The following is a 242,613-nucleotide window of genomic DNA, read 5'->3' as shown; positions in this document are numbered from 1 at the left end:
CAGAACTTTCTCAACGGCATTTTGTTAGTCTGGTAAATGCGCAACTTCGTCCCAATTTAACCATCTTCGTATCTCTCTTAGTTTCCGAGATCCCAATGATGAGTATACATTGATACTGTTGCATTTTTTCCAAATTTGAATGTTTTGCTTTTTCTCAGCTCATATGATGTCGTTAAGTGATTTTTGGCCAATTTTTCCTTACGAATCCAAATTGAACCAAAGCGCTACCGAAACAGCCCGAAAAATTAACCAGGCATTTGGCAATGGTAATACTCGTAAACGTACTATTCGACGTTGGTTTGCAAAATTTTGTTCCGAAGATTTCAGCCTCCAGGAGGAGGAGTTGCAGACTGACCCATCACAAATGGTGCTTGGGATGGCGGAAGAACCGGGCGTCAACTCCCATGCGGTTTCTGATTATTTAAAACGTATTGGAAAGGTCATAAAGCTCAAAAAGTTGATGCCCCACAATTTGAGCGATCGACAGAACTTGTCACATTTCGAGGTCAGTTATTTTTGGCTTTTGCCCAACCAAAATTATCCTTTTTTGGATCGGATCATCATGTGTAATGAAAAGTGGATCCTCTAATACAATATGAGATGTTCTAGACAATGGGTCGACACCGATGAGCTACCATGCACTTCCAAAAGGCGACAACCCAACAAAAAAGAACATGGTAACTCTATGGTGGTCGGCGGTTAGTGTGATTCACTATTACTTTCTGCAACAAGACCAGACCATCACAGCTAGTCAACCATCACTGGTCAACATAAGAGATCTGATCCTGCTCCACGACAACGCCCGTACGCGCGTTTCATAAATAACCGTTGGAAAATTAAACGAATTGAGCGTCGTCTGCCTCACCTACGATACTCTCCAGACCTATCGCCAACAGACTACCATCTCATCAAGCACTTCGATAACGTCCTCTCCGGTAGAACCTTCGCCAATCAGGACCACGCAAAAACGGCCTTCGTCCACTTCACCGAAACCCGACATACAATTTTTTATGCTAACGAAAGTGTTCGACTTGAGTTACTTTGGCGCTTGTTTCGATTAAATTGATTAAGCATTACTGATAATTTCAACTAACTTTTTGATGTATGCTACTCGAACGAGTGTTCATCTTTTCTGTTGTCAAAATCGTCGTATAGTCCAGCACGAATCCAAGAACTAAATTTGTAGAATCATTTTTCTGCCGGGTTAATTGGAGATACTCAAACTTGTTGTTGGGGTATGCCGTCAAACCAGTGCTGATCGAAATTATGAAAGTCTATAAAAGTTACCATGGAGAAAAACCGATATTTCAGAAAAATTGATGCATTATTCATAACCTGTACAGCAGTTTCTGGGTGAAGCACCATATAGGTTCATATTAACATTCGGTGCACCCTGTATAAAAATAAATCATCAGAGCATCAGACACTAATCTGGGTTTCTCTACGTTACTTCACCAGACAAAATTCTGATCAATTACAGTTTTTTCGTATTCATCAAAACAACTTCTCTCAGTAACATTCTAACGTATCATTGATCAAAGTGTACGTTATCCAAAAAAATTATTTTCACTTCACCGTCAAAGCCGACCTGTTTTTCACAAACTGAAAATTTCTCAAAATCTAATTTTCACCAGGCAGATCCTGACCCCCAATATTGAAATTAAGTTCAAAATTGTTTAGTCCATCGCTAGTCTTCTAAAATCAATGGATCCAACACAGAACCTTGTGGACCTCCATACTCAACCATTTTCTCTTCACTTGACGTTTCATTCATTCAGGCTGTTTATCTGGGTTTTTGAGGCTCAGTTTCATAAAACGATACTCCCGTATATTTTCAGAATCCTTTCTGATTTCATAAAAATCTATTTTTACCTACGAATCATTATATATACATTCACACCGTTTTGTATTATTAGTTTGCCATCATCGTGTATATCTGGCCTGAAAAGCTCGCCAAATGAATCCCACTCTGTATATTTTTGGACTGATCGAGTTTCAAACAGATTTCAAGTTGACTTTCAACGTGTGATGTTGCTTCCAGAAAATCACAGTATAATGAGAGTAGGTAGGTTTCAGAAGCCTGGATAAAAATATATATCACACGGTATATGACACTCCCAAAATAGATTCACGAAGTCATCTGTTACTCTGATAAAAACTTGCTTCGATCAAAACATTGTACAGGGCGTTTTGTTATCTGTTGCCAGTGATATAACGAAGTTATATCGGGTGTCAAATTCAAAAGAAGTCAATGGGATTATTTTGGAAATGAAAAAACTGTAAAGAAATGACCAGACCCAAGCCAGTGTTGAGATAGAATGCTAAAACAGCAGTTATATGAGAGAACCTCGTTCCACTCACCCCATCCTATCCCATCAACTATCATCTCTTCAAATGTTTAAATATGAAAAGAAATGTGTGACGCACCAGTGGAGGAAAGTTTTCAAAATTGATTCTCGGTACGTATCTTCGAACTGAGTAGTACCATACTCAGTACCATACTCTGCCGAACTCTAAAAACCTGATTCGGCCCCCAGCGGGGCAGGCACAAAGTACGTGCTCTGCTGTTTCATAATTTTTCAAACAGAGGCGACACATATGCCTCCCGACAGTCCGAGTCTCTGCATATGATGATTCAATTACGATGTTAGACATCGTAATTGATCCCGTAGTTGTTGGACTGTAGTCCAACAACTACGTAGTTTGGTATCTAGCTTCGAAGGGTGAATAAACGCCTTGGAGTGAGCCAATCCTGGAAGATTCTGCCAGAAGTCCATAAATATTCTTGCCATCCAGTTGTTTGGCAAAGCCTAAAGCGATGCCAATGACAAGTTCTGGTCCGATGAATAAGCTGCTTGCAGCACCCTCCCTTGCAAGGGAGTCAGCAGCCTCATTGCCTTCCAGGCCAGTATGGCAAGGAATCCAGACCAGAGACAATCTATTAAGTCTTCCTGTCGAGGAGAGTCGTTTTTGGCAATTTGCTACCAATTTAGACATTGCTCGGTAGGAGCCAAGAGCTTCCAACGCCCCTTGACTGTCCGACAATATTTTGATTGACTTGTGCATGAAGTTGGATTCATCCAATTTATCCGCAGACAATTCAATAGCAGATTGATATCTCCGTCCTGGGTCTGCGACTGAAAACAGAACTGCACCAGAACCAGAAGGTTTTTTTGATCCATCTTTATAAGGCAGTTCGTAGTTTTGACAGTTGGAGGCATAACAACTAAGAGCTTAGGCAATAACTAAAACGAGAACACTTAAAATGGAAATATCTACAGTTGTTAGTTACTCGAAAATTTTGAAATCGATTACCTATTTCAAATTTGAATCAACTATAATGATGGAAAAATGATTTAAAAAGTGCTTTTCCTGTTTATATGAAATTATTTTCAGTGGTATACTAAAATATCAAAAGAAAAAATTAGATTGCATAAATCCGTACTACATTGCATACCCTAATGGTTCCCTTCTATCTACTTACGTACGAACGTTTTTATTTTTTCTTTTCGAATTATATCTTTGAAAACACTATATACACTCAGGATGTTGAAAGGAATAAATCTATTTTTGTAATCAAGAAAATGGGACAAAAGTAAAAACGTCTACGTCCTCAGTATATTTACATTTTAAAAACATAACAACGTAACTGGTAATGATGGAGAAACATTTCAAATTGGCGGCATCCAGATTAATAGAGTTTTTATCTTAGGTTGTCAGTAGTTGCTTTATTTTCAGATTATTTATAGTTCTTCTGATTTTACGGAAAACTATGCTCAACGGCCAGTAAATTGCTTCTCTAATTGATGACGATTCAATCTATTAATTACTGATAACTACGATATTTGTTTGTTCACACATATATATTTGAAAATCTACACATCGGTAGCGTGGCCGAGCGGTCTAAGGCGCTGGTTTAAGGCACCAGTCTCTTCGGAGGCGTGGGTTCGAATCCCACCGCTGCCAATTTTTTGAAAAAAACTGTTTTCTATTTTATTATGTCTTCTAATGTTATTTCTATCTGTGATTTTCATTTTCATGAAATTTCATATCATTCAGTGTTGTATCCAAAGACGCTTATCAAAAATACAAACTAGACTTGAATTGAAGGGGTTATATATTTTTAGGAGTGATTAATTTTTATGAAAGAAAGTTTTTGGCTTTCTACTACTCCATCTTGATACAAAAAAAAGGATAAGGAATCTTCCAAAGAAAGGAAGGAAGTAATCAATTTGAAAATAAGTACCTAACACTATACATGGATGTGTAGATCATGCAGAGAAGTAACTTCTGAAACAGCTACTTTTATATAAACATTGAATTACACGAAAGAAAAAAATTATTTCTAAACAAATACTTCTATATGAACACTGAATTATACAAAAGATACTTTTCTCTACTCGGTTTGTATTTCAAACATTCGTTGTGGAATAAAAATCAGATATCATTCACATGAGTTCTACTTTAAATGAATGGTAACAAATTGCACTTACATGGAACACTGTCATCCTCACTGGTATACATCGATGTTTCGCCTTAATACACTTGCCCTAAGGCTCTTCAGTACCAAATTGGATAACATTATAGAAAATACACACGTTTCCTTCATGAATTACGATTTTTAATGTCACGGAATAAGCTTGATCTGCTTATGCCATCCATGACATCGTAATGCAAAAACTGTATATCCCTCACATGGTGTGATTTTTATAGAGGTATAGAACTTCAAGTTGGCAATACTTTTTTAACTGGCGGCCATTTTGTCGTCTGTCAAGTGATTTATGTCAGTTTGATTTGGCATTTCAACGTCAACTGACGCGTAAACAATGCTTCCAAATTGTGCAGTCAGTCTATCCGCCATCGTGCACAGGAAATGGATATGTGGAAATGGATTTATGGAAGATTTTGCGGAAAGATCTTGTTTTGCGTGCTTTCAAAATCCAACTCGTGCAAGAATTGAAGCAACATGTTATTGAAGGAAACGTTTGGTAACCTCATAGTGGTTTCACGTTTCGGACCCGTGAATTGGCCTCCAACATCGCATGATTTAACGCCGCTAGACTATTTTCTGTAGGAATATGTGAAGTCGCTAGTCTACGCCGAAATGCCCGAATAGAAACGATTGACCACTTAGATAACAACATTCGTCGCGTTATTGCCGATATACGGCCACAAATGTTGGAAAAAGTCATCGAATATTGGACCCCCAGATTAGACTATGTCCGAGACAGCCATGGCGGTCATATGCTATAAGTCATATTCAACTTATAATGCCAGAAGATTCTCTTTCGAATAAAGTAAATTTCATGTCAATTTAAAAGTAAATCTTTGTTTCATTTCATTTCAAAGTTCTATCTCTCTACAAAAAACACCCTATATAAGAAGTGAGGAGAACTTCCGATGAGTGGAGAAAAAATCAAATACGTTAATTGAAGTTCTCTATAAAGATATGAAATGGTTTGTTATACGTTATATCTGAGAACTAATTTCTAATTACAGGTATCATAACCCATTTCGTTTCTTGTACCCAGGGCCATAGCGAAAAGAAATACTGGGGGGGGGGAAGGGGGGAGGGAATCCAAATTTTCCCAACCCCACCAGCAAAGTTACTACTATAATATATTAATTTCCTTACTTAGCTATTCAAAGATTGGCTGAATGCTTATGCTCGTTAGGTTATGTACAAACAAAAATAAATTTTGGTAATTATAAAAATAATAATCCACCATATCCACCATGTATAGGAATATTCAATACAAATGAAAGGAAACAACATTCGAATAATTTTGTGCTTATTGTTTTCTACTATTATTTTTTTCTATCTTCACGGCCCGAAATTTTCCAACTTTTCCAAGTCGAAAAAAACAGCGAAAAGTTTTGAATTTTGTAAAATTGTCACTTCAAAATTTGTGGTGAACAGTCCACTGTTCTCTTTCTTGGGAGAAATTAAACTTTTTTGAAGTTTTCAAACAACTCAGAATTTCAAAGTATGGGATCTCCAAGTTATGCATGTTGGGAAATCCCAACCTTCTCCGGGTTCTTTCCCTTTTCTTATTACCTCTCCCTTTCTTTTCTCTCATTTTTATTTTTTTAATTTTCACTCATTTTTTTACTATCATTTTTTTCTATCTTCACGGCCCAAATTTTCCCAACTTTTACCCAAGTCGAAAAAGCAGGGGGGGAGACTCCTCCCCATCTCCCCCCATGGCGACGGCCCTGCTTGTACCTTCCGAAAATGTTCCAAGAATGCGGGAAAGGAATGTACAAAACTCCGCTGGCCCGTTTGATATTAGGCAAACAGCACAGTAAAGAGGAATTTCAAACAAATGTGAGTGAAGAGAAGCAATATCACACATTTTAAGTACAATAAAATTTCTATTCATTTCATAACCCACAATCCTGAATTAGTGCATAAGTGGGTACGTAGGTATACAGGATGTGCCCAAGTTGTGACATTTATTTCAGGATATGATTCCATGTGGAATTTAATCAAATAAAAGTGTGTGATTATATCTTCAAAACTCCTTGATTACGAAGATATCCAAGATCTAGATCTGTATTTTTGTAGATGTTTCGAAAACAACAGAAAATGAAAACTATATATATTGGTCGGAGGTTATGTCATACAGGGTTCATCGAAAACGTACCGCAAAATAATGATGTACTTACAAGGAAAGAAAGAAACTTTCAAAACATCAACAAATCTGTTCTAGGCATATAAGAGCTATTCGCCTTAATGAATCCCCATTCCATCCTTCATGATTTTTGAATTCTTACTTTTTAGAATGATGACCCATTCATTTTGTACAAATTCATATTGAATACCGCATGAAAAAAATAACTTTTGTCTGATTTCTACTAAGTTGTGCTCGACGTAGTAGAAATCAGACAAAAGTTATTTTTTTCGCCCTATATTTTGAATTGTTCATTGTTGTCAACAAATCACAAACAACAAGTTGAATAACTAAATTACGCAGTAATGAAATTGTAGACTGGTAATCACAAAAAAAAATGGAGCAACACAGTCCATACTTCATTTACTGGGGCGTGACGTCATTCGTTCTGATTGGTGTTCCAGTTTACATGGCCAATTACAGTAGGTATTTTATACTTGTATTTTATTGAAAATCTTGAAAGGCTGAATATTTCTAAGAAAATTGGCTCATATTTAGAATTCTTCGGACATTCAAAACTATTGATTCGTCTAATTGGTGGATATTATTAATTTTAAAGTGAGGCACAGATAAATGATCTTGTTTTTATTCTATGTCCATTTGTATGTAAGTATAGAGAAACACATATCGCGGTTTTGTGAACTGTTAACTGAATGTAAATCTCACAATAAAATATTGCTTCAATATGTTTTATACGTTATAATGGATTTTCACCAAGTATCGGCCAGTTCATTCACATATAATAACAAAATCTTTCCTTTTTCAAAATTACGTTTCAATGCAAAATGAAGATGAAAAAAAATTCATCAACTCACTGTTAGACTGTTTTATTTACCTTCTTTTTATTTATAAAATATTTGAAGTCGGTGTGCTTCGTCCGTTTGATTGAATATTGGAAATAACAGAGAAATCGGTTCTCTCTATCACTTTCTGGTCTCCTGATCAATCGATCTCGAATCTATTTCTGCCTTGATCGGAATGATGAGTTCAACAGGTGGAAGGAAGACAGAGTTAACATACAAAAAGGTGATAACAATATATCTCCATATATATATATATATATATATATAGCTTCATATCTTAATAAATATTTTTTCTACTGTGTATGCTTTACTGATCGATAGAGAATTTTGTACTCTATACGATCTTTCACTGCCTCCACTGTGCATGCTGTTTTTGGCGAGTGCTTCAACAAACCCCGTCAATTTTTTATATCCCGGCTATGATTTTCACCCCCGATTCAGACTTTGGAATATCTTTTTTTACCAGAAGCGATCTCTCCTGTCAACGAGAGGAAATACTGGAACCCCAAAACTTTGATGTTATGTGGTTTGAAATAATATCACAGAAGATCACTGAATTCATATGCTGCGTTTAACGACCACCAAGCGATACACAATATAGGACACTATTCTCTTTACTTGCAAACACCATTGACTTTCTGCAAATCAATCATTCCAGTGCCGAAATTTCCATATTCGGTGACTTCAATGTCCACAATATTTGAATGGCTCAAATTTTCAAATATTAACGAAGAACAAGGTCGCGAAGCTAAGGCTTTTGCAATACGCAGCGGACTTACTCAGATTGTAAATGAGCCAACCAGGATTCCTGACCGTGATGGAGAATATGCTAGTCTTCTGGATCTATACCTAACAACCAATCCAGAAATTCAGACAATCAGCGTAATGTCTCCATTGAGATCTTCTGACCACAAACTCATTTCAGTGTTGAGTGAATTACCGATAAATGTTGGGGAACAATCTAAGCCGCACAAAGTTTGGCATGATAGATCAGCTGAATGGGAGGATCTTCAAGACCATTTCCAAAATTTCCCCTGGATATATGTTTGTTTCAGCTCTTAAGATCTATAAACTTGTGTTCTGAAGTCACAGAAGTTATTCTGTCATCCATCAATGCATACATTCCTTCTAAAGGCAAACCTTGGTTCAACAAAAGTTGTCGCCTCCAAAAATCTCGCCTACCGGCAGTGGTGCAAAAAACCCCAGTATCGAAAACCGAACTAGGTTTGTTAATGATCGCAACAGCTGCAAACTTAGGATAAATGAAAGCAAAGAACTTCACAATCAGAGAGTTAGGGATAAACTGCTTGCCAATCCCAACGGGTCTAGATCCGTCTGGTCGGTGACTAAAGCTGTTAATCAGAACTACAAAATCGACAATTCCACCACAAACATAGACGGATGGTTCAGTTGCAACAACAGCCATAGAAAAGGTAAATCTACTAGCTGCACAATCATCCATGGATGCATATTTTCGTTCTTCAATGAAACGAACTTCTCACGGAAAACTTTGGTTCAACAAAATTTGCGAGCAAGCCTACGAATTGAGCTTCGAAGTTCTGCCTCAGCCTCCATACTCCTCAGACCTCTCCCCAACTGACTACCATATTTTCAAGCACTTCGATAACTTTCTCACGGGTAGAACCTTCACCAATCATGACGAGGATCAAACGGTCTTCGTCAATTTCAGCGAATCCAGAGCACATAATTTTCATGCTGACGCAATTAATCGGCTTATGTTATGCTGACAAAAGTGCACTGTTTCAAACGGCGCCTATTTCGATTAAATTAAATACGTATTCACGTACAGTTTAAAGTAAACTCATGAAAACGGACAAAATTTTAAACAACTTAATAGTTCTTGGTATAGACACTGCAGAAAAGTTTTGCGTTCGTGTTAATCGAATGTGTCGTAAGTTTTTCAAACATTTTTTATTCTTTGGTAACTAATACTTCATACTCAAGTTCGAAATATAATACAGATGCCATTTTCTCCTTTCTAGAGAATGCATACTCTAGCATAAATGATGGCAAGGCTGTTGCAGCAGTGTTTTGTGATTTCTCGAAAGCTTTCGATAGTGTTGATCATAAGACACTGCTGCGGAAGCTCAGCCATTATGGGATAAGAGGAACGAATTTGACATACTTGACAGAACGACGACAGGTGGTGAAAACATCAAGTGGACAGTCTGATCTCAGTGACATCAAACATGGAGTACCTCAAGGGTCTGTTTTAGGACCAATGTTGTTTTAAATATATTCAAATGACCTAATAATCATTCACATCGCAGGACAATTTACTATATTTGGACGATACCACTATTATATGGAGTAATAAAGAAATTAATCAACTATGATATATGATAAAAGTAGATATTCAAAAAATTCAAGTGTAATGCGAACTCCTTGTGTATCAACCCGAACAAAACAAAAATAGTTACTTTCAAATGTATACTAGACGATTTAGATTTGAATAACCACTACATGGAAAACAAACATCACATTAAATTCCTAGGCATTCACATAGACAATAAATTAAATTTCAAAGAACATGTACCCCATTTGAGTAAAAAAGTATCTAGTGGATGTTATGCTATTAGAGTGATATCAAATTAACTAAGGTACACTACAGTTAGAATGGCTTACTTTGAATTGATGGAATCTCATATTATATTTGTATTTCAGAAGAGATATTTGAGATACCTCACAAAGCCGAGAGATCACTGCAAGCCTTTATTCATCAGCCACAAAATATTAACTGTCACCAGTTTATACATATTGGAAACAGTATGCCTGATTCATAAAAATAAAACTAGCATGTAACTCCCGGAACAAATTGTCACAACACCAGACAGAACCATATGCTTTATTTACCTATTCCAACATTTGCCTTGATTCAGCACTCTCTGATTTGCTTTTTAAAGTATATAATATAATCAATGTTCACCTAAACTCATCTGTCTTCTTAATGTTTTATTTGTGAAATTGCGGTGTTTGTATTTTTTATATTTTATGACATGCATTTTATTTTTCTACAAGACTTTGTCAATAAGATACTAATCTTCCGACAATAAAGCATATATTGATTGATAGATAGGAAAACTGGTGACCTGGAAGTTGAAAAAAACCACTTGTACACTTTTTATTTAGCATGTCAGCCATAGTTTGGTAGGTTTTTTTTTCGATACTTACTACCACTACTTTATTCTCCTATTCAATACAAGGAAACTTCTATACTCCCACGTATTATTATTCGATTTTGAAAAAAAAATATACACGTCCTGTTGTATCTTCTATTGTCAATTAGTGGTACAATTCAAACAGATGAATGTAAATGAACCATAATGCAATCATTTATAAAATTATATATATATATTTTATATATTAATTCCTATACTCTTCAATAAGGTTACAATAAAATATATTCGTTATAAATATCCAATTAAGATGGTTTCCAGTTTGGATTCGCGTGAATTAGAACTTTGATGGGGTTTCCTTCTTGAGTTTTGGCAGTGTGGAATGCTTTCAACGACTCCTCAAGGGTATAATGGTGGGTTATCAAAGGCTTGACGTTCACCCTTCCAGAACTCACCATTTCGATAGCGGTGGGATAGCTGGAAATTAAAAAAAATAACTTATCATCTATGTAACAAGGTTCAAACAAATTATAGATGAAGTTCCGTATGCTATCATGAAATCCTCATCTACGGTGCAATTAAAATCTTCATTTTGATGCCCATAAGGCTCAGTGGTAATGAAGAATCACTTTAAAACCAAAATATAACTAATTCAATCCACTAGATTGAAAACCTTAAAAACATATTGTTATGAAGTTATTTGGGAGCTCATAGGATATTGTAACCTAGCTCGTATACATATCAGGGTTTTCTTGAAATTACTCCTCTGGAATGCTTGAGTAATAAACAACGAACAATACATTTGTTTAGGGGTATAATGAGGCGATAAGCCACATACAGCTTGTCAAATCTAGGAAGCGACTTCAAAGTCTCAGCTTAGGACCTCCATTAATATGCGCGTGGTAGAAAACCCTCAAAGACGATCGGAGCTCAGTCTCAACAACAATATTGTAGTATCCACTATGAAACATATATCCATGCTTCACATACACACGAGAAGAGTTTGAATGATGATTTGAATGGAGGATAGCTTGCACCAATTTCAAAAGAGCAGAGAATTATAACTGTGAATGCAGGAGGAGAAACTGTATTTGTGAAAAATCGGGCGACTATCATAGAGAAATGAATTACGATGATTACAAAGAATGTTTGCAAGATATGTTAATTTCCAATATTCTACAAAAAAGCGTTTTGCTTATAGACGATGCCCCATACCACAATTCTCAGTATGAAAAGTGCCCAAACATATCCTCGAGGAAAGATGAGATGAGAGAATGGTTAAGACGACGGAACATTCATTTCGCGGATGATATCTATTCTATTGATTTCTATTCCATTATTGAAATCCATAAACCACGATTCAAGTTGTATGAAATTGATTATGAAAAATGATGGACATATTGTATCCAGATTGCCGCCTTATCGTCCAGATTGTAACCCAATAGAATTAGTATGGGCATCACTGAAACAATATTTGGCTGATAAAAATGTGGACTTCAATTTCATATCCGTTAAAAGTTTATGTGACGAGTGACGTTGCGAACACTCTAAACGTTTCAAAGAATTTCATGCTTCGAAGGAACTTGCTCTTCAATTCGCAATAGACAAAATCATCATAAATGTTCAAGGTGATAGTGACAACTATAGTACCAGTGAGGATAGTGATAACTTTACAAGCGATTTCGATTCGTCTAGTATTGAACCTTAGTAATTTTTTATCATAATTGAAAAAATGTCAACCCTTATTGCTACTTGCGGCGAGGACTGTACTCTCAGACCAGTCTAAAACCCAAATAGGCGCACCAAGCCGCACGGTAGATTTCATCCTTTTCTAGCCTAATGCGTTCTCTATCAGTAGTGTACGCAGATGGTGAAATGTTACAAGTCGCTTCCTAAATTTAACAACCTTTACACACCTGGAAGTAATATAAGACAGTGATCATGCCTTAGTGGCGTACTAGAAGGTCAAATATTATGGTACAGTATTGCGAAAGTAAAATAAAGCTGTATCTATATTTGTGTTTTGCATACAATTATTGTTTTTTATTAATGGAACCAGAGCAAATCATTCAAAAGAAAAAGTAACGAAATAATTGATTAGAGCTATGTTATAGTGTTGTTAAACATGCATAGAACAACAAGAACTGAGACATCCTACTTTTTTCTATTTCAGTTAATATATTATCGACTGATAATTCGTCGTTATAGTCATATAGTCTAGAATTATATAAAGCTAGAATTATATAAATTATACTTAAGAGATAAATTTGAACTTTATGAAAACTTATACTTACTCATTACAATATCTGAATACTCCTTTTATATCAACTTCTTTGATCAACGCGCTGCTCAAAGGTAGAGTCATTTCCATTTTGCCGAGACCAACTAGAACCACCTTTCCGTTCAAACCAGTTGCCTGAAAAAAAAACATGACTATAAAGTTACAATAACTCAAAAATACCCCTGTAGAATGTATCCTTTGGTTTCTACATATGAATTTGAAATGCTTATTCTTCAATATGAACCACAGAACATAAGAGTTTGAGCCATTGTTCAATATGATAAAAATCTATGATATGACCTCTCTCGGAGGAATACGACTAGTCCCGAAGACCCGAAGACGATTGTGGATACTAACAATCGAAACGTCGTGAATTAACTTGGTTTGGAATCTTTTTGTATTTTTCATTTTACTTCCTTTTCTTCTTTTTTTTTTACTCTGTGATCATTTTTACATTCTAACTTGATTATTTTATTTTCTTCGTTTTACTGTATTTTCATTTCACGTTTTATTGCTACATATAATTGATATTCCAGCTATTCAGTCAAATTCAAATTCAATTCATATTATTTATTAACCATAGATCACAAACGTGAAATGAGAATTGTCAATTAAAAGTTTGAAAATATGCATATATACTATGGGAACAAATACAGTACATATACAATATTAAAATACACTTCAAACAGAAGATATACATATTCACATATATGCATGCTTATATTCATATCACACGTATATTTATACTCGTACACAAAAATAACTCTCTTTGAATATAACTCTGAAATATAACACCTAACACTCTTCTTTTCTGAATATCAAAACTCTAGCCTGGGACAAGATTAGAAAATAGGTCCATAGGAACGCCTTTATAAAGGGACCGTCTTGAAAAAGAACTGAAGAATGATCACAGGGCTACTCTCTAGAAACTGTTCATTTATAGAATGCCTGATCAAAATAGGACTGTATAACAGAGACTTTGGTATCAAGCAAGACCACAAAAAGACTGTATAACAAAGACTTTGGTATCAAGCAAGACAACAAAAAGACCAAAGCAGCTCGTCACGTTTCATGCGAGAGATACTGAATCACATGAGACAATCAGTTTAAGGACAACATGAAATATGTCCTGAAGAATATGACAGGCTATAGAAACTAGGACAGGAAACAAGAGTGTTGGAATGTGCCATGAAAAGATGGGACAAAAACTCAAAATATTCGCAGTGTCTTCTCGAAACATAGAGGAAAGGGACCATTCAGATGGCTAACAAGCAACTAGTGAAGTGTAGGTACTGTATCCGGAAGTGTAGGACTTCTGTTCAGAGTTTTTTGATTGAGAAAACCAGTAACATAGATTATACACAGAAACATGGACTGCTACAATTCACAACCAGTAGTGATCATGGAGAAACCTTACGGGGGCCAAATTCAGAACGACCTTTGACGACATATTCTGAACTTTTTTCAACCTGACTGCTGAAAACGAAGACTTGGGCTAACATTGCAAATAGTTAATAGTGACGTGATCGTTGTTATAGAATAAAACAGTCGAATTGTATCTTCCTGCTGACAATGAGTACTGCTTTCATTGTTGACTCAGTAATATTTGATAGAGTTTCAACATGGGTGGTCAGCATCTCAACGAAACCGGTCAGATCAGTTCGTGAGGAATCTGACATGTCTGAGATAGCGAGATTGAAACTCTATCAAATATTGAACACCAGATTCTGTTCAAGGTCTGGCAGGCACAAATTAGATATGTGTTCTCCTGTTTGATCATCTCCAAAATAGAGATGGCAGTCCAAGTGTCTTCATATAATTATTCAGACGACAGTGCTCTGAACGTAGGTCTGTTAGACAACTCAGATAATCGGTGCTGTGGTATAAAAATTGTCTTCTGACATTTTTCGAAGGATGTGTAAATGCCATAGAATGGGCTATTCCTAATTGATTTTGCTAGAAGTCTGACTCTTCTTGCAGATCAGAAATTCAGTGGTTAATTGTTGCCCATAACAGGTTTTCAGAGTCCTCCCTGGCAAGGAAATGAGCGATTTCATTACCATCCAGGCCAGTATGGCCAAGAATCAAGTAGGAGGCAATATGTGGTCTTCCTATTGAGGAGAGTCTTTTTAGAAGTTGAAGACCAACTCAGTCATGACTGGGTGAGGAGTAAGCGCTGGTTGTGTGGTTGAATTTTGCCAATCCTCCATAGATAAATCTATAGCTTGATTTTTCACCTGAAAATTCTCTGGCGTGGGTCCCTAGGCACGTTAAGAGCTTTATCATGCGTCTACCACTGTATACATCTGCATTATAACCTGAAGGTGTTTTTGTTCCAACTAGAAACCAGCAGCTATCTATTGTTTCTCCTTCCAAAGGTCCAGTCATATGCACTCGTGGTTAGAACTGTATAAGATAGGTCGAAGTTGACTGAATTCCCAGAATGTCCTAACTGTGAAAGATGATGAGTTTATCGGAAAAAACAATCATAGTTTTCCTTGATTTGAGTTCAAATTTTACTTACGCTAGCACATATCCTCACGCAGGTTTCAAGTCCAGTACAGTCGAAACTTATGTTCGGTTCCTGTCCTAAAAGTTCGACAGCTTTTTTGACGACGTCCTCCTCACTCATGTTCCTTTCCATTTTGATTGTGTAGTCGGCGCCGCATTGTTTTGCCATTTCCAATTTTATATCGAGAATATCTGAGAAATAAATGAGTCAGAATTAGAAACAAACTGTTTGGAGTGGAGTAATTATTATTTAAAGAGAATTCTAGCTGGAAATGTGCAGTTGAACTAGTCGCTTGTATGCTTTTTCAGTTGAACAACGCAATCCGTTAGAACAAAACTTTCGTGAAAATAGCTTCCTTGATTCAGCTTCCGATATCGAACTATAATTTACTTGATACAAGGAGCAACAAAGTAACAATATATGACATAAATCGTTGGTGTTTCTTTACCTGTAATAACAATTTTTGATGCTCCCATTGCTTTGGCAGACAGCAGAGTAACTAGACCAATCGGACCTGCTCCCGTAATCAAACAAACATCCCCGATTTTGATATTTGCTCGCTTGCAAGCGTGCACACCAACTGAGAGAGGTTCTAATAAGGCACCTTCTTCTAGACTCATATTTTCGGGAAGTCTGCAAAGAAGCAGTAATGTAAATGTAGTATGGACGAAAAATTACCCCTCTTGACTTTTGCATGGGATAAAATATCAAGGACGAACAAAGTTTACGTTAAAGAATTATTTTTAGCACTTTTCCAATGAAAATGGGGTTATTTTTTAGGTTATTCAGTTCTCTATCCAAAATTAGTTTATTTATCGGATTACTATTGTACAGTTACCTCAATAAATGTCCAAAATGTTCATCAATCACACTGTCGATATAATTTGAAATGGAATGTGTAACTTATGACTTAAAGTCAGGTGATCTAGTGGATCTAGGGACATATATCTGCCTTTCCTCTCGAATCAGACTGTTTTAATGAGGAGATGCTCCATTTTGCTGGATAATGACATCAGTTGAAACCTTATTAGGGTTTTTCCATTATTCAGACTGATAAATATGGCTTCTTAGAATGACACACCTTAGAATGGTACAGCCACGAAGCGACCTACTGCTTCCTCAAAAACATGAATTTGCCTTGCCCCAAATTCTCGAGCAGCAGAAGCAGAATCTGCACCAGAAAAGGAACCAAACTCCCCCTGAGCAGGTCTGCAAACTATAAGCGAAAAAGTCCTTGAAAACCTTGAACATTGGACTACTTCAATATCGACCTATACCTATAGAACTATAACCTTTTCAGCACGCCATTATCACTGTCTTTAAAACATTCCTGATGATGGTTCACAGGTACGATTCCAGAGCTGCCCATTCTGGCCTGGATAGCTACAGGTTACCTAAGTTAGTGTTTGTGGAAATGCGCTTTTCAATAATGTGTCACAGGTGACTTATTTTTCAAGCCACACATTTGTGTTGCTTACCTACCTAACTAGGGTAGTTGCCAGAAAATGTACCACGGTCTGTCAATCTCAAAGTGGATTATTCTCCACACTTTTGCTAGCTACCTGAATAATCACTCACCAAATAAAGGAGCTGGATGTATTTATTTAAGTTTGGTTCGGCGTAAACTCCCATGGGTTGTAGTGGAAGGTCAAGTAGACCCACTGACTACCTTTGGACCTACCTACAAGGTAGGTAGGTCCAAAGTTATAAGAATAAGAGGTGTTACAATCAGATTATTCTAAAAATATTTCATATTGTAGGAAATGAATTTATAAACAAACTTCATTATTGTTCGGAAGTATATGGTGAACATTTTGTACATTCATTGGGATGAACTGGAATGAATTTCGATATTTTTTTTCGAACTGAAATTAACCAGGCATTTGGTAATGATAGTGTTAATGAACGCACTGTTCGACGTTAGTTTGCGAAATTTCGTTTCGGAGATTTTTGCCGTGGAGATGAGCCCCGAAAAGCTCGACCTTCAGTAATACAGGACGAGGATTTAAGAACCCTGGTGGAGATTAACCCATCAACCGATTTGTAATTTTACTATGCTGAATAGTTTTAGGTACAAAATTATAATCAATGTTTCGGGAAAATAAAGTTTAAGTCAAGCGGAACTTACTTCCAACAGAAGTCGGCATCATGGCAGTAATATCTAGACAGATTTCCATCATCGGGAGGTGTGGCGCAGAAAAATAGGTCTTGACAGAGGTTATAATATCCGGTTTTGCAATAGTGACATAAGCGACATGGTATACCGGGCTCAATGGCAACTCTGTCTCCTGGAATGAATCGCAGTTTCATAAGCAGATACCAAACAAAAAAATCTGTACTTTGATATTCATTTTGGAAACAAGAATTTCAAAATTAATAATTTATGTTGATTTCAATCAGTTAATGAAAGATATAATTCTTTCGAGATCATGAAGAAAATTGTTAAATTTTTTATCCAGAATATTTTCAATCAACCCCGTCAAATGTATTCATCAGCTGTTATATTTGAAAATGGCGAATAACAAACGAAGTATCTAACTTTCTAAAACTTACCCGGTTTGAGATTTTTTACATCTTTTCCACATTCTACGACAATCCCGGAAGCTTCGTGTCCTTAAAAAAACATAATTTTTCAATGCAGTAATAAAATAATCAAATCCAAATGTCTAATCTCAATAGGCAATAGAAAGTACATAAAAACAACATCAATAATTATTTTTGTGGTTGAAAGGGAATAATGAATGAATAGTCTGCTCCTGATGAATAGTCTGCTTAATGCCCTCAGAAAAGTAGATCTGCAAGCTTATGCAGATGACCTTGTCATCTTGACAAGGTCCACGTCGGGAAGGGTAGCTTGCAATATACTCCAAAGCACGATGGACGTTGTTCACAGTTGGTGCCTGAGGGAGCAGATGTCTGTCAACCCCAGCAAAACTGTGATAATCCCCTCCACTAGGAGCAGAAAATTGGACGATCTAACGCCACTTTTCCTCAATGGTGAGATCATTTCATTTGGAACGGAGGTAAAATATCTTGGCATTGTCCTTGATAAAAAACTCACCTGGGACGCTCACTTGGAAACATTTCTACACAGAGCCAGACTGTCCCTATAGACATGTCGAAAAATTTGTGGTAAAACTTGGGGTTTAGGTCCCAAACAAATCCAATGGATGTAAGTGATGATTGTCAGACCAATGATCACTTATGGTGCAATTGCCTAGTAGCCGAAGGCTATACAGAATATTTCACTGCTCATATTTTGCAGTAGTTATCATAGCAGAACACATTTAGGATGTAAAAAAAATCTGCAAGTTCCCTATTCACAACGGCATTAGATGGCAAATTTCTTCTTTTGTTATATACCCCAGAGAAATGTATATAAAAATACCATTCTCAAACTTAAAGGTGTCAGCGAAAATATTCGACCACGTCACAAATATTCATTTTCAATTCCCCTCGTGGTAACGTCAGTTCAGTGTCAATATTGTAACGCCGGCCGCCACTGGTAACCATAAACCAAACGTGACGTAGCTGAGAGCGCGGGAATGCCCAATGTTCCCTGCCGCTCGAGAAGCAGCGAGAATCATGCTACCGATGTCGATGGAACTTCGGCGAAGTTTCTACGCTATTCGATTAGGATATTTAAACGCTGGCTGCGAGCGTATCCAGACAGTCAAGTGGACGCTACAGTGCGATACGCGAATTGATCTAGTAAGACGATAGACATTCAAAAATAATAGTTGAAGTGTTTGTTGTAACGGGTGATTTTTTTGAGGTTAGGATTTTCATGCATTAGTATTTGACAGATCACGCGGGATTTCAGACATGGTGCAAAGAGAAAGATGCTCAGTATGCTTTGACATTTCATCATGAATAGACTTACTAACGAGCAACGCTTGCAAATCATTGAATTTCATTACCAAAATCAGTGTTCGGTTCGAAATGTGTTTCGCGCTTTACGCCCGATTTATGGTCTAATCGACCAAGTGAGCAAACAATTAAAGCGATTGTGACCAAGTTTCGCACTCAGTTTACTTTATTGGACATTAAACCAACCACACGAATGCGTACAGTGCGTACAGAAGAGAATATTGCGTCTGTTTCTGAGAGTGTTGCTGAAGACCGTGAAATGTCGATTCGTCGCCGTTCGCAGCAATTGGGTTTGTGTTATTCGACCACATGGAAGATTTTACGCAAAGATCTTGGTGTAAAACCGTATAAAATACAGCTCCTGCAAGAACTGAAGCCGAATGATCTGCCACAACGTCGAATTTTCAGTGAATGGGCCCTAGAAAAGTTGGCAGAAAATCCGCTTTTTTATCGACAAATTTTGTTCAGCGATGAGGCTCATTTCTGGTTGAATGGCTACGTAAATAAGCAAAATTGCCGCATTTGGAGTGAAGAGCAACCAGAAGCCGTTCAAGAACTGCCCATGCATCCCGAAAAATGCACTGTTTGGTGTGGTTTGTACGCTGGTGGAATCATTGGACCGTATTTTTTCAAAAATGCTGTTGGACGCAACGTTACGGTGAATGGCGATCGCTATCGTTCGATGCTAACAAACTTTTTGTTGCCAAAAATGGAAGAACTGAACTTGGTTGACATGTGGTTTCAACAAGATGGCGCTACATGCCACACAGCTCGCGATTCTATGGCCATTTTGAGGGAAAACTTCGGAGAACAATTCATCTCAAGAAATGGACCGGTAAGTTGGCCACCAAGATCATGCGATTTGACGCCTTTAGACTATTTTTTGTGGGGCTACGTCAAGTCTAAAGTCTACAGAAATAAGCCAGCAACTATTCCAGCTTTGGAAGACAACATTTCCGAAGAAATTCGGGCTATTCCGGCCGAAATGCTCGAAAAAGTTGCCCAAAATTGGACTTTCCGAATGGACCACCTAAGACGCAGCCGCGGTCAACATTTAAATGAAATTATCTTCAAAAAGTAAATGTCATGAACCAATGTAACGTTTCAAATAAAGAACCGATAAGATTTTGCAAATTTTATGCGTTTTTTTTTTTTAAAAGTTCTCAAGCTCTTAAAAAATCACCCGTTATATTTGAAGTGAAATAAAGTTAAGTTTGATTATTCAGTGTAGTCAATTATTGGTCAACCCAAGGGGAAAAACGTAAAAATGTGTTACTGACTCGTTTGTAGACAGCTGTGGTTTGCTACTCACCAATAACCATTGGTTTCTCTACGACGAATGGACCACATCTTCCACTTACATAGTAGTGCACGTCCGACCCACAGATTCCAACAACTTCCATCTGGAGGAGGACCTCTGAAAAATACTTTTGTATAGTCATAACTAAATTACTATCTAGTTAAATTCATTTCTATAGAAATGTCTACTTTCACCGAGTACTGTTGTTTCGTTTTTATTGTTATGTTGTTTCTGGAATGATAATATTGTTTCTGAATATACTAGGTCATTAGGATGAATATGCCAAACATTATTACTTATTTTAGGAATGTAAATTTCCGCAGCCGGAGATAACTGTGTGGAAGCTAGTTTTCTGGCCGTGGTCTGTAAGTTTTTATACCTGATGTTTCGTCTGCTACTACGGCAGATATTATCAAAGGCTATTTGTTTGAAGGTGGTTGACAATGTTTCGTGATGTATTTCATCAGTTCGGGCTTCCATTGTCTAATATAATATAAATGGATTTGAAATCCCTGAAAGAAATAACAATTTTACTAAACAAGAAACTGAAATTACAAAGAAATAACATACAAGCAACAACCAAAAAATTGAAAAATTGAAAAGTAATTACCTAAAAGCTGAAAATTGAAATAATTAAAAAATATTATTAACAAGAAATGAAACTAGAAATCAAAAGATTCCAAACCAAGTTACCTCACGACGTCTTCGACGATTGTGGATACTAACAATCGAAACGTCGTGACGTAACTTGGTTTGGAATCTTTTAATTTCCAGTTTCATTTCTTGTTAATAATATTTTTGATTTTTTTTTAATTTTCAGCTTATATTCACTTTTGAATTTTTTTATTTTGTGGTTGTTGCTTGTATGTTATTTCTTTGTTATTTCAGTTTATTGTTTAATAAAATTGTTATTTTTCGGTTAATCTTTTAAATTTTTTTCAGAAATTTCAAATCAATTTATATTATATTAGACAATGAAAGTCTAAACTGAAGAAATACATCAAAGGCTACGTGGTAACCGTCGCAGTACTCGAGTTGTTGTTCCCGTTGTTCTCATCAAATCGTAGTTACTTTTAGGCACTTAGGTTGTTGATTATTTTAATTTTTCATACCTTCTATCGTGAAATGATATATAAATATATATTTTGGGGATTATTTACCTTGGTGGCGATTTACATAACCTAGTGAGTAAATAAAACTACATTCTTATTTTTCAATTCAAGTGTTTTCATAATTTGAAATGAATTAATGTTTTTTTCATATTAAGAGATGACGCATGGCCTGATACGGTCCTGTTAGGCCTAATATTTGTATGTTTTTATCAGATTTTGACTAGGGTAAGTAGAAATTTCATGTTGGCTTCTCTGGAAAGCAAAATGAATATCGAATCTGTTCTAGATTAAATTTCATTTTTTCCAGATTGAAAAAACCAAAAAAATTAAAAGATGATATTTGTGTAGAGGTTTCATTTTACTCTCAATCCAATCCTGTAGTTATGGCATTTAAAAAAAATATGTTGAATGTGCCTAGGTCTTCAAAGTTGAATCTACGGAAGGAATGTACTTACGGTTGTCCTTTGGAACTGGAACAGGCCTGTTTTCCTAGAAAAAAACACAGAGTATAATCATTGGAAGCACGAAATCAGTTGAAGGGATTCATATAAGTTTGTGTGCATCGGTTATTCGATTTCGGTACATGCCCGATCGATTTTGAATGGAAACAATTCAATCGGTGGAACAAATCAGTTTAAATAAGCGTTAGAACATATTCTTTTCTGCTATTTCATGATATATTTGAGAGAATGTTTATAAAGGCAAATAGAATGAATTATTTGGTGCTGGATATTACTTTTCGACAACGTCTAGTCAGGCGAATTTTGAAACAGCTCAATATCAACAAGGCGTCTGGTCCTGATGAAGTGCCCGTCATCGTGCTTAAAAAGTACGCAAATGATCTCGCACCAGTATTTTGCATACTTTCCAACCTGTCTTACAAGGAAGGGGTTTTTCCTTCTTGTTGGAAGATTTCTTGCGTTCAGTCTATTCCCAAAAAGGGCAAAAAAAATCTTCCAAACAACTATAGAACAGTCGCTTTGATATTAGTGATATCAAAAATCATGAAGAAATTTGTAAACCACCATATCCTCGAATATTTGGAAGGCTTCAACATCTTGGGCGATCATCAATATGGCTTTCGAAACGAAGATCAACAGGCGACCTTCTATCGTATGTCATCCATATTTGGAATAATGAAATGGTAAAGCATGGATAGTCAAGAGCTGTTGCGCTTGATATTTCTAAGGCCTCTGACCGTGTGTGGCATGAGGATTTTCTGGCCAAACTCCGATGCTATGGCTTCGCGGATCATTTTTGTGTATCGCTCTCCAGCTTCCTTAAAGAACGTTCTCTGCAAGTAGCCGGCGATGGATATATCTCGAATACTTTTACCATCAACGCTAGTGTTCCTCAGGGATCCATATTGTCTGCAACCCTTTTTTTATTGTATATCAAGGACGTATTGAAAAAAAAAACAAGAATCCAACATATTGCTTTGCTGACGACAGCACACTTGTCTCGTCGTTTCATTTGGATTCCAGGACATCGCCTGCGGATGCACATCTTCACCGGCAGCAGGAGGTTGCATATCTTAATGACGATCTGGAAGTGATTTCGAATTGGGGTGAAACTAACCAGGTTCAATTCAGTGCCACATGAATCGATTCCCTTAAAAAATATAAATGTCTCCGAACCGGATATCATAATGTCGGGACAGACAGTTCCGCTTTCTGCTCCGATGAGTTTGTTGGGGGTTGAATCGACACCAGTATGTCTTGGCACAATCATGTCGCTGGAATTGCAAAGGCTGCTTCTCAAAATTTCGGAACACTGTTCCGAACCAGAAAACTGTAGGTACACACCTCATCAACTTTTGATGCTTTATAAAGCTCAGATCAGACCTTCTTTGGAGTACTGTTATCATGTATAGAGCTCCGCCCCTAAGCATACTCTGAAGCTGCTGGATTCCATTTAGAAAAGAGCCATCCGTCTGATTGGAGACGAGAATATCACTTACAACCTTGACAGTCCGGAGCGTCTAAGATGAGTTGGAGATTTGTCATCGTTTTGAGGTTTAGCTCAGTACACCTAGAACTTCACTGTTTGAGAAATATTTCATTTGGAGGACTGCGTCAATATGGAATGAACTTCCTGAGAACTTTTTTTCAAATGGATTCAATCTTCAGCGATTAAAATCCACACACACACATTACAATGGCGGGTTGGCTTGTTCATCTTTCACTGTCTGAACCACTGTGCATGCTGTTTTTGGCGAGTGCATTGGCTTGGGATGTGGGGGTTGAGCAAACCGGCCATCGGATGCCTGCTTCCACGTAGCCTGGATACGGGAATAACAGAATCACTTGTGGTTCAGTTATTCCCGTATGTGTATCCGTGCCGAGAGGATGAATGACACTGAGCCTAACAGCTGTCTCTACGTAACCTTCAATATACCGGGCGCCTTCTCGTCGTAGCATCGCCTTGTCACGGTAATGCGGGGCTCTGCCGTTATTGACCTTCTTTTCCCAGCTACTCGTGGGACTTTTATGGACAGGGTAAACTTAAAAATTCTTTCTGGCGCTGAGTCTATAATGGAGATGGATGTCGAGCTCACGACTCCAACTGACCCCCCTGTAAATTTAGATCAGGAGCGAGTCTACAGAGGAGATGGATGTCGAGTTTACGACTCCAACTGACCCCCCTGTAAATTTAGATCAGGAGCGAGTCTACAGAGGAGATGGAAGTCGAGTTTACGACTCCAACTGACCCCCCTAGAAATTTTGATCAGGAGCTAGTCTACAGAGGAGATGAACGTCGAGTTTACGACTCCAACTGACCTCCCTATAAATTTAGATCAGGAGCGAGTCTACAGTGGAGATGGATGTCGAGTTTACGACTCCAACTGACCTCCCTGTAAATTTAGATCAGGAGCGAGTCTACAGAGGAGATGGATGTCGAGTTTACGACTCCAACTGACCCCCCTAGAAATTTTGATCAGGAGCTAGTCTACAGAGGAGATGAACGTCGAGTTTACGACTCCAACTGACCTCCCTGTAAATTTAGATCAGGAGCGAGTCTACAGAGGAGATGGATGTCGAGTTTACGACTCCAACTGACCTCCCTGTAAATTTAGTTCAGGAGCGAGCCTACAGAGGAGATAGAGGTCGAGTTTACGACATCAACTGACCCCCTGTAAATTTAGATCAGGAGCGAGTCTACAGAGGAGATGGATGTCGAGTTTACGACTCCAACTGACCTCCCTGTAAATTTAGTTCAGGAGCGAGCCTACAGAGGAGATGGAGGTCGAGTTTACGACTCCAACTGACCCCCCTGTAAATTTAGATCAGGAGCGAGTCTACAGAGGAGATGGATGTCGAGTTTACGACTCCAACTGACCTCTTTGTAAATTTACTTCAGGAGCGAGTCTACAGAGGAGATGGATGTCGAGTTTACGACTCCAACTGACCTCCGTGTAAATTTAGTTCAGGAGCGAGAGCTTTCCAACTCTCCAACTCCTGATCCAATAACTGAACAGCGCAGGTACGCCGCTCAAGGTAGGAGTCGCGCCTCTAATGCGCCCCCCTCCACTCCTCCACTTTTCGTCGAGCAATCAGAAGCTACCACGCGCACAGCGTGAAGAGCATCGAATGGATTCATTTAACAGATAACGGCGCGGTGGAATTACAAAAATAATGGTATAATATTAATAATGAACGAAAAATCGGATTGAAGAAAAAAACATGGCCACGGGCGTTAAAGAAAAAAAACGTGGCTGCCAACGTTATAGAAAAAACATGGCTGTCATACAGGGTGTCTCATTGTTTAGGAAAAAACACGACGTCAATGTGTACGGGATGTCTCAAATACGTCAGCGTGAAAAATGGAAAATCATGGTATAATAATAATAATGAACGAGAAATCGGATTAAAGAAAAAAACAGGGCCACGGGCGTTAAAGAAAAAAACATGGCTGCCAACGTAATAGAAAAAACATGGCTGCCATACAGGGTGTCTCATCGTTTGAGAAAAAAAACGTGTACGGGGAGTCTCAAATACCTGCGTACCCTCATGAGCAGGTTAGCAAACGTTTGCGCTCAGGTGACGATTCAGCGGAACCAAAAGCAAAAAGGCCCTGCACGGTTGAATCTGGGGCATCGTCCGGTGTAGCTAACTTACAAAAACCCTCATATGGGAAGGTTGTCGTGGGTATCAAGGTGGTAATCTTGCACCTTGACTATCCGACTACCTCATTAACGATGAAATAGGAAAGCATATACTTTGTGCCTGACCCACTGGGGACCGAATCAAGCCGGACTCTTACCATCTGACCTGAAAGACCACTCACCGTACAAACTAATCGGCTTCGTTAAGAAGCTGGGTTTATTTGGTTGATTGTGAATAGGTGTAAGCCACAATAAACCCTTGCGGGTTGCGGTGGAGGGTCGAATAGACCCACTCACTTTGGACCTAACCTAACCCATTACAATGTATTGAAAAGATATTAATTAGTCGAGGAATATTCTTCATCCATCAATCAGTATATTCATTTTGAGTTGTCACAAACAGTCTTTACAATAAAGTATGCCTCTCTTTGCCTGTCTCACCTGTTTTTTTTTAATTTTTCTTTATAAACAGTTGTATCATTCAAACGGATCTGACAAAAACCGCCGTCATTTTCAATCTTCTCTCCTTACAATATCAAACACTCTTTTATGAAATAGATAACTATTCAGATGGGTTCATTTACATTTATTATCATCAACAAACATACACGTGTTTACATAATCGAAGTGAAGTGTATAAGTGGATATTTTGTTCATAGTAATTGAAAAGTAAACAGAATTTTTTAGCAAAACTTGAGTGATTATTTGAATGGTGCTTATCTTTTACCAGGCATTTGATCACCAGATTCTTCTTTTTAGTAGATAATACAGTAACGAAAATATAGTAGATTATTGGATCATCCACACTGTTGACACAGCTATATATCAGTTTAATATTTTCAAGGGCAATATATCAGTAGAATTTTTTCAAGGCAAACTGTTTCTTTGATAAGATCGATTGCAAACATTTCTGGGAACTAGTCAGCAGAACAGGGATTATTGCAGTGTACTGAGCAATTTCAGTAAGTTTCATCGCGCCAATGTCATTTCATATTTGGAGTTGTTTTAAGCGAGAATGGAGTTAAAAACAATACCTCTCATCCTCAGTGCTCTAGGAAAGAATATATCATAACGTTCATTGTGCACACAAATTATTTTCAAAAGTCCTTCTTCAAAATATCTGAAACACAAGATTATTCAATAAAATATACACATCGGAAAAGTCTAGGGATATTTTTATAACATAATAAATACCATAAAAATAAATGCATGAGGTCGTTTAATTTCGATTAAATTGGTACACTCGACCACCCTGTAGATTTCTATGGGTTGAACAAAGCCTGCAAAAACGGTAACTAATCTTTTTCAAGTTTTTTACAAACTGTAGGTTTTCGGCTAAAATGAATAATCTGAAAGTGTCGAGTTTGTACATTCTATGCAGTTCTTGCTCAGCAATTAAACTGGAAATATTGTGCTTTAACATGGAACGCCATCATTTACCATTGGCTGAGATGAGTAGAGCTGTAGGGCTTCTTCAAGGTGGCATGCGACAAAATGATGTAGCTCTTCGTTTGGGGGTCTCCCAAAGTGTTATCAGTCGATTGTGGCGGCGTCTCCGTGAAACTGGCATTCCAGCCGAACAACATCCAGGGCGAGGACGCGCTACAACTGCAGTTCAAGACCGATTTTTGGTCTTAACCGCAAGAAGACAACCGACAATCACAGCACCTGAGTTGGTTAACGTGTTGCAGCAGACGCACCAGGTAACCATTGGTCGTGATACTGTCAGAAATCGACTGCATGAAGCAGATCTCCACAACAGAAGGCCACTTAGATGTCCACCTTTGTCGAGAGGCAATCGCGGTAGAAGATTAGAGTGGTGTCAAGAACATCAAAACTGGGATGCAAATGATTGGGCCACAGTTTTCTTTACAGACGAATCCAGATTTGGATTTCATCCAGATTCTCGTCGAGTAAGACTGTGGAGACGACCTGGAAATAATGAACGTTTGAGACACGTCCAGGAAGTCCACACATACAGAGGAGGTACAGTAATGCTATGGGGCGGAATCATGATCGGCGGCAGAACCGATCTCGTTTTTCCAAATCGCTCCCTCACAGCTCGACAGTACCTCGACACCATTCTTCTACCTATCGTCCGTCCGTTTGCTGATGCTGTTGGTGAAAACTTCCACCTAATGCACGATAATGCTCGTCCACATGTCGCGCGTCTAGTGACTGACTGGCTCACCAACGAAGGAGTTGATGCATTGCCATGGCCAGCACAATCACCGGACCTGAATCCCATCGAGCATGTGTGGGACATGCTTCAACGAAGAATTACTCCGCATATGGGGAACATTCACACAACGTTTCAATTGAGAGAGCTTTAAATCGCTGAATGGGCAAATGTACCTCAACAAGACATTGACAATCTCATTTTGTTGATGCACGATAGATGTAGGGCCGTAATAAACCAGCGTGGAGGCCATACTTTGTACTGATTCCAATTTTTTTTGTATTATGATTTTTTTTCGGGGTGCCAAAGAAGAGCCATATTTTTTTTTAGTTTTGCTTATATGCGCACTCAGTATTTTTGACCATTTAATAAATTTTGTTGTAAGTTACATTCGTTTAATAATCACCCGTCAACTTTTTTTCCCTAAAGCGATCTAAAAAAAAATTATTGCCATTTTTAAAAATATCCCTAGACTTTTCCGATGTGTGTATAATCAAGTCATAAACAATTGCAATAGATGTACAGTGTGAAAAACTATACTGAATTGAAACATAATTGAAATATATTTTTTCAAAATCTTCGGACAGGTCAATTTTCATTTTTGAAAGTGAAAAAAATTATACAAGAGGAGATATACCATGTTTGAGAGATGTTTTGAATCTCTTTAGATCAGTCTGTTTTTATGAATTCGATTGGGTCATAACCACAGGTAAGTATTTGAAAAATTTATAATTTATTGAAAATTGGATAATTGGTCCAACATTTTTTGAAAGTCATTTAACTGAAGACATCAATTTGGAGTTTTCAACCACAGAGCTTTATTTAATTTTATAATAGACTGAGTTATTGCCAAGAAGCAAAAAAACACAATTTGAACATCTCATTGATGAGTGTATAGAAATATAGTTATTTTCGATTGAAGCATAAAAATCATAAATTTTTTTCATCAATCGTATCTGCGTAAAGTTTGGGTCGTAAAATTGCATATGTTTATTCAATTTACTTTTAAACTCCATCACTAACTGAATACGGTTCTGAATTTTGATGTTTTCGGCTAGAATAATCTAACAGACAGATAACAGATTTCTACACATCTACTGCACAGGGAGGGGCTTCTCAGCGGTCATAACTCAATCCGACAGCTGTAATCGTGATTGAACCCGTGACCCTCTGTCGAAATATGATTCGCAAATGTTGAATTAGTCTTTTCATTCAGAAAACTATTTATTCTTCTGTAAAAAGTTCCTCCGGTTTGTCCGATATGAAATTTTGGATAGGAACTGTAAGTCAACTTAAAAAAGATCTAAAATCTGTTTTAAAATCTGTTTTTCCGTTAATCAACTGTCGCCCCCATACGAACGACAACTCTCAGAAGCTGAGAAACTTGTGCGAGCTAAGGACTAACGAGGTCTTACCTTTTACCGTGTGATTCCTAACACGTATACTCTATTTTGAATTAGTTGAAATCTCATTTAATGCTGTGATAAAAAACTGTGGAATACTGAATAACAACATTCAACATATTGATCAATTGATGCTTGAATTAATTTGAGTTTTATCTGCTCAGAGAGCTCATATTTGAATTTACGAAACTATTTGAGTTCGGAAAGTGATAACTGAAATGCTTTTTCAATATATTTGTTTGATGAACGATAAAGAGCCTATCTATATTTACCCTGATATTTTTATTGTTATTATTCCAAAACCATTTCCAAAATTACTTGTAAACAGAATCCTGAATAAACAGGCTGAGAAGAACATAACAAAGAAGAAGAGAAATATTGATATATCGTCTCCCTAAATCGTTAACCTGCTATGTCTATTTTTGCCAAGTTTACAGGACGCAAATAAAATAAAATGATATTTTGAGTAATTTACCTTTCCAAATTCTGAAAATCTTGATGGATTTCATAACTTTCCTTAACGTTTTCAAAGAATAACCAGTACTGTAACTTAACACACTTACCTTATACAGACGGAGCAAAGTATCAGAACTTTTGAGTCCTTTTTTACAAAAAATTAAGAAGTGATACATCACTAGCCGCATAGAGAGCTATCAACATTTTTTTAAATAGAAAGTGGGGTCTTGTTACATTTCGTATTTAAATTTTTTTTTGCAATGACCTCCTCTTTTGTAATAGATAATACATAGCGTTTTATTTCAACAAGGTTATTATATATCTTATACATTCGAGGAAATGTTCAAAATGTTCTCCTTCAACCCCCTGACAGTAAAACAGTCTATTTTCGAACTCAATTCTAGCATTCTGGAATGTTTCTCGAATAATGATAGAACAAGTTTTGGTAATTCTGTCTCTCAAATTCCCATCTCAGGCTGAACATAAACTTTCCTTTTGATATAATCCGAGGAAAAAATTGGAAAGAGTCAAATCTGGTGAACGAGCAGTCCATTCCAAAGGTATCGCGCAGATCCAACCAATTCCTCACAGGCACATCATCTTGTTGAAAAACAACTTAACTTTCGAATTCAGCTTTACTGTGTGCCACAATTTCTTGAATCCGTAGGTGAATGGGGTTATGAAGAATTTACAAATATAAATCGCCAGTCAGATTTTCCTATGGCTATATGTGACCAAAAATATGACTTCCCAATATTTCTGCCAAGACGTTTATTTCACCACAAATATAATATTTCTACTCCATTACAGAAATAACTGCAAAGGTTGAATTGAACCTTATTTTTTTCATAATTTACTTGTACCTACAACTCATTTTGAATAATATGATAGCCATTAGAAGAAAGAGCCGAAATGACAAACACATTATGGCTGGAAAAAATATGGCCTCTGAATAATTTTCTACGAAAACTATAAACGCTACTTCAATTTACTCAATCTATCATTTATGTAGAGTTGCAATAGGCAAGGTCAGCTTGTGGCATTTTTGCGAAATGAATTTCTTGAAGATAAATTGAATACTTTATCGCTAGTCAAAATAAAGTATGACTGATATTGAAGAATTATTTCATCACTTAGTTCTACCGAAATTTAATTTGTTTTTGTACTTATATCTGGTTCACCTAAATAGATTTCAAAAATTGTTTGCACTTTGTCTTCATAACTTTTAATGAGCTGTAGAAATATGCTTAAGAAAGTATTTTACAGGGTGATGTATTTCTTGCGCAACCCTCAAGAGTTGGTTTTTGAATTCGGATCTGTACTTGTTTGATTTTTTTTTACTTGCTTCGGTAATAATAATCAGAAAATAACATATATGTTTCGGGACCTTTTCCACTGTTGAATTATCACGAACAACATACAAACATCTGATCGATTTTCATTGAACTCCATTCTGGATTCTGCAGATATACGATGGACGTCTAATTTATGCCCAAAATTTATCTTATAGACGTCCAATAGACTCTCGAACTATATAGTATTTTATTATGGATACACTGATCCGTTAATTGATGAAAATTAAGAACACTTTTACCGATATGATTATAGAAATTTTATAAAAAACACCACATCATGAGTCATATACAGAACAAACTCCACCATCTTTGGTAATCCACCATATTGGATTCAAAGTTGCTTTTCTCTGTATTATTTGCAGCAAAGTCTTTCATTTGATACTTATATTACAGGGGTGAATAAATAACTAGTCCGCCTTCTCTGACGATCCGCCATATTGGATTCAGAGTGACGTCTTGTTATTTCCGTATTCTTTTCAGCAAACTTTTTCATGGAACTTCCATTTTGTGCATTTAGAAACTTGCGTTTCTAACAACTTAACCATTCCATTTCATTTAATATTCGTATCATGAGGGAGCTTAAAATACTGATCTACCATCTTGGTTGGTCCGCCATATTGGATTCAAAATGAAGTCATGTTATTTTTTGTATTATTTTCGGCAAACCTTTTTATTTAATACCTACATCATAGGAGTGTATCAAATAATGTAGTCTGCTATCTTGGTTTGTTCACCATCTTGGTTGGTCCGCCATATTGTATTAGAAGTAAAGTCATATTATTTTCCGTATTCTTCTCGGTAAACCTTTTTATCTGATACTCGTAACATGGGAGTGCATAAAATAATCTAGGAGCAAAATCGATTTTTTGTTTTTTCCTTTACAGATATCTTAAAAGTAAAAGTTCCTGCTTCACAAGAGGCAACTTTTTTGCATTTATCATTTCCCCTTTTTATAATTCGAATTCAACTCACCCGGTATTGTATGAAATTGCTGAAAGTGGAATCAAAATTACCACATGTTTGACGATCTTCTTAGCAACGGTGGTTATGAAATCAAGAACTTTCAGAGATAAAAAAGTATCAACCTAGATTATATTTATTACAGAATTACTTTCCATGCGTAAATCGCTATTAAATAATAGAATTTTCCTTCCCAGAACCATCTAAAGTGAACTGAGAACAGTTATAACGTTTCAATGTACATGTTTCCGCCAATTAATTAATTTGCATAAAAATTTATTTCATCAGGTTCTATATTTAGCTGTTCATGGCCTAAGCAATTACATAAAATAGATTTGAATCAATCTGCAAAGCGCTATCCCAAGTGATACTCCTATCTGATGCAGTTTTGGACGTTTCCGAAAAAAAAATCGACAGGGATCTTCTTTCACATATCATTATTTCAATGTTATTTTTGAATAGAAATGATATGTTTGAATTGAAGGGGTTATATTTTTAGGAGTGATTAATTTTTTGGGAAAGAAAGTTTTTGGCTTTCTACTATCAGATGGAGTGGTAGAAAGCCAAAAACTTTCTTTCCCAAAAAACGATATGTTGTTCGTGTCATCGTTGTTTTCGATGGAGCCCAGGTCCCTTACTCTTTCAGATGATTTTCGTCGGAAAGACAAGTGGGTTCATGACTAAGATGTTGACGGTATGAAGTCGTCAGACATCAGTACTACCCTTCACGGTGTACCTGGCTGGGGTGGGATAGATGAAAAATCTGTTCATCCGTTAACGGGGGACATGAGGGCCTCATTCGACAGAGTGTCGGGGCCTTCTAATATCGGGAGGGGTTGTCTACAACATAATCTATAGCTTCTCTAACTAACAACATATTTATGGAGTCGTTTGAAAGTCTGGTCATTGAAGAAGCCCACAAGACACCTCGAGTCTGGTTGAGATATGTTGACGACACCTTCATAATATGGAAACATGAGAATACTGAACTAGACGCCTTCCTGAAACACATCAACAGCGTGAGACCTTCCATCACTTTCACAATGGAGAAGGAAATCCACAACGAATTGCCATTCTTAGACGTTTTGGTGGAGAGGACCGACACTAAGTGGCTGTATACCGAAAACTCACTCGTACGGGACAGTATCTGTACCACAAATCCAACCACCATCAATCAACTAAAAGAGGAATCATCAAGACGCTATTAGACCGTGCTTTCGGGCTCTGTAACACGAAGGAAGGTCTCGGGAAGGAACTAGACATCATTAAAAATGATCTTCAACGGAATGGCTACTCCAAAGCGATGGTAGAAAAGACCTTGTCTGAAAGACTGCAGGAGCCTCGCAAGGAAGAGAAACCGTCACAACCAGTGCTTGCACTCCCCTACATCAGAGGATTATCGTAGAGGATAAGAAGAATTGGTTCCAAGTACAGCATCAGAACCTGCTTCAGATCCGGTAACACTGTCAGGCCACCAAACGCGGACTGCGATTCCAAGAATTGCATTTACCGGATACCCTGTGAGTGCGGAAAATCCTATATTGGTGAAACTAAGAGGCCATTGAATGTCCGCATTGCCGAGCACAAGAAACACACACAGCGAGGGGAAACCAGCAAATCAGGAATAGCAGACCATGTTTGGACCCATCAACACAACATCGAGTGGTCCCAAGCTGAGATCTTGCACAGAGAGGAACATTGGTTTAGGAAAAAAATCAAGGAAGCCGCTTACAGGTTGTCCAACAACGTATTCAGCCAAGCCTGAGTAGAAATACGCAGCATATGGAAACCCATCATCAAGCGAAAAACGGCCAACTCCCGCCAAACGGTCCTCTCCCACGGAACCAGTGAAGCGGAAAATGGAAAGCGGGGATAAGTGAAAGTACTCGAACGACCTATAAATAGTTATCTCTCGGAGGAATCACTCCAGTCATCACCCGAAGACGATTGTAGATACTAACAATCGAAACGTCGTAAACTAACGTGACTTGGAATCTCTCAACTTTTTATTTATATTTTCTTTTTTCATTTCTTCATTTTCATTTATGTTTTTTCAATTGTTCTATTTTACTTTTATTCCACTATTATTTCATGTCAGGTTTATTTTGCTCAATATAATTGTTATTTTCAGCTATTGATTTTCAACTCTTCTTTTTTAGTTGTTTCAGGGATTTCAAATCATTTTTAATAGTAGACAATGGAAGTCCGAACTAGTAAAATATAACATAATATGTTGTCGTCGGTTGGTGGGTATGTTACAAATTTCGTTCAGAAATCATAATTATTATCAGTTTCAAGATAAAGCCTGTAACGAGGGACTTTTTAATGACGCACATGCAATCGGTTCTTTTTTTTTTGAATATAATAACAGTAATAATACTGGCAGATAGGAAAAAAAAATTGAATTTGATTTGAATATATTTCTCATTTTCAAATCATTACTTTTCAAATAATGCATTTGGAAATTATTGAATTATGAATTGATTGAAAATTCCCAGTTCAATATTGTATTTAATTTATTAATCGCATATTATATTATTGAAAACATTAGTACCTACCTATTTTCTGCAATATCAGTCTGTTTATTTTCGAAGTATGTGTACATATTTCCTAATTTTGAACTCATCCTTGCACAGTGTTAATGTTCCTTTGGCACTAACACAAGCGATTGGTTCAATCGCAACAACAGTCATAGAAAAAGCAAATCTACTAGCTGAACAATTTGCGTTCCACTCCACAGTGGATTTTCTGGCACCACACACTATTCAAAGACTAGAATCCACAATGCCGGAAATTACTTTTCGACAGCGTCTAGTCAGACGAATTTTGAAACAGCTCAATATCAACAAGGCGTCTGGACCTGATGAAGTGCCCGTCATCGTACTTGAAAAGTGCGCAAATGAACTCGCACCAGTATTTTGCAGACTTTTCAACCTGTCTTACAAGAAAGCTGTTTTTCCTTCTTGTTGGAAAATTGCTCACGTTCAGCATATTCCCAAAAATGGTAAAAACAATTCCTAGATCAACAGGCGACCTTCTATCGTATGTCACCCATATTTGGAATAACGCAATCGAAAAAAATGATGAATCAAGAGCTGTTGCACTTGATATTTCTAAGGCCTTCGGCAGTGTCTGGCATGAGAGTTTGTTAACAAAACTTCGATGCTATGGCTTATCAGATCATTTCTGTTTATGGCTCTTCACCTTCCTGAAAGAACGTTCCCTGTAAGTGGCCGCCGATGGATATCTCTCGAATACATCAACGCTGGTGTTCCCCAGGGATCCATATTGTCTCTGTTCGGTATTCACTTGTTATTGTATGATTATCATTAGTATTATTATTGCTAACATTTGAACATTGATGATACCGGCCTTATACGCACGCGCGGAGGTCGGAGACCGTCGTAAAATGAAAAAGACAGACAAGCAAGAGGTGTGCTCGGAGAAAGAAGTCTGTTCCGCAAAAAACGTGTGTTCCGCTAAATGTATGGTGAAAAAATTATCATTATCTACCGCCAAAACAGCATTCTTCAAGATCGCCACCGGGGTACCCCACGAACAAATATTAGGAATCCAAATAGGAAGGCAAGGAGATCTTCCCTTATATTGCTTTGCTGACGACAGTACACTTGTCTCGTCATTCCATTTGAATTCCAGGACATCGGCTACGGAGGCACATCTTCATCGGCAGCAGGAGATTGCATATCTTAGTGAGGATCTAGAAGTGATTTAGAATTGGGGTGAAAGTAACCAGGTTCGATTCAATGCCACAAAAAAACAAACATCGGTTTTTTCCTAGAAGATAAATGTCTCCGAACCGGATATTATAATGTCAGGTCAGATAATTCCGCTTTCTGCTTCTATACGTTTGTTGGGGGGGTTAAAATGGACACCAATATGTCTTGGCACAGTTACGTCACACGTTAAAAGGTAAGACCTCGTTAGTTCTTAGCTCGCACAAGTTTCTCAACTTCAGAGAGTTGTCGTTCTTTTGGGGGCGACAGCTGATTAACTTTCAACTGTTCCGACCAGAAAACTGTACACATCTGAGCAATTTTTGATGCTTTATAAAACTCAGATCAGACATTCTTTGGATTATTGTTCTCATGTATAGAAACATACTCTGAAGTTGCTGGATTCCATTCAGAAAAGAGCCATCCGCCTGATTAGAGACGCGAACATCACGTGCAACCTTGATAGCCTGGAACATCGAAGAAAAGTTGGAGATTTGCCTCTCTTGTATAGATACTTTCACGGGAGGTGTTCGAGTGACTAAGCACATTCAATTCCACCATCAGCTGTACCTATCAGAAATACGCGACGGACTTTGGCCGCTCATCGTTTTAAGGTTCAACTCAGTACACCTCGAACTTCACTGTTTGAGAATTCTTTCATCTGTAGAACTGCATTTATGTGGAATAAACTTCCTGAGAACATTTTTCCAAATCGATTCAATCTCCAGCGATTCAAATCCAATGTAAATCGGTATTTACGCACAGGCATCGCTCTGAGAGCGGCCTAAAGAATTTTCCTGGAGTGCTTGTGTTTTGTCCTTAAAAAAAGCATGGTTGTAACGGGTAACGAGGAATAAGGGTTCGATTCCGGAGAGGTAGTCTGAGAAACGGTTACCACATCCAAGGAAGGTACCCATCCCGAAAATTGCTGAATAAAAAACGAATAATTGTTTTTAGAAGAGATTTGAACTCTCGTCTGGTGAGGCCGATTATGTCTTGCGCATTAACACACTCGCCAAATGGATCAATCAAAAATATTTAATCCTGGCGATTCTGATCAGGATAAAATTATGAAGTTATTGTTTTGTCACCGATTTTTGATAGGTGTGCAAAGTATAAATCTTGTTAAAGATGCCCTTGCAACTAAAGCGTACTACAATCTTGATGAATATTACAATGGAACTTTGCTGTGATTTAATATAGGTGTTTTTTTTGTTGTTTATATTGAAACCTATACTTTAAATTATATTTAATACTGGGATATATATTATTTTATAGCCATGGCACGTGAACTTATGTTCAAATTGTATATATTTGTTATTTACATCTTTTGAAAGGGACTATACAAACTATTTTGTCTACAATGTGTTAAATTTTATTTTCTATTGATATATTTTATCTATTAGATATGTGAATTTAGTTTTGCTCAAATTGTGTGTCTGTGTATTTGTGTTTTTGAATTGTTTCTTTTCTCTTATTCTTTGAAGTGCTATATATACCAGATTTTTTAACAAGCTCTGTCAATAAGATTGTATTTTCTAGGACAATAAAGTATATGTCTATTCTATTCTAAAATTATTCTGTTCGTTTAGAGTTAGTCAACAACTACAAAGAAACATACACAATGGAAGATAATAAAAGCGTTTTTATAGAATTGACCTGTGTCACCGCTTTTTCATATCAATTTTGGATCGAAGATGGATACGAAGTTCTCAAATTGACACCCTGAATATTTATATTTAACACTCACATCGAACGTTTATAGACTATAATTATATATCACAATATCTGCGAATCGAAAGTTAACCTTGACCGCGGCAAATGTGAAAACACGTGATTGGAATGAAATAACTACACGTCTCCAGCTGCTGATAATAGCTTCCAATTCTGACGTTTATCGAAAGTTGTTTTCACGTTACGAAACACACCCCCCGCCACAGAACACACCCGCCAACTGCGGGACACACCTCCTGTTCTATGGTAAAAGTCATACGCCGTTGATTGTTGATTGTTGATTCCAGTTTCAAGATCGCAGAGGTCAACACAAATCGTTCTATTATAAGCAATTTTCTTGAATATTGCATATTAAACAGATTTTCATTATTGCTCCATAAAGAATTTAGCCATAACTTTTCAATCGTTTTGTTTTCTGGTAAACTAGACATGTAGTTGGAACTGTACCTTTGGTTTCAACAGTGAATAAATAGTTAACGACAGATGGTTTTCCTACAAGTTTAGTCAATTTCCTCTATAAAAATGCTTTCACTGATGTCCAAAATGATTTCGTAGATTGTAATGGTCCTCTCAGTTGAAGTTAACGTAATTCTTCTTGTTGATGCAGTTTCTTGTTATCCCTTCAAATAACTGTTTTAGCCCAGGCTCTGACATTCATTCGCAGATTGATATGCCCAATTAACAGAGTGTAACGTGTCGTTACCAAACTCAAATATTTTTTATCCTAACCTAGAAGCTGTTTTGATTTCTTTTATGATGGACTAATCGGCCTTTCCCTCGTCTTTGTCCTCTCACTTTATTTCTGACATTTCAGTTGATAAAAGAGATTCGAACATGAAACTCTTTGAGAATCTACAGAAAGATTTTAGTTCAGAGAAATTAGTTATGGCTCCCTCTTCTGCAGAGATATAGTCTTACCCAGTTTCTTCAACTCCCTCATCACCAACATCAAAATTACCTACTTGATGTCTCTCTGGCAGCTTTCTTAGGGAGGCTTTGCTGACTCAACTTAGTTTAGAACTCACATGTAGCTTTAGAGCTGTTAGTGCTACAAAGCTGTTGAGAGCAGCCTAAACAGCGTTAAGTTCAGCGCCACAGATCTGCCCTAGAAATAACCGAGGTTATTATATCAGAAATTCATATATTCCAACAAGAAATCTTCTGCTTTCTAGAGATCACTGCGATATTTCTCAAAATCTAGCATGCAACATGAGATGTTTGTGATGTGCAACAAATTTCCAAGAAAAAAAAGAAAGAATTGAACTGCTGATTTTTCTAAAATCTGTACTAACTAGGCACCTAATCAAGCTCCGTCGACTTTCTGCAAAGCAATTATCTCAGCAATGTAGAACACCTCCCAAACTGACCAAAGTTAGGCACTACACATAGGAAGATCTTCAAGACCATTTTCTGAACTTTTCTCGGGAAAGCCATTTGTTTCAACTCCGAAAATCCATAAACACGTGTACCCTGCATTCGCTGGGATACAAGCACTTCTTTTCCAAACAAACGGCTTCCCATGGGCTCAGCAAAAGGTGCAGGAAAAACAAAAATTCTCAACCTGGGAATTATTTAAGAATGAGGTGTTTGCTGGCTCCAAAGATTTTACTGAGAAAATTGTGAGTACTCTTGAATATTTGGAAAATCTTCAACTTCAACATCTTAAGCAACAATAAATGTTATATTCGCAATAAAAACAAAAAGTAACCTTTCACATATCACTCATCAAAGGAATAAAAACTGAATTCAAAGTTATTATTGTAACACATGTGTATCTTTCATATACCTTCAAACTTTATGGCTTGTCATATATTATGTGGTTCCATAACACAGATAATACTGTTTATTCAGCCATAAGCATTATTAATGAACAACTCCAGAGAGGCTTTTGATCTTTCTCTTGCTGGGGATTGTCTAAACCTAACTGTTCCTAACTGACAGAACCAACAGTTTGCCTTGAATTCATTACTTGAAAGAATACAGAACACCACAAATGACCAACTAAGTATAATGATTCCAAACAGAACATTTTGCAAATGAAAGTTAGGATATTGAGTTGGGCCTGGCATATTCCAATGTTTCACCCTTATCATCAGAGACGTTTTATGAAGGAATAACTGTGACTGGAGAGAGCTGCACCAGGAGCTCAACTCCAGAAAATTTTCTCCGAAGAACATTCCAGGTAGGTGGACAACCTTCTACAGATGAAATTTTCGAGCTCGAAGTGTTCAACTGTTCAACTGACAATCAGTAACTACAGATGCTTTGGTTTCCGATCTTATTGAATTTCAGAGCGATTCTGTATACTGGAAGAGTTGAAATGCTACCGCTTTATCAAACTGATGTTTTTCCAGAAAAACAGACAAACGTGTTAGGAATCACACGTTAAAAGATAAGACCTCGTTAGTCCTTAGCTCGCACAAGTTTCTCAACTTCTGAGAGTTGTCGTTCGTATGGGGGCGATAGCTGATTAACGGAAAAACAGATTTTGAACAGGCAGAACAGAACAGATTTTCGACACAAAACACGACACGACACAAAGCACTGTTACTTTCGACAGCGTCCTATAAAAGTCTTTTAATCATTTCGAAAACATTATTTATTAAGTCAATCATTATGTGATAATGTTCTTCAATCATATATATACTCATAAATGGGAAGGTAGCCTGCTGGGTTGAAGTAGATGGTTTGCTCCACTTACCCAATCGACCGCTGTGTGAACCGGTGGTTTGAAACGCAAGGCCGAACGATAGATTTTCACTTTTTCACTTCCTATCGTCTAACCCGTGTTAGGAATCACACGTTAGTAGGTAAGACTTCGTAAGTACTTAGCTCGTGCAATTTTAGACTTTGGAGAGTTTTCGTTTGTAGGTAGGCGACCGCTGGTTAACGGAAAAACAGATTTTATTACTCATCCGTTTATCTCTGTTTTTTCGGACTGGTGAGTCCTAGGAAGCTAAAATTTGGTATAAAGGTGCTTTAAAGGTCTTAGATCCGCACTAAGAGAGAATTTTCAAATATTCTAACTGGGGCGCCCCCCGTGGGGGTAAAAGGGGAGCGTTTACATATAAAAATTAACTTTTCATCACTGTTTCCCCGTACCGCTATATTTTTGTAGGCAGAATTTTGTATGTAGGTTCGTTTTATATTGTAGATGTGCAATAAGAAAGGATTTTGAAATATTACAACTGAGAAGCCATATGCGGAGAAAAAGGGGCGTCCATAAAACAAAATTATTTTTTCAACACTGTTTTTACACACCGGTGAATTTTCGGAGGATGAAATTTTATATGTAGGTTCGCTTTAAGTTCGTAGATGTGCAATAAGAAAGGCTTTTTGAATAATCCAACTGAGACGCCAGCCGCGGGGGAAAAAGACGCGTCCTTAAAACAACATTATCTTTTCAACACTGTTTTTACACACCGGTGAATTTTCGGAGGATGAAATTTCATATGTAGGTTCGCTTTATACTGTAGATGTGCAATAAGAAAGGATTTTTGAATAATCTAACTGAGGCGCCAGCCGCGGCGGAAAAAGACGCGTCCTTAAAAGAAAATTATCTTTTCAACACAGTTTTTCTGAACTAGTAAATTTTTGGAGGCTGACATTTTGTTTTTAGGTTCGCTTTATATTGTAGATGTGCAATAAGAAAGGATTTTTAAATAATCCAACTGGGTCGCCAGCCGCGGGGGAAAAAGGAGCGTCCATAAAACAAAATTATCTATTCAACAATGTTTTTCCATACCGATAAATTTTCGGAGGCTGAAACTTTGTATGTAGGTTCGTTTTATATTGTAGATGTGCAATAAGAAGTATTATTAAAGATTCCAAATGGGGCGTCAGCCGCGGGGAAAAAGGCGCGTCCATAAAACAAAACTCTTTTCAACACTGTTTTTACACACCGGTGAATTTTCGGAGAATGAAATTTTATATGTGGGTTCGCTTTATACTGTAGATGTGCAATAAGAAAGGATTTTTGAATAATCCAACTGGGTCGCCAGCCGCGGGGGAAAAAGACGCGTCCTTAAAACAAAAATATTTTTCAACATTGTTTTTCTGAACTGGTAAATTTTTGAAGGCTGAAATTTTGTATTTAGGTTCACTTTATATTGTAGATGTGCAATAAGACAGGATTTTTAAATAATCCAAATGGGTCGCCAGTCGCGGGGGAAAAAGAAGCGTCCATAAAACAATATTATATTTTCAACACTGTTTTTCCATACCGATAAATATACGGAGGCTGAAATTTTGTATGTAGGTTCGTTTTATATTGTAGATGTGCAATACAAAGTATTTTTGAATATTCCAAGTGGGGCGTCAGCCGCGGTGGAAAAAGACGCGTCCTTAAAACAAAATTATCTTTTCAACACTGTTTTTCTAAACTGGTAAATTTTTGGAGGCTGAAATTTTGTATATTGTAGATGTGCAATAAAAAATGATTTTTCAATATTTCATTTAAGGGGGGAGGAAGAATAAGCGTTTATAAAATTATCTTCAATATATCCTTTATCTTATCTTTCCATAATGTGGTCAATATGGCCCTTTACAGCATGTAATTTTAATTAATATTTTTGAAGATATAACAGATTCAAAATGCAGGAACCTAGCGGTTGTACTGGGCCAATTATATGTCGCTCTCTCAAGAGTAATCTCTAAAGAAAACATGTTTGTATCGTCTACTGACAAAAAAGCTGTGAACTTTGTATATTCTATGTATTTTGTAGTATATTTAGTATCAGAATTGAACCCGTGCGGTGCCGGAGCCAGTCGCTAGTATTCAATGAATAGGCAAAAATATGACAAGACTAATTGGATTCTTCAAATGTTCATACTACGCACTAACTTTTTTGGGGTGAACTTTTCAATTTGCCCTTTATCACACTCGTGCATCAGATTGTCTGTTGATCCATATTTATCAATTGTTTACTTTGTGGAAGTTTTAAGAACTATTTCATCTTTTTCGTGGAATAGTGTTCCCGCTGTGAATAGTGTACCCGCTGTGGGGTATATTCAGATGAATATACCCCACAGCGATTTGAATGCAACGTAAATTGCACAGACACCGCTCCCAGATCGTCTAAAGAATTTTCAAGCAGTGCTTGTGTCTCTCCAAGAAAATATAAAAATATCGAAAATTAAATGAGGTTCACCCCTGGATCGTTTTCTAGGAGTTGAATTGTGAAAGAATTTTTATTATTTGTCCAGTTTTTAAACATCAGTCGATATATTTTTCATTCGGCATCAGAAATTGTTTCCTAACAAGAAGAGACAACAGAAAAATATGGAGAATGTTTTACAAAATCTGATTATTTTTTTGTCTAAACATGATTTTTTCATTTTGAACACGGAAATAGGTGTATCTCCTATAGTGAAAATGTGTCCTTTTTATACAAGAAGGTAGGATCTGAAATTATATTGTAAGTGTTTTTTAAAAATTTTCTGCTAGGTTCTCGTAGAACACTTCAACTCGCAACTTTGCATTATTGAATAACAGTTATAAATCATAACTTTCGACCTTTTCGTCAAAACGTATCAGCGACCTTGACTAGATATGCTGACTAGCTTCTCACGTGTCTGATTTGCCAAGACTGAACCACGAGCCTCTCACAAAATATACAAAAATCAATACCGGATGACACAAACTGTAAATGCACTCACCAGTCTCATATCTTGGATTCCGTAGAGCACGACGCTTAGATTATCCTTGAGTGGGGCCATCGTTTTGACTTTCTTTATCGACACAAACGTTGGAAATGAAATGGTTCACGTCAAGCGAATTCTCGTTTATATAGGTACGGGACAGAAAAATTGTCGACGTCTAACTTGTTTGGAATAATTCGAATGAATACATTTCGTGTGTATGAAGAGGCAGAGTAGGCACCGCCCCGGAACATAGACTGACGGAGGAGACTGAAATTTTCCGAGGAACAGACCCAGGTGTATGGAAAAACTACGTTACGACTAAGATGTATATGCACTGGTGGATGTTTCAGAAATTGTTGTAGACCAAGTGGGGTAGTTCTGATGTTGCCGCAAGATGGTGTCAATAATCAATATTTCTGTTTATTTTAGTCATCAATTGGTCCTTGATAAATGATGTTGCCAATACTATTCTTACTTAGAAAGAAATATGTGAGGTTACCTATCTATGTTATAAAATCCTGTCGATGCTCCTATATTTGAAGGATTCTAATATAAAATAAAAAATTAATCATTGGTTCTTTTAGTCATCAATTGGTCCTTGATAAATGATGTTGCCAATACTATAATTTTACGTAGAAAAAAATATGTGAGGTTGCCGATTTATCTTATAAAATTCCGTCGAATTAATCTTTGAATCTTTATAGTCATCAATTGGTCTTTGATAAATGATGTTGCCAATACTATTATTTTACTTAGAAAGAAATATGTGAGGTTGCCGATCTATGTTATAAAATCCCGCCGAATTAATCTTTGAATCTTTATATAGTCATATATTGGTCCTTGATAAATGATGTTGCCAATACTATTATGTTACTTAGAAAGAAATATGTGAGGTTGCCGATCTATGTTATAAAATCCCGTCGAATTATTCTTTGGATCTTTTCAGTCATCAATTGGTTCTTGATAAATGATGTTGCCATTACTATTATTTTCCTTAGAAAGAAATATGTGAGGTTGCCGATTTATCTTATAAAATTCCGTCGAATTAATCTTTGAATCTTTATAGTCATCAATTGGTCTTTGATAAATGATGTTGCCAATACTATTATTTTACTTAGAAAGAAATATGTGAGGTTGCCGATCTATGTTATAAAATCTCGCCGAATTAATCTTTGAATCTTTATATAGTCATATATTGGTCCTTGATAAATGATGTTGCCAATACTATTATTTTACTTAGAAAGAAATATGTGAGGTTGCCGATCTATGTTATAAAATCCCATCGTCTTTGATAAATGATGTTGCCAATACTATTATTTTACTTAAAAAGAAATATGTGAGGTTGCCGATCTATGTTATAAAGTCCCGCCGAATTAATCTTTGAATCTTTATATAGTCATATATTGGTCCTTGATAAATGATGTTGCCAATACTATTATTTTACTTAGAAAGAAATATGTGAGGTTACCAATCTATGTTATAAAATCCTGTCGATGTTCCTATAGTTACCAATTGGTACTTGATAAATAATGTTGCCATCACTATTATTTTACTTAGAAGTCAATATGTGAGGTTAGCGATCATTGTTATAAAATTCCCTCGAATTATTCTTTGGATCTTTTTAGTCATCAATTGGTCCTTGATAAATGGTGTTGCCAATACTATTATTTTACTAAGAAAGAAACATGTGAGGTTACCGATCTATGTTATAAAATCCTGTCGATGCTCCTATATTTGAACGATTCCAATATAAAATAAAAAATTAATCTTTGAATTTTTTCAGTTATCAATTGGTCCTCGATAAATTATGTTGCCAATACTATTATTTTACTTAGAAATAAATATGTGAGGTTACCGATCTATGTTATAAAATCCCGTCAAATAATTCTTCGGATCTTTTTAGTCATCCATTGTACTTTGATAAATGATGTTGCCAATACTATTATTTTATTCAGAATGAAATACGTGAGGTTATCGATCTATGTTATAAATTTATCTCGATGCGAATAAGGTTTCAATAAATTATTTTCAAATATGATGATGAAAAAATTGTTAATTCCAAAATCAAATAGACGCAACTTAAACTCCTTTCACTCACGTCTACATCTGAGAGGTTAAATAAAATTGTTTTGGTTGGTTTCCAGGTTTTGCTGTGGTCTTCTTTAGGTTCTATCGGTGACAAAGTTATCCAAGCATTCGTCGGTTGACGAGTGTTCTGGGGAGTATGATGGGTTTAATTGTTAGACGGTGATTTGTGAACACCAGCCGCTGACCACCATACATGGTCTTTTTTGGTGGGGTTTCGCTTTGGGAAGTGCCTGTGTGGCTCATCAGTGTCCAACCACTGTCCTAAACGTCTCCTGTTGTCGTAGAGGATCCACTTTTCATTACACGTGACGATCCGATCAAAAAAAGGATCGTTTTGGTCGCGCAAAAGCAAAGAAGAACATACCTCGAAACGTGACAATTTATGTCGATCGTTCAAATCGTGGTCATTTAGTTTTCGAGCTTTTTGACCTTTTCAATGTGTTTCAAATCATTAAAAACTGCATGGGAGCTAACGCCCAATTCTTCAGGCATCCCTTCCACCATTTGTGATGGGTGAGTCTCCACCAGGGTACCAAATCCTCGTCCTGGATTACTGTAATCGGCCATTTCGGGGCTCATCTTCGAGGCTAAAGTCTCCGGAACGAAATTTCCCATACTGACAGTGCATTCCTCAACATTGTCATTGCCAAATGTCTGGTTAGACAGCGCCCGATCTAGAGGAGGCAAACCGGGCAATTGCCCGGGGCGGCAAAATGTCAGCGGAGAAAATTTGAAAAATAGTTGAACAAAAAAACACACCCTACACAAAAATAAAATGTGGTCACACTGAGTCCTTCAAGCCGTGCTGGATGCTTTGCACGATGGAGCATGGTCGCGGACGGACAGATGGATGGTGCGTACAGGCGTTTAGTTTCGTGGGGTTGGCAACACTGGTTGCGTGCAACAGGGGATTCCCCTAGATCTGTCTTCTCATCTATAAACATTCAAAGAGGCATATCAATTTATTTCCCTCACGCTAGTTAGTTGCAGTTTCTGTATACCTCTGTTGTTTTCTATTCTATTATTTGAATTTAACGCATATCTTTATCTACCGTACGAGATTATAAAAGTAATTGAATAAAGTTTGAGTATGAAAGTCCTGAAATTGAAAAGTGGATGTTAGTGGCAGACAAATGAATAACATTTGTTTATAAAAATAGTGTGATAAAAAATTGTGAATAAAAAAACAAATTTATTTTTGAAATGTTGTATGTGTTGGGTATCAAATTTGAGGGGTTCATTATCATATTCTTAAATATTTACACTGTTGCTTTGTACTCAAAAACCAAAGCTCTGGTTTGAATAAACAAATCAGTACATGTACGTATTTATATGTATGATTATTATATTAAGTATTTCTGTAAGTCTAAATAACTGTTTTTCAATTTATTTTTGGATAAATATCTTGAAACGAAACTTATTTCGTTTTATTAATATCAGCAGGGAAAATTTGTCTTTTTATCGGTTAAAATTACACCATGTATGGAATAACGCATGGGTAAAAGGCGGCAAATATTATTTTGCCCGGAGCGGCGAAATAGTTGAATTGGGCGCTGTGGTTAGATTTTGGGCTGTTTTGGCTGCGCATTGGTTCAATTTGAGTACAAAATTCTCTATCAATCAGTATATACCACGACTCAATAGAGTAAACATTTATCGAGATATGGAGCTAGAAAAATACACGACAATAAAGTAGACACAATTTTTGAAACAACCTAATAACTAGATCACAACGCAATTTTTGGGCATTCAATATTGATCTTTTGACATTGTGGTGTTGTCCATTTCATTTTTCAATTCATTTGTGTTAAGAAATAAACTAGAGGCGTATCGTCAGTGAATATTTCCAGGTTACTATTTGAGTTTTGTACCTATAGGAAAAGGGATAGGTCCTAGAATAGTTCCTTGTGGTAAGCCATATGAAATGTTCCTCAGTTCTGATGTAGATTCTCCCATATATACAAATCGTTTTTGTTCGGCTGAAAAATTGTAACAAGTGTAAACTCTACCTCTTATACAACATTGATTTAGTTTCTTATGTAATATATCTTGATCAACCGTAACAAAAAGTTTAGCAAAACAATTGAGCATATTTGTTGAAAAAACATTAAAATTAACATCGAAGATTAATGAGAAATATAGATAAGAAGCTAGCGACAATTGAAATATGGTGTCTTATTATTGATAAACAACATCTGAGGTCGTTAAGGTTATCATTTTTGTCGCACGTTATTAAAAATGCATCTTTAGGTGACTTTACAGATTTGAAATTTAAAATATGGTTGCAAACCAGGGACTGATTTCGATTTTTTTCAATTCTGAATTTTAATGAACGTTATTTTCATTTTTAATATGAGAACACGAGAATCCTCTTTGCGTAAGATAATGTGGAAAATTGTTAACTTAATACAGGAAATGTTAACCAAACACTGTTTTGAGCTCCACATTTGACCGCCTTATGTCAAAATTCGAACAAAAGAAGATTTTTCATCCAATCACTGCATGCGTTATATCAAATCCGAAATATGGTTTATCCTTTTTATTGCGAAACGAAGTTTACAATTGAAAACGTACAGGGTACGTTTCGAATAGTATTTGTTTCTAGCCTAAACTCAAGTATCGAGCAAATTTCATCACCATCCATTTTAATATTGTGACTCCAAACGTGAAGAATTTTGGAGGCTTGTTAGACCTGCTGCTCCACCATCTGGCCACCCAGATCTGGGACCCCAGTTCAAAGTTATTGGGTTCTAGAGTATTTTCAATAAAATCGGATGACTTACAACCCTATTGAACTTTAACTCACCCTTGTGAGCTCGAATAGGCCCTTCGACTCACCTCTGTATTCTGTTTTGCTTGACCCTCACGTGTGGCGCCATATCTCGAAATGTACTAACTTTGAGTGTCTTGTTGAATCTTGTTAGTCACCACCTGTTGCTCTAGCGCGTCCTGGCCGGCTAGACCTGAGACCAATGGATTGCGGTGCTCAGTGTCTGGAGCACAATAAGTATGACAAGATTTAATCGACCAGACCAACAAGCGAATCAACATACGCAAGGATGAACACAAATTATCTGTGAAGGGAAAAGTCACCACGTCTTCCCTCTTCCAACACGTATTGGCAACAGGACATAACATCAATTTCGAGAACACAAAAACACTAGCAAGCAATGAAAGCTTCTACTCTCGAACAATCAGAGAGGCTATTGAAATTTAAAAACGACCTAGTAGCAACGACCAGCAACTCTGATCGTCATCACGTTTGTTCAAGCAGGAAGGTCGCTTTTCGATTTCGATGGCCTCGCGAATTATCCGAGCTTGTAGTGTTTTCGCTGTGGAGATGGCCTTAGTGTTCGAAAAGTCTATGTTGTGTCCTGTCTTTTGATGCTGTTTGGACAGGGCTGAGGATGGGTCTGACTTTCGGACAGCAATTTGATGTTCGTATACTCCACTTGTCACACGTCTGTTGGTCTGGCCTACATATGTTCTATCGCAATCAAATCATTGAATTTCATATATACCCTGGGATTCATTGACAATGTTGTCCTTCGAGTAACGTTTCGTTTTAATGCCCTGTTTTTCGATAATTTGGCCAATTTTGTCAGTTACCCTTAAAGGTAGGAAAGGGAAGCTTTGTGGGAAACGTTTTTGTCTTTTGGATCTTTGGGACTGGATGGAGTTGTTTATTGACGACGGATGGATGTGTCAATTTGATGGTCTGTGAATCCATTTTGAAGGAGAGCTAATTTGAGTTGAGCCAGCTCTTGTGCTTTGTTGTGTCGGTCACAGACGTGATGACGGTCGGAGACTTCTAACTACCCGGAAACCCACAATTTTCCCGAAGCTCACCCACCACCAAGACGTTCGTAATGGTAATCACCTGAAGCCCCGCCCTCACATTTCAACTTCAGTGGAAATGTGGGGGCGGGGGATGATATGGTTGCTCTGGTACGTTAGTTCATAATAATAATAATAATAATACGCTACTCGCAAGAGGTAACTGCAGTGAAAAACTCTCTCCGCGGCAAGTATCAGCACAAACTTCGACAGATCTGGTCATCGGAACTGTCGGGGAAGAACAAAGTAACTGCAACAAATATGCTTGCTGTTCCAATCTTACTCTACTCGTTTGGAGTAGTGAAGTGGAGTCGGGAGGAGCTGTATCAACTCGACGTAAGGACCCGAAAAATGATGCATCTCTATAGGAGTTTGCATCCCAAATCGTCCGTTCCACGGTTGTACTTCCCCCGACAACAGGGAGGTCGTGGACTTTTGAGTTTGGAGTGTCTACATGACAGAATGGTACTGGATACAGCCTGTAAAGTCGTCAGGAGTTCGGATCCCCTTCTCTGCATGGTCCGTGACCATGAGAGAGCAGGAATTGGAGCATTTCTCCTTAGGGCAGCTGCTCGAGCAGCTGATGAACTCGGTATAGTTTTCGACTCTGAACGAGGTGACTACAACTTTGTCACCGAGTTGGAACCCGTTCAGCAAAAAGCTCAGATGAAAGCCGCAGAGATCACCTTACTTCTGCGGAGACACAGGGATAAGCCAATGCATGGGGTCTTCTTCAATAATATTGAAGACCTTGGCTTATCAAAGCGCCTGACGTTCGCTTTTCTCAGGTCGAGTGGGCTGAAGTCGGAAACTGAGGGGTTCATCATGGCTTGCCAGGATGGTGTCTTCAACACCTTAGTCTACCGCAGTCGCGTGATGGGTATAGAGGTTCCTGACACAAGGTGCAGGGCCTGCCGCGAGGCGCTCGAGACCCTAATGCACTTGCTATCAGCATGTCCAGCATATGCGGTCTCGGCCTATATCCATCGACATAACGCGGTCCTAAGAGTGCTGTATTACCATCTACGGCACTCTTACGGTATTGACGAGACACCGGTGTTGCCCTACGCTCCGGGGATATTGAATCCGTTGTGGGGAACGAGAAGTGCCGAATTTATTGGAACTATTCGTTCCCCACCCTCAGGCTCATACAAGCTAATAAGCCTGATGTAGTCCTTCTCGATCTCCAGACCAAAACGATGTTTGTCGTGGAGTTTTCAGCTCCTGGCGAGACGAATATCGTCAGAAAAGAGGAGGAAAAATGGATAAAATATCGAGATTTTCTCTTCGAACTCCGCAGACTCTATCCAGATCACTCTGTCAAGATGGTCGTTCTGATTATTGGAGTCCTTGGTGGAATGATGTCTTCTCTACTCTCGAATCTCAAAATCATACCGGCTTGCCGCACTAAGGCAGAAATCTTAGCCGCACAGATGCAGAAGGCTGTCATTCTTGGCTCACTACGTTTGCTAAGGGCACATGATTCTCGGACCCAATGATCACTTACCCCACGGTGTGGGGAGTGGTCATTGGTTGATTATGCTGGCGCGCCCCCCCGAATGTATCGGGGCTTCGGGGGATAGGACCTGACCAGCGCACACTACGGTGAAAAAAAAAATAATAATAATAATATTTATTCACCACACAAAATGAAGAATACAAATATAAGTTCATCACCACTTTATAGGTACATGAATGTATACATAAATTTAAGCCTAGCGTTAAATGAATAAATAAGGACAATCCTTGAATGTGGTAAATTCCATATATTTTATTTTCAATTTTTTAGCACACATATGTTTGTCACTAGGTAATGGTACATCAACAAATATAAAGCAAAACAACAAAACAATAACAAAAGGAAATATTTTATCGGTAGACCTAATCTACCAATACAAATTATATTGAAGAATTCAGAAGTAGTATTCATTACTTCAACTAACACATTGATGGATTACTAATTCAGGGAGGTTGGGTATCCATTTTTAACATTGTTATATAGCTTCGAGCTAAGTGAGAATAATTTCTCTGCAGAATAATTTTTTCGGTTTCAAAGTAGACTTCAACTACAGTATTATCTACACTTATTTTCGAAAAGTTGTGATCTGGAAAGCCTCTGGCGTACGATATGGAAAGTAGATATAATGTTTCATCCAAGTTTACTGTCGGGAGGCGATTGTTAAACCACTTGAGTACTTTTCAGAATTTACGTTCTGCTGTTTCTCTCCGTATCATTGGAAAAAGTTAATACTTCCTCGTTTACCGATAGTTTTAGTAAGTCATTGATGTATACATTGAGAAGCAAGGGTCCACTAACGGTTCCTTGTAGAATACCGTACTCAACTAACATGCAATCACCGAGAATACACGAAGAGTGGGATCTATTTTGTCGATATTTCCACTGGTTGTAGTAGATAAGTAGACAATAGCATCAACTGTTGACATAGTTCCTATGAAACTGAATTAGTTTTCAGAAATAATTTTATTCCAAGAGTAGTAGTGTTCTCAGAAACATTTCATAGACTTTACCAAGATTCAACATTAGAGGAATTGGTCGATAAGTAGACATGATTAGCCTATTTGAAATGTGGTTTAACTATCGCACTTTTGAAGGTTTCAGGAAATTTTCCTGTTCTGACGCCCCAATTCACGATATACTATTTCGTTCATTATACTTTCAAGTACCTCAGCAGTAAGATTGTCGGCACCTGGTGTTTTTAATTTTTTTATTTCATGATGGTTTCTCTTATTTCATTCAGGTTAGTTTCTATTGTTTATGTTGGCAATGAATGTTTATAGATGATTTCACATTATATTTTTGTTTGATAGTATTAGCCAATTTTTCCCGCACTAAAAAAATGATCATTAAATTCATCTGATATATCTTTTTTCGAAGTACCCGTTTCATTTTTTGTCTCTGTGTAGTCTGATAAGAAGGTTACTTCAAAAACTTACAAGAGTTTAAGAAACACCCAATTATTATTTTTTCTTCTGGAATATCAGCAGAGCAAATTTTGAAAAATATTATACATAAAGTTCGCTAACTTCAAAAATTTTATGGAACATTCAAAATACATCCTCAGGAAGAACCGGATTCAAGTAGATCATCGCCAAAGATGTTGCTTCCTGGAACGTGAGCGGTTCTTTGGAGAAGTACTCGACGAATTCCTGCAAACTGGAAAACTCTGGGACCTCTGAACGATAATCAGCAGTCAGCCGGATTTTGCCGGCCTGCGACCTCTCGATTCCGAAGTTGTAGAACTTGTTGTTGTGCTTCGTGGTCAACACTAGGAAATGCTTCTCGCTTGGTCTGAAAAGAAAAGCTCCATTTTTCAGGGGTCGCAGTAGTTGTTTTGCTCCTTTCCTATCAGTGTAGCGGTAATAGGGCTCGTTGCTGATGTTGACTGTAACAGAAAATATCCTAATCAACACATGGATATTCGAAAAATATCCAGTTTTCTTTAGTATATAATACTTTATTGGCCAAAGATACGAAAAATCTTTTAAACGAGAGCACGCCACATGGTGTGCTCAAATCCATGCCACAAACGGATATTGTTTGGCCTTGATCATTGCGAATTCCAATCTATTTGAAAATTGTACACGTTCAAAATAAATTGGCACATCTGTAGGTATAATATGGATTTGTGGTATTGATATATTGTCACCTCAGAACTTGCAATTCAAAATGCTGGCTTCGACAATGTTTTTCAATAATTTTTCAATGACTCATCGAGAGCTGTTGCACAGCCGTGGTGGATTCAAATAACGGAGCGATCATTCAGTTGCAAATTATGCAGTGGCATGCCTTGCAAATCCAATGTATTCAAAAACTCTGTTGTATGATTCATAGCTTCGGTGGCATCGCAAACTGTATCTACGCTCTATGGATGAATAATAATAGTGGCCGAAAACTGTGTAGACAGTGAGTGACACCCAAGTTGACTTGCAAAGTTTTTATGAGTATGTCGGCGTTTGTGATTTGATCAATCTTTAAAACCTTTGAAACTGCGTTAGCAGTTGTTCACACCAACAGGTAGTTCCACTTTTGTCTCGCTTAGGTTCACACAGCCATTTTCATCAAGTACTATTTTTGGCTCTTCACATTTTGTCTTCAATCGAGGACCGCCTACCCGATACTGATGATACCTAACAGGCTGAAACAGCTGTCTACCAGTGGCTCTCAAATTGAATACAGCGTTCGGACCGTATAAAAGGACATACAACAGGATGACACGTTCAGTTTGAGTAGAGCCTAGATGATGACAGTGCTACCAACTGTCGAAAGCGCTCGCAGATAATTAATAGAAGATATAAAGCTTTGAATCCTTTTTGTAAAATTTACTATTGGAATACTGAAAATAAAGAAAAATTTGTTGCATCATTCAATATATATATATATATATATATATATATATATATATATATATATATATATATTTATATATATATATATATATATATATATATATATATATATATATATATATATATATATATATATATGTATGTATATATATATGTATATATATATATATATATATATATATATATATATATATATATACAGGGTGTTCCTTAAACACATGCTAATATTTAAGGAGGTAATTCTTAGACCCATTTTAAGAAAAAAACTTCCTATGGACGTATGTCCTAAACGCCGTAACTTTTGAGACAGGGTGGCAGAGTTTTCAAAATCAGTTTTTTATTAATAACTGAGATAATTTTGTAGGCATCTTTGGCATATTTGGTACATATGTTCCATGCCTCAAGGCGCATTTTCTGATGTACACAAATTTGTATTTTTTTAAACAGTGGCATCCCTACGGGTTTCGCATTGAATATTTTTGGGGAAAAAGTACTACGCCAATGCTTTCTTTTCAAAATAAAATCATTTTTAAAATCCTCATTTATTTTTGAGAAAATTTGATTTCTTGGTATTTCTTTGTCCGACGCATGATTTTCACTCAAAAAAATAAAAATCGACAGAAAGCAAATTAAGAAATTAGATCAATTCTAAAATGAATGAAAATCTGAAAATTTCTTCATAACGCATTACCAATTCCCTAATAATATTTGAAAACATAATCTCCAAAAAAATAAATTTTTCACAAAAACGAGTTTTATTTTATTTTGTGACAGTAAGTCTAAACGAATAGCACAAATTTGTTAATTAGTAATAATACCAAAACTGATTGAAAAAATTGTTGGAAGTGGCCACCTGCACTTAGTATGCATGCTTCCGCCCTTCTACGCATGGAATTACGCACCCGTTCAAATATTCCCGGCGTATTTCGTATAGTTTCACACGAGGCAACTATTCCCTCTCTAAAATCTTCTGAAGTATTAACGGGAGTTTTATACACAAGAGTTTTAAGGTGACCCCATAAAAAAAATCTGAACTGTTGAGATCGGGGAATCTTGCTGGCCATTGCTGAGGTCCTCCGCGACCTATCCAACGATCAGGATAAACTGTATTTAAATGGTTTCGGACAATTACACTGAAATGAGCAGGGGCGCCATCGTGCATGTACCATATTCGATTCCTTAACGCAAGTGGCACATCTTCCAATAACCCAGGTAAGTCTTCTTCGAGAAAGTGTAAATAAGAACGACCATCAAGGCGTCCTGGTAGAAAAAATGGGCCTATTAGATGATCACCTATAATTCCTGCCCATACATTAACCGAAAATTGGTGTTGGAAATGGGTTTCGGTTATTGCATGGGGATTTTCTTCAGCCCACACATGATTGTTATGGAAATTTTGAATGGCATTCCGAGAAAAATTTGCTTCGTCTGTGAACAAAATTTGTGTCCCAAACTGCGGATTTAGTGCAATAATTTGTAGATACCACTGACTGAAGTTCACACGCTGTGGAAAATCTCTGGGGAGTAATGCCTGCACTCTTGAAATATGGTATGGGTATAACAAAAAATCAACCAAAATACGCCAAACAATTTGATGACAAATATCCAGAGTTCTAGCGATCTTCCTCGTACTTGTCTCAGGATGTTCCTCAATTTCTTGCAGCTCCGCTTCCTCAATTTCAGGAGTTCTTACTACACGAGGTCTACCTTCCGGAGTCCCTTTCTTGAAACTACCAGTTTCCCCAAGTCGACGATGAATATTTGAAAAGGTTCGGCTATCTGGTAAGGCACGATTAGGATATCTTTCCTGATAAATGCGCCTGGCTTCTGTTGCATTACCATCGGCAAGGCCATATACGTAATGCATTTGCGCCATTTCCGCATTCGTATAATTTACCATATTTACTGATATTCAGAAAAACAGCGGACTACCAAAATAACTTCAATAACACTTCAAAATCAATCAAAATGCGCTGTGACAGTTTTTAACACCAACACCTTACTTTAAAACAACATCAATATTAGCTACTGACGGTTGTACATACAGAGAATTCGTTTTTTATTGCTATGGTGGGTACGCTGTTTTTTCTGCTTTTAATCTTCAAAAGAAATCACATATCGACAAACTCCATATTTCCAAGAGGTGCAGTAAATAAATTCTGCTTCACGTCATTTATTCCAGGATAACTAAATTTATGTTTTCAAAAATTATTAAGCGGTGCTGCGTTATGACGTAATTTTAATTGAGAACAGTGCATCTGACAACAAACAAATACCTTTTAGATCCTCAATTATTTTGCAACAAATCTGATCTCTTAGTTTGCTTTCAGTCGATGCACGATACCGCTTCAGATTTTTAAGGAATTTATCCTTAAGTAAAGCGATTTTTAATTTTTTGAGCGAAAACCATGCGTCGGACAAAGAAAACTCAGCAAATCAAATGTGCTCAAAAATGTATGGAGATTTTAAAAATAATTTTTAATTCAAGATAAAGCAGTGGCGTAGTATTTTTTTCGCCAAAAATATCCATTTCAAAACTCGTACGTACGCCACTGGCAGAGAAAATTAAGAAAATTGTACATCAGGAATTGCGCCTTGAGGCATGGAACATATGTACCAAATATGCTAAAGATGTCTACAAAATTATCTCAGTTATTATTAAAAAACTGATTATTTTTGAAAACTTTGCCACCCTGTATCTCAAAAGTTAAAGCGTTTAGGACATACGTCCATAGGACGTTTTTTCCTTAAAATGGGTCTAAGAATTACCTCCTTAAATATTAGCATGTGTTTAAGAAACACCCTATATATATATATATGCCTCAGGCAAGTTCATAATGGAAAGTAATATTACAGGCAAATAATCAATTTCATAGCAAACTTAAGAGTGGTTGAAAGGTGGATGCCGGTTCTTAAATTAAAAAAAGGATTTATTTGAAAAGTCTTAATTTCTGCGCCTCTGTATGTAAACTTACATATAGACTCCCGCTGCACTGGAGTTTTCTCGGCATGAGACTTCTCAGCCTCGGCATGTGTCTTTTCAGCCTCGGCATTCCCGTAGATTTGTTCGGCCTCATCTTCTTCCATGTCACGAGTGGAGATGTTTTTGACAGGAGTGAACTGTGGACTGGTGTAATTGAATCCAGTAGTTTTCTTCCTTCTTTCCACAGTGTCAACTCTAGTTTTCTCCGCATGAGAGTTCTCAGCCACGGCATGAGTCTTTTCAGCCTCGGCATTCCCGTAGATTTGTTCGGCCTCATCTTCTTCCATGCCACGAGTGGAGCTATTTTTGACAGGAGTGAACTGTGGACTGGTGTAATTGAATCCAGTAGTTTTCTTCCTTCTTTCCACAGTATCAACTCTATCGACTGGTGTTAGCGGGAGGGGTCTGGATGTCCAAATGTTTGCGGCAGGGTTGTCAATGTTTCCATAAATTCCTCCTTCCATCTGGTCATCGACATTCTGCTGATCAATCGCTTTGCTGTTTCCTGATCTGACAATTGCTGGGTTTGGCTTCTGCGTCAAATTGTTATGTACTGCTACTCCTTCGTTGGAGTAAATTTGTTCTGGATATTCTTCGTCGCCTTCTTCTGGATCCATTTCGAAGTCGCTTCCGTCCGTATCGAATGATTGGGCCTCATTACGCCAAACCCTAGCTCTTAAGTCCATGGCAAGTTTTGCAGCTAACTCATTGGGAGAAGGTGTGTTACTAAAATCAGTTGGAGCTATTGGCAATGGCGTAGGGTGAGGACTACGCCGAAGTTCTGAAGTATTGCTGTAGTTCGCCTCTTCATCCTCATCTACAAAAAAACTTAACACTTCATAATCTTGAAAGAAACAAAAATGGAGTAAGAGTGCGAATACCACGACTATATACAGGGTGTTCATTAAACATGCGGCAAAAAGTTAAATACTATTCCTTGGACTATTCTAAGGATATTTTGTCCTCTGAAGATTTTTGAGGGGGCTTTGTTTCGAAGATACGGAGCGAGAAAATTTTGACAATAACAATTCATTTCCAAAAATTAAATGTAATGTTCTTTAATCTACAAGAACTATTGAAAATGACTATTCCCCGCTTGGATGCAAGAATCTAATCATCTAATCTTCTCCTCCTCTTTCAAAAACACCAGGATCGTTTTTGACTGCGTTACACCCAACAATTATCCGATTTCTCAAATCTTACACATCTTCTACTGAAGTAGTATAAACTAATGACTTGAGGTGGCTCCATAGGAAATAATCCAGGGATTTAGGTCCGGTGATCGAACAGGCCATAAGTGAGGTACCCCTCGACAAATCCAGCGATCTCCGTATGTTACTGTTGAAAACTCTCGAGCCAATATGCTAAAATGCGCTGATGCACCATCGTGTATAAACCACATTGTATTTCTTCTAACCAATGGTACATCCTCCAAAAACTGAGGTAGTGTTTGTACAAAAAGTTGCGGTATACCTCGCCGATAAGTCTTCCTGGCACAAATACCGGTCCAATTGTGAAGTCACCTACAATTCCCACCCAAACGTTTAACAAGAACTGAAGTAAAAACAATAAGCATCGGTAGTTGAGGAATTTGAACCAAAGTGCGCAAAAGCCATTAACAGAATGCGATACGTGAAAGAAAATCTGCAGGAAGAAGTGCCTGAACCCGTTTTATGTGGTATGGGTACAACAAATAGTCTCTAAGAATATTCCAAATTGTCCCGTTACTTCGCATTTTTCGAGCAGAGGTACCTGGATCTTCTTCTGTCATGGCCAACACATTTTCTTCTACTTCTACCGTTCTGTCATTGGCTGTTTCACGAAGTCGTTGGTGTATTCTTTGGAAGGTTTTTCTATTAGGTACATTACGATTAGGAAATCGTTCACTGTACAACCACCTAGCTTCCAATGAATTGACAAAAGCAAGTCCATAAATGTCAGTCATAGCTATGTTACTATAGTCATTCATGATAGAAGACTTCACTAACAATCACTAACAATCAGTTTCAACCTATTTGACACATACCAATGATCATTTACGAGACATACAAATACGGCTACAAATAGAGAGTTATCCATACTGCGAGGTCCAAGTGATAAATTCACAAACACTGACTTATTACATGGACCACGGGCCGTCGGGCATTATTGATAATGGCCAGTGAAAGTGATAAATTAATGACTTCGTCCGTCGCTCTTGGGCATTATTATTATTGGCCGGCCTTTATTAATAATGCCCAGTTAATCACGTTGCCCGTAACATATACACCTGTGGTCTAAATTATCATATCGACAACAAAAACTAGGTGTATAATGATGAATGCATAAAAGAAAACAGACTAAGTATTCTTTTGTATGAAAATTTTCAAAATAATCTGTATGCAGATTGAATTTGCATTTTTTACAGAAGTAAATTGTGTTATCTTTGCAATTTCCACATTGGTTGGTTGAGTCTCTCAGTATAATGTCCAATATTGTCAAACTATACAGGGCTTTTCATGATGAGCGTTAATTAGCCGTTTCTGACAAACTATTTAACGGATCAACCTGAAAATTTCACAGTATGCATAAATCAATATGACCTATACGCCTAAAATATTTCAGACGAAGCGGCGTTGTCGCTTCTACTATAAAGTAGCGGCTTCTTTGATTTTTCAAATGGAACACCCCGTATATAATATCATATTATGATTCATTATCACTTTGTCAACAAATTCATATACTATTTTCCTATACTTATCTATTACCGTTTAGAAGATATAAATTAATTTCGATATTTTTTTTACCAAACATGAACTTTTATAAATGCTGATAATCTTGAACTCTCTTGCACTAAAACGATCAAATTTGAAATGGAGTGGAGTGATACTATGAGGATCTTCACTCCGAGTCATATTTTCATTTGCCTCATACAGGGTCTTCAAAAAATGCAGATAATTTGATCTCATGAAAAATGAGTGGAACTCAATTTTTTCAAATGGAACACCCTGTATATTTCAACATTTTTGAGCTCTACATCCAATTTTAGATTAACTTTGTTCAGATAATACTCTTTCTATTTTGAACCGTTTTCGAGATGAACTGTTTCAAACGGAAACTGACGTGGTTTTCTTGCTCGTTTTTTTGAATTCATCACTGCTCCGTAAAAATAAATAAACCAATTATTTAACGTCAGACTTTCGTAGGTAGTTTTGACTGATTGTGATAGCTACCAATTATAATATAATAATGTCAAGATTAGGTTACAGTAATGAAGATTTCTTGAATTTATAAATAATTTATGGTAAGTGCAATAGAATTGCAAGTAGAACATGTCGAGTATTTCATGAAAGATATCCACAACTTCCGAAGCCTAATAATAATGTGATAAATCGACTACTAAAAAACTGTAGGTTGAATGGAACCTTCCGTCCAAAAATCATTCGTAAGAAGACTAAAGTGGATGATGATGACAATGGTATAACAGTTTTGGGATACTTTCATGCATTTCCAAATGCTTATCTGCACGAGGCTGAAAGGGAGATAGGTATACCCTACGTGACAATTTGTCGAATTCTCAATAAGCATAAATGGTTTCGTAATGTAGTAATTATCTTTTGTATCGATGAATCGGAGTTTTCTCAAGGTATACTAAGTAACTATTTTTTTGTATGACTTTTAAACAAATCTAGGGAATTATTTTTTTTTTCATCTCAATGTCCAATGTGTTATATAATTTAGGTACGGCATCTTTGTACAATGGTTTTTTCTGGTTTTGGTATTTTAAGGGCGTTTGTTTTGTGTATTGTGTTATGTATATGTGATATCCGAATGGACATTTCATTTTTGTGTTGATACATGAGAAGACTGTGACAGAATTATTGGCGAATATCAATTACTTTGGTCTCGGTGTGTAACGAGTCAAATGAGAATCATCTTGTTTTGTTGAATGTAATTTTCAAAAGGAATTTCTGTATAGTTTCAAGATTTCGTATCAAAGTTTTATAAGATCCTCCCCAGACTACGATTCCATATAATAAACGCGATTCCGTTAATGAATGATAAATTATTTTCATTTGTTCCATTTTCAGGATATTTGATAAATATTTGAACTTATGTAGTAAGTATCTCAATTTTTTATGATATTATTGATATGCGTTTCCCATTTCAAGTGACTATCTAAAAATACTCCTAAATAATCAATACTTTTGGTAGACGAAATTTCAACTTAGGAAGTATTATGCAAGAGTGTAAGCTTATTATATTCTGTTAACAATGCATTCGGTACTTTATTATAATGTTTTCAAGTTATTGAATGACTATATTGGTCGTTATTTATTTCAAGACTCATATCAGAATATTTAAATGTGAGTGAGGAAAAAATATTTTAGAATTTTATTTAAATTCTTAGCTAGTTCATTGTAGCCAAAACCAAAATCAAGCATTAAAACTTAGAGTGTTTCGAAGAATACTTCACTTTGTGGAGCATCCCGAAATTGAAAAAAAAATATAAGCAGTACAAAAAAATTTTCTACTCACCCTGTAATTCTTTCACGCTTTTTTTATCATAATTCTCGTAAAATTCTTCCTGTTCGGGAGGATGTAGGGTCAGTTCGATATAACCCGCAGGTTCTCCGATGGGAATTTGCTCGACTCTTGGCGGAGTGTTCACCACCGTTGGCAAATCTGGTAATGGTCTGGAAAGCGTGAGCTCGATTTTTTTGGAAACATTCACACGATGTTCGCCATTGTTTTCTATTTCCACATTTTCGTAAAGTTTGCTCTTCCTTTTAAATAAATTTTTCAGAAAACCGTTTCCCTGCTTCTCCTCGGTCTTATAAGTCATCCCCCTGTTTTCCGGGACCTTATTTTGCTGGTTATTGGAATTGTCTAATCCTCTCGTTGAGATCATCGGTGAAGTTCTGTTGATCCCCGGAGAAGGCTGTTTGATCAAATTTATTCTGGGAGGTGGTTCGTAAACTTGGTCAGGATCGTCGTATGTAGGCTCATCTTCTTCAGCGGCTTTTGAGCTCTGTGTCGGTAGACCTAGTCGTTGAGGCTCATTACCGGACATTGCAAGGTCATTAGGTGTGAGATACCCGTAGTTAATATCGTCTTGCTTAGACATATCCACGTACGTGTCATCAAGAGTCGGTAGTTTCGACTTTGTCGGAGTCTGGGTTCTTTCTTTGTTTGGTAAAGGCAGAGCAGGTCTTCGGTCCGCATTGGGTGGTAGCGGTAGCTTTGATTTAACTGCTGATGTGGTACTTGCTTTGGGAGATACTGGATTCGACTCTACTGGTTCCGGAAGCGGAAATTTCACTTTGGTGACTGTGGAAGTGTTAGTTCCGGAACGTTTGGTTTGAACTTTCTTTTCCGTTGGTAACGGAAGAGGAGGCTTTGGTATATTGTCCGCTGAAATAGTTATTTGATAAATGAGTTTTTTTATTTTGAATCAAAACTACTAAAAGACGATTGAATTTTGCTAAATGTTGTATTTACAGTGAGATCAATCTCCAGAAAATTCAAGTGAAACTTCATATTATTCTTTCCATATCAATCTATACCAGGGGTTCCCAACCTTTTGGCACCTGCGTACCACTTGACTTTTTGAGAAATATTGGCATACCACCAGACCTAAATATTTTAATGAACGTATAATATTTACTCTTCTAAAAGTGTTCAAAGGCTTTTTTAATTATATTCCTGAGAAAACTTCATATTCAATGGTTAGATATTTGTTTATTCATAACATGCTTATAGTAAAGGAGGAATAAAAAGATTAAAATGGTATTAATTTGCATTTGTAACATAAAAATAATATACAGTGTGACCCATTTTTAATGGAAACACCCCCCTAGAATTTGAAGTTGTAAACCGATTTTAATATTTTTTTTTTGAAATGTCAAGTACTAAAAGGTCCACCTTGGGACAAAATTTGAAATGTTTATTAAAGTTTCAGGGCATATTACGAAATTTTTCTTAGTCGAAAATCGGAATTTTTTATTAGCGATTTTTTTATTAAAAAAATCACTACGCCACTGGATTCAGAGTGCCTCTAAACAGGTGTGACCAAAATTTCATGAAAAAATATTCATTATTAACAAAGTTATGACAACTCAAAAATTCGAAAACTCACACAGCTAACAGTTACAAAAAACACCCTATATCAACAGATATAGCCATGAGAATATTTTTTTTATGATTTCAACAATAAAGTGCCGCCAGATGAAAAAAAATTAGTGTAAATATTTTTAATGAAAATAACGGAATTACATTCAAGTTTTCACGCAAATTAACTAAAACTGAGACCTAATATTTCAATTTAAATCTTAGTTGCCATGGAAATGATATTACAGTTTGACACTTGTGAAAGATTTAAGTGTACTTATTGTCAACAATATTCACCTTACAGTTCTTCGAATTATTTTGTGTCATGGCTACAAAATTGAGCGTAAGAGAGAAAATTGAAATTGTACGCCTTTCGGGAGATGACGTTAGAAGTGCTAGAGAGGTTTGTAGAGTATTAATGAGAAACATCCAGATCGTACTCGTATTAGCTGCGGTACGGTAAATAAAATAAATGAAATATTCTATGAAACTGGTGCAGTATCAAAAATGATGTTAAGAAGTAATCCTGTACAAAGACGAAACAGGAATGACAGGAATGATCAAATAATTTCAGATTATTTCGGAAATAATCCTTATGCCAGTATAAGGAATGCCACTTTAGATTTGAATATTCCACGAGAAACTATTCGGAGATGTCTCAAGGCGAAGAATATTAAACCTTTCAAGCCAAAATTTTTACACACACTTCAAGAAGGCGACGAAGCAAGACGCCTGAAATATTGTTTATGGGCCCAAGGGGAATATTCAAACAATAGAAATTTCCTAAAAAATATTTTATATACCAACGAAGCCACTTTCACTACAAATGGAGTAGTGTCATCACAGAATTGTCGCTATTGGGCAGCGGATAATCCTAACCGGGTAATAAACTGTAAAAGCCAGTATTCCCAAAAAATCAACGTCTGGTGTGGGATATTGAACGAACGAATTATTGGTCCTTTTTTCTTTGAGGAAAACATTAATGCGCAGAGGTTTCTAGAATTTTTAAACACAGAGTTTTGGGATGCTATTCACGAGCTGCCAATCAATGAACGATCAAATTTAATTGTCCAGTTAGGTGGGTGTTCAGTTCATTATGCCAGATCTGTGAGGTAATGGCTCAACGAACATTTTCCAAACCGATGGATAGGCCGTGGTAGTCCGTTTATAGAGTGGCCACCCAGATCTCCAGACCTCACAGTTTTGGACTTTTTTCTCTGAGAACTTCTCACACAAAAGGTTTACAAAAACCGCTCAAAAGATAGAAATGAACTTTGTGCAAGAATTCGACAGGTATGTGCAGATATTAGCCCTCAAGAACTACTTGAATATGAGTTAGGATTATTTGTTGCACTGAATCGAAACATTTCTATAATTAGTTATTAGTTACGTTTATTAAAATTGTTTGCTTCATTGTTAGCTGAATTGTGTGAATGTAATTCCGTTATTTTCATTAAAAATATTTACGCTATTTGTTTTTTTTTCATCTGGCGGCACTTTATTGTTGAAATCATAAAAAAATGATATATTGTGATCGTTAGCTGTGTGAGTTTTCGAATTTTTGAGTTGTCATAACTTTGTTAATAATGAATTTTTTTCCATGAAATTTTGGTCACACCTATTTAGAGGCATTCTGAATCCAGTGGCGTAGTGATTTTTTCAATAAAAAAATCGCTAATAAAAAATCCCGATTTTCGAGTAAGAAAAAATATTACGCGTAGTATGCCCTGAAACTTTAATAAACAATTCAAATTTTGTCCCAAGGTAGACCTTTCAGTATTTGACATTTAAAAAAAATTATTAAAATCGATTTACAAACCGAATCTACCAAACCAATAAAAAGCATAGGTAATTGAAATTTACTTGCGCGAGTCTTCTCACTGTTGCTAGCGTTAGATCTGGAAGGTGTGCTGGTCTGACTGGATGTCGATGATTCCACAGGTGTGGGAATTTTTCCTTTGTTACTAACCAATCCAGGCTTCGACGGACTTCTGTTTCTATTTGCATTTCGTGGTTCTGTTGGTTCAGGAAGTGGAAGTTTTCTTCCTCCTCCTTGATCTTTCGGGGGATCCGGAAAACTTGCTTTCTGTTGACTATTGTTACCTTTTTCGAATCTTGGGGGAGTGGACTGCCCATGGAAAGGTACACTCAGGTCTGGGGCACGTAGTGGAAGGGTCGGTTTCGAATCCACGAGACGGATATCTGGACCACTGATCAATGTTCCTAGTTTTTGCTTGAACGCGGCTTTATTCTGATCGTTATTGACTTTGGGTTTCGGTTTTGAAATTATTGGTTTTTCCAAATGGTTCCGTGTCGATTTGGAAAACTCTTGTTTCGGTTTGGTAGTGTGGTCCTCCAAAATCAAGGATGGACTTTCTTTCAGATCTTTTATGAAATTGAATAACACCTTTTTCTGACTTAATGGAAGTTTCCATCTTATTGTTTCAAATTCCGTTAGCTCCTGGAATGGAATTTGAAAGAAGTAATTCTGGAACTTATTGAGTGACAGGAATTATTTACTCACTATTAGTTTTTCTCCGGATATATTTTTATCGCTCAAAATTGCTGCCACTAGTCCGTGTCCTTTCTGAAAAAAGATTGGGAATATCTCAATATTTGTGAAGATATTCAAATACTTTTCAAGGGTTTCCCTGACATAAATAGGTACAAGTGACAGTGATGTTTGAATGATCTCCTTTTACCGCTCAAAAGACAAAAGGGAACTGGATGGCAGCAGTGGAAGCGGTAATTACTGTGATGAATCTATAACTTTGTATACAGGGTGTAAGATAATTACGTTAAAATATTCAAGTGACGTATTCCTGAGACAGTTTTAAGAAAAAAAGTATATATGAACTTGTGTCCGAAAATGCTTCGTTTCGGAGATACGAGGTGTTGAAATTGAATTTTTTTGTTCGCTTTTTGAAAGTAACTCTTGCAAAAAATAAGTTATTTGCACGAAATTCGTTACCCGGGTTTTTTTTGACGCGGGAAATCATAATTTCGTATTAATTTTCATATAACATCTAGAGGGCGCTGCGTACGCTGTCATTATTTATTTCAAATTGCCCTAACTTTTTTGACAGTAATTGGTACTTTTCATGAAAAAACCTATTTCCCATACCTTTTTCAAGTAAAAAAGGTACACCTCCTCAACAACGCCGGAGGTGATCGTTTTCGAGATATTTACAATTTTGTATATCGATGCATATTACTTTATAGCCAAATTTGATTTCAATAATTTTTGACACTCTTCGCTTGCAAATTAAGTTAATTAAATATTTTAACGTACTTATGTTACACCCTGTATAATGTTGTGAATAATCAGTTATATAACTAGTTTAGTGATCCGATAATTGTGGAATTGGCCGCGGTGGTAGTGCGCCCGACTCACGATCGGAAGACCGTGGGTTCGATTCCTGCCTCGACCAGATATTTTTCTCGAGATGATTTATCTGATTGAAGCTGGGATGATTCTGCAAACGTGTTAGGAATCACACAGTAAAAGGTAAGACCTCGTTAGTCCTTAGCTCGCACAAGTTTCTCAACTTCTGAGAGTTGTCGTTCGTATGGGGGCGACAGCTGATTAACGGAAAAATAGATTTTTTAAACAGAAAAATTTTTCTGAAAAAAGGTTGGTTGGTTAACAGGATCAATTTTTTTCTTAAAAAACAATTGTTTTCTTGCCGACGTGTCGAATTTAATTAAATTATTCTTCAGGGCTCTGTAACAATGAATTTTCGTAAACATACCTTCCACAAAACTTATACGATTAATATCGTTTCAATTTCACAAGAAATGATGAGTTCTTAATTAAATCACTCACCGAAAAGTAGTTTTTTCGTGTCGATCTGTTTCTGTTTAAAATTTGTTTTTCCGTTAACCAGCTTTTAAAAACCTTCAGACATATTAGATACATATTGAAAAAAAATAAAAAACAATGCAGAACAAACAAATTTCCGAGACAACACAAAACGACATGAAACATACGAATGGCTTTATTTGTGATTCTGATAAGGTGGTGACTGTTTTTTAAACAATGACAGAAAAGAATGAAAAAATGATAAATTATTCCGGTATTTTACTCATCAAATTTATATATGCAGTATTAACGCCATCAACATCTCTTCTAGTGTTAACACTATCGCATATGTCATTTCGCTCAAAAGTCCTTTGGATAAATATGGTTGAACATCCAGAATAATTGGATGATCTAAATGTGTCCATATTCTTTTTCATGCTCAACGTGAGTTGAGGGGTTTTTTTATAATCAGAGTCTTATAGTCTCTCATGTGTTCTGAAACTCGTGTTTTAAGATACCGTACAGTTTGACCATTATTTTGACCTTGACATCAGACCATCTGAAGTGCTGATTTTTTGTCAGATTTTTTCCAGGTTTTGAAACTGATGATGATTTTAACATACTCAACAAAGAATATGGGAAATCTACCAAAGAACTGCTTTGAAATGTAGTGTACCTACTCAATGCAAACGATAAGTGATATTTAAAAAGAAGTATCTACAGTAACAAAAATATACCGCGTTGTCACAAATTTCACATTTCAGATGCATTCATAGAAAAATGTATAAGTCTACGTGATGATGAAGTATTCCAACAGTAGTAAAACCGATTTACTTTCACTTCAACAACCGTTGAAAAATTGATGTATTCGGTCACAGAATGGGTAGGGTCATATTCAACCTACTAATGATTGTAGAATATAACTATGACATTATTTATGATACTAAGATTCACCATATTTTGTTTCAGAACTCATCATTTCTTGATTTCATGTTTTGACATTATGTATGATGAAATTATAGTAAAGTGTATATGAAAACTGTAAATGATATTCAATAACCTGTTGACACAAACGGTCTCACCTCTTTGAGCTTATCTAATAATTGACTGGGTTCCAAAATTCTCACTCTTTCCAGACTCATTGTTTGAGTAACTCTCTAGGTGGGGTCACAGCACTCACTATTTACAATAAAAATTAATCATCGGGGTATTTAACGAAGACGATTATGATGAAGAATGTTAAAGGAAAATCCCAATATAACAGTGTTACTGAATGATTAATCAATAACGTGCAGTATATAAGCAAAAGTAAAACCCTGTTGCGAATGATGAGATCCGCGTCAATCTCATATCAACTTCCTGTTTCCTCGAGTTTGGTTTTCAGATAGTCTCTACTGATGAACTCGAAATGACTTGTATAGTTGTTATAAATAATTCAACAACCAGAATGTGGTTTACTCTTGATATGAGTGTTACCCTGAACTAAAAAATGAAATGTTGAATGGTGAGAATATAGTGGCATTAGTTTGATATACTAGTCAACGTGATATATCACATGATTCATGTTCATATTATTCAGGAAGGGAGAAGTTAACTCTCGGCCGTGGGTCAATTGGGCTAGTCACCTGGATCTCCATTTTCTCTGGCGAGGATCCTTTTCTGTAGAGAGAAAAGAGTACACGCATGTAATCCGTATGGAATTCGGTATTGGCAAATGTATAACAGACCACATGAAAAGGGGACTGCGGGTATCCGTAGGAGTATGAGTCATGTTCATAATATACAGGAAGAACTTAACTATCGGACGTGGATCAATTGAGCTAATCACCTGGTTGACTCAATACTCTGTTTCAGAATCTCGAGAAAGGGGAAAGGCCCTTCTCGCTCTGAATACGCAATGTGGCCAATACCGGCTGATTTTCGTCCTAATTCTGTAACCAATACAGATTCAATCAAAGCTGTTTTTTATTTGTATCTTTGATTTTGAAGAGTCCATGTCTGGAAATATTCTAAAAATAAGTTAAATTCAATTTCAAAATCATATCTAATTCATAACATACGGAAATACTTGTTTAAACTACTTTTTCAACAACTATCTGTTTCATCCAGTAGCAGTTGAAACTTTTGGTGTTCATGGCCCGGAGTATCTGTTATTCGTTCATGAACTCGGAAGGAGAATAGGCCAAGCAACGAAAGATCACCGTTCTACCTCTTTTTTGATAGAAAGAATTAGTATTACTATTCAACGTGGCAATGCTGCTTCAGTCCTTGGAACTATACCTCCTCCACATAATTTTTGATGAGATCATGCATTGCCTAATTTCAGTACGAAAATTAAACCTCTTCGAAACAAGCTGAGATATGTGGATATTCATCAGTCTCCTATCAAGGTTAATTCACAAGTGATTGATCCACCTTCTTCTTTTTCAGTGCGGTCAGTGGGCTCAGGTCATTCTTGCCCCCCAAATATGAGTTGCAGTCCTCGTAGAACTGTTTCCCTTCCAGTGGAAGAGCTTCATGAAACAAGAGCCGAATCGATCCCTCTACGAAACCCTTCTTCACTTGGAAGGATCGATCGCAGCTTGAGAAATGGTTTTTATGGAGATTCTGTGAAACATGTTCTTCCTTACGAATCAATAGAGAGTTGTCCTGAAAATCTAGAGAAGAAAATTGGATTGGATAATTTAGGAAACACTTGCTACATGAATAGCATTTTACAAGTGTTGTTCATGACGAAGAATTTCAAGAACGAAGTTTTAATGATGAACGAGAACGGGAATGTTTCCTACTTATTCATCAAACTCAAACACCTGTTAATGCAGCTGCAGTTTCGAAAGAAGGTATCATCTTTCCCTCCAACCGATTTCCTGGAGTCTTTGAAGTCCACTAGATACACGTTAGGACAACGAGAGGATTCTTCCGAATTCTTGGGGTTCTTGTTAAATACTCTTCGTGAGCAAAACAATAGCAAAATCAATACTCCTGACCGCTCTGGACTGAATGATTCCGTACAGCCCATCTCGTCTTGTGTTTGTAAATCTTTTGCTGAAAAAATCCTCACTTGTTTACTATGTGGTAAATATTCAAGAAGTAGCGATAACTTGGTTGAATTTCTGGAACTTCATCTAGCTTTTCCTAATATGACTAATAACCAGTCCGTGCAAAGCTTATTGTTAAATAACTTGAAAATGGAATTTTTAACAGGTGATGATCGACTGTATTGCCAAACATGCGCCAAACTAACTGACTGTTATAAGGATACAAGTATGTCTGAGGCACCAGTCAATCTAATAATAACTCTGATGATCTTCAAACAAGACTCAACCTCTAACGGAAGTAAGAAACTCTTTGGAAGGTTCGAAATAGATGAACATTTCAACCTAGCAGACCACTATTATAATATTCATGCAGTCATTGTTCACTGTGGTTTTGGCGTTGAATTTGGTCATTATTACGCCTTGGTCAAAGACGAAACGGACTGGTTTAAGTTTGACGATAGTCGTGTCACGAAGTGTACTGGCGGTGCATTGAATTTATTGGAGCCTCTGGAGATACCCTACATTTTGTTTTATAAGAGAGAGGACATTGTTAGATCAAGATATTCAGATGATGTGGTGCTGCAGGTTTTTCCGGGTTTTCCTGCAGCTGAAAAAGCAAATGCGCCACGGGAATCAATGAAGTCGCCCCGGTACGCCAATTAATTTTTATTGTTGTTTTTATTTTATTTTTATCGTTATTTTAATAAAATATACTTTTTCATTAATAATGAAATAGTTCTTAACAGGGCGAAAAATCAACTATCTTTCAAAATCCATATTATTTCCTCTCCTATTTGGAAAATTCATCTCCTTGAAACTTTCTTACAAATAATTTGAATTCCAAGTCTGTTCAAAAGACCGTTAGGTAAAATTTCACCATTAGGTACTCTCGGTGAACTTATTCTTGTAAACGATGTTAAAACTGTTTACTATTTAATAAATATCTAATTTGAATAAAAATCTTGGATATCAGTTGATCCATGCAAATTATCCGTCAAATATTCGAAATGAATGATTATTAGCGCTATTATCCACAGAACTACAAATTATCCTCAATTCTGATATCATGTCACCAGTTGAGATAATTTGAACAAGCAGATCGCTTTACAAGGTCGGGCCCTTGGAACCCAACTGGCTGGATTGAATGCAAATGTTAACGATGTTCTCAAAAAAGAAACTAACATCAGGTAAATCGATATTGAAGTTGCTTTCCGAATCAGTAAGAGGAAATTCCAGCTCTCCTTCGTAACAGTTATGTGAAAGACTACATGAGTGTAACAGGCTTTACACGCCCTTTATGCGGCAAATAGCTGCCAAACTACGACTTTTCCAACAATCACACTTTGAGTACAGATAATCTGTTTACCACCAAGCAATACTGTGATTGGATATGAATGCTAGTGGCTGCTAAAAAGTCAATAGTCAGACAAGCAAGAATTATCGCGAGAAACTTCAAGTTCTGCCAGAAACCTTCCCACTTATTCCAAGAGCTTCGTCCGCATATTTTGGAAGATTCATATCACTGATCATATGGAAGTCTGGAAATACATATTTGTAGATTCACAGTCACAGTCTTTGAGCTTCGAAAGCTTGACCCCAATGACCTGCACAATCAGAATGAATTTTGAAGTATCATTATGGGTTCTAAGAACTTTGTTGTTCCTGATCCAAAAGGCCTAACCACTTATTGTTAGAAAAAATATCCAGCATCCAGACCAGAGTTTTCAACTCATGGATAGAGAGGGAGCAGCCGATTCCGGATTGGTTTTTGGAAAGCAGATAGATTGTTATTATTTTTGGCTTAACCAAAACATTACAGACCGATAACATTCTTGATAACGAGTTATAATTGGTTTACGGAAAATGTTGTACACTTCAATATTCGTCGCTGTAACCTCTCTAGAGCCTACATTGATTACCGCAAAGCATCTGATACATCAAATGTGTTCATCACGTATTTTGTTCAGACGCCTTGCGGTACCCAATAAAATAGTGAGATGCTTTGAACAAAATAATATACAATCAGGTTAGATTCCAAGAGAGAGAGGTATGGGGTATATTTCTGACACTCCCTTTAGCGTCGGACTGGCTATATAGTCGGGGACGCAACTGCCAGAAGAAACCTAGTCTGGAAGGGCCTCCGACCATCAAAACAGCAAAGATATCTTTACTTCCACGGGCGATGAGCCTTGGTTTAGGTGATTTAGGGAACATAAATCTACTCAAGATGCGATACACTCCTTAACAAACACTATTTACGATAGCCTAGATAGAGGAGAATCAGTAATAGGTATTTTTCTAGACTTGCCGAAGGCATTCGACACCGTTGACCATTCAATACTTCTAGAAGTACTAGAAGATATGGGAATTAGAGGCACAGCACATTGTTCATTCAAAAGTTATCTAGAAAATCGAAAACAACAAGTTAAAATTAAAAATAAATTGAGCAAATCACAAAAAATAACATGTGTTGTGCCTCAGGAAACGGTGTTGGGTCCTTTGCTATTCACTATTTATTTAAATAGCCTATATATACTAGAAAAAGATGGCCAAATAACCAGTTTTGCCGATGATACGGTTGTAATATATAAAGACACAAACTGGTATGACTTGAAATTGAAAATGATTTCACAAAAATAAAACCTTGGTTAGATAATAGGCTTCTATCAATCAATTTTTAAAAAAACATTTTATCTACCATTTAGCAATTTTGAAACTTCCTTCCCAAACTACAACATTACCATACAAAATTAATTTGTTATACGACCCACAAATAAAATAAAATATTTAGGAATTATGTTGGATTGTTGTTTTAAATGGAATATCCACATTGACTATCTGATACAAAAACTGAGATGCATCTGTACAGATATAAGAAAATAGTAGAATATTTGAATTCAAGAGAAAAAATCATAGTGTATCAGAGTCTTGTGGAATCACATTCGAAATATGGGATTATAGGTTGGGCGATGTTTCAAAAACATATTGTAATACGTTACAAGTGTCCCAAAATAAATTTCTGAGAATCCTGTTGAACAAACATCGAATGTACCCCACAGAATTACTATTTTCTTAAACAAATCTTCTTCACGTTCGACAGCTGTTTTATATGCAGGTCAACATATGGCAATACTCAAACAGATTCAAATTGCAACGTATTGTTCATACTTATGAAACAAGAAATAAGGATAGATGTGTTGCACCTACTATGAGAAGAAATATCGGACAAAGGAGTTATTCATACTTGGGAGTAAAATTTTATAACAACCTACCGGAATATGTCAGAAGTAAAATTAATGTAAGAAAATTCAAAAGGAGCCTCATACCTCATATCAGAAGTAGATCCAGGAGAGAGATTCGCGAGTTGATTGAGATACAATAATGATAATGATCATAAATATAGCTACACATCATTGAGTGGATTGTCAAGATAATACTGATAAACTATAATTGAATAATGCTGTCTTGTTTCTACAATTAAAATTTTACCTTTTATTCTTCTTGTTTGTTATATAAATCTTTTAATTTTCATTATTGTACTTATATACAACCTATGTGATAGAATATTGTGTTTAGTGTACTGAATTTATTATTGTAAGAAATGTAATTACGTGTTGTGTTAGCACATACAAGTTGTTGAAGCTCTCAACAACTTCTGTTGGTTCATTGTAATGTTTATTGTATTTATCGTGTATTACTTTAGTATGTTCATTTACTATCAATAAACAACATTCATTCATCTAAGCAACTGACCCTTTCTTTCCTCGGCTCAATTGGGATTGAGTTAGAAATCGAGGTGTTTATCATAACCTGTCAGGATAGTGTCTTCAACACCTTTATTTATTATAGATATAGAGATGCCTGGAACCTTTATATCCATCGACATAACCCGGCCTTAGGAGCACTTTACTACCACCTGAGACACCGGTGTTGCCTTAGGCTCCAGGGGATATTGAATCCGTTGTAGATTATTAGAAGTACTGAATTCATTGGAAATATTCGTAACCAATTAAGTTTGATGTGTTTTCCTCTATTGATGCAGTCCTTTTTAATCATTTTTGAATGACTGTTCAAGTTGATTTTATGGTCAGTGTTAACTCCCAAATATTTTACTGATGGCCTCCTTCTTACCATTTCGTTGTTGATCTTTATTGTAGGTAACTCCTCTGAAGGGTTGTGATAACAAATTATAAATTGAGATTTTTCCGGGTTTGGTCTCAATCGCCATTTATTGAACCAGAGCGTTGAACCTTTGCAGTTCCTCTATTGTGACTGATAGCGTGTAGTTGTGTGAAACTAAGGCAGTGTCATTCATTCTTGTCTTTCAAATTGGGATTGTATATATTATATTGAAGTGTAGATAACGAAGAGCCTTGCGGAACTCCTTGTTGGAGAGTACATTTTTTGGAGAATGAATTTCTGTCTCTAATGGTGAGGGTTCTATTATCAAATTATTTTTTTATTTTCCGAGAAGATGGATGGGGGTGTTCAATTCTTGAAGTTAATACAACATTCCTTCATACTAAACACTATCAAAAGCTTTGTTGATATCCAAAAATAGCGCCGCCGAGTGTAAGTTGGTCATGCGTACTGTTTGTATTATGACAAATTAAAGAATTAACCGTCTTCAACAAACTTATTTTTAACAATACTTCACTATCACAACTAATGTATATACAACACTTAACAACTAACGCTCAATTTATCTTCACTGTTCGAATTCCTTGTTAACCGTTAGATTCGCTTTCTCAATACCGACCCCGCTCTGGACGTGAAGCCGGCCTTTATATCGGCAACGATCACTCCAGATCTCTCTAGCCGTTTCGGCACTCATCTATGCTTTTCGCGGCGGTTCGCGGTGAGTCATGTGTTTGCTGGCTGAGATATCGGTCAGGGCCGGCGATGTTAAAATTATTACAGGGTTGTATTTCTTTTTTCTCTAAAACCAAATTGATACATCGGTATATTGATATGTTCACCGACTTGATATTTGATGATTTTCTCAAAGTTTTCCCCAACACTGGCAGTAGTTGCAGATCTGTGAATGCTCTGCATTGGGTAGAAGTACAAATAATGAAACATACTCAAGATTATTGAATTTATTTTTAAAACGAACGTCTATTACCTAATATTATAATACAATAGTAAATACATCCATAATATATATATTTGAATATTTCAACAGATGAAATGAAGTAAAAATTTATTTTCATTTGGAATAAATCTAAAATTTATTTGCAATATTTGGTGAATATATTCATCGATAATAATTACTCTTTAAAATTCAAGAGCTATTTTTTTAATTCTCCCCGTTCATTCTCTCCCATCATTTGCTGAAATAATACATTCTCTGAAAGTTTTTTACAACCTCACAAGTATGATCAAACAGAAACCACTCTGCTCTGAACCATGAATAAATTGAGACAAGATGAAAACTGGCTGGACTAGAAAACTTTTTGAAACTTGATCTAATAGTGATTGTGACCCAGCAAGGTTTCCCTATCTGGTAGCTGTCTCACTTTCATACTTCCATCGGCGCCACAAGAGAAGAGGCGAGAATGGGAATCGACATACAACTGCGTTACTCCTTGGCCAATGTTCTTGAAGAAACTGCTTCTGGCATGCTCAGCAGGGAGAGACAATAGGACGTTTGGTACTGCAACTCCCCAAATCTGAAAGTTTTTCAAACTTTATTTATTATCCATTGCCATGTACCTGTTTATTATTTTAACATAGATCTGGTATTCGGAAATAAAAACCCCGTCAAAAACCCATGAGACACATTTAAACTGAAGGGTCAGGTTAGATCAGATTCAATGTGAGTGAGTCTATTTGACACTGAAAACCTGATTCAGTCCACGATATAGGGCAGACACAAAGTATGTACTCTGCTGTTTCACCGTCTTCCCAACAGATGACACGCCGGATTTTCCGACAGTTCAAATATCTTGATATGATAATTCACAAAATAATGACCTTTAAGTAGCCCTAATAGACAAAGTAGGTCATCCCTTCTAACAATCGTTTGGCGACATTCACCGAAAGATGTATAAACGCCTAACTAAGAAATACTAGATATTCCCTAATACTTTTTGATTTCGTTGAACTAATTTTTGAAAAGCTTCCCCATTGGAACTTTACAGAACGTAAAACAGTAAAGCAGCAATCCAAATACAAATTATTATAGAATACAATTACTTTCATCACTTCTGGAATGACAATTTACCAACCTCAAAACTAACTCGTCTCATAAACATTATCAACTGTGGAAGAAAACCGACGAGTTTAAATTTTTACAGATCCGTGATATTTCTTGAACGTACTCAATAGCTATGTATGCTAAACTCCGCCAAGATAAATAAAGACCATTTTTTATTATTATAAAATACAAATTATCTTTGTTTATGGTTCTTTTCTTAGTTCTTGGTTATCATTAGGAGTTTCACTGAGTGGGGATCGAATGATATTCTTGCCCTCAACAACAATATTTCGTCAAACGAACTGACCTTGATGTCACCGTCGGCGGATCCCGTAGCGAAATAGTCCTCGTGGGGATCGATCGCAATACACTTGACAGCATTCTCGTGCGCCGTGAACTTGTGCCTGATGTTCTTTGATCTGACATCGATCAGGCAGACGTCGCCCTTCTTGCCAGCCGAAATGAGCACTTGATGTTGCGGAGCGAACACGAGGCTGCTTGCCCCCTGATCGTGGCAGGTGAAAGCCATCACCAGGGCCTTTCCGTGTGGGAGGATGGAGTCCCAGATGCAGACGTTTTTACTTTCGGAGCTGTGGCCGGCTGAAAACAATAGATAGATGGATAGATAGATATAATTTATTTATCCTTTGTGCTACATTTCATAGAAGGGATACGTCAAATAATATTTTGATCTGATATAAAACGTACTACAAATAGTATAATATACCGGGTGTCCCAGAGCTTTTAGGCCAGCAGATATCTCAGTCACTTGCAGAAAAAAATTGAAAAAAAATATGTATATCATAGAAGACCACCAGCACTTTCATGTAGCAGAGCAAAATCCACCCCCTCGCGAGCAACCCCTGCAAAACCACCCCTAACTTTTGTTTTTCAAATGGCAACCCCATGTTGTTTGTCGTTCAACTGACAGCTCTTGTTATTTTTCAACCAACGATATATCATAATTGTTCGAGAAAATTGAATACGTTAGTGGGTACTATTAACTGGACTGATCGAATTGTTCTGCATTGTAGACACCAGAAAAAGTGGACGCTACGCAGAAAAAGAGGCGATAAAATGTTAGAACTTTTTGTGCTTCCTTTCATTCCTCTGATATCTGGATGACACATTGCCATCAGTCGTGATATTGTTGTTGTATATCAAAATGCCTTTTACCTTCACTCCCAACGAATACGTTGATATGCTTTTAATTTTTGGTGAATGCCGAAAGAATAAACGTGCTGCGGAGAGGCTGTATGGGCAGCGCTTTCCTGATCGTCGACAACCAGGTCGTAATACGTTTTGGTATGTAGAAAATACCATGCGAACGGGATCATTTCCAGGAAAAACAGATCAAGTACATCCTACTCCCGTGCGAACTGAGGAAAATTGCATAAATGTGTTGGCCTACGCCGAAGCACATTCTCATATTTCGGTTCGTGCATTGGCGGTAGAGATTGGGATCAGTAAGTCATCTGTGCAAAGAATTTTCAAACAGTACAAGTATCATCCCTTCAAAATTCATTTACACCAAGGACTCAGACCTACCGATTTCGAAAGACGAACGGCATTCATTGCTCACATTCAAGTTTTAGTCCATGACAATCCAAACATCCTCAATCAAATCTTGTGGAGTGACGAATCCCGCTTCCATAATAATGGTACTGTTAATCGACATAACATGCACTATTGGTCACAGGACAACCCTCACTGGATTAGAGAAACCAATTTCCAAACAATGTGGGGTGTGAACGTGTGGTGTGGTTTACATAATGGACGACTCATCGGGCCCCATTTTTTCCAAGACACTTTGACGGGCCACCGATATTTACATTTCTTGGAAAATTGTTTACCTGCCCTCCTGGAAGATATTCCACTTGAAGAACGACAACAAATGTGGTGGCAACAAGATGGTGCTCCTGCACATAACCATAATGTAGTTACTACATTCCTCAATGATACTTTTCGAGACCGTTGGATTGGAAATAGTGGACCTGTGATATATATATATATATATATATATATATATATATATATATATATATATATATATATATATATATATATATATATATATATATATATATGAACAATATTCCGGAGAAGTGCATTGTGACATGCTAAAGGTTGCCCCTTTCCTCTCATGCAGACCTACGACTTTGTAGGTAAGTGTGGCATATACCCAATGGAAAAACAACAACTAACCCAGCTAATGCCACGCAGAGAGTTGAAGTAAAACCATCAGGCGACTGTGCAACGTCTTCGACTTGGAAGATTCTTTGCAAGTTATTTCCCACTATGAAAAGCAGAAATTAATTTCAATTGGTCGATCCGACCAACCGGTTTCTGGGTGATTGCCCCATCATCAGTACCGAGCATGGTCTCTTCAGAACGGTGTGAACCGTCTGAGTACCACGAGTCGGAATAATTAATAATATTCCGGAGAGGTGCATTGTGACATGGTAAAGGTTACCCCTTTCCGTTTATGCAGACCAAATCGAAGACGTTGCACAGGTGCCTGATGGTTTTACTTCAACTCTCTGCGCGGCATTAGCTGATTCAGTTGTTGTTTTTTCGTTGGGTATCTACCACACGTATCTACAAAGTCGTAGGTCTGCATGACAGGAAAGGGGCAACCTTCACCATATCACAATGACCTTCTCCGGAATATTATTCATTATTTTATTTCATTATTTCAGTTTCGTATAAGTAACATTTAGTTTTTCTTACCTCTTGAAGATGCTAACTTGGTTGGTGAAACTCGCGTCGAGAATAGTATATTGCAGTTCTGGTGTTAGGGAAAAGTGCTTGTTTTGAACATTTCCTCGAGTTGAAACGTCATGTAATTCAAGTAGGGAGGTGATGAATCAGATGAAATGTTGACAAGAATTGACATTTTGTATGGAATGAAATATATGTGACCAGTGAAGTCTTGTGATCACTTAATCGTCAATTTCTATATTTAAATTGAAGTATCTTTGAAAACAAACAGTATTTACTGACAAATTTTCATCTTTAAGATTCGTTGATAGTGATAGAGAATTAATAACGTAAACTCACCAGTAGCTAATAGACTGCAGGATCCCAAGAAAACGAAATCACTGATTCCCTTGTTGTGACATTGTAGAGTCTGCAAAAGAAAACAATATTAAAAAATACCCGCGTCTTCCCAAACGAAAGATGTTTTGAACTTACAAAGAAAGGACGAGTAGCGTTGGCACTGAGACCAACTTGGAACAAACTCAGATTTCCATCAGAATCAGCGACACCGAATTTATTGCCGTGCTGCGAAAACCTGACTCGTGTCACCTTGGCATAAGTGCCTGGAGGTCTGGGAACCGCTACGGGCTGTTGATGGCCCCACTCCCATAGGTGCACGGATCCATCGTGACCGCCAGTCAAATCTACAAATTCACAAGAAGTTATTCAAGCTCTGTGTTCGGTTCGGAAGTTTGTTATTTGGCTGTCGGATTAGTAAAGTATATAAATATGCCAATTCTGTAACTTCTGGACATATAAATGTGTTAGAGACCTTGTTGCCACTTCCATTATTATGGAACAAATCTATTATCGTTAGATAATGTACAAATTAATCCTTTTTCTAATTACGTTCGCGAGGCTAATGATCAATGTAGTCGATGCCGATGACACCAATAAAAAAAATTACGTTCGTCTTGTTTGACCTTCTCGGTACTTCTCTACTCTATAACCAAAAATGTTGATTAGTTTTTTACTTTTTTTATTTTTCTTGATCTAATTAACGTTGAAAACTTTCGTTATAATTTTATGTTGAGAAACAAATCGACATTGTCAATAAATAATTCTCCTGACGAAGAGTGGATATTTTTTGGCACACAAGTTTCATAAGAAATGCAAATATATTTACCAAATAAAATGACAAAATTCAATTGTCGGTTAAATTTGTTCAACAGCAAGTTTATGAAACCAACTTTTGACCACAAAATATAATGTTGAATCCTTTCAACTTCCAAGTAAGGAAACGTTTCTTTGACCTTTCCGAGAAAACAGAGGAGTATAAGATCTCTCTAAATCAGAATACTCAAAACTAAATTTTAGTTACTGGTCACTTCTTGAAGTTCAACACTTCAATAAAGTTTGCCTGCCTTACAAAACATTGGTTGAAAACAAATGATTTTGTTTGTTACCCTCTTCAAAATTGTAGTTACTTTTGTAGAAACGAAAAAAATTGAGAGTCTGAATAGTCATCATTCAATGACTTCTTCTTCAGACATAGAAACTATTCCATAGGTGGACACCATTAATCAAATGAATATATTTATTAATCGCTAATTCCTAATTAAAAAATACATTATAGCTTTACCTGTCGGATGATTTACCGCAAGTTAACATTAATCATTAATCCGTTAAAATACAATAAAAATTGCTTTTTTATATCGTTGTGTTGAATATCTACTTATGAGAACTGTTTGTTTTCGGGTTCCGAATATTAACAGGTTAGGACAAAAAAAGCCTGTATAGAGTGTGTAATTTTTAAGAACTGATAAATATCATTATTATTTCATTTCAATCAATGACCTTAATCCGACTGAAAAAAAATTCTGTTCAAGTTGTCAAACTGTGTCAGTTTTCTGTTTTAGATTTCTTGGGAATTGAAATGGAAATATATTTTCGCTATATTTTCATACGATCTGTCAACGAGTATCTAAAAAATCCTCTTCAGTCCATTCCAATGATAATGTCATATATTAATAATAATTGTTGCACGTATCATTCCCAAAATTTATCATCAAAACTACCTACTAATTAGTAATCTTCATTTTGATTAATTTTATTCCGGTTCTCTATAAAGTGAATTGCTATTTATATTAAGGAATCATGGACAATCCCATTCTTACATGAAATATTTTATAGTAGAACTGACATTCTTGGGATTGAAGAATCATATATTCACAAAATAATCGGGATATTTCACAATTAAAATATAATCAATTCAGTGTCACGAAAAATGTTGCAAAATTGTCACGAAAATCGACCCAAAAAATACATCAAAAATATAGTGCGATAAGACGTTCATTTCTGTCGCAATTCAAATTGCAAAAAATAATTCTTAAAAAGAAGAATTTCGATGATATTTCTAGTGAACACAACATTCTTATAGTTTTTTAAAATTTCTATTATTTTTTTCTCGTAATCGGGCTACAGTTTTATTTAAAAAATTCAGATTTTCAAAACTTTAAATTTTTTTGAAAGCTGACCCTCAAATAATCATTCCAAATAATACTTACATAAAGGAAGTAATGGATGAGCCGTGATTCTCCGTATTCCATCAATTTTATGTTTGAGAACCTATTTAAGAAAAACAAAATTATGGTTTTTATCCATCGATGTGTCAAAGAACAAAAAGCATGCACATGTTCATATATCCTTATTTTCGATACGATTTCTGAAATATTTCTGTGGACTGGTAATTCTCATCAAGTACAACTGAATTATATTATCGACAGAAATGTTTTAAAATGAGAATCGGCAGCATGATGGAGGATAGCTTGACTACCTGTTCCTCTATAACAAATAGAAAATAGGGTAACCATAAGAGTGCAAACTGGAACACGACATTACATACAATAACGTGTGACAAATCTAAGTACTTTACCGTTTACTTAGTTATGCAAAACAATCCCAATATAATAGTCTAAGCAACAAGTTAAAAAACGTGAAAAATAGATATAAAATTTCTACAAATATGAGCAATGAGCAAATATAAGCGATTCGGAATGAACCCTAAAAATGCATTCGAAGGGTTTTACAGTGGGTAAAAAAATTACGATTTTTGTAAACAAAATAATCGAAGAAAAAATAGGTATTCCGATTTTTTGTTGATAACATTGAAACTATAAATATTTAAGGAATGAAACAAGAAAATTCTCAAAAAGGATAAGATTTACCATAAAAAAGTCCCGACTCCCGGAAATGTACCTCCATTATTTATAATTTTAATTTAACTCTGAAAATAGGGCTCCGCGCCCCTGTTTTACCTCACACACATAGCCGTTGGAAATAGCGTTCCACCAATTTTTTTGCATTAAATGTTCATTTGAAATTTTGAAAGAAATATCGCCCATTTAAAACATTTTGAAGAATAAGCTTTCGTTGGAAAAAATGTTATCCTTATTTTTCACGAAAATATGCTTTTGTAAATCAATTAATCTTTATCGGATCTCTGTTCTGATAAGTCTGTTAAAAATCTGTCAAAATCTGTTTTTCCATCAACTAGCTGTCATCCCCCTATGAACGACAACTCTCAAAAGTCGAAACTTGTGCGAGCTAAGGACTAACGAGGTCTTACCTTTTAACGTGTGATAATTTATAAATATTGAAGAAACGATGATGAACATTTTTTTCTAATGTTTTGATTATAAGGTTTTTCCATTAACAATTGACATTAATTAATCGCGGATGTATCTTTTTTTTGCGTCATTTATTAAAACACTGTTTATAAACAAATAGGTAATTTAATAGTTGGGAAAATTTGTTTTTGCTATTGTGTTTGTTGTGATAAAAAATAGTGATTGAAAAAAATTGTTTTTTTCAATTGTTAATTATTTTTTTTTATTTATGTACATTAAATGATTATTCAGTTTTTTTACAAAAAATTATTTGTGTTTCTTAACATGATAAAAATTCATAATTCAATTGTTTATCGACAAAAAAAATGTTCATGAACAATTTGTTGAAAAATGATGTAAAAACATTACAAAGGCGATTAATCACTGGCATTTGTTGATAAAAAAGTCTTAAACAAAATGAAATAAAACAAAATAAAAAATATGTGTGAACTTTTATCCCATAATTTTCTAAAGTACGCATATAAGAGATCCACAACTATTCATCATAGCAGAGAAACGATAATAATTTAGTTATTAACGACTTTGTGAAAAAGTGGATAATACTTTTCCCAACAGGAGCTTATTCTTTGAAAATTTTTCAAGAAGCCATATTTTTTCGGATTTTTAAATAAACATTTAATGTTGTAAAAAAATATTTTCGAAGAAACACTATTTTCAGATGAAGCGGAACCCTATTTTCAGCGTTGAATTAAATGTAGAACTAATGGAGGCAAGGCCGTAGCCAGAAAACAATTTTGGGGGGGAGTTTCGTTTGGTGGAACAGTAGAAAAACATAAAATATAAAAATAACGAAAAAAAGAAAATCGTGTTACGTGAAAATATATTTATTAGAAAACAATTACAGAAATATCAACATTTTTAAAAAAAATCATATTTATTTTTCTAGCTTTCTTTGCAGCAAACAAATCAATTACCTCCTCGGTGTCGATGTCAATTTTACGGTGGATTGACATTGACGCCAAACCGTTTAGTCGTTCCTGGCTTGTGAAGTTTCTCAAATAAGTTTTGAGGCGTTTCAGAGAGGAGAAAGTCCTTTCAGGGGTACATATGGAAACGGGTAGTGTCGCCAAGATCTTTAAAAGTTTGTACGCACATTACCGTAAAGTTTTTTCATTGTGTTTCTGAGAAGTTTTTTTCAATATCCTCTTTCAAGCACTTGGTTCGTTTTGCCAAGGAAAATTCCCAACGGATTTTATAATTCCAATAGTAACTGTATCTGTAGAGTGGGGAGGGTGAGTGTAGACGCACAGCACTTAGGCCACATGTGACCCATTGTACATCCTCCCGAAGAGTTGTCCTCCTAGGTCATCGTCCATCCTGTCCTTTCCAGAAAGGTGGACAGGTCACTAGGAGACATCTCCTTTTTATCGGCAGGTATAGGCCAATACTCGCCGAACACACACTCTCTTATTGACGATAACTCCGGATACCCGCATAGGACATGCCTGACAGTTTCATCTTCCTATTCACACATCCTGCATAGAGGTGTGTCCACTAGCCCCATATTATGGAGGTGTTTTCTTAACTGACAGTGGCCAGTCAGAAGTCCTACTGTTAAGCGTAGATTTTTTCTGGTCATCGCCAGATATTTCTTCGGCGCCAGCTTCAAAGGGTCGCCCAGGATGATCCTAGTAAGATTGCATCCTTTGATTCCATCCCATTTCTTTAGGGATTAAGCTTAGGTGTAACATTTGGCTTGTTCCGCAATTGCCGGATCCTAAAATTCTTAGTCCAGCCGCTTCCTTGGCTAAAGAGTCGGCAATGCGATTACTTTTACTCCTGTCGTGCCCTTTAATCCACCTCAGGATAATGTTATTATCTACCGAGGCTTTGGCTAAATTCTGGTGCCACTCTATTTCTAACCCTGAGGTAACACCTTGTCTGTTCAAGGCTAATAGGGCTTGTCTGCTATCAGTGCAGATTGTTATGTTTTTGTGGCAATTGCGATACCAGCCAGTTCTGTTTGAACCACGGTGGTATTTTTCCCATTCCCTACTTAATCCTTAGGCTTAGTGATCTAGAGTACACTTCACATCCTGAGCCGTCTGTATATATGCGTATTGCATTTGTAGCATCTGACTTTGTGTTCTGTTTTATTTGTATTTTGTAGGGTTTATTAAACACAAACCTGGGTTCAATTGCATTACTGGTTGCCTGCAGCAGAGGTTGCGCAGGCAACCAGTGATGCCTAGTTCGAGGTTTACACCAGCCGTGCGCAATCGTAACATGGCCATTAACGCAACCTTCTTAACGTATCATAATGAATTCCTTTGCCGCGGTTGGTGTTGTTCTCATGGCTCCTGTGATGTTTAAACAACCCAATCGATGTATTTGATTTTTTTGAATGGCCGTTGCTTGTAGAACTTTCGGGGGGATCAATCCCCCTTGATCCCCCCTGGCTACGGCCTTGAATTGAGGTACATTTCTGGCAGCCGTGAATTTTTTATGGGGAATTTATTTTCTTATTCTTTGGGAGTATTTTTGTTTCATTCCTGAAATATGTATATTTTGGATGTTATTAACAAAAAATAGAAACACCTAGTTTTTCCTCGATTATTTTGTTTATAACAATCGTAATTTTTTACCCATTGTAAAATGCTACGAAAACCTTTTTCTAGGGCTCATTTCGAATCAAATAAGCCCCTGCCCATATTTTTAGGAGATTTACATCTATTTTTCACGTTTTTCAACTTGTTGCTCAGACTATAAAATAAAGATCAAGAGTCAAAATTACTAAGTTAGGTTCATAGCAGACTATTTGTGGCTAAATGTGAAGTGAAGTAAACGCAGTTCATCAGCTTTTATAAAGAAATTTCACAGTGTAATTGAAAAATCTGGTTGAACGCCTAATAAAATATGCACATTTCTTTACTTCACTTTACATTCATGAGGAAATAATTATACATCCATACTCATAATGAAAGTGAGCAATAATTCATGCAAAGCCTGGTTATTACATAACTGAATCTCGCATAATAATAACTGTAGCATACTGAAGAATTAAAAAACCAAATATGATTTGCATATTGAGCCGAGAAGAAATTCATTTTTTCGACAAACAATTCTTAAATTCAAAGTAAATACTAAAACATTGAATCAACCATTTTAAATGGAACATCATTCAGCTTTGTAATAATCTTGAAGACACACAGACAACTCAATACACATTGTCAAGGGTGAGGTCATATAACATTTCACAAAGTTTTGAACTTAAAAAGTCACCTCCAGCTATTCTGAAGAAAATCTCCAAAAAAAAATCGATGATCGAAAACTATACTACACTTGCCTCCAATTACACAAATTCCCCGCCAGCAAATATTTAAAAAAATTCAATTTCCCAAGAATTGTACGTTATTAAATTTGTTGTTCGACAAGTGCAAGGCTCTGTCTCTTTGGATATTCTTAAACTTACATACCATGGACTGATTCTTTATTAAGCTATGATCTGATATTCTAGGATAACTCTGCTCACGTTCATAAAGTATTTATTATATATCACTCATAATGCAAGTGAAATATGTCTACCGCTTTCCTGTTTAGGCCTAGCACAAAACTGATTCACATATCTGGGTATCAAGTATTATAACCAATGTGTAAAATTAATTGGTGAAATAAAAAACATTGAAGTTTTCAAAATGACATTCTATGACTTTTCGAATCATCATGCGGTTCATTCTGTAAATGCGATTTTAAATTTCCGTACTACTAATTCTGATATGTGAATTTATTTATGTGTATGTTTATATGTTTGGTTGTTTATGTTATATGTAACTGACTAGTCTGATAAATTTTGATACTGTGCTACTCTGTGTAAAGCGTCATGGATGAATAAAAATTATCTATCTATCTATCTATTGACAAGAGATGTTGAAAAAGAAGTAACTAAAGAAAAAGACAATCAAACTATTAAGGAACGGTAGTAAGTTGACAGTAACAATTGACGTGAGATATAAATTGAAGTGTTTTTGTAATAGTAGTGACCAGAATAAATCAAATAACGGTAATCTGAGTAATTTTATAAACACAACTTAGAAATGCAAAGGTTAGAAAGACTGTAAGGCTAATATCTCAATCCAAAAATTTATTTCAAATAAAATCTAATCACTTTTTTCAGTATCATATTAATCATTATAAATAACAAGTGAAACTTCAACCAATTCGGGAAGAATTTGTGTAATTGGTAAGGCGATGAACAACGGTTAAGTAATCACTAACAGAGAATAGAGAGCAGTGTTAGTAACACACCGGTCGAAGCATGTGAGCTGACCGAAGCAGAACGAGGTGGACAAAATTGGCATCATGACAGCCCGGGAAGCTTAACCCCTTCATCTACAGACACAGACACACACATGTAAGTCACAAAACACGCTTATCGCTATTCAAAATTCAAGATGATAAAAAGTTATTATTCTGTTAATTTTAAAAACCAACAGAAAATGAAACCAAATTGTTATAAAATCTCGCGAAGAGTAAGTAATTTTATTAGTACTAGAAATAGTTTTACACTTTCAAATTTTTTGAGGTACCTTTCTTGTCATTTTGATATTACATTTCATGAAAGTCAAAATCTGATAAAAAATTGGGAAAGACGTAACACTAAAAATTTACTACAGTATATCAATAATTTACAGAAACTGTACCAATGAGATGATATTCCAATGAAAAGAGAATACTTTATTCAAAGAGTGTCGAAATTGTTTATATAAAAATGACATAATAGAGTTTATTCTGTAATTTTTACATGAACACTTTATTTATCAAAACTTATACTTCAATATTGACTATTATTCATACCAGTAAGGTTATTATGAATTTTTATCATGTAACAATCAAGTTCATAAAAAAGAGAGATTACAAAAAGACATACACAGTTTTTAGACAAATTGAAAAATTCAAGTATTGATAAAATCAAAACTGGTTTCCCAAGTTGTCTGTAATGACCTGCCCAACACTTGTGAAAAGGCATTACTCCAAAACAGGTCAGTTGGTGGATACTCCATCCTATAGGGATTATTTTTATCCACAGGAAATTAATCGCAATGAGTCTTCCAAACGGAGGAGGTTGCAAAAGGTGTTACACCTTTAAAAACAATGTTATGAGATGCCATTCGCTATCATAGTATGAAAGAAGTTGTTTTTGTATAACTTCAAAAATGGCTCTGCTTTTAATGTATCGCCTCCTGAGAAACACCTTCGTTAGACTTTTGGAAAATTAAACGGAAACCTTTTTCCACAATATTACACTGTAATAATATCCTTTGATATCTCTTCATTTGAAATCTGAAACTCCCAGGAAGTTGTAATAATGATAACTTTCGTTTATAAAATACCGGAGAACATTTCTGCAGCGTTTCAGAAAAGTTACCCCAGAGCCATTACTCATAAGGTCCTTTGGATAATTTCTATGGTCCTTTAGTCTTAGGTAGGTATTATCAAACAATTTGTGACAAATACCTGCCAGATTCCAGATTCGAACCATGCCTTTTCGATAGTGAACCAGAAATATCAACAAAAAGGGGCAACAGAAATTGAAATCAACCAATACCATGATATAGAAATATTCACATTGAGATGACTTTGGTTACAACTAAGTTTTTTCTGCATTGGACCAATGTTCTATGTATATTTGAATTTTATTACATTTATTTTCACGTCTTTGATATTTCAACACAAATAAATGTCATTTTCAATGAAATGAAACGAATGTGTGCGGTTTCCACAGCAAAAGTCTCCCCCTTAGCGTCAAAACTGGGCTCCCTCTCTTATGTTAAAAATAGATAAAATCAGATTTCTTCGTTCGCTATGCTTCAAATCCATACTGTAGTCTGCGTTCTATAGTGTGTGGCACCGAAAACTAAACAAATAGAATATCTTCAAAACACATTCGTTAAGAAATCTATATTTCTATCATAACTTCAATTGTCATACCTCCTCTTCCGTCCCTTGGCGAAAATCACCTTTAGAATTTGAATAGACAAACAAGGCCGTAGCCATTAAACAATTTCGGGGGTGAAACAGTAGAAAAACATGAAATATAAAAATAACGAACGAAAGAAAATGGTGTTACATGAAAATATATATTTATTAGAAAACCATTACAGAAATATTAACATCTTTTAACAAAATCATATTAAGTTTTGTAGCTTTCTTTGCAGCAAACAAATCAATTACCTCTTTGGTGTCGATGTCAATTCTACGATGGATTGACATTAACGCCAAACCGTTCAGTCGTTCCTGGCTTGTGGAGTTTCTTGAATAAGTTTTGAGTCGTTTCAGATAAGAGAAAGTCCTTTCAGGGCCACATGTGGAAACAGGTAGTGTCGCCAAGATCTTTAAAAGTTTCCAGGAAGGTGGACAGGTCACTAAGACATATCCTTTATATCGGCAGGTGTAGGCCAAGACTCGCCGAACACACACTCCGGACACTTGCATAGGACATGCCTGACAGTCTCATCTTCCTGTTCACACATCCTGCATAGGTATGTGTCCTCTAGCCCCATATTATGGAGGTGTTTTCTTAGTTAAAAGTGGCCAGTCAGATATCCTACTGTTAAGCGTTTATTTTTTCTGGTTCATCGCCAAATATTTCTTCGGCGCCAGCTTCAAAGGGTCGCCCAGGATGATCCTAGTAAGATTGCATCCTTTAATTCCATCCCATCTCTTTAGTTGAGCATGGCTGTAACGTTTGGCTAGTTCCGCAATTGTCGAAGTCATCAGGCCGTATGTGCCACTGGGTTCTAAAATTCTTAGTCCAGCCGCTTCCTTGACTAAAGAGTCGACAATGCGATTACCTTTACTCCTGTCGTGCCCTTCAATCCACCCCAGAATAATGTTATTATGTACCGATGCTTTGGCTAAATCTTGGTGGCACCCTATTACTAGTCCTGAGGTAACACGTCTGTTCAAGGCTAATTAGGCTTGTCTGCTATCAGTGCAGATTGTTATGTTTTTGTGGCAACTGAGATACCAGCCAGTTCTGTTTGAACTACGCTGGTATTTTTTCCCATTCCCCACTTAATCCTTAGGCTTAGTGATCTGGAGTATACTTCACATCCTGAGCCTTCTTTGGTTTTTAGGCCGTCTGTATATATGCGTATTGCATTTGTAGCATCTGACTTTGTGATCTGTTTTATATGTATTAAACACAAACCTGGATTCACTTGCATTCTTGTTGCCTGCAGCAGGAGTTGCGCAGTTAGCCCAGCCTCAATTGACCCATTCCTACTTCGAGGTTTACACCAGCCGTGCGCAATCGTAACATGGCCATTAACACAACCTCCTTAACGTGCAGGTCCAGAGGGGAAAGATCAGCAATTAATTCCATTGCCGCGGTTGTTGTTGTTCTTATGGCTCCTGTGATGTTTAAACAAGCCAATCGTTGTATTTGATATAATTTTTGAATGGCCGTTGCTTGTAGAACTTTCGGGGATCAAGGGGGATTGATCCCCCTGGCTACGGCCTTGTAGGTAGAGTATTGAGTGTGTCACATCACTTGAGGGGTAATTTGATTGTGTTGATCAAGGAACACTGCTGCAAAAACTTGAATACTATGGATTTAGAGGACCTTCTTATCAACGGATTGAATAGAATAGAATAGAATAGAAGTTTATTCATCACTAAAGTTCACATGTACAACATAAAAAAAGTGTAAATACATGAAACTTATTGGACTAGTCACAAAGAGAGCTTAAAAGTAATTAAAATTTACAAGATTATACATATACATTTTTGATAAGTAAAATATTAAAATATACAATGAACATCAACAATTTAAAAATTCTTGAAGAGAGTAGAACACCTTGTTTTTTAAAAATTCATTCAACCAACATTTTAGTTCATCCCTACTCATTAAACTTAACTCAGGATGAATAGCCATGAGTTTGTTATAACATTTAATACCTTGATATACATGGGAGTCTTGACCAACCCCTAATCGTGAGTATGGCTGGTATAATCTTTCACTGTTTCTTGTACAGTAATTATGTATATCTTTTTTTTTCCTCAAATACTTTTCATCTTTTTTAACGTATAATATGATCTGCAGCACATAAAGTGAGGGGACTGTGAGAATTCCTAGTTGATTGAACCATTTTCTACATGATGTTTTGGAGTGCACTCCTGTCATACATCTGATAATTCTTTTTTGCATAACAAAAACTCTATTCATATGTACAGAGTTACCCCAAAACATTATTCCATATTGTCGATTGCACTATTCCAAAATAAGCCAGTTTAAGGGTTTCCAGAGATATTGTACCTTTCAATTGCCTGCTGATGAAGCAACTTGTGCTTAATTTATTTGTTAGATCATTAATATGAGGATCCCATGTCATTTTTTGATCTACTTTGATACCTAGAAATTTGATGTAATTCACCTGTTCTATTGTTTGATGATTAAGTCTTATTAGAGGACTGAAATCATAATTTATATTTTTTGTTGTAAACACCATAAAAAATGTCTTGGACAAATTCACTAGCAATCCGTTGAACACGCACCACTCATGAAAATCATTAGCACAAATATTTGCCTTGGTTACAGTATCCTGTAATTTATTCTCAGAAATCAGAATATTAGTATCATCAGCATACATAATGATTTTTTTGGCTCAGAACATGAATAAACCATATCATTTATAAAAATTGTGAAGAGAACTGGCCCCAATATAGACCCCTGAGGGACACCAATGTTCACAATATTTTCTTTAGATTTTTTACCGTTTATCACCACTATTTGTTGTCTGTCATGGAGATATGAAGCAATCCAATCACTTGTAACTCCTCGTATGCCAATTCGGTGTAATTTTTCCAAGAGTAGTTGGTGATCAACTGTATCAAACGCTCTACTTAGGTCAAAATAAAGAGCAATGGGATTTTGTTTATTATTAAGGCAGCTATAGACGGTAGTATTGAGATCAGATATGAAGGTATTTGTTGATTTGTTCCTTCTAAATCCATTCTGACGATCAAATAATAAGTTATGTTGCCATATCAAAAATTTTGGCTAGTTGGCTCTGTAAGCAGACATTTCGGTAATTATCTACTATCTTTCTAGATCCTTTGTTTTTGAAAATAATAAAAACTAATGAAAATTCAAGTTAAAAAACTCCAATATGGGGTTCCACAGGGCTCGATTATGGGTATAGTTCTTTCCTTAATCTATGTGAATGATCTAACATATGTTGATAGATTAGGTAGTAAGTATTACATTATTTGCTGATTATACAACTATCGTCTGGAACAGCCCCAACATTGAAGACTTAAAAAAGTGTGTTGAGAAAAAGATGTGGGAAAAGTATTCAACTGGTGTGAATCGAATAGTCTTGCGTTCAATACCAATAAAACAATTTACTGACATTCAAGTGCTCTTTACAAAATTTGAAAATTAATTCTAGAATGATAGAAAATAAAACCTGTGCAAAATTTTTAGAAATCCATATTGAAACTTTCACACAAAATTGAAACAAAGTGTCTTCTGGCAGTTAAGATCATATCAATACAATTAGGGTATTCTACAGCTGAAATGGTGTATCATTCTGTATTTGAAACTCACTTGAAGTATGGGATTTCATTTTGAGGTAGTTGCAGCAACTATCTATTCAACAACATATTCAAACTGCAAAAAAAGCTTCAAGATATATGTGAAAGCTAAATATGACAGGTCAATTTTATAGTCAAGGGGGACGCTTTCAAGGAATATTTGTAGCCCTCATGATTCAACCCCCAAGGAGGGTAGATGTTACCCTAACCTCTCAAGTGAAATGACACACTTAGTACTTTCCCTATTCAAATTCCAAGGGTGATGGTCACCAAGGAAAGGGGAGGAGCTATGACAGTTGAGGTTGTGATAGAAAGAAAGATGTCCTTGAATTGAAAATCGATATATTTTTGCATTTTTCTCTCAACAAATGTGTCTGTTTCGTTTTCGGTGCCACCCACTATACAGTGCTTAAAAGTACCTTAACTTAAAAAAATTCAAACACCCAAAGAAACTTACCACACTAGCTCCCCTACCGCTCTGACCAGCAACGCCGGGTTGGGGACTTCCCGGCTGGGTATCCTTTCCCTTGTCAGAAGCACTCTGGATCACCAAGAATGGAGGTACGCTGGGATCAGAGATCTCCTTGGACAGATTCAGCAGATCCAATTCGCATTCGTCTTCCAACCAGGCTGGCAACTCGAGAAGCAGAGATATATCCATCTCTTGCAGTTCCCTTGGTGTAGCGACAGCAATCAGTCCGGCATTTACCTTATAATTATTGATGAAATTTCAATCAACATGCCAAACCATAACTCGAATTCTATTTCTACGAGAAGTTCACTTACTGAAAGTCGAACTAGAAACTTTGGTGTAAAATAGAATAGAATATTACATCGATAAAAAACAGTTTTTGACAAGTCAGATTTATTAAGTAATTGATAATGAAAACTTATGAGTCATAAAGATAAACTGTGAGGAATTTATAAAACAGCAAAATTTCGCCAAACAAAGAAAACACACACTAGCATCTTTCAAGCGAGTCTTTTAATGTTATTATGAAATCACTTGTATAATGAAGACTCATTTTATTGAGAACGGTTCTCAATTTTCGCTGAGAAGTGAAAATGGTAGTTCTTTGATATTATTGGGAAGTAAATTAAAGTAAGGAATTCCTATTGACTTTTAGCTTTGATCTTCAACACTGACATAATGTCTTTTAATTAAAATTTTGTTTTAATTCAATTCAACTCATATTCACTAAACGCTACAGATAATCTAGCTGTGCTACTGAATATTGGATGTGCAGTTAATCAGCCAGTGGAGTGGGGCGAGAGCTCATTAACATCGAGGACCTCGAGTAGCGAATATCGTGTTAGTACAGTGAGTGGAGAAATTATTCTGTGTGGTGAATTTTGGGTTATTTGTTGTCTTCGAGAATGCTTCGAACAGTAAATTGAAAAACTAAGTTTTCAGTGGACAAAGTAGAGGAATTGTGAATAACGAATAAGGATTTATGCAAGCAAAAGCAACGGTACATGGAATAAGAATTCCTCTTGCCAAGGTAAGAGGTTAATAGCAAAGATAAGTTAAATTGTAACCAATATTATATTTTAACTTTGATGGTTCAAGAACAAGTAGCTGAGGCCAGAGGGTTTGGATGCGAACTGTAGCAAAAATTAAAACAGATGAAACAAAGAGAAAATGGTGAAAAAAAAACATTTTCAATTCCAAATAAAAAAGAGATGTATCGAAAATTGCAAAATTGTGATGAACGATACTGATTTGGCAATTTTGCGCAGATGCATAATTAATTTCTATATCGAAGTGAAGCGAGTTCCTACGTTTAGGGAAATGAATAACACACTATCCTCAGAAATATTGACTATCAGGGTAGCAGGGAATGTTTGCGAAAAGTAATTCATAAACTTGGACTCCGATGGAGAACGGTGAATGATAGATAACAAGAAAATATTAAACGCCAACCCATTCGACTACTTACGATAGAATTCCCGAAGAAAATGCGGACCTATAGAGAAGAATGTCGACCTATAATTTAAAATGGATGAAACATGCAACACACATGAATCAAAAATGTTGTAGTGATTGTACCAAGGATGAAGAGGGCAATCTATCCAGAATCGAAATGCTTCATGACAAAAACCACGTATCAACAGCAGGGGAAAATTATTATTTTTTATATAGTACTATGTTATCAATATTGCAAGTAATGCTTTATAGAATATCTACCTGCTACGTGTCAATCATTTCTAGTAACTTTTCATTCAATCATCTATCAATTATCAGTTGTGAGTTACTATTATTATTATTATTTATTTATAAACGGGTTACCCCAATACAGTTAAGAAATAACATCAGAATACAAAAATATAATAATATCTGAAATATTTAAATATAAAATAATAAAATTTCAATTTTACAACATTATCACCAATCATAAAAAGAAATCAATTGAACAACAATCTAGCTATTTGTTTTTTAAAAATCTTTGGATTTTCGCAGAAGAAATCAACACTATGACAATATGTATTTCCCAATCTTAACATATTTGAGATGGGTGTACAAAAACCATAGTTAGTTGAGTGATGTGGTACAACAAATAAGTTTTTTTTCTCGTTTGTCTATTTGGAACATTGAATGGTGTAATAGAGAGAACTTCCGGGCAATCGATTATGCCAGAGATTATTTTGAAGAGATAAACCAAAGATATCATAATCCTGCGATCACTTAGACTAGGTAGACTCATCAAGTTCATTACTTCATTGTTGTTATATTCACCAACAACTAGACCTAGTTTGTATGCTATGATTTTCAGAAATTTTCTTTGTACATTTTCTATTTGATGGATATACTTGTCATAGTATGGATTCCAAATTATGGTATTGTATTCAACAATGGATCTGACAAGAGAGCAGTATAAAACTTTTATAGTAGAAGGGGAAAAATTTGTTGATGACCTCGCAATAAAACCAAGCATTTTGAGCGCTCTTTGGGAGACATCGTTCACATGGTTATTAAAACAAAGCTTATTGTCATATAATATTCCCAAATCTTTACATTCTCGTTTTTTATCTAACATATTATCTTCTAATTGGTAATCAAATCGAATTGCTGATTGTGATCTGCTAAATACCATTGAGAGTTAATCCATTTTCATTTATCTCTAAGGAAAATATATTTATCTATTGAAGAAAAGCAAATAGAAACTTTCTATGTTTTTTACCACTTTTACCACATGAAAGTTGCAATTATATATCACTCATTATCTTTCAATTATTTTCCACTTGCGCAAAAGGAAGAATTGGGAATCACCTTCCCTATTGGTATATGGGTAGTTGCCCACACTTTCCGAATTTACTTAGGCCAGAATTCTTTTCCCAATTGTACTTCCAGATAAAAGTTGGTAGTGGATACTTACCGTCTCTTTATTGCTCATGCAGCTCAGAAACAGAGCTAGATTTGACAAGTTGCATCTGCTTCCACATGTTTCTATTTATATGAATAAAATAATATTATATTTTGACTGAAATCTTGTGCATGTTTTAATTCTATTTATAACATTTCATTAAACATTATAGATGTATGTAACATTTTTTATATTGCCACCATCCTCTTCGTATTTTCTATTCGTGACCAGCCATAAATAAATAAACTACATAATATAGTTGAAAAACTACTACTACTATTATATATATTTACCTCCCTTTATCTTCTTCATCAAATGGTTATTTTGAATATTGTTTCACAGGTAGGATTCGACATTCAATATTCGACTGAAATGAAACGAACAAATTAAAAGTGTACTTACTTGATTCAGGCAGAAGGCAGCAATCGAATCATGTTCCTTATGAATAATCCTGACAGGTTCGACGACGGAGGCCGGTTCCAGCTGTGGAAGAGAGGCTTCTTCGGCAGTACTGGAAAATTTACGCCTTCCAAACACCGCTCTTATGAATATGTCCTGCACGGACTCCTGATGGACCAAATACATCCAGAGGGTCTTGGCCGCGCTTGAAGAGCTTTTGTCGCTGAACGGAGTGTTGTGAGCTTCTAACAGTTGTCTAAAAAGTACAGAATATACGTGTCTGAAGACTGTATCGAGGAGATACGTACTAGAAAATAAATATTTGAAATGAAATGTCGAAATATGCATCGCTTCTAACTACACACACCGTAGAATCTGGTAAATGCCTGCCGGAAAATAACTACTTTCCCGGCTAATACCATGCTGGATATTGAATTAAATTCGACAGACATTTATGCAGCAGCAAATGTAAGTAGTTGGGTGAGATGAATATGCCGAGGTTTTATTTTGAAAATAGTACAGAATAAATTTTCGGATTTTTTGTTTGGTACGTATTAACAATTGAAATGAGGTTAGTAGTTTCTTTTCGGGGACAGTTTTATTCAACAAACCACCTCTTAGTGAATGTCTTACATGACATGAAGATAAATAGACCTGGCAATAAATATATAGAATTGATCTTAAATGAAAATTTGTGAGAATGTAGTTCAAGTTTCTGAAATTTTCATCAAGTATTAGGTTGTTTCAAAAGTTTTGTCCATTTTGATATAGTGTGTTTCTGTAGCTCCATATGTCCATAAATATTTATTCTACTGTGTCGCGATTTATATCTATGAATGCCTAATATTCATTTATAAAAATTCACACCTCTTCACTGAGAATATACCTGCTCTTAAGTATCCCACTAGAACGAATGAATATATGTATCCCCTTCATAGACTAACAGTAACTGAAAAAAGCGCCCACTATATGTCAATCAAGCTTTTCAACCATCATCCTAACAGAATAAAACGAACTAAGAAAATTGAAGTTTTCAAAAGAGAACTAAAAAAACTTTTCGTAAACTTAGAGTCCTATGATTTGAACAAATATCTCACTGGAACATTCATTTAAAAATATTTATAACAAAAAAATCTGTACCTCCTTGTTTGACGCAATTTCATTCTATGTTACCGACCTTTTGCAATAAAATTTTGTAATCTACTCTGAAATAAAGCTGTTTATTATTATTATAACCTATGTTTATTGAAGTGGCTCAGAATCGAAAGTTTACCGATATTTTTGGATGGCTGGTCCGCTGGTGTTTTCTACAAAACATCCGGGAATGTATTCTGGAGGCGTCTGTCTGTTATCCAATTCTTTGCGAAGCATTTCCTGCCAACAATTCAATTTTCTAAGGCTACTGTGTATCAGAGGACTGGCCACAGGAAGTTCCGACATTTCTAATCCAGCAACCTGAAAATATGCATCTGAGTGTAAATAAGCACTTTTCCTATTTACCAGAAATGCAATACTCTTCTCGACGCACGTTCCACCAATCAAATTGGCTTCTTCAGAGATGAAAAAACTCATCGAAATCTCCTGAAGATGCCAATTCGGTTGAAGAAACGCGCGTCAAGAAGAGTATTGCATTTCTGGCGATTGGTAAAAGTGCTTGTTTTTAAATTTATTCTATGCCAGAGATTCCGTTTTTATCTTTCATCAGGCCAAATTGTGTTTGGATTATAAAATAATGTGAACAAACTAATAGAAAAACAGTTGAACGCAAAATTATTGTTACAATATTCTGAGTTTTGTTTTTATTAAGTTTCAAACAATTAGAAACGAACCATGTTTCAGCTTTTCTTAAAAAATCATGCGAAATTTCTTCTAAGTGATCAAGTTTCTTGCCAGAAGCATAAAGGGAGCAATCATTTGCATAACAAATACATTTGATAAAATATATCATTGATATAGACAATGAATAAAAGTGGGCCAAGGATATAACCTTGAGGTACCCCAAAATGAATGTTCTCAATTTCAGAATAGCTATTGTCTATAAAAACAGTTTGTCTCCTACTATTCAAGTATGATTCGAATAATTTCCATACAGTACCGCGTATACCGTAAAATTGTAGTTTGTCTAAGAGTACTGTGTGAGAAACACAGTCGAAGGCCTTGCTCAAGTCACACATAGACACTACTGTATGTTAACCCACCTCAAAATTCTTAACTATGTCAGCCACAAGTCTTTGTATCTCTTGAACAGCGGAACAGTTCTGTCTGATGCCGAACTGACTTTCATGTAGCGTTTTGTGCATAGTAAAGAACGAAATTGAGTAGCTTTTTAAAATGATTTTAAAAATCTTACCAAAAATTGCTGTCATCGATTTTGGACGGTAGTTGTTATAAACGGTAGGTAGGTTGTTATAAACAGAAATAGAAAAATACTGAATTTGAATATAAGAATCTAAGAGTACTGTGTGAGAAACACAGTCGAAGGCCTTGCTCAAGTCACACATAGACACTACTGTATGTTAACCCACCTCAAAATTCTTAACTATGTCAGCCACAAGTCTTTGTATCTCTTGAACAGCGGAACAGTTCTGTCTGATGCCGAACTGACTTTCATGTAGCGTTTTGTGCATAGTAAAGAACGAAATTGAGTAGCTTTTTAAAATGATTTTAAAAATCTTACCAAAAATTGCTGTCATCGATTTTGGACGGTAGTTGTTATAAACGGTAGGTAGGTTGTTATAAACAGAAATAGAAAAATACTGAATTTGAATATAAGAAAGTTAGAGATTTTCTATCATTGGAAAGATTGTAATTCAAGTAACAAAAACAGTAAGTTTGAAAAGTTATACTGTTTTTATTGGCGCTTATCTGGATTACAACTACAAAGTCTGAAGTAGCTAGAAAATTAAAAACAATGATTTTTCATTGTAAAACTATAATTCTATCAATCATAACCTCATACAGTAACAATTTGCGAATCTTTTGATATTTTCATAACGTAACTCTCTGAAATCAATGCTAGTTTCATTATCACATTTTCAAAATTATATGATTACACATATTTTTATTTAATTTCACTTATAATAAATTTATGATCATTGACTGCACAACTAATAATTGAATAAATGAAAACTTTTTCCTTCTTTCTACAGATTTTTTGAATCTTTGGAATGGCTGGATTGCAAAAATATTACTTACTGCCAAAAAATCATTAATTCTGCTATGAACGATCTTTAAAATGGCCAATCTCAACACTAGCCAGGAATACGAGTTCGGATCTGAATGTTCGTTGTTGACTGTTTTGACAACAGATTTGGCTGGAGTGTCAAAAACATCTTCGTCTTCATCCTCTTCCTCAACTTCACTCTCGACTTCCTCGATGTAATTACCAACATTTGGCTAAAATTCATGAAGACAACCTCAAGATATCAGTACAATAATAGATTTCTTAAAGTTTTACAAAAGTGTTTGTCAACAATTTTTTTTCAAAAGACAATATCACCAAAAGTCACCAACCTTCTGGAGTAAAAATGCCAAGATACTCATTTCGGGAGGTATGAACTGCTCCCTGTACGTTGGCTTATCCTCTTTCATATGCGACGGTTGTTGGCCGAGAAGCTTCGTGTTCAACTTGACTCTCTGCTTGCCAAGCCAAGTCGTTGGACCGCTTGCTTCTTCAGTAGTGGGTGTCTGGACGCTCTGTTGAGTTGTATATTGCGGGTGAGTCGTGCTGCCAGTCATACTGGCAGTTCTAAGAAGTTTCTTGATGCCTCCGCCGAATAACCTAGCGATGATAAATAAAGATAATAATGATTATAATACGATCATTAACAGAAACAGATTCCTAAGATCAACAGTGATCGTGTAACGAGTTTTTAGTAAAATTCTAAAAGGTTTTAAAATACTAGGGTAGCACCGCGAATGAACACTCTGTAGGTATATTAAATATCCTCACACATGGCAATTTATTTATTTCGTTCTCCGGTTAAACTGAACGATTTTAATTGTGGCCTGGGTCTGCGAATCTTATGGGAAAAAAGTAGCTACGAAAAACCGTATCGTATGTTTCGTTCGACGGAACAGTGACTAAGTAGATTTTGGATACATTGGATGAATAGTGCCTATTACGTGCCTATTACGGATTATTCACTATTTTCATACCAAATCGGCGAATTTCAGCTTGGGTTATAGTGTTTTTTTGGATAACGCCAGATTCCCTTTAATAATAGAGGATAAATCTATGGTATGAGTATTCAACGTCTCAGGGTTGCGTTAGGTTTTTGCACATGAAGTGAGTTGTTGAAAAATATATTCCATTTTATACCACGTTTTGTCTCGATCAGACCGTAACACTTTCAATGATTTTTTAGGCGTTTTATGATACTGTTTCGACTTGTATTTCCAACTCTCCCGAGGAATAGGAGTTTGTGGTAGTCTTCTAGTTAATAAAAGTGTTAGATACTATTTTTTTGGAACTAGGAAGACCGAGTTTCATTTATCTTCGATTCAACATACAGCTGATATGAGAACTGATGAAGTCTTACCTTATCTCGTGAAATGTCCCCATTGGATTCGCTTAAGGACATAGTGATAAGTACCACCCAGTGGATGTTTATTTTATTTTTTTGCCCAGTGCGAGCACAGAAGGAAAACACTTGCTGTGTATGAACAAGCCGAGTATTTTTTTCTTAAAGCCTTATAGAATTTATATATACATTTTTAACTTCATATAGTTTTATAGCAGAAATACTCTTACCTGGTTTTTTAATGAACTTTAATGAACTAGCAAGTAGGTGCGTTCTAAGATAAAGACTGATTTTTATAGACTTTATTCTAGAACCGTTCTGTCTCTCGAGAGAGTTTTTCTTTGCCTTTACCTCTAAATTTTGTATAATTTGTATTATAATATATTTACTGTTATTATAAAGACCTATTTATACCATTTATCTATTTTTTAATTTCAACTAACCTATAGTTTGGCAAGTAAGCCAATTGAATTTAGTGATTTCAGCTTTAAGAGAGGTGTATGTTTTATTTTGTTGTAAATCACTTGGCGCCCTCACATACATTTTCTTGTCTGATAATAATAATATGACCCACACCCGACTCCACTAAGATATTAGTCGGTGCCTACACCTAAACTGTTCTATCGCTTACTAAGAAAGTCAAAAATCATGTATCAATCGAAATTTCAAATTGAAAATGATAATAACAAGCATTGAATTGGCAGAGTGAAAGTACACTCGAATCATGATCGAAAGGTCGTGAGTTCGATCCCAACTCGGCCAGATATTTTTATCGAGAGAATTTATCTAGTTGAAGTTGGTATGATTCTGCAACATTACATGGCTGACGGACAGCGAATAGCCATGAAGCTCCCCATGTTGCTCGGGTAGTTATTAACATTACCTACCCAAAACACGAAGCTAATGACGAAAAAAATAAAATAAAAACAATTTATTTTCCAACAAAAAAACGATGTTGTAACTAGACAAAAATGTATGAAATATATAAAATATTGAAAACTATATAATAATTTATCTGTTTAAAAAAAATCTGTTTTTCCGTTAATCAGCTGTCGCCCCCATACGAACGACAACTCTCAGAAGTTGAGAAACTTGTGCGAGCTAAGGACTAACGAGATCTTACCATTTAACGTGTGATTCCTAACACGGTTGCAGAATCATTCCAGCTTCAACCAGATAAATTCTCTCGAGAAAAATATCTCGTCGAGGCGGGAATCCAACCCACGGTCTTCCGATCGTAAGTCGGGCGCACTACCACCTCGGCCAATTCCACAACAATTTATAACAAATTATATTTTTTAGCAATGGAATTTATATATGAGGAAAACTACTGATCCGAAGATATATCCTTGTAGAACCTAACATAATAGAAAATGGTTGAGACTTTCGCAGCCGAGCTTTTCAGACGTTTCGCTTTCCTGACGTTTCGCTGGCGCCAGTGACTAGCTTCTTCAGGGATTTACATATGTATAATATGATACGACCAACCGAGAGAGCGGTTTCGGGGTACTTGCCCCATCATCAGTACCGGACATGGTCTCTTGGGAACGGTGTGAACCGTCTGAGTATCACAACCAAACAAATACAATTCCAGCTACTTCCACTTCCCCTAAAAAAACAAATTGCTCCCTATTATACAATTATGTTGCATCAACGCAGTTATAGTAACCCCTTTCTTTACGAGTGCCGTATGCATACATACGTCCATGTGAGTACGAGTGTCGTACAAGTTTAAATGATAATGGATAGCTTCACAAATGTCTTACGAATACGGCGAGCTGGACGACACGTGTAATATAACTCTATATTTGCAACCTCAGCGGCTGCACATTTGATAGGCAGAATATTACTGTTTGATGGCACGTGTTGCAGTCAGTATCATTTTGTCATAGGGTAAACACTGAAAACATGTCTCGCAGGTATTTAACCCAAAAAGAGTTGGAGAATTTATCTGACGTGGTTGATAACGAGTGTATCTTCAGTAGTGAAGAAAGTGAAGATGAAGAGGTTTACTATGATGAGCCTGAAAAGGATGATGAGCCAGAACACGATGAACCGCCAGATAACATTGAATTTGATGAAAATGAAACAAATACTGTTCCCTGCTAACCCTTTACGACTCACAGCAAGACACTTCATAAAAAAGATACCGAAATCCAAACCTACTGCAAGACCTCCCGTTAGAAGGTGTGCAGTATGTTCTGCGGATAAAAAAATAACTGAAACAACACCTTGCTATGAGCTGTATCATACCAAAAAGACGTTCTGAATTTTGAAAGAGTTTTGAAAGTATCTTTTCTTTTTTCAAACCGTAGAATTGTCTTTATTTAATTTTTGTGAATCAATAGACCGATTCTTCTTAATGAATAAAATGAGTATTTTGCATTTTTCATTCATTATGCGTACAGGGAATACTGCATAAAAAAACACCCTCGTATAGAAAGGATTGAAAACTAGATAAAACAGTAATTCACACAATTCTTGTTATAGTAAAACATTACGTGGCAGATTTCAACTTAGCAGTGGTTGAATGAATTTTAGGATTCATATTTCAATTGAGGAATGATGGAACTACTAAACTTCTCGAAGATTATGCCGTTTTCAAGTTCCTTCTACAGAAAACTGTATCATTGTAAATTATCCCCTGAGAAAAATAACGCCGGCCGCCACTGATATCCTTCAATGGACTGGGACTGGGCCAAGGTTGAGCGCAACACTACTTACGCTTTTCGATCATTCTAGGTGTAGCGTCGCTTCGAGAATAATCCTATCGGCTTCCGAAGATTTCCATTGGGATATATAAGTACTATCAACAGGCAGATGGTGCTAGTCAAGTTGAAAATGCGGTGCGACGTAAGCTAATAAGGCGATATACATTTGAGAGTATTAGTCTGAGTTTCAGTTGGAGTTTTTGTGTCAGTGTAGTAGTTGTACAGTGTGGTCAACTATTGTCGAACCCACGGGAAAAACGTAATAGTAACGTGATAGTAAGGTCCTTTCTTATAAAATGTAGAGTTATGGCTGATGATAGACAGTGTTCTTTACTGGCTTCGTAGAATTATTGAATTTGTTTCATTCTGTTCCAATCTAAGGTATCTTATTGACTTTCACATATAGTGAGGAAGCATACTTGAACACTACCTGTGAATCAAATTATCTAAGAGAACAATTCGTTCAGGCCAGTCTCAATTCACCTACACTGTAGGTTGATGGACTGACACCTATCAGAAAACAACTACTCCCCTGGCTAATACCACGATAGGCGTTGGATTATATCCGACAGTGCAGAATTTTTCACAATATACATATCAGAAACAGATGCTCACTTTCCCCAAACTTCCGAATCGAATGAATGCGCAGTAACGTGAAAGAGGATAATGCAATCGCAGGTGACCAATCCATAAAGGAGCAAAGCCATATAGACGGCGGTGAACGCCTCGCACAGAACGACAGTTAATCTTGGCGTATCTTCGTCCTTCTCCCGGGCGAGGAGAGCTCGCAAGCTGGTGACGCCAGGCCATTTCGATGGTAAAGTTATGATGTTGTGGCCTTCATTTACCGAAATACGTCTTCTACGTCCTACTAGATGAGTCGCGCCGATCTCCTGGAACAGAATAAACAAGCAAATTCCCAGAAGTTTTTATAAGCTGATACTTATGAATGACTTCTGGACGTTAGACAATGTTCATACGTTGATTTAAAATATTCTGTCAACTTGCATAATGAATCATTAAAATATTCATCGTCTGTCAAATTTTCAGGAAACATGAAATTTTTATGCGAAGCAATATCTCCCATAATTGGAATACTTTCCAAAATTGAGAATTTTTTTACCACTGAAATTTTGGACACACTATAACACCATAACAACACCATAAAATAATAATCATAATAATATTTATTTCTTTGGTTGAGAAGTACAGTTGACAGAAATCAATGCACAATAAACAAAGAAAATGTCAGTTATAAAAGTAAACGTAAAAACATATAAATGTAAATAACTACATACAACCATTTTATAAAAGTCAGTCCAAATAATATGTAACCGTATTATAAGTCAGTCAAAATAATATAAACAACGCACTAACACAAACAGTGATAAACATACATAAGTATATATATATATATATATGTATATATATATATATATATATATATATATATATATATATATATATATATATATATTCATTGAGACAAAATGTTAGAGACAACCTAATTGAAAGGTTACTACCCCAACATCTTCCAGAGTTTTACTAAGTATCCAATATGATTTATCAATCAATAACTGACTTATTATGATGCTACCTTTTCGAACAATAGAAGACAAAACCTTTCAAATTTTGAATTCTCAATGCTCAAACATTTTTTTATTAATCCATATAAACATATTCATCACCTGAAAATAAATTATCCCAAGTTTAATCCACATATTACATCGAGTATTTTTCTTCATTAAGAACATGAAGAAATAAAAAAAAAATTAAAAACATCTTTTACCTGGGCTTCCTGCAAGGAATTCTTGAAGGTATCAGAATCGCACAACGACTGATAAATACAGGCAGAAAGAGCAATGGCCAAATCTCTCATCACCAACAGCTGGCTCTGATTTGTGCTCGGTTGTGACATCTCCACCAGCTGAAAAAAAATCATAAATAAACAAACTATCTGAGGAAGGTTAAATTCAATTCACTCTATTAACCTCCCTTACGAAAATGCATGAAACCCTTATGTGTCTACTTATACCTGCAAAATCTTTAGGCAAAAATAATTGATATATTTATTCATTTATTTATTTATGGACTTGCCATTAAACAATGAAAATGGAATCAGTGTGATTGAAAAAATTAACAATTGAATAATAATATAGGATATCAAAAAACAAATATCAATTAATTATTAATAATAATCAGCAGTTTCTTCATAGTAGGTCAATACGTTTAACCTGATTTTTTAAAAAGTACAAGGACGAGTCAAACAAATCAATATAGCTGCTATTCTTATTTGCTAACGTAAGCATTCTAGTGATGGTTTCATTTAAGCCATAGCTAGTAGAATGGTAAGGAACTTTAAACAACTCCGACACAATGGACAGTTCATATCACCATTTATAACTTTATGAAGAAGTTTAGATCAATTTCAGCTCGCCAGTGCTCCAAAGTAGATAAATTCAGAAGAAGCAGAATGTCTGAGTACTCATAGTCGGACCTCGGATATCCGAGTTTAAATGCACATGATCTCAGAAATTTGTTTTCTACTTTCTCAATCATAGATTTATCTGTCTGATATAGAGGACTCCTTATCACGCAATTATTTTCCAAGACCGAGCGTACCAAAGAAGAGTACAATATTTTAAAGGTACTTGTAGAAAATTTATCTGTGGATCGTTGAACAAATCCCAATAATCTGAATGATTTAGGTATAATGTGACCTTTAAAGGTTACTTTGCTATCAAACAACACTCCCAAATCCTGAACACTGTTAGTCAATGTTAGATATATGTAACCTTCTTGATAGAGTTTCCTATTTACCAAATGAATGTTTACTTTTCTTAATCTATCAAACTTTTTAATGTTATCATTCGATAGCCGAATACTTATTTTTTTTTTTTAGTTAACAAATGAACATCTCAAGAGCGGTTTATTTTTGGTATAGGGTGTATTATATAAACTCACATTAGAATTATGCCAGGTTTTCAAAAATGTCAAAATATGCAGTGTGTTACATTTGAACTAAGTTGGTACTAACTTCCGGTATAACCGAACGTGTTGGAAAAACGCCATTATTTTCATTCGATGAAGCATATTGAAAAGCCTTTATTTGACAATTTTCAGGGTATGAATCCTATCATTTCCCAAAATACGACTAACCGACGGTCATCGCGATGTACCCTGTATAAATGAATGAAACACTAGCCAACCAATTTTAGAATTCAGAAATTTTGAAAATTCATTATCGAATCAGTGACAGCACCGTTTCATCCATCTTACAAGTTTCTTTCCTCAAATCAACTAACGGAATTGGAATGGTCGACATGGGCATGTGAATGACTCACCGTTTGCAACATATCATGCGTCAGACATTGGAGGTATCTTATAGGATCGGCAACGACTGTCTTGCTGCTAGCTACGCTGGCCGCCAGAAGAGGTAGACTAGTGGGGAAAGGTAGCGGGCTCAGGAGCTGCTGGTGGGTCTTTTCTTGCTGCAGCTCTTGCAGCAGCAACATCAACTCCATTCGAACGGATGCCAAACCGCCGGTTGCGCCATGCAAAGAGCAGTAACTCAAAAGTGTTCGCAACAAAGTTTCATTGGCTGAAAATAACTTTTTGATTTTATTGAGTTTTCAGTGAATGGAATATATGCCACAGGGATATTTGAAATAGATCATATTGTAGGTATACCATTTTCCAAACAGTTTATACAAAAATCATTGAGGATATTTTGACCTAGCACACAGTTTACAGAACCGGGTGGTAGGTTGTTTCTGGCGCAATTAATTTGAAGTTCAAAACAATATTTCATTGTAGTCAACATTTTTGATGAAAAAACAATTGAAATCCTATTTCAGTTTGACCGGAAATGGACCCAAGTCAAGACTTCTAAATAGAACTCTTTTCAAAGATAATTCTCTAGAATATTGAATTTCCTTTTCAATGATATAACACAAATGACCATTTCCATTCAAAATGGCAGTGTAGGAGTGATTTTCTCTAAACTCAATATGGCGGCACTATGACGTCATTTATGTTAAAACTGTGGAACAACTAGATATAGTGTGAAACAAAAGACGATGTCAGCTCTGTTTTTTATAGAACTCTAGACAGTTTGTGAATATGGGAAATAATATCAGTCACTGTAAAAATTCAACACAAGTAACTCGATAAGTGTGTTTACGTGCCAGAAAAAGGCCATAAAGTAGGTTATAAAGATCATTGTCGTCCTCTCTTTATTCAACTCGGCATTATGCCACTTCCAACACTGTATGTCTATAAACTGTTACTGGAGATCCATGAAAATGTTGACAAATTTGAAAGACATGGTGAATATCATACATATGATACGAGGTCCGCAAGTTTATTGAACGTGCCTAGACTTAATCTGACTATCAGTCAAAGAAATTCACTGAACTTAAATCTTTATAATCATCTTCATTCATCTGTGAAGTTACTCAACCTCACTAAATTTAAATTTATTACCAAAAGCTTTCTCCTCCAACATTGTTTCTATAATATAGAGGAATATATTGAAATGGCGGTATCTTTAACTTACGAAAGGCCTAATTAAATTAACATACCTACATTTCAATTTTAGCGACATATTTCAAAGATTTTATATTAATAATTTTATTTATATTTATATTCTTTACTTATATTTCATAGTAGATGAATTTTATCTCTGATCAAGGATTTCTGTATTTGTGACTTGCTATAAATGTACAACTGTATGTTAAATGGTCAAATAAAGTACTCTACTCTATTCTACTCTTTACAAAAACTAAACAATATTTCTAGTACTCTATATTGGTGAAAATTTTAGTTGGAATAAACATATTGAAGGTCATTAGTATTCATAATAGAGTATACGAAATCATATTGACGGCAAATATTTAATGATATATTATAGTTTCATATATTCCTGATTATAATATTCAATTTCTATTTGGGGATCTGCAAATACAGCAATTCTGACACCATGAAAACACTTCATTTTAAATCTATCAAATATATGTATAAACTTCCACACTTACAACCAACTGCAAATTCAAATTCAATAATCTCGGTTTACATAAACCGAGATTATTGAAGTTGAATTTGCTTTATCAATTGGTATTTTGTTCCTTCGTTCATCTCACCATGATGAATTAAAAATACAGCAGTTTAAAATCCACTCAACTGCCAGCCAACTTTGAAACATGAAATATATTCTGAAATTTAAAGTACCCTTGAAAACATATTTATTAGATAGAAATTATGAAGCAACAACAAAAATTAATTAGCGCTCCGGGGCGACTTGATTGATTTCAGTGGCGCATTTGCTTTTTCAGCTGCAGGAAAACCTGCAACACCACATCATCTGAAGATCTTGATCTGCCAATGAACTCTCTTTCATAGAATGAATAGTAGGGTGTCTCCAGAGGCTCCAATAGATTCAATGCATCGCCAGAACACTTCGTGACATGACTATCGTCAAACTTAAACCAGTCCGTTTCGTTTTTGACCAATGCATAATAATGACCAGATTCAACGCCAGAACCAAAGTGGACAATGACTGTATGAAGATTATAATAGTGGTCTGCTAGATTGAAGTGTTCATCTATTATGAACCTTCGTAAGAGTTTGGGGCTTCCGTCGGAGGTTGAGTCATGTTTGAAGATCGTCAGTGTTATTATTAGATTGACTGGTGCCTCAGCTATACTTGCATTTCCACATTTGAAAATTTATATTGGGACACATTTTAAGTTTTAATTTCCCTATTAATAACAGCCAATATTTCTTCCGAAAGTTGAAATAAAGTTGATAAATACAAATTTAAGAATTAAATTTTTCATCAACTCACGAACTTTTCATTATTCTCTTGAATGAAAACAATTTCAACTAAAACAATCGTACCTTGTAAAAATAATTTGGTTTTCTTACCTCTCAGCCAACATTTTCTTTTGGCCGCTCTCTGTACTTTCGCTTCAAAATCGAGTTTTTCTTGGACCAGTATTTCGTGTAGGGTGGGTTTAGCACTGGAGGGTTCTATGGTTCCTGCATTTTCTGGATCTGGGGGCTGTTCCAGATCTGCCATTTCGTTTTCACCAGAAGTGTAGTTGCACAACTCTCTCAAAGCTTCGACCTCCTTCTCTAACCACATGTATAACTGATATCTCAACTGACCTCCTGTATATAATATACCATTCGTGAGATTTAAAATGTAAACATGTTGAAATAAGGCTTTCAACTGCTGGCTATGTTATACCTAAGTTTGTTAACCTTTCTCTTCGACTTGAAAAACTTTTAGTCTTACTAATAATAAATATCTTCTATATACTCGTGTTTGGAAAGAGGCCCAATAATTCACACAGAGAGGAATTTCAACTAGTCAACAAAATACCTTCTACCAAATTTTACTGTTCATATACCTAACTTGGTAGCTAACTACTTTATAAGTGAACGCAATAAAAATATATTATGACATTTTTCAATTCCTAAAACAGGAATATACAGTGCTAGTCAAAAGTCCCCTCCCCCCCTCGTATCTTTTGAACGGGTATACTTCTAATAATGAAATTTGGAGGGTGGAAATAAACGGATGTAGGCTTCTTAACTGGTGATAACAGGTGACGCAATAGTCATAAATGACGTCACAAGGCCACTGTGACCAAAAATTTTAAATGGGACCCTATGGCAAGTGACAGCTCGTTTGAAAGGTATTAAAAATACCTATTCAGTCATACCAATTTTGTTTGGGTTTCGGCTGATTTTGATTGATAAATTGAAGAAATACGAAAATTATAGTTTCGCATTTAATTAATAAAGATTTAAGAACCAGTTCTTATAATAAGTGTTACTGCACCGTAATAGTGTGCAGGAGCACCATCTTGTTGAAACGTTATTTCCAAATTGTCGAATTCATCTGGATTATCTTCTAGAATTTCAAGAATTAACGCCTCAATATCAGTTTGTAACATCTCCAGATACAATTCACCGGTTAAGTTAGCATTGAGAAAAAGAGGCCCAACTATGTGGTTTCCCAAAATACCTGCCCAAACATTTACTTTTTCTGGAAATTGAGTATGTTTTTCACGAAAGATGTGAGGATTTGTGTCACTCCAATACCTCACATTTTGAGTGTTAACATTTCCATTGAGAAAGAAAGTACTTTCGTCACTAAAACAAATTGTCTGTATGTAGCCTGGTTGTTGGTTCATTTTATCGGACATAGTTTCACAGAATTCTAGTCTTCGGTCGGGGTCATCATCTGAAAGTTGGTGCACCATTTTTAATTTGTATGGATGAAATTTGTTTTTAGCCTATGTACTGTCCTTTGACTGACTTCACAGATAGACGCAACTTGGGCTGTGGAAGAAGTAGGGTTCACTACCATTTCTCCAAGTCTGTCAATTTTTTTGTCATCACTAATTGTTGGTCGACCAGATCGTTTGACATCTTGAACACTACCTGATGCTTCAAACTTCCGAAGAAGCTCCCTCAAATAAACCCACGATATAGGGCGATCGGGGTACCTCTCATTAAACAGTCGTTCCGCTGCATGGAAATTGTTTCTACATTCACCAATTATTAAGATAGCTGCTACTTTGTCGGCTACAGTACGTACCATTTTGCCTATGTAAACACTTAAACGTCTCGTTAAACAATAGCTTAGGTAAATTTTCAAGGTATAAACACTTTTGACAAGTAGATAATTCAAACACGTCAACCTTTTTGACAATGAACCAGAGGCGTACTTTAAAATCTTTATTAATTAAATGCGAAACAATAATTTTCGTATTTCTTCAATTCATCAATCAAAATCAGCCGAAACCCAAACAAAATTGGTATGACTGAATAGGTATTTTCAATACCTTTCAAACGAGCTGTCACTTGCCATAGGGTCCCATTTAAAATTTTTGGTCACAGTGGCCTTGTGACGTCATTTATGACTATTGCGTCACCTGTTATGACCAGTTAAGAAGCCTACATCCGTTTATTTCCACCCTCCAAATTTCATTATTAGAAGTATACCCGTTCCAAAGATACGAGGGGGGGAGGGGACTTTTGACTAGCACTGTACACAACATCAAAAGTCTTGGACCCCTTTTATAAAATCTAATTGTTATATTATGTTTATTGCGTTTTTGTTGTTGGGTAAAAACGTTGAACTGTCTGGTAAACAAACAGGACAAAAAATATTGATGGATAACACGTTGCTGATTTATCAAATATTTTTTGTAATAGTGGATAGTTTTACTGAATATTTAGCACCATAAACTATACTTTCCTTTCAATGGAATTTCTTTCTTTTTTTGACAGGACAAGAACTGTTGCTTTACATAATGGATTATTCAAATTATTTCAGCTAAAAATTACAATTATTTTTCTTATGTTGCTTCTGCTATTTTGTAAATTTTCTGGGAGTATATTTTTGAGGAAAAATAAATTCACGAGTAATCATAGTTCAATAACAATTTATTATTTTATTTCAAAATAGAATAAATTACAAAAAAACTGTCGGGTCCAACACTTTTGATGCTGTGTGTATCTCCACGGGCAGAAATCAGAAAAGAACTAATATATTTATTCCAACCACGAATTAACAGTTTTTGAATAAAACTGAGAACTGATTAGTTAATTAATTAATTGATTGTGCTGTGAGTGGATGCAAAGTGAAGTTGGTCAATCAAAAAAGTGATTCCATCCAACTTTACACACAACACAAGGAACCAATCAATTCTCACTTATTTTATTTAGAAAACTCCCTATTCCGTGTGGTTGAAATAAAAATAAATATAGTGTATTTTCTTGTGTTATTTATTCAAATAGGTATGTAATTTTTACACTATTATTCAGTGGTTATGTAATCAAAATTAAACATTAATAACGTAACTTCTACACTACAATGACAATCACAAAATAGTCATAATTGACAGCAAATTATCAATATTTAGCTTCAGTTTTGTTAGGAATAACCACAAATCTCTCCTTTCGATGACATTCAATTTGCTCCTTTTTTTCGCTAAAAAGGTTTGTAAGGACACTAAAACTTTTTTCAACAAGATATGTCGAGAGAAATACTATTGAAAGTTTTCTCGCAATTCCCCACGGCCCAGGATATTTTTTGTGTATTTCTGCCTGCACCCAAAATGTTTTATATCCTCTTTCAAATTTCAACTTCAGCTCCTCATTAGTGCTAAGTCCGACTAGCTCCTCTTGTAATATCACAGTCTACACTTCCGTTTCATCAAATAGATTTATGATCCATGGTGGTATTTCCATCGTCAGAATATCTTAAAATCTGATTTTGAAGTCATCATACAGGGCAATTAAATGTTGAACATATGGACCCCCCCTATCAAATTGTGAACCCCAATTTCTTGGTCACACCAATGTAGACCCCTGTCGACTCTCGTAGATCTCTGAACTTATCTGGACCACTTTGAAAATAATTGTTCGAGTCTAGAAAGGAAATGGACATCGACTATTTCCCACGGCCTGCGATTGTTTTCATTATGACACTAGAGACTGGAACATGAGTACAGTACCAAAGACAATTTTTTATGATGTAGTGGCCATGAAGTTCCATTAGAAGTGCTTTCCTATTAACCACAACGTTGGTCGATTCACCACAATTTTTGAAACCACTTACATAGGTACTTTTATAATGTTAGAAAAGCAACACAGTTAATGTCAATTAAATTAAATATGCCATAAACATGCTGGCTAAACCACATAGACGGCTTTAAATAACTTTCAGCTATCAATATTATTATTATTTTAAGCATATATTTTGAAAGGAACGTTAACTCATTTCAAACCACAAAAAACTTACTGTTTTGCTCAAGAAATTTTAAAAAGTGTTTGTTGAACGGCACTGGAAGAAGTAGGAAGAGCATATTTCAGAAATAAATATAAACATGTTTACCCAAGCATATTTGAATATACCTGAAAAGGTATATTTTGAACTCATTCCTAATAAATCTTAATAAATCTAGCAGTAGTTATTGCTTTTGAGCAACACTTTTTGGATTGGTTATCAAAACTTCTATAATCTGAAAAACTAATTTTTCACAGGGCTATAAAAAAGGTAATCTGTTGATGAATTTGCAGCAGGCTGAATTTTTACTATACTTTTTTTTATTGTGCATCCCTGCAACAGTTTTCTTTCATTTAATGTTTAAAAAATGTAAACAGCAACACCATTTCAATAAAAAAAAAACTCATTAATACAGTTTATTGTATGATTGTAGAACCTACTTACGCCCATCTTCACTCCATCAAATATACAGTGCATATTTCTTATCAATTTTAAGCTATTTAATTCCTATATGGGGTACATGTGGACAGACATTATTCAAAAAAGTAAAAATACTTCGTGGAAGTCGTGAAAATCTTATTCAAGCTTGACTACAGAACCTCAGCTGTTATTTTATACAGTGTAACCCAGATGTTCTAGAAATCGAGCAAGGTAAATTTTCATACAAGGTTATACATGAACAAATCAAATTAATGTAATACCAACTTCACTTTCGTTAATCGGCTCCATGAATACAATACTCGTACCCATTATAATGTCTTTTTAGAACCTGTATGTACTAATATTGGCTTAAATAATCCCATTACACCATGCATGAAAATTTATGATTCTATTCCCAAGGAAATAACAGATAGCCCTAATTTCAGTATCTTCAGGAATAAAATAAAGAAGAAAACTTTGGATAGTGGCGAAATGGCAACAAACTGATATCGGAGAGTACCTTGTATTACATCGAATATTTCAGTTGTCAATCAACAACACTGACATAATTTCATATTTCAGAACTTCTTTGACATCTGTCGAAGAAGTAAAGAAATGAGCTCTCAAAAAAGGAATAACTGCGTATATATTCGAATTTTTATCCATTTCTGAAGACGGAGACAGATTTTGGCCTCCGAAACGTAAAAGATAAGTATAATTTCTTAATAATTTTTTTTGATAGGCAAAATTGTTAAATACGACAAGAGGTAGAAAAAATCCCATGACTGTTTTGAAAGCAGGGCGCCGGCCTGCTTTACCTGCAGATGTAGAGAATTCGTTAGCAAATTGTCTTATTGCTCGTGCTCGAATGGGCTGGCCTGCTGACGAGAAGGAGTTATGTAGTTTTGTCGGCGAATATGTTACATTGATGAATTTGAAAACTCCTTTCAAAAATAACGTACCTTCACACGATTGGTATTTGGGATTTATGAGGAGGCATCCAAACTTGTCATTCAACAAGCCTGAGCATCTTCAAAAGATTCGAAAAGACGCCAGAGATCCGTTTGTGGTCTACGACTTTTATCAAAAGATTAATGATCTGATGAGTGAAACATCAGTCGACCAACCAAATAAATCGTATTTCGTTTTCAATGCTGACGAGTCTGGATTTAGTAGTGATCCCTCCAGAGTAAGAGCGATTGGCGAGAAAGGAAAAGCTCTGAGTTGAGTTTCGGGTGGTTCAGGAAGAGAGTCGACAACAGTATTGGCCTGCATTGCTGCAGACGGAACTTATCTTCCCACATTTATTGTGTTCAAAGGAGGGGCGGTCCAGGCACGTTGGACATCTGAAAAAGCATTTCCAGGAACGTTATATGGAGCATCAAAAAACGGATGGATGGAGGAGCCTCACTTTTATCATTGGTTTGTGACATCATTTATTCCCGATGTGAAAGTTCGCAGGCTTAGACATAACCAACTTAATCAAGCAGCTATTCTACTGTTCGACGGCCACTGCAGTCATGTAAGCGTTCGCATTGTACATGCAGCTATTCAAAACAACATATCACTCTTCCGATTTCCCAGTCACTTGACTGATAGGATACAGCCTCTGGACAAGTGTGTTTTCGGCCCCGTGAAAATTAAATGGGACAAAATATTAGTAGCCCATGGCAAGTCCGAAATGGGCAAATCGTCTGTAGGCTTAGTAAACAAAAATTTGTGGAGCTACTAGCCGAAGTTTGGAGAGATGGTATGACAGCAGCAAACATTATATCAGGGTTTGAAACTACTGGTATATTTCCTATAAACTCTGCAATGTTTCCTGAAGAGTTCTATGATCCTATTAAATTGAAAAAATACAAGCAGAGCATTAAATCTGTATCTTTGGGGTTACAAACTTCTGATGAACATATTGAGCCTATTCCGGGAACATCTGTTATAGAACAGAACGGTCCTATTCCTGCACCATACCCAAAGAAGACTCCACCGGTAATGACTCCAGAGAAGCTAACTTGGAATTTACAACAGCCCCAACACTATTCTCCGAATCGCATTCTTCACATATTCAGTCAAAAGTTACAGGAAGCATGTAAAAATCCTACTACATTAGATGTTGCTGCCAGTGCTCTTCCAAGAAAAGTCGTCCCACGTTTGAGACAGTCCACTTACGGAGAAGTCTTGACAACTTCTGAAGTTTTAAAGAAACTTGAAGAAGCTGAAGAGAAGAAGAAGGATAAAGGAAATATGACCAAGAAGCCTCGAAAAATGAAACAGAGCAAAGGTATCAAAAAAAAAGGGGAATAGAACATTAAAATTTACACCATCTGATACTGAAAGTGAGGAAGACGTACATTTATTTGAAGAAAATGAGACTGACGACGAAGATTTACCATTGATCACGTTGATCAATAAAAAATCTTCGAAAGAATTGAAATCTGTGGTTTATAGAGAGGTGAAGTGGGACGATGTACAGGAAGACACTTTTATTCTAGCCAAATTTACTGGGATACACAAGAGCTCCATTGAATATAAATATGTTTGCCTAGTTCAGAAGAAAGATGAGGATGATGGTGAAATTGCTATTGTAGGGCTCAAGTCAGTCGACAAAACCTGTTCTGACTTCTACATCAACGAGATGAACGTATCTTACATCACACTTGATGAGGTGGTTGCTATTCTTCCTACACCCAGTACCAAGTTTGTGGGACGCAAAATGATTTATTCATTTTCTGGAAAAGTAGACATTTTCGAAAAACCATATTAAAATTACCTATTTGAACATTTGTACTTTTATGAGGAGAATATATTTATTTTTTACTACATATTTTTCTCAAATATCCTTGGGGCAATTGTAAACATTACTCGAAATATCATCAGTCGAGAAACGAAACCTCAACGATTTGGTTCTCTGTTCACATTTACCCCATATAAAGTTACACAGGGCTGATATAGACATGAACACGATGTTTACGATTGCCCCAAAATTTCCAATAATAATTCTTATTCTTGGGCAATTGTAAACATCTCATATTTCGATGAATTATCCAACCTTATTACTGCCATTTCAAGGACATAACCACAACCCTCCAAGATGCCTCCACCCAGAAATATTATGTGGTAAATATTGAACTTCAGATTTTAAAAGACTTTTTATTATAATTTGTAAAAATCGTTTACCATTACCCCAACTAACCCTACTAGCATACTCAACGAAGGAACGGCTTAAATCTATTCAATTCTCTGTATTAATTACTATTGAGTTTTTTATTTTATTCACATTTGTATTATGTATTCTCAAGTGAATCTTGATAATATTATTTTGTTGTACTGCATAAAGTATTATATTGTTTTTAGCTAGTTTTCCGAGACCAGCATGTTGGTGCTGTTTTGGATAACTGTTTTTTTGAATAGACAATCGTCTTCGGGTGATAACAATTGTGGATACTAACAATCGAAACGTTGTGACATAACTTGGTTTTGAAACCTTTTAATTTTTATTTTTCATTTTTTGTTAATAATATATTTTTAATTTTTTCAGCTTTCATTATTATTTCAATTTTTATTTGTTTGGTTGTTGTTGTATGTTAGTTCTTTTGTAATTTCAGTTTGTTTAATAAAATTGTTATTTTTGGTTAATCTTTTTGATTTTTTGTCAGGGATATCAAATCAATTTATATTTTTATCGACCTTTTTTTTTGGGTATTTGTTACCTTCCATAATCTGAAAAATATAAAAATTATAATGGAGAACTTTATACAAGTGTAGAAGGGCAAACTTTTTAGTTCACCCCGATAAGTTACTGCGTGAAAATCAAAGAAAAATCTTTTACGTCTTTTGACAGATGTCAAAGACGTTTTACGTCTTTGACATCTGTCGAAGAAGTAAAGAAATAAGCTATCAAAAAAGGAATAACTGCGAATATATCCGAATTTTTTATCAATTTCTGAAGACGGAGGCAGATTTTGGCCTCCGAAACGAAAAAGATAGGTATTATTTCTTAATAATTTTTTTGATAGGCAAAATTGTCAAATACGACAAGTTACTGATAAATAGAAGATTTTTCTTTGATTTTTACGCAGTAACTTATCGGGGTGAACTGAAAAGTTTGCCCTTCTACACTTGTATAATTTTATAATTTTTATATTTTTCAGATTATGGAAGGTAACAAATACCCAAAAAAAAAGGTTGACAAAAAACTGATTTTTCCTCCACAAAAAATGACTACTAATCACGAAAGTTCGTTACCTCTGAAAGTTGAGTTCATTGTCCATTTAATTTTACATAAGATAAATAAAACAATGCCAACCCAACAAGGAAAGTGGAACTGTAAGCATTTTTCAAAGATTGTTCTTCATAATAATTTATAGTAGAAAATTCAGCCTGCAGAAATATTAGCAATAGGATTCTAACACTCCTGGATATATTCAGAAATATTGGTGCACTATTGAAACAAGACATTTCTTTTAAATGGATACAAAACGGCACAAGTTTCCTACAAATTTTATGTTGTTTTATAAATTAAAAAATACTGTTTTTATTAGTGCAGCAATTATTCTTGATTGTCTATCCTTTCTGCTTTCAAATACACTTGCTTCTGACTTATAATTTCACATTAAGGAATGTTAAAAAACCCTAAATTAATCATGACTCGACATTTTAATAAATAATGTACAGAACAACTGACTCACCATCAACTTCGAAACCAGTGGCCAATGTCGACAACTCCTCCATCAGAATTTTCAAACAAGCGACGAACTTCAGTTGCTGGGCCATAATATCAATGTGCTGTTGCTTTTCCTCTTCGTCTTCATCCTCGTCGTCTTCGTTTCTGGGATCCTCTTTTTTGCTGCCGATGGTCATATTCAATCCTTCGTCGGAATCTGCGGATTCATTCTCTCCTTCATCGTCGCTCCATTTTATTTCGAAATCGTCCGTCTTTACAGTGGAGTCGCTTACGGGTGCTCCCCAGTCGAGGTCACAACTGCGGACCGGCTTTTCGTTCCAATTTATCGTTCCGGTGATGATTTCCGATTGTTCCTGCTCCTTACCTTTGCCAGAATCCACTAAAATTCAATATACTGATAGTGAGACTTTTTATTCATGTCTATTAAATAGATTCATCACAACATGATATCGACTAAAATATTGTGTCAAAACAATTTTCCGGTTTTTTTGGCCGTGGCGAACTTTTCCATGGAAAATTTCGAATAACGGGCTATTCGAACAACGCCCGTAAAACCATATTGTTAGCTGCGTTATGTTGATTACACGTTAGCAGTATGGCAAGATGATCAAGAGACACTTAACGATTTTCTATTATACAGGGTGATTCAAAAGTACTTTGACAAACTTCAGGAGGTGATTCCTCACAATATTCTAATATGAATTGTCCAAATAAATAAATGTCCGGAAAAGCTTCGTTTCCAAGATACAGGATGTTGAAGTTTTATTTTTATTTTCGTTTTTTTCAAATAACTTTTGAAATACTGAACTTAATTAAACGAAACTTGGTAATAGGAGGTTTTTGAGGTGTCGAATTCGAACCTGATGTTCTTATTGCTCTTACTCGTAGGGGGCGCCACCTACCCTTTTTTTTTCTTTTTTAAAGATTCATAACTTTTTTGGGCGTACTTCTAGCACATTTTTCAGTAAAAAAAATTTTTTTAATAACAAGACCGTTTTATGATTTGAGGGAATTTTTTGAACAAAATTTTGAATAGTTGTGACAGCAGTACAAAATATGTCGTATCTATGTCTCTCACTAAATAGTTTTAAAGGTAGGTGTGTATGTATGACTATATATGTATGTACATATTAACTGTATTAAGAAATCAAACATTTTATAAAATTATTATATGTGTGTACATAGGTCTATGTACGTGTATATGTGTGTATATGTATATATGTCTGTGTGTGTGTGTATATGTGTGTATATATGTATGTGTATGTGTGTATATATGTGTATGTGTATGTATATATGTATATATATATATATATATATTATTTTAATGTTTTTATCATCTGACAATTCTTTCCTGTTTTGTATTTATAACCAATTAATATAGAATAAATTAGGGAAAACTGTTTTTATTTCTATTCTACTGTATTGTTGTGAAAATATTTTATAGAAACATGACTGTATATATACATTAAGTACATCCACTTTTAACATCCGACAATCCATATTGGTTTGCATAATTTTAATTTCATTTAATTATCATGACTTCCTGCTCATTTTAAGCAGTTAGGATTTATGTACTATTATATTTAGGAGCTTTGTCAATAAGAATTCTATTCTTCAGATAATAAAGCATGCTTTGATTTGATTTGATTCCTCTATCATATCTACGTAAATAAGCTACCCTTGTTACTAGTCGCTGTAAGCAACCGTTTTCTAAATATTTGGACTTGAAAACTTCAAGTCGATTATTTGATAATCGATGCATGTTGAAGTTATTACGAATATTTTGCTTTATTCACAAAAATGCTTTGGAAATGAACTTGACGTTTTACTCGTTTGAAGAGGTCATTACTGTTGGGTACGTTCCTTTATGACATCCTTAAGCGAAATAGCTATTTTTGTATCAAGGGTGCATAATCAGTATTTGTTTTAACAAAATTTGCAAGAAATGTCAACATTTAATTTCAGGAAATTTTGAATATGTAAAATAAACTAAAATAAACGAAACTAAATTGTATTCAAATAAATTGTTGGAAGTGTCCACCTTCAACGAAGATACAGGCAGTCAGTCGTCTAGTCATTGAATCTCGTACCCGCTCAAAAATTATTGTTGTGTTTCTTATTGTTTCACAGGCGTCTACTATTCGGTTTCTTAGATCTTCCTCGTTCACTACTGGAGTCTTATAAACTAGTGACTTCAAATGTCCCCAAAAATAAAAATCTATCGGGTTTAGATCTGGGGACCTTGGTGCCCACGCCTGGTTAGGTTCTTCCACACCCCTACCGATCCATCGATTTGGATAGACTGTGTTAAGGAATTCCCTGGCTACAACGCTAAAATGGGCCGGAGTCCCATCATGCATAAACCACATGCGGATACGAATTTCTAATGGTACATTCTGAAGTAGTTCCGGCAATTCGTTTTCTAAAAAGTGTCTGTAAGTTGCGCCATTCAGTCGAAGCGGAAGAAAGAAAGGACCTATCAAGTAATTATCAATTATTGCCGCCCATACTTTTACAGAAAATTGATAATGATAATGCCTTTCACTAACTGCGTGCGGATTTTCGAGAGCCCAAACATGGTTGTTATGAAAGTTTGTGATAGCATTTCGGGAGAAGTTTGTCTCGTCCGTGAAGAGTACATATCCTAAATATTGAGGATTTCCAGACAATTTTCTCAAAAACCATTGACACATAGTAATGCGTTGGGGAAAGTCTCGTGGCAAAAGAGCCTGTATCGTTTGAATATGGTATGGATAAAACTGTTGATCGTGGATAATTCTCCAAACTGTGGACTGAGTAGAATTGACAGCTTCAGCAATTACTCTTGTGCTTGTTTCTGGATTCTCCTCGAGAGCGTTCAAAACAGCTTCTTTCAATTCTGGGGTTCGGACTGCTCGTGGTCTTCCAATAATATCAGCTGCCCTCTTAAAGCTACCTGTTTCTGCCAAACGACGGTGGAGACTGGCAAATGTTGGAGCTGAAGGCAGTACTCGATTAGGAAATCGCTCCTGGTAAATACGTCTTGATTCGCGCGCATTGCCATCCGCAGGGCCATAAACGAAATGCATATCGGCTAAATGAGCATTATTGTTTAAATAATCCATTTTTCAAAATAAGTGTTTTCTACTTCTACTTACGGAAACTTCAACAAAACGTCTAACTGTCACAAACTTCGGACGAGGAATGAAATACTCTGAAAGAATTCCGATTTTCAATTATGGAATATCATTGACTTTAGGTCGATGATGGTAGCCACTGAGGAGTGGCTAAGGAGCCCGAAACCGGTCTGCAAGTGTGCCCGTTCCAAAATTGAAGGTCGACTCTTTCAGTTGTATTGCCAATTGCATATAAAGGAAATTTTCTGTGAAGATTCCGGCACTGACGCCTATCGGATATAATCCAACGCCGTTCGTGGTATTAGCCAGGGGAGTCGTTGTTTTCTGATAGGCGTCAGACCATTCAATCTACTGTATAGGTATATCCGAGACTGACTTGAACATTTAGAATTCATTTCTTTAGATTTGAAAATTAATTATACTGCATAATAAAATACGGATTTTTTATTGATTCAACCAAATAGAATGTTGCGTTTACTCATCAGTGACCAAATGACCGTTTGAATAAGGAACTTACCAGAAATGCTCTTCGGTCTTTCTGAAACGACATGCGGAAGCTTGGATAGCACCTCCAGAGCCAGAGCGGGACAGCCAGCCCTGAAATGTCCATGAGCAGTTGCGAAGTACAACTGCCTCTCCAGAGGGGTAATCCATTCGTCGATAACGATCTGCTTCCCGCCAGGAACCCAAACCTTCTTCTTGCCGTAGTTGGCGAGGTGGTGACGCACAAGCAACGGATGCGTTCTGAGATACACGTAGAAATTGAAAACGTTCGGATCTGCCTCTTTGGTCTCTCTCGTTTCTTCATCGTGCGCCGGATGGAGGTGGCCAGCGTTGCCGACCAGAAGGGTGTCAAGCGATGCGTGGTATTCTCTTAGGGACCACAGTGCCATTGATCGAAGGAATGGATCCGGATGAGCTTTGGACAAGTCTTGGTTTTCCCCTGCACGAATAAGTTTAACTCATTTATTTATTCATTGACGGAAAATCCATTTCACAATTGTAAATCTGAATTTTTGTAGAACAATAATCAAACTGAAATTGAAAACCGTCTAAACAAAGTAAGCAAATTTATACTAGTGGTACTGCTGTATTATGTTGCATCATTCTAATTTGAACAATTGAATTTTAGAAGATTGTAGACTTGATCCAAATATGTCTATGTCTGTATCTTGTTCAGCGAAGCACGAAAGGTATAATTAGTGTGACACATGACTGTATGAAAACGTTGTACATTTTTAGTTAGTTTCACAGAAATACCTAATCCAGACTCTCCGCAAAGTTCAGGACAATTATTGTTAAATGAAAAAAGTTTGTGAAGAACGCAAAGGTCAAAGAAGTTTCTTTTTTCGAGTTGTGACGATATTTCTACATATTTTTCATATACAAGTTACTGAATGGCCTAATTGTTGCTCCTGAAATTCTAGAAAATATTAATTTCAATGTCCCAAACCGAATTCTAAGGTCCAGCGATTTGTTTCACTTACAGTTTCATTCTACAAATTATGGCTTACATAACCCTGTTGACTGTACACTTCGACTTATTTATGAAAGAAAATTGGAAGTAACTGGTATATCTCTCAGCAAATTCAAAAACAATCTCTTAACTGCATGGTAGTATTATGATATGTATTTTATAATAACTTAAGTTAATGTAATGTAGTATATTACTTTATTATATAATTGTTAATTTTATTCTCAAATGGGGGTGATCCCGTAAAATAAATAAATAAATCTATACCAGAATGTCTGGCCCTGACAGAATAAATCAGCACTTTATGCAGTCATCATCGAATAAGTCTGAACCTGAACAAAATTTGCTCAATAAGTATATTCAAAACAAAAAATCCATTTTTGGGGAACTCTGTCACTGTTACAGTTACTGTCGAAGAAATTCATAAATGCTAGAGGTGAAATCACTAGCTACTGGCCCTGACTTAATAAACTTAGAAATGATATTACTTTGCTGCCCGACAATTCTACCAGTATTAACTAATATTATCAATTCTTGTTTACTGCAAGGTATTTTTCCTGATATCTGGAAAGTGTCACGGATAATTGTATTGCCAAAAAAAGTGATGTATTGAGTTACAATGACCTCTGCCAGGTTAGTATACTACCATGTCTGTCGAAGGTAATTGAAAAAATCATGAACTTTCCAATAAGGCATTATTTTGAAAAATATACTGTATTGTCTTCTGAACAATCAGGGTTCAGACCGGGACACAGTTGTGCTACAGCCTTACTTAACATTGTTGATGATATTATTAGAGAGACAGATGCAGGAAAAACAACTGTTGTTATTCTCTTTGATTATTTGAGAGCATTTGATACGATAAACCAGGAAATTTTACCCTCTATTTTACACTTTATAGGTTTTTCGGACAGTGCTATTAGTCTTATGTGTAATTATCTACAGGACAGGAGTCAATATGTGGAGACAGCTGTGGGTCAGTCAGCAAGAGAAAAGGTCACTTGTGAGGTTCCACAAGGGTCTATACTTGGCCCCGTACTATTTAGTATATACACAAGTAATTTCGTTTCGAGCATTACAACTTGTGAAGTCCACTTTCATGCTGTAATACACAGCTGTATCACTCATTTGCTCCAGAAGATTGGTTTGAGGCTCAAAAAGTTATACCTAAAGATATAAACCGATTACTAGAGGTATCCCATGCGCATAGTTTGAAAATCAACGCACTCAAGTATAAAGTAATGATATTTGGAAAAAACAAATATCACATTGAAACCATTATGAGAATTAAAGTTCAAAATGAAGAGTTACTTTTTACAAGTGATGCAAGGAATTTAGGTTCACACTTAGATACAGAACTTCGATTTAGAAAACATATTAACTCTTGTCTTCGAAAATGCTTTACCCTTATAGACCCTCTTAAAAAACGTTAAGTGATACACTTGTCCTAAGTCATTTTAATTTTTGTGACGTTCTGTGTGGACCATGCTTAGATCATAACGATAGCAATTGTATAGAAAAAATTCAGAAATCATGTCTCAGATTGATCTACGGCATTTGCAAATATGATCCAATATCTCATAAGATCCGCAAAGTGGTTAAAAGATCGTCGAAAACTGTATTTTCTTATTTTAACCCATGCAATCATCCATAAACAGTGTCCCCCATATCTTTACAATAAAATATAGGACGTCATAGGGGTCATATCTCGCTTCCACCTTACAAAACTTCTCTGTTCTGTAATGTAACAATGTTTCCACAGATAATATTTATTTATACTTCAACATTTTTAAAATGAAAATAAAAATTATTTGCATGCCAACAATTATGATTATATTTATAAACTGGGGCTGAACTAGAACTTTTTCAAATTGTTTTCAACTCCATTTTGCATTCCTTTTCTTATTATTTTTTATATGTATGTATACTTTTTTTTGTTTTGTCATTCTTTCTGAAATATCTTTGTTTATATTAAACCATGTAATTGAATGCAAATAAAAATTATTATTATTATTATTATCTTTTCACGCAATTTGATTACTTTCTCACCAGTAGAACTTTCGCCAATCAGGACCAGCCAAAAACGGCCTTCGTCGTATCTTTAGCACACAATTTTTATGCTGACAGAATTGATCGACTTATGTTGGCTTCGTCGAGAAGCTGGGTTTATTTGGTCGAGTTTGAATTGGTGTGAGCCACAATAAATTCTTGCGGGTTGCGGTGGAGCATCGAACAGGCAGACTCACTTTTGACCTAACCTAACCTACGTTGGCAAAAATGCACTGATTAAAATGGCGCTCTTCTCTCCGTCTATTCAAGAGGGACTTGGTAACATTCATAAAGAAAAACTGAATTATAGCTAATTTACATTTAAACTATAATAATAACTATGACTTTGTTTTGATTGAATATATAAGTAAATATGTAAACGTGTATCCTATATAGAATATGTGCGACATAGTTTTTTTCTTTTTTGTGATTTTCTGTTATTTGATTATAATATACTAATTTATTTTGATTTTTATGTATTATGTTTAGATGAAGTACATTAATTATGTTTATATTAGGCTTGCCTATCTGGAAATAAAGTCATTCTTCTTCTTATGTTTTGAAAACCAAATACCTACTCCAATCATAATAAAAATTCAATCAAAATGAAAAACTTACCATTAACATCGCATCCTAGTATTTCTCTCTGCAACAAAGACTTCAACTCTTCCCCATCCCCTTTGTACAACCTCACGATGATTATGGCCAGCTGAAGGTCATGTAACCGATTCAAACAGATCTCAACGGCATCGTTCAAATTGCCTGCCAGCAGGAAGAACGCAGCCGCGTGATCAAATCGTTGCTTACCGAGAAGAGCGTAAGCATTTTTCAAAGCTGCCTTTCTCCATCGGTCTTCCGAGAAGTTGTTTGAGAAGAACGCAGTCATTCTTTCGTCTCGTTTCGATCTAACGTGAAACAGAAGTGGGTATTCAATTTTAATTCAATCCATAATCGAAACTACCGACGTTAGGTTTGTAAACTCTTTTTTAGTACTACTGGAAATTTGTTTCTCGATAGATCATTTTATAGTCTTCAGAAATATTTCAACGAATCTGTTCAGTATCACTTTCATTTGATTATTTTACGGGTATATTCAATTATGTATATTTTTTAGACGATAAGTTTGTGTAGTAGATGAAAGACGTATTCAAACTGCTTGTTAGTTTATACTTTATCCCGAGAATAGTATAGCAATGAGTATACAAAATGAGACCTTTGACTAGCATTACAAGCAACAAGTCTTCTCCTCACGCACCCATTCAAAAATTCCAGAGGTATTGCTTATGTCATTAGAATTATGCATACAAGGTAGTATAATTAGCTCAATGATTTTTATCATTTTTCTAAATAACCTGATGGAGATTTATGGGGAAAATTGCAAAATGACAAATTATGTGGATGACACAAACTTGCTGGTCAATGCAGTGGACTATTCCGGTCTGATATCCATAACTGAAGAAAGCCTCTGCAAAGCAGATGAGTGGTTCAGGAGTAACGTTCAAAACAAACCATGCAGGATTTGACTTACCTCAAGAAATTCGGCTGACGAATATTTCACTCAAAATAGAAAATGAGTGCAATTTCTTAGGACTGCACATAGACAGCTCACTGAGTTTCAACAGTCATATTCAAAATGTTTGTCAAAAGTTGAATTCAGTGTTATATTCAATGAGGGTTATTGGTCAGTATGTCGACACAGATGTAATCCGAATAGTCTCTCATTCAAATTTTGAGTCTGTTAGTAGGTAAAGGATTATTTTTTATGGAGGTAGTAGAAATGCAGAGCAAATTTTCATTGTACAAAAAAAATCCTTAAGAACTATGTTGAAACTAAACTCAAGAGAATCATGGAGAGGCAAATTCAGTAGTCTTAAACTACTTACACTTATAGGAGTCTATATACAGGAACTCTTGTTATTCCTTTTTAGAAACAAGATCTTTTTGAAAATAGTCTACCACAAAATGTATATAACACTAGAAATTTTGACTATGTATACCCAAAACATAGACTAACTGTTACAGAAAGGAGCCCGTTCTATCAAAGTATGAAAATGTTCAACAAACTCCCCACCAGCATCAAACAAATGAATAAACTTGGTGAATTTAAAAAGGGAATTCATAAGATTCCACTGAATATAGAACCCTATACTATTGCCGAGTACCTCAGCCATACTGTCTGACATAATCTATCTTGCTGGTGACGTTATTTCTGTTTTTGTATCTTTTTGCGATTATTCTTCGGAAATAAAGATATTTATTATTATTATTCTATTTCAAAGTCACTTTCATCGATAAATGACGTCGTTCACGACAACTAGTGTCGTAAACAAGCGATTTAAGATATCCCCAAAATAAATAATCCATAGGGTTCAAGTCTGGAGATGTAGGCGACCATTATTGAGGTCCCCCATGACCTATTGACAATTGCTTCCTCTAATTGTGGTGTCATTATTGTCCTCAGTCTACCAGGACGCTGAGCCTGTTTTGGTAAAGATCCAGTTTGGCGCAATCAAAAGATATAATAAGCTGTCTCACCTGGTGAGATATTATTCTCAAGATATCTTTTCATTCTGATTTGATGATTTACATTTGAAGTTTAAGTTTAATTAATGACTTGTATATTAAAAATTAGACACCGTTGTTTACGTTAACAAATTATTCTTCTGACAATGAAGCTAAATTAAATCATTGAGGTAGAATACTCATAATTAATTTTTCAAGTATCGAATTTTGTCAAAATACGAGTTTTTAAAAAGAAAAATGATGGCCATAAAACAAAAACAATAACTACAATAACAAGTGCGGACAAATTTCAATTCGAACCCATTGAGCGTTTGACAAAAACTATCACACTCACCTGTACAAACCCCACAAAAGGTTTTTCTTGTTAAGCGCGATATAATAGAGCGCAGCATCCATCGGATCTTGGTTGGATTGGAAAGCGGCTTTAGCGAGAACCTGGATGCATTGCTTCAGAAGATTCAAGTTCCGGATCCACCATCCAATACCGAGTTCTTTGAGATGAGGCCAGGTAGGTTCGCCCTTGGCATAGCTTGGAATTAGGTTGAGAAGTTCTTCCTGGCTCTCCGAATGGAAGGCCCAAGCTAGATTGTTGTTGCCGACTCCCTGCTTCTGGAACTGCGTCCGTTGAGCAATCGGCAAGCATCTGTGCAGATGTCGAAGGTCCGTAAGAAAAAATCCTTTTCGATAATATCCAAACAGGTACAAAACCAACTTACAGGACAGTTTATATAACAATAAATAAGATCATTAACAGGAATATAATAGACAAATGTACTCAGAGACAAGTAAAAAAGCAGCACAAAATTTTATAATAGTACTAGAGAAATTATTGAATAATTCCTTAATACAAATATCTTTCAGATTAAAAAAAACAATTAAAGATCGAAATAGAGTGAATAAATGAAATTAATAACCAGATAAATATTAATCAGGACTAGAAAAAAGCGCCTTCGTCGACGTTATCGAATCCTAAACACACAATTTTTATGCTGACAGAATTGATCGACTTGTTAGAGATATTTCCGAAGACTCATAAAAACGGACAAAACCTTTGTAAAACACCGTAGTGAATAAAAGCATAGTTCATTTTTGTTGTTTGAACATGGTACATAACAATTGAGTACGATAGATTAGGTGGTTTATGAGTTTCTGCCTCATAAGGATTATCGTCACAACGTTTCGGCACAGTCTCATTTGCCATCTTCTGGTGATGTCTGGAGTTTTTCAACTGACCCAATTAATTAAACTATGCCGAAACGTTGTAAGAATGACGTATTCCTGAGACAATTTTAAGAAAAAAAGTCTTTATGAACTTGTGTCCGAAAATGCTTCGTTTCGGAGATAAGGGGTGTTGAAATTGAATGTTTTTGTTCACTTTTTGAAAATAACTCTTGCAAAAAATAAGTTATTTGCACGAAATTCGATACCCGGATTTTTTTTGACGTGGGTAATCATAATTTCATATTAATTTTCATGTAACATCTAGAGGGCGCTGCGTACGCTGTCATTATTTATTTCAAAGTGCCCTAGCTTTTTTGACGGTAAACTTTTGGTACTTTTTATGAAAAAACCTAATCTCCACACCTTTTCCAAGTAAAAAAGCTACATTTCCTCAACAACGCTGGAGGTGATCGTTTTCGAGATATTTACAATTTTCTATATCGATGCATATTACTTTATAGCCAAATTTGATTTCAATAATTTTTGTCAGTCTTCGCTTGCAAATTAAGTTAGCTATGGAAGTTTGTTTATAAAAATAGAAGTTCGCTGTCACATTTTTAACTATTAATTGACAAATTCACAGTTCGGAGTTTATAAAGTGATTTTTTGGTACCATGCCCGACTTTACGAATGCTGAAATGGCTGATATGGTTTTTGCATACGGCTTGGCTGACGGATATTCAAGCGAGGCCAGACGCATTCATCAGGAAAGGTATCCCCAATGCGTGACTCCTTGTGCAGCGACATTTGCGAATCTTTTCAGGCGACTTTCCGAATCTGGAATCTTTGAAACAGTAGGACGGCCACAGTTAAAATAATGTAAAAAACAATGTGACAATTGACACTAATGATCGGCAGTCAATCCAGATTCAAAAAGATAAATATGTGCCAAATTGAACCCTTTTGGGTATTTCCTTACAAAGTTAGACATGTTAGATATAATATGAACCAAATGAGAAATAAACGACCGACAGAATCACAACAACAAAAAATCAAACTCACCTCAGCAAATACCCGTAATGCTTCATTGCCAACAAAAACCTCAGCCCGCAATCGTCCAGATTGTCTGTCAGCAGATCTTCCTTCTGGCCCATCGGATTCTCTTTCATCATAGCGGATTTGGCTGCGTCGATAGCGAAACGTTCGGCCAAGTCCGTGTTACACGTTGACACAGTGTCAGCCAAAGCGAGCAGGTGCATCTGGTCCAAACTGGACAAACCTGGGAGATGCGTGTGCGTCAGCAACCGCGAGAGGATCCTGCCCTGTTTCGGCGTGAAATGCATCTGGCTCAGGTTTTTCTCGGAAGGCCTGCGTTCCAGCCTGCCAGGTTCGTGGTCTTCTAGTAGAGTGTCCAAGGACTCTTCCATTGTAACATTATTATCGAAGAGTTCGTTATAGTCTTTCTTCTCTTCTTGATTTCCTGTTATAACATATAATTTTACGACCTTGAGTACTATAAGGTTTATGAGGCAATTCAAATCAATTTTAGCGTCTAGATTGTTATATACCAATTATGTAAATTCCTATAAGAAAATAAATATTTTGAAATAAATTTCGAAATATTAATCTCTGCCTACTACCTACACATTCATATATATCGTAGTGCTCTCATGTAGTGACATGTGCTCTCATAAATAAGCTTATAACAGCCGACATAGTCTGAATAATCCTTTAAATTTTATATGTGAACGCTCATAAAGAAAAGTTCTCTCTAGTGAAATAATTATTAGAAGCATATCACGTAGTTGTGGAGTGTTGCCTGTCGATCAATTATGTATAATATCCAGTTCTATATCTGCGGTCTACAAAAAAAATAATAGCAAAAATATAGATGGCACAAAAACTTTGAATGATAAAAACAGTCCAACAGAAGAAAAAGTCTATCAACATCCAGATAAAGAAGTAATAGTCCAGTGGCGTAGGTAACTCAATTATTAATGTTGCCTTTATTGAATAATGTCGTCTAACTTCAAATGTTGTAAAAATAAGGAACTTTCAGTAGTATGCTGTTTACAATGTTATAACATTTTCCATAGCAGCTGTCTAGATAGGAAAAAATATGCAACGAATGTGGAAGGTCACAAAATCATATGTTCGAGAGAATGTTCCAACGCAAGAACCAGGGAGGAAGAGAATCGTGCGGCACTTGAATCTCATATGGTAAAACTAAAAGAAGAAATAAAATTGAAAGACTTGGAGGCAGCAACAAATAATTTCAAATACGAAGAAAAACTAGAGCATCTAATCGATACTGTGGATAAATTGAATCAAGAAATCAGAGAAAAGGATATGTTCATACAAAGACTACGAAGATCCTCACTAGATCTACAAGATGTATTGACTGATACGGAACAAGGCTATATCAAGGACATAAACGAATATAAAAGGAATATTGATGAGCTGAAGATAGAAAACGTAGCTATGCTGAAAAGAAATAAAGAGCTTTTAGATAAAAATGAGGAAATATCTAAAGAGCTACAAAGATTAATGAATGAAATTGAAGAATTCAACATCATCAAAAATAATATGCTAACATCAATTGAAACACTCACAATGGACAATATGGCATATGTGGAGGAACTGAAGCTACTTAAACTGAAACAGACGACTTACAACAACGAAATAGAAGGTAGGAACATTAATATAACAACACTCACTCACCCTCGTAAGCCTGAAATAACATGTCAACGAACCAATACCTCTTTGAAAACAACCAAAAGAAGAATTTTGATAGTATCGAATGTCCATGGTAAAGACTTAGCTCATTACTTGTCTAATAAAACGTTATTTTATTCTGTATCTTTTATTGTGAAGCAAGGAGCCTGTGATAGAGAATTAGCTCGAACTGCACTCCAATTATCTAACAATTTCACCCACGACGATATTGTCATTCTGTGGACAAATCAAGTTAACCAGATGATAGCTAAGGAATTCGTTGAACAATCTGCTCACACCCGAAGAATTATTATTTCAGAGCCATTTAGATACGACATTGCACACATAAATCAAGAGATTTATGAAAGCAATTTGAATTTCAAAAAATATCTCTCTAGACTTAGCAGTTGTACAGCACGATTCTTTGAGTGCAATAATGTTATTCGCAAAAAAAAACTACAACACTGATGGATTTTCACTAAAAAAAGTTCCAAAAACTCATATTGCCAAAGCACTAATGGACCTCATTGATAATTGGGATTTAAAAACAATCAATTTATTATCAAGTAATGATTGCTGTGTGACAGGAATCACTCAGGAACAGTTCAAGAACACTGATACTTATTGTTCATCAAAAACTATACCTTTTTTATAGGTAAAGTCAGGAGTGAACAGTCAATGTCCTTGATGTTACTTAATATGCAATCAGCTAGGAACAAGAGTAATGAACTTTATGCATTTTTGACTAGTATAGGTGAACCTGACATTCTTTTATTAACTGAGCATTGGCTAAAAGCTGACGAACTTTTTTTCTTAGCTGATTATTTAACTTTATCAATTTACTGCAGATCTGAATTTCTTCATGGTGGTACAATGATACTTATTAAAAAATCTCTTTCTGAGAAGCTAAGATTTGAGAACATAAATTTTACAAGTTTAACTATTGAAAAATCATTTGAGATTTCAGTTATATACTGCAAGCAAATCAATATGTATATTTTATGCATTTACAGGGCTCCATCTTCTGATATAGACCTGTTTTTCAATCATTTGGAACAGGTTCTTGATCAGTTACCAATTTCTTCTACTGTGATATTAACTGGTGACTTCAATATTAATTACAGTGAGACTTCCCATCAAACACAATATTTGAATAATCTCCTTGATTCATATAACCTAATGATGCATATTGACTCGCCAACAAGAATCTCACAGTATTCAGAATCAACTATTGATTACATCTGCTCTAATATGAATGATGATTCTATATCATGTAAAGTATTACCTTCAGGCCTTTCTGATCATGAAGCCATAATGTGTACCTTAAATATTAGCTTGGACAAGAATCAAAAGCATTATTGGTTAGGAAGAATATTTAGTAAAAGTAATTACAGTAATTTTCATAAAAAATGTTCAAACATCGACTGGGGAAAGATTCTTTCACTCCATGAAAATATTCAGTTCTCAGAGTTCCATAACTCCCTTTTATATGTCTTCAACGAATCATTTCCAATTCGAAAAATTAAAACTAAGAAGAAAAAAATTTGGATTACTAAAGGTATTAAAATATCAGAAAAAAATTTGCGTTGCTTGCATTATTTAAGAAAATATACCAAAGATGAAAGTTTTCACAACTATTTCTCCCAGAATCGAAATATTTATAGGAAAATAATTAAACAGGCTAAACAGTGCCATTATAAAAATAAAATAATCGAATCGGATAATAAAACCGTTGAAACTTGGAAAAGAATTAACGAACTTCGAGGAAAATCGGCTAGAAATAATAATCTACCTATTTCACCTAATACTTTGAATAATTATTTCTGCTCAGTCGCTGGTAATATAAAAAAAAACATAACATCAAATGATGATCCCCTAGAGAATTTTGAACGATTCAAAGTAGTAGAAACCTTTGTCTTGCATGAAACGGAACTTCAAGAACTAAAACAAGTGGTAGCTATAATCAAAAATAAAAAAACAACTGGGATTGATGAAATCTCCATAAGTATTATTGAGAACCTTCCTGATGAAGCACTTGAAACACTCGTTCACCTGATAAACCAATCTTTCAACACAGGAATATTTCCGGAACAATTGAAAACGTCAGTAATAGTACCATTACATAAAGGAGGTGACCCTAATGATCCCTCTAACTATCGTCCAATCGCACTTATTCCTGCTATTGCTAGGCTCATTGAAAAATTGGTGAAAGTAAGAATCATAAACTTTCTCAACAAACATAATATCATCAGCAATTCACAATTTGGTTTCCAAAATAATAAAAATACAATCGATGCCGTTTTTAACCTACTATATGATATCTATACTGAAATCAATGAGGGTGAGGTAGTTGCGGCAGTGTTCTGTGATTTCTCCAAGGCTTTCGATTGTGTTGATCATAGAATACTGCTGCAGAAGCTGAACTATTATGGTTTTAGGGGACTTTCATACCAGTGGATTGAGTCCTATTTATTAAATAGAAATCAAATTGTCAAGTCTACAGAATCTTCCACATTAGAAACAATTAGATCTGGCGTTCCACAAGGATCTGTCCTAGGTCCAGTTCTTTTTCTATTATATATAAATGATTTGACAAGTATACATATATCCGGTAGATTCACTTTATTCGCCGATGATACTACCATCATCTGGCACAGTCCGTCTCTCCAGAATTTAAATAAAATAATCATTGAAGATATATCCAAAATTTCCAAATGGTGTGAGTGTAATATACTTTCTTTTAATATTAAAAAAACAAATCTAATTACTTTCAAATGTACGCTTAATGATATCAATATTGGAGTAAGTAGCATTGAAAGTAAGGGATATACTAAATACTATTTATTGATGGTAAGCTAAAATTTGATGAACATATTTCAGCATTAAGGAAAAACATATCATCTGGGTGTTTTGCTGTTAAATTGGTAGCCAAGGAATTAGACTTGCATTCGGCAAAATTGATTTATTATTCTTTAATCGAATCCCGCTTGCGCTACGGTATTGCATTCTGGGGAAGCTGCAGTAGTTATCTCTTTAATAGTATTCTGGTTTTACAGAAACGTGCTATACGATATATGTCCAAAGCTAATTATCGCGACTCTTGCAAACCTTTATTCAAACAATTCGGAATTCTATCAGTAATGGCTTTATACATTTTTGAAACTGTTACATTAATAAAGAAACATATTGACAGATTTGGGTCACCCCAAGTTCATTACACTACTAGACAAGACAATAATATTAAACTTCCGAGACCGACTTCCACTTTATTTAAAGATTCATTCATTTACAATGGATGCAAAATATTCAATCATTTACCTGATGAAATTAAAGACATTATACCTCTTAAGCAGTTCAGAAAAGCTGTAAAAAATATTTTGGTTGTTAGACCGTATTACCACCTTGAGGAATATTTCAGTGACACGCTATCATAGTTGTACTATTCATACTCCAAAATTCTTAGTAATAATTCATTTTTAAATATTCGTAAAGCGATATATTGGTTTAGGTATATGATTCATAATTTCACACATTGTTATCCAGATTGATATACATATATATATATATATATATATATATATATATATATATATATATATATATATATATATATATATATATATATATATATATATATATATATATATATATATATATATTCTCTCTTGTAAAAATTGACTCAGGCTTAGGACTTTATTGTGTTTTTAATGTATGTACTATGCATGTGTGTGTCTGTTGGTGTGTGTGTACACACACCTTGTACTGATTTTAATATTTTATATGTATTATTTTGTACTATTTTTAAGCTTTGTAACCATGATTCATCATGTATACAATAAAGCATATTCTCTCTCTCTCTCTCACAGTAGGCTCTGGTAAAGGTCTGTTGGAAAACAACTACTTCCCCGGTTGATACCACGCTGGATATTGAATTATATCTGACAGATATTTATGCAAGATACCTCACTGACGCTAGTCTCACAGATGTTACTCGTTCATCCAGCAGTAGGACCGTGCTGAAAGTATTCAAATAGATCACCTACAGACCGCGGTTTCGAGGTATTACCTGTCGCCAATACAGGAAAGATCCTAGCAAAGCCAGAGAGCAAAGTGCCTGGGACTCAATTGATTTCAACAAGGATCCGCTACATATATGAAACCTTCGTTTGAGATGAAGATTGTTAACTAGTAACAATTCCATCTCGTGAACAAAGCCCCAAGCCGGAAAAAACATCCCATGTACCAAAACTCTAACAAAAATTGAAAATGAAAACTATCGAGGAGAGATACATTCATATAAGAAAATAAATATTTCCTATACATATGAATCTCTCCTCGATAGTTTTCATTTTCGACATACATTCATTTTCACAGATCTCTGGTTCCCCTGAGCAGTCGAACAAATCTTTCATTTGTCAATATTCCCACAATTGAAATTCTATATTTATCATTTATTTTCATCAACTCCTGGGTTGAAAATACAATTCAATATCAAAAATATTCTTGTCTGAAGATTGTATCAAGGGGAGATACATACTTACTGAAAAATAAATATTTCAAACTATCTCAGGAAGTTGGGAGAGTCGCTTGGGGCTTTGATCACAAGATGGAGCTGTTACTAGTTGAAATTAATCAAATCCCAGACACTTTGCTGTTTGGGTCAGTTCTTTCCTGCACTGTTGAGAAGTAAAACCTAGAAACGGGTCTGTAGGTGGTCTATTCGAATAACTTCAGCACGGTACTGCTGCTGGATGAACAAGTAACATTTGCGAGACTACCCTCTGTGAGTTATCTTGCATAAATGTTTGTTCGGATATAAATCAATCTCCAGCGTGGTAATAGCCGGGGAAGTAGTTGTTTTTCGGCAGACATTTCCCAGGACCTACGGTATAGGTTGTTGGGAGAGATGAATATTTCGAGATTTCATTTCGAAATATTTATTTTCTAGTGGAAGTATTCTTCTTTTGAAGATTCATAAAATAATAATTATTCTATGAGAAGTGATGCAAAAACAGTGATGAATGTTTCGATTTCCCAACGTCAACGTCATGATAAGTATCAGTAGGCACCACGTTTGAAGGATCAATGCAACAGGTGGTAACATTGACTGAACCTTTAACAAATAGGTACCATTTGCATGTGGTAATTTTGAAGGGAAGCTAGCTTTATATAGAGAAAGATTACAATGATGATTGACTGTAAATTCTGTTATTCATCACCGAACAAATATTCTAGCCAAACTTTGAGGTATATATAAACGTGAGATTTAAAGTAAATTATATTGATCAGAATTTGATGAGACGTCAAAATATTTTTTTATTAGTCTCTCCAATATTTGGTGCAATAGTTCTGGTAGGTTATTTGAACTTGTTATTATAACTAATCCGATGCCCGCGGACCGTCGAATCCTTCGATACTACAGCACTGAATGCTTTGGATGAGAATCTCATCTTAAGAGCGGTTGAAGGTCCCCGACAACTCGGGCAGATCACGTGGTAAAGAGAGCCTACTGATTGTATAAATCTACTGTGGTACTGGTTCAGAGTCTGCTTGTTACTGAAGACTGCCACAATATTTTGATTGCCTTTTTGCAACTTTCTGAAACTCATCAGAGATTTTATACAGTAGTTGTGAAATCGTATTCAATACTTCTGTTTGAATTTGGTCTGACCTGAGTGATGAGAACGTTGGTAGATCCACCGTATATTCTTCTGAAAGACAAATGTAAGGTGTATTTCCAAAAAAAAATTAACCAACATTTTCATATAAGTGACGAAATTCAATCAAAACTCACGTGACTTTTACCCGATGCCTGAAGATAAATTAGATATGATATCAAAATAACCTTCCAGTGTTCTCATTGTTTGAATATGATTACCTGCATCAAATATCAGTCACATGTGATAATCTATTCTTAACTGTATAAAACGCGATAATCTTAATTAGAGCTTCCTCTCTAAAAACAAACAAAAGACCAAAGATTGGTAATTAATTCGAGTATAAATACACGCATTTTTTGAAACCAAAATAAAACTTGAAAGAGTAGAGTTGAGTTGAAACTTCAGCCTTTGGTGTCGAGTGTAACACTAATCAATAAAGTAACCAAGTGTATTTTCTGTTGTCACGAAAAATATATAATATTAGTAAATCTGTAAATTCATTGTGAAACACAGTCAGTCATTCAAAACCAACATAATGAAACTGAGGGACAACATCCCTCATCCTACAATATGTGAATGACTTGAAGAACAGATGTAATTATTATTATTATTATAGAAAAAATCCATAGACCAATAGCTACAGGACCGCATCCTCGCCTCGATAATGAGAGCTAGTCACTTACATCTACAGAAAACAATTCCTTCAACTGGTAAAAATTGTACCTGAGTGCTCTTTGTCTGCTGCTAAAAGGGTCCACAGCGGCAGAGGAGGGATGTTGTTTATTTCGTCGTAGTCTAAATTGATATCACCGACGCTGGCTCTATGCTCAGGGCTGCCAGCTGGATAACTAACGGACAGTGTTCGGTTTCTTGTCCAGCTTTGTATCTCTTCTGTCGAGTCTTGGTTGCCTCCGATACATTTAACTAGGTGAGAGAGGATGGCCTTCACCCATCTAGAAAAGCGGATATACACTTTTGTTAGCAACTGATTTGAAAGTTAAACTTGAAGCCACCTAAGATATCTGATCACTCTGTTACTGTTTGAAATTCAATTTCAGAGTCAGAGTCAGAAATGCTTCATTGTCATGAAAGTTTAGGTTTTGTTGAAAAAGCAGGCTTAAGAACTAAAACAATCTGAAACATTAAAATAAAGGTCAAGAATTAAAACATGATAAAACATGGTAATGAATTTCACTTGCTCTTTTTTGAATTGTGAAAACTTGACTCATTAAGTTTTGACAGCTGCTCCCCCAGAAACAAACTCCGTACCACAAGTGGAATTCAAAAAGTGCAAATTATGCTTTTGTAGCAGAGTGATAGTCCAAACAGTTAGAGATAGACCTTATCGCATAACAACTTAAAGATAATTTTTTGCATAGTATACTTATATGCATTCCAAATTTTAATTTGTTTAATTTGTTGTCTATGTTGAGGCCTAAAAATTTGTTCTCTAGTTTATGATCAATGATGTATTCTTCAAGAATCATACGGTCCAGGTTACATTTAAAGGACATTATATTAGTCTTTGATATATTGAAAGATAATAAAGTGGCATCACACCATTGTTTAACTTTACATATATCATGCTCTACCCTAATTTTTAGTGCATCAGTGCTTCTTCCATGCCAAATTGTGGCAAAGTTGCCTATTTTAGAGACCTATTCCATGATGTAAAAAAATCGAATGTAGCTCTTTTGGTTCTGGTGATATACAGGAAAAACAAAAAAATTCCAAATTATTTTTTGTGTATATCTTCTTTATTCGCAGACATATTGAAAATCTGTCAACATTTTGCTATTGGCACTTGATGTGGGCTATCAGAATATGACCATGAATCTTTTATATAGGGTGTTATCTGACTTGGGCCACCCCCATCTTTGAATTTTCAAATACGGACCTGTAATTTTTGTAGTAGTTTTTGGATCTTAGACGTTCACTTCATATTGAGAAATTAAATTTTATTTTATATGTCGGGATGTTTCAGTAATATTTGATTATAAATGGGTGAATTATTCCCTTTTAAATTACGGCCCTGGAAATTGGTTGACTGAGTTGAATAAAAACACAATAGCAACTTTCACGTCTCCCTATGTACCGTAGAATTTTTCGAGAGGTTTTTTTCGTTTATAGGTACCTATTCATATTTTTTCCATTGCTCTGAGCATTTTCTACAATGAACTTCGAATAAGTAAACCTTTTATGATTATCTGAAACATATCTACAACAAAAATAAATGATATGTTTTTTGATGAGCAGAAAAAGAAATGATAGCAATAATAACATCCGAAACGAACACTATAATTGTAATGAAAATTGAAATGAAGTAATTTATATGCACAAAAAAATTAATGGCACAATAAATGTTTGAATTGGAGTCCTTCCATTTCGAGACAAATAATGGAACAATAAGATGGCCTGCAAGATCACCAGATCTTACTATTTTGGACTATTTTCTATAGGGGAATTTAAAAATTAGGATTTACGCTGGCAGAGTGATAGAAAATGTGGAAGACTCGAGATTAAAGATTTTTAATGATTTCGCAACAATGCAGCAAATAAGTGTATTAAGGGCAGTAAATAATATGAAAAACCGAGTTCAAAAGTGTCTCGAAATGGATGAACTCCAATTCAAACATTTATTGCGCCATTAATTTTTTGTGTATATAAATTACTTCATTTCAATTTTCATTACAATTATAGTGTTCGTTTCGGATGTTATTATTGCTATCATTTCTTTTTATGCCTATTAAAACACATTTAATATATTTTTGATGTAGAAAACGCTCAGAGTAATGGAAAAAAATGAATAAGTTCCTAAAAATTAAAAAACAAACTCTCGAAAAACTCTACGGTACCTACATAGGGAGACGTGAAAATTGCTATTGTGTTTTTATTCAACTCAGTCAACCAATTTCCAGGGCCGTAATTTAAAAGAGAATAATTCACACAATTATAATCAAATATTACGGAAACATCCCGAAATATAAAATTGAATTTAATTTCTCAGATAATTATAAAAGGTTTTCTTATTCGAAGTTCATTGTAGAAAATTTTCAGAGCAATGAAAAAAATATGAATAGGTACCTAAAAATTAAAAAACAAACTCTCGAAAAACTCTACGGTACATAGGGAGACGTGAAAATTGCTATTGTGTTTTTATTCAACTCAGTCAACCAATTTCCAGGGCCGTAATTTAAAAGGGAATAATTCACACAATTATAATCAAATATTACGAAAACATCCCGAAATATAAAATTGAATTCAATTTCTCAGTATGAAGTGAACGTCGACGAAACAAAAAATACAACAAAAAATACAGGTCCGTATTTAAAACTTCAAAGATGGGGGTGGCCCAAGTCAGATGACACCCTGTATAAAAGATTCATGGACATATTATGCTAGCCCACATCAATTGCCAATAGCAAAATGTGGACAGATTTTCAATATTTCTGCGAATAAAGAAGATATAGGTGAAAAAATAATTTGGGATTTTTTGGTTTTTCCTGTATATCTCCAGAACCAAAAGAGCTACATTCGATTTTTTTACATCATTGAATAGGTCTCTAAAATACGCAACTTTGCCACAATTTAACCGACACTCTATTTGAATAGCCCTGTATAATAAAAACAGCAAAGGGCCGAGGGTAGATCTCTGAGGTACTCCGCATTTAATGCCCATTTTATCTGAAGATGAACTTTTGAAATTCACTACTTGAACGCGATCTGATAGATATGATTCAAACCACAACAAAATGTTTCCTCTAAATCCGTAGATTTCAAGTGTTTGAAATAAAATACTGCCACTGCAGCCTCACCAACATTCAGTCGAAGGTAAAGTTCTTCTAAAAAAGCAAATATTGCATCATTTGTGCTCTTAGAGACTTCAAAACCATATTGATTGGAGTAAAGAATATGATTTTTGTCAAGAAAATTTTAGATTCTCTTTTTCATTAACTTTTCCACGATTTTAGATAGAGTCGGCAGTAAAGAAGTAGGCCTGAAGTTCACGGGTATATTAGAATCGACTCCTTTAAATAATGAGATAACTTCAGCAGTTTTTAGACAATCTGGAAAAATACCATTTATGAGATATTTATTAATAGCTTCCGCTAAGATATCTAATGCAGTGTTTGGCAGTCAAAGGAAAATTTTAAGTGAGAGATCATCCCATCCTGAAGAGTTTTTATTTTTTATGCTAGAGAGAATTTCTTTTATTTCATTTCCAGAGGTTGGGGAATAGTTATTATCAACTAGTAATAGAAATAATTTGATCGAGAAATATAGAAATTTCAGTAGAATTCATTCAAATAACATCCCAAGTAGTTTTTCAAATTGAAACCATCCACAAACTTACCTGATCTTTCCCGAATTTAACAACTCCATCAGCTGCTTGGGATGGTACTGCGGCAGCACCGGACACGCGATCCTTGATGCTTCAAACAACCCGTAATCCGGCATATAATCCAGATTCGGTTCCTTGTTCCTCTTCCTATCCAGTATCTGCAAGTTCACCGAACTAATCCTGCCGAGAGTAGGCACGGCCGCCAACTTCTTCTGGTTCTCCTGGGTGAGTGTGCGGAAATCTACGTCCCTGCCATTTTTGCCGTCAGTTTCGCAAGACTGGCTCTGCTGCAGTGCGGGATTCTGAGGCGTCCACTGCGTGTAGACGTGCATCTCGGAGTCCATGCCTACGACGAGGATGCCGTCCCTGACCCAGCTGATATGCATGGGTAGAGCGGGCAGACCATCTGCTGTCTGCAACTCGATCTTCCGCAGCGTCATCCACTTGAAGTCATCGACAAACATGGGTTGCGCCAGCGAACTTGCCTTCCTCAATATCGGCCGGTAGTTATTCAAGCTCTCCTTCATGGCTTTGACGTTGGCTTGCGCCAGATCGGTGGAGAGTGGAGTGTACAGCATGATCTTGCTTCCGACTGCTACGGTGAGAATGTGCGAACCGTCTTCATTGGATACCCAGTCCAGCTGGACGATGTGCTTCTGGGTGAGTGGGCAGATGTTGCCCATCTCCGAGATCGACTTTCTCAGCGACTGTAACGTAGTGAAACTCGGCACAGCCAACAGGGTCGACTTAATATGCGGCTCGGTTGTCAGCGTCTGTCTGTCATCGTTCGAGAAAGTATGTAGCACTTCGTTTATCCGCTGTTTCTTCTTCAGGGTCTTCGAATCGTAGAGGTAGCTCAGATCCAGGTGTCGGTTGATATCGATGCGCGGTAAGTGAATGTTCTTCAGGTGGATGACATCTTCTAGGATCCATTCACTGCCACCAGTCGATTCACATTCATATATGGCCACACACAAGTTAATAAATCGCGAATCTTGGTCGTCTTTGTTGGGTCTCGTAAAGCTTCTTCCGTATTTATACGCACAGGCCAGTCTGCCAGAGTAGGCAACGCTTATGTTGAGTACCTGAATGGAGAAAGAAAGTGTCAATGTATAGTCTGTACGAAGTCAATCCGAACAGCTGAATAAAAGACTAATGTACCGGGTCTAATAAATTTACTAGTTGATACCTTATAAAACCTCCCACATAAAAATAATGATTGGACAAAAAAATTTATACTATAATGAAATTTATCGGCACAAAATATGTTGAAACAAGTCACAATATACAGCGTGACTCACGGTCGATGGTAGGTTAGACGTTTCTGAAAAACGCAAAGCATAATTTTTGTGAAAATTTCACCTCTCACATTTCTTTACCTGTTCTATCGATCTAAAATATTTTCAGCATTGCGGCGTTGCTACTTCTATCAAAAAATCCTAGCAATTATTTTTTTTAATGGAACACCCCGTATATTAATACATTTTTGGAATCGCTCTAGTATTTAAATACTTTTTTGTTAATAATGTCCTATACCTATCTCTATCTGTTTTCGAGATAAAAAATAAATTGTGCTAAATATCTGTTTAAAAAAAATCTGTTTAAAATCTGTTTTTCCGTTAACCAGCTGTCGCACCCCTACGAACGACAACCCTCAGAAGTCGAAACTTGTGCGAGCTAAGGATTAACGAGGTCTTACCTTTTAACGTGTGATTCCTAACACGGGTTGGACGATAGCTAGTGACGATCGATCGTTCAGACTAGGGCTTGAACCACCGACCAACACGGCAGTCAATTCGAGTGAGTGAACAAAGTACCCACGCCGAACCGCTTGGCTACCGACCGACCAATATGGTCCACAACATAGCCTTAATTGAAATTAAGTACATCAGTACTCTCAATTCATGAAAAGTTGATATTTGGATGATAGTTTGGACAAACTCGAAATATTCAAATAACACCAGGAAATCGACTCCATATCATACAGGGCGTGCCAAAATTACTATTATTTCCATTGTGCATAAAAGTAGTCGAAAGTTCATTTTTTCAATTGAAACCCCCTGTATATTACTCGATAAATTGAAAGTTGGTAAAAAAAATGCTTCAAAATGATATAAATGTCTCTATACCTAAATCGTCAAGTTTTCTTAATAAAGCCGTTTTTGTGGAAAAATTGTTATTCACGTTTTACCTAAAAGTGTTGAGAGTGGCATTTTATTTTGTGAGTGGGGATTATTGCAAAACGAGCGTCAGCAAGTGGAGCAAACTCACGAGCAAAATAAAATCACTTTTAACAAATGTATCATACAAATTTTTTTGTATAACGTTTCTGCTGATAATAAAAAAAATGATAAGGTCCATGGGATTTGAACACACGATCTTTGGATTACAAGGCATATGTTACAACTACATACGCCAACTCACGTTATTTTAAGGAGGATTATTGGTTAGCCATGAAGGACTTTCTACAGTGTGACTAAATACTACTTCGTCATCGTCAGTAACTTCACAGGGATTTAATATTACCAATAGCACGAACTGCATGTGTGAACTTTTCTAAATGATGTTTTGGTAGGTGTTCTGATTGAAGTGTTTCTATCAAAGAGATTTTCAATAACAGTTGAAGAAAAACATTTTTAAAGAATTTGATTTCTAGGTAGCCGTGGAAATATCAAGCTTATGACAGTTTGGTGACTTTTATAAGTAATTGATAAATGATTATTGACGGTGTTTCAAAAAATCGCCAAAAATGAATGCAAATATTGATTATTCAAACGAAGTTCTTATGAAATTATTTATTATACACGGACAGTGTGATCAAATCATTGCCAGAACTTGTAGAAAATTCAACCAAATGTATTCTGAATTAACACCAATGAACGAGAGGAAGTTTGTAAGATTACAAAATAATTTAGGCGTTTAGGGCCGTGGGATTGGCCACCGAGATCACCCGATCTCACGCCACTTGACTTTTTTTTATGAGGTGTTTCAAAACAAAGGGTATACAGTACTCCAATGCCTACCAAAGAAGAATTGCGACGGCAAATAGTGCGGAGTATTGAATATCTGGATCCTCAGGAAATTGAAAAATCAACCACAAGTCGCGTACAAAAAAACATTTTAAAGTGTTTAGAATGTAATGGACAACATTTTCAACATTTATTGTGAAAATGTGATATTTTGTTTACAATTTTGTTATTTTGAATCATCCTATTCTGTTATTGTCTGTACTTTCACATGTTTTAGCTCACAAAATCTTACTTTTTACCTAGAAATTGGTTGAATTTTTTACATGTTCTGACAATGATTTGATCACACTGTCCGTGTATAATAAATAATTTCATAAGAACTTCGTTTGAATAATCGACATTTGCATTCATTTTGGAAGATGATTCGAAACACCGTCGATAACTCTTTGTAAATTACTTATAAAAGTAACCGAACTCCTATAAGCTTGATAATTCCACTGCTACCTAAATCCAAATTCTAAAAAAAAAAAAAAAATAATGTTTCTAGAAGAAGCGACTTTATTGAGAAATTTTGACGATTTAGGTATAGGGACATGATATATCATCTTGAAGCATTTTTCACCATCTTTCAATTCACCGAGTAATATACAGGGGGTTTCATTTGAAAAACTGAACTTTTGACTACTTTTATGCACAATGGAAATAATAGTAATTTTAGCACGCCCTGTATGATATGGAGTCGATTTCTTGGTGTTATTTGAATATTTCGAGTTTGTCCAAACTATCATCAGAATATCAACTTTTGATGAATTGAGAGTACTGATGTACTTAATTTCAATTAAGGCTATGTTTTGGACCATATTTAGCACAATTTATTTTTTATCTCGAAAACAGATAGGGATAGGTATAGGACATTATTAACAAAAAAGTATTAAAATACCAGAGCGATTCCAAAAATGTATTAATATACGGGATGTGTCATTTAAAAAAATAAAGTTGCTAGGACTTTTTGATGGAAGTGGCAACGCCGCAATGCTGAAAATATTTTAGATCGATAGAACAGGTAAGAAAATGTGAGAGGTGAAATTTTCAGAAAAATCATGCTTTGAGTTTTCCAGAAACTTCCAACCTACCATCGACCGTGAGTCACGCTGTATGTATAGAAGGTTGCTATATATGTATTCAGAATGACTTGAAGGTAACATTTCCATTTACAAAACTGCTAGTACGAATCTTCAAAATAAGGCCATTAGATTCGAGGTCACCAGGGGTTGCCCTCGGGGCAGAAAACTATCCTCCTGCTGTGGTTACTCCTGATGGACAATTTGCTCAGTGTCCTTGGAAAAAATTTACAAGCATATCTCTGAACAATTTTACTTCAGCTCAAGTTTCTAACTAGTCCGATAGATGTAAAGTTTGAAATAATTATTACCTGGCCTTCAATTTCGATGGCCGATTCCTTGATCATGTTCCACTCCGTCCAAATTTGACCAGTGTTGACGATTTCCCCATCCTCTTCCAACAACAAGTGACTGAACTCCTTCACTTGCTTCGAATTGGTCGAAACGGTCCAGAACCTGATGATTCCGTCGCTGCACGCCGTAGCGAAACAGTATGGTGCCAAACAGGCTGGATATATCGAAGCGGAACTCAAATGTCCTGCTGCTGGGGTCGCGTGCACGATTTCGATTCCGTCCGGCAGAGGGAGCACTTGCTTCACTTCTCTCGTCACGGTCAAGTTGATGTGCGGACTCACTTTCGACGGTTTCAGATGCAACGATTCCATGCTGTTCTTCCTTGAGAGGTCGTTCTCGTCCTGCACCAGGATGCAGTCGGGCACGTACATTTGGCTGCCCGTTAAAGCGCATTCGGTGTCGGTTGAAGCGATCGTCAACTTCCACATGTGTATGATCGTGTTTTGGTCGGTGCAGTCGAGTAAAACGATGAAGAAAGGTTCTTTGAAGATCGATGCTTGCTGCAGGTCGACCATGGCGTCGTGTCCGGAGAGGCTTATTGGCGAACTTTTCTGACCTGAAATATGGTGGTCAAGATGAAAAATTAATTCTACCATCAACCGTTGGTCATTTGCACTTTATATATATTTTTTGAATTGAAAGACTATGTTTTTGGGACAGATTAATTTTTGGGAAAGAAAAGTTTTGGCTTTCTACTTCTCCATCTTGATACAAAACCTTTCTTTCCCAAAAATTAAACTGCCCTGAAAATCTATCCTTTCAATTTAAACAAGATTCCTATGGCTGGGATTAAATCAAATAAGCGAATGAATGTTATTTACATACTGTCATCGATGACATAGGTGGATTCAACTCATTCCGTGACAAAAGATCGTAATTTTATGAAATTTTAATAATTGTTTTTTCTTATATCCGTATTTACTACTGAAGAGCCGATGAGGCAAGGGTCTTACAGCGAAACTTCAGATGTCTAGCAGTCAGGATGACAGTGTTCCATGTAAGTGAAATTTCACTCCTTTCATTAATTATATTGTGTATGAATCCTGTGAATGATATCTGATTAGATTCCATTACGAATGTTTGGAATACAAACGGAATAGAGAAAAGTGTTTTTTGTGTAATTCAGCGTTCATAGAAAAGTATTTGTTTCGAAAGTATTTTTCTTTCCTGGAATTCAATGTTTAAATTAAAATGGCTGTTTCGAGAGGGTTTTTTCTTTCAGTTTGTGTCTGAAAGGTACTTCTTTGCATGATCTACACATACTTGTATATAGTTAATTTTTGAAATTGATTGCTTCCTTCCTTTCTTTGGAAGATTCCCACATTTTTTTTAAATCAAGATGGAGAAGAAGAAAGCTAAAGCCTTTCTTTCACAAAAATATATTTTTTTGTATCTGTCAAACACTGAAGGGAAAAACTGAGAAATCCCGTGGCATGAATCGCACGTTGAAAGGTCAGACCTTCCTGAAAACTTCTCGAGGGTTGTTGTTCTTTCTGGGACGACAGCTGGTAGAAAATTACCCAAAAAAAATGACACTAGAAATAATTTTAAAGAATAAGTGTTTATTGAAGCATACTAAGGTAATGTATAAAAGAGAATAAATGAGTTTTGCTCAAAATAGAGACTTCATTGTAGTGAAAATGAATTGTAACTACCTACTTACTGAATATCATTGAATATAATTTGAAATTATATTTGTATTTGCCAGGAAATGTGCAGGTTGTGAGAATTCTCAAGTCTCTTCTTAGATTTGATAAATTGTAAGTATTTCTTTTGTTAGCAGTTTGCTTGAGAAGCTAACCTGCATGGTAGGCTTATCTGCACCTATTTTTACAAGATATTTTTCTTGTTAGTTTTGAGCCATCTAGTTTTTTGACGAGTAGTAGGCATCTGCCATATTGGATTCAAAAAAACGTCAGTTTCTGTATCGTATTCCTCTCATCAAACCTTTCTCCATCTTTATACAAAAAATCTGGGAATTTTCCAAAGAAAATAAGAAAGCGATTGATTTCAAAATGAACTCTTTACCAGGATGTGTAAATTATGCAAAAAAGTAACTTTCACGACACAAACTGGAAGAAAAAGCCATCTCGAAACAACTACTTTTATATGAAGATTGATTTATACAAAAATACAATTTCCAATTTAGTTTGTACTCCTAACATTCGTTATGGAATTGATTTAGATATTACTCACAGGATTGTTACATGAGAAGTAAAATTTCACTTATATGGAATACTGTCATCCTCAATGGTGAATATTTGGAGTACAAACTGTTTAAATCTGTTGAATCTGTTTAAAATCTGTTTTTCCGTTAATAAGCTGTCGCCCCCATACGAACGACAACTCTCAGAAGTTGAGAAACTTGTGCGAGCTAAGGACTAACGAGCTCTTATCTTTTAACGTGTGATTCCTACGTGTTTTTTGTATAATTCAATGTTTATATGAAAGTAGTTGTTTTGAGATGGCTTTTTCATCCAGTTTGTGTCTGAAAGTTACTTCTCTGCATGGAAGATTCCCACATTTTTTTGTATGAAGATGGAGAAGTAGAAATTCAAAACCTTTTTTCCCCAAAAATGTATATCTCCTAAAAATATAACCTTTTCGATTCGAAGGATTGGATCAAATTGGGATTGAATCAAATGAGCGAATTAATGTCTGCCAGTTACTTCTTTGCATGATCTACACATCTTTGTGAAGAGATCAATTTGAAATTAATTACTTGCTTTCTTTCTTTCTTTGAAAGATTCCCACATTTTTTTCTATAAAGATGGCAAAGTAGAAAGCCAACACCTTTCTGTTCTGATTAATTTTTTTAAAACGCTAACACCGGAATTATGACCAAAAAACAAAGCATATCAACTAGTATTTTTCATGTATTGTGTCAGTTTCAATTCAGCACAAAAACGACCCACGAAAAATCTTTGAACTTCAACATCTGTCTATAAAAATTATGGCAATGTTACTCTGTATAAATTATTTTGTAGACATCAAGAGAATTGTCAAATGAACGTCATCTGAAAATGTCGAAATAAAACCCAGTCAAAATTGAAACTAATTTAGGAAATGATTTCCCAAAATCTCGTTGAAAGTAAGTGACAACATTTAATCGTGGTTCTGTGATACTGAATTATGACAGATGTTGATTTCAGTTGCTAAAATTACTGCCTGCGTTGTGATCATCATTGCCGGAATCAGATATATAAGGCGATAGAAGATTTTTCAAGAGGTATATCCATGAAAAATGTTTTTGGTGTGTGATGTAATATAACCTCATTTTCCCCTATAATATATTGTTTTGAATATAGCTCAGTATTTATTATTCTACATGAGCTTAGGAAACTGCTGCTAGTGTGAAAGATGAAAATTGTGTCTGCAATTTGCTTTGAAAGAAAGGTCATTGAAAGTAATAAAATGGACTTATATTAAAATAATTAAGATTTCGATCTGTTTCTTGAAGTTAACTTCAAAGTATTTTACTTTTTTTCTTATGAAAACACTTGAGGAAGCTATCAAAACACGTGCTGAAATTTTTTAAAACTTTCCAGTGAAAATCTCACAATGTAGTGTTGGTGACATTTTATCACATCCACTAAGTATTTTAATAAATAGAAGCTTTTATGAAGGTAAATACCCTGAACAATTGAAGTTCTCAAGAGTTGTTCCACTCTACAAGCAAAAGGGGTGTAGAAAGGAGGCCAAAAATTATAGGGCAGTGGCGGTTCAGTGTCACATTGGTAAAATATATGAATACTCTTATAACGTAAGACTCTGCAATTATCTCGAAAGGTTTAATATTTTAGATAGTTCACAGCATGGGTTTAGAGCGAAAAAATCTACCACGACAGCATTAGAAGAAGCTATATCTCACATCCATGACGCGTTGAACAAAAAAGAAAACATAATGGGACTGTTCTTTGATATGAGCCGGGCGTTCGATACCGTTGATCACAATTTGTTGAAAGCTAAACTGTATCATATTAGTGTTAGAGGCCCGTGTTTGGAATTGATACATTCATATCTGTCAAATAGAAATCAACAAGTAGAAATCAACGGTGTCCGATCCGAGCCGATTGAAACTAGAATAGGCACTCCTCAAGGATCATCAAGGGGGGAAATACAGGACAAAGCTGACGAATCTATCAAAAACATAACCCAATGGTGTGGTAATAATAACATATCTCTGAATATAGACAAGTCAATAGCTGTTTACTTTAATACAAAAAATGCCACTGTGAACCAGAGCATACTACTTAAAACTGAAGAAACATCATTAGAAAACTCGACCTGTACAAAATTTTTAGGGGTCCACTTGGTTCAAAAACTCACATGGAACGATCATGTTGAACATACATCCTCAAAACTGAGCTCATATTGCTTCATTATTAGAAACTTGCGTAACACAGTGTCAATGGAAGTACTGAAACTACTATATTTTGGCCTTATTCAGTCATGCCTGTCATATGGTCTGATTTTCTGGGGAAAAGCCCATAATAGTGGTCAATTATTTATCACTCAAAAAAAAAATTATAAGGTGTATGCTGAATTTATCTAGCAAAACATCTTGTAAAAACCACTTTGTTGAGCTGGGTATTATGTCATTACCAAGCTTGTACATTTACTCAATAATTGTTCACATCATAAATAAACATAACTCTCTCAAAACAAGAAAGGATGTTCACAATCATAATACGCGGCAGAAGGACACCATCAATTTATGTTTCTCTAGATTATCAATCGGACAGGAGAATCCCAATTATATAGGAATCAAATGCTACAATAAAATATGTGAAATTAAGAAATTAAGAGAACTCAGCACAAGTTTATTTAAAAATTATCTAAAAAAGTTTTCAGTACAGAAATGCTATTATTCAGTTCAGGAGTTTTTGAATGAAAATTTTGACTCGGACCACATGAAACAGTAGTCTTTTGATTCAAATTTTTTATAAATAATTCTAATTAGTATTGATAAACTTATATTTCATTTATTAATTTTTAAAGTGTGTACATGTACCTATTTATTTATATTAATTTATTTTATTTTATGACCAAAAAGTGAAATTGTAATTATAACCTACTTATTAGTGACGATTCCCATAATGTATGGTACTTGTATTGTAACATTCAGTGGAAAATAAATTGTCTTGTCTTGTCTTGAATAACTTTTTCTTTTATTTCTTTCAAGTGCACATAGTAGTGGTGGTTGAAATATCCCTGCGTATAGAAAAAGGTTAAAAAATTAGGACCGTATTTTCATTTTATGAAAAAGTATAGCTTTTGATTGGTACAACTGATGATTGTTATGATTACTCTCTAACTTTTTATGGTCACTTTATCAGATTTTGATATTGACAGTGTATTTACTCAGGTGTGTAGCGAAGTGGGTCGACTTGATGAAAATCCATAACGTATTGAAGTAATACTTTATTCTGAGATTTTCACTGAACAGTTTACAAAATCCCAACACGTGTTTCACGTGTTAAGTATTACTTGAATATTTATAAAGGTGATTGACGAGGATTCAATCAAGACTTGAAATTTTGTCGTTTTGACTGCAGTTGAAAAAAAAATATGGAGAATCCGAAGAAACAAAAATGTAGAAAAGAACCGACATCATTTTTACAAATTATATATGAAAGAAAGATCAAATATGAACAGAAAATATAATGGAAAGAATGTTTCGACCCTACTTCTGTTTCTGAGCACAATAGAATAAGTAACAAGAGTTTTAAATCTTTATAGAAATTGGAATTGAAGGGTTATATTTTTAGGAGTGATTAATTTTTGGGAAAGAAAGTTTTTGGTCTCCTACTACTCCATCTCGATACAAAAAAAATGAGGGAATCTTTCAAAGAAAGGAAGGAAGTAATCAATCTGAAACTAAGTAACTTTATACATGAATGTGTAGATCATGCAAAGAAGTAACTTTCAGACACAAACTGAAAGAAAGTCCTCCTAAAACAGCTACTTTCATATAAACATTGAATTACACGAAAGAACAAATTCTTTCGAAACAAATACTTCTATATGAACACTGAATTATACAGAAGATACTTTTCTTTACTCAGTTTGTATTTCAAACATTCGTTGTGGAATAAGATCAGATGAATGGTAACAAATTGTACTCACATGGAGTTCAGTTTGTGTCTGAAAGTTACTTCTTTGCATGATCTACACATCCATGTATAGAGTTACTTATTATCAAATTGATTACTTCCTTCTTTTCTTTGGAAGATTCCCTCATCCTTTTTTTGTATCAAAATGGAGTAGTAGAAAGCCAAAAACTTTTTTTATAGAAATATTCGGAATTAAAATTCATTCCATTTATTCAACAATACTTTTCGGTATAGAAATTTTCATAAAATTTGAAGCTTTACATTATGAAATATTGTACGTTATATAGTTAAAAATATGATATATACGCAAAGATTTCTTTTACATTTACCATGTCGTTATAAAAAAAATATCTAGAAAGAAATGTTTTCATAGAGAAATAAATTAAAAATGATATCAACAATTACTCCAATCTCTATTTAATATGAATGCATAATCTGAAGTATAAAAACTGTATTGTTTTTAGTTTTGTTTCGAAATAATCAAAGAGAACTTGGAATACCAAAATGAATGCAATCCTAAAAAGAAAAAGTAGAGTCAAATAACAAACGAAACCACTACATCTTAGGATATCAAGAGAAAAGGATCATATATTCATGTTGATTCCACTAAACTCACCAGTTATCAACTGCTCCTGGTAGACATGCAAGAAAGTAGTATTTTGCCATTGGATCGCTTCGGAAATTGTCTCAAGCTGTATTATACACCCCGGCCTCGACGTGCTCTGCTGAGACACGATGTTGATGTTCTCCAACATGCTCTCCTGATTAAAAGAAGACAAATCCGAAACACTTTCGTACTCTTCGTGGTTCCTGTTATCTTTGAACGAGAGATCGGCCAGAAGCGTCCTCGCGTCGATGACCGCCTGGTAGACCCTAAGACACTGTCCGTCCGAAGCCACGAAACAAGCGCTGGGCGAGTTCGAAAGATTGCCGAGGGTGCTAGAGGGAAGCAGAGTCGGGATCCAGGCAACGTTGCTGAAAGCCGAAGGTTCAGGGCTGCTGATCCGAGCCAGCTCGCATATTCCCCCGGACTTCGATAGAGGGCCTACCGCGTCCACTTTCCAGAGTATCAGTTCGCTACAGAATCCCTGAGAAATGAGAATTACAATTTATTGCAGCGTTAAATGGCGTTCAACATCGGGCATCCAAAAATCATCGAATTGTAAATATAGCCGAGGAAAAAATACTAGAAATATAATACAAAAAAATCATGTTGCTGAAAGTATGCTGATATGTGATATGAAACATGGCATGGCAATACTCAAAAAGAAAGCAGAACTAGTGTATGGTTAAAATCATTCCCTGACTAAAAAAACTCCGACCGCCGCTGGTCAACCGATTGGTACTCGGCCAAGGTAGCGCTCATTTCGACTTACGCTTCGAGATTGTTCCAGATGTCGCGTTGCTTCGAAACACTTCTAGCGACTTCCCTATCGGCTTCCAGAGATTTCCATTACCATATATAAATACCATCAACACGCAGATCGGGAAAATTTCATTGAAAGTGTGGTACGACGTAATCTAATAAGGCGATAGATGAACATCTGGATGGCAAGAAGATTTATGGACTTCTGGCAGAATCTTCCAGGAGTGGCTCACTCCAAGGCGTTTATTCACCCTTCGAAGCTTGATACCAAACAAATGTTGGACTACAGTAGAAATGAACTAGGATCTCTAACAGGCCTTCTTACAGGTCATTGAATCATCATATGCAGAAACTTGGACTGTCAGAAGACAGTGTGTGTTGCCTCTGTTTGGAATATGATGGAACAGCAGAGCAAATACTTTGTGCCTGCCCCGCTGGGGACCGAATCAGGTTCTTAGAGTTTGGCAGAGCCGTACTCTTACCATCTGACCTGAAAGACCACTCACCACTCAAAATAATCGGCTTCGTTAAGAAGCTGGGTTTGTTTGGCCGAGTGTGAATAGGTGTAAGCCACAATAAACCCTTGTGGTGGAGGGTTGAATTGACCCACTCACTTTAGACCTAACCTAACCTAAGGCGATAGATATTTGAGTATTAGTTCTAAGTTTCAATTAAAGTGTTTGTGTTGTATTGTTAGTGTAGCAGTGAAATAAAGTTGAGTTTAATTGTACTAACCCGCGGGAAAAACGTAACAGTATTCTTGTCTTAACAATGAAACTGGTAATGGTTGAATAGATGATTTTAGATGTATGAAGCAGGGAGTTCACTAAGTTTTCGCAATATAAAAGCGTCGTTTATACTACTTTATCGAAGACTGGAATATTTTCAACAAATAGTTTCGGCAAAAAATACTTCAATTTTGTTCAGTCCATTTTTATTTTCGGAAGTTTCTTTGTGTCTATCCAATCGAGCGATTTCCAAAGTCTTTGGCTATATCTCGCAAGAGGGTTTAGTAAGTAAACTAGAATGTCGGGGCTTGCCAGATCGTCTTTTTTCCTGACTGTTTCAGCTTTCTTACTAAATATTTCTTACAAGTAGTCATTGATAGTTCTCTTACGGATACCATTACCATCGATGCTGGTGTTCCTCAGGGACTCATATTGTTTCCAACCAACAAAAGATTTCATATTATTGTGAATTATCCCCTGGAAAAAAAAGCAGGCCGCCACTGGTCGCCACCGATCGACTGCGACTTGGTCAAGGTCGCGCTCACCCCCACTTAAAGCCCTTGTTCCTTTTGGATGCTGTGTCACTTCGAGAATTGTTCCACTGGCTTCCGAAGACTTCCGTCGAGATATATAAGCATTACCAACACATAGACGAGTCTAGTTCGGAAAGTGCAGTGCGAAACGAGTTAATAAGGCGATAGATTTGTGATCATTAGTCATTAGTAAGAAGGTGAATGTGAAAAAACCGGATATCATAATGTAAAATTACCCAGTTTCGATGACTGAGTCCAATAATTTGTTGAGTATCAACTGGAAATCAATATTTAAAAAAACTTTTCAAAAAGATTTACACACCCCCATCAACTTGTAATGGTGTATAAAGCTTAAATTGGACCTTCTATGGAATACTGCTTACTGTGGTGGACCGATACGATTGAAAACACTTGCACAAGAGTTGTATTTTTAATTTCAGACTTTGAAGTATTGAAAAGATGGATGGCTATACCTAGTCCCTCATAATTATATACGTACATTACGGACGTGTGATTTCTGATCGACAATATTATGGTGGCTGGTCGTCAGAAGTAACGGTAAAACTGGATGACACGTTATGTCGTTGACTCTGAATCTATGACCGGAAGCTCTGCTTTTGTGTCCGATGCTCAAGACTTGACTGAACTTGCTTTTGTCAGCGAACGTAATCTGCCACAAATTCAGCGTTCCATTATCATGTTTTGTTACTAGAAAGACTATTGGCACGGCTTCGTTTTTGTCGTCAGTAATTACTGGTATCTGTAAATGATTTGAGGTTATTGATAAATCATCACAGATTTTGAGTGGAATAACTAAAAACCCTGGTACATATTTTAACATATTGCTGTGATTATTAAAATTGGCTCATTTATAAATCAATACAGCTTGTCAAATCTAGGAAGCGACTTGAAAGTCTCGCCTTAGGACCTCCTATAAAATGCACGTTTGTTAGGAGACTGTGTGAGAGAGAGAGATAGAATTCTCAAGTCTCTTCCTAGTTTCGACAAGCTGTATGTGTATTATTCCTAGCAAAGTCGCCCCTATTGCTACTATTTTTGAAAACTACATTGAAACCCTTTTTTATAAATCTCAGGAAATACATTATTTCATCTCTCTCCCAATTTTCATACCCAGGACTTGGCAGATGCCTTCAGGAAAACCACTTCTCTAACTAAACCACGACAGATATTGGATTCTATCCAACAGACATATGTTTTTGTGACAGTAAACATTTTTATAGATGCTTTTCTTGTACAGCAACAAATTTGGTTCTCAGTAAGAGAAGGGGCTATGCAACAAAATCAATTTTTTGAGAAAACGGATGGTTTTTGTAGAATAAGTCAAACGTTCAGTAAAATAACTTATTATTCATCTTGTAAATGAATATAGGGATATGGCACACTTCCAATGAGGTCAAATTATGGTCTAAAGGTAGCAGCACGATCCAGAATCATAAAAAAAAACGAATTGTATGGCATGGCCCATTTTTTTACTTGGGCACTCAATTATCTTACCTCATTTATTGACTATAATAATGCGTAATGAAAACTCAATAAAAACATATTTTTTTCAAAAGATTGATTGATTTCATTAACCTCTCAACTGGAGCGAAAAATTCACCGTCATCAAATTTTTTCAAAATTCATTTGGATCAATTACTATCGACTGAAAACTTGTAAAAAACTGGATAAGGATTTCTGTATATCTGTGACAAATTAACAAATGCATGTATTTTAGGACTGACCTACCTCAAAAAAGTAATTTTTATTTAATGTCCGACTTTTATTGGAAGGTGAAATTCAAATCAAAGTACTTACTCATCCTGAAACTATAAATAGAATTCTTCAGTCGCTCGAAAAACTCATTTGAGCTAAGTGAAAATTCTATAAAAAAAATTCACTAGGTTAAAAGAGTATTTCTTATTATAATACCAGAAAGTAGGAAAAACATTGCCGGGATTTGTTTCATGTTTCGCTGACAACACCGCTATCCTCTGGCATAGCAATACCCCCAAATTTACTTGAACAAATCATCGTCGACATAAGAAGGGTGAAAGAGTGGGGCAATTAATTACAATCTTTTATCATTCAACATCAACAAAACGAATGTGGTCACGTTTAGATGTAATATAGGGGAAGTACACTTGGAAAATGTAAAAACTGAAAATTTGGAGAAAAACAAATTTTTAGGGCTCTTCATTGACGAAAATCTAAACTTTGATTCCAATGAGGACTACTTGTGTAAAAGACTAGCAGCAGGATATCATGCAGTGACAGTTGTTGCAAGAGAGTTAGACACTACTATTACAAGATCAGTTTATTTTGCACAAATCGAGTCCTATTTACACTATGGAATTTGTTTCTGGAAAAATTGTGCACAATTTCAATTCAATATGGTATTGGGAAAAGTTTTTGGCTTTCTACTACTTCATCTTGATACAAAAAAAAAGATAAATATAAATATAAGCATATTCAGTGTTATCCTTTGTTTAGCAGACATAAGAGACAGTGTTTCCAACATGTATTCCACAGATGTGCGTTTATTATAACTTAATATTGCCCTCATGGATCTGTTTTGAAGCTTCTGTAGTCTGTTTAGATTTTCATTGCTCACAAAATAGAGTAATGTACTGCAATAGTCAAAGGGTGGTGCTATTGTTGATTTGTAAATTGTTAATTTTGCATATTCACTTATTTAATTTTTCAAACTATATAAAAACTGAATTTTCGTGGCTATTTTCTTCTGAATATAACTAGACTTTGCCAATAAGATTTTCAGATCTTGGGTAATAAAGCATAAAAAAAAACCATCTCAATGAGAAATATGTTAGTGATACCAGGGCTATGCTAAAACTGAACCATTGAAACTATTTACATCTTTCAACGACTTATTCTCGTCTTCCTCCTTGACACAGGTCAGATCTCTGTTGCACGTCTCCTTCTGGAGGGCTTCTTTGACTAAATGTTTCAGCAACGGAGCCGTGTTATACAAGCTGACAGACGTAGACATGCTCATCGAGTCTCCTAGAGGAAAAGCCGACGGAATGCGAGTAGAAAAGGAAACCTGCGCCTGTCTGAAAGAGCCCGGATGGAATTCATCCAACCAATCTACAACCCTAAGGAAATAAAGAAGTAAAAGATGAGCTAGCGTTTCTTCATGAAGCGTACTTACCATATGAGGAAGCTTCCATCTATTGGATGGATGCTGAACAACAAGTCCGGGTTGTGATGCCAATCTCTTAGGAAACTCTCTATGCGCGCATCAACACCATCCGCCACGCCAGAATCCATTAACGGTTCCTCAGATGACTCTTCCGAATCGGGATTGTCGACAACAGGTCTAAAAAAATAGTTTATAATTACAACCAATCGGCCAGTTTATTCATTTCAATAACTTCGTTATTTTCATAATCCTGAAAAACACATGTGAACAGATAATCATTTCTCCATATTGTTATTTGACAGAATTAAATTGTACTAGAAAAGTTGTCAACTGCCTAAACCCTATTTTTGAGAAATTCGTTAGTATAAATGATAGAGCAATTTGGCCCTGAAATAGAACCCTGAGGCACTTCTTGTTTAACAAAAATTGTCCGAGAGAGTGATTTTTTCCTCCAACTCATTTGAATACGATTTGACGGGTATGATTCAAGCAGTTTATGTGAAATTCCCAACTCCATAATAAGACAACTTCTCTAGTGGTATTTTGATACTGTCAATTGCGATTGTGTGATAAGCTTTGCTTAAATTTTGGCTCATTATATTTAATTAGCAAAGGCAGTTGTTATTTTTTGGACAATATCTTCTACCTACATCATAGGAAGTTGACTCAAGTATAGCCAGAACAGAAAGTGAGATTAATTTTGTAATTTGTACTGTGGCAGTTGTATGGCACTTCAGTATGGAATTTGTGTCAAACAGAGAAATTTTTTCAAATTGTGCAACAAGAGTCACATGCAGGTAAGCCAATAAAAGATTTGAACATAGTTCAGGAACGAGCAGTGCAAGCTAATGATGTATTGAACCATTCAAGTTGTAAGAGATATGAAAACACTGGAGAATGGCAAAAATTCAATTCCACGATAAAGAAAGAGGTCAAGTCCAAAGACAGAGTCAGACTACTTTGATGAAGGTATTTTTTTGACATAATATAATTATTTCTGCAACAATCAACAAGAGAGTGCTTGCTTTACATACCATCCATAAAAAGTTTCGAAGGGATAATAATTACTCTGGATATTCAGACAGTTTACGGAAAGTTATGCATAAAATGAGGGTTTCATGGGAAACAATTGAAACAAATAGAAAAGTTTTGATAGAAAAACCGAATATGCAGCAGAAAAGGACCTATTTTCTGAAGAATATTCGACCTATCATTTACGTGGATGAAACATATCCATTCAACATGTACCCATGATTAAGCTTACAGTGATGACACGAGATCTACACAAACCAACTTGTAAAGGACAAAGATTGATTAGTGTTAATGCTGGTAGTGAAAATGGTTTTGTTCCAAATGCCTATTTGGTGTGTAACTGTTACACCTCTCGAAGCGAAGCAGTAACTCGTCTTGATAATGCCATCTGAGATGATGGCGAAACGTCGACTATCGAATAGTACACAACGGATGAACACCCGGAAAAACAACACATCATATATATATACTGATACTGATACTTTATTGTCTAAGAATAACTTCTTATTGACAAAGTGTCATAAGTAATCATTAAAGTAATGAAGGTACAAAATACAAGTAAGCATAAAAGTGGAAGTATAAAAATTATAAAATTAGTCGAGACGAATAAGATGAGATTAATGTGTATAAACAAATAAGTCGCAAAAGAGTAAAACAAGTCTAACAAAAGTAAAAACATGCGCCCAAGGCGCTCATCAGTCTACTATACAAAACTATAAGGTAAAATACAAGACAACAAAGACAAATCATCAGTTTTACATTTAAAGCGAATCGTTAAAAAACTCATCCAAAGTGTAGTATGCCTTATCAAACAGTAACTCTTTGACACTTTTCCTAATTTTTCTCTCTGAATTTAGATCTTTGATATTCTGGGGTAAATGATTGAAAATTTTTTTTGAGTTATAAATCAGGGAATTTTTAACTTGTGTAGTGTTGGGCTTAGGAAGATCCAAATTACCCATCTGTCTAGTCAGGTAACTAGGGTTTTTTATGGTGTTTCTATTTAACTTATGTTTTTTAAACATCAAACACACCGTCTCTAGTATAAATATGCAGGTAAGGGTCATTATTCTATGTGATTTGAATAGTGGACGACATGAATCTCTAAAGCCAGCCCTACAAACATACCGGACAGCTCTTTTTTGTAGCTTAAATATCATATTGAAAGATGCTTTGTCGGAATTGCCCCAGTAGCAGATCCCATATCTCAGGTGTGACTCTATAAATGCAAAATATGTTGATCTTGCCATGGTTGGGTCGAGTTCCTTGGATATGACTCTAAGTGCATAATAGCCTTTGGCAAGTTTGGTACATAAACTTGCGACATGTTCCTTGAACGTCAACCTACTATCAATAAATACCCCAAGGAATTTAGCCAAAGAGGATTCTTGTAGACATTTATCACCTATTGAAATTGGGTTTAACAAACATTTAAAGGTGAGAATGTGGGTTTTATTTACATTGAAGGACAACAGATTGGCGTCGCACCATTTCTTGACCTTGTGAATGTCATTTTCTATTATTGCATTCAAATGATGAGTGTCTTTATTATGCCAAAGAATGGTGGTATCATCTGCAAAAATTGTAAATCTACCCGCAATATCCAAGAGTGCAAGATCATTCACATAAAGCAGGAATAATAAGGGTCCTAAGACAGAGCCCTGTGGTACTCCACAATCCATCAAAGACTCATGAGAGGTTAGACCATCAGAGTAGACCACCTGTCTACGTTTATAGAGATAAGACTCGAACCATTTCAGAGCCACATCACGGAAACCATATCTCTCTAACTTTCCCAGTAATATTCTGTGATTCACACAGTCAAAAGCCTTCGACAAGTCGCAGAATACCACTGCCGCGGCTTCATTGTCATTAAGCTTAAGGTATAGATGCTCGAGTAGTTCAAATGTGGCATCAGAGGTGGATTTGTTACGTTGGAAACCAAATTGGGTCGTCGATATTATATTGTTTTTGTTCATGAATGATAGAATTCTTCTTTTAATAAGTCTTTTGATGACTTTGGAGAGAGCGGGTAGGAGAGAGATAGGTCTAAAGTTACTAGGGTCATTATGATTGCCCCCTTTATATATTGGAATAATAACAGCGTTTTTCAAGCAGTCTGGGAACATGCCTTTCTCAAAAGATATATTAATTGCCTCAGCTAGAGCATCCAATGCGCTTATTGGTAATTGTTCTAAAATTTTTATAGATATTTTATCCCAACCAGATGCTTTCTTGTTTTTTATTTCAGCAAATGCTTCTTTCAATTCCTGGCGGTTTGTGGGACTAAGGAAGAAGGTGTCGTGGACTGTTACATTTCTCATGTAGTTCATGGGGTCTTCCGTGACTGCTATGGTTTTAGATAGATTCAAGGCGACTGTACTATAATATTTATTCAGCTCATTACAAGACGGTATGCTGGTGTTGGTTGAAGCAGTATTTACTCCTCTTAGGTCATTAATTATTGCCCAGCTCTCCTTTTGTTTATTTCTAGATTCCGATAATCTGTTATTGAAATATCTTTTTTTAGCTTCAAGAATCATAGTCCTATATAAAGTTCTGTATTTACTAAAGTAAGAGAGAAACCAGTTATTTGACAAAACAAATTTTCTGATATGATGAAGGGACCGTAGGTTCTTAGATGAGATTCGTAGACCTTTTGTTATCCAAGGTTTTCTATGCTTTTTATTTTTAATATAATATATAATATATATATATATATATATATATATATATATATATATATATATATATATATATATATATATATATATATATATATATATATAGCCAGAAACACGTGTTCGCGGTTTGCCTCCAATTATCTTGAGTGTCATGTCCACGAATTTTCTCCTTTTGATTTATATCATACACACTCAATAATATCTATATTCCTGTATATATATATATATATATATATATATATATATATATATATATATATATATATATATATATATATATATATATATATATATATATATATATATATATATTTATATATATATATATACTTGTATAAGAGTATGAAAACCAAAATGAATATGAAATATAAATGTAAAGGTAGATAGATATAAAAAATGTGTACATATTTAATGAGGTTTATTGAAATATAAGGTAAGTATCAGGTTTTTCTTTTGTATGGCATGATTAGTTAATAAGACTGTGAATTGTTGTTCTGGGCAATGAGAAAATATACAATTTCAGGTGATACTTGAATGTAGTTGGCCTTGAAATATTTTGAATTTCAGCTGGAAGACATTGGTATAGTTTGGGACTCAAATATGTCAGACTTTTTTGTCCTTTTGATTTTCTCATAAAAGGAGTCAAGTATGTGAGTTGTCTGTTCCTTGTATTGTATTGATGTTCCGGGTTCTTCAATTCGTGCTTAGAATTATGCTGTTTGATGTTGCTACGTGAAAAGAATAGTTGCCTTGGATCCATAATATTAGTTTCATTGAATAGTCTATCCGATGGATATTTTATATCTTTATTGAATATAATTTTAAGTAGGCGCTTTTGAACGATGATTAATTTTTCGAGGTGAGACTTACTTAAACCTCCCCATGCTAATATTCCATACACAATATGTGGTTCCACTAACGCCTTATATATCGTTCTCATTGCTTTGAAATCTAGAATATATTTAACATTTCTGAGTTTATAAATTAAAAACTGTATTTTCTTAGTGATGTATTCGATTTGTTTATTCCATTTCAGGTTATTGTCTATCATAACACCAAGGTATCTGATCTTATTACAGCTGCATATTGAGATGTTTTCAGTGATTTGCAGGCTATCATAAGAAGGAGTACTTCTCTTATCAGTATGTATGGGTAGAAAAAATGTTTTTTTAAAGTTAATTGTTAAAAGTCTATAGTTGAAAAAGGCTTGAATATTACGGATATCGCTTTCTGCTTGAATTTTAAGTGATAGCCAGTCTTCATAACTGTAGAAAATTGCAGTATCATCCGCATAAGTAATAATTTGACCACTTGTGTTTATTCTGAATAGATCATTCAAATATATATTGAACAGAAGTGGTCCCAAAACAGTTCCATGGGGTACACCATATTCTATTCTTTGAAAATTGCTCCTCACCATCTTCAGTTCAACACATTGAAATCTATTGGAAAGATTACTTTCGAATAATTTTAAGGCCACTCCCCTTATGCCGATGTTTTCCAAGCATTCCAGAAGCAAGTCATGACTGACCGTATCGAATGCCTTTGAAAGGTCTATAAATACACATAGAGAGGGTTTTCCTGTATCTAAGGCATTATACATCTTTGTTGTAAGGGCGAGGATTGCATCTTGTAAGGGCGAGGATCTCCATTGCCGCTGATGGTGTGGTACTGATGGCGTTAGATCATACAATTTTCTCACAGTTTTGCTGGGGTTGACTGACATCTGCTCCCTCAGGCAACAACTGTGAACAACATCCATCGTGCTTTCGAGGATATTACAAGCTACCCTTAGCGACAGTGGACATGACATTCCAAGTCTGCCACTTTATCCCGGATTTGAACCCAGTAGAACTTGTTTGAGCCTCTATGAAGCAATATGTTGCTCAAAATAAGTAGATTTTAACCTTGAAAAAATATAGCCAAATGAAAAAAAATTGAATGGAAATCACGTTGCGAACATATAAAAAAAATCATCTCATCATACACGACTTCTATGCATGAATTTTCAAAGCACTCCCTATCATAGATTTGCAGCAATGTTTGATGGAAGATTTCAAGAAATGAACTGGAAGGGTTATATTTCTAGGAGTGACTAATTTTTGGGAAAGAAAGTTTTTGGCTTTCTACTATGTATCAATATGGAGTAGTAGAAAGCCAAAAACTTTCTTTCCCAAAAATTTCGAGGAATGTTTAGATAGATGTCTCTTTCCCAAAAATTTCGACGAATGTTTAGACAGATGTCTAGATGTGTAGATAGGTTAGGAATTAATAAGTTATGAAACAATCCAATTAAACAGAATTTCTAGGATACACAAACAAAATATGTAACGAAAAAAACTTACTTTGCAAACTCCTCCAAAAACAATTCAGCTTGTAAACTAAACTGCATTTCCTTGTTATCTAACCAATGTAGTACAAATGCCGGTCGTGGGTTGCAATAAGTGATACTGGGTACCAAGGGTATATCGGTTTCAGCGTTGACAGACGCTGCTAAATGGAAATGCAACCCAGGAGTTATTCCTAGAAAAAAAAATGTAACAAGAAAATATATGTACAATTCATAAATAATTTTGGATTTACCTGTGCCATGGTAGCCATAAGAGTGAAAATCATGTACACTGTAAGTGGATGGCAAGGTGGGTATTGGAGGAGAAGGTCCACCTGTACCATGGGGATGGTGTTTGGCATTTCGTCTTATGTGGAAACAAGTTCTGGAAATGAAAGCAAACGAGTGAACCTAAAGAATTCATCTGCTGAAAAATGAGTGACATTCCTTCGGTCCTTCAAGTTTTCTTATAGCCGTAAATTGTACCACATAAAGTTTTTGGGTTCATTGACAAGCTGGAGTTGTTTGGTTGAGCTTGAATAGGTGTGAGCCACAATAAACCTCGGCGGGTTGCAGTGGAGGATCAAATAGACCTATGCACAATATTATTTAGAACTCTCTGACCTTCCTCATATACATATCATTTTATTCCTAAGATTTCTTCTAGAAAACTCAAAACTGAGCACAAAGCATCTCCAAAGCATCTTCAAGGACGAAACACAAACACTACAGGAAAATCCATCTCTCAGAGTATTTCTGATATGTACCGCTCTTGGTGAAATTAAATGTGCCAGGTCACTTGAACACTTCCTGTGAAAGTATCTATAGAAGAGAGACAAATCTCCAACCTTTCTTCGATGTTCCAGGCTATCAAGGTTGCACTTGATGTTCGCATCTCCAATCAGGCGGATGGCGCTTGTCTGGATGGATCCAGCAACTTCAGGGTATGTTTGGGGGCGGAGCTCCATACATGAGAACAATACTCCAAAAAATGTCTGATCTGAGCTTTATGAAGCATCAAGTGTTGCTGAAGTGTGTACAGTTTTCTGGTTCGGAACAGTGTTCCAAGCTTTTGAGACGCGGCCTTTGCAATTTCAGCGACATGATTATGCCAAGACATACTGGTGTCCATTTTAACCCCCAACAAACAAGATTCTGTGGAGTATTACATCAAGATTCAAAAACTATAAATAACGATCATCAAAGAGATAGAGTTACTTCTGTAACAGAGCATAAATAGGGCCTGTATGTAATATTTCTAAAGTTACTTGAGATAGCACGTTTCCAAATATTCTGACAATAGTAAAACTTACGCAAGAACCATAAACGCCTAATATAAATAAATTACTTGGGAACGAAACCTTTTCTTGTCAAGAAAAGAAATGTCTCTTCTCTTTTGGCGGCATCATAAATCACACCACTTGTAATCAATAGTTCTTCAAAATTCTGAATAGACTTTTAACGGAAATAGGCCATGTGTTTGCGATCTGGACGGAAAAGACCCAGGCGTTAAATAACGAGGGGGGTATTCTGAATAATATTGGAAAGACATTAAGTTATTGAACGAATATTTTTCAATAAAGAACATATATTGTAATTAGAAATAGAAAGGCAACATGAGAACTATCTCTTCCTCTGGACGACGTCGCAAGTTTTTTTATAGTATTTCTTGTAAATTTCATAAGCCATAGCCAACAATTACCCACGAAAAGATAAAAATTGTACGGACAACTATCATCGTTCTCATGAAGGAAGGTCACAGGTTTATAAAGAATGTAAAGTAATGCACGCACCTCCATCATCACCTACGACAGAAGTGGTAACTTCAATTCTGATTTTGTGGGCGTTATCCACCCTCAAAACGAATAGACAGTAGGATCGATCTTTCGGATTGGCCCGAAATCGATAGTAATAATAATAATAACTTTATTCGTCTTTTCGATCATATACATGATATATGACATGTCATAAATAAAAATATGAAAATTATATAAAACAATAATAACAGTCCACAGTAGTGGCACCCGATAACCAATAAGAAATCCAAAGTAAGAAAATATAATTTCTTAGGGGGAGGAAATAGTTGTAATGGAAAAAAATAGTCAAATACAAGTTTAGTTACATTTTGATTCTCAAAATGTAAACTTTCGTTCTTTTGTATCAAGTGTTCGGAAAAAGATTATTTCTCTCAGTTCTTTTAACTCTATCTCATTGGCCTCTTTGTTTTTCAAAAAGTGAGTGAAGCTTTAAGTCTGCCTTTCTATCATTTTTCATCTACCAATCTATGCGTCTACGGTCAGTTATTTCATCTGCTCATGTTTTATGAATATTAAAGTCCTTATCTCTCAAGTTATTTAGAGTTGCCATTCTAGGAATACTTTTGGGAAAAGTCAAGGTTAGCGATTAAAAGTTAATTGATTCCTCACCAATTGTTTTGTGTAATTTCAGAGAAGAAATTTTCTTATCTCTGTGTAAATTATTTTTGTTCTGTTCTTATGTAATTATGTAATATTGTCTCTTGACCTTCCTCGCCAATAAATCAGAAAAGATACCATATCTTGTTTTATTAAGCAAATCAAAAGGTTAAGTAAATTAGCTCAGTAACGAGGGAGTGGGATTGATCTTTGTCCTCACAATAGGACCAAACACTTTAATCTAACAAGAAAAAGTCCTAGAAAATCATCAACTATTCTTATAAGTGAAACTCACCCTCGATAGAAAGAGTGTTACCGTTCAAGAAGAACTAGGAAGCAACACGTCAGCGTATCAAGGTAGGTGGAATCCAATGTTCTTCTTGATTGATATAGACATTCCGAGTTGGTAACGTAAGATTCTCCAGAAATACTATCCATATTTGAAGTTAAAATCTTAAGTTGAAATTCGTCAATAAGTGTTTCGATATCGATTTTTAGAATTAGTTATTTTTCTCAACGCCCAAGACAGAAGTCTCCGGTCAGTATTAAAGCTAAACATTACTCTCGTTTTGAAGATCTATCAAGTAGTACAGAATAAAATCAATCAAGCCCTTAGATCACTTTCTCCAATGCGAACTCACAGGCCAGCCTAATTTTACACTTCACTCATTGTCAATTTGAATAAACAATATATTATGTTGAGACTAAAATTTTCAGAATCGAATTCTGAATTGATTCCTATCACAAACAACAAAACTCTCTTTGACAATAGTGATAGACGACGATCTTAAATTGACTATATCTGAATCAGATCAAAAACAAAATCTCGAGCAGCACTGATAAGAATTAGTCAGGCTTCGCCCTAAATAACTGCATAATGGAAAACAAACTACAACTACGCAACTGTAAATTTCTCATATATAACCCTGAATTGTTTTTGCGGCAACAAAGTATTTGTATATAGTTTCTGTACAATTTTTTCAAGTTTAGAGTCTTCAATGAATGAGACGCCAACTCAATGGCATCGACTACTTGGTCATTATCCTCGTGTTCTGGGTAGGCAATATTAATAACTCCGCGAGCCACCTAGAAATCGTCATGCCTATTCGTAGTCTGTCAGTCATGTTACGTTACTTTGATAGGGCCAAGATTAGGCAGATGATTTTGATAAAAAGGAAAAGGAAGATAATGTGATTTCTCGAAATTGAAAATGAACAAATTATTATCAAACCAATTTCTTACATTTTCAAAATCAAATTGTATGAGATGTTTGAGAGATTCCCGTGATTCTGACTTTCAAACTGTGACATTGATGTCTGCAAAGCTATGTATAAAACCATAATTTTTCAAATAAAAAAAGAGCATTTTAACAAAAATATGTTGAATACGGCCACAAGAACTGTTCTACGTGGAACTCCATAATTCAATATTTTTTCTGAATGAATAGTTCTGTGTATCATTTTGTGTCCTTTTTTAATAACTGTCAGTCACAACCATCTAGTTTGAAGATAATTTCAATCACCTCATTAATTCAGTTAACACTACTAAACCAATTTTTATTATCATTAACTTACTTCATGTGTTTCAGTCGTTGCATAAATCGGTGTTTGTGCCTGTGTGTTCTGAACTTCGGATGATGAGCTTGTGGATCGAGTTGCGACAAGTTGACCAACCCGTCTTCTGGTAATACTGTCTCTACCCACAAACGGCAAATATTATCTTGGCACGAAGTGACCAACATGTTCGAAACTGAACCTCTGAAAAAACAATCCCATGAGAAGATATTTCATTAATGCAAGGCTATCGACATACTTGGGCATATATTTACTAGTCGTTCTCCAAGATAAATGGGTTACGGCTCTGGGATGGGCAATATAAACAAAACCATACTCCAAGTCAAGTGGCTTTTCCGCGCTTTTTGATGTAAACAGTACTGAAAATTTGTGAATGTGGAAAAGACGACGAAACAGGCATTATTTTTTCAACTCACCGTGTCTGTTTTCATACCAAATTTTAACAAGCCTATCATTTTCGCCACAAGTAGCAAAGAGAGTACCGTCAGGGCTGAAAGCAAGATGCTGGACAGGAATGGCGGTATTAGCTTTCCAAACACAATGCCATAATGATTGTTCTTGTTCTAAAAAATAAACGAATAACTCACTGAATATTTATCTTACATCTACCTGACTTTTATTTTAGTGAGTACATTATGTTGTTAAATATTATTGTGTGTGTATGAAATTCTGATAATAATCAAAAAGCCTTCATTTTTAATGAAATGACTGCAAACTCGATTCAATAAACTACATTTTTACTCTATCCGAAATTATCACTTATACAGTAAATTTCAAGTGTTTAGAGTTACTTGAAATGTATGGGATATTTGAATTTATCAAAAATGCCATCAAAAAAAAATTGACGAAATGTATTCCCAATTCTTGAAAATTCAAGTTGGTCGTCGAATACGACGACAAATTATAAAGTCAGAGTCAGAAATGTTTTATTGTCATAAAAGTTTAGGTTTTGTTGACAAACCAGGCTTAAGAACTAAAACAATCTGAAACATCAATATAAAGGTCAATAATTTAAAACAAGATATTAATATGGCTCAAGCACACTTCAAAAAGTCTATGGTAAAAGTCTGTGATAAAAAGTTTTATATGTTGACAAAGCAGGCTTAAGAACTAAAACAATCAGAAACATTAAAATAAAGGTCAAGAATTGAAACAATATACTAATATGGCTCAAGCACACTTCAAAACGTCTATGGTAAAAGTCTGTGATAAAAAGTGTTATAAGTTGCAATTATAAGTTGGGAAGTCATCCAAAAGAAATTTCTCAATACTATAATAAGCTTTATCAAGCGGAAGTTTGTTTTACTCTTTTTCGAAACTGTTTATAGCATGTGTGACATGTGTAGTGTGTGACATCTATATTTGACAATGTAAACCTCTATATCAGTGAACACTAAGTTTCTCTATTCCCTTCATCAGTGTTTTTTTTCTAAAAAGAAGGATTCAAATTCATGATTTTCGTTGATAACGTTTTTATTGATTTATGGTAGTAATTGACAAGTTGAATTTGCAGGCAGTTAAAAATTTATTTATTTATTCATTAACAGGTAACACCCAATTAAGTTTGAGATATTTCACAATAAATTATATGAATACTACAAATAAATACATCTAACTTACTTGCTAAAAGTAAAACTAATTTATTAATAAAGAATAACAGTGAGAAAATGAATTTACTGAATTGAAATATTAATTAAATAAATGAATGATTAAGATATGGAAAATTCAATAATTGAGGACGTTTATGTTTATATTTATTACCATTTATAATTTATTTCTGAGAGAGCGTAATGCAAACTTAAAATTTCACTATACTATTGTAATATAGTATAGTGAAATCCAGAAAAATTGTAAAAACTTTCAATATATTCAACCTAGATGATATTCAATAGGAAATCAGCTTTTGAGAATGAAAAGGAATAGGTTTCTCATCTCTGCATCTCTTCTTGATACAGTCCTAAGACTTATTTTCATTTTCAAAATAACCATTCAAAGAAATGGAATGAATATAAGTATGCATCATTTTTTCACATAATGTCATCTTATTTGATGAACAAATTTTATAAATACAAGTTACTGACTGATTAGTCTTATTACTTCAGAAGTTACTATTGTGCAGTTAATTTTGGGGCAAATTTCACAGTTTATCCTTTATTATACTTGAGCAAATTATATGTTGATCTAGAATTATTCATTTTTCCGATTGTGGGACATTGTCACACAAGGCCCGAAAAACATCAAGTAGGGCATAATTTGCCAAAAGTTTTTGTAGGGCTTCTATAAATTAAGAAACTAATTGAGAATGGGATACTTTCTAACCCAACACTGTATAAAAAATGGGACAGGAAAAACTTTAATTTTTGGAAAAATTACCTCTATATGTAAAGATGATAGATTTCGGTAGTTTTTTTAGTTTTTTAGATATTTAGTTGGATTGATATAAAGTGTTCCTTGTATGTTAAATTTTCATACAATATAACCCCAAGGTACTTGAATTGTTCAACAATTTCTATTTTTTTATTTTTTATAATTAAAGTTATTTTATCTTTATCTATATTTTTGTCCGATTGCAATTAGAAATGATCATAGCTTTTTTTTTGTACATTGAGTTTCAACTTATTCCCCTTCAATTATTTTTCAAGGTTAGTTAATTCCTCATTAATTTTTTGAACAGGGGTCTCCACACAATCACCACTAATTGCCAACATAATATCATCTGCATAAAGATTAATAAATTCACAATTAGCAGAGCAGTTGATGTCATTCATGTATAGTTTAAATAGTAGCAGTCCAATTACACTACCTTGTGGGACACCTATATTTATCTGCCTTGTAAAGGAAAAATGATTGTTAATTTCCACAATCTGTTTTCTATCACTCAGGAAGCTTGCCACAAGTATTTTTTGTATTATTTGAAATTAATTTTTTAGCCAATAAGTTGTTGAATCTTTGATAATCTATATTTAATTTGTATTATTGTACTTTGGAACTTGGACCCTATTATCACGCTAAGTCAACAAGTCAATCTTATGACAATGAAGCATAGTTAGTATTCTTATTATTACCTTGTGGTTTATCTGGGATATCGTGACTATCTCCGTCTTCATTGTTATCTTGATGTCCTCCTCCCAGAGTGAAAGTCACAGGAGGTTGTTCTTCATCGGTGTTTTGAGACTTCAAATGCCAAAGCTGTACATGAGCCCCAGCTGTAAGAAGACGAGTGCCTTCCAAATTCCAGCTCAAAGCCCGAATAGGCGAGTCAGTTTTCAGCGTGCCCGTTTGCACCCACCTATAGTCTAAACCCTACAAGTGACATATTATAATATAGATTTCGTAATTAACTAGACAATAGGCATGCTGATAGAAAACAATATTTTTTGTAGAATGAATACAATTTTTTGTTATTATTTTGACAGGAAACCACGTTATATTGTTTTAGTTGCTGAGTAAAGTCATTAATTAGGAAAATACACACACAATTAATTAAAGAAATTAATTGTTTTTAACAAAGAGTAGCCACACAGTAAATACCTTGTATTTCAACTTCTTACGAATTTTCTGAAAATACATATTCAATTAGTCAACATATAATTGGGTCGAAAGTTTTTTTTGTGCTACTTTCTCAAAATACATAACATTTGTTTGCTTTGCTTATGCAAAATTGTGCAACACAAATTTCCTTGTGGCAAATGACTGTGAAAAATATGTGACTTGTCATAATCATAAAAAAATATTAGGTTGTTTCAAAAGTTTCTTCTGTTTCGAAGTTATGTATTTTTGTAGTTCTATATCTCAATAGATATTTATTCTACTGTGTCGTGGTATATACTGATCGATAGAGAATTTTGAAAAATTGATGGTGTTCTTTTTTTTTAAAAAAGTAAATTTTTTGCTTTGCTCCTATATTTGTTTTTTGAATGCTATAATATGCAAATTTTTAATATATTGAGGCAATGTATTGAATAATATTATACCATAATATGCAAGAGATTCCTTGAATGTTGATGTTTTGGAATAGTTATTATATGTCGTATTTCATATTGCATAGTTATTAACAATTGATTAGTCTCTTAGATTGGGTACATTAAATTTCAGATGGAGCAGAGGTTTATATATATGTATACACAGTAATATTAGTATTTTGTTCTTTCAGAAAGCAGATCTACAGCTGTCGCTGGGTGCAATATTAAAGAAAGTTGTAATTAAGCTTTTCTGAAGAATAAAAACATGTTTTGCCCTCACAGAAGAACCCCACATTAATATATTTTGGGCTATATATTGGTATTCCATATTATTGTGCGATATTTTTTTTTTCTCACACCGTGTCAATGGTAAAATTACCAGTCCATAAATAAATAAATGAATAAATGGTACTTTCTTATCAATTCAGCTTATTATAAAATTGAACACTATAATCAATGGACTCAATTGTGGAAGAAAGGTAATAAATCCTTATCTATCTTAACTGAAAGTTAGTTCCCACATAGTCAATTTCTCTACTTTTGGGTGGCCATGTCTCCGAAAGTAGACAGGAGTGCCATGTTAGACTGATCGAAGATTTTTTGAAAACTAGCGAGAATCGTTGAAGCAAATATTGATCTCATATATACCAATTACAAGTATGGGATTGCATATTCTACATACATGTGTTGAGTTGTTATGGATCAGTGGCGTCGGCTCATAAATGCAAACTACATCATCATAAGATGCTGCGATTTTTCCAGTGTCACTAGAACAGTCAATTGAACTAATTCGAATGTAATCGTGGATTGCGCCAGGAATAATCTGAACCCTCTCGAAAGTGGATGCCAATATGACTATGTTACAGCCAGCTGCATAGGCCTTGAAAGAGCACAATGTTAAAACATTGAGAAAATGACTAGTAGATTCAAGACTTACAGTAAACGGCACCCCTTCCACCGACCCCACGGCAAAACATTTGTCTCCCGCATTACAAGCACCGCTTACTATTTGATGCAAATTCATTTTTGCAAAAGGGAGGTTTAGGCAAGTTTATACATTTTTATTGTTCAATTTGTCCTACTTTCATTTAAGGGCAAATCAATTGTTTTGATAGATTTTAAAAATAAAAAGTGACAGAAGGTGACACATGACATCCGCCCAGTCTATCGATCAGCTGACTGCCTGCGTTCATCAACTTCCAGCATTTCCAGCAGTTTGAGCCGATTTACTACATTACTTTTTATTCTCTCAAAAATGTGATATTGGTCGCAGGAATCTTGAAAAGCGAAAATATTTCTCCAAGCCTCCTTTTTAATTTATATTTGAAAATATACATCAACATTCGATTTGACCTTGAATTTGAATAACTTTTTTGAACGTCAGCGCCACTTACGGTCTTTTTAGGAATATTGACAATATTGATTACAAGTTCTCATTCCCATTGCTTTTATGGAACATAATATTTATAATATCTATTACCTTTCCCATCGAAAGTTATTCGATCTGTTCGATTTTCATACATCGAACAGAGAAAGCGAATAACTTATGTCAGGACTGACAGATCTGGAATAAAATTGGTGCGGATTCTCAAAATCATCAATGAGTTCGACGATTGATCTGATGGATTCATCAATTAACCCAGTAGAAACGTTAGCACGCATCTATTTCGTTCCTAATGACCTCTTAGCTGCATTTTTTCCTGCTATGATTGCGAAACCGAAATGACCATTCTCATCGTTTTTATGCTGTTTGGATTTGATTCATATTCCAATTTCCACTTTCCATTCTTTCTCAGTCGACAGAATCGAAAAAAAAATAGTATGAAACGCGATTTCGAATATTTGTGGACATGTTTGTCAAAATTTTATTGATACCGTCATCCAACTGGTTCCTTATGATACCAAAAAATATCACTAATTGATTATCAATAATGATTTTTTGTTCAAAATATTGATCACTTCATCAACAATAATAGTAAAAACTAAGTTTCAGTAACGATCCATCACACCACCGTTAGTTCAAAGGAAAGTGATTTTCAAATGTGGAATATATTTGGTAAATGAGATTGCTCAACAACCCAACTAACTTGTGGATTTCATTGAATGGTCTTTTTCACAAATTGGTATGGAAAATATAAATAGAAATTAATGAAAAGGGATCAACGAAAGAACTGTGTTCTTTGATTATATTGTTTTGTGTTCTATGTCAGAAGTCAGAAGGAAGTAATTGTGTATGATGGTAATGGGTGGTGTTTTGATTTTGATAATATTTGACACAGAATTAATCGGGGCGAACTAAAAACAATTTTAATATTAAAAATGAATATCAATATTGTTTTCGCCGATTTCCCGAAAATTTGTCGCCTTTGTTTAGCTTGTGGCGACCTTTTTCCTATCCTGAAATTGGATGTTTTGAGAATATTTTCCACTATTACTGATATTGAGGTAAAAAATATTTAAATTGTCTACATCAGCTAGGAGACAGATTATATGAATAATTTTCTCAATCTTTGTAGGTGAAAGAGGAAGATAGGATGCCAGAAAATATGTGTAGTGAATGTATCAAACAGCTGGAAATCATTTCAAACTTCATTCGAACCTGTAAAAACAATGATGAAACTCTAAGAGCTGTTTTACTGGAAGAACTTGAGAAGGCATTAGCTGTTGAAAACGAAAATGACGATAATGATTTCAATGATGTGAAAAATGAAAGTGACAGTGACTATTCTGATAAACCTTTTCATCAAGAAAACGTAAAAGAAGAAATCATTGCCGAACCTGATATAGACAACTTTAAAAAAGAAAACCCAGTGAGTTGTGAGAACTGTACAGAAAACTTTGCATCGGAGAAGGCTCTTCTTGAACATTATAATGAAATTGTAACTTGTAGACCAAGAGATTTTGTAACTGATCAGAGTCTAGTGAATATTGTGGATTATCTCGAAAAGGAAAAGGGAAGGCGGTTTAAAAAGATTAAAGCAGAATCTGATGAGGAACCGGAGTTTGTGAAAGGCCGTAAGCTGAAAGGAAAGAGGAGGTTTCTGTGTAACTATTGTGGCAAGAACTATACCAGGAAAAACGGTTTGGAAAGGCACATTCTGAGTCACACAGGAGTTAAACCTTTCGAATGCAAGGAGTGCGGAAAGTGCTATATTACGAAAGACACCTTGAAAACACATTTACTGACTCACACCGGCATAAAAGCCCACAAATGCAAGGTATGTCAGAAATCCTTTACCCAGTCAAGCCATCTTAGCTATCACATGCGAAGGCATGCTGGGGACAAGCCTCACCTGTGTACGTTTTGTGGGAAAGGATTTCTATCCAGCTACCACTTGGAGCGCCACAAGCTCATGCATACAGGAGTGAAACCTTTCGAATGCAATCAGTGCGGGAAGCAGTTTGTCAGAAGTACAACTTTAAGAGACCATCTCTTGATTCACTCAGGAGAAAAGCCTTTTCAGTGCCAACACTGTGGAAAACAATTCAACAGAAAACAGTCATTAACTAACCACGTGTTGGTGCACACTGGTCAGAGTAAGGGTGGCAGCAGTGAGGGTGCCGAGGAAGTAATTGTGGGGCACAGTAATCAACCTCAGAGGTCCTCAAATCATACAACTTCTGATCAATCACTCTCTGGTAATCCTCCAGTTTTGACCCCTTTTGTGAGAAATCCTTCATGAAGTTTCCATTCTGCACAACTTTTCTCTATTTTCAGGTAGAGGGTATAAGGGAGGGAACACTTGTGATTTCATCATTGTACAGATACTTTTTACATTTATTAAATAATAACATTGTTTGCACTGCTTTTCATTCATCTTTCAATTTTTCAGCCATCAATAAGTTTTATTTATATAACATTTTTTATTCTGGGGGATAATTTTTTCAACAATGCCAATGATTGGCAGATTTCTAAATGTATGTCTAGTTGTGATAAATTACATACTACTACAAGTCTGTCCATCAGACCCAGTATTGATACTCCTTTTTGTCTCAAAATCCTTTGAAGAAATTTAGTACATTAAATTCATTGTGGATTTTAATTTATTTCTCAAAATATTCTCTACTTCCAATTTTTTTATAAGTGGGCCAGAGTCATAGAAATGAAACTTTGTATTTTAATTCTATGACAGTCAATATTCTGTGGTTTCATGGTCATAGTTCTTATGGCGCACATCTATGACCGTGTCAGTCTGAGAATTTGACATCTGTTGAATTCATTAAAACTATCGTAGACATGATAATATATGGACTGGGCGTGATGTCACTTTCAAATATATTCCACCTGTGAATCACACAATGTTTTGGCCACTGCGTCACAGCATCATGTGACAAATCAAATCTCAAAATTTTTACATGGAAATATGAAACACATGAAACAAACATCGTGACGTTTTGACGTCAAGCGTAGGAGTGACGTAATGCCAGGACTTGAATGTCTTCAGTTGTTGGAGACAATGTTCTCTCTTCAATGGGCAGTCCATATTTATTATATCACTGATAACTAAAAAAGGAGCAAGTTACAAAAAATGGAAATCGAAGCTAAAATATTCTACAAAGATTTTACATTAATATGCCGTGTTTGTTTAATTGATGAAAATCTTCAAGAATTCCCAAAAAAAGTATTTGAATTTTATAATCATTTAATACATAATGAGGTAAAAAGGACAACTTATCACTTCTGGAACAATTTTTTATCTTATGGTAAAGCAAAGTAAGTTTTTAGGAATCACTCAACGCAGAATTACCCCAAAATATATGCACTGGTTGTGCGTCACAGCTGGAGGACTTACTGATTTTTTCAGAAAAATGTAAAAATACAGAAACAATGTTGAACAATATATACGCTGCAAGATGTGAAGAAAAATATGATCAAACCTTCTATCCAGATAAGAAAGAGCTCTATGAAACCTGCGATGATGAATTCGAGCAGGAAAACTGTTCAACCCCTCCGAGTAGTGATGATAAACTGAAAATGGTTTGGGATGAGGAAGTAGAAGAAAACCCATATAAAAAGGAAAAGATGAAAAAAAAGTCAGCTATGAAATGCGAGTTGTGTGATAAGATATTCTATGGAAAGGCTGCCTTCTCAAACCATTCAAGAATGCACAAGAAAAAACGTGAACCAAAAAAATTTCTGTGCAACTACTGCGGTAAAAACTTCATCAAAAATTCTCATCTAGATCGACACATAAGGAGTCACACTGGAATCAAGCCATACGAGTGCAAAGAATGCAGCAAAAGTTTCGTACAGAGCAATGACTTGAAGCGTCACTTATTGACTCATACTAGAGAGAAGGTGTTTCAGTGTCCCCTGTGCTCCAAATCGTTTCACCAGAAGTCGGTAATGGACAACCATTTACTGACCCACGTCAACGAAAGAAACATTCCTTGTACCATATGTGACAAGAAATTCACTCTGAAGGCATACCTAGATGTTCATATGAGAACGCATACTGGAATGAAACCTTTCAAGTGCCCACACTGCTACAAGCAGTTTCATCAGAAAAGTGGATTGAATAATCATATTTTGACCCACACAGGGGAGAAGCCATTCAAATGTTCAACCTGTAACAAAAGTTTCATTCAGTCCAATCATCTCAAGGAACATTCTAGGATACACAGTGGCGAAAAGCCCTATATTTGTTCTTTTTGTGGTAAAACATTTGCATATAACAGTACTCTGAAGGTTCATCTACGCCAGCACACAGGAGAAAAACCATTCATCTGCACATCTTGTAAGAAGGGATTCCACGATTCAAGTAACTTGAGGAGGCACATTCATCGACACCATACCTCTAACAGCAAAAATTGTAAAGAAGAAAATGACACAGAAAATGATGTTGGGCAGTATCAGCACAGTGTCATATTGGATTAGTTTGGATTTTAGGATTTTGAAAACTTTTATTTATGAATAAAGTATGAATACTGTCAAATTTGCATTTCAATTTTGTGTAGTTTGTTTTAAATTTTATTGAGTTTGAAAGTATCAAATGATACAGAAGAGTGATCTTACTGGTAAACATTAATATTGAACATGAAATAAAATTCATTATATTTATATTATTATTATCATAGTTACAACATACTTTTAAATTCTATGAAAAATGGTTCTAATTTATTACTCCTTTGCTAGGGTATGAAATGCTTAGTTTCCGTCAACCTATATTCATATACTGTAGGTATTGTTAGGACATGCCATGTATAAGTATTTCCAAAGTTTCTTCTACCTAACATTCTTCCAACTACTCTAATTGAGGCCCTAATGTTCTCATTCTATCTTGAAAGATTCAGGTTGATTTTTTGAAAAAAAGACAGTGGAATTTTGTGGAATTGAGACCAAAAATAAATACAATCATATAATTTTGCATTTACAATTCCATAGGAGGCCACAAACCACTAGAAACTACTTGCAAATTTCTGTATTAGATTTTTTCATTGCTCTATCTGTTCATTTCTAATTTAAGGCTTAAATTTTTCCATTTTTTCTGTGATTTGAGCTGTTCTCTACTTATCACATTTAGCTTAACGCTTGGTGCTCTACAATAAACAATTTCATGAAAAAAGAAATCAGAATCTGAGTATTTTATTTATATAAACAATCTTCTTCCCTTGCCTGCTTGCTCTGCATTCTACAGAAAACCAAGGAGAGATCTCAAGAAAATTTTTCCATGTAGGTTTCCGTACCCATCAGTAACTACCTGTCCCAGCTTGGCATTTCAAATTTTGCCATTTTCTGTTGGATCAAGTATTATTCAAAGTTAACACTGAGAAGATTGGTATATACTTATAAATATTGCTACATGATTACCTACTCATACTTGAAGTATTTGTTGACTGTAATCCTTACTATAAGGATTAGACTTCTTTCTTAATTGGCGAGCACTTCAACTTTAGTTTAAAGAGGGATACATCCCTACGAAAAAAATAACCTTTTGAATGATACCTCATTCTTTAATTCTGTATCCAAACCTGTAACATTTTTGTCATTACAACGATGAGCAATGTGAGAAAAAAAGTTTTAATTTAAGTTCGAACTAGAAAGTGTAGCTGAACAGAAAAATTTACTTCACCAACTGTTCGAACCGAGCACCATGGTGAAAACAAGCTTCTGTTTTCCCCATTACATTCTGGAGAATATTTACAGCTCCTGGAAAATTCTTATTGTGGATAATTTGTTAGAAATGTTTGATTTTTAGTCAGCTCTGTATTGAACTGTTTCATTTAATTTTGAGTGTGCTCTGTAGACGTGTTTTAGATGTTAATTTTTGTTTTGAAGTAGTTGTCAATTTTGATAAATAAAAAGTAATTACGCAGTCGGTAGCCAAGCGGTTCGGCGTGGGTGCTTTGTTCACTCACTCGAATTGACTGCCGTGTTGGTCGGTGGTTCAAGCCCTAGTCTGAACGATCGATCTTCACTTGCTACCGTCCAACCCGTGTTAGGAATCACACGTTAAAATGTAAGACCTCGTTAATCCTTAGCTCGCACAAGTTTCGACTTCTGAGGGTTGTCGTTCGTAGGGTAGCGACAGCTGGTTAGCGGAAAAACAGATTTTTTTTTAAACTTCATTTTCCTCTTTCGATTACGAACGTATTCAACTAGGTATATACAAATAGTTGAACAATTGCAACAAAAAGTTCAACATAATTTACAGTAGTTGTCTAAGACGTGGACTTGATTTCAAATATCCCCGTAGAGAAAATCTAGTGAAATCAAATCGGGCGATCTGGGTGGTTGTTCTGTAGAACCTCTTCTCGGAAAGTTATTATCGAGGAACTGTCGCACTGCAACCTAATAAGGAGACCCGTATCTTTTTGGAAAACAACACATTTCACAATATAGTATATCACTGGATGGCACTGTTAATGCTTGGCGTGACTCAATAATTCAGCAAAATGGAACTGCCCTTCAACATATTTGGATTCGATTTCAAACATTAATTTTTTGGGGGTATTGGGTGCAAAATTGGCTTGCACCGTATTGGGATCCGAATCTTTCATCATTCATTCGGCGAAAAAGTGGTGTACAAAGCTGTACGGTTGACACGTTTCGAAACTGGTAATATATAGGTTGATAAAACTGTTTCTAAACAATACTGGCTATGCTTTTTTTTGAAAAATGGCTTCGTTATGAACTGATTATATTATTCAAGTGCAACCTCTAATGATAATTTAGCAAAAGAAAATGTTTTAAGAAGCTTTCTATTTCATTTTAATGTTTTTTAGAGTGTCATTTCAGTTCTCATTTACTTTTACAACAATTGCCTTCTTTCCATCTGAAGTTAAACTTATGCCTAGGTATAGGGTCTTTCATTACCTAAGCGCTTCCAATATTTGAATTTGAATAAAACAAAGTGTGTATGTTAGATTTCATCGACTTTTTTTATTCATTTGAAAGACCTGTTGCTGTCGTTATGTGTGGAATATAACATATCGTTCAAAAGTCCGTCACGGCTTCGATGGCTGGAGCGCATCCGAAACGTTTAATTTCCCATTACTTTGACGCATAAATCATATTGAATTTGACCGATGTCATAAGTTATGTTGGCTTTAAGACCGCTGGTGTGACTCATTCGCATACATACCTGCGACTTATGAAAACTCCACAAAAAAAATCTAACAGGGTCAAATCGAACGATCTTGGTGGCCATTTAATATCACCTCATCCACGTGAGATGACCATGCCCTCAGCCCATTCAGCGAATAATACACGTCGTTTTCTATGGCCATTTACCTTCAGTTCCTGGGTCAGTCGAATTTTGTACGGGTGCAGGCCCAAGTTACCACGCAAAATTCGCCAAGTTTCGGTCTGCAAAAGGCCATGTTTTTGTGGGCGACGAGAAATCGACTACCTCGGAATCTCCTGCACACTCTCATATACAGCAGCGATGTTTCAGTCAGATCTTGCGTTTTGAAGACGTACGGGTGTTGGTCGGTCATTTACTGAATCAGTGGACTAAAATTTATCAACCACATTGCGTATAGTCCTCTCATCGGCGTTTGCATATAATGCGAAAACGTGTATACTGAAATATTCTCGTCTTGAATAAAAATACGTCGAGTAGTTCCAAATTAGTTATTTCAAAGACTAGTTCGGAGTTTGGGCAAACTAAAATATGACAGTAACAATTGAATTGAGTGTATAGTAATCTTAGAGGGTGATAGACATAAAGCCAAGGAATGGGAGCTATCTGAATTTTCTTGACTGTTTTATAGTAAGACGGATAATGTTAAGATTTCAGAGAAGAAAAAAGGCAATATTTGCAGTAAACACTGCAGCAAGAGATTTCTCATTTGGTGCTCGATTTGTAAGCTTAGCTTCATAAAGGGGGTTTCTGTTGGGATACTCGTTTATTTTTCGTAATCATTTTTTCACTTTTCTGGGGAGTGGTTATCATTCTTTGAATGACCTGGGTGAAGATCATTCTGAGAATGATATCACCAACTCATTACCAAAGGAAAACATAGAAGTCAAATACCTTGACTTTGAGATATTATTACGAATATTTCATAGTTGCTATATTGAGAATATATATGGGTAGGTACCTATAGGCTATTGAAAACAACACTGTTTTTATATTTTTTATATCACTGAACAGAATAACTTAAGAAATAAAAACAACATAATCCTATATTCAAAAACGTTCAATATATGGGTAGGTACCTATAGGCTATTGAAAACAAAACTTTTTTTATATTTTTTATATCACTGAACAGAATAACTTAAAAAATAAAAACAACATAATCCTATATTCAAAAACGTTCAATATAAACAAAATAGAGCTTTCAATGGTGCATTTCCCATTTTGTCGAATCAGCTGACATGCATTTTTCTATTGATTTAACAATGCAATAAACCATATTTTAGTAAGTACCTAGCACAATTTTAAAATAATCCTTGACAGTTTCCTTGGATATTCTATTGTTTGAAAATTTCACCACCAGTGAAAATCAAAGTACCTATTCGTTAAATAACTGAAAAGCTGAAAAACGATACAAATTGAACTACTAAAAGATTATAACATTTCAAGATTCGTGAATAACGACATATAATAAATAATCTTGGCGAATGGCGATGAAGGACTTTCAAAATTAAAAAAAAACATTTTCAAACTAGGTATTTTCCCAATGGTTGATGTTATGTTTCCTTTAAATCAAGGATTTTTTTTCGTGTCTTAGTATCCCAGCTTCTTGAGCATCTTTAGATCAACATCTTTGTAATAATCCTCGCTGAAAAAATAAACAATGAAGGTTTTTCTAAGAAATATGAATTTTGTTCATTATTGTTTTCTCAATAAAATTATCCTTGGAAGAATTAAAAAGAAGAATTCACAAAAAATAAGTTTTTTGTAATCATGGTTGAACAACAAATCTATCGAATATATAAGTATATATAAAATGAATTGAGTGAAAGGATTTTTCGGACCACCATAGATTAGGAAATATGTAATTTCACTTACTATATATGTTTATTTACCTTGTGTTAAACTTGAAAGTTGCCAGTGAGAAATATTTCCAAATAAATGAAGAAATTGTATTAAATTGAAAGGGATAGGAGGTATATTTTCAAAATATATTAGTTTTTGAAAAGGGAAGGTTTTGGCTTTCTACTTCTTCATACAAAAAATGTGGGAAACTCACAAAGAAAGGAAGTAAATTTGAAGCGAACTCTCTACAAAGATGTATGGATCATGCAAAGAAGTAACTTTCAGTCATCTTGAACAAGTACTTTCATATAAACATTTAACTACATAGTTTTTATATGTAAGATACTTCTTTGTGAGGAGTTCATTTCGAAATTGGACTGTTCCTTTCTTTGGAAGTTTTTCACAATTTTTTTGTTTATGGGGAAGTAGAAAGCTAAAATCTTCTTTCACCAAAAACTAATCTTTCCTAGAAATATCCCATTTCAATTTGATATTCATTAACAATTTGCCAGGAGGGTGAAAAATAGGTACCTTAGTAAATGCCTACCTATCAGATATATAGGTATATGATTGATATAAATACATCATGGCTTTAAATAATTAGTTTCCTGATAATACTAATACTTGAGAGCTATAGAAATGCATTTTTTATATCAAAGGTTTCCTTCATAAAATGTTGAGAATAACAAAAAATATCAAATCATCGATTCAACACTTAAATGGATATTTTTAATAAAACACAGAAACTATAGCTGTCTTCTAAAAATAATTTACAATTTTCCATTGATCATACTTGTTTAATCAACGAAATATTCCTACTGACAAATTTCAAATTTAACACTAAATTTACAAATTTGAAATGGAGATTTCAAATTTTTCAGCAACTTAGTAAATCATTTACACCAAACCACTACCTGAGAATGAACCAATTAGAAGAAATTCTTACCGTTAGAAAGGTGAAACATAAAGTTATGAATGAAACTAATTTCAAGTGTTACAGAGAGGTTAGGACAGGTGATATTAAAAAGAAACCATTTTATGAAAACGTTTTTATTCAATATTTATAAAATAGAAAGTAATTTTTGTACCGTTTACGAAACGAACAGAGAACAGTTTTCCAAAAACTTTGTTCTTCATTTTTTACATTGTTCGATTCCCTCTTTCAGACAATCGACGAAACAAATTCCGAATTCGCTACAATAATCGCTAAGTATTAAATAAGTAAAATGGGGATGAGAGCGGAAATCGTCTCGTCGACCGTCTGAAGGGAAAACGAGAATTCAACGAAACGTCGGAAATTTCGTACATTACGATCTTCTACGAAATTTAAATGAATCTAGTTAGCCGACGGCTCTGGAGAATTACGCGATACTGGAGCGGGCCTGGGTTTTTGATTTTTGGGGGCGGGTGCGGCCCTGGAAGACCCGCTGCTATTGAGGCCGGCCAAAAGTTCGCTCTTGCGGATGCTCTTCAAGTCCAAGTCTCCATAATAGTCCTCGCTGTGGAGGAGGATTTCAGTTTAGAACGGTAATTGAGATTTTCAATACATGAAATAATCAGATTCACCTCTTTTGAATAGTTCATTATCATTATTTTATTTATATTCATTACACGTTTCGAAACTGGCACATTGTTATTAGATGAAAAAATAAATAAATAATATTTATGAATTTCAGAATGAATTTTTTCTCTGTTGATTCTCTAGTTGCATCAATTCTTGATTCAACAGCTGAAGCTACTTGAGGAGTTGGAAATATTTAAATATTGTTAATTAGAAAAAAAATTAATTGTTAATTTTATAATAGATTAGTAGAAAATTAGATTACACTCAAACAGCAGAAAAACCAGTACTTATTGAAGAATATGAAAATTTGTGCACAAAATAAACTTACCTACATGATATTTACATAATGTCAAATAGCTAATATTGTTACGAATTTAGATTTTTCAAAAAAAAAACACTAGAGTTTCTGAAACTTTCCAAAAAACTTTGGCGGATTTATTTCAAATTGTTTGTGTTTGATACAAACACTATCTTCTAAGAACATATATAAATTTAGAAAGTAGCCGAGAGGAGTGACATTCGTCCTTGGCAATGTCGCATAACAGCAACAAACAAATTACTTCCTGCTGCAAAAACTCCAAAAAGACAAGAGTTACCACTATGAAAATGTTGGGCTGCTTATCAAAGTCATTATTCATGAACGATATAAAAACAAAGTGGATTCAGATCCTGAAGTCTGAGAAATGAAATCGACTGTTGTTTTTTCCAGAAGACACGTGTGGCCAGATAATTTTTTTGCTACTGCAACATGATGAGCTGTCTCTGTGGATTTGTGGCCTTGCCTGCAGTTAGAGTCTCCACTATACATTCCTATTTTGTTCAGGTGACCTTTCAATCTAGTGAGTAGCCCTGTAATTATTCTGAACTGATCGAAGCAGTTCTTCAGTACTCTTTTTGGATGGTCGCTTCATTAAGTTTCCTTCGAGTTCATCGCTGGGTATATTTTTCCAGTATATTTTATATTTTTTATAAAATCATTTTCAGATCTGGTCCCATACCAAAGATTTTGGTAACTCGATAGAGCCACAGGACTACTTAGCATTGGGTTACGATGATTTCATTTCCAAAGGTTTCCTATCAACAATAAATAGAAATGGCCAAAGCCTAATATTCATGGATCTGTTGTGGAAACTTATGAATACACCGGCAAGAATCATGGTTCAATTAGCAGTTGTATAAACTGCTCTAATGTGAATTCAATGAGGTTAGTATTCACTAGACAGCTAATGTGTAAGAATTCCAGATGAACTCTAAATTGGTTATTAAGAGTCGTCAAATAGTTAGATTGTTCCAGACACAGTTACATTGAATTACATTGGTATAGAAAACCGATTATTCCACGTGGTCCTCACAAGGATGAGATTGAAACTCTCCAAACTCCCTAAAGTTACCACCCGAGAGAGTACTTCGAAAGAAAAACCCAAAGTACAATAACATATAACTGCTCAAGTCAGCTTACGAGTGTAAGCTGACTTGAGTTTGAGCGAGAGTAGTGAATAACTTTGAAGTGGATGCTAGAGTATAAGGCAATTGCAAACAGTGGAAGCTGATGTCCTGGATAAGTACAGATTCAATATTCATTTCCCTGCAACTGATCATTGGCGGTAAATAGTATAGTAGCCAGTACTGGTAGCCATTTTATTCTTCTAGTACCTATATGCTTGTAGATGAGTATTTAATTTTCGGTGTGCAGTAGGATTCTGAGAATTACCAGAGTCAAACATTCGGTGGAATTTGGTGGACTAGAGAAGGATCAGCGATAGATTACGTGACATAGTGACATTCATTATTGAACGTGATTGCTTGACTTCAAAAAACACTAGCAGTGTTCAATGCGACCTTGGGATAATAGTGGTGATAGTACAAGTTAACAGCTTCGTCAGCTTTCATCAACTTTCCCTATATTCAGTTATACTATTTCCACTGAAAACTATAACCAAGCGGAACATACTATTGCTGCCGTTAAAACAATTTATAATGGGAGCCAATACTGTATGGAAGTTTACCGTTCGGAGAGGTAGTTGGTTACTACTTCTGGCAGTAGGTAACCACTGTTTTTACTTTTTCAGGAAGCTGTGGACTGAACAAAACTGAACGACTCATATGATTGAAAAAAAACAGGTTTCACCTTCACTATTCACTGAGGTTTCACCTTCGAAAAATGGTAATAATAATTGCCACCGAAGCGGTTTGCCACCGAAATTGAAAAACAATTCCTTGGCGAATTCCAAGCTACGGTTTGCTACAGGCCTAAGGCTTTGACATCAAGGAACTGCTCTCTAGAAAACCCATCATGTGCAAAAAGTTTTTGTATTCCAAGGCTCGAATTGGATAAGGTTACGTAAAATACGCAGTAAATGAAGTCATTCTGTAAATGAAGAGAGTGAAGTCCAGGAAGTGGAAGGGTCCGAGATGTCAAGAAGTAGCAGTACGATGCAATAAGAAGAGTTCCATCAACTGGGTATCTAACGGGGATAAGAAGGTATTTCATCATTTAATACCAAGATGATATCTCAAAACTCTTTTGAAATAAAGGAGAATGTAACTGAACAAATGCAATTTCACCGAATAATATGCCATTAATGTGACTTAAAAATGACCCAAGGTCATTTGTAACTTGTAGATAATCCAGAAACGTAGTAGTATATAACTACGCAAACAATTCTATTTATCAACAAGAACATAGCATGCTAGTGATTAACTCTATTCCATGAGAATTGTATTAATGAATACAAACATGCCCTACGTAGAGGTAGTTTAATTTCAAAAGAACCCAAGAAGTAGATTGAAAAGAGAAATTTCATTTGAAAAATACCAGTCGCGAGCATTCACAACTATTTTCTCTTTGTGATACCTTTTTCAAATGAAACTTTAGACAGAGGTGTTATATTACAAGATGCACGTGGAAATAATTAATGGAAAATGTTATTTGAAAGTTATGTGTAGAAGAACAAGAAAAAAAACATTATATACACGAATAATCTTGATCTTGAGATCTCAAAACATGTCATCAAATAATGAATATATTTATGAAAAACTTGATGGTAGGTAGGTTGATGAACTTCTGAGACGAGTTATAGTTATTCATCTTTGAGAAATTGTTTTGATTTAAAAACTGACAGCAGAAAAATGATTATTCATGCTCGAAAGCTTGAAAACTTTGGTGGTACATTTTCCCAACTGCTTCGAATAAACTTACCATCCAGGTACATCTTCAGGATCTTCACAGTTACCGGTACCGTCACCGTCACCGATTTTGAAAACGGTGCCGATGGGGCAACCATATTCTCTAGCTTGGCCTTCTAGACAGATATAGTACTTCCTGCAGTCTTCTGGATGGGCATGTCGGGAGAAAGAACCGACTGTGCTAATTTCTCCGGCAGCGGGACACGAAAAACCTCCTGCAACTTCTGTAAATAAACAAGTGATGGTTAAGGATGGGGGGGTCCGTCTGTCGTTGTCCAAATGCCAATTGGTTGGGAAATTTTCGTATAATTTGGTTCACTTTGCAAATAGCCAATTGTTTTGCCAATTATTTATTGAGTGTTTGCAGTCGAGTGATTTGTTTCCTGTCATTTTGAATGTTAATGATTACCATGTAATTTTTTCTTAGCTTAGGAATGGTAAGTTATATTGAAGCTCCATTCGCAGTATTTCTTTCATAGATAAAAATATTGAAAGTCAATACAAACAGAAGGTCTCTGGATATTAGAGAAAAACTGATATACCTATGACCTATAGGTATCATAATTTGATTCAGTGTGAATGTCACGTGACTGAAACCCAGCAGTGCTAGTTCATTTTTTATATGAAAAAACATGGTATTTAATATCATTGCAAAAAAGTTTTCATGAGAAATTTAAAACTCGTGTTTGTTTCCATCAACCCAGTATAAGGACATGTCTCTATATTCATTTTGAGTAGTTTATAATTATCTCTTGAAAAAATGTTTAATGTTACAATAGTGGAGGCATTATAACCAATGTCGTGTGTTATGATCAACTTATTTTATCAGACCGAATCCTAAATCTAGGGAGAGAAATAATGTAATGAATTATAGAAGAATGAACTTGCCACAACTTACTCAGAAACATCTCAGATTATCTTGAAAGATTAGTATAATTTAAACGTTCCAACAGACCAAAAACATCTATTTTTGAAAACAAGTTCACAAATACTAATTTTCTTATTGGCCAAAAGGATATATTAATTGCTCCGACATTCAATAAAGTTTATCACACATTATTACTTCAGAAGTTGGGATGTTTCGAATGTTTCAAAATTATTGAATGCATCAGCAGTTTTCCAAGTAGTAGAAATTCACTTGGTGATGATTAAAAGCTTTATGCCCTACACAATAGGCATTTTCAAGCAATTAGGTACCACAGAGTAATTGCTTGAAAATTTTTCTGATTTGACATCGATTTATTGAAGTTTAGATGAGTCAGTTTACCTTATTGAAACTAAATAAATTGCATTTCTGTAAGTTTCATTCGCCAGAATATCTGATTGACGAAGACAAGCTTCAGAAAGGATCAGTAACAAAGAAGAAGAAAAGGAATTGCAAGTGTCCAAAGAACCATCATATAATGTCAATGGATAATATATGTTAGTCAGGAAAAAATGTCGGTACATTTAATTGTTGAAGAGCGGGCATCCCCAAAGTCACGTTTGTTTGGTTCTGATTGCACCGCGTTACTAAAGAAATGATGTTGTGAAATCCCTTTTAATTGAAAGAAATCGAAATGGACAAACCACTTTTAAACATGTCCGAATCAGGTGAAGCCAACAGGATAATCTTTAATAAAAGTATTCAGCAGTAAATACTTAGTTAACAGATGATTTGATCCGTTATTAAAAAAAATCATTTTGAAATCAAATTGTTGTCATTTTCTGATAAAATTTTTCAAATAATCAATGTTTAGGTGGCGTGGAACAATGGAATGCCTAACAAGGTCGTAAAATCTGAAATAAGGGCATTGATCTCAGCTTTTTATGGCATCTTGAATTGATTTGTGATATTAGCCAATTTTTTTAGGCTATATGTGTATGTTCATTTTCTTGATGGCTCTTGATGGCTTGATTGGTAACGAATATTTCAGAACGAATATTAGTTTTTTGTTATGAAACAATTTAGATAATTTGAAAACTGGTATCGTTGAAATTATCCAATACTCAATAATAGAAATATCACATAGAGTGATAATGAATTTATAATAGCCTGGTAGTGAATGAGAAGGTTCTGGCTTCATATTTTGAGCACCCTATCAATTTAAACCAAAATTTATTGCTTACGTTATTTCCATCAACAATGAAATTTTCTGAGTTTGAACTGACTCAAACACGGCTCATTTTCTATCCTGAAAAGTTTTGATAACACTGTCCAGACACAAACCTCAATTATTAAATTTTGCGCTCCTTTAGAGAGTCATGTAACATTAATTTTGACAGGTTCTTCAGGTTCATTGATTGATACTTTATACTTAGTCGAAAACTAATCATCGTAGATTACAACTGATTATTCACGAATTGAGATTTTCAGGAGACAATATCGGTTCTTTTTTGGTTCTCAGTTTAAAACTGAATTTCGTGGTCGACAAGTCATAATGAGACTGTGATGAATGATGTTGATGATGAGTTTGAAGTTAGTTCGTTGAAGCACTAACAGTTAGAACTAAAATATGACGGAAAACTGTCACCAAATATCTGAGCAATTTATCAAAAAGTGACCTTGAAGCTGGAGACTTCAAATGAAGCAGTTAGTGAGCAAATATTCAAAAAGTATTCGCCAAACTACTAACTATTGATGAACACACAATTTCCAAACCAAGCTATATAAAAGTGAAATTTATGGCGGCTCTAAATTTTCTTAATGATCAATAGAATACCTTCGCTTTTACATTCTGGCACTTGGTCAGCCCACATACAGACACGAGCTTCACGATCGTAGGCAAGACCAGGAGAACACTGGTATCTGGAAGATTCTCCGTTCCAGCAATTCCAGAAGACGTCACATTTCGCTTCGTCAGCAAAAATACCGTACAAACGCTCACAGTGGGGTGAACTGATTGGAGGTTCTGAAATAAAAGAAATGTACATTTAATTTTACATAACAATTCAGTTGTGTTATCCTGGTCACAAGTTATGGAGATCAATATTTTCATAAATATTCAATAGCTCCGCTGTTTCATCATTTTTCGAACAGAGGCGACACACAATGTCTTCCGACAATCCGAATATCTGCATATGATGATTCAGACGACAGTAACCTGTAAGGAGGCCTGTTAGACATCGCAGTTCATCCCTACTGAAGTTCAACAACTGGTTTCAAAAGGTGAATGAACTCTTTGGAGTGAGCCAATCCCGAAAGATTTTGCCAAAAGTCTTTACATCTTCTTGCTATCCAGGTGTTCAGTGTTTGTTTGGCAAAACCTAAAGTGATGCCAATGACAGAGGTTCTGGTCCGATGAAGCTTCTTGCAGCACCTTCCTTTGCAAGGGAGTCAGCAGCCTCATTCCAGGCCAGTGTGACCGGGAACCCAGACCAGAGGCAATTCGTTAAGTCTTTCTATTGAGTAGAGTCGTTTTGGCAATTTGATACCAATTTAGACGTTGCTCGGTAGGAACCAAGAGCTTCCAACGCCGCTTGGTTCCCGGGAAATTTTTTATTGACTTGTGTGTGAGGTTGGATTCTAGCAATCTATCCGCACACAATTCAATAGCACAGATTTCGGCTTGGAATACAGTCGCATAGGTCTGTAGGCAGGTTGATATCTCTGTCCTGGGTCTGCAACTGAAATTACCTTTACCAGAGCCTGAAGGTGTTTTTGATCCATCTGTGAAACAATAACTATCTGCTCTTGATATTTCCTTCTCATGGAGGATCCACTCTTCTCTACTGTGATTCACTATGTTTGTTTGGATGATAAAGAAAACTTACCAAGTTGAGACCTGTCACCGCAGTCGACGTTGTGGATGTAATCACAGTTTTCAGTCAAGAATTTTGGATCGCTGGCATCAAAAGCTAATCCGTTACCGCAAGTTTTCAGTTCCGCAACATTGTTGTCACATTTCCAGTATTTGTCACAGGATATGTGGTGGGGGTAGAAACCGAAATCGTCCGGACATTTGAAATTTTCCTGTCCATGTGCTGAAATGAAAACAATGCAAATTAGGTTTTTGAACATGTTTCGAGATATTTTTTGACTCAAAGTAAAGAAGAAATCAAAGAACTGTGTTACACTTTGTCTTTCAGCTACAATTCGGTATATACGTTTCCAATAATCGTAACTGCGACTTTTAATATACATGTTTGTTAAACGCATTTCTCTCTGATTATTTGATTATTTCTTCATGTTTTGAATAGTATCCTATACTTTAAACAGAGAGGATCTGATTATCATAACAATAATTGGGAAATAATGGTTGGTGGTTTTTAAATCATGTGAAGAAAATCTTTCAGGTAGGTATACCTTTTGTTGAAGAAAGCAATTAACTTTAAATTTGTAGGATCGATAAGTTGCGCCTCATAATGAAAAATTGCATTTTTCTTTTGATGATCTTTATCAGCGCCGGTTTCAGGGCAGGGCAACGATCAATATGCATCAAAATCACTGAGAACAATCCTCTATCAGAGGCGTCAAATATTATTTTTGGAATCATTTAAAATATCTAGTTATATGGAACATGATCTAGCCCTTCAAGCGCTGTATTACAAGGGTTTAAAAGTTTTCCATAATTTTCGAACCACTCATAACTTGATCTAACACGATTTTTCAACCCTGGTAGAAATCAAGAATTTTTTGGCGCTTGATTGGTACAAAAAAGTCTTGAAACAGTGTTCAGTCCTAAAGGTGAGAATAGATAGTTTATTGTATGATTCTAACTTTAAGTGAAAATCATACAATAAACTGTATTAATTAGTTTTAATATGGATTTTCATCAAGTATCGTCCAGTTCCATTCAATTATCTTAGATACTTCTTCATTTTACGCAGTTTATTGAACAATAAATTACATACATTTTTATGCATTTGTGATATGTTATTCTGTTATGGATTTCTGCTAATGTTCCATTTTTTATAATTAATTCCAAAACCTGCTTTTCATTTCACCCACTTTTCACTACCTTATTCAAACTTGCTCTATTTTTCATAAGTCAACAATATTATCTATTATCTACGACGACTCATGTACAGCAATTACTTTTTTCAGTTTCATGGAAATAAGGGACATTTACAAACATTTCGGGTGAAGTGGGCAGCAAAATTTGTCTGAGTAGACAGCCCACCACAGTGATATGAACTTAGTGTGGAAGATGTACATATCATATATAACATAGGTACCTATGTATGTATGGCCATACAGTTGGGACCATACTCCATACTGTATGGACTCATTAAAACACCTTTCAATAATAATAATAATAATTCGTCTTTATTATTTCCAATATAAGGTAATTAACAGTTTAATACAAAATTTTTTATCACAGGAAACTAAAAGGCGAAGTTCAGTTTATTTTCATCTAATGGCGATGAAAATAACCTGTCCTTCCAGATTAGGACAGTGGTTAATGTGACAGTAATTATTGAATTATACGCAACATATTATATTTTTAGTTGTATTTATATTTTTCGAAGGAACAAATTTGCTTCAATAAAGATGGTGATGATTTTAAATAAGAGTGAAATTGTTGGCACGTTTTGTTTATATTGATCTTCGTTATCAACATCGCCTTCAGAACTGAAACCTGCAAGTGATTTTCTTCAGACGTCCACAATTTATTTATTAAAGGAAATATTCTGTCTACTGGAGCATTCATACCAGGTAGACATAAAATATATTCAATTAAAATAAAAAAAAAATTCATGTCGCAGATTGTTGGTGCGACCCAACGAGTTTCTGTGTGACCTTTTAAATGATTCCAGTCTGTAATTTTTTGTGAAGTGACGCGTACTTTACAATTAATGAAAATTCGTCAAATACTTCTGTATCTTTAGTACTGCCAATATATCCCTTTTCAATCAATACATCCAATGCTTTTTGTACATCTTCCCACGCAGGTACTTTTCTTAAATCTGTCCAATAAAATATCTCAATTTCTCTAGTGAGAAAGTTAGTCCATTCTTCCAAATATTCACGATTTGTTTTATAAAATTCTGTAGCTGTTCTTTTCACAAAATCCTCATAAATATAATCTTTCAGTTTTATGATTAAATTACGAACAGTAAATGGAAGAAACTGATTGGTTTATTTCTGAATCAAATTCTGAATGAGTTGATTGCTTTCTTTTGCAGCGTCAATTGCCGATACAGTTTGACCATCAATCTTCTAAACAGCTTGGTGAAAACTTCGTGACTGAGCGTGTAAAAAACAAAGCCATAATTCAGATGTAGGATCTTCAAAAAAGTCTTTTATTGATTTGGAACATTTTCCAATGCTCAAAAAATAATTCTGTATCGGCTGGTACATTTTCAAAAGTCTCTCCAAAGCAGGCATCAGCGCAAGCCAGCAAGATTTCCTGTAGCCGAGCATTTGGTGATGTTCTATTTCAGCTTCAGCGCAAAATTCCCTTAGAGCTTCAACTCCAACCGTATAAATATAAAGAAATTAATATATTTTTACAATAACGCTTTCGTAATCTAAAGGTAGGCCGTCTGCAGCAGATTTTATAGCATTGTGTAATACCAAATATAACCTTTTTGACGGAATAATCATAAATAATAGGTTCTGAGATTTATAATATACTAGCGACGCGACAGGCAGCAGAGCATATCTGTCATAGTGTCATATCAGCTTGTAATTAATAACAATGACCTTCATTTTGAAATAGGTGGGTATCTGTCTACCTGAATACAACACAAAACGACTTTAACCTTCAAAGTGATTCACTAATACGCAAAACAAAACCAATGCAATTTGAATCATTCCAGTCGCATGCGTTTGTAAGACCACTTGAATACATGTCGCGAGATTGTTTATTTTTGCGATAAATATGTCTAAATAGTTTTACGATTACTATATTATAATAACCATTATTTTGAACGTTGAAGTGCTTTTATAACCAATTTTTTTGGAGATTTTCCACCTTCCTCGACATGAAAAAAATTGTAATGAAAAGCTTTATATAGGTGTAGAAAGTTTTTAGTTCACCCCATTATTTACGGCGTGAATTCGTATTTTTCACACAAAAGAAAATGTACTATACAGCAGCAACTTGTATTTGATAATTTTGCCTATAAAAAAGATTTGAGAAATTGTACAGATACTTACCATAACGTTTCGGAAACCAAAATCTGCCTTCGTCTTCAGAATCGAAATAAAGTTCAAAAACAAAACGAATCGAAGGAAAACTGCAAGAAACGTTTGGCCTCAGAAAGTATCTATACAATATTTAGCTCCTTTTATTTTATCGTGTAAAATACCTTGAACTCACGCAGTAACTCATCGGGGTGACCAGAAAAGTTTACCTTTTTACACCAGTATGACGTTCTCCGTTTCAAATTTCAGTTTTTCAGACTGTGGAAGGTGAAAATCCCCAACAAGGTCGATGAAAACTCCGATTTCCTCCACAAAAACGACTTCTGTTCATTGTGTCGACTTTTCAACAACATTTCATCGTATCATTACCAACAATCCAAGAACGCCGCAAACAAACCCAGCCTGGGCTTGGCAACTCTCAATGGTATTTGCATGGTCTCTACGCACGGGTGAAGGACCCATATCTAGAACACCCTTTGAATTCACTTTTCACCTCGAAATCTGGTTCCAACTTTCAGAATGTTGTGTATGTCGTAACGCATCGTCTGTTGATTCGGAAGGCAATAACAGGTTAGCCGAAGATTTCACTTTCGTTTTTTTACCTGGCCTTGGTTACATCGAAAGGTGATCAAGCATTTTGACTGTGTCAGTACAAGTTGGGAACAAAGAAGAAGGATGTTTTGTGGAATTCCAAATCAGTATTTCTCAATTTTCAGAAGAAGCATTGAAGTGTATATTCCGTTTACAGCAAACTTATGTCAGAACTACATAAAATGTACGAGTAAATGTAAATACTTCTGTACTACTTACTAGTTTTTGTACTACGCAATCGAAATCTAAATGGTCAATTAAACCTATTTGTGCCGCTACATGTATCGGTCTGTTTTTTTATGCGAATCGTACAATTTCTCAATATCACGTATTTCAGGGGCCATAAAATTTCAGTAGATATTGTTTATCCCAAGAAACATTGAATATTTATAAATGAGGACTGAAAGCTTATGATAAAATTCAATAAAATAATGAAATATTAAGTAAGAAGACACAAGTTAAATAATCAATATGAGCAAATAGTCCAATATAAAACTATTCAGATTGAATATTAAAATACTGTTTCAGTTTTTCATCGATTTTTGTAGCCACTGTGATGAAAAATTCAGTTACTACATGTGTTTTCCGAAGTTTTTCTCAGCGTCACTGTATAACTATACAATTGCCGGTGAGAGCTACCTTAAAAAAGTAGGACCAATATTTTTTGGGTCTAGAACGGAAGAACATGCAATATATCAAGTAACAAACGGGAAAAGATAAATGTCAAAATAACTTCCAAGCATTTTTATGGAGTTAAAACTATGCAAGCCATCCTTGTTGTTTCTTTCAATTCGTCAAAAGTTCCGCCGATATATTTTGTGTCTGGTGAAGAACGTCTCATAGTTTCATTTCGTAAATATTTCGAAGGTCTTATTGTGGATTTATAGGATGCTTCCCAAATAGAAATATGATAATACAATTAAATAGAATGTATACCAAGTAGAGGTGCTACTTCTTTTCGAATGAATGCAATTAGTCCACGATTAATTTTTATCACGTTCTCATCTTAAGAATCTAAAAGAATTGGTATAACTTATTGAATTGTTATCAATAATTATAGGATTGGTACAACTGCTCAATAATCTTTAAGAAATATTCATATACTGAGGTTTTGAAAATTCAGAGTTACTTTTTGTTCTTGTAGCCAGCTTGAATTTGTTTTCGTGTCTGTTTTATATCATCTTGAATTTTGTTGAAGTTAAACGAAGAGAATATAGTTGTATCATCAGCAAATGATTTGACTGATTCCTCCAGACCTGAATTCATTGATGAGTTTATGTAAATTCAAAAACAAGCGGACCAAGAATATATCCTTGCGGTAACCCATTTTTTATGGAGTCATATTGTTGTCCATCATTTATATAATTTACTAACCGATTGAGGATATCCCCTCTGATATCTAAATTGTTAAGTTTTGAGATCGATATATCATGATGTAGGGCATTAAATGCTTCACACAAACCATATAAAATATTATTGTTTTCAAATCAATCGGGTAATCTTTCATTCATCAATCGTTCTAAAATTATGAAAAAGCTGATATTGTGAGGATCTTTTTTTTTCATTCTTACAAATATCATTTTCAGCAGTTTCGATTTGAAAGATTTTGAGAAAGCGAATATTAAAATAGGTGAGATTTCCGTCTTGACTGATTTTGCAATATTTATGCTATTATCATCATACCCATCGTGCTATATCTTCATACCCAGAAGCTTTCTTTGGCTCTAGTATTTTACAAATTCAGTTAAACTTGATGGCCTCAAAAACATAGATGATACACTTGCATGTTTTTCAGGTCAGCTGTTGTTTTTGATATTTTAATTTCTTTCTGCAGAGGATTATACCAACGTTATCATGAAAAATATTTTTTCTTAAAAGTTTAGCACCCTGTAGTTTAAAAGTTGAGACTTTCACGATATTTTTTCATATGACGTTTTTGTGACGATGGACATGTTATTAAGAAACCGCGTGTAGTTTATCAAATATTGAATGAATGAAGAGAAATGAATGTTACAAAATCGAAAGTGGTTTACAAATATTTGTTTATCGACTGTGTGAATTATAATAAATCATTATATAATTTCTGTTTTCTTAAACATGTCCACCTGCTCGGTGTACTGTGAAAGTTTAATGATGTAATTTGTGATATAATTTTACAAGTATTTCATATTTATGTAGCTGTGTATTTGGTGTCAAAGTAATATATTATCTCATAATTTGAATAGTAATTGAGAAATGTATGGTTTGAATGTTGTTTTTTTTTTTCGAAAAAAATTAAACAACCAAAGTATTCGGATATCGAAATTCTGAAAGAAATCATGAGGTATAAAATAAGACAAGGAACCACAGAGTGAAAAATGTAGGGAGAAATGTTAAAATGAGTTGGTAAATAAAAAAATGACAAAGATGGCGGGTTGAGTGAAAAGCAAAATTCTGGTAAGCTAATATCACTTTTTCACTATACCCTCATTATTTTCAATTTTAGCAATAGCAGGTACATGAAAATTTGTAATAAATTTTTGGTAACAATATAGACGATGCTATTATTACATGAATATTATGAAAAAACAAAGAGATGAAATTTTTCCAGATGGATTGTGGAAACAAATAATTGAACAGTTGTGAAACATAATTTAAAATTTTCTCTCGCCAGTTTTTTCTTCACAATTATGATTATGAAAAAATATTGATTAGTTTTTCATAATTTGATTTTTATTAGTTCTTAAAATTACTTAAAGCATTTTTATTTCATGATAATTCAAACATTTGTTTAGAGTTTCATCGTTCTTCTATCTTTTTCTATCATTTTCTTCACAGCCCCTTTTTGTATCGTCTAATCTAACTTTTAGATTTCACCTATAGTTTTTTCTTTTAAAGAACGTATCCAAAGTGAATAAAATCATACTTGATTTGACGTATTCTGCGACTTCGTTTGCGATAACTTCAGTGTTTTGGCTTTTCCAGATTCTCTCAACAGCAAAAGATTGTCATATAATTGCCTATAAATGTTTGAAGTAATTCTTCAAGTTGATTTGAATAATGATTGAAGTTAAAAATCACGACACACAAACGAAAGTCAAACAGACGAAATGTCAAAAGTTTGAAAAATCATCGTTTTGAGTTCTTCTATTGATGAATGAAGATCCCAAATAAATAATTTTTCTCAAATATCTTCCAAATGTCCATATGACCTTGCACACTGGACCTTGTAGTTACCAGAGAAAACTTGCAGAAAACATACTACAAATTTGGTCAGTGGCTGGTCCGTTATCTTGTGTTAGAAATTTGTTGTCATTATAAATCAAAATACAGTCCACTCATTAGCTCTCTCATATTCTAGTATATGCCTCTCTTCTTAATGTCTATTCGAAGGTTAAAAAATTCAAGAAATATTCATAAGAAATAGAATGGAAAATAACATAGGATCTGTTCAAATTTCCATTTGAATGTTGGATATGTAAATTGAGAAAGAAAAAATGTTATCGGATTCACTTTCCTGAAAGGAATGTTTTTCAAAGGAGAGAGACTCACTTTTTTGGAAAATATCCCTTTTTCCAGTTACTCATGAATAGTTTCATTGATATCGATGATTATTTTGTTGGGGGTGCGAAAAAAACTAGAATCGTTGCATCTTCGGCTCCCAGACTATTACATAACTGCACCGTCACGGATTTTAAACCCCATCGGTGAAATCGGTAACGATTGGAGATTAAACAACTACGACAGGTAATGATTTTGATTGTTATCAAATGAGACGACTGCATTATTGCCCAAGTTTATAAATTACCGTCGCATCTTCATTACCCACTCATTCATTGTGTAATGGCCTGTTTAATCGTTATGCAACTCGTTTTGTATTGTTCATCGTCATTTATTCATTCATTTATTCTTTTTGAAACCTACACAATATTGGATAATAACTGGAAACGATTAGCCAATGTGGCAAGTTTCTGTAAGTGATTTTATGATTTCATTACGATGTCATTTTTTTTAATTACTCAAAGGCTCGTCAGTTGTGAAACTGAAATTTCTATTATATAATACGTTCATTTTATTTCATACTGTCCAGTAAATCAACTTACTCATTTACGGCCGGTAAACCGAACATTACACCTACCTGTACCTGTACGGTACCTAATAACGTAATGTGTTTACTATCAACACTTCTTGTTATTGATAGCAATGACGTTTTCGTTTCGACTCAAAAATTATTATAGTAATGATGAATTTTCATTTCATCTTGATTCATATCCATTGACACATTTTTTCTTCCACTTTCAGTAAATGAAAAATGTTGGAAAACTATGTAATAGAGTCCTATTCATCATTTTTCACATATTTTGCAAACTAAAATTGTAAATTTTGATTTTACTGGACCTTTTAACTATTGATACCTATTAATAATCTTAACGTCTTTTGGCTTGTGAAATATATGTTTCTAGCAACTCCAGTGAATGAAAAATATCAGAAAACTATAGGGTTGACTCTTGTGATTATAACTTCTCAAATATATTGCTCAACTAAAATTGGTAGTTCCATTGGTACTCACAAACAAATTTTTCATTTCTCAACTTATAAACAACAGATATGGAAAATACAGCATTCGGTTTGTAAAGTAGGTAATAAAGGAAGAGACCTAAAGGCTGATTTATTTTTCGTATATCACTTAAAACTATAATTATATATTCCTTATTTATTAAGTACTGATTGGTAATCCGATAATCTTAAGATATCACGAAGGCTATGCATTTTAAGAATGTATCGAAAAAGTTTGATATATTGTTATTATTATTGTGGTATAATGCCACAGGAACTGAAGAAAATGGCGGGCGGGAATATAATGACTTCATACTGTGTGGCATATCTAAGAATAACAGGCGATAAAAAAGCTGATGAGTGTGCTAGACAAAGATCATCAACTTCATATATGGGCTTTGAACCGGCTTTGGAGATACCAAAATTTTTGGTATATACTAATCCAGATCAGGAAATGGTCCAGTAAGATCAATAGCTTAATGAATACTGGGATACACCTTAAATTGACCATTTGAGAAAAACCTGATTAACTACTTCAACATAGCAGGGTTCGACTCAGAATAATTGCAGGGTTATTCTTTGGACAAAGTCTTTCTGGAGAATACTTAAAATAAAATGGTGGAAAGGAAAAGGCAATGAGTCCATGCGGCTGCAGTGTTATCCAAAGATTTGGAGAAAAGTAACAAGTTCCAAGGGTTCCAAGTGGGAAAAGGATGGTGTAGAATAGTATGAGTCAGGATAAAGTTAAAATACAAACCCAGATGGAAGAGTGAATATAACTAAAACTGGTAGGAGTATCGTCAGTATAATAAAGGGCTAAATACAATGAAAATCGGAAGGTTAGATGACTTCCCCGTTACTCCAAACCACCTTAGGATTTTGGAGTCATGGGGAAGAGCAACTGCCATAATGGAAAAAGAAGAAGAAGGGAGAATAACTTTTCTGGAAGTCTTAGTGAAAATCCGGAACAGTGGTAGACGGAGGCATGAAGTATACAGGAAACCAACCCATACGGACCGATATAGTACTTCAATCATCATCCGCGACAGAAAAGATGAGTTATTAAGAGTCTCGTAGAGAGGGCAAGACGTATCTGCGAACCAGAAGAGCTATAGGAGGAGAGTCATGTAAAGAATCCGTTTCTTGGTAACGGATATAACGAGGCCAAGATCAGCCGAGCGTTACTAACCATACAGACACACTCCACGGTGACACTGGAGCGAACATAGCGGTGTGACGTACCGATGAGGTTTGGGCCATTTTCAAGCCCAGCGAAAGACCCCGGAGATCCATTAAGTACCCCAGGAGTATACCGAATACCATGTAGTTGTGGTTGATTCTACATCAGAACCACGAAAAGAATCCTCAAAACTAAATTGATAGAATGTAAAAGTAGTTATAGAACACGTTCTCTCAGAGGACAGCCATGACATTGCCTTCTGACGCACGCAAGTTTGTGATAAAACCAGAAGGTATTATCCGAAGCTATTCGGAGAGACCATAACAATAATTTCAACCGTGAGAAAGAGATTATTACTGGAGTTTCATTCCAACACCAAACCGTCGACACCTATCCAAGCTAAGGTGTAAGAGCGAAAGCGCCGCAGCAAGGGCAATTCCTGCGGCGGACGCCAAGAGTTCCGCCTTGAATGAAGGCAAGGAACCAGCTGCCCCTGCAGGAAAGTTCCCTCACTTGTGCACCTCCATGGAGGGAACCCCAAGAAGGTTGAAGAAGCCGCGCAACGACAATATTGTCGCTGCACCTTCCAAAACCTTCGCGGAGGCCACCGTGAGACACCTCAAGTTGCCAAAGAGAGTGTGTGTTCGGTGAGTCTTGGCCTACACCTGCCAATATAAAGGAGACATCTCCTAGTGATCTGCCCACCTTCCTGGAAAGGACAGGTTGGACGATGACCTAGGAGGACAACTCCTCGGAAGGATGTGGGTCTACACTTATCCTCCTTACTCTACAGATACAGAACACTTCGACACTTGTTTCGATTACCAATTGATCATCTTTAAGAGGAAGATTGAACTGTTCAAAGATTGGATGAACTGTTAAAGATTAAACTGTACATCCAGTTTAATCTTTCTTTCGAAGATGATCACTTGGTGATGGAAACACGTGTCGAGGTGTTGGAATAACGGTTTGATGTTGGGATAAAACTCCACCGAAGGTTCAAAACAGTGCATCACAAGTATATAAGGAAGAGAACTTGAACCCAAATTAGAGATGGATACCGGCTCTTCAAAACCTGAAGATTCTTCCAATAATTGAAGAACGTTCGGACTAACCAGGTACATGAGCAAGTAGGCTGTCCGACACCTAGTCCCGTTATGAGTATAAACGCATCAGGACCATTTTCAGTTCGCGTATAGCAGCAAGGTAGATCACTTCGGCCGTTGTCGCATCCCTTTTGATAATGTCTGCCGCAGTAGCAGTTTGTGAGAAGCAATACAAAGAACACGTCTGGTATTGTGGAAAAACGATTCATGGCTTTTGCATTACGATAATGAACCTGCTCAGTCGTCATTACTTGTTCGTAATTTTTTGGACAAAAAGAACACCCTAATCATACCTTAGCCACCGTATTCACCGGATTTAACTCCCTGCGACTTTTTTCCTTTTCCAAGAATGAGAAGACCCATGAAAGGACCGAATTGCTGGGAGAGCTCAAGGACATACCAAGAAGTGCCAATCAGAACTGCTTAGAGGATTGGAAAAAACGCTGACACAAGTGATTCATATCTGATGGGGACTACTCTGAAGGAAATAACATAGAAATTGATAAATAAATGAATATTTTTGGAGACAAATGAAAATTCACTTTATTATAGGAACAGACCTTGTACGCAACGTGTCTCATTTCTCTTGGACTAAACACTCCATTATACCAAACACATCAAGTTCTGGATTCAATTTATTATAATTGCTTGAAAACCGCTATTCATTTTTCATCTATGAATGAAAAAGATCTTAACTCGTTGAATTCTATCCAGTGTTGAAGGTCGGTAGGTTTTTTGTTGAATAATAGAATTGGCATTTCCTAGTGTTAGAGGTCACTCCTCCAAAGAACCGTACAATCCATTTCTTCATTATAATTCAGGGTCGAAATGTCTGGGAATGTGTAATAGAAAGTGTTTTTTCATACCAGTTTTCAATTTCAAAGTTGAAAATAAATTTGCTTCGATGGGATTTCAGAGGCATTGATTGATTTTGAAGTTGTAGAGTTTGAAATGAAAATAACAAATTCGTTATGCTACAACTGTAGCACTGAGAATGATACTAATTTATGAGCCAATACATCTCAAATTAATCTAATTTTTTTTGTATAACCTCATACATCATCAATGCATTTTTCAAACGCACACAAATAGATATATGTATGTTAAATAAACAAACTTGAATTGATACAATTATGGAAAATGTTTCTTTATTCGTTAGTTATAGGATGTATTCGTATTAGAAATGTGCCTTTATATTTACATTAATCAATTAAAGTTTGGACAACTTAGCTCCTATCATATTATCGACACCAGAAATCGCAATAACTTTCACTTTAAACCCTATAAATACAACTAAACTGCCAAATTCCTTTTTTATTTGTGATTGAAAATGTTTAACAAGTTACCTCTTTCTTTTAGAGAGATTGATAGAATCCATATTTTCAAATGAAACTTGAAAATGTTTTTACTGGAAAATGAATGTTATTATTATTACTATTATATTATTGTCAAATTCGAAATTGAATACATATTTCTGCATCTGTAAAACATCTGCAAGATGTTGATTGTTGATGTGATTGATGACTAGCTCATTTTGTGGTAATTCATGATCACTTTACTGAAATGAATAAAATACTTTTGTCTAATTAACAGTAGTTAATTTTATTTATAGGACCGATTTCGGGTTTAACCCCATTATCAAGTATAGAACTGAAATGAAATTTGAAAACTCGGTTATGTATGGAGTGTTTAGGTAAAATAGAAGGACAGGTAGTTACAGGAACCAGGGTGCCAACTTTAAAATTCAACACTGGTTTTGTTGAACTACATAAATCGAGTTGCTCGTTTAGGGGTATATATCAGATTTTTTTAATTGATTTGTCAATTTCCACGGCTTCCAAAAAATTTATTTTTTTTCTTTATACATATGTGTAGGATTTTGTGTGTAGGATTATTTGTTTCCAAAAATCGACAATGGAAGTTCAAACATGCATTTGGAACGAACAAAGTAATTCATTCAGTAAATACTATTATAAATAGAAAATATGCGTTATGATACTAGAAATCCGGTTACAGGAATGAATTATTCTAACAAACATCTACGCAACGTGCTCACAAGGTTATATTTGCCGGTACTTTCTATAATCAACAGTGGAATTTTGATCAGTTGAAGAAGTATTCGTCATATTCGCTCTTTCTCAAGATATGTACGAGTAGAATCAATTTGTTGAAGTTATTCGCTTCATGGATATTCATTAAACTAACCTAGAGATTCGATAAATATTTGAAAAAAATAAATGATGGTATTTGATGCATTTGCAACTTAGTTTTATAGTGTTGTGGTGAAGGAATATTCGGCCTGAAAATGTTCTGCTATTCACATTCATATTGGTCGGTCGGTAGCCGGTCGGTTCGACGTGGGTGCTTTGTTCACTCAGTCAATCGGCCGTTGTGTGAGTCGATGGTTCAAGCCCCAGGCTGAACGTTCGATTTTCACTTGATATCGTTCAACCCTTGTTAGGAATCACACGTTAAAAGGTAAGATCCCGTTAGTCCTTAGCTTGCAAAAGTTTCGACTCCTGAGGGTTGTCGTTCGTCATTTGAAATATTCTCTGGACTTTTCGAAAAAAAATCTATCTAGAAAATGTATCAGTGTAATCGAAGTTCGTCGTATGTAGAAGTTGAAGATTTTAGAAGATTTGAAATAGCTGATTTGTTGACAGAAAGGTTTTGGCTTTCTACTTCTCCATCTATATACAAAAAATGCAGGAATCTTTCTAAGAAATAAAGAAGGCAATTAGTTTCAGAATAAAAATGCTCCATCTTGTAATGTCATACATTTGGAATATTTAAAAATCCTTTCTTTTTGCACACCTAATACATGAAACGAACCTACATACAAAATTTTAGCCTCCGAAAATAGGGTCTCTGATGAACAGTGATGAAAAGGTAATTTTCATATGTAAACGCGCCCCTTTTACCCCCACAGGGCAGCCCCAGTTGTAATATTTGAAAATCATTTCTCAGTGCGCTTCTAAGACCTAAGAAGCACCTATATACCAAGGACTTACCAGTACGTAGAAACAGTGATTTTCGCATTTATAAGTATAGATTGTGTAACAATCCTGTGAATGATATGTGCTTCAATTCCATAATGAATATTTGGAATTTAAACTGAAAAGGAAAAAGTAATTTTTGTATAACTCAATGTTCATAAAAAAGTAATCGTTTTAAAAGTATATTTTATTTCGTGTAATGTTAATATGAAGGTAGTTGTTTTCGGAGGGTTTTTTCTTCCAGTTCGCGTTTCGAAGCTACTTTTTTGCACGATCTATACATCTTTGTGAATATTTTATTTTGAACTTGAATTGCTTCTTCCCTTTCTTCGGAAGATTCCCACGTTTTTTTTGCATGAAAATGGGAAATAGAAAGCCAACACTTTTCTCTGCCAACAATTCATCTCTTCTTGAAAAATACCGTTTTGACTTCGAACAATAATCCTATGTCTGGGATTGAATCAAATAGGCGTACTTAGTGTTTTATTTTGTAATGTTACCAGATTGGTGATGAAGAAGCATTCCGAAACATCGGATATCCTTTCTTTGGAAGACTCCCACATTTTTTTGTATCAAGGTGAAGTAGAAAGTATAAACGTTTCTTTCCCAAAAATTCATCTCCTTTGGAAATATACATCTCTCAATTCAGGTGATTCGTGTTATGTAAACTGAACATGTTTTATATTCACCTCATTGGGAGGCGCAATGATGTGAATACAGAAACATTATTGGATATCAATGATGTGAATGTAGAAAAGATAGTTATTTCAACTCGATTGTATATGAATATCACTGGACCAAACCGATATTTCAACACATTGAGACGTGTTTCGATCACCAAGTGATCATTTTCAAGAGGAAGATCAAAAGTTTAATCTACCTCTTGAAGATGATCACTTGGTGATCGAAACACGTGGCAAAGTGTTAAAATAACGGTTTGATGTTGAGAAAAAACTCCAGTAATATTCATTACTATATCAAAGGCTCCAAACAGTGTATCACAAGTCGATTGTGTATAAAAAATAAGTTCAGAACTGTAATTGGACAGAAATAATGTGAAAATTACCGCTGCTCTGTTATCTCGGATAAAATGGTCCGAATCAATTGTATGTTTTTCTCAGAAGTTATTCCCTAGAATTTTTTTAAGATAAAAAAACACAGTTTATGTCTCATAAAGTCGCGGTGTTGTTTTTAAAATATTTGAAAGAAAAGATTCAATCATTTCTCGATAAGAACATTTTTTAGGATTTATTGAACTATCGATTCCTAGCTTTTCTATATTTTATTTCAGTTCTCAAGTTATTGGATACTATTAAATTTTTCGTTTTTTTCTCCATATTTAAAGTGCTCTCAAAGTAGTAACTATTTCATATTTTTTTCAAGCAAGACGAGAAAGATCATTGTGTTATTTTCAGTAATTGAGGAGACGTGAAATTTTTTTCTTGAAATTGAAGGGGAGATGTTTTTCAATTTTTTCAAAAAGAATTTGCTCCTGCACGATAGAGAAGGGTGAACGAGGTTATAATTAAAAATTGGAAATTCATTCTGCCCCAGAGATGATCGAGAAAAAGTAAAGGGTTGGCAAAAAATTGATAAGAAACTAGGATCCTATTCTCTCAAGTTGATTACACACTTCTCATTTTTTCCGGTACAAGAGATTTTCGCAAGGTTCTCGGATGTATAAAATTTTGAAAATTTCACTAATATTGAATGATTCAAGACATTTATTTAAATGCATTCAAATTTTTGAATGAATTTTCGGTATGTGAAAGTTATCCAATCCAATTTTTAGTTCAACCTCTTTAGTTAAAACGAATAAATAAAATCAAAGTTTTTGAAAAACAAAACAGGAAGAGAAAATACTAATATTGAATATCCCAGCAAATTTAGTGAACAAAATAAGGAATTTCGACAATTTAATCAAAGGGAATTCCTATCCGTTCTTTATAAAACTTTATAAAACTATCTCTCCAGCGAGAAAATGGAATAAAAAACCTAATCATGCACTAAATTCGTAATCTATCACTTCTGATGTGAAACCCGCAATTGACCGTAAAACCATCCAACCACTATACCGCATCACATTGTAATCCATCAGCCTCCTTGAAAAATGCACCGTCTACATACCAGAAATGGTGAGTGCACTCAGCACCAACAAACTCGCGAAGCTCTTCATGTCTGTGCACTGAAATTGAACGTACGAACCACTAGTTCTTTGCGGGAGGTTGTCTTTGCTTTATAGCCATCGGTCCCACTGCTGACTGCCATCATGGTCGGGCATCATTAGTATACAGCGTGTTCTTTTCGCTGACGTGCAGTGGTTGGCTTTCGGGATTCGGTACCGAATATGTTGAGGTTGCGCTTGAATTCGGTGAATCGCAGCAAATTGTTCCAACAGCTTGAAAACAAACTAAACTTTGACTTAGTGGGCTGTTTTGACTTTATGCCTTCCCAGGTTTCTCAAAAATCTTCAGTAATCATCAACGTTACCATCAACTAGGGTATATTCTAGGGATCTATATTCAATGTCTTCAAAACTTTTTATATTGTGCATCAACGACTGACCGATAGGAAATACCAAATATCCGATATTTGACTGTCTGTCCACAATATACTTGTCTTTGCTTGCTCAAGGACTTCATTTTAGCATTTTACTCAGGTTCCAAGGTTGTGTATCTGTAGACTAGGGAGGGTGAGTGTAAGCCTACAGCTCTACCACATGTGACCCATTGTACATCCTTCCGAGGAGTTGTCCTCCTAGGTCATCGTCCATCCTGTCCTTTCCAGGAAGGTGGACAGGTCACTGGGAAACATCTCCTTTATATCGGCAGGTGTAGGCCAAGAATCGCCGAACACACACTCTCTTTGGCAACCTCGAGGTGTCTCACGGTGGCCTCCGCGAAGGTTTTGGAAGGTGCAGCGACAATATTGTCGTTGCGTGGACACCTCTATGCACACATCCTGCATAGAGGTGTCTCCACTCGCCCCGTATTATGGAGGTGTTTCCTCAGTTGACAGAGGCCAGTCAGAAATCCTACTGTCAAGCGTAGATTTTTCCTGGTCATCGGCAGATATTTCTTCGGCGCCAGCTTGCCAGAGAGAGTTTGATAAAACAACCTTTCCAACAATTACCCAGCAACTACACTACAGGAATGTACCCCTGGTAGTTGGAGAATGGATAATCTAGAAGCTCTTTAGTAGAGCAATAAGTATCAATGTAGAAGACCTCACAGTAAGAGGACTGATCATGAGGGAATGTCTACAGGGAGGGGTCTTATCACCCCTTCTCTGGAACATAGTTCTGGATACCCTGATTAATCGCCTCAACAACAATAGATTCTACACAATTGCATATGCAGATAACATAGTTATCTTGCAGACCGGCATATTTGTGAGCGCACTGTGCGATAGAGCGCAGGATGGGCTCAAATTAATAGAAACAAGGTGTAAGGAACACTCACTGTCGATCAACCCCAAAAAGTCTGAGATGGTCCTTTTCATTAGGAAAAGAAGTTTATTGGGTTCAAAACCTCCCGAAATCTTCAAAAGCAAACTTAACTTCTCTGGAACTCTCACCTGCAGAGTAGAGCAAAAAGAGCATATGTGGCGTATGAGCAATATCGGAGGACAGTGGGACGCGCATGGGGTCTTTCACCTCGTGTGGTTACTTGGATCTACACTGCAATAATAAGACTTATGTTAACGTATGGAGCCATTGCATGGGGATCAAAAGTTCTACAAGAAACGGCCATCCAAAAATTATATCAAATACGGCGACTGGCTTGTTTAAACATCACAGGAGCCATGAGAACAACACCAACCGCCGCAATGGAATTAATCACGGGTCTGACACCTCTGGATCTGTACGTTAAGGAGGTCGCGTTAATGGCCATGGTACGATTGCGCACGGCTGGTGTAAACCTCGAAGTAGGAGTGGGTCAATTGAGGCTGGGCCTATGGCGGGATGCGCTCAATGCGCAACCTCTGCTGCAGGCAACCAGTTATGCAATTGAACCCAGATTTGTGTTTAATAAACCCTACAAAATACAAATAAAACAGAACACAGAGTCAGTTGCTACAAATGCAATACGCATATATACAGACGGCTCAAAAACCAAAGAAGTCTCAGAATGTGGAGTGTACTCCAGATCACTAAGCCTAAGGATTAAATGGGGAATGGAAAAACATACCAGCGTGGTCTAAACAGAACTGGCTGGTATCTCAATCGCCACAAAAGAAATAACCAGGAAAGGAATTTCTGGCAAAAACCTAACAATCTGCACTGACAGCAGACAAGCCCTTTTAGCCTTGAACAGGCAACGTGTTACCTCAGGGCTAGTACTAGAGTGCCACCAAGATTTAGCCAAAGCCTAGGTAGATAATAACATTATCCTGATGTGGGTTAAAGGACACAACAGGAGTGAAGGTAATCGCATTGCCGACTCTTCAGACAAGAAAGCGGCTGGACTAAGAATTTCAGGACCCAGTGGTACCTACGGCCTGATGACAATTGCTGAACCAGCCAAATGTTACACCCATGCTCAATTCCTAAAGAGATGGGATGACATCAAAGGATGCAATCTTGCCTGGACCACCTTGGGCGACCCTTTAAAGCTGGCGCCTTTCCAGGGTATAGAGGCATGGAAATTTATAATTTTTGAAGCTTATGGGAATTCTTTCTACTAAAAGTTGCTGACGTTTTCGATTCAATTGACTCTACAGTATAACCACTTGTGAATATGACGACGTTAAAGTTAAACCAAACAAACATTGAACAAAAAAATTGGTATGGATCAAAGAAGGTACGGAGTGGAAGAAAAGTTTCTTCCGCAAAATAAGAAATTTGCAAGTTCTAATCCAAGGTCTTGGGAGACTCGTATGGAAGGTAGAATGGTACTTGAACCTTATCAGGTTTTGCTATCGTGGTCTCAGATATACTATTCAACCTTTTACAATATCCAGCACCATGAGTATGATAATCTTGTTTATTGAATGTTCCGCTATAATTACAAAATCCTAGAAGTAATTTATTCTGCGAGTAACTTTTTGTAGAACATAATTGCCAGTCGACTGGTGAAGCCAATCGCTAGATGACGACAACACCAACAAAAGCGTAACTATAGAAGTCGCAGAAGTCACAGAAGCGCTCCTTTGTGGACTAAAAAGTCAAGAGGGAGAAACAACTACATTGAAGAGGGACTTTCGGAAGTACTATCTGTGGAAGTAGTCGAACCGAGACTCGTAGAGAAGAAGAAACCTCATTCACAGAGAAGGATGAGTTGTCGTCATCGCTAGATGACGACAACACCAACAAAAGCGTAACTGTAGAAGTCGCAGAAGTCACAGAAGCGCTCCTTTGTGGACTAAAAAGTCAAGAGGGAGAAACAACTACATTGAAGAGGGACTTTCGGAAGTATTATCTGTGGAAGTAGTCGAACCGAGACTCGTAGAGAAGAAGAAACCATATTCACAGAGAAGGATGAGACTATGATTTTCCAAGAAGATACTGGGACTCACTGATAAACTGCTATTGGTGGCGGTTATTGAGAATATTCTGAGTCACTTTCCTGTCTCAGGAGAGAAATGAAAATGAAGAAGCAACTGCTTAGAGGTAAATTACGATACCGAGGAATCTCTGTGAGAGGGTTTTGAACGTTTGCCTTGGGAAATATGTTCAAAGCCTACTGAAATCTGAGTATGATCACTTTCAAGTTCTTGAAGCACCTTAACTTGATGTAGTACAAGAAAACTTCACGGAGAATTTCAAAACGTTATGAAGGAACATGAAGTTAACGTGGGTTTGGAGGAAACCATGATGGTGTTTATAACAGACCTCAACGAACTCAAAAAAGTATGAATATTGGCGAAGGAATGAAACTGTAAACATTTACTATAGTTTATGCATTACGAACGTAGACAATCACTTTAGTAAACATGGGGTATAAGGAAGTAATAGGCGTGTTCAATTCATTGGCATATAAACTTGGAGACCATAAGACTGATCAGAAAACTTTAGATCGGATGACCGAAATTTACCATGGTGGAATGTAAATCCAAATCGGATGAGACAAATCAGGTACATGGAACCAAAATGAAAGTCAGTCGAATTAACATAATAAAATACTAAGAAAAACTCAACAAGAGAAAATGCGTTGAGGTCAAACAGACTCAAGAGTGTTCTAGAACCTACAAAATACCCTCAAAGGAACCTCATCTCTACTGAATAATCTGAAAACGAATCTTTATAGTATTCAAAACTCTGAGCGTTGATAATGAAATCTAATATCGAAGTTCTACACAGATTCAGAAGGGTGAATTGGAAGAAGGTTTAGAGACGATCAGATCCAGAAGACTTTTATCCAGTAATGTCGAAAAGAATGAAAGGAAATTCTACTTTGAAAACTGGTTTCGGAAGAACACATGTAGACTTACTAAATCACCTTCACACAAAAATATTCGAAATTCAGAGAGACCAGATCAGCTGAAGATGTGCAGTCTTACATCCTATGGATTGGAAACATCCATAGGACAGATATATCGGAGATGTATCATTGGCTAACAGACCACTGTACAATGAGTTTCCTTGAAATTAATTTAAGTGTCCAAGCGGAAGGAAATCATCGAGATAAGCTGATGATTAATATAATATACATGCTTATAGGAAGTTTGTTCTACAAGACCTTTCTCGGAGGGGAAACGCTAGTGGCGGAGATAGCAAGAAGATGTTCTTGGGTGGGTTTGTCACCAAGGTTGTGATACCTCATAACAGACGGGTTACTATATATCCTGAACATTACTGGGTTATGTGCACGACTCAGTCATATTAGTCCAGTGCTAATATAATAATATAATGACGGAATATACGCAGTTGGATTTGAATACAAAACAAGCTAGATCCAGAAGATGAACGTTAGCCTATTCCAATAAATAGCAGCATACACCACGGGACAAGTTGAATACCTTGGAGGGATATTACAGGTTCGAGTTTTCTTTTGGTGTTTCAGATAACGTCTTCATATGACGAAGCATAATTGCTACTAAAAAGTGAGTTCAAATGCTTGAATTCGTGACCCAACTCAGTATTATTAATGGGACTTATGTCAGGTCGAATTATGAATGATCTTTCATACCATATCATCAAATTGATTCTACTCATTGCTGACATATTAAGAGGGTCTGGCTGAGCTAAACATCTAGTCTGTTATAATGCTATAATAATTATTGATACACAATAATTCACTAGGGTAATTTTAGAAATGGACATTTAGCCCAAGAATATGTCACAAAGAATATCTATCAGAAATATTGTATTGAATTTTGGGTCTTTTTTTTAACATTTTACCATTCTACCTAACCAACAATGTCATATAATGACGGATAATGCACGCCTGACATCGTGAACGTTGGTTAAAAGAAAGAAATAATTTAGAGAGATCGCTCATTTATAACGAGATATCTTCATTTCTTTAATGGAAAACCTTGAAGTACGATAGTTTTTTGAAAGGTATGGAATACACAAAGTTAACAGTTACATCACAGGTCAGTGTTATTTGTGAAGAACGGTATAAATTATTGAAATCGAATGAGAACTTTTAAAACTCTTGCATTAATTCTGAATAAATTGCTCAACTGATATCAAAATAAAATCTCGATTCTGAATATAAAACCAAGCCCCTTTTCATAAAAGTGATATCAATAATGTCGTTGACAATGATTTTTTGAATAGTATAGATTTAAATTTTCGTCTTCTCAAAAATCTACTCATTTGGTACCTGAATAAACAAGAAATTCGTGAAAAGGTGAAGAACAAATTAATGATAACCTTTTCAATGTTTATTCTGAGAATTTCACTATAAAAGGTTTAAAAAACCGCGTTTCGCTGTACAGTTACTTTCTCAAGTAGGAAAGATGAGAAAAAAATCGCAATAAGGTTGCAGTGAAAAGGTAAATGATAAATATCAACCGTAAACTATCTACTATTAACTATAAAAAGTTGGTTCTTTCTCTATCGTGTTACGCAACCTGTTTTCACTCCATTTCGAAAACAGACTCAGAGAAATAAAATTGATCGATAGTATAAAATATCTAGGCGTTTCCTAATCTATTTTTCTTTAAAGGACAAAACACAAGCACTACAGGAAACTCCTTAAGGCACTCTCAGAGCGGTACCTGTGTGAAAGTAGGGATTCACATTGGATTCGAATCGCTGGAGATTAAATCCATTTGGAAAAACTTTTTCAGGAAGTTTATTCCACATAAACGCAGTTCTCCAGATGAAAGAGTTCTTTTACAGTGAAGTTCGAGGTGTACTGAGTTGTACCTCAAAACGATGAGCAGCCACAATCTTATGCGTATTTCTGATATGTACCGCTCTTGGTGGAATCAAATGTGCCAAGTCACTTGAACACCTCCAGTGAAAATATTTATAGAAGAGAGACAAATCTCCAACAGTGTTCCAAGCTCTTAAGAAGCAGCCTTCGCAATTCCAGCGACATAATTGTGCCAAGACATATGGGTGTCCATTTTAACTCTCAACAAACTTGTTATACCCATTTCGAAGATATTTATCTACTTGGAGAAAACCGATGCCTAGGTTTCTGTGGCATTGAATTGAACCTGGTTACTTTTACCCCAATTCAAAATTACTTCTAGATCGTCATCAAGATATGCCACCTCCTGCTGCCGGTGGAGATGTGCCTCCGTAGCCGATGTCCTGGAATCCAAATGGAATGACGAGACAAGTGTGCTATCGTTAGCAAAGCAATTTATTGGATTCTTGGTTTTTTCCAATAAGTCATAGATATACAATAAACAGAGGATTGGAGACGAAATGGATCTCTGGTACTTAGATACACGTAATATGGAAATCTGCAATACTCTCTAATGCCCCAAATTCAAATATCTTGCTAAACTGACGAACATTTCCCACTTGAGAATGATATATTTTGCTATGGTGGACTTAAGACTTCTTTATGTTGTTCTAAGTTGGAGAGGAGTCTTATTATTCCACTAATCTGTATCTGTAGACTAGGGAGGGTGAGTGTAGGCCCAAATCACTTGAGCCACATGTTACCCATTGTACATCCTCCCAAAGAGTTGTCTTCCTAGGTCATCGTCCATCCTGTCCTTTCCAGGAAGGTGGACAGGTCTCTGGGAGACGTCTCCTTTATATCAGCAGGTGTAGGCCAAGACTCGCCGAATACATACTCTCTAATTGACGATAACTCCGGACATTCCCATAGGGCATGCCCGACAGTTTCATCTTCCTGTTCACACATTCTGCATAGAGGTGTGTCTACTAGCCTCATATTGTGGAGGTGTTTCTTTAGTTGACAGTAGCCAGTCAGCGTAGATTTTTCCTGGTCATCGCCAGATATTTCTTCGGCCTCAGCTTCCCTGGGTTGCCAAGGGTGATCCTGAAAAGATTGAATCCTTTGATTTCATCCCATCTCTTTAGGGATTGAGTATGGGTGTGACTTTTGTCTAGTTCTGCAATTGTCGAAGTCATCAGGCCGTAGGTGCTACTGGGTCCTAAAATTCTTAGTCCAGCCGCTTCCTTGGCTAAAGAATCGGCAATGCGATTACCTTCACTCCTGTCGTTCCTTTTAATCCACCTCATGATAATGTTATTATCTACCGAGGCTTTGGCTTAATCTTGGTGGCACTTCCTGTTCACACATCCTGCATAGAGGTGTGTCCACTAGCTCCATATTGTAAAGGTGTTTCTTTAGTTGACAGTAGCCAGTCAGCGTAGATTTTTCCTGGTCATCATAAGATATTTCTTCGGCGCCAGCTTCCCAGGGTCACACAGGGTGATCCTGGCAAGATTACATCCTTTGATTTCATCCCACCTCTTTAGGGATTGAGCATTGGTGTGACGTTTGGCTAGTTCCGCAATTGTCGAAGTCATCAGGCCGAAGGTGCCACTGGGTCCTAAAATTCTTAGCCCAGCCACTTCCTTGGCTAAAGAGTCGCCAATTCGATTACGTTTACTCCTGGAGTGTCCTTTAATCCACCTCAGGATAATGTTATTATCTAATGAGGCTTTGGCTAAATCATGGTGGCACTCTAGTAATAGCCCTGAGGTAACACGTTGTCTGTTCAAGGCTAATATTATTATTTCACTAAGGAAAGCTATTCGTAAAACAACATTTTTTCGTGATAATTTCAAAAAAATATCTTAGGTTCTCTTCAGATATTGTATGATATACAAGTGAGACTGTTAGAATTTGAATTATTTTACGTTCCACTATATTTATTACATGTATCATATTACGATTTTGAAACTTTCTGGACGCATATTACACTATCTTCATATGTTTTTACTGCTAGTGATTTCAAGCATCTATTTACATTTCTCGCCAATAATAATCATATACTTTTTTGGAAATCCAGAGATGAAAACAATTGCAGCCTGCAGTTTTGCGATATTGCTGAGTTGTATACTACCCCCTGTTCAATTATAATTGAGAAGTGAATTGTACTTTTACCATAGAATGATTCAGGCAGGTAGCCTTTAGACCCGCGGTTATCAACAGGCGGACCACGGTCCGTTTACGGACCGCGAAAGATTGACCCGCGGACCGCCCCAAATATTGTATTATATGCCAAGTAGGTATATATAAACATTCGTAGATGAGGTATACCATACCTTTATCAATTAAAATAACACAAATAAAATCTAACTTAGTACGTATACTATTTCAAGTTGCCTAGTTAACCTGTTTCACCTACTACTGATAAGTTTACCTATCTAGCCTATGCGTGTGCGAATCAGAGTGATGCGATTTAAATATTTTCAAATCTCTGTTATGCACACGAAACATCCATAGATTGAACTCCGTACCATTTTTCGGAAATATGTGCGGGAGCATTCCACAGCGCACCGCGTTCTAACCTTATTTCAGCGTGCTTGCTCCTGTTTTGTTTTGTTGAAACAAGCACGGGCGCGTATTGAAATCGAAAGTGGGCAAGTGGGAAAGCAATGAAAGCAGACTGCCAGTTGTCGCCAGGACGGTACCCGGAGCGGTCCTGAAGTGATACCCGGCTGGGTGTGGATTTGCAACGGACTGTCCGCTCCTGGGCCGCCTGTCGCACGCAGACCAGAGCCGGCGGGTGCTAGGCCGCCGGAGGATCTATACGGAGCTCCGTCCTCGCTTCCTGAGGCACAAGATCTCCGAATCTATTATACGTTCCCTATCCACTATCTATCTAATGGGCGCCGCGGGGGTGCAACTGGCCACCACGATGGCACTAGGCCGGACCAGAGGGTTCCCTACGATCCCTAAACCTAGCCGACACACTATCGCGATTTGACCTACCTAGCTTCCTACACCCGAAGGAAAGAGACTGCCTCCGGAGGCGCACGGTCGCTTTAAAGCCCCCAGATATCAGTGCAATGGGACAGCCCACGTAGACTGCCCCTTAGATATGCTGGGTCGGCGTACCCTCCGATGTATTCAAGCCTGGGTAGGCCAAATACGTCCAAGAAGGCCGGCTAGTGGGTCCCTCGGTGCGGCGTGACGCCGAAGTAGCAGATTTCGAATTCTTTTTATAAGGTAGTCCTAAAAAGGACAAATTTGAACTAACAAGTTCAGTTTAGAGTCGGTTTACAGCTCCTGAGAGACACCGTTGGTATTTTATTATCCTGGAAATCTCCTTGGTACAGTAATGGGGATGTATATGTACACCTCGGTATATATCTATATGTATTTATATAGTTGGACGTCCAAACTCCTGGGAAAACTCCTCTTTGGAAAACTCCAGTAGTGTTGTTGCCTTGAAAAAGGCAATTTGGGCAGCTATCTATATCGAATTCACTTCGGGAAGTAATTTGGGGTGTTTGTTTTTACTTCCCTAATCTCCGTATAAAGAAACTACTGCCGAAGACTCCTTTACAATTCCAAAAACTATAATTAGCCAACTTCCAATAATTCAGGTCGTCCAAAAACGCTCGATGATTACTTTACAATGCTCAGAGTCAGACTCAGCTGCCCTAACCCGCGAAACCGTCTATATTTATCCCTACGCGGCGCGCGCGCGTAGGCTCCGCCTACTAGCTATCCTTTCCTTCGTCTTCTCTGATTCGCTAATCTTCGCGATACATATACCGAATTATTGGACGTTGGTAACACAGTCATCAGTCGAAGCACAAACAACGGAGTAACAGGACATTTGTTTCATGATTTCTGTCGTTTTAGTTCGTTTGATTAAACATCTTTCTGTACCTACGTTGATATGGATCCTAAAAAACGAAAAGTCGACAGTGAAAATAAAAGGTTTTTGGCAGAATGGATTGAAAAATATTGTTTTACGCTGCCTGATAGGCCTCAAGTGGTTCCAGTATGCCTTATATGCAATGAAACTGTCGCTATTGTTAAAAGTGGAAATTTAAAGCGATACTACAAACAACTTATCAGCAATTCCACGAAAACTTTCCTCTTGGCAGTCAGGCTCGTGAAAAAAATTCATACATAACTCAGTTCTTACTAGTTCGTTGCATGAGCGATCAAGAAAAATCCACAGAAGCAGCGTTACGTGTGTGCTGGACGCTTATTAACCCATAACAGACTGGCGTTGCCATATGGCAATGCTTATCTACCTGACATCTATACTGTTTTTTGAAAAGAACATAATCAATTTTTACAGTTTTCTGCTCTGGTGCAGTTCACGAATTGTTTACGTTACTTCTAAATAGGAGTAGATGATTCTGGCATGCTTCTTTCCCTTTGTGTGATTGAATATTCTAGCGTGTTATATTTGCTGACTGCAAAATGGATATAAACTTCATGTAGGTATAACAAAATATCTTCTGTTATGGTCTATAGTAGCATGCAAATCTAAATAAATGATGATTTTCCATACAAATAGCACTTTTGACTGAAATAATCCGCTAATTAGATATTTAATTGATTCCTAACCTCAGAATTGCCATATGGCAATGCTAGGCTTCACAGGCTGCATGTTTATATGATGTTCCTTTTTGTTGTTAGAGATGGGTTAACTCTGGAAGAAGCTTTGCAAATGGCTTATTCAGACGACCTCGATGTTCGAAACATCTTTATAGAACCGCCAGATGTGAATGAATTGACTGATGAGGATTCTGGCGAGGAGGATGAAGGAGGGCTTGTTGACAATTTGTCAAGAAATCAACTGAAGGCATCCGCTCAGTTAGAAGATGACGAACCAGTTACTCTCGACGAACATAATGAGGGGATGCGCGAAAATTTTGTAGAAGTAAACAATCGAGAAGAAACTGTTTTCGCGCAAGCAGAAAAAATTGATTATGACAAAATTGAATGGATCGAAGGTGATCTTATAATGACGGCGAAAGAATTTCCTAAGGGAAATTATGAGAATTTCAAAACTTTCACGCCTGCCGAAATGATCGAACTGTTCTTTGATGACGACATGATTGATTTTTTCTTGGAAGAGACGACAAGATATGCCCTTTTCAAAAATCATCCCAATCCCCAAATAACTCGAGAGGAAATGCGGTGTTTTCTCGCAATCCTAATATTGTCTGGATATAACTGGATGCCAGGCAAACAATTATTTTGGGATACTGCTGGAGATTTGGGCAACCAATTGGTTATAGAGGCAATGAGAAGAGATCGGTTAGTGACAATTTGGAAATATTTCCATTTAGCAAATAATAATGATATCGATCAATCCGATAAGTACTATAAATTGCGACCACTCGTAGAAAAATTGCAAGCCAAATTTATGAAATATTACGTACCCGAGAGAGATTTCAATTACGATGAATCCATGGTAAAATATTTTGGTAGGCATTCATGTAAACAATTTATAAAGGGAAAACCAATACGTTTTGGGTACAAGGTTTGGTGTATCAATGATACAAGCGGATATCTTGCAAATTTCATGTTATATCAAGGAAAGGATCCAAAATATAATGACAATTATAATGCGGTGTTTGGAACTTCTTCTGCACCATTTGTCATATTATTTACGAGATGCCTGAGGAGAAACGAAATCTACGATATTCTCTATTTTGTGATAACCTCTTCACTAGTTTCCATCTATTTACTCACCTCAAACAAATGGGATATGATGCAACAGGCACAATTAGAGAAAACCGTATCCCAAAAAGCTGTCCTCTAATTTCGAAAAAAGCTATGAAAAAGAAGAACAGGGGAGAAGTCGGTTATGTATTGGATAAACAAAATGGAATTATATTGGTGAGGTGGGTTGATAACAATGTGTTAACTTTGCATCTACTTCTGACGGAGTATCTCCAATGGGCAGCGTCAAACGATATTCCAAGGTAGAAAAGAAAAACATCAACATCCGAAGACCTTGTGTGATTGGAAAATACAATTCATCAATGGGTGGCACAGACTTGATGGATGAGAATATTTCCCGTTATAGAATTGGATTACGATCAAAAAAATGGTGGTGGTGTCTCTTCACCTGGTTAATAGATGCTACTTTACAAAACGCTTGGATTTTACATAAGAAAGCAGGAAATAATTTGACTTATCTGCAATTCAGGAGAGAGATTGTCAAAGCATACCTCATAAAATATCGCAATCCTCGGAAACCTGGTGGCAGGCCATCAAGCAGTGCATCAAGTAGATCTTTTAGCCGTATTTCTGATGACATAAGATTTGATAATGTGGGACATTATCTGACTTCTGTACCAAATAATAAGAAAAAAAATTGTGCTGGTGAACAATGCAAGTCAATTATGAGAACAATGTGAATCAAATGTGGCGTAGGGCTTTGCCTAAAATGCAATTTATTGTTCCATACCCGTTTGTAAATCTTCCTGACAATTCTGACATTTTTTCAATAAAAACATTTCATTCAAGTCGTTATTTTACTAATTCTGTACCAGAAGACCACATCCACCCATTGCAATGCCTAGCATTGCCATATGGCAACCAGCAATATTTTGAAGAAAAATGCATATTTTAATAATTGGTTGTTATTTTCTTAATCACTAGAATTAATTGAAGCTTGAAATTATCATTTTTTTGAAAAACAAAAAAAGTCCGTCCCTGATGGGTTAAACACCAGAAATCATTTTCAGATTCTGAGATAGTGAAGGAATGTATGTTGGCAGTAGTTTTGTCACTTTTTGAAGAAAAAAAGATGTTGTCTCTGTAATTCATTACACGAAGAACTGAATTTTTAGCTGCGGACAATTGAAACACTCTTCTTGAAGTTCTGCAAAAGGCACCTTGCTACGCCATAGCACTTGATGAATCATGTGACATTGTTGATGATGTACAAATGTCAATTTTCGTAAGATTTTTTGACATTGGGTGTCAGATTTTTAGAGAAGAGTTGCTTGCAATATTGACGTTGAAAGGTAACACTCGAGGAGAAGACTTATTCAAGGCCATTGACGATTTTATTATGAAATATAACATTAGTTATTGTTGTGTATTACATATATTTATATATTTGGGACACCCGTGATATCATTAGTGTGAATTATTATCCAGTTGTCAAATAGATGGCAATAAAATGAATCAAATCAAATACTACTCATTCACAACAGTTTTGGCGACGAGGTGAATTAGAAATATTATAAAAATCAAAAATAATCCAAAAAAAACATTTCAAAATGGACGCCCAACAGTTCAGAGAATTTATGGAATTTCAAACTGCAATGATATCTACTCTCTTTTCTCAATTACAAAGTTCACAGAGTCAGACAAACTGTGAATCATCAAGCAAGGGAGAAATTGTGATGAATACAGCACTTTTAGCTAACTTCGAAAATTTTGACAGCAAGAAAGAATTGTTTTCAAATTACAAAAGCAGGTCCCAGAATTACCTTTAAATGAAGCAGATCAATACAAATAAGCCTTATTGTGCTCAACTGCTACTAAATTCTATTGGAGCTGAAAATTTCAACATGATTACAGCTTTGGCTGCTCCTAAAACTCCTGATCAGTTGACATATGATGAATTGATAAAGTTATTGGAAGAACATCTTGCACCAAAGAAGAACGTTTTAGTTGCTCAACATCACTTTTTGTCAATCTATCAAAATGAACAACAAGCAATTCCAGAATTTGTAAGTACACTCAAGAGTAATATAAGTGACTGTGAATTCACATGCGAGTGCAAGAAATCAGTTGCAGAAATCTTCCTGACAGCTCAATTCATTCGTGGCTTATACGATAATAGCATTCGTGAACAATCACTTCAGTCTGATAGTAAAACTTTCAAAGACATTTTTACGAGAGCAATTGCACTCGAATCTTCGAAAATTGATGCTCGCAAAATTGCCCAGAAAACAATTTCAACGTCATCTTCAACAGTTGATATCAATAAAGTCAACTGTTCACACCAACATGTTCATAAAATGCACAGAAATCATTCACGTTCATATATCCCTTCAAGAACTAGAAAATCGAGGTACAATAGGCCACTCAGTCGCAAATATAACCTTGAATCACTAGGAGTGCAGAATATTTGTCTTAGGTGTGGGAAATCCAATCATATCACAAAAGATTGTCACACTGAACAAACCTCACTCAAATGTACCTTATGCAACAGGATTCGTGACGTTTCTAAGGTCTGCATTACTTCATTAGTTGCAAAAAAGACAAAATCTGAATCGACTAATCAAATTCAAAGCGATGATTCATATGAAATCGCACGACAATATGGTTTTCAACATATTGTTGATATTCATCAAAATCATAATAGTTCTGACACTGATATGAATCGTTATTACGCCCACGTCAAGATAGAAGGAAAACCAATCAAATTCTTCGGGATCAGCTTATACGTTTCTTCAACGTCAACAATTACAAGATTTGAATCTGAATATTCCTCTTGAACCAGCAACCATCGGATTCCGCTCACATACTCAAGATGTTTTCATACCCGATGGGAAGATTGTAGTTATGGTGATATCAAAATAAAAGAAGATGTTTATATTGTGCCAGATAATTACGCTGCTATTCTTGGTAGAGTTTGGATCCGACGTCTCAAGATAGATTTGAATCAACTAAGCCAACAAAACGTTTTCGAAGAGAAAATTGGATGTGTTCCAGGTTTCAATGTTGTTCTCAAGTTACGTGAAGGTGTACAGCCATGTTTCCATCGTGAACGTGAAATTCCCTACGCATTCAGCACATTGGTTGAAAAAGAGTTGGATGCTTTGAAACCCGTTCATCATGAAAAATCAGCACCATCAAATAAAAAGGCACGACAATTCAGCGTGGGAGAAAGAGTTCAAACAAGGTATTACACAAATAATAAACAGTTATGGAAGACAGGAGAAATTATCAAGAAATTTGGGCTTCTTCACTATCAAGTGAAACTCGATGATGGATACATTTTGAAGAGACATATTGATCAGATAATATCGACCAAGTTGCCCAAAAGTAATTTCGCACCTGAAGTAGAAGTTACTAATGAAGATCAATCGATACAACCTAATATAACTGATTTGGTGACGATTCCAGTGCAAGATGAACAAGCCAATCAACCCGATAATATTCAAAATGAGGTGTTTGAACCAGATCAAATTGAAGTACCTGATGATCAAATACCTCATCCACCAACCAACATAACAGAGTTGAGAAGATCAAGCCGCCCTGTTAAACTTCCATCACGCTTCAACGATTACATAGTTGAAAAAAAATAATTCAATAAGCGTGGGAGATTGTTGTGTATTACATATATTTATATATTTGGGACACCCGTGATATCATTAGTGTAAATTATTATCCAGTTGTCAAATAGATGTCAATAAAAAAGATCATAAAGAGAACTCACATATTCATTATAAAGTGGTATTAATACATGAATCAAATCAAATACTACTCATTCACAACAGTTATGATAGAATGGTTTCGTTTTCAACTGATGGGGCCACAGCAATGATTGGCAAAGAAAAATGTGTAGTAAAGAGAATCAGAGATAAAATTCAGGTCTAATATCGTAACAGTGCATAATTCACCAGGCAGGCCATTGTGGAAAACTTAGTGCTACACTCAAGGAAGTGATGGACAACTTGGTCAAGTTGATTAATTTTATGAGATCCCATTCTGTACTTCAGCACCGACATTTCAAAGAGTTCCTTTCTGAATGTGATTCTGCGTTTTCTGGCTTACTACAACACAAAAAGGTTCGTTGGCTAAGTAAAGGTCAAGTTATTGAACGTTTCTGGCTAATAAGAGAAAAAGTACCCTCCTTCTTGCAAATCTAGAATACGCAGGGAGCCAGAAAGCACTTTGAGTTTATAAAGAACGAGCGCAATATGCTAGTTGTGGCTTTTCTGAAAGATATTTTGAAATATTTGAATGCTCTCAATACAGAGTTACAACAAAATGGAAAATTAATATGTGATCTGATACAAAGCGTGTATGCTTTTCGTCGTAAGCTGGATATTTTTGAAAAAGATATCGTTAAACAAGAATTTATTCATTTTCCGACAATTCTTGAATTCGAAACGGAAACCTCCGAAGAAGACATTGCAGAGTTTGTAAAATTTCTGTCCGATCTTGAGAACGAATTTGCTACAAAATTCCAAGTTTTTGCAGAGACAGAGGCAAGCTACCCCCATTTCTTAAATCTCCATTTGAAATTGATGCAGCGGCAAAATGGACAGATGTTGCTGCCAAGTTATTTAATCTGTCAAATCCATCACTTCAAATGGAGATAATTGCTTTAGACTATGTATACACCAGTTCAATTGAATTTTCAATGTGATATACCCTATACTTACCTCAATTAACCCGTTATTATTATTTATATTCGCGTTATTGCTTTTTACCTACATGAAAATTTCCAGTTAGGCCTGCTGCAGCCTGGTCGTTGGTTATAAATGGATAAATCATTATAATTTTCGTGATGACAATCTGAATTTTTGCATCTATTGTGTCAAAAAATAATTCCGATTTTTATAATCATTCAGACGGTGTGAACGATAAAAAAGTTGAACATTCGATTACACACCAGCTGGAACTCTTATATCCGTCTATAATTATAATAAAATTTGTGGCTGACTGAACACAAAAGATTTCTTGGAATACTTCCCGTCACATGATGAATTCATTTGATACTCTACATTGAACGAATTCAATGATTGGATTCTGTTTTCTAAACTCAATGAACCAGTCTCCCGAAACAAATCCATAGAAATGCAAATTACTTATAGAATATTAAACTGTTACTAGATTATCACACGTTACAGCAAATTGTAAATCTGCCCTCTCTATTGAAGTCTATGGAAGGCGTGGAAGAGTTACCAATGATTTTGATAAGAAAAATCAATGAATTTCAGGTTCAATGTGGAAATTTAACGAAATTTAGAGTTGGAAAATGAAGGAAAATAAAATCTTGAAATATAATAATAATAATCGTCTTTATTGTTTCCCAGCTGTAGTTACATACAAATATTTACATAAATCAAAAACGTCGATCAAGAACGAGAAATCGGGATACATTCATCATCCCTAAACACATTTCAGCATGTTTCACTCGAAGTTTCATTTACAATTCCATCATTCTTTATAATGCTCTACCTTGTGAATTTAAGCATTACTCTCTGTATAATTTTGAGAAAAAAATCAAATCTTATCTTCACTGATTCAGATTGATCTAATGTGAAACTCATACCTCTGTGTATCTTCTTGGTGATTCTTTTGTGTATACATATGTGTGTATGTATATGTATATGTATATGTATATTTGTGTGTACGTATGTATATGAGGACTTATTGTGTATCTATATATGTGTATATATATATATATATATGTATATATATATATATATATATATATATATATATATATATATATATATATATATATATATATACATATATATATACACATATATATGGAGTGGTTTGAAACTCTGGCCATTGACGAAGCCCACAAGAAGCCCCGAGTCTGGTTGAGATACATAGACGACACCTTTATAATATGGAACCATGGGAATGCAGAACTAGACACTTTTCTGAAGCACATCAACAACGTAAGTCCTTCCATCAATTTCACAATGGAAATATATATCCATCTATTTCACAATAGAAATATATATATATATATATATATATATATATATATATATATATATATATATATATATGTATATATATATGTGAGCTAGATTATGTGTTTATGGTTATGTGTATGTTTGTTGGATTTGCTTATTTGATGGTTAGTTGTTAATATTATTTGCTATTTTAAAGGATTTTTTTAAATTTCATAAATACTTAGGTTAAGCTGAACTTCGCCTTTCTTCGATTGTTACACTGTGTTTAATTTGTAATTATTCGATGAATAAAGCCGATTATTAAAGCAGATTATTATTAAATTACAGAGCTAGTTGCTGATATAACAAAAGGCGAATCAAATCATCAAATCGAATATGCTTCATTGTCCAAAGTATAAACTCGTAGACAAAGTTAATCATGTATAAATGAGTTTCACTATAATAACTATACATTATACATATACATTGGTTTAATGTATGTGTCATACTGAAATATGGTTACGATTCTTAGTGAACAGCTAAAACAATTATAGATAAATAAATGAATATGCATATATAAACGCACATAAATACCACACACATACATATTTATATACATCCTAAATGAACGAATAGTCAGACATTAACAGGTAAATAAGGAGGTAAATAAGGAAGTCAATAGATAAAATACATATATAAATAAAAAAGATAAACAGACACTGTTTTCAAAATTGCAGGAGCTATTAAAATCAACATAAGCAGTGCTTGAACAGGGAATAATTTTATTTCAGAATTTCATCCATATGATTTGAAAGGGTTTTATTTTTAGGAGTGATTAATTTTTTGGGAAAGAAAGTTTTTGGCTTTCTACTACTCCATCTGATACAAAAAAAGGGATGAGAGAATCTTTCAGAGAAAGGAAGGATTAATCAATTTGAAAATAAGTAACTCTATACATGGATGTGTAGATCATGCAAAGAAGTAACTTTCAGACACAAACTGAAAGAAAGTCCTCCTGAAACAGCTACTTTCATATAAACATTCTCTCATCCATTTTTTTTGTATCAGATGGAGTAGTAGAAAGCCAAAAACTTTCTTTCCATCCATATCTTTATCAAAGTACTCTTGAATACTATAAAATACCTGGTCGGTGGTCGGTAGATGGTTATATATTTTAACTGCATTATAGATCAATGAGTTTTTAATCAAATTTGATGATGGAATAGGCAGTCTTAATTTGTCGCTTTGGCGAGTAAAACCAATAACAACATCGTAAGATGATTTGTTCTTATGTACTAGGCACACAGTTTCGAGTATGAATAAAGAAGAAAGTGTTAATAATTTTTGCTCCTTGAGCAAGGGTTTACAAGACTCTCTAGGCCCAACTTTGCACAGATATCGGATGTCACGCTTTTGGAGAATGAAGACTGTATTGAAGTGTTGTTGGTTGCAGGTGCCCCAGAATGATATGCCATATCTTAGATTCGATTCAACCACAGCGTGGTACACAATTTTTGCAGTTACAATACCCAATTCATTTGACACCGTTCGTAAAGCATAACATCCCTAAGCTATTTTTTTGCTCAGCAAATTCATATGGTTATTGGAATTGAGGTTGCTGTCCAGATTGATTCCAAGAAATTTATTTAGTTTTTTGTTTGATATAATATCATTACCCATCGGAATGCCTGACAAGTTGCAATTGAATGATATAAGATTGGTTTTTTCTATATTGAAGGATAGCAGATTGGAGTTGCACCACTCTCTCACTTTAAGAATATATTGTGCTATTTCGTTTTGAAGATCCTTTTCATTAGTGTCATGCCACAGGATGGTTGTATCATCTGCAAACATTGTGAACGTTCCCTCAGAATCAATATAAGATAGATCATTTAAATACAACAAAAACAATACTGGCCCCAGTATCGAGCCTTGGGGTACTCCGTGTCTAACAGAGACAATATCCGACAGTGTGTCAGTCCCCACAACTTGGGTACGTTGATTCAGATATGATTTCATCCAGTTAAGGCTTTGATTTCTGAAACCATAGTGTTGGAGTTTGCGTAGCAGAATTTCGTGGTTCACACAATCGAAATCTTTCGACAGGTCACAGAAGACTGCTGCGCATTTCTTTTTCAGATTCAACTCAGAGTAAAGTCTTTTTAGCAGATGGAAAATTGCATCCCCTGTACTCTTTTTGGATTGAAAGCCAAATTGTTGAGGATTTAAGATTTTGTTGGCAGATATGAAATTCATCAACCTAATTTTTACCAATTTTTCTATAATTTTACCAAGGGTTGGAATAAGCGAGATGGGTCGAAAGTTTGAGGGATCTGAGGTGTCACCCCTTTGTGAATGGGGATCACAAAATTTGCTTTTAAGAATTGTGGGTAGGTTCCCTTGGCAAAGGAGTCATTAATAAGTTTGACTAGTAACTCTAGAGTAAAGATTGGCATATTCTCAAAAATTCTTATCGATATGTTATCGATGCCACAAGAAGTTTTATTTTTGATCTGCTCTATTGTATCTATCAGCTCTATTAGATTGGTTTCATATAAAATAAATGTTTCATCAATATTAATGTTACTCATAAATGATAATGGATCTGGTGCATTATCTATATTATTTGACAGTCTCTCTGTTATGGAGCAATAGAATCCATTCAGAGTGTTGCCATCCAAGGTGACATTCTTTGCCAGAGTGGGAGTTTTGCCCCGAAACTCATTCACTAATCGCCATGTTTCTTTGATGGTATCCTTACTTTTGCAGATTCTATCATGGTAGTAGCAACTTTTTGCGAAGTTCAACTCAGTTAGCACAAGTGCTACTGAGTTGTTCTTCCACTCAACCTCAAAAAGATTCTACTTAAGCTAAGACAAAAAGAAAGTAATACATAAAAAAAATTAGGATTGTTCAAATATTTATCGAGATGCTGAAAAAGACGTCCATTACTAAGACTTATTCTGGTCTCATAATGATGAAAAACGAATAGGATTGGGCAGTTTATACTTAAAGTTGGCTTTCGAACAGAAGAAGTTTGAATCTTTTCCGTAAACAGAAAGTTCTGAATTTCTTATTTCTTTTGGTAACAGGTTGATCACTTGGCATATATTATAGCTAAAAGATCGCTTGAAAAATTCAGTTTCAAAACTAGGTGGGGTAAGAGTACCCTTAATATTGATGTTCAGATTGTGAATATCAGTACGAAAAGTGATTTTCCTGTACATATAAGGCGGCGTTCTGGTTTGTGTAATTTTGTTATATAAATCAGTATCATTTAATATCCGTTAATTTTCCATTGTGATCCACCCCGAATGATATGAACTTTCAAAAGGAACATTCGCTTGCAAATTATTGAATGTTATTATCAAAATTCATGCTTGGTGAAGAAAGTGCATCGTGCACTTCTTCCAAAATATGGGCAGTTTCCTCGACCTACTGAGGGAGCTATTCAGAAGCTTGTGACTAAATTTCGAACCCAGTTTACAGTATTGGACATTAAACCTCCAACACGTATACGTAGAGTGAGGACCGAGGAAAATATTGCGGCTATATCCGCCAGTGTTCGTTATGACCGTGAAATGCCGATTCGCCGCCGTTCGCAGCAATTGGGCCTCTGTTACTCCACTACGTGGAAAATTTTGCTAAAGGATTTGGTTGTGAAAACTTATACGATACAGCTGGTGCAAGAATTGAAGCCACAGACCTCCCACAACGTCTAACATTTGGTGAAAGGGCGCTGGCAAAGTTGGAGGAAGATCCACATTTTCATCGAAAAATTGTGTTCAGAGACGAGTCTCATTTCTGATTAAATGGATACGTCAACAAGCAAAATTGCCGCATCTGGAGTGAAGACCAGCCACAAGCATTGCAATAGCTACTGAAAAAGTCACTGCTTGGTGTGGATTATGGGTCGGTGGCATCATGGGGCAGTACTTCTTCAAAGACGACAATGGCCGGAACGTTACTGTGAATGGCGAGCGCTACCGTGTGATGATTGACGACTTTTTGTTTCCCAAAATGGAAGAATTGGATATGCCTGACATGTGGTTTCTACAAGACGGAGCCACATGCCACACGGCACGTGAAACAATGGCCCAATAAAGAGCCGCCTTCGGTGAACAGCTTATCTCACGTTTGGGGCCCATCAATTGGCCGCCTAGATCGTGTGATTTAACGCCTTTGGATTATTTCTTGAGGGGTCATGTTGAGGCTCATGTCTACAGGAATAAACCAGCAACGACTGACGCTCTGGAAGCCAATATTGAAGTATTTATACGTGAAATACCCGTCGATATGTTAGAAAGAGTTTGCCAAAATCGGGCCTTGCGCCATGGGCCATCTAAAGCGAAGCCGCGGACAACATTTGCATGAAATCATCTTCAAAGATTAAATTATATTGATCGTTCTATCGATTCAAATGTATGTGTTGTTTTGAAAATCAAATCCTATATCTCTTAAAAAATCACCCGTAGAAATATATTTAGAATGAAAAATATTTCAATCTGGATCAAATCTTGCTGCTTGAGAAAGCTATTGTATAGCAAAACACTAGTCACGGTTTTGTAAACCTTTTACAGTAGAAGTTAAAATGGGTCTTGGATTTTCATGTAGTATCAGCCAATTCCATTCAAAGCAAGTTGATCATGAAATCATCTTGGAAATAAGGTCCAAGGTCGAATCAAGTTGAATCACAGATTTCCTTGTTGGAAGTGACCAACGGTGTGATCTTTTGTTTTTTTTATCACGAGATTCATACTTTTTCCTCATTCTGTATATGGAATCACAAGATAATGTCTTGTATACGTGTGAAATCCATCTATTTTGACGATCACCTATTCAGTTTTTTTTTCATTTCGTTATTCATTTCCGATTTCATTGACATTCGAAAATTTGCAAAACGAGCGCGAAGGAACAAAACACGAACTCACTTCCTGATTCCAGTGGGTACCGAGACAAGGTAGAACGACATGCCACACCCAACTCAAGACTGCCTTGATCTGATTCCTTCACATCTGCATTCCGTGGTCACCACTCGACAAAGTACCAAGTACCATAATGAACTATTCGTATAATTATCACACAACTCAATAATTATAACGATAGTCGTTGGTTGTCGATGAAAATCTGCGAGTTTAGTTGAATGAATTATTGTAAATTACTGAAGGTGATGAAATGTGTAGAAGTTTATTGCAGAAGATATATATTGTATTGCTAATATCTGCCATCTTATTCAAGAAACACTTCATTGTGATATTTTTACTGAACCTTTTACAAAATCGCAACACGTGTTTTACTATACGAACAACTTCTTTGGGCGTGTTCAAACTGATTGAACAAGCCTATAAATTGCCTTTTTATAGTGAAACACCTGTGAGGAACCTATTATATAGTTGAACACGTGTAAGAGGCAGCTATTGTATAACGAAACACGTGTATGAACACGCATTAGAAAGCTATTGTATAGTGAAACATGTGCGAGAAATCAAGTGTATAGTGTACACATGTATGAACACTTTTGGGGAAGCTATTTTATAGCACAACACGTGCAATAACACGCCTGAGGAGCTATTGTATAGTAAAACACGTATGAGAAAGTCACTGTATAGTGAAACAGTGTATAAACACGCCTGTGGAAAATCTATTTGATAGTGAGACACGTGTAAGAACACGCCTGTCGAGGCAATTGTAAAATGGAACATTCATATGAACATGCCTAGGGAAGCTATTGTATAGCGAATCACGTGTATGAACACGCATGAGGAAACTATGGTGTGAGGAAGCTATTGCATAGTGGAACATGTGTGAGCAAGCTACTGTATAGTGGAACATGTGTATGAACATGTCTGGTGGTGAATAACACGCCCAAGGAAGCTGTTGTATAGTGAAACAGGTATATGAATATGCCCGAGGAAGCTACTGTATAGGAAAACACGTGTGAAGGAGCTATTGTATAATGAAACACGTGTATGAACACGCTCCGATAAAGTTATTATATAGTAGATACGTGCGTGAACACACCTGAGGAAGCTTTTGTATAATGAAACACGTATAAGGAAGTTTCCGCATAGTGAAACATGTGTGAGTAAGCTACTATATAGTGGAACATGTGTATGAAATGCGTGAGGAAGCTACATTATGGAGAAAACGTAAAACACGTGAAATTGAGCTATTGTATAGTGAAACACGCCTATGAATATGCCCGATGAAGCTAGTCTACAGTAAACACTTGCATGAACACGCCTGAGGAAGCTATTGCAAGTAAATTACGTGTTGTAGTTTTCTGAACTGTTCCGTGCTACTTGAATACGTTATGGATATTCATCAATTATCGGCCAATTCCATCACATACATATATCGCTATATCGTGAAAATACAATGACTCTGCAGGAATTTTATTGAACGATATAGCAGCTTCTGTTGATTACCAGAAGAAGGTCTTCATTAGTTTATGAGTACTGTTCACTTTCAACTTTCAAACGGAACAGGAATATTCTGGACTACTAGAATACCAAATCCTTTGGACCGAGTACTGAGAATTGACATACACATTATAAACATTCTTATACAAATATTGACAAATATTGGTGGAATAACACACTTGTTATTTTTATAGCGTTTCATTTGATATAACCACCATTATCAGTGACAATAATTTTGGCATACCACAGACATAACTCAATAATTCCGATGAGAACACAACAAACTTTCATATTTTCTTTGGTAAATTTTTGTATTCCTGTGACCCTTGTTGAAAAGCTGATTTTTTTCAAAGTAGTAATTATTTAGGTATTTGAAATATGCCATTTTGAAGCCACCGACTGCCTTCCTAGTATTAATACTGTCGTGTTTGAGGATATATATTATTTCGCTCAAAAGTCTTTCGGATGAATATGGTTGTACATCTGGAATAGTCGGTTGTTTGAAGTCGAAACTGAGTCCATGTTTCCTTTCATCTTCAACAAAGGTTCTGGAGCTTCTTGATATTTAGTTTCAGTGAGTCTCTCATGTGTTCTGCAACCTGTGTTTCAGAATATTGTCTGGTTTGACCAACATAGCATTTGGGACAGTTTCCACAGTTCAATTTGTACACTTTGTTGGATTGTATGTCTTGCGGTGTTTTATTTTTTGTTTTGAGAAAACATTTCTTTCCAACTGCACTTACATTTGAAAATCCCACCTCAACACATACGTTACGTATGGTATTTTGTGATATTTGGTGAGATATTATTATTATTAGTTACGAACTAATGTGATAGAAAAAAGATGTATATGTTCTGCTACCTGTGCGAATCCGTGGAATGGTTCCTAGTAGGAAATCAACTACATAAAAAATGAATGGTAGGTCAAGGCTTCATAAACTTGGCATGGAGACCGTGTTATCCTGTCAGGAATAGAAATGATAATTATAATCTCAATTCAGATCAGATTACTGTATGCTCCGTTGAACCGAATGCTATAAAGATGATGCATTTTTTAATAGCTGAGAAAATAAAGCATAATCGCGTGTATTTGCAGTTCATAATAGGGTATTTACAATGGTGCAATAGAAACTGTTCTTACAGTTGTTCGCACACATATTAGCCTTGTTTTTTCGCACCATTTGTTGGCGTTGAATAGCTTATATCTAGGTTGAGATTCCGAGTATTTTAACTCCATAATTATTTATACGAAACTTTGATATTGAAAAATAAATCAAATATTCCACATAAGAATTGCCCGAAGATTTAGATCAAGACCGGCCAAGCCCTGAATGACATTGGCTTGTCACTTTGTCAATTCATATACGGAACCTGTACATCTAGGATGATATTAAAAATGTTTCAATGATCACATATTTCTTTACTGATTCATTTTTCGTAGAAGCAGACCTGAAAACTTGGATTTATTTTAGTTCATGACATTTCAATTATATGATTATTCTTCTTGAATACCGTTCCTTAAAATAAGTAATGGGTCCTTTTCTCTATTGTATATAAATGGCCAATTGAAAAATTTCAGAAATAGAGTCTAGACCAGGGGTCGTCAAGTAGTTTTAGGTGGGGTCCGGATACTGTGGAAAAATTTTAACGAGGTCCAGAAAATAAGAATTGATAATAATCAAGTGCTACCTATGTATTATTTTGTTTTCAAATAAAATTCTGAAATATAAAACACAAGACCTAAGTTTAATGTGAGAAACTACATAGACGGTCCTGAGCCAGTTTTTTATAGTTTGGTTCTCGAGAGGAACAGCAAATTCCAAGTGTGTATTCTAGGTAGGCGTTTGTTAATCTTGAATGATATTTGTTTTTCAAAACATTCTTTGAGAAAGATGTTTCACATACGTATGTCGAGCCAAACATAGTGGCCAAATTAATAACTAGTTACCGTTTTATACATTTACAAAGACACATCTTCTTGCGAATCAATTATCTCTATTTGATGGCGATTTAAGAAACGGAGATAGCCTGCCCATCTCTGTAAAGACTTGGATTCTTGTAGCAAATTCTTAAGGTCGGCCAGAAATTTTACAAACACTGCAGTCTTCAGATTTTTTTTATATTTGAGAATTGTCGAAAAATGAATAAATTCTTGTTTTGCAATATCTTTTTTAAAGATATCCAGCTTGCGACTGAAAGCAGACTCCCTTTGTATCAGATCATATATAAATTTTCCATTTTCTCGTAACTCTGCGCTGAGCGCATTTAAATATACAGCGTGACTCACGGTCGATGGTAGGTTAGACGTTTCTGGAAAACGCAAAGAATGGTTTTTCTGAAAATTTCACATCTCACATTTCCTTACCTGTTCTATCGATCTAAAATATTTTCAGCATTGCGGCGTTGTCACAAAAAAGTATTAAAATACTAAAGCGATTCCAAAAATGTATTAATATACGGGGTGTGTCATTTAAAAAAATAAAGTTGCTAGGACTTTTTGATGGAAGTGGCAACGCCGCAAGGCTGAACATATTTTAGATTTAGATTTAGAAGAAAAATCTTCTATTTATCAGTAACTTTGTGAAAAATACTTTGATTTTTACGCAGTAACTTATCGGAGTAAACTGAAAAGTTTGCCCTTCTACACTTGTATAAAGTTCTCCATTATAATTTTTTATATTTTTTCAGATTGTGGAAGCTAACAATTACCCAAAAAAGGTCGATAAAAAACTGATATTTTCCTCCACAAAAAATGACTTTCGTTGAATATTTGAAGTTAACTAGGTAATTCAAAATAAAATAAGTACTAAGTTAAATTCTACTTAGCTTAAAAATATTATTTCGGTAAATGAAGGTGAAGTATATCTTATCTTCGTATTGATTTATACTTGGTATACAACACATTACAATATTCGGCGGTCCGAGGGTCGACCTTTCGCGGTCCGCAAATGGACCGCGGTCCGCCTGTTGCCGACCGTTGGTCTAGAGTCTAGAGTAGTCTAGACTATAGTGATTTGTGGATGGCAAAATACTTGTTTCTTTTTCAGACACCCAAACAACAATTGCCAACAACAAGCAGTTTCATATACGAAGTTGTAGACCAGAAGTGAGTTCTTGTTATATTCTCAAGCGTAACAAAATCTTCGTTTTTGAAACGCTCACTCCTGGAATGTCCTATGATATATTTTCGAAGGTACCCTGCTATATTGCTGGGGCACTAGCCACCCCTTACGTTGAACGCGTGCTTCTATATAAACAAATCGTAAAAAAATTTCTTCCTCCCGTATTTTCATTTCGAGGTACACTTGTTGTGAAAATAGTTTACTGAACTTATCCCCACCTGCGATTGAAGTGAAAAGTTTTTCAAATGTTGGCAGAGGGTGTTGATCAATTACTGAATTGAGGTTTAACGTGCAGTTGAAAGTACCACAAATACGAACTTTACCATTTGATTCCAGCACTAAAAGATATTCATGAATTTCTGTTTTGTCTCCTTCAAAATAGTCCGCCTCTGATATAATACAGCGATTTTTCCAATATAAGCAGGTCTGAGAAATGCTCATGCAACGGTTTTTTAATCAAAATAAAGCAAATTTGAAGTGATTCGATTGAAACTGAATTTTATAATTCTCCCAGAATTTAGTACTTTTTTGAAGTTATACCTACTTTCTTCGGCGCGTTAGGGTAAATGATGAGAGTAATTGCGCGCGCGCACCGTCACGAAAAATCTACACCCTGAAGTTAGCTTCTTCATCTTTTATTTATATGGCCGTTGCTTTCCAGTTGAGCGCATTTAGCCAGACTCCTCCTTTCCATAGTGATCATGAGCTTAGTTTTCTCATTCGCTTTTCTTATAAAAACCCTTGATTTTTCCACTAGGGGGCCGCGAGTCCTCTTAATATGACTTTCACAAATAACACATGTATCATCGCACTGACGACCTCGTCGAATCCGTCGACATCCATCCTGGTTATTGGTGTAGGGGGACTTGTCTAACTAATCTTAATGAACTGAAGTCTATGGAATGGTTTTGTTGCAAAATATGATGGGGACTGCTGATTTTTCAGATCTTCCATATTTTAAGTGTGCTATGTCTTCCTTATATCTTACTTTGATAGATATTTTTGTCTGTCCATAATATTTTGCATCGCATTCCTTACATTCAATTTCGTAAACTCCAGACTTTTCCGAATTCTCGACTTTGACTTTTGGACTTCCCAAAAGGCTCTGTAGTGCATGACTTGTTTTAAAAACCACCTTCATACCTAGTTCCTTGAAAATATTTCCAAAGTTCCTCGTATATTGGTGGTATGGAAATGAGATGTATTTATCTTGGTTTTTGTCCTTTCTGAAAGTCGAGAATTCGTTCATTCTTAACCTAAACTTCTTCTTTCTTATTATGTCATCTACAATACCCCTCGAGAAACCGTTAGTGGCTGCTATTTCCTGTATTGTACGTCGTTCTTTTGTGAACCTATCATGTGTTAGAGGGAAAGTCAAAAGACGATGCACTAAAAAATTCATCCCAGCACGTTTGTGCTATCCACAGTGATGTGAACTGCCAGGAATATACCTGTACGTGCTTGTTTCTTTATTAAATATATCGTATTCTAACCCTCTGTATTGGCTCCTCATTACCAAAACGTCAAAAAAGGTAGTTGTTCCTTATTTTCTAACTCATACGTGAATTTTATTCTATTATTTAAAATGGAAACAAAGTCGTCAATATTCGATTTTTTGGTATCGAATATCGCGAAAATATCATCCACATACCTTAGCCAAATCCTAGGAAAATACTTCGACTTCTCTTTGGTTTCCATTTTGAATCTGCTCATGAACAGGTCTGCCAGGTAGGGGGACAAGGGGTTTTCCATGGCCGTTCCTTCCTGTTGTTCATAAAAGCAACCTTCTACCTGGAACCAATTTTGTTTCATACTCAAATTAGTAAGAGAAACGAATTCATCCATTTCATTATTATTGAAATTATTTTTCTCTGGTAATTCCCTGAGGTATTGCAAGGTCCGTGGAATTGGGACGCTAGGAAATAAGGAACTAACATCAAAAGAAACCAAAATCTCACCTTCTTGCAGAACCACGTTTTTTGTATGTTGTGTGAACTCTAAAGAGTTTTTTATACTACAACTTGGTTCCGCAATAAACAAGGTTTCAAATTCTTTAGTGAGCCACTTTGCTAATTGGTATGAAGGAGCTCCAATAGCTGACACGATGGGGCGCATTGATTTTCCCGGTTTGTGGGAGGCAATATAGTTTCGACACCGTTGGGTTGGAAACTTGTAACTTCCCTTTCAATTGAGAGGTAAGTATATTGTCGCATTTCTTGAGGACGTCTTTTACTTCGGCAATCATCTTTGGTAACGGGTTCCTGGACAATTTCGCATACGGTCCGTTAGTAATGAGAGTATTGACCCTTTCGTAGTAGTCCGATTTATCCAGAATTACTACTTTGTTACCTTTGTCGGCTTTCAAATAAAAAACTTCCTTTTCTCTCAATCTTTTGATGAATTTCTTTTGGTTCATTGTTGTTTATTGAATGCTTCCGTTTATCTGTTATCTTGTTCATGGAGATTTGATTCCTGACCTTTTCTCGAACTAGTCCCTTCGAGGAATCGGGCATAAATTGAATCGAACTTTCAACACTAGCAACGATATCCTCAAGAACTTTCTCGGAAGGCGGGATGCCAAATTTCAAACCGTTGTTCAAAAGGTTGATCTCTTTCTTATCAAACAGTTGTGATGAATAATTTTCAACAATATTTATGACTTTCGGAGTGGTTTCTTTCGGTTTATGCTTAGATATGAGGTTTTTGAGTTTCTTATTGAGCGTACACATTTTTCTGATATATTTTGATTCAATCATCCGAAACAGTCCTCTCTGAAAGTCATTCCATTGTACGTCATCATTTTCGTCTAATCTATATGTTTTTCATATAGACTATAACTATCTAATTCTAAGAGACTACGGTTAGTGTGCAGATGATCGATTTCTAAATCAAGCCATTTTTCTTTGGCGAAAAAACTCCAGTAATATTTAATAATACAGACAAATAATAATTCCGGAAAACTGAAATCATTCCAAATATTAAATTAAATTAAATTCTTCTTCCTTGAAGTTATCTTGAAATTTTAAGTAATAAAATTCATCGTTAGGTTCGAATAAATCACAGCAAGAAATAATTAAAAAAATTAAGTATTACTTCTTTCGTGGGTACATAACTACCCACACACACATTTGTTTGAAGGTGGTTGACAATGTTTCGTGGTGTATTTCATCAGTTCGGACTTCCATTGTCTAACATAATATAAATTGATTTGAAATTCCTGAAAAAATATTAAAAAAGCCCTGAACGGGCTACGTAGAGACAACACCATCAAGATCTTACCTGCAGATAAGGGAAACTCTACTGTTGTGATGGATACGATGTCTACTTCACAAAGGAAAATACACGAAGATCGTAAGAGACCCTACTGCATCAATTGACTTTGAAAAAACATCAAGTCGCCAACACCGCACCACAGTGAACCCCCTCACTTGTATGGACTACCCAAAATCCACAAAAAGGATGTTCTGCTCAGACCGATCATTAGCTCCAGAGATTCAGCCACTCAGAACTTGTCCAGATTTTCACTACCAATAATTAATTAAACCATTGCAAGGTAAAAACATCATCTTTTGTGAAAAATTCAAGGCATTTCGTTGAACTACTAGGGGAAATCGAAGTCAAACAGAAGGATCAACTGATCAGTTTAGACGTGGAAAGCCTCTTCACCGATGTCGAGGAAGCACTTCAAATCATACAGAAGAAGCTATCCGAAGATGGGGACCTGAAAGATAGAACAAACTTACCGATACAAGTAATCATGGAATTACTAGGATGCTGTGTACGAAACTGCTACTTCCAACTGAAGGACGAATTCTTTACGCAAGATGAGGGACTGCCAATGGGATCGCCACTTTCACCGGTTATAGCTAATATATATATATGGAGTGGTTTGAAACTCTGGCCATTGACGAAGCCCACAAGAAGCCCCGAGTCTGGTTGAGATACTCAGACGACACCTTTATAATATGGAACCATGGGAACTAGACACTTTTCTGAAGCACATCAACAACGTAAGTCCTTCCATCAATTTCACAATGGAAAAGGAAGTCCACAACGAATTGCATTTCTTACACGTTTTGGTGAAGAGGACCGACACTAAATGGGCTCTGTTATACAAAGGAAGGTATCAAAAGGGAACAAGGCATCATCAAAAACGACCTTCAACGCAATGGTTACTCCAGAGTGATGGTAGAACAGGCTTTAGCTAGAAGACAGCAAGAGCTCCACAAGGAAGAGAAGCCGCCACAACCAGTACATGTACTTCCCTACATCAGAGGATTATCGGAAAGGATACGAAGGATTGGGTCCAAGTATAACATCAGGACCTGCTTCAGATCTGGGAACACTATCCGTAGCAGCCTTACGAAAATCAGGCTACCAAACGCGGACTGCGATTACAAAAATTGCATTTACCCTGCGAGTGCGGAGAATCATACATCGGTGAGGCCATTGGAAGTTCGCTCACATAGCGAGGAGAAACCAGCAAATCCGGACTAGCAGAGCATGTTTGGGCTCATCAACATAATATCAAGTGGGCTTAAGCTGAAATCATCCACAAAGAGGAACACTGGTTTAGGAGAAAATTCAAAGAAGCTGCGTATATGTTGCCCAACAACGCATTTAGTCAAGCTAGCGTAGAGATACGTAACATATGGAAACCTCTAATCAAACGAAAAACGACCAACTCCCGCCAAACGGTCATCTCCCGCTAAAAACCAATGAAGCGGAGAGAGAGAGAAGAGGGGATAGGTGAAAGCACTCGAATGGCCTATAAATAGTCGGATCTCGGAGGAATAAGTCTAGTTATCACCCGAAGACGATTGTGGATACTAACAATCGAAATGTCGTGACATAACTTGGTTTAAAGTCTTTTACTTTTAATTTCAATTTTTCATTTGTTGCTAATGATAATTTTTTATTTTCAGCTTTTATTCATTCATTTTTTTATTAATATTTCATTTTTATTTTTTGGTTGTTGTTTGGTTTTATGTTATTTCCTTGTAATTTCAGTTTTTTTGTTCAAATAAAATTGTTATTTTCGTTTGATCTATTTTAATATTGTTCCAGGAATTTCAAATTAATTTATATTATATTAGACAATGGAAGTCCGAACTGATGAAATACGCACACACATACAGACACACACACACACTATTTTTATTTGGAGTTGGTTTACCAGAAGAAGTAAGTTGTTCTTATATTTAAACTATATCTGTATCTTCTGTTTTCTCGTTAATTTTTAAACATACGTTGCTGAAACGTTTGGTTTTCGAATGAAGATGCCATTGATATAAAAAATAATGATGGAGATTCTTATTCAACCTTCATGTTAGACAGAATATATCCGTGTTGAATTGATTTGCAATAAATATTCTCTTCACTTTTGTTATATCCCAAGATAAACAGCCGATGCATATTGGACGGTACTTGAAGAGTTGAGAACAATAACATTCATAGGCACTAATTTGTAAACAAAGAAAACTATGAATCTATCACTCTCACAGATCTATTATTAACACACACTTTCACTCTTCCTTAGATCATCCTCGTAGGAAATCTTACGAGTGTATTACATAACAGTTCCCCGGTCAGGTAATTAACATTTCTAAACTCAGTAGGTATCAGTTGGTTATATATTCATAAAATGATGATGAGTAGTTGATTAACATGTATAGTATTGCAACTTTTGTTGGAATGTGTACAGTATGATTCCCTACATCTGCGTGAATCAGGATTGCTAAAGAATCAATGACTGAAATATCATTGTTGACTTGATAAATGTACAATTATAATACATCATATGCTAGGTATTGCACGGTAAAAAATAAGATCTCGTTGATCCCGAGCTCAACCAAGTTTATACTTTTGAGGGTTGCACTTTGTATGAGAATGAAAGCTTGTTGAATGGAGGAATGCAGTTTGAACTCATTTTTTTAAACGATTATTGGGAAAATTTTTGAAGAAATCATTTCGATTTCTTTTTTTGGGGCTAGGTACTTGTGGAAAGTATCAGTGAGAAAAGGTAACGATATCGAAGAGAAAGAGACCAATCTCTACTTGTAAGAAACAATCTATAAGAACTGAAAAGCCACAAACAAAAAAGATTTCAGAAACCTTATATGGTTTAAAAAACAAGCATTTGAAAAGAGGTCATCAGTTGATTTTTTTGTCTAGGAAACCAACATGCTGCTTCCACATATGCAAGAATATTCTAATGATTTATTACACTAGATTCTAGTCCATTTCTCCTGCTGGAGACGTCAACGTTGTTGGTAAAACGTACGTCAGGAAAAGTATTGCAGTTCTGGTGTTTGGGAACAGTGCTTGTTTTTGAAGGAATCCAATCAATAATGGATAATGAAGGGTTGTGTGTGAAAAACAAATATCAGTTATTCATCATTTGAATATTAAAAAAAAAGATTATTTCAAAATTGGTTAGACTGAGTTACACGATATGATTCATAAAATTATCCTAAAATCTGACGTCGATTCGATATGTAGAAATAAGCTATTCAAAATAAGCTTCGAACACCTACTTCAGACAAGAATGTCAATTGTCAATAGTCTCCTGATCACCACCATCGATATCAGTTTGTATGAAAATGAAAACGATTTGATCTTCACATACTTTATTTTTGTAGTGAATAACATACCATTATTAACTTTAACTTTTATATATCCCACGTAATCACCAGTGGGAACTACCTACTCAGGTATATCTCCAATAATGATAACCTATAGAGCAATAAGACCTAATGTTCTTTGGGCAATATTATTATTATTATTATTATTATTATCATATTATATGAATTCTACATCAATAACAATATGTCTACGAACACTACAATAACATCGGTTTCTAAGGAAACAAGTTCAATAATGGTGATCTATTTGAATCCAGTTGGTCATTCAATAAAATGTCTGAATAATTTTCATTGCTTTCAAATGACTTAGCTTTAAGCCCTTATTTTCAATGTGTAACATTTCAGAATCTCCGTTAAAGATATAATTTTCTTGTAAAAGATGATTTGAATATGTTGTACCTGTTTTCTCATTTACATAGCTCATATGATGTTCCTAGATACGATTCCTGAATGTTCTGCCAGTTTGACCAATAAATACCTTAGGTTGAGTTCCACAATTTAATTTATATACTTGTGATTTCTCGAATTTGGATGTTACCTTTGTTATTTTTAACATATATGCAATTTTAATATCTAGTTTATTCAAAAATGAAGCCATTTTTTATGTTTTTTGTTATAATATTATGTGTTAAAGCTCTATTATTTTGATTATTCAACTTATCAGTAGGAAAAACGTCCCCAAAAGATTCTGGAATTAATTCAGCTTTACATCCGTTGTTTTTTTGCAATCTGCTTAATGATATTGAGTTCTTTATCGAAATTATTTATTGAAAGAGGAACCTTGACTTATCTATAAATCATGATAGTATTATAAGATGATGTTTTGTGTTTATACGGATGAGTAGAATCGCAATGTATAGTAATATCTGTATGGGAAGGTTTGTGATACATTTAAAAATCAGTCTACTAATAGCAGAGGAGCCCATGATGCAAAATGGGAATTTACTCGAGCGTCATTGAGACATATCAGGTTTGAAATTCTCAAGCGCGTCAGATTGAGATATACATGGTTCATCTTTATATGTTAGACGTGCTGTCACATAATCTGACGATTATCTAGAAGAATTAGCTTAATCTGACAAAAACAATATTTTTAATTTTTTTTTTTTCAAATCATTGAACATAATTAATTGAAAAGCTCAGGAAATATCATGCAAATAAATAAGTTTTAGGTTTTTCAGTAGAATACTTGTATTTATAAGAAAATAATTTTTAAAAAATGCTCAAAAAAGTTTAATTTTTCATAATCAATTGATTTATTATTGAGGAAAATAGAAATGAAACTTTCTATGTTTTATACCACTTTTATTTGTAACTAACATTACTGAAATTTTATCCTATAAGGACATTTTCAAATATAAGTTTGAAAATATCCTTATAGGACGAAACTGCAGTAACGTTAGTTTCAAATAAAAGTGGTAAAAAACATAGAAAGTTCAATTTCTCTTTTCTTCATTATGATTTCCTACCACGTAGTAACGGCTACATCCATCAATTAATTGATTAATTAATCATCTTCATCACGAACGAGTCTCTGTGATCAGCTGTGATGGCGTCATGGCAACAAAATTCAGAGTGGGGACGGAGTGAGAGAGTAATAGATAGAGAAAAAGTGAAAGAGGAATAGAAACTCGGAGAGAGAAATATAGGTATCACACAGCTGCACGCATCAAAATTTATCAACGAATTTTTGTTATTTCGGCTTGCGGAAATGGTCAGATTATATATTTTTCGTTATCCTTGAATTATTACCTTCAAAATAAAAAAAAATCAGCTACGCTCGAGAATTTCGAAATGACGTTATTATTTTACAACTTTGCTGCCCTCCCCTTTCTTTATGTCACTCTCAAATTGTCAGATTACTGGAATATACACTTTTTAGCAGGTAATTAACTCACCCTACCTTAATCTGACGCGCTCGATAATTTCTGATGATAAATTTTTTTTTACTAATCTGATCCTGTATCCCTCACAGGCGGCCTTATATATATAGGGCTCATATTTGGTGGAGGTACTTAACCGGGTACAACGTATCCCTGTATATTTATCTGCCGCGCTTTAGTTGATCCCGAAATCCGCGCTTGGGCTCCCCTATTATAATTAATTGTCAAATCCAAGAAATAGATTGAGTTTGAATTTTCAGCTTCTACTTCAATAGTGAAGTTAATGTTTTCATAAATTTCGTTAATATAATTATGAAAATTATCTAATTGTCTCTTAGTACCTGTGAAACATACCAAAACGTCATCCACCTTTCTATGCCAATACAAGAAATACTTAATCAAAGGATGATCAAGAATCGACTTCTCTACGTTACTCATGAAAATTTCCGCAAGTAAGTGACTCAACGGATTACACATAATTAAACCTTTTGTCTGTCGCTATGTTTGTTTCAGACATAACGACAGAAGCTCAATAATTTATTGTTTTGAAACTGGGTTCACTCGATTTTTATCTAGTAATTCATCAAAGAGTAGGCTTGAATTTTTCAAAATCTTGTCTTTGGTAAGAATTAGTCACATTTCAGAATTCCAAAATTTCTGAATTCAAAAAGTCTAGTGTTCCATAAGTAGCAATAATCAGCTCGATAAAAACAATACAGGAGTCATGTGAAAGTATAATTTTGAGCTCATTAATGTAATTAAGGCTCTTTCTGAGTAGATAACGATATGCTGACAATCAAATTGTACAAATATGGTATAAGGAACCACGAACAACATTATACAACCATATTAGGTAACACCAAACCTGAATATTCAGAGGAAAGTAAGCGACATCCTTGAAAATATCAGAGGTATGCCCCAAGGTTCAATCCTTGCACAAAAATTGATTGTTGTGTTTAGCATATAAACTAACAAAATTGTCCCAGAAAAGTTAATGGATTCAATGACTTTCATATATTTTCAAATGTGTT

General features: G+C 35.5%; 5 protein-coding genes, 1 long non-coding RNA gene and 1 other non-coding gene across 12 annotated transcripts; 3 read left to right on the top strand and 4 right to left on the bottom strand.

Annotated features, from left to right (window-relative positions):
• The first annotated feature begins 3,884 nt into the window (after nt 1-3,884).
• Nucleotides 3,885-3,966, top strand: TRNAL-AAG (transfer RNA leucine (anticodon AAG)). Its single transcript has one exon. It is a non-coding gene; the product is annotated as a tRNA-Leu (tRNA).
• Nucleotides 3,967-10,756: 6,790 nt separating this feature from the next.
• On the bottom strand, nt 10,757-43,432 carry LOC111512124 (sorbitol dehydrogenase-like). Its single transcript, XM_074174435.1, has 9 exons — nt 43,274-43,432; nt 22,145-22,178; nt 20,590-20,694; nt 17,961-18,020; nt 17,536-17,695; nt 15,856-16,040; nt 15,420-15,598; nt 12,909-13,030; nt 10,757-11,091 (listed from the first exon to the last, which is right to left on the bottom strand). The coding sequence occupies exons 1-9, from the start codon at nt 43,331-43,333 to the stop codon at nt 10,920-10,922; spliced, it is 1,077 nt and encodes a 358-aa protein (XP_074030536.1). The 5' UTR covers nt 43,334-43,432; the 3' UTR covers nt 10,757-10,919.
• A 7,369-nt stretch (nt 43,433-50,801) lies between these two features.
• On the bottom strand, nt 50,802-67,758 carry LOC111512125 (uncharacterized). The gene is made up of 6 exons (XM_023168220.2): nt 67,509-67,758; nt 65,149-65,211; nt 64,488-65,085; nt 61,053-61,928; nt 56,527-57,351; nt 50,802-52,587 (listed from the first exon to the last, which is right to left on the bottom strand). The coding sequence occupies exons 1-6, from the start codon at nt 67,566-67,568 to the stop codon at nt 52,250-52,252; spliced, it is 2,760 nt and encodes a 919-aa protein (XP_023023988.2). The 5' UTR covers nt 67,569-67,758; the 3' UTR covers nt 50,802-52,249.
• A 6,790-nt stretch (nt 67,759-74,548) lies between these two features.
• Rbcn-3A (rabconnectin-3 alpha) lies at nt 74,549-172,048 on the bottom strand. 4 transcript variants are annotated; one of them, XM_074174431.1, is made up of 36 exons: nt 171,819-172,048; nt 171,564-171,761; nt 170,451-170,477; nt 169,985-170,222; nt 167,336-167,482; nt 167,158-167,278; nt 166,920-167,102; nt 163,186-163,316; nt 162,948-163,125; nt 156,896-157,063; nt 156,599-156,839; nt 154,223-154,483; nt 151,713-152,184; nt 144,938-145,536; nt 140,549-141,621; nt 136,918-137,147; nt 128,882-129,299; nt 126,993-127,301; nt 124,754-125,040; nt 121,130-121,555; nt 117,501-117,875; nt 112,408-112,449; nt 108,513-108,758; nt 105,932-106,188; nt 104,377-104,514; nt 103,203-103,480; nt 98,867-99,134; nt 98,549-98,749; nt 96,627-96,808; nt 95,357-95,609; nt 92,047-92,298; nt 80,931-80,991; nt 78,859-79,067; nt 78,724-78,793; nt 75,971-76,263; nt 74,549-75,136 (listed from the first exon to the last, which is right to left on the bottom strand). In XM_074174431.1, the coding sequence occupies exons 1-36, from the start codon at nt 171,903-171,905 to the stop codon at nt 74,933-74,935; spliced, it is 9,123 nt and encodes a 3,040-aa protein (XP_074030532.1). In that variant the 5' UTR covers nt 171,906-172,048; the 3' UTR covers nt 74,549-74,932. The 4 variants fall into 4 exon arrangements, with proteins under 4 accessions (XP_074030532.1, XP_074030534.1, XP_074030533.1 ...); XM_074174433.1 differs by lacking the exon at nt 112,408-112,449; XM_074174432.1 differs by lacking the exon at nt 170,451-170,477.
• LOC111505823 (uncharacterized) lies at nt 147,886-148,287 on the top strand. The gene is made up of 2 exons (XR_002722186.2): nt 147,886-148,071; nt 148,120-148,287. It is a non-coding gene; the product is annotated as an uncharacterized lncRNA (long non-coding RNA).
• Nucleotides 172,049-173,089: 1,041 nt separating the features above from the next.
• LOC111505815 (uncharacterized) lies at nt 173,090-176,817 on the top strand. The gene is made up of 4 exons (XM_074174467.1): nt 173,090-173,326; nt 173,398-174,561; nt 175,390-175,539; nt 175,608-176,817. The coding sequence occupies exons 1-4, from the start codon at nt 173,201-173,203 to the stop codon at nt 176,757-176,759; spliced, it is 2,592 nt and encodes an 863-aa protein (XP_074030568.1). The 5' UTR covers nt 173,090-173,200; the 3' UTR covers nt 176,760-176,817.
• A 3,738-nt stretch (nt 176,818-180,555) lies between these two features.
• On the bottom strand, nt 180,556-205,826 carry Gasp (Chitin binding Peritrophin-A domain-containing protein Gasp). 3 transcript variants are annotated; one of them, XM_074174430.1, is made up of 5 exons: nt 205,667-205,826; nt 189,812-190,021; nt 188,761-188,949; nt 186,072-186,282; nt 182,343-182,807 (listed from the first exon to the last, which is right to left on the bottom strand). In XM_074174430.1, exons 1-5 carry the CDS (start codon nt 205,713-205,715, stop codon nt 182,645-182,647), a joined length of 822 nt encoding a protein of 273 aa, XP_074030531.1. In that variant the 5' UTR covers nt 205,716-205,826; the 3' UTR covers nt 182,343-182,644. The 3 variants fall into 3 exon arrangements, with proteins under 3 accessions (XP_074030530.1, XP_074030531.1, XP_074030528.1); XM_074174429.1 differs by lacking the exons at nt 182,343-182,807; nt 205,667-205,826 and adding an exon at nt 180,556-181,111 and having other exon boundaries at nt 189,812-190,073; XM_074174427.1 differs by lacking the exon at nt 205,667-205,826 and having other exon boundaries at nt 186,072-186,273; nt 189,812-190,073.
• Between the last annotated feature and the right edge of the window lie 36,787 nt (nt 205,827-242,613).

Source organism: Leptinotarsa decemlineata, unplaced genomic scaffold (assembly GCF_025532065.1).
Source record: "Leptinotarsa decemlineata unplaced genomic scaffold, Ldec_3_MD MMD2_tig00000576_RagTag_RagTag, whole genome shotgun sequence".
NCBI lineage: Eukaryota > Metazoa > Arthropoda > Insecta > Coleoptera > Chrysomelidae > Leptinotarsa > Leptinotarsa decemlineata.
This window is presented reverse-complemented; position numbering and strand designations above follow the sequence as displayed.

Excerpts from the sequence above, each read along its gene's own strand:
- LOC111512124 (XM_074174435.1), bottom strand. The coding sequence starts at position 43,333 with ATGGCCCCACTCAAGGATAATCTAAGCGTCGTGCTCTACGGAATCCAA. Across the intron at positions 22,179-43,273 it reads GAATCCAAGATATGAGACTG|GAAAACAGGCCTGTTCCAGT; the intron begins GTGAGTGCATTT and ends GTTTTTTTCTAG. Across the intron at positions 13,031-15,419 it reads GCGTGAGGATATGTGCTAGC|GCAACTGGTTTGAACGGAAA; the intron begins GTAAGTAAAATT and ends TTTTTTTTTCAG.
- LOC111505815 (XM_074174467.1), top strand. The coding sequence starts at position 173,201 with ATGAATATCAATATTGTTTTCGCCGATTTCCCGAAAATTTGTCGCCTT. Across the intron at positions 174,562-175,389 it reads CTTTTGTGAGAAATCCTTCA|AAAAGGAGCAAGTTACAAAA; the intron begins TGAAGTTTCCAT and ends ACTGATAACTAA. Across the intron at positions 175,540-175,607 it reads ATCATTTAATACATAATGAG|GAATCACTCAACGCAGAATT; the intron begins GTAAAAAGGACA and ends GTAAGTTTTTAG.
- Rbcn-3A (XM_074174431.1), bottom strand. The coding sequence starts at position 171,905 with ATGAATTTGCATCAAATAGTAAGCGGTGCTTGTAATGCGGGAGACAAA. Across the intron at positions 167,483-169,984 it reads TATCCCAGATAAACCACAAG|AACAAGAACAATCATTATGG; the intron begins GTAATAATAAGA and ends TTTATTTTTTAG. Across the intron at positions 154,484-156,598 it reads AGAATAAGTCGTTGAAAGAT|ATACCAGTAATTACTGACGA; the intron begins GTAAATAGTTTC and ends AATCATTTACAG.
- Gasp (XM_074174430.1), bottom strand. The coding sequence starts at position 205,715 with ATGAAGAGCTTCGCGAGTTTGTTGGTGCTGAGTGCACTCACCATTTCT. Across the intron at positions 190,022-205,666 it reads GAGTGCACTCACCATTTCTG|CACATGGACAGGAAAATTTC; the intron begins GTATGTAGACGG and ends TTTTCATTTCAG. Across the intron at positions 182,808-186,071 it reads CCTGAAGATGTACCTGGATG|CGAGGACTATTATGGAGACT; the intron begins GTAAGTTTATTC and ends CCTCCTCCACAG.
- LOC111512125 (XM_023168220.2), bottom strand. The coding sequence starts at position 67,568 with ATGAGTCTGGAAAGAGTGAGAATTTTGGAACCCAGTCAATTATTAGAT. Across the intron at positions 65,212-67,508 it reads TATTAGATAAGCTCAAAGAG|AAAGGACACGGACTAGTGGC; the intron begins GTGAGACCGTTT and ends ATCTTTTTTCAG. Across the intron at positions 61,929-64,487 it reads CAGTGAGAAGACTCGCGCAA|CGGACAATATACCAAAGCCT; the intron begins GTAAATTTCAAT and ends TAACTATTTCAG.